Source organism: Panthera pardus, unplaced genomic scaffold, assembly GCF_024362965.1.
Source record: "Panthera pardus isolate Hobbes unplaced genomic scaffold, ASM2436296v1 HiC_scaffold_2, whole genome shotgun sequence".
In the NCBI taxonomy this organism is placed as follows: domain Eukaryota; kingdom Metazoa; phylum Chordata; class Mammalia; order Carnivora; family Felidae; genus Panthera; species Panthera pardus.
This window is the reverse complement of record NW_026526765.1, coordinates 109,557,545-109,801,337: the sequence shown is the minus strand read 5'-3', so window position 1 is coordinate 109,801,337 and position 243,793 is coordinate 109,557,545. Positions and strand designations below refer to the sequence as shown.

At 39.5% G+C, this 243,793-nt stretch overlaps 1 protein-coding gene across 2 annotated transcripts; it reads left to right on the top strand.

Moving 5' to 3' along the window:
* The first annotated feature begins 1,136 nt into the window (after positions 1 to 1,136).
* Positions 1,137 to 197,105, top strand: ZSWIM6 (zinc finger SWIM-type containing 6). 2 transcript variants are annotated; one of them, XM_019414315.2, is made up of 14 exons: positions 1,137 to 1,821; positions 123,714 to 124,070; positions 139,532 to 139,680; positions 142,861 to 143,011; positions 170,535 to 170,714; positions 175,617 to 175,793; positions 176,069 to 176,215; positions 180,538 to 180,684; positions 182,471 to 182,731; positions 186,541 to 186,676; positions 189,808 to 189,965; positions 190,583 to 190,746; positions 192,471 to 192,552; positions 194,353 to 197,105. In XM_019414315.2, exons 1-14 carry the CDS (start codon positions 1,161 to 1,163, stop codon positions 195,213 to 195,215), a joined length of 3,633 nt encoding a protein of 1,210 aa, XP_019269860.2. In that variant the 5' UTR covers positions 1,137 to 1,160; the 3' UTR covers positions 195,216 to 197,105. The 2 variants fall into 2 exon arrangements, with proteins under 2 accessions (XP_019269860.2, XP_053763312.1); XM_053907337.1 differs by lacking the exon at positions 1,137 to 1,821 and adding an exon at positions 75,213 to 75,334.
* The last annotated feature ends 46,688 nt before the right edge of the window (positions 197,106 to 243,793 follow it).

Sequence of the window (243,793 nt, the reverse complement as noted above, 5' to 3'; positions counted from 1 at the left end):
TTAGAGCTGGGTCTCGGCGGCGCGGCCGCGGGGGCGACGCGAGCCGGTTCAAGTTTCCCTGCTCCGCGCCAGCGGCCTGGCCAGCTTCCTTGCCCGCCGAGCTGAGAGTGCGCTAGGGCCGGGAGGCCACGGCCAGCTCAGGACGCGCGTCGCAGAGCTGCGGGGCAGGTTCCGAGCGCTCTGCGCGTTTTGGAACACTTTGGCCGGCTCGGCTCCCAGACCGGCCGTCGGGATACAGCGGACACGGGAATCCGGGACGGGTGCACTGCAGCCATGCGGGGCAGCTGAGTGGCCGCTCTCCTTCCCTACCCGGGTCTGCAAAAGTGAACTGGAAAACAGCCGAGCGCAGCCTCCTCCCTCTTCCCCAGCGCCGCAGTCCCGGCTGGCGTGGGGGTGGGGGGAGTTCCCCTGGGCTGACTGTAGGGGAAGCGGGCAGCGGGGCTGCCTCGGCCGCACCTCCTCCGCCTTCCTCTCCACCCCCGTCCCTCAGGTTCCACGCCGCATTTCTTTGTTTTGAAAGCGCCTCCTCCGCCCAGAGGCTTTTCCCCGGGCGGCCAGGCTCTGACGGGGGTGGGGGGGGTGGGGCATTGGCTCGCGGGCCCCGCCCCTCATTTAGCCCGGACCCTTCCCCGGGCTCTTCTCCCCAAGTCCCCTTCGCCTCCAACTCCCCTTCCCTCCGCTTTTAGACCCACCAGGCGCGTCTTCGCTTGCCGGACATCAAAGGGCGGCAGGGAATTGGAGGGGGAAGTTGAGTTGGCAGGGGGCACAGAGACCCACCCACCTTAGGCCTGGCTCGGCTGCCCGTCCCCTCCCGCGGGAACCCCGCCTGAGCCCCGCCCCCCGCGTCACAGCAGCCTGACATTCTCACAACCCATCGGGCACCCAACCTCGCCGCCCCCGCTACCCCCGTGTCCGCGGAGTGCTCTATTTATGTTTCAGCTCAGCGATTTGCATAGGCCCCGCCCCTGGCCCTAGGTCCCCCTATCCGTTCCCCGCCTCAACCCCGACGTCACGGAGCAGGCCCCGCCTCTCGTGCCCGTACAAGGAGCGGCGGGCCCTAGATGGCAGCGTGGCGTCGCCGCGGCGTGTGCGTGTCGCGCTTCCTTGTGCCGTTTATAGGGTCCCAGCACTTCCGCTGTCGGGTTAGAAGCGGCGCGGTCATGGCGGAGCGCGGACAGCAGCCTCCTCCCGCGAAACGGCTCTGCTGCCGGCCGGGCGGCGGCGGTGGCGGCGGGGGCAGCAGTGGCGGTGGAGGAGCGGGTGGCGGCTACAGCTCTGCCTGTCGGCCCGGCCAGCGGGCGGGCAGTGCGGCTGTGGCGGCGTGCGGGGGCGGCGCGGCGCTGGGGCTGCTGCCGCCGGGTAAGACCCAGAGCCCCGAGTCGCTCCTGGACATCGCGGCGCGCAAGGTGGCGGAGAAGTGGCCGTTCCAGCGCGTGGAGGAGCGCTTCGAGCGCATCCCGGAGCCGGTGCAGCGCCGCATCGTTTACTGGTCCTTTCCCCGCAGCGAGCGGGAGATCTGCATGTACTCGTCCTTCAACACCGGCGGCGGCGCCGCGGGCGGCCCCGGCGACGACAGCGGCGGTCCCGGCAGCGCGGGCGGCGGCGCGGGCGGCGCAGGCGGCGGCGGCTCCTCGTCCTCGCCGGCCGCCACCTCGGCCGCCGCCGCCGCTGCCGCCGCCGCCGCCGCCGCCGCTGCTGGGGCCGGGGCCCCGTCGGTGGGGGCCGCCGGGGCGGCGGACGGCGGCGACGAGACACGGCTGCCCTTCCGCCGGGGCATCGCGCTGCTGGAGAGCGGCTGCGTCGACAACGTCCTGCAAGTCGGTGAGTCACGGGGCAGCCGCGGAGCCGTCTGTCCGTCCGTCAGTCCCTCGGGGGGCGCCCGCCCCCTCTCCTCCGGCAGCCCCTCAATTGGGCGCGCGTCCGCACCCCCTCCCGATGCCCTCACCGGCCCGGACCGTCCTCTCGAGCGGAGCGCCCATTTCCTTCTCGCCCCTCCCCGCCCCCGTTTCCCCGGACGGGCCAGCGCGAGTGGGAAATGAATCAGCAGGACTCGCCCCGCGGCGGGGTTGGCGGGGTGGGTGTCGGGTGCCCCCGGCCCGCTCCGTTCCCCACCCTTCTCCCGGGGAGCACGTCCCGGAGGGCTGCTCGCCCTTTTTTGGGGGGTGGTTGTGGACAAAGGCGGAGGCGGACGGCCGGGCTCCGGCGAAGGGTGTGTGTGGCGGGGCCGTGCGGGGCGGGGGAGGGGGCGCGGGCCGCACAGACAATGCCGGCCGGGGCCGAGCCGGCGGCCGGGCCGCCCTCCGCGTTCACCCTGCTCTCTCTCCTTGTCTGCCGTTCGCTCCTTTTTCTTTCTCCTCTTTCCCCCTCCCCGCCCCCTCTATTGGAGGGGTGGGGACTACATTTTAATGCCTCTCGGGTGCCGCTCCTTTCGGGGCTCCGACGGGCTGGCGGCCGTGGCGCTCCGGGGTCGTTGCGGCGTCTGGTTTGGCCCGGGCGAGCTCCGCCGGCGGCCCGGGGATTTAAATGTGTCTTTTCCCCCCCGCGCCTCCCCTGCCTAGTTGGTGCGCAGGAGGGAGGGGGGCGGCGGGCTGGACTCCCTCTCCTCAGAGACCTCTCCCCCCGAGGGCGTCCCCGAGTCCATGGGCGCGAGCCGGGGAAGGAACGGCTTGCGCTTCCCTTTCCTGTCGGGCCCGGCGGTGCCCCGGGGCCTCTGCCGCCGGAGTTTGGTTGGCGCTGGGTGGCCGGTGGCCGTGCGCGGGGCGAGCCGCGGTGAGCAGTTACGGGCTTTGCGCTCGCAGCCGGCGGCGGCAGGAGCGCGAGGCAGAGGGGCTCCGCGGCCGCGCAGCGTCCCTCCAGGCGCGGCCGCCTGGCAGCCGGGCGCGACCCCGCACTTTGTTCTCGTTTTCAGGTTTATTTGTGCCCCTTTCAGTGCTCTGTCATCCTCCGAAAAGGGAGACCCAAACAAAAGAGTCTCTTTATTTCTTTTCAGAGCTTGTAAAGTAGAAGATATTTGACAAAGGCGAGCAGGACTTGTGATTTAAAGCTGCACAGCCCTCCTTTTCTCTGACAGACCATGAGAGTTTTCTCAAATACCGAGTTTAAAAGCTTTCCCTATCTTCACTCCGTACCACCAATGTTTTTTTCTGGCCAGATATCTTTTTCAGCCGTAGGATGGGGATGTTTGGGATGGAGTGAAAAGAACAATGCTATAATGAAACTCCCCCCCCCCTATATTTTTCTCCTGATTGCAAACGGCATGTTTTGCCCCCCCCCCTCCGCCCCCCTCCCCGGCATTGCTGTCTACTTTAAATAGTATTGTGGTGGTGAACATGGTACCTAATGAATGGGGAGAGGGTTGGAAGCATCGCTGTCTCTGATTTTTAATCTTTCTTTCCATAGTCCGTTCTTTTATCCTTCTCTTTGGGAGTCGGGTGGGGGTCTGGATAGGGGCCGCAAAAGAGAATTAAGATTTATTTTAATTCTCTTTAGTTAATTTGAATTCTAATGCAGTCTGCAAACGTGATTTTCTGCATGGTCATTTATTTCCAAAGGCAGCCCCCAGTGTTGTCTTTTCTAGGTTCGGTATCTTCTCCTTGTGTCTAGAGGAGATTTAACTTTTGAGGCTATCCATCCTTCTTAAAAAAAAAAAAAAAAAATCTAATTAGCATTCTTTAAAGTTATACCTCCTTTTTTTTTTTTTTTTTACACCCCCCCCCTCCCCCCTTGTTTCCTGCTGGGTTGAAACGGATTGAAGCACATCCACGGTTTCTCAGTATAACCAAACTAGAGTTTGGGAATTTTTATGGCTTGGCTGGCAATGTTGAGTGTTGTTTTTTTTTTTTTTTCCCCCTTCTGTGCTTGACTCTGCTTGCAAGCAATGAGGAATGACAGGAGAGCACATAGGGAGGGTTTCTTGGCTGATTGCATTTAAGCCAGGAATTCACTGTGAAAATAAAGCCAAGGGGCGATAAATAAAAGATGCAATCTTCTCTAGGAGACAGACACACAGCGTGGGCTTTGCCTGCTTTCATCAGTGAAGAGGCCTGGGTGAGTTGTAAAAGAAAATAGTAACTTTTTGAATAGTCCCCAAAGGGGAAGGAGGCCACTGAATGGAGTTGGCAGTAGTTGATATGAAATCGTATGATGCTGTTTGCATAGCTTGAAGAGTTGACCACCCTTTCGGAAACACTTACATACGTGCTAAACAAGTGCTGTACAAATTGTGGAAAATATTCTTTTTTCCCCTCTGAGTTGTGCCAGTTTCCTTAACTTCCAAGTTGTATTACTTGTTGTGCCAGTCAGCTTATGAGATGGAAGGCTGTTAAATGCCTGGCAGCTGGCTCTGTGAGATAGAAAACTCAGGACCAGGATTTCTTTTCCTTGATGAAGAACAGAGAGAATGGCTAGATTAACCATCTAACTTAGCTTTAAGTGGTGGTTTGAATTGGTATACTAACACAAGAGACTTATTTTATAATTTTTCGATATGAGGTAGAAGTCATTTTTGCTTCAGAACGTGACATGGAAAATAACACCATATACCATGATAGAACCATAAGCAGTATTCTGGTATTCCAAAATTACAAGTTTGTTTGTACAGGAAGTATTCACTGACTTTTGTAGAGATGACTAAATTATAGATGCAGCAGGGAAAATCTAGTTGTTTGACACTGTTGAAGATTTTTTTAAGTATTGAGGGTCAATGAATTGGGACTTACCAGAAATTAAACATGTTTATTAGTTATTTTTAAACTCCTATTTTAAGAAGAAATTTAAAGGGAAAAAAATTAAGTCTTTGATGTAGTAGTTGTAATAGTTGTAAATGGTATTTAATTGGTGCAGAACTGTCCATCAGTTAATTATTGGAAGTTTTGGGGAAAGTGTAGTTCGCTAATTTTTTATTGATTGATATTATATCAAGAGAGAGTCATTGCTGAAGGTACTTGTATGTAAATATTATCGACACCACTGAAGTAATAATTTAGAAGGCATGTAAAAAAATTTCCCCAAAGTTTTGCCTGGGAAAGAGAGCTTTCTTATTATGACCTGAAACTCAAATTTTAAGGACAAATAACTTGAATTAAAAGACAGACAAATTTAATTGGATAAAAAAACCTAAAAATTTCTGGAAGACTGAAAACGTGATAAATGAAGTTAAGCAGCTAACTGGGGCAAATATTTGCAGCATGTTGGAGGCTAACGAGAACTCTGAAAAATTAGTTTAAAAAATAAAAGGGAGGGATGAATAATTTAGTTAAAACACGGGCAACACATTTCACAAAGAAATGTAAATGATCAATTTGTCTTCACTCTTGTTAGTAAAGGTGACAGGCCACGTTCTTCTGCCACATCGGTGAAGACAAAAAAGATGGGTAGATAGTACCCAGAATTGGCTGAGGAGGTGGGAGAAGATGCTGCCTCCCTGGTTCCTTGGCTCTGTCTTTTTATGTCATTTCTAGGAATTTATTTTCTACATTCATTGATATTCATGCACAAAGATGTTCTGTACGTTGAGCAATGCTCATTGCAGTATCTGTAATACTGAAAAGCTGGAGTCTGTGGAAATTTCCATCTGAAGGGAACTGGTTAAGAAGTACTCTATGGAATTCTACGCAACCGTGAAAAACAGAGAGAGAGATAAATATATATACTGATAAGAAAAGGTGACCAGAATATTTTACTTAAAAACAAGTCAGCTCTTCATACAGTAGGCTGTAATTTCTGTTTAAAACAAAAAAGATAGACTTACAGATGCATAAAAATTTCTAGAAGGCTACACAAGCAACCATTGAATAGTGGTTATCTTTGGAAAAGGGCAGTCAAGTGGATGGGTGTACTTTTGGGGGGGGTTACTTTTCATTTTATGATTGTCTTATGGTTGGATTTTTCTAAGATCAGAAGCGCTCATTTTTGTAATTAAAAAGTCTTAGAAAAATTATCTTGTGTTTTTCAATTTTTTGTTTGTTTTGCGGTGTGTGTGTGTCCTCTTTCGGAAAATTGGTATACATTCGATTTTGTATTGAAACAAACAAGTTTGCTTAATTTGTGACTAATCAGTTTAAAATAAGTATTTAAACAAAACTGGGATCTTGCCTTTAGTATGGGCAGGAAGAAGATAAATTTCAAAAGGAGTTGCTTTTTTTTGTTTGTTCTGTTTTGTTTTGTTTTGCTGGTTACTTTTGGGAGAAAGGAATATTCCCCGGAATTCTGTTAACACTTTGGTAAACATTTTTTTATGGACTTTTTAGATTCATAACTTAAAATTTCTTGTTTTAGGGAGTGGCAAGGCAGTAAAAGGGAATCTGTTTTAGAATTAGGTTGGATAAAATTTTTAGTCACTTTATTTAAGGCTAATTTGTGGGCATTTCTTTGAGTGTTTTGGTTTTCTTTATAGACCAGAGATTGTTATATGAAAGTATGATTCTGGGTACACTTTCAGAATGGGATGTTTTGTTTACTGTTGATAGTATATTTCATTGAAAGCATTTTCAAGAGGGAAGTGATAATATAGAACATTTAAAAATTAGATCCTATGTTTTCTTCCTTTTGATTAATGAAAAAGTACACAAAACAAAGTTTGAAACTAGTTGCATATGTCTTCTTTTATTCTGTGCCAGTTAAAATGTTTGATTTGCTTACAATTGATTTTTGAAAGTATCTGAGTACTTAGTATGTGCTCAGCATTGTTCTGAGGAAGGTTAAAATTTCAATTTTTTCAATTATATGTGGGGAAATCTTGGAATTTCCATCTCTGGTGGCTAGTATTGGTCCAGTGAGGAAATCTAAAGTGTTCAGGAAACAACAATACTTGTAGCCAAAAGATTTCAATAAGATGGAAGGTGAATTGCAGATCTGAATTAAGCAAACATTTTTACTATTGCTTCAGGCTTTAATTTCTTGCCATACAGTTAGTTGTATTCTGAGTACACCCTTGGGGTGAGGAGGAAAAGGCCATCCCCATTATTTTATTTCAACTGTGCATTGAATTTCATCCTTTCTGTAAAGACTTTGATGCCTTTCCTTTTAGAAACATCAGGATGACTGTGGAACATGTCCTTTAATAGAAGAATTATTGCAATTAATTGACCAACTCAAGTCATTATTGTCTTAAGTATGTTCTGGCCGATTTTTAAGATGTTTATCCTGGGCCTCTTTTCTTTTCACAATGGGTAATCAATTGCCATCAATTCTAACTCTAAATGTTTCATTTGTGTTTCATGAGCAGGCCAGCACATCTTTTCTGGTCACACTCATATTAAGGGTTTAGTTAATGTTTGATTTCAGTGGGCAGTATGTTCAGTGAAAAGGATGGCAATGGAAGAATACCAATGTTGTCTTTTAAGAAAGCAACCCCTTTTAAAAGTTACACAATTGGGTCTGTAGTAATTCCACATGCTTACATGCTCTGTTTTTGTGTTAGAAAACCGTTTTTCTTTAATACTTCAAAATGAATTTGGTACCTTTAAGAAGCTTTGTTACATACACATAAAATTAAACAAAACTCCTGTGGTGTTAGCAGTTTTTATAGGGGTGGTCATTAAACTTGAACTGTTGTTGACCTTCAACTGTTATATTTAAGGGGACAAATATCCTAGAAAAGAAAGAAGATCATAGTTAACTATAAACATCTTAGAAACAAAGCAGATTATAGGCAACTATTTTTTAGGTGACAATAAACTATGTGGGACTCACAAAACCATTTTTAGTTATCTTTCAAATTATTGTGTAATCTCAAGACCAGTGCTTTTTCACAACAAAAAAAACCTAATTTAATTTTCTTGGTTTATTAATTTTTTGACATGTGTAAATGTTTGGGGATTACAGTAAATTAGAAAACATAAACAGTTTCCTTTAAGTGGATAGGAAGACTCTCCATCTCCTTTTGAAAAATCAGTCTCAAGTGGTAATTTGGAGAAAAATACTACATAGTCTTGTCTCATGAAAGGAGACTCTAGTTTCTTAGTCCTAGCCAGTCTCACAAATAAAGTATGTTGGTTTAAAAAACATATCTTTGCAGGGGCACCTGGGTGGCTCAGTTGGTTGGGCATCTGACTTGAGCTCAGGTCATGATCTGGCATTTGTAAGTTTGGTGAGTTTGGTAAGTTCAAGCCCGGCATTGGGGCTCCCCGCTGATAGCTCAAAGCCTGGAGTCTGCTTCGGATTCTGTGTCTCCTTCTTTCTCTGCCCCTTCCCCACCTGTGCTCTGTGTCTCTCTCTGTCTCTCTCAAAAATAAATAAATAAGCTTAGGAAAAAAAACCCCATCTTTGCAGTTTTTGCTTTCAGTGCCATGTGTTCTGCTAAGAATATGCTTTAAACATGGTTTTTAGTTCTTTAAAAATAGGATGCTTCCTTTTATTTTTCTCATCTAGAAAAGGTAGTTAAAGTAAGCTTTAGAGAGAAAGCAGTGCAAAATCTGGTTTTCATTTGAAATTTAAAGATTGACTTTCAGCAAATAGTAAGTGGACTTTGGTAAGGGTGTGCTAAGTGATTTATATTTGTGGGATTCCTCAGTGATAATTAGATTCGGGTCAGTTAATATGTATTGTATATATTTACATATATTTACTTACGTATTTGTAACTAATTTGATGTTCACAAGTGCACATAAAAGGAGATGAACTCAGTGTCATTTGGGTATCATTACCCGAAGCATATTTCAGTGACCCTGTGTATAGATACATTGTGCTGTTTCTTCTTAAAATATGCTAACAGATGAGAAGCATTTTGTTTTTACAAAATGCGTTTGTATGATAGTTATTATCTACTTGTAGAGCTGAGGCGCAGACATGTTGAGTAGTTTGTCCAGAGAGGGGTAATAAATTGCAAAGTTAAATGTTGAATTTCTGTTTTTCCTCCCTTCAGTCTGCCTCTTAATTTGCTGGAGATGTTTGGTGAATTCCACAAACCCCCAGAACTCTGCATATTCTTTTTATTTTTTTTTAAGATTTTTTTTTTTTTTTCTTTTTAAGTTATCTCCACACCCACTGTGGGGCTTGAATCCACAACCCTGGCATCAAGAGTTGCATGCTCCACTGACTAAGCCAGCCAGGCTCCAGGCTCCAGGCTCCAGGACAAGTCTTTTTTTTTTTTTTTTTTTTTTTGAGCTTATTTATTTGAGGCACCTGGGTGGCTCAGTCGATTGATCGGCTGACTTCAGTTCAGGTCATGATCTCACAGTTCATGGGTTTGATCCCCATGCTTTGGATCCTTTGTCCCGCTCTCTCTCTCTGCCCTCCCTCGCTTGAACTACTCTTTCTTTCAAAAGTAAGTATTTTTGAGAGAGAGAGGGAGAGAGAGAGCATGGGTGAGCGTGAGTGAGGGAGGGGCAGAGAGAGAGTTGGAGAAGGAGAGAGAGAGAATCCCAAGCAGGCTATCAGTGCAGAGGCAGATGCAGGGCTCGAATTTACAAACCCTGAAATCATGACCTGCGCCAAAATCCAGAGTCAGACGCTTAACCGACTGAGCCACCCCACATGCCCCAGGCCAGGCATATTCTTGAATGTAAAATGATTGGAGTGTTGGAGAGATTATTTGGCTAACATTTTACTGAATGTTCTAAAAGTATTTCTAGATAGCATTTCAGTTTCTGGTGGAAATCTAATGGCTTCAGTTAAGCAATGATTGTAGCTTGCTGAATACATGCTAGTGTGAAAATATTTGTAGACATTTGGAAATTGTAGAGGTTGTAGGGTGAGACCAAAGTTCTGAAGAAGTTAGACTGTTAACTGTATGAAACTACATTACAGTTGTGTGAATATACATGAATGCACTCCTATACCTGTACACCTATGTAATAAAGAATTTACTAAATGTTTAAAATGCTTGTGCAGAACAAGAGAAGTTAATACCCAGTAAGAAATTTGGCTGCTCTGAATTTAGTACATTTGTGAAAACTTAACCAGTGTCTACATTTGACTTATTTTTGTAGGCTTTTCCAGTGTTTTTGTCAGAATCCCCTACCCTCATGCCAGTAAATAGTATATAAACAGTCCCTAGATGTATGGGATCTTTCATGTAATTGATGTGGTCTCAGAACTTTAGTAACCTCTCTAATTCCTAAAGACCTCTTGTTTGGGTGGCTTTTCTTTATCGAAGGAAGCATGATTTACGGTGAGCTTTTTAATATTACTGCAACAACATTTACTAACTAATAATCGTAGTTAACACTTTCATACCCTTAACCTTGTGCCAGATACGGCTCCAAGCACTTTATATTTCTTAACAGTCCTATGAGGTAGGTACTTTTATCATTCTCATTTTACAGATGAGGAAACTGAAGTATTGGAAAAAAATGAAAGTGACTTTGCCCATTTACACAGACTGGTACATTACTGAGCCAGACACAGCCTCTCTGGGTGGTACTCTTACCCTCTAAGTAATACTGCCCACGAGGGGCGCCTGGGTGGCTCAGTTAGTTGGGCCAGTTAGTTGGTCTGACTTAGGCTCAGGTCATGATCTTATGGTTGGTGGGTTTGAGCCCTGTCTCCAGCTCTGTGCTGACAGCTCAGAGACTGGAGCCTGCTTCGGATTCTGTGTCTCCCTCCCTTTCTGCCCCTCCCCACTCACACTCTGTCTCTCTCTCAAAAATAAGTAAACATTAAAAAAAAATTAAAAAATTTTTAATGCCCATGATGCATCATCATTAACTATTCTAGAGGGTTCATCTTTAGATCTATTATAGTCTTTTCTACTTTATAGAGTGATTTTCATGGTGGCCAGAATTTTAAATTATCACAACTGTGATTTTTTTTTTAAGGTTTATTTTATTTTGAGACAGAGAAAGTGAGTGCGAGTGGGGGAGGGGCAGATTGAGGGTGGGAGAGAGAGAATCTGGAACAGGCATTGTACCATTAGTGCAGAACCCGATGTGGAGTTTGAATGCATGAATCATGAAATTATGACAGCCAAAAATCAAGAGCTGGATGCTCAACCGACTGAGTCACCCAGGCTCCCACAACTCTATGATTTTTGAAAAAAAATATTTATTTTTGAGAGAGAGAGCACCATTGGTGGAGGGGCAAAGAGAGAGAGAGAGGAGGACAGAGGATTCGAAGTGGGCTTTGTGCTGTGCTGACAGCAGTGAGCCCAATGCAGGTCTCTGACTCATGAACGAATGGAACCATGAGAGCGGGACCTGAGCCGAAGTCGGACCCCTCACCATCTGAGCCACCCAGGTGCCCACAGCTATGAATTTTAACATGTATTTTAGAATTTGACTTGAAAAACTGCATTTCACAAATTCCTCTTATGAATGAATTTCAGCTTTGGAAGATGGTTGTGTGGGGTGATTTTGATCATCTTCCATTGGGCATTTTTTAACTTTTTTTAAAAGTTTATTTTGAGAGAGGGAGAGAGAGCATGCGTGCAACATGAGTGGGGGACCCCGGGGGTGGGGTGGGGGGAGACACAGAGAGAGAGAGAGAGAGAGAGAGAGAGAGAGAGAGAGAGAGAGAACCCCAAGCAGGCTCTGTGGCCAGTGTGGGGATCAGTCCCACAAACTGTGAGATCATGACCTGAGCTGAAATCAAGAGTTGGTGGCTGAACCGACTGAGCCACCCAGGCACCCCCATTTTTAACTTTTGAAAGAGGAATTAACTTGTAGGTTAGATCTAAATGTGGTATATATGAGGCAAAGGTAATCTTTCAAGGTAAATTTTAGAAATTCTGTATTTATCTCATTTTAAGGCCCCTTTTAAATGTTTTGATTAAAAATCATTATTTCTTGTGGCTGGTAAAAAGATTTCATATTCTTTGAGAGGCAGAGAGTTCATTGGAAAGATGTTAATTTGAAGGATGCAGTAGGACCTGTCAGTACATTTAAACTGGTACTAACTGAATAAAGTGATCAGATAAATTGGAAGCTCATTTAGCGAATTAATGTGCTTAAATTCAGGTGACTCACTGCCTGGTCCTGCCTTATTTACCAGTCTCCCTGTTTACTTAATGCATTTTTTATTGTTAATTGGTGTCAGATCTCTAATGATGGAAGATATTATACTGAAAATAAGCATAAGAAGGTAGCATGTAGAGTGAGTCCACAAAAGCAAGATTTAAATTCTCTTAATTAGATCAGTACAATTTAGAATGCTATATGTGCCACATTGTACCTGTTAAATATTTGCTAACAGTGACCAGCATTTTTATAAATGAAATATTGATGTTTTATAATTTCAGTGTATGGGCAGAGCCTGGAGCCTCTTCTCGTGTTGTGTTAATCTTTCTTGGTGACGGCCTGCCGAAGTTATACTCAACCTTTGCTCTTGCTATAGCTTGATATTAACCAATTTCCACAGACAAGATGGTCATGGTTTTCATAAATATTTGTCATAATATAAGCCCCTAAAATTCAAATACCAGAAATTTGTAATCTTATTGGTGTATGTGAAGGAGCATCTTTTTTTATACATTTGCATTCTTTCTTTAGGACTTTGTTTTCTTAGCACTTCTTGACACTTCTGATTTTGTACTCTTCACACTGTCTTTTAGGCCACCCCTTCCCTGCCAGTCACCTATGTGTTTTTTTTCTTCTACTTTCTCTAGACCATGGTAAACCTGAGGACTGAAATAAATGACCAGTGGCTGGTTTGTGATGATGGTAGAATCAAGTGAGAGAAACCTGAGAGTAGGAGGTGGTGGAGCCTCTGAACCTTCTTCAGCGCTTCACTGTCTTCCTCCCTTTCTCCCCTTCCCACACTTCCTTCTTGTCTTTCCTCCTTTCTTGAGTGTGGGAGATGGAGTGGTGGGAGTGAGGAGTAGGAGGGAGTGGTAGGAAAAAAGGCAAGAAATCTGGGAGAGGTAGAAAATACCAGCTGAGAGCTTATTCTGTTCCCTTCCTTCTCTGCTTTTAGTTGTCTCCTCCCCTTAAACCTCCCTTGATTTAGGGAAATAAAGCTGAGGTCACAAGGACCTATGTGTTCCAGCTGCTGCTTGGCTGCTATTTTTAGCCTGGCCCTGCATCAGGCTGGCACCGGGCCATGATGGCACAGGGCCAGCACGTTGTGGGACTGCTGGCAAATGTCAAAAACCTAACTTTTCGGTTATCAAACTGAAATTTCAGATATATTCTCCACGATGATACTCTACTTATCTCTACTTTTTTGAAATGGGACATATATATTTATTTTTAGAAAAGATTGAGTTTTGACAGTGGTCATCATACTACTATAACTATTTTAGACAGGAGGAAGATTTAAGAATTGCACTATCGGGTCATTGTTATATCCTGCTCAGTAATTTTGGTTTTGTGGTGGCACCAAGAAGTGTGAAATTTGCCCGACCTATTTAATATGTCTTGGGCATCTTTTTTTAAAAAATTTTTTTTTAAACATTTATTTATTTTTGAGACAGAGAGAGATGGAGCATGAACGGGGAAGAGTCAGAGAGAGAGGGAGACACAATCTGAAACAGGCTCCAGGCTCTGAGCTGTCAGCACAGAGCCCGATGCGGGGCTCGAACTCATGGACTGCGAGATCATGACCTGAGCTGAAGTCGGCAGCTTAACCGACTGAGCCACCCAGGTGCCCCTGGGGCATCTTTTAAAATTGCCATTGCTGTTGAAGTTGTAGAGTCCGAATTGGTTTATATAATTATAGGTGTCATCAGGCATTTTTAAAAAACATATGTACTGTTTTTTTCTATAGCTGTCAGTGTTCTCTTTGCTAATTCGGTTGTGTGTGTTTAGGTTTGGTTAATACTGTAGAAATATGTTTCACAAACAAAAAACTTACTGTTTATTTTCATGGGGAGCAGCTAGGTTTCTGGAATATCAGTGTCTTTGTATAGATTTACCCAGTATCATGTGGATTTTCTTTGCAAACTGAGTTTTAAATTTTGGATGCACATGTGGATTTCAGTACTTACCTGGTTATTAGTTGCACTCAAAATGAAAAGTAAGTTGTATTTTTTCTTGAATGCCGTTTTGGAAAAAAGTAAAAAAAAATGTTGGAGTGTGAATCTTTATCTTTGGAAGGGACTTTGGTAAGAACTGTTTATATTCTTTCCACAGTGGTACGTAGAAGAGCTTGAGGTTATTCTAGGTATGATTTTCCATTTACCATGGACTACAGTGAATATGAGTAGAACCAGAGATGATGGTTATTCAACCTTATTCAAAGAGTAGTAATGCTGTAATATACTTAGGTCTTTTGAATGGCAGGATAACATTTAGTGCATTGATCTGATGTCCTTCTTAAAGTAGCACAGAATTTTTGGCCAAAATAACTAGAAATAGAGTCTGATTGATTTTTTTTTTCTTCACTTTATCTTTAAGGCAGTTATTGGATGAATTCTGCTGAATTCATTTTTGTGAAATAAGGAAGTTTAGGTGAGGGATTTAGTGAAAGGTGAATTTGTGATCTAATAGCTTAGAGAAGGCAGATGTTTTAGAGTTTATTTACATTTTTACATCTTCAAGTTCTTACTTTGTGGATAAGAGCAAATTGGGCAGCTTGCTGTTGCTGATATAAGAATAATTTACTTTTTTACTTGGTGAAAACAAAAATTTCATTAGGAAATATAATCAGAATGTCTTGGGGATAGATTATCAAGTACATTGAATTCTTTAAAAAAATTTTTTTTTAATGTTTGTTTATTTTTGAGAGAGAGAGAGAGAGAGCGAGCACGACCAGGGGAGGAGCAGAGAGAGAGAGAGAGGGAGACACAGAATCTGAAACAGGCTCCAGGCTCTGAGCTGTCAGCACAGAGCCCGACGTGGGGCTCAAACTAAAAACCGTGAGATCATGACCTGAGCCGAAGCTATAGACCAACTGAGCCACCCAGGCATCTCACAAGTACATTGAGTTCTAATGCAGTGTAGTAGTTGTACCATTTGGTTTCTTTCTGCAGTTAGTGGTTATAGTAGGTATTTCAAAGGTGTCTTAGAAAAAGACTATTGATCCATAAACATTATGTATGTCTCTGTAGGGGTATGTGCGTGCGTGTGTGTGTGTGTGTGTGTGTAGATAATAGATAATCTAGATCGATTATATATCTATCTATATACAGTAATATGATGTGTAGAACATTGTAATTTACTGGATGATAGTGTGTAAGTGACTAAGTTATGGATCCTTAACGTAATTTATATTTTATTGAGGTGAGTCATGTAAATGATGTCTGCACCAGGTCAGCTAACAAGCTTGATTAAAACCAAAGCCCAGAAGGTAGTTTGACTAGTGCTGTTTAGACTCCTTAGGAGCAAAGTGCTCAAATGACGTTCCTTATTGGAACTTTGCTGGGGCAGTTTCTTTGCAGTTTTCATGAATCTCTATTAGCAACTTACTAAAAAAGCATTTTGTCTAGGCTGTTTCATAAATAGGAAATTCCAAAGTACTGAACAGTATTGCATTTTTGCTTCCAATAAGGATGATTGCAGTGGGAAAAAGTTTAAAAAACTCTTATTTTAACGGTTTATGGCAAAATACTTCTATTTTAAAATGGATAGATTTAAAAAAAATTTGTTTTAATACTAATTTGTTTCATTTATGATTTTTCAAGTTTTTTTTCCTAGTTTATAAGTTTAGATGTGTTAGAAAAAAATTGGTGATACAAGAGCCAGTGATTATGAGTTTATTAAAACTTCAGTGTATATATTAAGCCTGAATTTGTCTTAGTAGCTCATAGTTTAGCTTGGTTTTTGGTTTTTGGTAAATCCTGAGACTTCTGAGTTCTTGTGCTCCTCTGTGAAATTTGTTTTTTGACATATAAAGGTATGGTTTGTATTTTTTTAAACGGGGTGTGTGTGTGTGTGTGTGTGTGTGTGTGTGTGTATGTGTTTGTGTGTTGGGGTCTTAGGAAGGAATGGTGGTAGTGGTGAGCCAAGCTGTGGTGGCTTAAAGTCAGAAAAGCACAACAATTTCAAGTAGCCATGTTCAAATATACAATATTTATTTCAAGAATTTATATTTCTTTGGGTTGCACATTTATGTTGTCATATAAAAACTTATTTTTTACTTAACTTTCCCTCTCCCCTAGTTCTTCCTGTTAAAAATACTAACAATTCAGAAGGTAATCTATGAAAGTTCAGTGTATATTGGTAGTCTGTATTATGATAGTTTTATGGATGTATTTTGTATTGCATCTTTAAAAGGCTAGTTTAAAGAAATTTACTTCCTTGAGTTGCTCTTTCCCTCTTTGATCCTTAACAATTGTGGATCAACTATTTTTCTCTTTTTAGTTTTGCCTTTTTAATCATTTAGAATAGAGCTTTGATTCTCTTTCAAGAAGCCTTATTTAACAAATCTAGAAAATTCTATTGTGTCTTGATTCTTAAGAAGCCTTACATAAGAAATCTAGAACTGTCTTGCTGTTTTTTAAAAAGATATAGTAAATGGGGTACATTTAAATAATCTGGTTTTCTTCCACTGAGAGTAGGTTGACCTTCTGAAAATCTACAAGAGGTTGTTGTGGGGCCTGACACTGGCCTGATTCATGACCTTTTCCAAGCTTGAGAACACAACTGTGGAACTCATCCTTAATGTAAATATTGGAGGAAATGAGAGATGACTTATGAGAAATCAGAAAATCTAATCCTTTGTAGGATTGCAGATTTCTGTGTCTTTGATAGAGGGAGCAACAGTTGGCTATCGAATGACTGAAAATATGAAGTGCCAACAAACAAATGTAAAAATATTCTGCCGTGCACAGTTACAGAGTCATTTTGAGTTGCCCATTGTTTATTTTTAGTCTTTTTCTTTGGGACGAGAATCCCAGAGTATTTAAATACAAAGTCCCTTTTTGGTGTGAAAGATGTATCTGCTAGATGGAAAAAAAAAGGTACTAGGAAATTTAAATTCAGGAGAGCCAACTAGTAATAGTGCTCATGCAGTGTACTTAGTAGACATTGAAATGTTGCTTGAATGAAATAAGCTTAGATTTTATGCCAGTCTTTGTGATTGCCTCTATGAAATTCTCTTAGGTGAAAAAAAAACCCAAAACAATCAAACTCCATTACCCAACGTGACCCCAGTGCACCTCTTTTTGCCTATGAGTCCTGTCCCCATGCTTTAATAAAATCACCTTTTTGCACCAAAACAAAACAAAACAAAACAAAACAAAAAAAAAAAACCCCTCCAAGTTCTAATTTCTGTTTGCTTTTCTGAATCTGAATTGCTGTAACTTAATCTCTTAAGAGGCATTTTGAATAGGAATATTACCACAAGATAGATAGTTTAATTTTTAGGACTGGGCTTATTATTATCAGCTTATTTCTACAGAGAGAAATAACCTCACAGATGTAAGGTTTCTTTCTTCAGTTTTCTTATTTGAGGGGACTTTTTCTTTAAGCTTGTTAACTTGTTAATAACATTGGCCAAAAAGCTGTTCTAAAAGCAGTTTATTTGATGATTCCAGTCCTAAACAGAAAATAATTTGAGCATTCCTGTATAGAGCAGTACTTTTGAGTTACCCAAGAAAATAACTTTCAATTACAAATGCCTTTGAGGGATTAAGAGATTGCTTTTTCCTTTTATTTGCTATTTCATTTTTTAAAGACACCGGCAAAAATAAATTTAATTAGTTTTGTTTTTTTTTTTTTTTTACTTTTTTTCCAGATAACTTGCAAAGCACATGTGACTTCAGAACATCCCACAAAGTCTGACATATTGTGAAAATACATTGGCTAATTGATAGGAATGGTTTATTAATAAACTGGTCTACAAAATGCTGATGACTTTCTCTTGAGGTAGAATTTGCTTCAGACTCAGTTTTGCCTAAAATGGGATAACCAAGCAGTTTTCTGAATAATAATTTGCTAATGAACATGTACTCCAAATGCTTGGCTCACGAGAGGGGGATGGGTTGTCCAGATATTGGGTGACCATGTGTTTCCATTTGTCCAGTCCACTGAATCTTAGTTTATGCCTCATTTCCTGGCATAATTATCAACAGTCCCCTCTTTCACTCTTGTAAGTGTTCCAGTTCAAATTATAAAATATACACTTACTGTAGTTGTATAAATACCTCGTTGTTCACAAAGGATGGAGCAATTAAGAAATCATTTTAAAATTATACTCTATGTGATTGCACATGCACATTCCAGTATGTGTAGAGGGAGAGGGAGAAAGGAAGGGAGGGAAGTTGTTTGAGGAGTTGTTTGGGACCAGAAGGAAACCTTTTTGCTATCCCTGGTCTTCTTAATCAGTGACTCCACTCAGTCTCTTTCAGATAGGAAATATTTGATTTCTGTCTGGGTTTTTAGTCATCTCAAAAGGAAACAATTAAGAGATTTTCGAACTCTTGGTTTGATGTGTCTCGCCTTCACTGCCCCCCACTGTTTTTTTCAATTTAGAGATATGTTAATTTTCCTGTCCTTATTTGATGTCATAGTATTTTAGCATGTTTATATTAATGATACAGTTCTATTTGCACATTTTCTTGCCTTAGATTGATGTTCAGAGGTACTCTCATTTTAGGTACAGGCAGTTGACCACTTCTGTGACTGTGTCATTTGCTTATCACATGACCATGAGCTTAGAGGGGATGCCTAACTCATCAGGAGACAAGAGTCCTCTGCTGGCTCTTGTCTTAACTACCTGTGTACCCTTAGGCAGATCACTTACTGGCTCTGGGCTTCCTTGAATCCTTACAAAATGTGAATAATTATACCTCTGTCACCTCTATCGTGAGGCTGTTTAGAGACCCACATGGAAATGAATACATGAAAGTACTTGAATTCTGAATAGTTACACAGGAGGAAAATACATTGTTATGCAGTGTTCCCGTTTTACCTAATTTTCTCCATTATTTACCTAATTTCTCCAATTTACCTAATTTTCTCCATTATTATTTTCTTCTGGTTTTTTCTATTTCCCGAAAACCCTGCAATAATCATGTATTGATTTTGTAATCAGATAGGGGAAACATTGTTTCAAAAATTGCTTCATTAACCATTAAAACATGAAGTTTTGCTATCTGCAGATTAATCTCTATTAATATTTTATTATGATTGCAAATGTTGCTTGATCTAGTGCACCTAAACAGAATATATGTTGGTCAACAAAGTATGCCTTGACCTTGATGTCATACGCCTCTTTTGTTTTTGACCCGATTGATGAATTCTGTCTTTACATGGAACTCTAGAATAATTTCTTGGAAATGGGAAGAGGAATGTCTAATATCAATTCAGTGATATTCATGAGTAGAATGGACAGTTTATGGATTAGCCTAGTGACTTGGGGTTTAGTTTCAATGCTTCCCTGAATATTTACCATAGGCAAGTGGAGAATGGAAGAAGATACAAAGCATTCCATTTCAGATATGCTTCTGAATTTCTCAGGTCATATGACTATGTACTGAGATCTACCTTTCCTTCTTTTGGCAACTGGAATCAATAAAAAGAGTTGATTACCCTTTTTTTCCTGATTTAAACATTTACAAATCAAGTGTTGAGAAAAATAGTTTCACGTGAAAATTTAAGAGCTTACTATGAACTGACATTTTGGGTGTTTTTTTTCCCCTCCTCAATTCTATTTTTAAGTATCTCATAAGTCTTGCCCTTGAAAGCTCTGCTGATGTGACCTATTTACCCCACTTTCTTTCTAGCTGTTCAGTGAACTTAATGGCCTTTCTGCACTTCTAATATGTTCCACAGAGATTTTTTATTTCAAAGAATATTCTTGCTTTCTTTGTGTATATGCACATGTGTAAGAGTGGACTTCATGTGTTTCTAAGAGTATTAGAATCAGCTTAAACTTTGGACAGGCAAGCATTAGCTCTTACAATCTGTATTGCAGCCAGAATGATGTTGCCCATTTGCTCCGTGTGTGGCCTCCCTTTGTGCAGAGGACTTAAGGTCGTTTGAGGGTGTGCAAGGCTTACCATAATCTGGCCTGTACTCTCATCTGCCTCTTGCACATTTTCTCCCTTGCCCTTCTATTGCCTCCAAGCTGCCCTGCTAGCTGCCTTTGCCCATGTTCTTTTTTCTGCTTGGAATGCTCTTTTTGCCTGGTTCGTGCCTTAATTGTCATCTTGGCTTAGAGAAATCTGGCAAAGGTTTCTCTGCTTTGTAACCATAATCACAATTTCCCGTGTGATTTTTTTTTTTATTGTCTCCCCCATTAGATTGTATGTGTGTGTCTGTATGTATGTGTACGTACTTTTGTATCCATAGTTCTTAGACAACCCTTTGCACGTACTCCACTCTCAGAAGTTTGTTGAATAAATGGATGAAGGAAGTAATGTTTTACTTTGAAAATATTTTCCTAACTCTCCAGGAAGAGGCACTGCTTTAACGCAGTGGTTCCATCTACCTTCCATCCCACACCTATGCCACAAAGAATGTGTTAGTTTGAAAAACAGCCCAGTTGTGTGTTTGTGGCTGCTTTGGGCCACTCCCAGATTCCCCAGAGGTACATTTTCATGCGTCTCTGCTATTACAGGGACTTTTCTTAGAAAAGTTTGAGAAGCTCCTTTATCAGGGTCACTTGTGCTGGTATGTGGGTTCATATGACTGAGAAATTTACTTTGTCATGTAGCGCCTGGGAAAATCCAAACGGCCAAAGGTTTTGAGTAGATGGTAGGGCATGCGGTTAGAACAGGAGATTCTCTTGCCCACGTGTGGGTCACTTCTTGTTTCCTTTTTTTGTCAGTTCTCTTGAACGGGCAGTTGTGTTTCATCTTGATGGGCAGGGCACTGGCTCTGGAGAGAGCTCATGAGCAGGGTCACTGTGGGCCACATAGCAGGTCTGCATGCAGAATTTTTTTTTTTCTGTTTATTATTCTGTGCATTCTTGCTTGTGCTTGAACCTCTGTTTTTTCCAGTCTATTTTTTGGTCATGTTAATCTTGGAATCTTCATGTTAGTTCAACTCAAAAGGAATAGGCTGGAATGATGCATCGAAGACCTATCAATTGCATATCTACTGCATAAAGGTATTTTTGTCCAATTAAAGTGATCTTGGACAAACTTGAACTTTTTTCATCACCTTGTTTGGCATGGTGGGGGGGGTCAACTCTAATTTGAAACCTGTATTCGTTCACTCCTCTATGTAGTTGCAGCATCAGAACATCTACCACTTTTTCGGTACTGGTTTTAGTGCTCTGCAGGCATGATCTCCAGCTGTCATAACAACTTTGAGAAGAGGGTATTCGCTTCATTCGTGACTGTGGAAACTGAGATATGAGATGCTAAGTCACATGTCCAGGAGCCCTCAGCCAGTCTGTGCCAGACCAGGACACTCAGGCCTCCTACTTCTCAAGTGGGGTCTTTTCACTGTACTACCTTCTTTTCATGTGTTGCTGCAGGCAGCTTGTCTTCCTGTATGTGCACCAAAGAAGCCATTGAGAGACCTTCTTGGTCTGTGACACCATGCAAAATTGGCTCCCTGACCTTTGAACGATGGTCCATGATTTCTGGGATCTGCTACATTTTATTTTTTAGGTTTTGATAGTAGTAATGGGTATATGACCCACAGTATCTAATTGCTTCTTGGAGCTGGTACTAAACTCCGTTGCATATGACTTTTTTCTTTGTGAGCTTTTTAAAAGAGAGTTTCATTCACAGCATTTGATGATATTAATAATTTGGCTTGAAACAGTTATGTTTTCTCTTTCTTCGGTTCCTTGGTTTTAGTGGGAGACCTGGGTGCAATGTATGTAGGGAGATACTTGAAAGAGAAGGAGGTATAACAGAAGCTGTGTGAGGCTGCCGTGGTGCAACCAGCACTGTTATGTGAAGGCAGCTCCGGGTGCTGGTGGGTTGTGTTAATAGCCCTACTGATGGAGAGATTTAGCAGTTTGCTGAAGTGCTGTGAACAGTCTTTTCTTACTAATAAATTCTAGTCTCACTCTTAGAGCAGGCATTAAAACTTCCTTTTCCTCTTTTGTTTGGAGGGAACTCTCCTCTGTTGCAGGCTAAGAAAGGCTAGATGTGTCCTTCCAGGCAATGTACAGGGTCTTTCCCTTTTCCCTATTCTCTCCTGTGTGTACCATGAGATTCTATAAAGGGGCATTTATAGAGGCCATTGAATCCACTAGTCTGAGATGCCAAGACCTTTATTTTTCACTTGGGAGTAGGCAGTGTAAAGGTGCACAACCTGACTGGCTAATGTAAGATAATAGTCAGGACTCTATCCTTCCTTAGAAGACCTGGGTTGTTAGAGTTGTCTTCTTGTGACCTCATTCCTGCAGCCACTGTACCTTCTCCTCAAAGTAGTGAACTCTGCATATGGCTTCAACTTTTATTCTATAGCTGGGCCTTTCTGCAGCAACTGCAGCTTACTATGTAGATGTGTCTCCAGTTAAAAGCTTAGTAAGTCTATATAACTTGTCATAATTTTAGCACTTTACCTTATTAAGGTATATGTTTTCATTATCTGATTTACAAAAGTACCATATAAAAACCTACCTATGCTATATAATTGCTGAAACACTGAGTAAGCTCTGCTTTTTATGACCAAGTTATGGGATGAGTAATTACTCTCTAGAGTGAATGGTTCAAAATGAAATAACTATATGCCTAAGGTGTGATGTGACACCAGATGTATTTAAGCCCCAAAGGTGTGTAATTATCTCACTACTCTTGCACATACACACAAGTACATTTATGCTTATGGTAAGTTTTATGTGCAAAAGAAAACTCACTTCTGAAAAGTGAAGGAACAGAACAGTCCGTTATTGAGAGGCTCAGAGGTTGTTTAGTGTTAGAAGTACTGTTTTAGTCCCTCCTGACAAAATCCTACCTCACTGGATTCTACAGGAAACCAGCATCAAATTGTGGATTTCAAGTGTTAAGGCTAATGTACAGATTTTCTCAAAGCACCATGTTTATAATTTATAGTCTGCTGCCGTGTACTCAGTGACTTGTTAAATATTCCATTGTTGGACTCTATTTTGATCATCAGGTGTGTTAATTAAAAGCATTAAAATGATGTACTCTGGTTTCTTACTGAAAATAAAAACTTACAGTCTCCTTAAATTTTTAATTTTGCATATAGGTTATCTGTCTAATCTCTTTCTATAGATCCTGAATAATTAAACATAGTACCTCAAGCTGATTTTTCCTCTCTAGTTTTAATTCAGTGTTAAAATGCTGTTTGAATCACATTAAAAATATATTTTATCACAATTCTACCAGTCCCATTGTGTTAACTGTGCTCCTATCTAATGGTATAAAGTGATCAGGTTACATCAGTTTCCGCCAGCAAATGACCAGACACTGTATTTTGGGGATTTGGTTGGTAGTTATGACTTAGCTCCCTGTTAAGCCTAGGAGATGAAAATTTCCTTAGCGTGGAGACCAGTGCAGGCCCATAGTGGCTGCTAGGTCTTCCCTTGGGCCAGAGAAAAGCGAATTGAGATGCTGCTGGCTTTGGGACTCACAAGTAAAATAGCAGTTGATGGTAGCTTACCTTACCTGTTTACAGTGTGATTCTCTTGGGAAGTTTTTTTTTTTTTTTTTTTTTTTTAAATACAGTATTTAAAAACTATTTCTGTTTCGCGGGAGGCAAATGTTTGCTTAGTTTTGAAACAACAATACAAAACATTTACAGCTTTAAATTCTTAAAAATGCAATTTACAGGTAACTTGTGAACAATAAAATTCATATGCTATGCTAACATCAGTATGTTGGGACACAACCACTGTATCAAGCATCAGTCTATTCAGTGAAGAGAAGTGAATTTCACTTTGTTTATATGTGTGCCCTCTGATGGGGTAGCTGCTAGCCACATGTGTGACTACATTTGGAATGCACGGAGGTGTGCTGAAAGTGTGTAAGGCAGGCACCAGATTTTGAAGGCAGCACAGTTAAAGGAAGCATGTGAAATATATTGTCAGTAATTTGTTGAAATGGTGATCTTTTGGGTATTTGAGTTCAATAATGTATATTAATTTCATCTGTTTGTTTTTACCTTTTTTAGTGTGGCTACTAGAAAACTCAAAATTACATGTGCAGCTCACATTTTTCTTTTAGTGCTGGTTTCTGGACCCTGTGGTCTCATAAGAAGTTCTTTCTGCTTAGGTATACATTTTAGCTGTGATTTGGTTATATAATTTGATTATAACTTTTTGCCAACCATAAATTTGAGTACCTTGTAGTGATTCTTAAACCATGGTTCCAAGACACTGTTCTTAAATTGCTCTTTGTGGATTATTTAGGACTGTTTTTCAGTCTTAAGTTTCTAAGGTAGAAGAACCATCTGCCAATTGATTATTTTGTGGATTTGAAACTTCATTGGCTAAGTTATTTCCAATAATTTAAGAATCTAAATCCATTTTATCTTCTTAGAGGAGCTCAGTGGATTGGTTATGATATTTAAAATTGAGATTTTATTTCTAGGTAAGGTATACATTGAGAGCTAAAATTATATTTACTTTCAAAAATAGTTCCTTAGAAACTTACAGGCCTTGGGGTACCTGGGTGGCTCAGTTGGTTAAGCATCCAACTTTGTCTCGGTCATGATACCGCGGTCCATGAGTGTGAGCCCCATGTGGGGCTCTGTGCTGACAGCTCAGAGTCTGGAGGCTTCAGATTGTGTGTGTGTGTCTCTCTCTGCTCCTCTCCCGTTCACTCTCTGTCTCTCTCAAAAATAAATAAACATAAAAATTATTAAAAAAACCTATTGGCTATAAAAAATTTATAAATAAGAAACCTGTTGGCTTTGTAATAATGTAAGGAAACTGCCTTAAAAGGTTTGATTTTGCATATGAAGACAGAAGGATGGGGTTTCCTTGCGTTTCAGAGTGTTTTTTGGATTTTATTGTCTACTGAAAAAAAAAAAAGGGAGGGGGGACAGACCAACATAAGATGGCCAGTTCTTTGTTTTGTAGTAGTTTTCATAGTGTGGTCCCTGGTTTAGTAGCATCAGCATCAACTGGAAATTTCTTGGAAATGCACATTCTTCTCTTTCACTCCAGATGCACAGACTGGGAAACGCTGGAGGTGGGGACCAGAATCTGGATTTTGATATGCCCTCCAGGTGATTTTTATACATCCAGAAGCACCGGCTAAACGTACTGGTTAGGGTCCAGCCAGGAAAAGTTTTTAAAAGTTTTCTAAATTTTTAAAATAGGAATTCAGTGCAGGAGATTGGTTACACAACCTCCTGCTTGTGATGGACGAGCTGAGAAGCAAGATAGGATGGTCAGGCAACCCAGAGATTAACAGCACCAAGAAGAGAATAGTATCACTGGTAGTTATGGGAGTTTAAGGAGCCAGGGCTGCTCTGAGATTGGAATCTCCTGGTAGGAGCTGGTAGGAGCTGGTAGGAGCTGGAGCCGTGGAAGAAATGCAGCTCTTGCTGGGAACACTGCCTGAAGTGGAGAAGTAAAAGGGAGAAATACCGTGGCTCCTCCCTTATTTCCACCTGTCAATTCTCCAGGAATGCTTCCCATAGACTGAACCCGGAGAAAAGCCAGGTGACCTGGGAGCCTGAGAAATGATGTCTGCAGTGATCAACTTTCCTGAGCTAAGGAACTCTCAAAGTATGTATCTGTAGGAATAGGCTTAGGACTGGCACGTTTAGTATTTATACTTTAAAACAAAACAATATTTTGATATAATTAAAAAAAATTTTTTTTTGAGAGAGAGGGGAGGGTGCAAGTGAGTGAGGGGACAGAGAGAGATGGAGAGAGAGAAAATCCCACGAGGTGGGGGGGGGGGAGAGAGAGAGATTGGGGGAGAGAGAGAGAGAGAGAGAGAGAGAGAAGCAGGGCTCACCTGAAGCAGGGCTGGTGCTCACCCGATGTGGGACTTGAACTCATCAACTGTGAGATCATGACCTGAGCCGAAGTCAGATGCTTAATTGAGTCACCCCTGTGCCAATAATTAAAAAATTTTAAGGCATTTTAATACCAAAAAATAATCTCACAATAGAGGACAATCTTCTTAATTGGGATAAATTTGGCTTTATTTTTTTATTTTTATTTTTAAAAAATTTTTAATGTTTACTTTCGAGAGAGACAGAATGTGAGTGGGGGAGGAGCAGAGAAAGGAAGACACAGAATCCAAAGCAGGCTCCAGGCTCCAGGCTCCGGGATGTCAGCACAGAGCCTGATGTGGGGCTCGAACTCATGAACTGTGAGATCATGACCTGAGCCTAAGTTGGACACTTAACCAACTGAGCCACCCAGGCACCCCTAAATTTAGCTTTATGAACACACACATATCCTTTTATAATTTTATTGATGGCCAGGGAAGTGTTTTCAGGGATCAGCATCTGTAAGTGTGGGAAACATTGCCATATACCTTTGAAAGACTTATTTTGCCCCTACTCTAGAACTTACTTTAATCCTCTTCTTATTTGAAGGGCTACAAAGCTGTCCTTGATTGTTAGCACTGTTGTGTGGCAAATGTGGGAAATTTGTTTCATCAGTTTCTCTGCCAGCTGTCCTGGAATATCCTGGATGTTTTTCTTTTCATATTTCCCTTTTTCATTTGTTTCTTAGAGTGTAGTTCTTCCTTTGTGTTATGTCCTCTTTGCCTGCAGTATTTACATTTCTCCCCTTGAATTTTCCAGCCTTCTCTCTTCTCCCTGTTTCTTTTGCTGTTTCAGCTTTGATTAAACTGTAGTTGATAGGAAAAGGGTAATTACAGTGATAGGCCTATAACAAGGAAAATGCAAGTTTCAGATTTTCAAAGTAAAGTTAGAAATTGTGTCTTGAACCTTTTAAGCCCTTGAAAGAATCCTGAAGATGCCCTCAGAATCCATGCAGAAAGTCATGCATTTCCTTATCCTTCTAAATGAATGTGTTTTTTCTTCCCAGACAGCGGTATTTAACTAATATTTGAAACAGTATTGTTTTATACTGTTTATAACAAATGGAAGCTAAGAAGCTAACCACAGTTTCCCTCCTTGAGGGGAACTGTGTTCTGAATTCCAATAGACTGTTTTAGATAGAATCCAATTATGTGTTTAATGGTCCAAAATCAAATCTAATATTTCTGAATGCAAATGAGTCTAGAATATCTGTTTTTCTTATATTTGAAAGATCTGTGCTTTTTCTTCACTGACTTTCTTATATACACATTTCGTAAGTTAAGAAAAAAAGTTGTAGGTTAAGTAAGGAATGGGTATAGTTTTCATTTAACTTCTGAGTTTTTTAAAATTTTTTAAATGTTTATTCATTTTTGAGAAAGAGAGAGAGCGGGCGGGGAAAGGGCAGAGAGAGAGGGAGACACAGAGAGAGAGAGAGAGAGCGGGCGGGGAAGGGGCAGAGAGAGAGGGAGACACAGAATCCGAAGCAGGCTCCAAGCTCTGAGCTGTCAGCACAGAGCCTGACATGGGGCTTGAACTCATGAAGTTGGACGCTTAACCCACTGAGCCACCCAGGCCCCCTTAACTTCTAAGTTTTTATAATAGTGAATGCTTCCAATTAAGGCATTGAAATGGGGGAGTTATATTTCATGAGGTCTGGTGGAAGACCAGAGCTGTTTTGTGTGAAAGGTGCTGAGTGGGATGCTTCTGGAGCAGTACTTCCAATCTCTTTTACTTCAGAACACACTGAAAGTAATACTTTGTACAGGACATGGGGATAGGAGGTTTTAAACTACAGACAAGCTGCCACTGGACTGGTAGCCCCAGATGGCTGCCCCAAGAGGTGAGATATCAGTATCTTAAAACTTTCAGCTCTCATATTGGGAAGTTCTGCTCTATAGAGGGCATTCAGGAGGTCCTAGTCTTGTGAAGAGCTCAATATTTACAAGTTATAACGCAAACATATAGTGTTAAGTTATGATAGTATTATTTGGTGAAATAGTAAGAATGGAGGTTAGATCTGTTTGAGGTGGAAAGGATCTAGTAAAGGTTCTATAGAGGGGGTGGTGCATGGAAGGAATTATCTTGTGCAAAGGTAGAGTGGGAGCAAAGGGCAGAGGGAACTTGGGGTCTGCCAAGGATTTCTGATGTGGTTGGAGGGTAAGATTTGGGGATGCAAATAGGAAGCAGGATAGTGGGAATTACTGTTAAGAAAGTAGGCTGCGGTTGGCTTCAGGAGGGCCTTTATGAGATTGAATGAGCTCATGACTTTGGGCAACACTGGTGGTGACACTTCCCCTATTCCTTTTAGGAAAATCCTTCTGGGGCAGTGTAGAGTGAACTGAAGCCTGCAAGCTGATACATCCCTCGGGAGGGAAAGACATTGATCCAGGCTAGATGAGGGATAATAAAGGCTTGCACTTTATTATTGGCGAATAGAGGTTGAAAGTGCTTCTTGAAGTGGGAACCCAAAATTCTGCTTATTGATAAGGAGAAAGGTGACTCACATTTGGAGTCTGGTTGAAGGAAAGGATGACTCAAGACTATTTTCAGAATTAGAGTCTTGTATAGGCGACAAGGAACTTGATTTTGGACATGGGGATTTTAAGATGCTTGCAGAGAAATAAGTGTTAACGTTTATAAAATGCTAGGTTCTGATCTAAGCACATTTTAAAACTCCTTCTATTCTCGTAATAGCCATAAAAAAGTACGTGTTATCAGTTAGTGTCCAGTCAGGAAAATAAAGCGCACGGAATGTTTTAAGCACCGAAGGGTTTAATGCAGGAAATTGGTTACAGTGGTATTGGAAGAGCTGGAGGAACAAAAAGAAAAAGGTGTGTGTTGGAGCAAAAAGGAGAAGGGAACAAAGAGGAGGAGAAAGGAGAGGAGGAGAGAGTAAGTGCGTGCGTGTGTGTGTGTGTGTGTGTGTGTGTGTGTGTGTGTAGATGAGTGTTGGAGGAACAAAAAGGAGAAGGAAATGTTAATCAGTTGTCAGCTGCTGCATAAACTGTATGCTCTACAGATTTGCTGGAGATCTTCATTGGTTCTGCTGCTTTGGAACCCCCACAGATGCTGCTGGAGCCTCTGGCTGTCTGTGGCTGCTTGTGGAGGTACCACCAGGAACAGGAAACAAAGACATTTTTCTTGCTCTCACCTTGGAATCTCCTGCCACCATATCCAAGAGGAAGGTAGTTGGTAAAGGGAGTTTGGAAAATACAGTTTATAGATTTCCAGCTCCTATGTAATAATAGAGAAGAGAACCAACAGAAAAATAACCAGCACAGTGGGTACTGTTTTTATCCTTATATTACAGGTGTGGAGACCAAGTCATGGGAGAAGGTCACACAGATACAGCTTGGCAGAGTTGAGATGTGGATGTAGGTAGTCTGGTTTCAGAGTGTGTGCTCTTAGCCTCTGCACTTTGATCTTGCCTCCACACATGGTTATTATTTGCTTTTTCTCCTTATTGCTGAGCACTTCAAATGAGCAGCTGTTTCCATTGATTTTGCTTATCCTGCACTTACTTTTCTTTGATATCTCTTACTGGCAACAGTTTTTCACCTCAACCTCTGGAACCTGTCTTCTGGTCCCTATTGATTTTATAGCTAATATAATGGGTTATTTCAGTTTCTATTTGTCTTTAATCTATTTCTGACTTTTGATACGGATGGATACCTATTTATATGGGATTCCAACCTTGATTTCTATGATGCTGACTTGCTTTATTTTCCCCTTATCTCACTGAGGCTCTTTGGTTTTTTTCTTTTTCTTCCCATTCCTTAAACCATTGCCATATCTTGCCTTGAGTTTGGATTTTAGTGTATTATAAGAAGCTGCTTAATGTTAATTTTATATTTAAATCAGGACCAATAAAATCTTCATGTATACAGTTCTTATGACCTTTTTCCTTTGTGTGTTATGAAGTCAGACAAGTCAGAGCAGGGTTTCAATTTGTGTTCTGCCCTGGGCAAGGAGGAAGAGAGTAGGATGACTGAAGGAGACAGTCTCACTCTGAGTATCTACTATGTACCAGCACTGTGCTAAGTGCTTCAAATGTGTTGCTTCATTTAAGTTCTCCTGTGTGAGATTGCTTGTTTGTTACCCTTATTTACAGATGAAGAAACTAACTCTTTGTGATGAACCAGTAATAGAACTGGGGTTGAAACCCTCATCTGATTTGCTCTGACAGCCAGATTCTTTCCTCTGGACCACCTGGGAGAAACTCCCACTTTCTTATCTGTTAAGTGAAGAAACTGGGCAAGATCAGTTTTAAGGCCCGTTTCAGTATCATCGTTCTGATTTTGTCACAAACTAGTGTCGCAAGCAGTAGTTGCTTCTCGTATTGAAAAAGGAAGTTGCCTTCCCACTCCACGAAACATCCTGTTTTATTAAGATCAAGAGTACTAATGTGTTATTTGTAAAAGTTATGAAGTAGGGCACAGGCATTTAAAGTAGTCATGATGATAGATCTTCATGTAAGTTGCAAGAGAGCCCCATTACCTCCAAATGAGGCTGCTGCCTAGAACATTAGAGGCTGTGGCTTTTATTGACAGGTGCTCAGAATAATAGCTTTGGAACAACTCCAGTCTAAACAAAAGGGCAATCCAGTTATTCCATTATACTTTATGCTGAAAGCATGTGCTTCCAGATTAAGAATCCCTTTCTTTGGATGGAATTTAGTGTGAGATTTGCAAGAAGATAGTGCAAAATACATTTTAAAGATAAGGTTCACTGTAATATGGTTTGATTTCTTTATAAAGCCAGTGGACAACCCTAAAATGGTTAACTGTCATGTGATTCATCCATGTCTTGCCATCAGACATGCAGATAGATGGTTTAAGTGGATACCAACATCCTCTCTTGATATAAAGGACCCATTATAAAATACTCATCTAAGTATTCCTACACACACACACACACACACACACACACACACACACACACACACACACACACACACACACACACCATTAGGATAAGTGCGTTTTGGAGCACCTGGGTGACTCATTCTGTTAAGCGTCTGACTATTGATTTCAGCTCAGGTCATGCCTGATCTCATGGTTTGTGAGTTCGACCCCTGTGTCAAACCACGCTTCGGGCCCACACTGACAATGCAGAGCCTGCTTGTGATTCTCTCTCTCTTCTCTCTGTCTGTGCCTCCCTATCTTCCTCCCTCTTCCTCTCTCTCAAAATAAATAAATAAGCTGAAAAAAAAATAGAGTGTTTCCAGATTCCGTAGAATTTATCTTCTTTACTCATAAACATCCTCCAGCCCTCCCTCATTCATGTTTTATTTTGTAAAAATGGGAAATTGAAAGGTTTATACCTCTGTTTTTAACTTTTAGTTTTATTGACTTTGCCTGCTTTAGAGGAAGCCTGCAGGGGAATCTCGGCTCCCTGGCCACTCCTTCCTTTGGTTTAGGTGGTTGGTTCTTCCTTTAGCAAACCTCTAACTATATGTGTCCCCGGCACCTGAGGCTGGGCTATTTTCTCCTACGTAGGTGATACCAATCACCCCCAAATTCTTCTATGCTACCAAGTGATGATTACTACCCAATTTTGGTTTCCAGGTCTGACTGCTCTCCTGGTTGCTTATTTACTTCTTAAGTCTATTTAGATTTGGTGGGAATTTCATGCCATACATTGGAATGTAACATATTTTATCGATTATATTAATGAACTTAACTATTTTATTTTTTTATTAAAAAAATTTTTTTAATGTTTATTTTTGAGACAGAGAGAGACAGAGTGTGAGTGAGGGAGGGGCAGAGAGAGAGGGAGACATAGAATCCGTAAGAAACTATATCACAGCTGTGCACAAACATACATTACTATAAATAATAGGAACCAAAGTTTCACAAAGACAGTAATTACCTTTAAAAGATGACATACTTGATGTTTTCAAAAGCATTCAGTTTCATTTCATTAAAAGATGTTCTCTGTGACCCACATCTACCTTATTAATGGTTTGTGACCTACTATTTGAAAAACACTGTTCTTGAGCCACTAGATGTGTTAGAGATACTTCAAGTTGAGGAGAGTCTGTCCACATATTTGGGGACCATAAATATTTAGAGTGCAATACATCATTATGAAAGAAGGCTTGAACAGATTCCTTGTTTTTCCCTATTTCAGGAAGCCAAAACTTTCTTGTACTGCTCTTCTTGGGGTCACTGATAATCCAACCACTAGTTGGTTGACCCTCCTAGGAAACTGTATTTCTGACCTTTCCCTGTATGAGCAAGATCTGGATAAATGGAATTACTAATGGCTTTAAAAAGCTATGAAAATGCAACCAATTAGAATTCCCAGGTACAAAACAAATGTCTGGCCCATATATATTATATACATATATATATATTTTTTTCCTTCAAATGCTTAAGAGATTTTGATATCCCAGATCAATACATGTTTGTTCCAAGTGAATCACTGACTTTCAGATACCTGAGGTAAATCATATTCTGGTTTCAATTTGTCTCTTTTTCCCCTGAGGTTCATGATGAAGAGCTCTGTTTTCTTTAACACCTGCCTACTTGGCAGCTCTGACACTTGCTTGAAAAAAGTTGTTAAAATGAGGAAGCTTATTTCCTCTAATTTGACTGCATCCTTCTTTCCCCACCCCACAGAGGGCAATGCACACAGGAAAGGTGTTTGATCAGAGTCCACTGAGGCGGACCAAGTTGAAAAGAGTTATTATAGGCAACAACCCCAGTTTAAAAGGTTATCCCATATAAGAGTGATCATGTAAATTCCTCAAGAGATTCAGTATGGAATCAGAGCTAGCTTTCGGTTCAGAATTGTTTATTAGTTAGAATTGGTAAGGATACTCTCAGTCACCTACAGACATGTGGAAATTGTCGGATTATATACTACCTGGTTTGAATATATCTATAACAGAACTCGCTATAATAAGATTTTATAGGTACTTACCTTGCACGCTTCTGCTAAGCTCACAGAAGGTTGACTAATCCAATGTTCTCAAAAGCCTCTTCTCTGATCCAAGAGTGTTTGCATATTTTAGACCCAACATTTATTCTAATAAAGCTTCAGGAAATAGCTTGTATCATGCTGAAGAAATTTACAGTTGGCACAGTGACTTACTGGTTGGTTAGTTGACCTATAGGGATTATGCAGGGATGGGGGGGGCTCTTAGCTGTGCTACGATGGACCTAAAAATACTGTGCTTAATAATATGAACATTGCAGAAGTTTAAGTCATTCCTGAGGGAAGTTCATACATGTTTAAAGATTATTACAAATACACAGTCTTATTTAACATTTTGGTGTTAACTTTAGAAGCCAGGATTTTTAAATTGTCTGTAAAGCATCTTTTCCATCTTTTTGAATTCAAAAGCACAATAGCACATTGTTTAACAACCACCTCTATATTTGAAGGGAACCTCATTTCAAAATTGCAAGTCAGTGGGGTTTTTTGCATTTTCATTTTTTTAAAGTTTATTTTATTCATTCTTAGAGAGAGTGGGTGTGTGTGCACATGAGTGGGGTAAGGGGAGAGAGAGAGAGAAAGAGAGAATCCCAGGCAGGCTCCGCATTGTCAGTGCAGAAGCCTGACCCAGGGCTCGATCCCATGAACCATGAGATCATGACCTGAGCTGAAATCAAGAGCCAGTCACTTAACTGAATGAGCCACCCAGGCGCCCCTTCATTTGCGAGTATTAGTATTATGTCAAAGATCCGAAAAGTATGTTTCATTGGCTAAATCTGACCTGCCACCAGTTTTTATGTAGCATGCAGAACGAAGATTGGGTTTTATGTTATTTTAATAGTTGGAGGAAAAAAAATCAAAAGAATAATGTTTTGTGACATATGAAAATTACATGAAATTTAAAATTCAGGGTTCATAAATAAAATTTGATTGGAACATATTTGTGCTTATTATTTTGCAGGTTGTCTTTGCTGCTTTTGTGGTACAAGGGCAGAATTGAGTAGTTGTGACAGAGATTTTTATGGCCTGCAAAACCTAAAATAGAAAAAGTCGTTTACTGAAAAAGTTTCCTTGTCTCTGGCCTATACATTTCCTGGCCTTTTGGAATGTAACATATTTTATCGATTATATCAATGAACTTAACTATTTTATTTTTTTATTAAAAAAATTTTTTTTAATGTTTATTTTTGAGACAGAGAGAGACAGAGTGTGAGTGAGGGAGGGGCGGAGAGAGAAGGAGACATAGAATCCGAAGCAGGCTCCAGGCTCTGAGCTGTGAGCACAGAGCCAGACGCAGGGCTCGAACCCATCGACCACGAGATCGTGACCTGAGCCGAAGTCAGACACTCAACCAACCGACCGAGCCACCCAGGCGCCCCTGAACTTAACTATTTTAAAAGATTCCATTGTGGAATGTCATGTTCATAAACGTAGGTAATAACAAGGGTTTGGGGTTAAAAACAGGAATTTGTTTCTGTGGAAATAATTCCTAGACCAGCTTCTTGGGTGGGGAATGAATGACTTGCCGAATTTTGAAAAATGGCAAATTTTGAGAAATGGCAGTTATAAGGGTATGACACAGAAATATAGCAGTGCTTGATATAGTTGCTGTAATAAAAGTGGAATATTTTAAACTTTGTTCACATTTGACAGCTTCTATTTTTGAGGTATCTCAAATACATTTTGTATGATCACCTCCATTTCACCCCTCCCTTGTGTGCTTTTATTTTAATCCAGCGAAGCCAGCCTCACAGTAAACAGTGTTATTATATTCTCTTCTAACACTTAGTGGTTTTTGGTACTTAAGTTTGTCTAATGGGCCCATCACTAAAAGTCGGAGTCATTTCTCTCTGCTGCCTTGATAGAGAGCATGTGGGTTTGCGTGGGGCTGCCTTGCAACACAGCACTGAGTTGTAGTGTGCAGAAAAGCTGTTCTCTTGATCCACTACACCTGGCAGTCCCCGGGCAGGTGTGTCTAAGATGAGGATGTTTTCAATGTACTTTCGTTCCTCTTCAATACGGTGCCTCAGACCCCAAGACCTATCTCTTACTTGTGTTAGGCATCACCTCTTACCTCCCTTAACCCTTATAGTGAGCCAGAGGAAGAGGGTTGTTTGTGTTTTTGTGGACTCTTTTGGGCAGTGCAGTGTACTAGCCTGCCTTCCCTCACCATCTTTGTGTATCTGATTTGATGGAGCCATAGCAGTGGCCCATTCTAGTGTGCTCCAGCAAGACCCTGCTTATCTGTAAGCCTAAAACGTAGGGTATTTTCTACACTTTTGAAAAAAAAAAATATCACAAGCTGACTAAGCAAAAAAAAAAAAAAAAAAAAAAAGCACTCTAAAAAGTCCGGCCCTATTTTCCTCTTACCTAATTAGGAGACCCTAAATCCTCCTTTACAATCTGTATTTCTTCTTAAGAGATCATTTTAGAAAGTCTGACTGTTTCCCTTTCTAGTTAATAGTGTATTTGAAGGAGATGTGGAAGAGGGGAAAGAAGGGTAAGCTCCATATAGGCAGGTTAGCATCCAAGAGTGCCAGCTTGAGAAAGTGATAGTTTGAGAAAGTAAAACCTTAAAAAAAAAAACAAAAAAAAAAAGATTCAAGAACTCACCAAAAGCATTTTGAGGCCATTTGGTGTGAGACCAAAGCCCCCAACACCTCACTCTTTCTTGAAGAATCACTGTGCTATTGCTTACTGATCTTCTTGAGTCCTCTACTTGAGTCAGTTCTGTTTACCAAGCATATTACACACTCTCTCCTCATAACAGCTCCATCATGCAAGAACTGTTGTATCAACTCTTACATTTATTTTGTAGCTGAGAAAAGTGAGAGATTTTTTTCTCTAGCTTTTCCAAGACTCATTATTGAGCAGGGGAGCTAGCATATGAATCTTGGTAGTCGGATTCCAGAGTTCGTGCCTTTCCCATAATCTCCAGTCCCCAGAAGAGAACAGGCCAGAGCACAGGGAGGCAGTATAATATAGTGGTTAGACTTTCTAGCTTCAGATTGTAGTTCTGTTACTTTCTGATTTTTTTAACTAATGTTCATTGCCTCTGTTTCTGTATTTATAAAATATTGCACTGGATTTTAAAGTTGTTTGTACTTACATCATAGGGTTATTGTGAGGATTCAGTGAGACTTTGTATGTAAATAACGCAGTGCCCAGCACATATTAAGAGCTCGGAACACGTTAGCTACTATACTTTATATAAAATACAGTTACTAATGATTCACAGCAGACACATAAGTAATTTTTTTATATTTAAGAAGATAGATGTTTAATACATCCTAGGAACATTTTACGCAGCTGAAATATTTAAAGAGTATTAATACTTACACAGGGTCATCATTTATCACTATAAGTTAGGATAATTGGCATTGCCATTTTAGATACTGAGATGTTGTTTTGCTTGATCTATAAACATTAGAAAAGAAGGTGAAACAAAACCTTTCAGAGGTCTGCCTTTGATTTTCCTTTATGGTATTTGCTCCTGAACTTTTAAATAAATCCTTAAAAAAAAAGTCAGGGCTTTGGCTCAGTAGGAGGCTTACCTTTTTAATTATCAGTTTGCCTTTTGGGTAAAGAACTGTGGGTTTTCTATTATGTGTGTCATTAGATGAAACAAGTCTTACTGCTGGCTGGCTACCAAGAAAGGACATATATCAGGGATGTCATCACAAAGTTTCCCTTTGATCACATTGCCTGCACAAGATGCAGGTCCATCAGCTCTCTGATGGAGCTCTGGCACGGAGTGGAGAGGCACGCAAAAGTGTCCTTCACCCCAAAGTGTACTTTCTGCTTTGCCATTTAATAGCTATGTGAACTTGGGCAAATCATGTAAGCTTTCTGAGCCTCAGCTTCATCGTTTAATACCTGCCTTGCTTAACTTAAAAGGTTGGTTGGAATGTGAGGTGGCATATAATGTGTGAAGGGAGCACCTTGAGGGAGTGCTATAAAGAAAGGTCTAGATACATTTTAGTTATCAAATATTTTATATATGATGCCTTTTTAAAACTATGAAGTGTTGTACAAATGTTTGTTGGTGGTTTTAGCAATCACTTCCTTTGGTACTAGATACAGATTCATGTATTGTTATAAGATCTGAAGACCCAGTAGTTTTAGTAATAAATGTGGCAGTTCTTGGGGAGCTAAATCTCACATTCCCTATCATAGAATTTATCTCCTATAACAATCAAAAGGTCTCTGAGCATAGGTAAGTGAAAGCCCAAGTTGAATGAAATAATTTCATCATTGGGTTAAACTTCATAAATGAGCCTTTTGTTAACCATTATTTAAGAAAAAAACAAAACTTTTAAAAATATTTATTCTTTGAGAGAGAGCGAGAGCACGCAAGTGCTAGCGCATGAGCAGGGGAGGGGCAGAGAGAGGGAGACACAGAATTCAGAACAGGTTCCATGCTCTGAGCTGTCAGCACAGAGCCCTACGTGGGGCTTGAATTTGCAAGCCATGATACTGTGACCTGAGCTGAAGTCAGGCGCTTCACTGACTAAGCTACCAATCACATTTTTAAAAGTTTATTTATTTTGAGAGAGAGACAGAGAGAAAGAAAGATTGGGTGAGGGGCAGAGAGAGAGAGGGAGAGAGAGAATCCCAAGCAAGCTCTACGCTATAGCATGGAGCCTGACGTGGGCTCGATTTCATGAACTGTGAGATCATGACCTGGGCCAAAATCAAGAGTTGGATGCATAACCAACTGAACCATCCAGGCATCCCAGCCACCATTTCATGTAATAGCTAAAAGAAACAGGTCTCAAAGTCTCTTGTAATAAATGTATTGATTTATGGTTGGCTAGAATTGATCTTCCTAGTGTCAAGCTTAGGGTGACATGGAGGTTTAGCTGGACTTTTTTTTAGTCATTTGGGTAGGCTATCCAGTTCTTTCAGAAATGTTCTAATACTGTGCACAGGTGTTATTGGATGTGGACAGTCTATGTATGTCTGCTTACTTGAGTTGTGGTTTGTGATTATCCTCACTTGTGGGACATTAGTGTTTCCTCTACTCAAGCATAGCTCTGTATGCTGGTGTAAGAACCAAACTCCCTGTGGTCTCAGGAACTGTCCTGCTAGCATGGGACACATTATTAAGATTTAGAATATTATTAAATATGATTTTTACCTAACAAAGTTTTTTCTTAGTACAAGTAGCTCTTTTCCAGCAGACATTTTGCTAAGTACTGAGGATGTCAGATTTTACAAAAAAACTAGAAAATGGAGGCTGTAGCATAAGTCACATAATAAAACATACCAGGTTAAAAATCAAATGGCTTTCCGACTGCATTTAAAATAAAATAACTAGTGGAGTAATTTCTAAAGTCCTAGGTAGGCTCACAATCAATTGTTTTTTGCATCCTTTGTACAGTGGAATTTGGATCATACGTAACAAATTACCTGAGGAATCTTTACTGTACTTTCTGTTTTTCTTTTTTGGGAAAAGAATGTCAAAGAACACTCAAATTTCTGTTCTTATATTTTAAATTTGCACATGGTCTGTAAAGCACTCATTTTTCAAAGATTTATTAAAATAAAAGTAATTAAACCACATTTTGAGATTTTTGCACGATAGTGGGGGAAAAACCATTCTGTACCATCACATTAACCAACTATAGTCTAATTTTAGTGTTTTTCTTTTTTGTATTTTCCTGTGCATTAAAAAGGGGTTTCTATCATCTGTACATTTTTGTATCCAGCTCTTTTTTGGTTTGACAATGCAATGTATGAAAAGCAGTTTTCTTGGGGCTCCTGGTGGCTCAGTTGGTTAGGTGTCCCACTCTTGATTTTGGCGCAGGTCATGGTCTCTCAGTTCTTGAGATCCAGCCCCACATCAGGCTCTGTGCTGACATTGCAGAGCCTGCTTGGGATTGTCTTTCTCCCTCTACGTCTCTGCCCCTTCCCAGCTCATGGGCTCTCTCTCTCTCAAAATAAATAAATGAATGTTAAAAAAAAGAGAATATATTAGAAAAACATTTTTCTTTTTATATACCTGTTATAATTATTTTTTATTTTTTTGATGTTTTATTTATTTTTGAGCGAGAGAGAGAGAGAGAGAGAGATTGTGTGTGTGTGTGTGTGTGTAAGTGTGTGTGTAAGCAGGGGAGGGGCTAAGAGAGAGGGAGACATAGAATCTGAAGCAGGCTCTGACCTCCGAGCTGTCAGCACAGAGCCTGATGCGGGGCGCGAACTGTGAGATCATGACCTGAGCCGAAGTCGGACACTTAACCGACGGAGCCACTCACGTATCCCAAGTTTTCATGACGGACGATGTATAATAAACCAGTGGATTTATCCCATTTTACACGACCATATTTTTCTTATTTTGGACATATTTTGGTTGTTTCCAGGTTTTCATTTTATGAATAATTGCCAGAAAAGCATCTTTGAGCATATGTAGTAAGCACCCCCCTCTGCTCTGTCCATATTTTATTCCCGCCCCCCCCCCCCCCCCCCGCTTTAGAATAGACATCTAGAAGTGGACACTGTGGATGAAAGGGCATGGGGATGTTTTTAAGGCTCTGTGTACATATTGCCAAATTCCCTGCCAGTTTCACACACCACTTACCAGTTCTAGATATTACTGTGGTTTTAAATTTTTGCCCAGTTAGCAAGTTACCAAAGTTGGCATAAAACAAAAGTTACCTGTTATTTTAATGTGAAATTTTTGGGTCACTCGGGAAGTTGAATATTTTCCTGTGTGTTTGCTTATTAGTCACATTTCCTATTTCAGGAATTTTATTCCTGTCCTCCTCACCTGTTAGTAAAGGTTGGGTAAAGGAACACAGTGGTGGAAAGCATGAGTTCTGGAGACAGTTGGCTCAGTCCCCACCTCGCATCTGCCCCCGGGAGTGGGGGATGTTGGGCAGGTGTTACCATCTTGCCAAGATTTTAGTTGCCATTTTTGGACATTTGTAAGATTTGTTTTACTTTCGGAATTTAAACAATTTTCCATTGTGCTTTCTTTTCTAAGTATAGAGAATGTTTCTCACCTTTCCAGAAGTTTAATACTCAGTTCTATTTTTGTTCCCTTTTTAAAAATTATCTCTTTACTGAGATTTTATTTTTATGTTGTAAGCTCCTATAAAATGGATCACTTTCCTAAGTGCCCGTGCTTATTATGAAGGCATAAGAGATGTTCCTCAGGAATGAAATTTGTCATGTTTGAAATTTCAAAATTGGCACTGCATTTGTAGTACAACTAAATGTTCAGAAGTTAATGTCTTCACCTAAATCACTTTTATTTTAGAGAAACCTGGTCAGAGAACCAGAATTTATTGGGTGTATTAGCTAGTGTTTGGCATGGTGATTTGTTAGGGTTTGGATATTACAAACAGTTTTATTGGTTCAGAAGTATTTGGTGAGATATTTATCTTTGATTTTTTTTTTTTTCTCTAAAGGTGAGTGTTATATAGGAATCTGTACTTGAGAAACACGTGGCCTGTGTACAGTGTCCAGGGAGCAATTAGAAGGGCAATATGTTAAATCTCTTGCCTCAAGGCAAAACCATTAGTTGTGCTGTGTATGAGCCTCAAGGGGTGTAAATAACCAGACCATTCATGAAATCATCAGTTTCCTTTTATTTCAAGGCAACTGTAAAACCTTTAATCTGTGGAAGAATCAGAGGAAGTTGACCTATTGGATTTACAGATTATTTTCCTTTATGTGATTATTTTGAGAAAGTGTATTTCAGAATTTACCAATTCCTGGTTGAACATTAGGAATATGAACTTTGAATTCCATTTTCTGTTTTGATGTGAGCATCCTAAAGTTCTGATATGATTTAAATGCATGCAGACTTCTCTTATGAACTCTTGTATGTCTACGTAAAAGATTTTCGGATTGATTTTATTTTTTTAGAGATTTATTGTTGATGTTTTTTGTTAATTTATTAGAGCTTATCTTTAGGAGCAAAGAAATTCCATTTATTGATGGCTGATATTTCTCACTACCTTAATAAGACAGACCATCCTCAGAAATGAACAGCAATCCAGTTTGTTTTCTGTATTAATTTGGGGGACATTATCAAAAGGGGAAGGGATAACTCTTTTTTCCGTATTACTATTGTGTATAAATACCGTTTAAACATTAGGAAGGCTTTTCTTCTTTACAAAAAATTCTCATTTGACACCCAAGCCTTCCCACTTCATTCTGTCCCTCAGTAACCTTTCTTGTTTGTTTGTTTTCATATTTGTATTTCTTGGAAGAGTGATGTCACTCTGTTTCTTCACCTTCAGCTTCATTCCTCAGTCCGCTGCCCTCTGGTCTTTGTCCCTGTCACTCCACTGAAGCTATGCCTGTTAAGGATCCCAGCGTCACTGAATGCAGTGTGTTCTTCTCATTTTCATCTTATTTAACAGCTGAACAACACTGAACGAAGCTGACCTGACCGCTCTTTCTAGTAACACAGTCTTCAGTTGACTTTTATAATTCTAAACTCTCTTGGTTTTTCTCTTGCCTCTCAGGTTAACTCCGCCTCTCTTTGCTGGGTCACCTTCTACCCATGTTTCTGGGCCCTTTCCCTACTCTTAACCTACTCTGAAAAATTCCACATTCTAGCTTCAAATCTTTACTTCTCATGAGCTCCAGCAGTCTGTAGTCTGTTCACTGGATGTCTTTACTTGCTTTCAGCACTTGTGCCTCAAACTTAGTATTTTCCTTACAAACTTGCCTTTCCCTATATGTCCCCTAGTTCTATAAATGGCACCTCATCCTCTGGGTTCAAGCCATCAGTGTCTTAGCATTGCTACTTCTTCAGTATCTGTAAAACAGATCCTTTCTTGGTCACTACTGCTGCTACCCAAAGTCCAGCCATTATTGATCTGGTTCATTGCAATAAGTTTTTCTGTATCTTCCCATGCCATACGACCACTAACCCTTCCTCTATACTGTACACAGATAATTTTTAAAAAGCCATTATGATCATGTTCTTTCCCTATTTAAAATCTCTTTGAGGCTAAAATGTAAAATTCTTAACTGTTGTCTGTAAGTCTCTGCTTGATCTAGCCCTGCATACATCTTTAATCTCATATCTTGCTCCCCTCACCTTTCGACAGAGAGAATACATTTCTCTTGATATCTAAGACTTGTAGCATTAAAATTACAGGATATAGTAGTAATGAATGTTTTGGTTTTAAAATATTGCTTATAAAATTATTCTTCATTTTTCTGTACTTTTTCATGTGTAGGCATATGTATGTTAAATGAGATAGTGTATGTTAAGGTGTTTATAATTTGTAAATGTTAATATAAAATATTGTTTCTCTCAACTTTTTGCTCCCATCCATCATTCCTTTTGCTTCCATCTACATGATGGTAAAAGATACTATACATGTGGTAACAATTCTGTAGGAATGTTGGGGTAGAATGGACATGATTTTCCAATTTAGAGCATCCTTTGAATGGGAAATTAGGAAACAGTCCATAAAATAAATCTTTACAATAGGTGTGATATGTTTTGAAGAAAAGGTTGCTTAGAACCTGGTCTAGATCATCTGTAGAAGCCTTTTTCAGTTCTTTACTCTTGTGTCTGTAGCTTCCATTTTAAGAAAACATATGGTGACCATAGAATAACTTCCTATTTATGTTTAATCTATGGATAAACTCAGTGAATGTGCTGTTTTAGCAGTACTTCTGACTTTCAGACATTTTCATATGACCCTTTTGTCTGTAGGAGGAGGGTTAAGGCCAAACACCACCACTACCTGTGAAGAAGACCATCATCTTGTGACTGGAGATATGCTAATGTGAAATATGAACGCTTTAACTAAGTCTTGAATCACACCATTAGTACTCAGTGGAACAAAATTGCCAGGGATTGGGGTTGTTGCTTAAATGAGCTCCCCAAGTTTGTCTGTAAATTAGAAGTGACCCTAATAAAAATTCCAAAAGGGTTTTCTTTGGCTTGACAAACTAATGTTAATTAATGTAGGGAAAAAAAAAAGTGATGAGAGGTAGAGCCAGCCCTATAAGATATCGAAAGGTATTATTAAGCTACATTAATTAAAACTGTGTGATGAAGGCACATGTGTAGATCTACAGATCAATGGAATAAAGTAGAAATACTGGAAAGAGACCTCAAAACACATAGGACATGATAAAATTGGCATCTCAAATCAGTGCTGAAATTTATTCAGTAAGTGGTGTTGGCATAACTGGGGAGCCAACTGGAAAAAAAATAAAGTGGAATGTATAATTCATACTTCTACCAGAATGAATTTTAAGTAGATCATGCTTTAAATTTAAAAAGCAAAGTCACAAAAGAAATAGAACTAAATAGGAGAGAAATTTTTTACAATTTAGAATGAAGTAGGTTTTTCCAACTTTGATACATAACTCTGAGGCAATAAAAGAAAAAGACTCATAAGTTAGTTAGACTTTATAAAAAATGAATGTCTCTGCATATCAAAAACTAACACAAGCAAAGTCAAAAGATAAGTTGAGAAAACATTTAACTCCTCAAAGATTATAGGAGATTTTCTTTATATATAAAATTTTTCTACAAATCAGTAAGAAAAAGACCAAATTCGTAGAAAAATGAGCAAAGGATATGTGTGGAGATTTCATGTAAATGAGATACAAATGGCACTAAATCTAAAGGTACTTATTTTATGAGAAATGCAAATTAAAACTGCATCAGATGCCCTTTAAAAACAACCCATCACATTGATAAAATAAAAAATTTAACACATTGTTAGCATAGGTTAGATAGGTGTAGGGTTATAAACTGGCACAGTCTTTATGGAGGGCAACTTGATAGCATCCATTAGATTTATAAATGTACAGACCTCTTTGACGTAACAGTTCCATATCCAGGAATTTAGCTTATGCTGAATTGAAATGAAGTAGCTTATTGAAGCATTGTTTATGGTAGCAAAACTCTGGAAACAACCTAAATGTTCATTATGGAAGACTGGTTAAATAAATTATGGTCCTTCCACGTAATGGAATATCGTGCAGTTGTAAAAGAACAATGAGGAGAACCATACTGATATGTAATGATACAGATGTTTGTTAAATAAAAGAAACATGTAAAATAGTTTGTGTTATGCTGCCACTTGAGTAGAAAGGAGACTATACAAGCATTTATATTGCTTATGTGTAAGTGCATATAGTATTTCTGGAAGGATTAGTCAGAAAATGATAACCTTATGTTTCCTGGGGAGAGTTTGGGAGGCAAACATATCCTTTCAATTTTTTTTTTCAGTTTTCAGCCATAATAAAAATCAAATAAAAATTAGAAAGGTAGATATAAAACAGTTGGGAATTTAACATTAAGTCTGTGTCTTCTTTTTATCAACTGAGAAATGTTTTTATGCTTACTACAATTTCTTGGGCTAGACCTTGTGAAGGAAATTCTTTTTCTATCTGGGGAACGATCTTTTGAATTTGTGAAGTGTGTTTTATTGCTTCTCTTTTCTTTTAAATCTCTATTGTCTAAACGACTGCATAGAAGTACACTGTCATCTTAAAATTGTAGGGATTTACTTGTGGTCGAGTAATCCATTGCCTTTTACAGTTTCATTTGCCAGAGGGTCCTTCGACTAGTTTTGATAACTATGGAATGGTAATTACTATGGACTTCATATAGTGATAACTATATGAAGACAAAGAATTTGATACCACAAAAAACGGAAAGTCCTTTTTATTCCACTGCGTATCTGAAAAACAGCTCTTTTAGGAAATTTTCATTTCCATTGGTTCTTGCCTTGTGAGGGCTGTCTTTAAGGAGGAATAAATTATATTTGGACCCACCCCTATAGGATATCAAGTGAACACTAGAATAAAGCAGTGCGGACCTTCCTTTTTACAATGCCTTCCCAAGAAAATAAACATCCCCCTACCAAAAATTTTCTACCCTGGTAATATACCAAAAGTGGAAGTATGCATATCTGCATCTTGATGTTACTAGCATATCCTGGTCTGAGGCAGGTATGAGATCCAGTTATTGCTATTCAAAAGGACCTGAAAGTCTGAGCATACTTGGAAGAAGGACTATGAGCAACGCAAATGTCAAGTTACATCTGATAGTAAACAAAACTGTTAAGCCTCTTTGTGTCATGTTTAAGATGAGAAAATGGCTTTGTTTATGATTTTAAATAGGCTTGAACCTATTTTGTTCTGTTTTTCACTATCCTCACACTAGATTTCGTAGAGCTTTAAATTATGCCCAGCATTTGGACATCCAGTAGTAGTTTCCTCATAATAGTAGAGCTCCAGAAAATATTCCTAGCAGCATCTGTAGAATGGTTTTCTTATGATATTTAAATCTAGTTTTTGAAAATACTAGCACTGTAAAATCCATTCATAGTTCTTAGGACTTCAAATCTTGACAAAACTGAAGTTACTGAGTGTATTGTATCTGGGTCAGTATTCTCTATAAAAGTCTGGAGCCCTTTCTGGGTATCAGTTCAAGAGGTGGAAGTGTGGGAAATGTTCAGCTGGGTAGGATTTTCTGGCCTGTAGTAAGTACTGAAGAAATACTTGTTTATTGGAAGATGCTGACTGGAGCCCAGGGGGATTATACTTCTATAATCATTATTAACCATGAAGTCTTCTTGAGTGTTGACTTTTGCTCTCTTTGATTTTTGTGCCAGTAATTACCAGTCCCTAGTTTAGAATCGTCATTGTAAGCACAAACTCCTTCCTACATTCATAAGGAGGTACTGCTCCTTCTGTTCCTCCTTATAGTATGAGCCATTCCAGGACTTATATTTAAAGAATACCATTGCAAATTATTTTAAAGTGAAAATCATCTCGAAAGTTTTCTTTTGTGTAGAACACTGAGTTTACTTATAGTAAACTACATTTGTCTTGGACGAAGAGCTCAAAGTAACATTGTGATGGATGTCGTGGCTTCATCTAAAAGTGTGAAGGAAGGCGCACACATGCCTCAGTGGTGAACAGACAACTGCTGTAGTTTATTTTGTTCTAGTCTGTACCTGTGGCCTCTTGGCTGTAGAAAACCAACACACAGTATATTATGTCTTTGATCATCAGAGGAATATATTTTTCCCTGTTCATTTGGAACTGCGTATAGTCAAAATTTCTGAGTGCCATGAGAAGGACTGTTTTCTCTTTAGCAATTGAAGCATTTTTGCAGTGTGGAGTGAATAGATCCTGCCATCACAGTGCATTATGTAGTTTACTGCATAGATAAGTATAATACAATTCATTCAAAACAAATATGAAATTTACTGGGGCTTTTCATGGAGATGTGGAATGTAGATATCTTTTTCTGTATAACAGATGAAGTTGGTTGTAACTAACATGTGTTATGCTAGTAGAGGTCCACCTGTTAAACTTTCTGTTCTTTGTTGAGGGATAGAATATGGAGTGATACAGATATGCTAGAAAAATGAGAACTGGAATGCAGGCCACAAGCTGGTCTGTTCCAGATGAATGCAACCAAGACTAAGTAGCGTCTTGTTTATCTGATAGACCAGTGTGGCTGGTCCTGCGTGCTCTCTTATGCATCTTTTCCCTCTCTCTACATGTAGTTATCAGTCATTTGGTTATAAAATAGCCAGAATATACATCTGTATTTCAGAGCCAAAAGAGAGAATCCTTTCCACCTCATTTCTTCTCTGAGATTTCTACAGAGGGATTATGTGAGTACTGTACTGCCATTGCCTTTGACGCCCATCAACAGTGATAATCTTGAGATGTGTTTTTATTTATGATAAAGTACTTGCCTATAGTTACACAGCAGACAGTGACAAAATAAACTGGACCCTAATGGACTCAATAATTCTTTCTTTAGCGGGTTTTTTTTTTTTTTTCAGTTTACTAAAAGTGTTATACCAAAAGCAGTAAAGTTTTGATGCCTTCCTTGTAGAAAGAAATTTGATTTTTGGGGTGAGTGAGGGGGGTTAGGTAGGAAATTAAAGAGCTAATTTGCAATGAACTGAAATAGAGGGTCAGGAAATCAGGAAACCTGAGATAGACTTTTTTTTAATTTAGAGAGAGAGAGAGAGAGTGCATGGGCAGTGGAGAAGGGCAGAGGGAAATAGAGAATCTTAAGCGGGGCTCTTGCTGCACATGGGGGCTTGATCCCATGACCCTGGGATGATGACCTGAGCCAAAATCAAGAGTCGGATGCTCAACTGACTGAGCCACCCAGGTGGCCCTAATAGTCTTGTTTTTAAACAGCATTTTAATTATAATTTCTTTAACCTCCAAATAACTTTCCAGGTAAAGTTTCTCTGAATTCAAAGCAATGGATACAGTTCTTAATCTGAAATAAGTACAGTAAATAGTGTGTCCAATAAGTATGGACCCCCCCCCCCCCGGGAAAATAATGTGCTTATTGATTGAGAATATTTTTTGAAAATCTAACTTACATACTTATTCTGTTTTTTGAAACAGCTTTAGACACTCAATATTTTGTTTGTTTTTAGGATTTTTTTCTTTCCAAGTTTCAAGCATAGTGCTATTTTAATTTATTTATTTAAAAACATTTTTTTAACATTTATTAATTTTTGAGATAGAGCATGCTCAGGAGCGGGAGAGGGCCAGAAAAAGGGAGACTGAGGATCTGAAGCAGGCTCTGTGCACTGAGCACAGAGCCTGATACGGGGCTTGAACTCATGAGCTGTGAGATCATGACCTGAGCTGAAATCAAGAGTCCGCTGCTTAACCGACTGAGCCACCCAGGTGCCCCAGCATGGTGCTATTTTAAAATAACTCTACTGTCAGGAAGGAGGCTAGGCAACTGACCAGCAATCTCCTCCCTTTTAGATTAAAGACCTTCTGGGCTGCTTGGTGCTGCACCTTCAACTTTGGAAGGTGGGGGAATAGTGAAAGGCAAAGGGTGGGAATGGAGGCTGGTGTGGCTGGCTGGCTGGCTTTCTTTTCACTCCAGCAGCTGACTGTAGCTGTAAGTGAAATCTTGATCTTGTTTTGAGTGAGTTGAAGGCCTCGAATGGTTGATGATTCTTGCATAGCAAGTACTATTTTGATATTTCTTATTTTAATCTGGTACTTATTGATGTATAAAAACTTTTTCTTATACATACCAGTGGCTTGTGGGACTGGTTTAAGTAATACAATCACTTTATCTATTTGATCATTTTTAGGGGGGGCAGAGAGAGCGTGTGCACACACATGTGAGTTGGGGAAAGGGGCAGAGAAAGAGAGAGAGAGAGAGAGAGAGAGAGAGAGAGAGAGAATATCTCATGCACGTTCCATGCTCAGCATGGAGCCCCACATGAGGCTTGATCCCGTGAGCCTGGAACCATGACCTGAGCTGAAATCAAGAGTTGGACGCTCAAACCACTGAGCTGTCCAGGTGCCCGTACAATCATCTTATTTAGAAAAATGAAAAAAATGATGCTAAAGTCAGTAATATTTCTGAGGAAAAACTACTACTTTAATGATACTGAAATTTGCCAGATAGGGATCAGGTTTACACTGTTAAAACGTTGTTCATGGTAAAACAGAGAATCTTTGATCTTTATTGATAAAAAGTCTTCCAAACTGATACAGAGTTTTTAGAACAAGTGTGGTAGTAAAAAGTATACGTAGCTCTGTAAGTCTAGAGAGGGAGGAGAGATTCGCAAAGAGTAAAAGAATACCACCACCCTCACACAACCTTGTGAACAGTTGCTTTACTCTCGTGTAGTTGAGTATGACTTCATGAGATTACAGTGTTTAAGAAATGTTAAGATTGACAGGTGACCAGTTTGTCTTGTGATGGGCATTATTTCCCTTTTCTGGAATGAAACTCAAGTGTTGGTGGAGTGCTTTGAGTGTAGATGGTATGTTGGAACCTTTGTGTCCCCAAAGCTGCTGAAATGAATTTTAGATATCTTGAGCCACGTGTAAATGGCTTTCTTTTCATATTTTTAACACTTTAGCTCTCTACCTTGGGCAAATCTTATGAGGGAGGTCCTGCAATCATGGGGTTTGACCAGGTGGTCTGTGGCCCTTTCTATCTGTCAGATGAGTGCAGTCTTTCATCCCAGATGGCGCAACACTGTGGACATGGCGCAACACACTGTTCGGCGGTGGTTGCTGTATTATGTTTAAGAAGGAAGTTACAGATTTTGAGAAAGCGTTTCATTGAAAGTGGTAAAAATAGAAGAATGTTAGTGATTAAAGGAGTTCTTCCAACCCAGTGTGCATTGCTTGGTTGTCAAGGAAATGCTTAGTTCCTTTTAAGTTTCAGACCACCTTTATAGATGCCTCCAGTGGAACTGTGACTATTTCAGGACAGCATGATGATGAGAGAAATAATACAAGGCACTGTGATTTGATAGAAAGAACATTTTCTTTGTAGTTGAGGAGATCAGTGTTTGGATTATGGTTCTAGCACTTACTAAGTTTGTGACCTGGGCAAGTTACTTAAATTCTCTAGGGCTCATTTGCATTAATTGAGGTACTTCATGTCTCATATCTAGGCCAGTGTATTGATGCTTTATCACTGTTAATGCTTTTTTCCTCTTTCATTGTTTCATGATGGAATGCACATATTTTGCACAGCACATAATGTCTCAAATAACCAGGCAGAGAAGTTTACTTGGCTCCATCACTGACAATCCACCTGCATCTCGGTTCTTTTGAGAGCCTGTTCTCAGCTCCTTTACCCCATGGGCAGAGAGGTGTGGATAACTCTTGCTAGCCTTGGTGATCATACCCGCTTACTTCCGGTTTTACAGAGAGTCTAACCTGGCTCTCTGTCTTTTGAATAGCAGTGAATACCCGAGACTGTTTGGTGCCTGGTTGGATATAATTTACTGCCAGCTCCAAATATAGAGGTTTGCAGTCACACTCAGGAGAAGTCCCTCCTCAGCCACACCACTTGGAGGGGTAGGCACAGATAGGCATAGCAGATAAGGGGAACAGGGGCACATAGCCGATAATGAGAACAGTGGCACTGGTTCCCATTGCTAAAGATGGGAAAATCGCAGGCTAAAGATGGTAAATACTTGAGAGCTGGTCTACATTTGGCATTTATATATGACATACTAATTGAGAACACATTTTATGCTTTGAAGTTGTGAAAAGTTCTGCGTACATTCTAGAGTAATGTCTATGCCCCGAGCTTGCTGTTTGTTTCAAGTACTGCATCAAGGAAACACAGAGCTCCGAGAGACCTTGAGTTTATTCTCAGTATATCAGTGGACATTTCTCTTCCTGCTGCTTCTGAGTGGTTTTGCCTTTGCCTTTGTGCCTCGGTAGTTTTTTTCCCCGCTCCTTGTTTAAACAAGGATTAATACTTCCTTTAGTTGAGCTGAGGCTATTTTATTTTACATGGATTGGTGATTGTAAGTTTTTCTGAGCAGGTGTGGAGCAATGAATAGTCTTTTTAATTTCGTTTTTTGGATTTACATTTTTTTATAACCTCTTCTGTAACAAATGGTAAAGCTCCACCTCCATACTCTTTTTTAGTCAATAGTTAATGTTTCTTCCATACTTCCCAGCTGCTTATCATGGGCACAGCTGACAAAACCAGAAGAGCCTTTCCAGTAAGGTGAGCTGAGCTAGCATTTGAGTAGGACAAAAGGCTTTGGTATAGAATTAGGGCTTTGACAAAGTGAACAAATGTAAAGGCAGCTGGAAAACTTGAGTGTTGCTAATCAGGAATATATTTCGTGATTCTGAAGTTTCTAAAACATGTATACTTAAGCAAAATAATTCAACAACTTGTGGGTCAGTTTTCCTGTTTTAAAATCCCTTATGTGGATTTAAAAAATGTTTTTCATACTTCTGAATGTCTTACTTTCTCAAGAAACGTTGCTAGCTCCCCTTTTTCTTTATTTTCATATATCAACAAAATCATGATTTACTTTTGAGCCTCTTCCTCCATTTGCTCTTGCCAGATGCCGTCTGTGCAACTTGATTATGACAGACCCCTTTATCTTTAGTTGCTAAGACTCTTTTCAAGGGAGCGTTTGCTTTTATTGTTTTATTTATGCTATTGATAGTGAACACTGTGTAGAGTTCAAAGGGGCTTGTTCTAACTTGAGAATTTACTACTTTACTTGTAGTTGTTTGAGTATAAAACAGCTCTTCTTCAGTTGGACTGGCATTTGCGTTTGGGAGGTATCTATACTTTCCCTAAGTCAGTGAATGGGTAATATTAATAATAAGATAAAGTAAATCTGCTAGCCTCCCCACCCCTCCCCCCCTCCCCCCCCCAACAAGCCATATGTTTGCATAAGTTGCCTGAAAACCAGCGTTGTGTCCATTTCCTGTTCTCTTTCATGCCTTATGCTGGAGAAACTATGATTATGTTAATTAACATTCCTGCACTATTAAAAATAATGGAATATGCTAAATGTAGCAAATAGAAGGGGCAAGACAACACTCCTGAGATTCAAATGCAAAAGTTACGAATTAAGAAAGTGCTTTTTAAAATTAATTGGGTGCTTATAACATTCTGTACTTTAGAGCTGTAAGGCAAAAGTACTTCACATGTTTAACACTCTACAAATGTATGTAAGACTAGTTTGAATAAGTGACCAGTCAAAGCCACTCTTTGAAAAACAGAATGAAACAAAACAAAAACACCTCCCAAACTATCTTCCTTTTCCCCTTTGAAAGGTGTAAAGAGGGAGGGAACAGGTTTAATTTCAAAACTTTTCTTGATGAGTATAACTCTTCGAAAAACCACTGTTAGCTGAATAGCTCACCACATTCCAAAATGTTATTTAAGATGTAAGAAACACTTTAGTTTTATACTGTCTTTTGAAATTGAGAAATACTTGGGATGCTTTAGCAGTGATATTCTTGTTCCAGGAGAGAAGTTGAATTGAAATGTTCAGTGGTAAACCTGCTGGATGATGATGATGGTAATAATAGTAACAGTCATTACTATTATTGTGTGACATAATGTTTTAAGAGTTTATGTATATTAATTTATTTAAATTAAGAACTACATAAGGAAGCTGAGGTACAGACTTTTAAGTAACTTGTCCATGGTCACATAGCTGGTACATGGCAGACCTGGAACCTGAGCCCACACAGTGGCTCAAAAAAAAATCTATGCTCTTAACCACTTTGCTGTGTAGTGACTGAGAGGCTTTAAGTTTTCCTGAGTTAGAATTGTGGCTTTGGTATTTTGCTACTGAAAAATCTTAACAATGGGAATCTATACTGTTTATGTAGAAGTAGAAATAATTGTGAAATTCACAATTTCACAGTTGAAATTGGTAAATTCTGAATTTGGTTCTGCAGTAAGCAAAAAGACTGCCTTCAGTCTGTCTTTTGAATCATTGTAGATTATTGTTTTTTTATTTTTTGTCACTTGAAGACCCATAAATGCATTTTGGCACACTGGAACCCTTGTCCCTAAATTTATTTGGGGAAAAGAAAGGAGAGAAGAGACAAAAAATGAAGAAAGTCACCATCTGTCATTGAAACTTCGGTCTGTTCTCCTGCCCTTGAGCACACTCTGTTTGCTCTGGGGGGCCCCTCCCACTGGGTCAGCTTCCCTTCTTAGGTCGGCTCTCCTCACCTGAGACTTGTGGTACCATACTTGCATACTGAAATGGAAGTATACTTTTCTTGCAGCTTTCAGAGCTCCACATCTTAATGGAGAAGTTAGGGAAATGAAAAATCCTGTGGTGGTTCAAAGACTAAATACATTTGGGAACTGTCTTGTTGAGGAATAAAACCCAAGTTTAAGAATACGGTTTTTTCTCCTCCTCTTCCTCCTCCTCAATTAACATGTAGTGTAATAATGATTTCAGGAATAGGACCCAATGATTCATCACTTACATATACCGCCCAGTGCTCATTCCAACAAGTGCCCTCCTTAATGCCCCTCGCCCATTTAGCCCATCCCCCCACCCAGCACCCCACCAGCAACTCTCGGTTTGTTCTCTGTGTTTTAAGAGTCTCTTATGGTTTGTCTCCTTCTCTGTTTTTATGTTGTTTTTGCTTCCCTTCCTTATGTCATCTGTTTTGTTTCTTAAATTACACATATGAGTGAAATCGTATGACATTTGTCTTTCTCTGATTTATTTTGCTTAGCATGATACCCTCTGGTTCCATCCGCATTGTTGCAGATACCAAGATTTCATTCTTTTTGATTGCCAAGTTATAGTCCAGTGTGTGTGTGTGTGTGTGTGTACACACACAGCACATCTTCTTTATCCATTCATCAGTCGATGGACATTTGGGATCTTTCCATACTTTGGCTATTGTCGATAGTGCTGCTATAAACATTGGGGTACATGTGCCTCTTTGAATCAGCACTCCTGTATCCTTTGGGTAAATACCTAGTAATGCAGTTGCTGGGTCGAAGGGTAGTTTTATTTTGAATTTTTTGAGGAACCTCCATACTGGTGCAGAATGACTACACCAGTTTGCATTCCCACCAGCAGTGCAAAAGAGATCCTCTTTCTCTACATCCTCGCTGACATCTGTTGTTGCTTGAGTTGCTAATGGTAGCCATTCTGACCAGTGTGAGGTGGGATCTCATTGTGGTTTTGATTTGTATTTCTCTGATGATGAGTGATGTTGAGCATCTTTTCATATGTCCTTTAGTCATCTGGATGTCTTCTTTAGAAAAGTGTCTATTAATGTCTTTTGCCCATTTCTTCACTGGATTACTTGTTTTTTTGGTGTTGAGTTTGATAAGTTCTTTATAGGTTTTGGATACTAACCCTCCATCTGATAGGTCATTTGCAGATATCATCTAACATTCCGTGGGTTGCTTTTTAGTTTTGTTGTTACCTTTGCTATACGGAAGCTTTTTATCTTGATGAAGCCTTAGTAGTTCATTTTTACTTTTGTTTCCCTTGCTTCCAGAGACATGTCAAGTAAGACGTTTCTGCGGCCAAGGTCAGAGAGGTTGTTGCCTGTTTTCTCCTCTAGGATTTTGATGGCTTCCTGTTTTTGTTTAGGTCTTACATCCATTTTGTGTTTATTTTTGTGTATGGTGTAAGAAAGTGATCCACTTTGACTCTTATGCATGTCGCTGTCCAGTTTTCTCAACACCATTTGCTGAAGAGACTGTCTTTTTTCTTTGGATATTCTTTGTCAAATATTAGTTGGCCATACGTTTGTGGGTCCATTTCTGGGTTCTCCATTCTGTTCCACTTATCTATGTATCTGTTTTTGTGCCAGTACCATACCGTCTTGATGATTACGGCTTTGTAATAGAGCTTGAAGTCTGGAATTGCGATGCCTCCAGCTTTGGTTTTCTTTTTCAGGATTGCTTTGGCTATTTGGGGTCTTTTCTGGTTCCATACAAATTTTAGGACTGTTTTCGTTCTGGCTTTGTGAAGAATGCTCGTGTTATTTTGGTAGGGATCGCGTTGACTATGTCGATTGTTTTGGGTAGTATCTACATTTTAACAGTATTTGTTCTTCCAATCCATGAGCATGGAATGTTTTTTTCATTTTTTTCATGTCTTCAGTTTCTTTCATAAGCTTTCTGTAGTTTTCAGTGTGTAGATTTTTCACCTCTTTGGTTAGGTTAGAATATAGATTTGACATTACAAATCCATTTTGTGTCTGTCTGTTCTGTGTCTGTGTTGGTCTTCCATGCAGCTATCAGCATTGTCATTAGAAGTTACAGCAGGCGACAGATGTATCTTGATGAGGACGTGCTGGGTTGAGAATAGCCACATGCTGTATATATACTAGCCTTGATGTACAAAAGGTGCATGCAGTGTTTGATTTGGAAACCACAAAGAAACCAAGTCCCTTGGCCAATCTGGGGGATTTTTTTTGTAATGAGAATGTGTCATTAATCATATTTCTTGAGGGCATCTGCAGCATGAGGCAGAGTTGAATTTTTCTTTCTTTTTTTCTTTTTCTTTCATCTCATTTGCTACAAAGTTCCCATTCGTCTTCATCTTCTTTTTCTCTCTCCTTTCCTTGACTCTGTTGGCCAGCCTGCCTGCCAGTCTGCCTGTCTACTTATAGGATGTCCTGCCTTCCCAAATGAATTCATTTTATTGGGAAGCTAGTCTGGTACAATGAAGAGAGTAGGGCATTTCATAATTGTTTATTGTATTTATTTTCAAAAGTATTTTTTTTTCATCAAGGGCTAATAATTTTGACAAGGAAGTTTGCTATAATTAACATTTCTTTATCCTCTTATGCCTTTCATAAAAGGGAAAATTATTAGAATTCAGAAAGAATGTGACCAGCATTGTGCCCAACTCTCAATTGTTTTTTTAGCTCACATACCTTCAGATACCTTATACCTCTCCCTTATTAAACCTGTGCTTATAAGAAAGTAATATTTTTTGTGTCTTTCACAATTCTTTTCTACATGAGGTGGAAAGTCCTATTTCTCTGTGCTCCTCTCCTCCACTTTTGTCGTTGCCCTTTGTTTTGGAGAGCCTACATGCGATAACGTTTAAAAACAAATTTTTTTTAAATGTTTATTCATCTTTGAGAGACAGAGAGAGACAGAGCATGAGCGGGGAAGGGGCAGAGAGAGGGAGACACAGAATCTGAAGCAGGTTCCAGGCTCTGAGCTGTCAGCACAGAGCCCAACGTATGGCTCAAACTCACGAACTGCAAGATCATGACCTGAGGTGAAGTCAGACGCTCAACCGACTCAGCCACCCATGTGCCTCATTGATAACATTTTTATAAATGAGCACTGTCAGTTGGCTAGTGATCTCCAAAGTGGTAGAGTTGATCCTTAACAACATGGGTTTGTATTGTGTGGGTCCAGTTATACATGGATGTTTTTCAATAGATACGCTGGAAAATTTTTGGAGATTTGTGACAATTTCAGAAAACTCCAGATAAACTGCATAGCTTAGAAATATTAAAAACAAGAGAAAAGCATGTCATGAATACATGGAATATATGTAGATATTTGTCTGTTTTATCGTTTACTGCCATAAAATATACACAAATCTATTATAACAGTTAAAACTTATCAAAGCTTATGCACACATCCAACAGACTGTATGTGACATCACTCACAGTTGAGATATGTAAACGTAAAGATGCATTATTAAATCCTAGCCACAGAAAATTAACTGTAGTACATACTATACTACAGTAATAATTTTGTAGGCCCTTCTTGTTGCCACTGTACTGAGCTCAAGCATTGCAAGTATCTGGTTAAAGCACCGTGTAACACTGATTTTCTCGTGAGCAGTTTGTCTTTATGGTAAATTGTGTATCACGGTGAAAAGTTCTTTCGTGCGGTTCTCATGTACTTTTCACTGTGTTTAGTGCAATACTGTAAACCTTGAATGACAGCAGGGGCCCCACACAAAGTGCACTAGTGATGCTGGAAGTGCTCCCAAGAAGCAGAGAAAAGTCCTGACATTAGAAGAAAACATGGAATTTCTTGACATCTACCATAGATTGAGGTCTTCACCTGTTGTTGCCCACCATTTCAGGATAAATGAATCCAGCATAAGGACCACTGTAAAAAAAGAAAAGGAAATTTTGTGAAGCTGTTGCTGCAACTGTGCCATAGGTGCAAAAACCTTGTACTTTCTGCAAAATACTTTTTCATCTCATTTTGAACATGCAGTTTTTATGTAGGTGAGGATTGCTGCGAGAAAGACATTCCTATAGACTCTTCAAGTGATTTGAAAAGGTGAAGTCATCATATGACCATATGAAAGTAAAGGACCTAAAGCTGGAGAATATCCCATGCCAGCAAAGGATGGTTTGATAATTTTAGGAAGAGGTTTGGCTTAAAAATGTCAAGATACCTGGAGAAACAGTTTCTGCTGACCAGGGGGTAGCAGACGAGTTCCCATACCCAACATTAAGAAAAGCACTGAGGTGAAAGGATATCTGCCTGAACAGGTTTTTAATGCAGACAAAAGTGCCCTATTCTGGAAAAGAAAATGCCGCAGAGGACATTTACCTAGTAAGGAAGAGAAGTGAGCACCGGGATATAAGGCAGGAAGGGATAGGCTAAATCTAGTGTTTTGTGGAAATGCAGTCAAATTTACCATCAGGACTGCTCTCATCTATAAAGCTGCTAACTCCTTGGCCTTGAAGGGAAAAGATAAACACCAGCTGCCAGTCTTTTGATTGTACAACAAGAAGGCCTGGACAGTGAGAACCCTTTTTCTGTACTGGTTCCATCGATGCTTTGTCCTTAAAGTCAGGAAGTACCTTGACAGTAAGGGACTCCTTTTTAAAGTTCTTTTGATATTGGCCAGGGCCCCTGGCCACCCAGAACCCCATGAGTTCAGCACTGAATGCATCAAAGTTGTCTACTTGCCCCCAAACACGGTGTCTCTGATTCAGCCTCTAGATCCAGGGAGTCATGAGGACCTTTAAGTCTCGTTACACATGATCCTTTATGGAAAGGATTGTCAATGCTGTGGAAGAGAACCCTAAGAGAGAGAGAACATCATGAAAGTCTGGAAGGATTACATCATTGAAGATGCTATCATTGTTTTAGAAAGAGTGGTGAAAGCCGTCAAGCCCAAAACAATAAATTCCTGCTGGAGAGACCTCTGTCCAGATGTTGTGCATGACTTCCAAAGTTTACAACAGAGTCAGTTAAGGAAATTATGACAGAGATTGTGTGTATGGCCAAAAAAGTGGGGGCAAAGGGTTTTAAGGTAGGGAGCTTGAAGAAATTCGAGAGCTAATCGACAGCACGCTAGAGGAACAAACAGAAGATGGCTTGATGGAGATGAGTGCTTCTAAACCAGTGCCAGATGATGAGAAAGAAGACCTAGAAGAAGCAGTGCCAGACAACAAATTGACATTAAACCATAGTACAGAAGAGTTCTGATTATTCAAGACTGCCTTGACTTCCTTTATGACACAGGCCCTTCTATTTTACAGGCGCTGAAATGAAAACAAATGGCGATACCGTATAGAAACATTTTTAGAGAAATGAAAAAGCAAAGCCAGAAATCATAATGTTTTGCCGTGAAGTGACACTGAGTGTGCCTGTCTCTCCTGGCCCCCCCCCCCCCCCCCCCGTCTCACCTCTGCCATCCCTGAGACAGCAAAACCAACCTGTTGTCTTCTTCCTCCTTCTAGCCTGCTCAACAGGAGGATGATTTGGGTGAAGACTTTTGTGATAATCCATTCCTGCCAAATGAATGGTAAATTGTCAGACCGTACAGTTAATGAACTTATCTGTTTTGTCTATGTATGTCTTCCTGTGGAAATCTAGTAACTGTATGGAAAGAGCTGTGTGAGATGTTTTTGTGTCATCATCATCCAGGTATTAATTGCGTAGAATATTGTGTGCAAGACTTGGATGGGAAAGGATAACTTATTCTTACGTAGGTTTAAGGTGAGTGATATGTAATATAAAATTAATAACATGAGTTTTCTTACTGTCTCATAACTGCTTTCAAAGAATTATAGTATTGTACAGTATGCCTCCCTCTCTTGTAATTGGAGAAAATGCCTATCAGCTTATCATCACAGGTAAGTGGTTTTAAAAATGTTAACAATATTTCTAATACTGTATTCTGAATTATGACCATAATACTGTATGCCCTAAAAATTTTATAATGATTAATTCATTAGGCTAGGCTGCTGTGAAGCAATCATATCCAATTATACTAGACTACCATAAAGTACCCATGTTGCTGCTTTTTTTAAAATTTTATTTTTTATTTTTTAAAATATACATCCAAATTAGTTAGCATATAGTGCAACAATGATTTCAGGAGTGGATTCCTTAGTGCCCCTTACCCATTTAGCCCATCCCCCCTCCCACAACCCCTCTAGCAACCCTCAGTTTGTTCTCCATATTTATGAGTCTTTTCTGTTTTGTTCCCCTCCCTGTTTTTATATTGTCTTTGTTTCCCTTCCCTTATGTTCATCTGTTTTGTCTCTTAAAGTCCTCCTATGAGTGAAGTCATATGTTTGTCTTTCTCTGACTAATTTTACTTAGCATAATACCCTCCAGTTCCATCCACGTAGTTGCAAATGGCACGATTTCATTCTTTTTGATTGCCGAGTAATACTCCATTGTATATATATACACCACATCTTTTTTATCCATTCATCCATCGATGGCCATTTGGGCTCTTTCCATACTTTGGCTATTGTGGATAGTGCTGCTATAAACATGGTGGTGGACATGTGCCTTCGAAACAGCACACCTGTATCCCTTGGATAAATGCCTAGTAGTGCAATTGCTGGGTCGTAGGGTAGTTCTATTTTTAGTTTTTTGAGGAACCTCCAGACTGTTTTCCAGAGTGCCTGCACCAGCTTGCATTCCCACCAACTATGCAAAAGAGATCCTCTTTCTCTGCATCCTCGCCAACATCTGTTGTTGCCTGAGTTGTTCATGTTAGCCATTCTGACCGGTGTAAGGTGGTATCTCATTGTGGTTTTGATTTGCATTTCCCTGATGATGAGTGATGTTGAGCATTTTTTCATGTGTCGGTTGGCCATCTGGATGTCTTCCTTGGAGAAGTGTCTATTCATGTCTTTTGCCCATTTCTTCACTGGATTATTTGTTTTTTGGGTGTTGAGTTTGATAAGTTCTTTATAGATTTTGGGTACTAACCCTTTATCTGATATGTCATTTGCAAATATCTTCTCCCATTCTGTCGGTTGCCTTTTAGTTTTGCTAATTGTTTCCTTTGCTGTGCAGAAGCTTTTTATTTTGATGAGGTCCCAGTAGTTCATTTTTGCTTTTGTTTCCCTTGCCTCCGGAGACGTGTTGAGTAAGAAGTTGCTGCGGGCAAGATCAAAGAGGTTTTTGTTTTTTTTTTTTAAACTTTTTTTTAAATGTTTATTTATTTTTGAGACAGAGAGAGACAGAGCATGAACGGGGGAGGGGCAGAGAGAGAGGGAGACACAGAATCCGAAGCAGGCTCCAGGCTCCGAGCTGTCAGCACAGAGCCCGACGCGGGGCTCGAACTCACGGACCGTGAGATCATGACCTGAGCCGAAGTCGGACGCTTAACGGACTGAGCCACCCAGGCGCCCCAAGATCAAAGAGGTTTTTGCCTGCTTTCTCCTTGAGGATTTTGATGGCTTCCTGTCTTACATTGAGGTCTTTCATCCATTTTGAGCTTATTTTTGGGTATGGTGTAAGAAAGTGGTCCAGGTTCATTCTTCTGCATGTCACTGTCCAGTTTTCCCAGCACCACTTGCTGAAGAGACACTCTTTATTCCATTGGATATTCTTTCCTGCTTTGTTAAACATTAGTTGGCACAATGTTGCTGCTTTTTTGTTATCAATGCATGGATCATTATACCTATAAGTACATATGAATTTCTTTTCCACATTATTTTTTTCATCTTTGATGTCTAGCGCTAGTAATATGTATGGCATATACGGTGTTTTATATCATATAAGACAATATTGTGAAGGTACCGATAGATGATGCATCGTGTAAACAGATGACATAAACTCATGGTATCAATAAACACAGTACAGGTTTCTAGATGTATTTTTTCCTCCTTATGATTCTTAATATTTTCTTTTCCTTAGCTTAATTTATTGTAAGAATATGGTGTATAATACGTATATAAAATATAATATTCATCAACTGTTTATGTTACTGGTATGGCTTCTGGTCAGCAGTAGACTGTTAGTAGTTAGATTTTTGGGGAGTTAAAAGTTATATGGGGAGTTTTGGCTGTTTTGCGGGTCATTGTCCCTAACTTCTGCATAGTTGAAGGGTCAACTGTATACGTCTTCAAGATTGTTGTTTTTTTCTTAAGGCTGAAATGCCGTGGTGTTTCAACAGTGAAAATTTGATGAAGTATTTCTTCCAGATAGAACTAAGAAACTATTTGAAATTGATAGGGTGATTGAAGCTATCTATAAGGTATCCTTATAATATTCTGTCTAAATACTTTGGCATTCAAAATTGTGTTTTCTTTTTTGTTTTAAGTTTATTTATTTTGAGAGAGAGAGTGAGGGAGAGAGAGAGACAGCGTGAGTGGGGGAGAGGCAGAGAGAGAATGAGAGAGTTCCAGGGCAGGCTCTGTGCTGTTAGCACAGAGTCCGATGTGAGGCTTGAACTCACAAACTGCAAGATCATGACCTGAGCTGAAATCAAGATTCAGATGCTTAACCTAGTGAGCCATCCAGGTGCCCCCAAGATTCTGTTTTCTACTAGTATTGATGAATTTACAGTGATGCACCTATATAGCCTTTTGCTGATTTCTCTATTATGGCAGATAGATGTAAAGCAACACTTGGTGGTTGTGTCCAGGCTAGTTACATACATGCAAGTACTTGCTTTTTTCTCTCTTTTCTTTTATTCTCTAAACCAGTGTTTGAGATGTATGTGCCTATACTGGAGTCTGTTTTTCAAAAATAATTTTGTTCTCATTATATATAAGATCTTTGATCCTGTAGAGCATTCAGACAATATAGAAAATTGTGAGGAAGCAAAAATCAAGGTTAACAGTTTAGTAATTCCAGATTGATCACTGTCGACAGTTTGGTAATTTGCATGCATGGGTGTCCATGTGCACATAACATGAACATACACATGTGTACACTCTTGTGTCATGAGTGAACTTCTATAACACATGCCATTTACCAGTCTTAATTTTTTACTTAATACTTTGTTGTGGCTTTTTTCTCGTGCTAATGAGTATCATATTTTAAAATGACTGAATTGTGTTTCACTTGATGTATATATCATAATCTATTTCTCAGTACCCTTTTGATAGGTGTTTAGTTTTCAGTTTTTCACTATTGGGAGCAATGCTACCCTAAGCATAGTGGCATATTCCTCTTGTCTGCTTGTATTTTGGGGGCAAATTTCTGTAAATAGAAATGCTAATATAATTTTATTTTAAATATAATTATACTTTGTGGCAATATATTAAAAAGTATATAATTTTGTATGGTAAGCAGTTCTGGAAAGCTGATAATTTTCCCTTTTAAGAATCTGACCTGTGCTCTTTTAGACTGAATGTAGTTATTAGCATCCACATATATAGGGCCAAAATGGTCCAGATTGCTGGTTTTGGGGGTTTGGGGGTCTGCATTTTTATAGATTTATTTTTGTCTTCCTTATAAAACTCTTTTCTCAAACCTGCTGCTTTTAACCTGTAGGGAACTTGGAAACAAGATAAATAACTTTATTATATGGTATATAAAATTAAATCAAGTAGCCCCTGAGTCAAAATCTATGGAGTGTTCTAGTTATAGAGGTAGGATAAAGTTGTTGACTGGTTGAATTTAGGAAATGTAAGGACTATTTCCATTTTGGGGGCTGTTTATTTTATGTCCACGTTCTGTTGTATTGAATTATTTCTACTACAAAGCAGCAATTTATTGCTGAATGTAGGAGACAAGGCTGTATGAATTGAGATAAAAGGTAAGCTTTTATGATTAGGAAATTCCCTTCCTTCAGGTGGGTGGAAATGCCGATGGAGTGTTTGCCTCCTCATTCCTTCTCTGCCTGGCATTGCCTACTTGTTGTGCTCTTCACTGGGGAAAGTATATCTTTGTCTCTGGGCATGCTCTCGAGGCTGCTGACACCCTCGGTGCCTTCTCCAAGGCTGGTCATGAGGGAGTCAGCCAGGATCTGACTGCTTGGGCTCTGGCACCCCCTGTGTGGGAACAGTTTTCTGGGATAGATGAGCCCTGGGCAACTGAGCAGTGCCAGTCTTCCTTCCATTATTGCCTGATTTGTGCTGCCAGCACTGGTGTGTATTAGGAGTGCAAAACTGAGTCAGACCCCTTCCTCCTCTTCTGGGAGCTCACCTTGTGGAAAGTAAGATAACCTCAAAGCATGTAGCTTGATAGATGGCACACCAAGTACCCTCTGAGTGGTGTGTTTGAGAGGGGAGTTATCAGTTCTTTCTGAGGAAGAAAGGCTGCAAAGGCTTCCAGAAGAGACGGGGAAACTTGTACCCAGAGGTGGAAAATGAGAAGAGTTGGAGGGGGAAAGTTGTTAGGAGGGGGAAAGGTGGGGTCAGAGTTGGGGGTATGGAGATACATTCATTCTAGGCAGCAGGTAAAGCTTGTGCAAAAATGTGGAGATAGGAAACATTTACACCTCTTTTGTGATTCACATTCTGCACAGCTTTCATGGCTGGCACGCTAAGTGTTGGAGGAGAGGGGGATGCTTGAAGAGGAGATGGTAGAGACCATAGTGGGCCTTGTGTGCTGTGATGAAGAGTTGGACTTGATCTTTTAGTGATAGTGGGGCATCATCACAAAGCTTTAATTAGCCCTGTGCCTTGATTCATGGGCACATTCATGAGCAGCAAATGAAAACCTATTGTGCTCATTTCATGGAGTGATAAAAATCCCATTTATGAGTTAGGGGATGTGCTAAACATTAGTACTAGAGGGAGTACATTTATAATGTGACTCATTCCCTCAGCAAGGCTTTCAGGGTCTGTAAGGTAAGCAGAAAGACTCCTTTAATAAAGGGACGCCATTTCAGACAGGTGGTATAACTGCTTAGTGCTGAGAAAACTTATGTCCAGGCAGTCCAACCTGGTGTATAGATACAGGTTTGGGGGATGGCACAGGGTGTGTCCTTACCCAGCCTTGCCTGACAGCCCGACATAGGACAGATGGCAGGCTATGCAAAAAGGAACAGTCTTTGTGCAGTGCAGAAAAAGACTGCTGTGCATTGATTTTTTTTTTCCCCCCATTTCATACCTGCACACAAATATGGATCTGTCAGGGTGTCATCTCTGAATACTGAGTTAAGTAATATCAGAGTTAAGGTAAAAATCAGTGGTTTAATTGATGAAATGAGCATAGGGCTAGACATGTAATAGCTCGATAAATAATTGATTTAAAAAAAAAAACCTGACTTTAAAACAAAATGGATTTTCAAAAACTGAAAAAGACTTGGTTAAAAAATTTTAAAAATGTATCAGAAGAGATTAGGATTTAGAATTTCTAGTATATAAATTAAGACATTTTATTCACTTGATCTTTTAAGCAGAGTTTTTAAGTAAGACACTGTAGGCCATGGACTGTATTCATAATCTGATATTAAAGTGTACTTAGAGAATTTATTTCTTTATAAATTATTCAAATGGAGTAAATAAGCAGGATTTACGGGGGGAGGGCAGTCAGTGGGCTGTTGACTTGAATATCTTACTAAGCTTTAAAGATGTTTCCTTGAGGGGCAGATGTTGGTTTGAGGAATTCTCAATCAGTGTATTGGCTTGGAAGTGAAAGAATCTGGAAAGCTTGTGCTTCTTTACAAATCTCCTGCATATACTGAGATCAGAAGGTACAGTCTGGTGTGTGGAGGCAGATGTGATTTTGGCAGCGTGGATCCAGAAGGTTGGGTTTCCACTTACGTCTCACCACTTCGAGCACTGTGCCCTAGATGTCTTATTTACCTCTATCACTTCCATCTTCTTTTGCAGACTTATCCCTGTAACACCTCTACCTCCTAATTGTACAGATTTTTTGTGAGAATTGAATGTTCTCATTCTAATGTGAATGAAACATTTTATTTAGCTTGCAAAATACTTTACCGATGTAAGATGGCAGTATGAGGTGTCAGAAAAGTTTTGTTTTTAGTGGCATAGCGTTTTTAAAAAATGTTTGTTTATTTTTGAGAGCACAGAGACAGAATGCGAGTGGGTTAGGGGCAGAGAGAGAGGGAGACACAGAATCTGCAACAGGCTCCAGATTCTGAGCTGTCAGCACAGAGCCCGACGCGGGGCTTGAGCTCACAAGCTGTGAGATCGTGACCTGAGCCAAAGTCAGTCACTCAACCAACTGAACCACCCAGTCGCCCCAAGCATAGCATATTTTAACTTCAGTTAGGCTTGGTTTAAGTAAAGAAAAGGGCAGAAATCTACATTCATCAATACACTAATTAGACATTTTTAAATGTAAGTTTTTGGTCATAATTTCTACATGCTGCTGAAGAAAAATATTCAGAAAACACATGGTTTTTTGGAGAGTGGGTTTAGGTTTAAATGACTGATCCTTCTGATGTCTTTTAAATATTCATTATTAAATTTTTGAACTGGACATAGTTAATCTCTTGGGAGCATTTTACATACAGTGCCTTGTTAAAGTTGCAAGATACAAAATATGCAAAAATCTGTTGTATTTCTATGTACTAATGAACTATCAGAGAAGTTAATAAAACGATCCCTTTTATACTTGCATCAAAAATAATAAAATACCCAGGAATAAATTCACTACTAACAAAATTTGATTAGTCAAATTCACTTTGAGTGTTATATTAGGGAATCAGTGAAATGCTCTGGGGGGTGGCAATTGTGGCTGAATCCACATTTCAGGAAAAAAATGACAGTTTGTTTTGTTGGTCTGCGCGTGCAGTGAATCCTCAGCCTCGCAGCAGGGGCCCTCTGGGGATGTTGGCATGCACAGCCCATCAGTGACAGCCAAGCTGTCAGGAGGTGACTTCTGAAGGGGAATAGAGTTCTTGCTGCTGCCTGTATTCCAAGTGTATAGAGTGGGCTGTAGGATCCCAATCCTAAAGAGAAGAAATTTGATTCCAGTGCTTAGCACACAAAGCAATGAGAAATTTAATCATTATTAATGTAACTATTAGAGGCTTACCTTCATAATAAAGGAAGTTCGTTTTCATACCTACATTTAGTCCCTCCTGCTGCCATTAATGTTTCTGGTTACAAAATCTCATCTCAGCAGTGTTTCCAAGAATGGCACTTTGTGCCCTGTGGTCCCTTCTGTCGTCTGGTCCCTGTGAAACCCTTGAATAAACAAACTCAGGACCCCCTCCTTGCTGTGGTTCCAGTTGTTGCTTGGAGTCTACAGGATCACTCTCCTTGTGCAAGTAAGTAGGCAGGCAGCATTGTAAAGTGGTGAAATTTGTAGACTTGGAGTTTGGAGTTTGAAGCATGGCCATTACACTTAGTAGCTCTTGACCTTGGGCAAGTAAGTTAATCTCTTGGAGCCTTGTTTTCTTCATTTACAACACGGGGATAATATTTACCTTATCAATAGGCCGTAAAGTACTTAGCATAGCATCTGGCACCTGGTGAGCCTTAGCAGAGGTTCATTAAGATTGTGTTTTTATGATTAAACCAAGCATTGTGTGATTGCAATTCTGAGAATAATTTTCAGGGAGTTAGGGAACAAACTGAATTTGTGGACTATTGTTACTAGGGTTCCTGTTGGTGCGAAAAGGAAGGATGGCTTTAGGTCATATGGCTGAATGGCAGTTCAGGGAGTGAAGAGGAGTGAGTTTTATGGCTCTTTAAAAAGTCAGTCAGCATCTATTATTTGAAAATGTATTTTGATTGGAAACACTGAGTTTGATTGTGAATTTAAATCCTTTTATGTGACTGGAGTGAGAAAATTATTCACGCTGGCAGTTTCTCTTACACACTGAAATCTGTTTCTTTGCCGGTGCAGATTTCATTTCTGTCTTTTTGACTGAGGAGGAAAAATAAGATCCTCTTTTGCCTTTTCTAGAATCTATCAATACTTACTGAATTAGGTGAAAGGTTTGAGCCATTCCTCTTTGTAGGCCTGAAGGACCTGAATCCTCAGTGCAAAGCTCTCAAAGCTGAATTTTTAGTAGAAGAAGGTGTATGATATCTGTGTACGTGAAGGATTGGTGTTTCTTGAGCTATCAGAGTAACTTTGAACTGTATGTAAAGAAGTGAGAAACAAACAAAATCACTTATCCCATGGGTTCTTCCAACTCCTCCTTCTCAAGTGTGAATCATCTCTGAGGAAGACAAGGGTCAAAGTGGCCTGATATGTGGAAGAGCAGGAACAAGATGGAACAGGATATGAAGAGTGTGGATCTGGGAGCCCGGAATGCTGGCTTCTGGTTCTGGCTTTGCTAATATATGATTGTGATACTTGAGAAAGGTAGTTTGCTGGTTTGGCTTCAATTTTTTTTTTTTCTTTTTTTTCTTTTTTTCTTTTTTTTTGTCTCTTACTGTTCAGGGGCTGTAGGTGATCTCCAGGCTCTTGGGTTGGAAGTAGCTTATGCAGCCTTCCATAAGAGCACAGGTAGACAGCCTTGAAGCACTCTTGGCAGGTCATTATTCTGTCTCTATTGGCTGTTTCATTCAGCCTCAGCTTCCCTTCCCTTCTAGAGATGGGGGACTCTTTGTTTTCAGTGCAGCTTTGAACAGCTTAATATTGAGGAGCTTTTCATGGTGTGTAAATTCCTAGCCTTCCCATAGTCCTAATTATATCTTCCATCTTTCACGCAACAGATCTTCAGATATTGAACGAGTGTCAGGTTAATTTTTTCCAGGTTATGCTGCCGAAGCTCTAACCATTGCTCTTTGATGTATTTCAGAACTTCAATATCATGCTAACTTTTCTGAAATATCTCAGGTTTTCACTGCCACTTTTAAAATGTGACCCTTGGAGAAGCATATCCAGTACTTTAGCTAGGATGTGACTAGCACAGTGCATGCTAAGAATGTTTGGAAACTGTAATTTAATGAGAATAGCCCAAGTTGATGTTTTTGTTGGTTTATTTTATAGACAGATTTCTGCTATGTTGAGCATGTAGCTCTCATCCTTGGAGTTGTCTTTCACATGAATTGCTCACAGGTAAGGCCTTATTTTGTAGATGAACAGCTTATGTTTTAGCTCTAGGGCAGTACTTTATATTTAATTCTTTTTTCTTGTGAATTGTTTTATACTTGTTCCTTGCTCCTGACTGCTGAATTTTCTGACCCTTCCGTCTGTCCTGGATATTAGGGAGTCCCACAGGTTGTGTTCTCCTCATTTCTCCTCTCTGATACTGCCCCTGAGTCCATCCCAGGTAGTTGATGAAAATGTTGACCAAGGCAAAGCCAAGTGGAGACTCTTGTGGCAGAGAACCAGCATCTTTCTTTGTTCTTTATATTTAACGTGTGGGGAACCATCATAGTGGTTCCAGGCTCTTACCAGCAATATGTTTTTAATCATAGCTGGATGTAATTTGTCTTGTTTTGAAGCCTTCAGTTCAAACAGGCTTCTCAGTAAGTTATCATCTGTCTTGAAAATTCTGTATTTGTAAGTTTCTGTTTTCGTGTGCATTTGGACTGCTGGTGCCAGCTCTTTTGCCAGTTCTTGTGTTCTACTTAGGTGAGCCTTTCCTTATGTGATCTCCAATAATATTGCCCACTAGTCCCCATCTTGTGTTTTTCTTGGTGCTCTCAGTCTTCCTATGGCTTCCTGACCTCTGGAATGCCCAGAACTGAGTACTGAATTGCCTTGTGGGCCAATAGAAGGAGGAAATGTCCTATGTTAAGAAGGTTTCTGATCTTTTTTCCAGAGGTACTACTACATATATACCTCAGAGTTTTTCAAAAGACTATAACTTTAGACAGTTTAAATTTATCCTCCAGGGGTAGAAGGAGAAATTGCAAAAAAATATTCCAGGAGTCTTTTCTTTTTTTTTTTTTTTTTATGTTTATTTATTTAGAGAGAGACTGAGAGGGAGAGAACATATGAGTGTGCACGTGAATGCACATGAGCATAAGCAGGGGAGGAGCAGAGAGAGAGAGATTGAGAATGGGAATCCTGAATCCCAAGCAGGCTCCATGCTCACGTGGAGCCTGACACCGGGCTTGATCTCATGACCGTGAGATCATGACCTGAACCAAAATCAGGAGTTGGATGCTTAACCAACTGAGCCACTCAGTTGTCCCTAGAAGTCTTGTAAAGAGGGGGCAAAATTTAAGAAACTGTCTCCTCTTATTTTATCACTCTTACAATGTCCTTTATGGAACATGTGTATCCCAAGTAATGGTAGCAGTTAGATATTTCTGTGTTTGAGGTTCTCTTTAGTGTAAAGTATTAAGCAGTAATAGAGCACACATACTGTGGAATGAAAGGACCTCATTTGTAAGGATTAGAAAAGATGAATTGTACCGTAAAAGGTAGAAGAACATTCGGAATGGAAGACTAACCTGTGAGAATGATTTTGAACATGGACCTATAAATGCTTGGAATTTTGATGTACTTAATTATTAATGAGAACTTTTAAAACTACAGAATTTTGCATTAAGTCACTCATTATCATTGGAATTTTGCCTTGTTTAGATTTGGCTTCCAACTTATATAAAGGCTTTAATTACTTGAAGTAAGTCAGACTTTTGCAGCATGGATTTCAGGAACAGTATATAGAAGAATTTCCATTAATATGGGAAATACTGTGTCTAGAAGCTCTTCAAATGAAGGAGTCTTTAACGATTAACTTTCTGTGGAGAACAAGATGCTGTATGGTTTCTAGATTACAGTGCTGTAGGGGTACATGTGGAAATTAGAACTCTAATGGGATTCAATTTTATTAAATACATAAGGTTTTGCACCTTAAAGGTTAAGTATCCAGTTGCACTCAACTTAGGAAATTCAAAGTTATTATTCTCAAAATAACTGTTACTTTGTCCCCATGGGCAGATTTTGAATTTGCATTGTTGAGCATAATGTATAATTTATACTTCAATATATACAGTTGAGTCTTATATCTAAATGAGTGAAAGAAATTAACTTCATTTCTGTATATATTGTAACTGGGCAACATTCATTAACCAATAGTGATTTGAACATATACTATGTGATAGGGCCTAGGGATATAGAAATGAACAAATAAAACAGAATCCTTGCTTTTATGTTGTACACTTAGGTAATATGGGGGAAATGCATGTATCTGTGATTTTGTGATAAAATTAAGGGAGTAATTGTGCCTTGCACTAAGAATAATATGTTGTCTACAAATGATGTTATTTGCCAAGTTTACACATCTGACATAGAAGAAACAAAGATTTTGGACTCCATTGAGGACACAAGTCTTTGGTGTCCTTGAGGTAACTCTGGTTCTCAAAGACTATCTTGAAACCATCGGCTGGATTTACTTAAAAAAACCCATTCAATTTAGGCAGTAACTAAAGATGGAGTGATTATTCACTGGGACACTTTTCATATTACCAAAAAATTTAGAATTTATAGCGTTCAGAACTCTTGGGGCTGTTGAATTTATGTTATTGTTTAGAAAAATAAAACATAAAAATAAAAATAAAAATAAAATGGAAAAATAAAAAAAAAATGGAAAAAGGCCTGGAGTTTCTAAACCATGTGACTTGTGGTCAGTCCCATTTCTCTTGATACAGAGCAGGGAGCTGTTCTCAACAGGACCATTCTAATCTGTGTGCAGTTGGCAGCTTCGGATTTTCACAGACTAACAAGTAAGACCGCTAGAGGCCTATACCTCCTTTAGTTGTTGCAGGGGTGCATCATCACATGGACGAGGTGGGAAAAGGAACACTTTGTCTCCAGGCTTAGGAAGTAGACTTGGAAAAGGAAAGAGAATGTTTTGAATAAAATCAGAAGGGAAATTATGCATGTCAAACACGAGTCTGGAATCATACAGAGTAATGGATACTCAGACTCTGCATGGGAGTTGAAAACTTTTTTTTGGCTAGTATATATTTTTGTCCCAAAAGGAAGCAGTTTTTAATGCTCTGTTCATAGCTTGCAATCTTATGAGCTTCCTGGTATTTAAGTAATATTTTTGACAGTGAAAGCAATTAAATCATTTGGAAATCATTCAGCCCCTGAAGTGTATTTTCTAATTTCTTCCCCTGGAGAGCACTAGCTGTAGTCTTTGCTAAGAGATGAATTAGGCCCCCTCATACAGTCTTTTTAAGAGCCATCTTAGGAGGTTTGAAAAGTTACTTTTTATACCATAGGGTAAAACCCCCTCCCTCCCCTTTCCTATCAGTTGAATTCTTAAAATGATTACATTTTCTTCTTGTTCCCTAGGACTAAATTTTTAAGCAAATAATGTCATAAGTTGAGGCAGATGGAAAACCTCAAAGGGCTTCCAGCACCTTCCTGAATTATTGTTGCCAGCGCCTTTAAGCCATGGCTACCACCCCACAAGGAGAACCCTTGTCCCTGTTCTGCTATCTTTGGTTCAAATTTGCTGTGGGCAGCAGACCTTAAGGTTGACAAAGGCAGGTGGGCTTTAAAGAGGAAACCCTTAACAGTTGCTATTCCTGTAACTCTTGTCGCTTTTCTCCTAGTAACTGCCTTTTCATTTTTGGGGCTGAGATATGAGGCAGAGAAGGTGAACTCAAGAGAGAAGAAGGATTCTCACCACTCCCTCTAGTCCCCTTGTTCCCTTCATGGCCCTGCCCAGTCTACTATTTTCCAAACTACTTGTTTACAAATCAGAGAGTCATGTAGGGAGGTATTTTTGGGTTTTTTTGGTTTTTGTTTTAACCAAGTAGTTTCCCAGGCCCCACTGTCAGCTTTTATACTTTAGGAAGTCTGAGGCTTGAATCGTGAAAATCTCTGTATTTGTTGACTTATTATGCAGGTAGGTGCTTTTGATGCCCAGGTAGATTTGAGAATTATTGGATACTGACTCATCCTGACCTTGGAAGTTCTGAGTCGTAAGTCATAGGTCCAGTGGGACTTACTACTCGACAGATAAAGCCACAGGTACCAGGTGTTCATGAACTAAGAGGGCTTCAAGGAATGAAAGAGCATTTGTACTTCTCTCTAGTCATCTGGTTGGTGGATGTTGTGTTTTTAGTGCCATATTAAAATATATTAGCTTTGTCCTCTTTTATATTTGTAAGTTGATGGAAAGCTCCATTTGAAGATGTGATGGGTAAGCTGACAACCTCCCATCCCCCTAAAAAAAGATGAGACCAATTAAAAAATGTATACTTTCTTTACATAAATGTGTTACCTAAGTAGATTTTTTATAAATAGGATCTACATTGTTTTTCTTCATAATCATCCATCTTTTTCTATTAGTGGAGTGTGGTCTTCTCTTAGTTTCTTCTTTTATCTTCACATTAATTTGAGAAATTTAAACATGTATTTTGATGACATTTGTCTTTTGCAGTTTTCATCATCGTTGGGGAGACTGATGGAGTTTATGAGGGGCTGACTCCTCAGAGAGGGAGGAAATTATGGAGGAGGCAGCATTTGAGCCAAGTCTCTAAAATGTGGGAGAAGATGTGAGTTTAGAGATTGGTATTCTCTCTTGTTGGGAGGATATTCCAGATACAGGAAAATGTGAGCAAAGTTAACAGGCATGTTTGAGAAACAGCAGGCCCTCCTCCCATGGGGCCAAAATGTAGGCTCCTTGAAAGAAAAGCATAGAATGCTAGACTAGGGGCAGAGTGTCAGGAGCTTTAAAGAATTTCTGTTTGGACTTTATGCTGTGTGTCATAGTTTTTATAGGGAAATGGACTCCGATTTTAAAATAGTAACTTCATAACTATAATTGTAGCACTATATCTTAGGAGAATAAAATCTTTTATATGAATTCTATTTCAGAACTTTCAAAACTGCATATGTGCAGGTGTCTGTTCCACACAAAGCAAACATCTTTAACTGCTTTCTCCTGACACGTACTTTGCAGTCCGGTGACTCTGGGTCATGCCTGCCCTAGGAAAACTGGGGCTTGGGAGTACTGAAATAAATGAGAACCTCATCATGTGGAGAACAGCCTTAGCCACATTTGGATCTTCTGCCTCTCAGGGTTTGGGCCTTCTTCCTGCTTCAGTCATTCTGTTTTGTCCTCCTGCTCCCTGCCCTGTGTCCAGCTTTCCCCTCTCTTACTAACATACAGGGGCTTTGAACCTTGTGCTTGAAAGTTTGTGTCATCTTGCTACACCTTTTGGGAACTACTTGGCTACCCTTACGAGATCCTGTTCAAAACCGTGTTTCTGGTGTGTTTTTAGCAGCTAATGAAAGTTGCCTATTACTGTCTTTTCATATATTCTTAAAGTTGAAACCATTGGTATGCTTAACAATTTGTATAATTAATAGAATAAGTAATCATTTATTAATATGATGGTTTACATAAATATAAAACCTAGGAATTTCACAGAGCCCGGGTGTAATAATCTCTAACAGATCTGGAAAGAAGGTCAAAGACTAGTTGAAAGGACTAGTTTTTCCTCATCTAAAAAAAAATTTTTTTTTTTGATGTTTATTTGTTTTTAGACAGAGAGACAGAGCGTGAGCGGGAGACACAGAATCTGAAACAGATTCCAGGTTCCAGGCTGTCAGCACAGAGCCTGATGCGGGGCTCTGACTCACAAACCATGAGATCATGACCTGAGCCAAAGTTGGATGCTTAAACCAACTGAGCCACCCAGGTGCCCCAGTTTATCCTCATTTGTAAAAAAATAGAATATTTTTTAAAGGATATATAAAAGACACGTTTGTCTACAATGAGTATCAAAATTTTGCTTTAACTCTGTTTTCAACGTTTTCAATCTTTCTAGTAATGGTCTGAGGCTTTAAGAAGACCAAAAGTGCTTGCCATAATTGGTCGGGAGTCATGTTTCTGAATGGATGTTGTCGAAAAGCTACTTTGAAATCACAGTAGATACTATTTCAGTATGATACTTTGCTATAATTTATCCCAGAAATCCTGAAAAGGATTTAGTTTGGTTTAAAAAAGGACAAAACTCCCCAAATCTAAAATGTATTTATGGAAACCAGATCTTGTTGTCTGTGGAACACATATCTTACTTTCTACTAGATTTTAAAATGATCAGTAACTTATATGCAGTGTGAAATATAATGCATCATGAAAATTCTATGAATCCCATGCATACAAAATTTGATAAATATAATAAAGGTAGCATTTCAAATTGAAGGAGGAAAGATTATTCAGTAAATAATGTTGGAACTGCTGGGTATTCATCTAGAAAAAAAACAAAGGATAAACTTCACAAATACTGAAATGTAAAACTGAAAACATAATAGGTATTATAAGAAACCACAGGAGAGTTCTTTTATAAACTGCATTGGGAATTACAGTCTGTCTGATAAACAAAAGCCATAAAATAATTGATTGATAACAATCCACCTACATGAAATTCCTAAATTTCTGTGTTCCACAAACCACCAAAATAATTTACCAGAAGAAAAAAGTTTTTTGCAACTCATATTACAAAGGGCTAATTTCCTTAATATATAAAAAGCTCCTTCAAGTTCATTATAGACAAAAGATACTTAGCTAAAAATGCTTCTACAAAGCAGTAAGAAAATCACAACCAACCCAATAGAAAAATGGACAAAGTTTTAATTTTACAGTTCACAAGGAAATACAAATGGCTCTTAACTGTATAAAAAGATGCTCAACTTCATTCATATGAGAAACGTAAAATAAAACTACTTTGAGATACCTTTTTTTTTTTTTTTTTTTAAAGAGATCTGTTTTCCAAAAATAAAAAAGCTTTGTAACAATGACCTGACAACGAATGGGGGATCTGGGACCACTGTGAAATAAAGGAGAGCCTCTTAATGCAGGAACATAGTCTGAGCTGAGTGAGGTTGAAATAGCATCCTTCTGCCATTCTGGTAGGAGTGGAAGAGGTACGTACGCCTCAATGCAGGGCAGTTTGCAGGCATCTTTCAAAATTACAAATGTATATTTGCTTTGACCCAGCAATTCTCCATCTAGGAATTTATTCTAGAGATATCATCATATAAGAGTTTGACTGCATCCTTATTTGAAATAGTAAAAAATTGGAAATTACCTACATACTCGTATATGGGGGACCACTAAATCAGTTGTGGGATTCCATGCAGCTCTAGAAAAGAAGGGAGCCAAGGAGAGAAAGCATGTGTGGTGTTTACTATTATGTAAAAAAGCGAGAAAATAGAATATATACTAAACTACTCCTGGGTTATTACAAGGGAAATAAATCACATTGGTTTTCATGGAGTGAGAACCGGTTACCCTGGGGTACAGGGTTGGAGGGAGATTTTTGTCACTGTATACTGTTATTTTTGTGTTTGGACCATTTGAAGGTATACTCTCTTGAAAAAATAAGTGCTAAGATAAATTAAGGAAGGGTATTGAAAAAATTGAACATTATATTGTTTTAATAAACTTAATTTCTTTGCTTGAAAAGTAACATTTTTAAGGGGGAAAAATGTGGGCCTTGTAGTGGGAGCATGTGTGTTTAATTAAATTGCCTCCTCAGCAATATTAAAAATCGGCCAGTTGTGATTTGGTGCAGAATATATTACAACCCTGTAGGAGACCGAGTTCGGAAGTTTGCTTTGAAGTTCCAGAAAAGAAGGGGTTAAAGGTGTGATGCAGGTAAAGGAAGGGTTAAGGACATTATGCAAGCTGTTAAGTAAAAAGGAAGTGCATTACAAAATGCTGAGCTCAGGAGTCTGGCTGCCAGCCAAGCCTTTGCTTTCTTCACTACAGCTGAGGGCTTTCGAAGCTTCCCACCAGTGGGTTTGTCTGAACTGTTTAGGAATGCGGCCGCGGTCGCCAGCTGACGTCAGCGCCGCCGGTTCAGCCGCGGGCCAGAGCCCGGGACTGACAGCGTAGGGGGCGGGGAGGGGCGGGGCCTGCATGTGACTGACAGTGTGGGGCTGGGCGGTGTGTGTGTGTGACTGACAGCCGAGGCAGGGTTGCGCGCGGGTTTGCGGTTTCATAATGAATGCTAAATTCTGATTATTTTCTGTGTGGTAAGGTGAAAGACTTTTTTTCCCCCCTCGTTTTCGAAAGCCACGGCTCGTATTGCTTCAATTTAAATGGCATAAAACTAAGTATTTGTAACATCAAATTGTCAGATTTCATGGGCCGTTGTGTTTGTTTTTGCTTCTGACAGGGAAACAAACACTAAAAAATATGGCGATCTTTGATGGTGGAGGGGTTGGGGTGATGACTTTTGCTGGATAATGAGGTTCTTGATTTTTTTTTTTTTAATCTTAAGTCCATTTTATTTCAGAATTGTACCAGAAAGAAATTGTAAAGGCTCTCAGATGCAGTTCTGTAAAACAGAACACCAAAAAGAAGAAATACTATGTGGAAAACTGCCAAAGTTGAATACAGTTCTATTAAAAACACCTTTGGGCATGACAGGTATGGGTTATTGTTGCTGATTCTTCAGCTCTTAAAAATGGGGACTTTTCCCTGGTGACATCTTTCAAAGATCAGGTTTGCTGCTACATTTTCTCCCCTTACATCCTGTTCTCATGTGGTTAATTTTACTTTGAAAAACATTTATGTTTCTCAACTATTTATTAAGTAGATCATTTTGCTTAGTTATAGTCAAGAGTTTTGTTAATCTTCTGGTTCTTAGTTTGATGTGAGTCAGTCAGGAATGCAAGTTCATTAAGTTTTTGTGTGGGGTGATGAGAGGTATGGGTGGTCAGCGTGGAGTGCAGTACAAGTTTATAAACAAGGATCTGTAGCTCCTTGGAGCCATTAAACTTGATGGAAAGCTTTGTTACTTGATCAGGCCAATAGGGAAGCCTTCTTTGAGTGGCTGCTGGAATTATCTAGTATAGCTAATTTAAGTGAGTGGCTTAGAGTAACTGTTACCCCAAATTTATAAGTTTTTTATTATGACTTTCCTTCAATACAGAAGGTTTTAGCTTTTTTATTTTTATTTTATTTTTTTTTAAAGTACACTCTACACCCAGCACAACCCCAATATCAAGAGTAGTACACTCTACCATCTGAGCTAAGGTAGCCAGGAAACCCCAGGAGGTTTTAGTTTTTCAGGAAAGGAAGCCTTATGCATATTTATCCTTCTTGCTAAGAAGCTGCTTCTGCACTTGTTTTAGGCACTGATGGCATTCACCTTCTGGAGTCCGTCACTATGATTTCACTTGTGTGTAGCAGCCTCAGCTAAGGTGAAGCCATCATGTACACTAGGAGTAAACAAAGAGCAAAAAACCAGGACGTTGTTCGGCGAAACACAACATGGTTGACAACGTGCTTAGCCTTAAATTATTTAGAGAGGCTCACGTGGTCAGCCCTAAATTGTCGATTCGACAGAATTTTAGAGTTTTCAGAGTTTGTGCCTAGTGTCATAATTATTTATTTGTTTTCTTTCTAAAGCATCAGGCTACATGTTAAAGACTTGTGTTTTTCACTTAGGTGTCTTTGGTGATAATAATACATTTTATGCAGATTAATACCAGAAGTATAAAAAACCATAAACTATTCTGTTATTTATTGTTATTATTTTGTTTGTTTTTTGAGAGAGAGTGCATGCTTACACGTGTGTGATTAGGGAAGGGGCAGAGGGAGAAGGAGAGAATCTTTAAAAAAAAATTTTTTTTTTTTTAACGTTTATTTATTTTTGAGACAGAGAGAGACAGAGCATGAACGGGGGTGGGTCAGAGAGAGAGGGAGACACAGAATCGGAAACAGGCTCCAGGCTCTGAGCAGTCAGCACAGAGCCTGACGTGGGGCTCGAACTCATGGACCGCGAGATCGTGACCTGAGCAGAAGTCGGACACCCAACCGACTGAGCCACCCAGGCGCCCTGAGAAGGAGAGAATCTTAAGCAGGCTCCATGCCCAGTGTAGAGCCTGACACAAGGCTTGATCCCACAACTGTGAAATCATGACGTGAGCCAAAATCAAGAGTTGGACACTTAACCGACTGAGCCACCCAGGCACCCCTATTCTGTTGTATTAGATCCAAATATTAAAGTTACTTCATTTAATACGTGGAATATCCACAGGAGTATTTGGTATATTCAACACTGAATTCAGAAAGAGGTTATGAATTCTTGCTTAGTCACCAAGTACATGGCATTCTCCACTCACTTTTGATTGCACTGTGTCTTGGTTTCACTGGAGGGAAATGCTTTTAATTAGTTCCCCCATAATAGGACTCAAGGCAAAAAAGGTTATTAACATAAAAATTCTGAGCAATGATACAATCTGGTTGGGCTCCCCAGGCAGCAGAAGAAATGAGTTAGTGTGAGTCCTTACTGACACCCCAGTAAGGTGTCAGTCTGAAGCACCCCAGCACTGTTGTGAGGACCTCACTGGGCTGCCCTGTGTTCTGGGAGAGGAGCCCTGAGTGCTTTGAGTGTGGACGGGTTTAGAATTAAAGCTTTTTTTCTTTGCTTTTGCAAAAATAGTTATTATTTTTTCTAAAAACGCCTTCAAAATAATGACTGAATGCTTATTGTCTTCTTGAATGAGTCTATTTGGAGTTTGTAGAAGACAAGTATGACTTAATTAATGGACTGCTTTTTAAGCTCTACTTAATACCAAGTGAGGTGAGCACATTTTAGCTTCTAAAGGATGGGAACATGGCAAAGATTGCCATGCAGCGGTCTGTGTTGGAAGTTTTTGCCCCAAACCGCAGTATGCTTTACTGTCCAAATACTATGATGTGTTTTAGGGATTTTCAGCCTTGTCTTTAATAAGAACACTTTAAAATCACTTCTTGTCTAGTTAACCCATGTTTTAAAAGATACTATCTACAAATACATTGCGTTTGTAATTACTATGTGTTCAATGAAAAAAAAAAAAAACACCTAAAGAAAAAAGCACCGAAGACATTATAGCAGGCAATACCCAACAGCCTCATATAACCAATATAACCACACTGAGTTGATTTAATTCCAGCCCACAAGGAAAAGGAAACAACCGTTGTTAGCCTTGTAGCTCACCCCTAGTAAATCTTTAATTTCCATTGGATGGCTTGATACTTTGAGCAAAGCATGTAGATACTTTTCCAGTGAATCACAGCAGATTGAGACTGGGACCCCAATACTGAGACTTCATGATTAAAAGAGAAAAACCTCAGGAGAGAAAGTGGAGCTACTTTTCTTGTAGGGAAAGAGCTGTTGGATAGGTCAGAGTTGCAACTATCATACTTCAGATCTGGCATCTTGTTTATTTGGAATGGGGTGTGAGGAAAGGCAGCATCTTTGCTCTGATCCTTTGAAGACTGATTGATGGCTCAGGCATAGTGCTGTGGTTTCAGTATATTTCAAGACTTGAATTTAGAATCTTCCCCTCTCCTTCTCTTGCATATCACGAAATAGTGATATGAAGGCATTTATTGTTTTTGGTATTTGAAGCAGCTGGCAGCACATTTGTGTCTTCGTTCTGGTTAGTGTTTTAACTATTTGCATATTCCTTTTATGAGCTACTTCTTGGTTTTTACTGACATGGAATTAAGAGCAAGTTCAGTAGTGACAACAGATTTGTCAAAACCAGAATAGAAGCATGTTGTACTTAATTTTCAAAACTTCTGTTAGTCTTTGTTTTGGTGGTTCCTCAGAGCATTGCTCAAGAATCTTTTAGGAGTGTCTATTTTGAATATTAAATTTAAAAATGGTTTATTTTGGGGGTGTCTGGGTGGCTCCATTGGTTGAGTGTCCGACTTCAGCTCAGGTCATGATCTCACAGTTGGTGAGTTTGAGCCCTGCTTCGGGGTCTGTGCTGACAGCTCAGAGCCTGGAGCCTGCTTCGGATTCTGTGTCTCCCTCTGTCTCTGCCCTTCCCCTGCTCACGCTCTGTCTCTGTCTCCTCTCTTTCAAAACTAAATAAACATTTTTAAAAAATGGCTTATTTTTAATTTATTCTCATTGAGGCTGGTTTCATATATTGCTTTTCATTTTGTTGTTGAAGGTATCTGTCATTAAAATTTATTTTCTGTTCTCATTCATTCATTCTTTTCTCAGAAACTTTTTGAATAGCTGCTATGTGCCAAACTTTATGTCAGGTATTGGATACATACTACTGAATAAAAACGCTTCCTTGCCTGATGGATCTTGCAGTCTAATGGAAAGTAGAGATTATTAATAAAGTATGTGGGAAGAAGTTCCTGAGGGAAGAAGGACCTGATGTGGCGAAGGAACTGAAAGGAACTGAAAGGAACCAGTGTTGGATGGTGAAGTAGATGATGAAGGGACAGTGACCCCAGATAGGGTAGGAGAAATGGGCAGGGCAAGATCCTGTAAGGCATTTTTGAGGCATGGTAAGTAAGTAGCTTTTATTCTGAGTGTAATGGCAAGGCCCCCAACCCGCCCCCCTCCACCGGCTGCTCCGTGGAGAATAGGTTGGTGAATGCAAGAGTGGAAGCAGGGTATCCCGTAGAGAAGGTGGTTGCATTAGTTCAGGCAATATTAGCTCTTGCTTTTGTGGGGTGGTGGACATAGAAGGGGACAAATCAACAGGGTTTATTTTCTGCTTTGAACATCTGGGTGGTGCCTCTGTACTGGAGGGGTTTTGGAGTGTGACGAATCAAGGCTTGTTTTGCATGTATGTTTGAGCTATTCAGCAGAGAGGTCAGATAGGGAGAGTGGTGAAACCTTTTTTTCTTTTATAGAGTTACTTATGCTTTTAAAAACTGAGGATACAGGATTTTAACTGCTGCTTGTTGGGTGTTCTTGTAACTCAGACTGAGTTAATAATAGTAGACTTCTATTTCCTCTGTTGAAGGGGAAATATCTTGTGGTAGTTATAATTGGCAACAAACAACCCCTGAACTGAAGAACTCAGCATGGGAGAACTCTCATGAAATATGCTATGCTCATGAAATATGATTGGAAGTTCAAGAAGACTGTATATGTTTCAGAGGAGTGAGCACCCAATACCTATTTTGATTTTTAGGTATTTTTTTGCTTATTTTTTGAATTATTTTTCCCCAAGGAATTTTTAGGAGGTTTAAGCAAAAGATATATTACAATAAAATTATAAAATAGAAATAAAAAGTAAAGAATTATAGATATTTGCCAGCTGTTTATGAAAATTAGAAATAGTGTACAGGTGTGTTTTTGTAACAGTGTTAGCATGAGGACATTGTTCCAATCTCAGTACATTTTTGTATTGGATAGAAAATTGGAAAGTTGGTGTTTATCATATATGTATATGTATATATGTGTGTATATATATATATATATATATATATATATATATTCAGAGGATGCCATTGACCTATTCATTGTAAGACCTGCCCTTGATTTGTTTTTCTGGTTCTGATATGTACAGACATTGTCATGTGATTCTCTGTAAAAACTAGTTACACATTTGTGACAGAGCCACTTAATAAAGTGTGGAAGTAGAACAGAACAAATGATGCTTCATTTGGCACTTTTCTCTGGGTAGTTGAGATATTTGATGATATAGACTAGATTGGATTGGGAATGCTGTGTTCATTAGTCCAGGCTAAGACTTTCTTGAAGCTGGGGATATGGCAAATGAGGTCATAGGATAATAGAACCAAAGACCTCTATCTCATAACAGAGAGAGAACTAACCCATATAATAGAATCTACAATAAAAGTTGAACACTGTATTTCTTGCATTATACTGATTTCTTACTGTGTATTATTTTATTCAAGCTTTAATCCTCATAAGAGGGCTGTGAAATAGTTGGCATGTGGACCTGCACTTTACAGATGAGGAAACTGGGTTGTGGGGAGGTTATTAGTTGTTGTAGGCTATGGAGCTAACATTGCCATTTGGGACTAGAACTCATGTTTGACTGTATCCAAAGCCCCTGCTTTCAGTCACTATTCTCTGTGGCTGGAACTGAACTAACAGGTCTGTGTGTTTTGCAGGCTTTTCTGAAGTAATGTGCTACACAGAGAAGTTAATGTGGTAGAGCTCAAGTAGGCTTTCATTTCTTAGTTTAGAAGCCCAAACGGCTGGAGTCTTTAATTTAGGGGTACTTTATAGATTATGAAGGCAGTGTTGTTTTAGTGTATGTCAAAGAAGTGTTTGGCTTAGAAATACTTGGTGAATCCTATATATGAGTATGTTTGTTGTTGCTGTGGGTAGGAGATGAGATCTGGTATTGGCCACATAAAGATTCTGGGCCACATTTCTCTATAACTCACAGACGTCCCAGTTAGAAGATAGTATCGCTAGTGACCTAAAAGCCATCTTTCAGTGTGTGTTGCTAGATGAGCTTGGGTCAGTTAATGTATATGCTATATTCTACCTCAGAAAGACTAGTTAGGTCTTTAGAACTTCTGTTCCTCCCCCACCCCTCCTCCTCTTTCTGTTTGTTTTAAACAACTGAGAACTTTAAGGGCAAAAAGCCTTCATAAAAAATTTACCAATGAAAGGTAATAGGAGCTTAAGTTATTCAAGATAAGCTTATCAGGGCTTGGAATACCAGCAGCCTGATTTTACTGTAAAAGCAAAAGCACAGATCATAATCTTTGTCTAACCTTCTTACGTATGGATTGGGTAGAGAAGTATGTGGATTGTAGGAATCACTGAGGACAGAAAGGGCAGATAGAAGTAGACTCTCTGCACATGAGCTTGTAGAACAAAAGGCATTCCTTTGTTGCTCAGGGAGTCCAAACACTGGGAAAGGAGTATAGTGAAAGGAAGCAGAAAGACTTGGTTCTCACAGTGCTATGCTGCTTGGTCATACTTCATGGAGGCCTTCTTAAGATGTGTTAATTCTGGTTACCCTTGGAATTTTCCTACTACTGACACTTCTCTTCATATAGCTTTATCCCTTCATCTTTCCCTCCCCCAGAAACTATATGAAACTTCTTGAAATTTTTAATGAGAATTTTAGATACTCCCACAGTAATTTCTAGGAGCCACAGCCTCTGATATCATGCTGCTTTTGGTCTTTTCTCTTGGGTGATTATATACCTGTCAGAGCTTATATACTTCTGATTGCCTCCTGAGGATGTGATAGCATATTGTTCCTTGATTCTCTAGAAGTGATCAGTGACCAGCAGGTAGGCTTTTTAGCCAGCTGATTAAGACCTCATGCCAGTGAGATTAAATCAAGGGTTTGATTCCTATAGGTCCATACCTCTGGGAGTGATTTAGTGTGGCTGTGCCATATCCTTTGGCCTCATATAGCCCAGTAGCCCTAGCCTGCTGCCTTGCCAGCTACCATGCTTGGATTGCAAGACAGAATTAATTGAAAAGATGGATGGTCAAAAATAAGTTACTGAGTTTAGAAAAGCATAAAGCCCATGTGTCTTTACAGAAGCTAAGGAAAGTGAACAAGTGTGAAGAAAATGAGAAAGATGGACAAAAAGAATCAAAGAGAGGGGTGCCTGGGTGGCTCAGTCGGTTAAGCGTCAGACTCTTGAACTCGGCTTAGGTCATGATTTCGGTTTTGGGGAGTTTGAGCTCCACATCAGGCTCTGTGCTCACAGCGTGAAGCCTGTCTGGGATTCTCTTTTTGCCCCTACCTACCCCACTATCTCTCAGAATAAATAAATAAAGTTTAAAAATAAAGAGACAGTGCCTGCATTTGGCCGGAACTGCTGTTGTAGAAATGACTCAGTTCACAAGAAACTCACTGCCTATCCTTGCTCTAGAGGGTCTCGTTTCAGTATATATCATCTACATTGAACAGGTTTAGAAGATTACTCAAATTTAGTATCCAAAGTGGATTTTTTTGGGTATATATTGATCCAGGTTTCAAAAAAAGCCTTCATGTAAGTAGAAAAGCTATTTGTTCTTTGCTTATGAATATCTTTTTCAGATATTGTTAGAATCCACTGCTTCAGAATTGCTGAACCCTGGAGGTGGAAAGGCTCTTGAAGAGGCTGCTGTGGTAGTATATGAGAAGAGTTTGAAAGTTAAATGAAAAGCAGAAACTAACCAGTAAAGGTCCATGATAGCATGTGCTTTTCTTAGTGTTCTAGGTTGTTAATGGTATAAGTAATTATATTCTTACCTCTTAAGAGTGTACTTTTTAATTTGTGCAGTTAGGAAGGATTTGTGCTTTTGAAATACTAGAAATGAATGTCTTTTTATACTTAAAAACTAAATTCTATAGTCAGAATTTTGGACAGTGGGTGGATCTGTGAATTTTTGAAGCAGATTGCACATACATAGGTTTTGCTACTTAAGCAAAATACGTGATTTTTCTTAATAGGAGGCTCTAAGAAAGACCATGAATCCAACTGAAAACCACTGAGGATATCACAGAAGAGTTGAGTTTTAAAATTGACATTTCTTCGAGGTGATCTAATCATCCCATCAGTTAAAAATGAGAAAACTGAGGCCATGAGAAATTAAGTGGATTTTAAAGGACAAAATACAGTAGTCAAAGAATTGGAACGAAGACTCCAGGCTTTTGACTTGTAGTTCAGTTGTGTTATCAGCACCAGTAAGGCCCTTTGAACATGGATGAAGCTAAAGGAGTAAGAAATGACAAGTACTTTTGTTCATGGGACTCGTGAAACCTATCTGGGGGTTTTGAAAGTCTCGGTAGTTTTATTTTATTTTATTTTTTATTTTTTTTCAATATATGAAATTTATTGTCAAATTGGTTTCCATACAACACCAGTGCTCATCCCAAAAGGTGCCCTCCTCAATACTCATCACTCACCCTCCCCTCCCTCCCTCCCTCCCCCCATCAACCCTTAGTTTGTTCTCAGTTTTTAAGAAGTCTCGGTAATTTTAAAACAAAAATTTGATGCCATACTAGTCTGTTTTATTTAAATGAAACCTCTTATTCCCTAGCTAGGTAATGAGAAGGGAGACATAGTAACAAATGTTATGGATTGTGATAAGAGGTATGGGTGTGATACTGGAAGGACACAGACATGGCTGTCCTGTCCTGTAAGATGTTCCTTTAAATTCTTCCATGTAAAGATACAGTATTATTAGAGAAAAAATGGCTGATTTACTAAGATACTTTGCTTTTTATATCCATCAGCTCTTGTTTATAGTTTAGTTGGTGTAGTTTCCATGCAGTGATAAGGTCTTTTTTCCCAAGAAAGCCATTGTGACCTATAGAGTAGAGTTCCTTGCCTTTCACAGTCGATGCTATCAGCAGGCCTGGGCGTTTACAGTCACTTATTAGATTTGGCTGACCAGAGAGTTTGCAGAGATTGAAAGATTATTCTATGATTATCTTTTGGTTGTATTACTTTTGATGGCGTCATATCCATTCTAGTTCCTGTGAATCAGTGGTGTGCTCTGGGCCTGCTGTTTAGTTGATTTTCTTTTTCATTTATGCTTAAGTCTACAATATTAAGACATTAACATTAAGCTTCACTTCCCATCATCATGGTCTAGACCTGAGCTGCCCAGTAAGTTAGCCACTTCCCACATGTGGCCATTTAAATTTAAATTAGTTAAAATTAAATAACAGTAAAAGTTCAGTTTCTCAGTTATGCATTTCAAGTGCGCAATAACCACAGGTATCTAGTAGCTACTGTATTGAACCAGTTCAGGTGTAGAAGAACATTTCCATTGTCAAAAAGTTCTGTTAGACAACACGGGTCTAAAGTGTTATTCCTCATTCACACAGTGCAAACCTTTCTGAAAGCCCCTCAGCATAGTATTAGTAAATGGCCGTGGCCCCCCAGTTGCATTCATTGCAGAAGAGGATATGCAACAGATAATGGGATTTTTTCTGGCTGGAGTTAGGTGTGCAACTGGGTTAGATGTAGCCATGATTTAGATGTAGCCATGATTTTATTAATAGATGAACACATTTTATTAATAGAATAATGCAATCAGAAGATACAGGTTGAGATCCAGGTCTGCTCCTTCCTTACTGGCAGTAGGGAGTTGGGCTAATCACTTGATGTCTTTGAACTTTGGCTTCTTCACTTGTAAAATAAGGATCTGTTTCATAAGGTTGTTGTGTCAAAAGCATTGGAAAGTAGTTTATAAACTGAAGTCTCTATAAGTATATGGTATGAACTTACATGTACCAGCAGTATTAATTTGCAGTAGTAATTTTTAAGTTCTGACATCCTGCCTGGAAGGCACTATGAACTCATTGATAAAGAACTCGAGGGATGCCTGGGTGGTTCAGCAACTGACCGGCTCAGGTCGTCATGATCTCGCAGTTCTTGAGTTCGAGCCCTGCATTGGGCTCTGTGCTGATAGCTCAGAACCTGGAGCCTGCTTTGGATTCTGTGTCACCCTCTCTGCCGCTCTCCCCCTCATGCTCTGTCTCTCTGTCTCTGTCCCTGAAAAAATGAATGAACATTAAAAAAAAAAAAAAAAAGAAAAAGAAGTTGAAAACCATATGAACAAGCCAACATGTGCTTTAGAGATCAGAAAACTGTCCAGTGACATTATATGGTTAATTTATGGACTGTGTTAAAGATAAAATGATAAGGGTGCCCCTGCTTCTTAATAATATATCTAAAAGTTCTAGCAACCATTTCACTTGTTTCTGGACCAGTAGGTTGCTCGTTAAACATCACATGGAAAGAAAGATCACTTATAACAACGTTTTTTAATGTTCTCTGTACAGAAGTTTCTAGTATTTTTACCAGAATTCATGATCTTTCTGATCTCACTGGGAATTGGAGCACAGCATTAGGGCATTATCCCTGTTACATAGTGTGGCAGGCAGGTTGCAGTGGACCCCGGGCTGCTGGGGAGTGGGGTGGGTTGTATGTGGGGAGTTGTGCTTTGGATCAGTCAGACTTGGTCACTGATGATTAAGAAACAATTGCAGAGGTTGCATTTGTGTCAGTTTCTTACCTTAGATTAGTAGAAATGAAGTCTATGAGGCAACCTTCTGTTAGTGAAGAATACAAACATAATCTTCAGCAAGTGATACTGTTCCAAATCAGATGGCACCACCCAGATGGTAAATTTTACTTTGTTTATTCCAACCCTACACTCCACTGTCAGTAGGATGGTTATCTATGCATTCAGCACTGTACAAATTGTACAAGCCAATGAGCCTTCTGCCCAGAATCATAAAGTGAGAGGAAGCAAGAATGTTAGGAACCAAAAACATTTCATATGTTTAAAGTTCAGCTTTTTGTTTTTATAGAATTTTACCCCAGTCTAATACTGAATTTTGACACTAACTGACATTTTATCCCTCAAAAGCCACTTCCTCCATGAACCTTTATTTCCTCCCCACACCCCACTCTCTATCCCCCACAAATGAACTGCCCTTTCTCTGTTTTTTAGCACTTTGCTTATGTCTTAGTTATACTAGCCCTTTCTTCCTCCCTCCTTTCCTTCCTTTGGTGATGGCAAGTTTTTGAAGTAGGCAGGGTGCCTGTGAGTTGTTACCTCAAGACTATAGTTTTTGAAGGACAAGGACAGTCGTGAGAAAGAGAAAGTAAAATTTGCTGTGCAGGCTCTGACAGCTGAGACAAAGGATTGGGGGTGGAAATTAGAAGGAGGATGGAGTATCTTCTTCCATCTTTCTGAAAATAAAAGAAAATGCTTAAGTGTTTGAGCTGAGGCTAGATTACTAGCAGGGATGATGTTACAGGGATTAAGATATATAGCAGAAGGCTTGATTAGCTCACTTTTTTGGTAAAATACTAGTTGGGAGAGAATTAGGATTATATTCATTAGGCACTTGAAGGCAAACCTAAGGGAAAAGTTGGGGGGCGGAGAGGGAGCCAGGACTCAGACCCAGGCCTTGCCCAGAGAGTGGAGGCTGATGGGCCTTTGGCTTTCTCTTCAGGCACTTGGAGGACCTTTTTCATTCACTGCTTCTAATCTTGAGGTTCATCCCAGCCATTTCTCAGGATCCTGGTGACCTTAAAGGGCAAGCTTCCTTTTTGTATTTGTCCTGGCTCTGGTGCCCTTAGCCTATCCATGCTGTGGGATCACTCTTGTTGGGGAAATAGTATAACCTCGTGGTTTAAGAGTATGGATTCTGGGGTCCAGTCAGCCTAGGGTTGAATCTTGACTCTTCTGTGCAACTTTCACCAAATTAATTAAGTTCTCTTTTGTGCTTCAGTTTCCTCATCTATAACTATGAAGGAATATGTGGGAGTAAAACTGTATTTCATCAGAACTCACACCATTGATTGTAAGAAGCACCATTGCTTTACGCTAAGCCATTTCTTACTCTAAGAAAAATATGCTGTCCTTTTAATTATGACACATCCCAGTTTCGGGGAGGTTAAAATAGCAAAAACCCTGTGAGTTAGGATTGTTGTGAGGAGTAATTTGGTGTTTTGCACTTACAGTAGTGTCTGATACAAATTAAGTGTTCCAGGTGTTAGTTAGCTGTAGTTTACTGTTGAACCTGTTCTATTTAGAGAAGTTAATTTAGTCATCGAGTCAGTGTGCTTAGAAGACACTGTAGACTACAATCCTTGCTCTGAGGGGCCTTACATTCTAGCTTTAGAGAAACTCACGGAAAAAGAAATCCTCATATGACTCAAAAGTAGGGACGTAATTCTTTGGGAGCAGAGTATAAGGAATAAGACTAACTTTGTCTGGAAGAGAGTCAGGAAAGGTTTCATAGAGGCTGTGGCATTTAATCAGGAAGCATAACAAAAGAGCTCACCAGAAAGAGGAGGGCATCAGACAAGGATGGTCCTTGCAGAGGGAATCGCATGTGTAAAGGCTTTTGGTTTATAATCAGCCTGGCTGAAAAATTGAGGGTGTGTGTGGGGGTGGTGGCTGCAGCAGATAAATCTCTAGAGGTAATCTTCTCCCCCAGATTGCGAAGCGTGTTGTATGCCAAGTTAGGGAGTCTGAACTTTACATTCTGTCCTGTAGGAAATGGGCGGATAACTGGAGGTTTTAAGCAGTGGGCTGATGTGAGCAGAATAACTTTCCTTTCCTTCCGTTTTGTTATTATACAGTTATGCCTTGTCGAAGCAGGAACTGCTCTTTTACACTCAGCTATGGAAGTGTGAAGGCTGCTTTTAAACCTTTCTTTGACACAGGTATCCCTTCTCTGACACAGTGAGGCTGTTGTGTGCTTTCTAAGGTTGTAGAATGATAATGTAATGAAGTCTTTTTTTTCATAATTCTATTTAAGGGCAAACACTATGTTTACCAAATTAGATGGCAGAACACTAGAGTGATGCATATAAACTTTTTATATTTTAAGTTTAAAAATGTAATAATTCCAAAACTGCAGAAAAATAGTACAAGAATCAAAGACTGATTCTTTTTTTACCTCTTTCTTTTTTTACCTCTTTTTTGCCTCTATTCACTTGACTTTTTAGCCTATTTTCTTTATTATTGAGCTCTTTTTCTTTTAACACTGATGAAAACTTTTAAAATTAATGTACTGTTTATATTCCAGTTTTTTTCAATTGATCCAATAATGTTCTTTATAGGTCGTTGTTGTTTTTTTCCCCTTTTTTGGTAACAGGACCCAGTCTTGAATCAGGTATTGCATTTGATTCTCTCTCTTTAGCCTCTAATCTGGGATATTTCCAAAGACTATCTTTTATGAAAATCGACATTTTTAAAGAATTGAATTTTCCCTCTTTTTCTAATAGGATGTTTCTTATTTGGTTTTCTCATGATTAGATTCAGGTGACGTATTCTCTGCCAGAATGCTACATAAGTAATGTGTTCTTCTCAAGGTATCACATCTGGAGGCACATGAAATCCACCTGCCCCTCATTGGGGTGTTAATTGTGATCATTACTTGGTCAAAATGTTTTCCACTTTCTTCACTATATAGTTAATTTCCCCTTAGAATTAACGAGCATTCTATGGGGAGATACTTTAAGAGTATGAAAATGTCCTGCTGTTTATCAAAATTTCTCCTAGACTTGGCATCTACAGGTGATTCATGCTTGAACTAATGTTTACTTTAGTAGCTGCAAAATGTTTAAATCATCTATATATTTTTTAAGTTTGGTGTTTTTTTTTAAATAAAAATTCTAATGCATATGCTTGTAGTAGTAATCAAAGAGCTATTTTAATAAAATTCTTAAATTGTTAAATATCATATATTTACAATGATTCTTTCTGAGTTAATAAAAATGGGATTTTGAGGGAGGGTGCCTGGGTGGCTCAGTTGGTAAAGTGACTCTTGATTTCGGCTCAGGTCATGATTTCACGATTCTTGAGATCCAGCCCCACTCTGAGAGCTGAGCCTGCTTGGGATTCATGCTCTCCCTCTCTCTCTGCCCTTTCCCTGCACACACACTCTCTTTCTCTCAAAGATAAGTAAATAAACTTAAAAAAGAATGAGATTTGGGGGCACTTGGCTGGGTCAGTCAGTAGAGCATGTGGCTCTTGATCCTTGGCGTCATGAGTTCAAGGCCCACATTGGGCCTACAGCTTAATTAAAAAAAAAAAAAAAAACGGGGGGGGGGATTTTATTGTCCATCCCACTCTGCCCTTTTGAGAATTCCTTTCCAGCTACTGACGATGGCCTCCTTGGTTCCTTTGTACCTTGATGATGGCTCCTGGATAGGTTAGGTATGAGCTTAGTAGATTTAATATTATCATTGAAGGGGACTGGGACCACAGGAGACATTGCATTTATAATGGTCAGTATCTAAGAGAACTCTAGTTTATATAGGACTTTCTTAATCTTTTATTAGTGCTCTAATCATTTTCTTGAGTGAACCACCATTTTGGTGATTCCCTTGGGCTTTTTTATTTTCAAAATTAACAGGGATGCCAGAAATATATGAAAGGATGGAAAACATAGTCCCATTTCATTAAATATCTTCATACTGTGTAACCTCTTTTGGTTTTTGTTTAAAAAAAAATTTTTTTTTTTTTAAATTTTAAAATGGGCTTCACATGTATGTTTTCTGCGTGGCTTTGTGCTTCTTAATCACTGTGGCCTGTGTCCCTCACTTTGGCTGACTGTGTTACTCTCTGTTATGAGGCAGGGAAGAGGAAATACTTTGAATGATTTACTGCAGGTCCATTGCTACTACTGTAAAACCAATTGTTAGTAATTTAGAGAAAAAGCTACTTCATTTCTTGGGTTTGTTACATCTTTATTATTTTACATTTTGAGATGGCAGGGAAACCAACTTCAGTTAAAAACACCCCCTGTTTGTGGCTAGAGGGACAGTCAGATGTTGCCAGTCATTTGAGGTTCAGATTCTGAGACATTTATTAAGAGTGCCTACTTTGCAGGAAGCACTGCTCATGCAAGGGGGGGGGGGGGGGGTTTGTTCTAGAGAGTGATGGTGTGCTTCTTGCCTTGATCAGGTGGCATGATTATCTTGTTTTTCTTTTTTGTTTTGTTTTTAAACTGAGCAGATAATTCCTTTCTTTGCTGGATGTTTTTTTTTTATTTTATTCCTTTCATCATGATAAGTGTATTCTTTAAAATCCATCCCCTGTTTCACCTATCCCTCCCCAGCTCCCCTCTAGTAATTATCAGTTTGTTCTCTGTAGTTAAGTCTGTTTCTTAGTTTGTCTCTTTCTCTTTACTCGTTTGTTTTGTTTCTTAAATTCCACATATGAGTAAGATCATATGGTATTTGTCTTTCTCTAACCGACTTATTTAACTTAGCATTATACTCTTTAGTTCTGTCCATGTTGTTGCAAATGGCAAGATTTCATTCTTTCTTATGGGTGACTAATATTCCACGATATATACACATACATGTGCATGACACACATATACATATATGACACATGCATACATGTGTGTGTTGTGTGTGTGTGTCTTCTTTATCCATTCATCCATTGGTAGACACTTGGGCTGCTTCCATAGTTTGTTATTTTAAATAATGTTGCATAAACATGGGGTATCTTGCTTTTTAATTGAAATTTATTTAAAAAAGCAATCTAGAAATAAATAGTTCAACTAATAAGCTGGTTTTAATTGGAAACGTGTACATTGACATGGTTAATTATTAATATATATCAGAGTTGATTTGCTTCACATGACTGTGTTGTAGTAATTTTTATGTGGGGATTTAATGGAGGAAAATTTTAGATTTCTTGATATAGTGAATGACAATGCGTATAAAGTGGATGAGGTAGAAAATGTAAAGATGAAGATGGGGGGGCGGGGGTCACAATCCGAAGCCTTCAGTTTTCCCACAGAATAGAGTCACAGTTTTGGCGTACCATATAAAGTTAGTCTGAGCATAGGGGAATGCAGTGCTCCTACCTGTGCTTTAGACTGATAGTCTACATTGGAGTGGCAAGATGGCGGAAGCAGGCAGGGAGAGCTCATCCATTGAGGTTAGAGGCAAAGCCTGATTTAGAGAAGGGCTTTGGGAATGAAGGTGAAGCAATAGATGCAAGAGAGAATGTAGAGGAAGGCGTTTGCAAGATCCACTGTGGCCAACATGAATGAAATTAAGGAGTCTGACATGGCCTGGAAAGTGGTACTGGTTTTGGCAGGAGATGAATAAAGTACAGGTGGATATAAATATATATTGTATATATGGAGATAGCTCCAAACACTTGGGTAGGAAGGACTGGTCATCAGAAGAAAACAGAGATGAAGATACAGATTTGGGAGCTTGCTGGACGTGAGTGTATGTATATCTGTTGTGTGTGTATGTATTTTGTATGTTGTATAGTTTGTAGTAGAAAGTGTGGGAATGGATGTTGTTGTTCATAAAAAGGAAGCCTTATCCCTGGTAAGGCTGAGAACAATCCCAGAAGAGGTCCACTCCATTGCTCAGCTCCTGTGGGTACCAGTTTGCATTGTCATTTGTGTGATTGGCACCCCTACGATTTGTGTAGTGGGGCAGATATATATATGAAAGGCAGATCTTAAGTTTGAGTCTCCTACTTAGGATCATTTAGATCCATGAATGCTAAGTGAAAGGTACTGAGAAAGAGGTGTTTTGACAGGTTGATGGAGAAGGATGCCAGTGTGATATTGCAGAAGCCAGGTTGGAAGGTTTTATGGAGTAGTGTCAGATGTTGTAGAGATGTCAGAGCAAATGAGGCCTGAAAGAAGACCTTTGTGCTTTACATTTATGAGTTTATTATTAATTATCTCTAAAGGATATCCCTGTCCATGGGATGTTTGGAATGGAACACAGATTGCAAGGGGTTAAGCAGGTGAGAAGAGGAGACGTTGGAAGTGACTTGAGGCAACATCATCATTGTGACATGATTTTATGAACTATATATAATATTATAGGGTATTTCTCGATGAGGTAATTATTTAAAAATAAATTTGCATTTTAGAGATTATTTTGAATTGTTATAGTAATGTTTTATAATTTTCCACATATTTTATAAATTTTCTCAAAATGTTCTTACAATACTTTGGGAATTCGTAAGATTCTCAAATTTTATTTCCCATATTGTTCATATTATCTCATATTAATTTGTACTAATTTAAAATGTTACATTTCCTATAATATTCAGGAAGCTCGTTTGTGGTATTCTCAGTATACATACCGCCTGTAGAAAATGAGTTATAGTAAGAATAAATCACCTTTGTAAGGCTGTACAGTGAATTTCAGACTTTACATCCCTTGTTTTTTCTAGTGGACCCAAAGTACTTTCTTCTCTTCTTTTTTTTTTTTTTTTAAATGTTTATTTTTCACAGAGATAGAGAGAGACAGAGCGTGAGCAGGGGAGGGGCAGAGAGAGAGGGAGACACAGAATCTGAAGCAGACTCCAGGCTCTGAGCTGTTAGTCCAGAGCCCGATGTGGGGCTCGAACCCATGAACTGCGAGATCATGGCTTGAGCCGAAGTCAACACACTTAACTGACTGAGCCACTCAGGCGCCCGCTCCCCACCCCCTCCCCGAGTATTTTCTGTTGAATATTTATTTTGAAAGAGAGACAGAGTGTGAGCGAGGGAGGGGCAGAGAGAGAAAGAATCCCAATCAGGCTCCATGTGTCTCCAGCGCAGAGCCCGATATGGGGCACGGTCTCACAAACCATGAGATCATGACCTGAGCTGAAATCAAGAGTTGGATACTCCACCGACTGAGCCATTGAGGCTCAGTATTTTCTGATCTTGAATGCATATGTATGTAGTAGAAGTTGTAGTTAGTAATGATAGCTTACATTTCACATATGTAGGAACATAGATCTGTGTTGGGAAAATAATATAGGAGCTTCATGTTTTGAAAAAGTTGTTGTGTATGAACCAAGACAGTACTAAGTTAGTTTATCTTGTACAGTCATTGCTAGTGTTGGGGCAGGAGGGTTAAGATGGAAGAACCTTTTGATATGGCAGAAAGTCATTTTATAATAATTAAATAGTGACTTCCCTCCCCCTCCCCCCGCACCTGAATTATGTAAACATTTGACCATTTCAGCTACTTTCTTAATTCTTTGCTTAAAGAATGAGACTTAATTAAGAGATACCTTGTGTTGATGTGGACATAAAATCAGTGCTCAGTTTGCCTGGGGAAAGTTTTGGGTTTCCTTTTTCTGTTTTTGTTACTGGTTTTTAGTCTGTTTTGGGACTTGGCTAAAACTGCAGTGGGTTTTTCTTTCCTTTTTTTGTGAACTGCATTAGCCATTCACGGAACAGAAGCAAATAGCCATTTTTAAAATTCATGTCTTCAAATGTTAATTTGATGCTTTGAGGCATAAATGACCTTTCTAGCCAGCCCAGACTTGTCAAACAAAGGAATGATAGGAACAAGCTGCTGTTTGTTCTAATACAACAGGCTGTTTTTCACAGAGAATTTCAAAACAATTTTGCTTCCCTCCTCTCTAAAACATGAAACTTCAGCCTGTGCTAGGTTTGAATTGAGAAGGAATTGTATATACACAAGTGGTTAAATGGAATCCCAACCACCTGTGCAAAACAAACCATAGGCTTCAGTTTATAGAATCTATAGATGTGTGTAGGAAGTACACGCCTGGCTTCTCAGCACAGTGTTGGGCCCAAATGTAGTTGAGTCACTGGGTTGGAAGAGAGAAAGGAAGACCAAAAACAGTACATGAGCAGAGTGAGGCATTGCACGTAGCTTTTCTATTATTCTTGTTGCAAATTAATTGCAATGAGTGAAATGAACTGAGGGAGTGTTGTGGAATGACTGCTGGACTTGGCACCTAAGGACTTTGGTTTTCACCACAGCTGGTTAAGTAGCCTTGGCCCTGATGTGTCATCTAACCTTCTTGAGTTTCGTTATCTGTTCGATGGAAATAATACTGCTTGTTCTAGTCCATTGACAACTCTGTAAGGATGTTTGTTGAGAGGCACCTACGACATGGATGTAGAAGTGTAAGCCCTGTTGTACATTTGTCTCAATAATGATGATGTTAACGTCTCCCTTGTTTGTTCTAGATGTTGTTCACAGATACCAACTCTTCTTTTCCTGGTTATGTAAGGAAGTAAATAAAAATTCTGAGTTTGTTTTTCACTGGGTTCTCATGTTCTAAAATAAATGACCCGTAATCAGGAAGCCAACAAAGTAAAAAACAGTCCACCTATAAATACAAATCAACCCTTCTATACACTTATCCCCAAATAGTTTAATATCCAATTATTTCCTTTGAAAGTTTAATACTCCACATAGAAGAGTGAAACATGTGCTTTATTTTGGTGGATTGTTTGATTTTTCTTCTTAGGTGTCATGAAAAGGCATTAAAGAAGGAAACAGTTCATTTTTTGTCAAAACATTTTTTGTCATTAACCCAAATAAGCTTAAAAGAGTCACCATTATGTTCTGAAATTTTGTTTTTCTTAAGTTTAAATTGGTAGTACTGTGACAACAGACGAATTCTATTAGGTACATTTGTCTTATTGCCTTTCATTCCTGTCTAAGCAAGGCATAGAACATTTCCGCATTGATTTATATTTGGGGATTATGTTTGATTTTTAGGAGTGAGGGAATCATTTAGAAGTTTGATAGTTGTAAAAGACTTTCTATTTACAGGCGTACAATGTGGCATGTAGTTATACTATAGTAGAAAGGCGAACATTAGGATGTGTGTAAGAGCTAAGGAATTACTTTTGACCAAACATGGGATTGGTTTGTAGACCTAGTTTAACTATTTATTTATGAGGGAGAGGTTGGGAGGGAGAAGAAAGTAAAAAGGAAGGAAAAGGTTTATGAAAGCAAATTCTTATAAATTTCATAAGATCGTTTAAGCTTTTACCACAGGAAACAAATACAAGTCAGATTTTATAATTTGTCATGAGCTGTTATATTTTATGAAAATGCTGGCTTTTAAAATAATCTTAACTTGGATTTAGTAAATGGTATTTTCCCTTTACATAATTCTATTTCTAATATTTCAGTATTTGGTTGGAGCAATTTTATGAAAAGACCCTTGTTCTGGAAACCTAAAGATAATCATGTTCTGGACATTGTCTAGCTACTAACTAGTCATGTGACCTTGGGTAATGCACTTGAGTTCTGTGGACCTTTTGTCATTTGATAAATGATAGAAAATATAAGTAATTAAGATGTCTCAGATACCACTTAAAATCTTACTATTTTTGTTCTTGGGGAATGTTATTAAAATCAGTAATGGAACTTAATTTTAGATATAAATTCAAAATACTGTATTTGTTTTTCCCTTGACGAGTTTTCATGTAGCCAAATGATTTAAAGCTTTTGACCACAGCTGCTACAGAAATGTGTGCACAGCTACTGTTTTGGTAAACACAGACTAGTAACCAGATGGTAGTAATACTTTAAAAAGTTAGGCTATATGGTCTGGGAATCATCCAAATGAAATTTTCAGTGTTTTGCCTAGGTACATTGGATTTAGTACACACTAAATGAGTTTCAGTGTGTTTTATTACTGCAGTGGCTAGAAAGAACAAATAGAGTATTATGTGGAATACAAATAATGCTTATTAAGCTTGCAGTTGATTCCTTCTGATAGATGTTCCAAATTGCTGTCAGACTATATTTACTTACTCATAAACAGATGTGCTTTTGCTTTAAATCAGGATAACTATTGCAAACCTAGTTATGCATATTTTAAACAACTGTTAAGGATTACATGTTAAAATCATTGTTGATTAAATAAGAGGCTGATTTATTATGTTTTCTCAGGTTGTTGGTTTGTGGTGGTTTTAGATCACAAAGAACTTAATTTTGTTTTTGAAATGCTGATTAAAGATGGGATTAAAGATCAACTAAAATTTACTTTCTGGTGTCTAACCCGTAATGTATATCTAAGATGAACAATTAATTACATATTAAAAAAAAACTTTAGTCACGATTTAATTATCACCAGATGAGATGTTGGTAGGAATTTAGACATCACCTGACAAGTGTTTGAACTAAACAATACAGTGGTGGTAATTTTAGTCTTAAATTTTGCAGGTTTGAATATTTTATCCAGGTTTAGTTTTTCTTCTGTACGTGTATGTTGTTGTTAGGGCTTATTTGTTAAAATCTTTGCTAGGTAGGCGCCATACTATTCATTAAATATATAAAGCTTCTGTAGCCTCAGATTGTGACATTAATCAGATTGTGAACTAGCTTATTCATGGAAGTCTTGGTCACCATCAGCTCTTTTCTGGTTTGATGGTAGGTTCTGTCTAGTTCCGTGGGTTCGTGTGATAGTTCCTACTAATTTCAGATTGCTTATGTCTAGCATTCATGTCCACATGCATTCACAACAAATATTTATTGAGTCATCATTATCAAATATTAGACATTATGCTGGGACACATGGGTGACCCTAGTTTTCTGGAGCGTACCTTCTAGAGGGAGGATGGATGTTAAATATATAACAGATGTAAAATTGTAGTTGTAAGTGCCTGAAAGTAGAAGTACCTTAATGGTTTCTGCTCCTCAGAAATAGAACTAGTTTTTTTGATGATACTATAAAAACAGTGTAACTGGCTTGTCTTCCCAGGTTATAATGATTTCCAACCTGAAATATTCTTAATGGTTTTAATCAAAAATATTTATCAGCCTGCACTCATTTCTACTGCCCATCATCTAAGTTGTGTTTTGCCAGTTGACCAGAAACTGTTCTTGGATCTTGCCCTGCCTCCCTCCTCTAGCGGAGAGCAGAAGAAGGCTAAAGGAGTATGAACATGTGCTTCAGATTGCACACACTGTTAACTACATTAGCTGCTGGAAAGTTATACTAAAACCAAGCAAAAAAGACACTGCAACATAAGGGAAGGGAAGTAGAGGTTCTATGGTTGCTTCAACATCCACGCACCTGCTTGGGAGCTTCTGAAAGACATGTGGGGTGAATGGTAATGGGCATGCACTGATAGATTTATTGTTTGAACTTGTGGCATCTAAACTTACACATCTGAGAGAAATATCTATTAATCTTTTAAAGTTTATGACCAGATTTTTAGGCCTCATGTTTTGGACTTTGGGTAAAAACAGACGGTACAATGCCAGTCATTCACTGTGGGCACCTCACATGGCCACTGTATCTTCATCATACCAACAGGCGTATATTCGCATCTGACTACATACAAAACCAAAATCTGCTAGTTGCGTTCTGTAACCGAATGCAGTATTTGTTAACCAATGTGGATGATTGATAAAGCTAGAGTGACCTTATTTATTCATCTAAGCATGTCCTGTTAGAGCAATACTAACTGGTAAAGCGGTCCAGATGATTGTGCCAATGTGGCACTTTTATTAATTTTGTTAACACCTACATTAATTCTTTATCGTACATCTAGTATCACATAGATTTGACTAGTATAATACTGGCATTTAGGGTACTTCCTAAAATACTGAATATTCTCAGCTTCCTGCTCAATATGAAGGTTAATGAACAAAACCAATTATAATCTGTAGGATGAGGACTATAGAGTTTAAAGCTAACCCCTCCACACCCCATTCAGAGGCTTATTCAGTGACATGTGGTACAACAATTTATAGAAAAAAAACCCTGTATGTTTAACACGGAGTGAGTTGCTGATAAGAGAGAGACTTGCTAGAAATATGACTTTGAACATCAGCCTTTCCAGAAAAACAACAGTTCAAATATTCTGGGTTTACAAATAGCTGTTAAAAACTTAACACCTCTCCCCCAAGACCCTCCTCCCCTATGGCAACCTAATGTAAAATCGTATCCTGGGAGCCTAGAATTCAAAGTAAATTGTTAGTAATTACAGGCCAGAAACTTGTCATGTTTGATTACATTTCTCTGAGTCATGATTGTTCAGTATTCTGGATGCTGCTAGTTTGGACCTTCTGTTAGAGACAGCACCAGGGAGGAGATCTGATAAAAGAATCCCATATTTTTTAAGGGGAATAATTTAAAATAATGCTACTTAAGAGTACCTCATATCAGAACAAACAGGCAATGAACAGCATATAATTCTGCACATTATGCAGAGACATTAAATATACATATTAGTAAGGTAGCAGATGCTTTGGTTCTGAAATTGACATGTAAAATAGCAGTCTTTCTCTGCAGGGCTCTGCTCTAGCCAGCGCTCCTTCACATGTAATGAATAGCTAATTTCAGTCCTATGGTCCATAGGAGACTGACAGGGAACTGGGAAGAGGAAAGCATTCCAGCTCTAAGAACAGCAGGATGTGCTGAGATGTGCCTTTTAATGGAGAAACATTTTAGAACTCTTGGGGGTAAACTCATAAAGAGAGTTGTGCATGTGTTTTTTGTATTTAAATTAAGGAATTATTAATACAGTTAGACAACCAGGAGTCTGGCAGCTATATTGCAGGAGGGAAAATCAGAATTTGGTGACTGAACTAAGCTCAGAAATACCTTGCACTTTTGATAAATTACATACTAAAACTATGCTGGGTCTAAATGGAGCCATTTATTAGAAATAAGCATCTGAAAATGTATTTAACTTGTTGAAATTTGGGATTAATTTGTATATAAGAAAAGTGAAATGGCTTTTATTCTTCTGCCTCAAGGAGATTTCCTTGCCATGTGAGATCTCCCTGTGTCCATAATTCATTCATACATATATCCTTCCAGTGTTTCTTGAGCATCTGTTGTGTACCATGATGTTGTGGGAGCCCAAAAATGAATAAAATCAGTCTCCACTCTCAGGCAGTTGATAGTCTGGTGGAAAGGCAGACTTATAAATGCTGTAACTGAAATGAAAGTAAGGATTTTATGTGTGGAGACTAGAGTTTTTAAGCTAAAAGACTGCCTTTTTTTTTTTTTTTTACTGTGAAGTATAAAATAAATATTGAATAGTACATAAGACATATGCCTACAGTTGAACAGATACTTATGGAATTCCATTTTATGTGTTCTTTGTGTTTGCTTTCATTCAGCATTATGTGATTCATCTGTGTGGTTGCTTGTAGCATGTTCATTGCTGTATAGTAATCTATTTTAATTCTCTGCACTACTTTGGATTGCTTTCAGTTTTGGGGTATCAACAAGGTTGTCAAGAGCATTCTTGACTATCTTGGTGGGTGTGTACACACACTTCTCTAGTGTAAATATACCTTGCAATGGAAATGTTGAGTCATAGAGTCATAGAGTGTTTCAACCCCACTAGATAAGGACATACTATTATTTCTAAATGATTTGTTCCAGAATAAAAAGACTTTTGAAGGATATTTGATATTGGTGCGTTTTTGTTTTTTTTTTAAACGTTGATTTATTTTTGAGAGAAACTGCGAGGAGGGAAGGGGCAGAGACAGAAGGAGACACTGAATTTGAAGCAGGCTCCAGGCTCTGAGCTGTCAGCACAGAGCCTGATGCGGGGCTCAAACTCACGAACTGTGAGTTCCATGACCTGAGCCAGTCCATTGCTCAACCAACTGAGCTACCCAGGTGCCCCAGATATTGGTGTGTTGTTTTTGTTTTTTTTTTAAGTCAAATACTTCCTCATAGAATTTGGTTTTCTCATGAGAAAATGTGGTAAGGATAATTAATTATATGTAACTAACACATAGTTCAAAATGTCTTTTCTACCTAACCTGCAGGAATCTTTTTGAAATGCCTTATCACGACTTAATGTTTTACTCTGGTAATTGGAATCATCTTTGGCAAATGGAGGAATATTGGAAAGATCTTCGAGACTAGAAGACCTGCCACAGTTTTGTTTAATGCTATAAACAAAAGGTGATTAAAAAAAAGAGGGTATATTCAGGATACAAAAAGTTTAGTGGTTTTAAAATGTTGACCTCGCGTTTTGAAGTGTACTTCTATTTTAATCTCTTCCCTAATGGAAGAAGAAAGAGGACTGATATGGTAGGGTACTCTTGTTTGAAAAATTGACAATTCTTTGACATGAGGCCCACATCTCTTTTCAGATTTTGTGTGAAATTGAAAAATGGAGGTTTCTTAGGTGCTATTTATTAGAGGTGGTGTAGGAAAGGTACTTACTCTTCATATTGTAGGAATGTCGATAAGAGGTAGTGGATATTCCATGTAATCAACCCCTGTTACTTTCCCAGTCAGAAGAATGTTACGAATATTAGACAATTAGCAGAGCATTACTTTAAAGATACTAGGGACATTCATTTTAATTGTTTTTGGTCTTTAAATCCATTAGAAATATGAATTATTTTTGTTTTAGTTTTAAATTATGGTGAGGCTCTGCTTTTACAATCTGTATTCATACTGAAAATCAAGATCAAAGAAGCTTTTGACCTTCTGGTCCACAGGTATGAAGACTTTTTAAATACTGACTGCTTTTTAAAAAAACCGTTTCCCCCAGGTTTCTCTGAGACCTGAATTTACAGGGTACTTAGAGTTTGTTTTTGCCACCCAGTATAGCAAAACATGTCTGAGCATGAATATTTGGGATGTTCAGACCCAAAGCTATGTTGGTTGGTGAATAGGAAATTTTGTTTTATTCAGTTCAATTCAGTGAACATTTAGTGCGTGTCAGCCGTGTGCCTGGTCCTGGTAGGTACTGGGGACACAAAGATGAATAAAACAGTTTATAGTCCACTGGGACAGACAGGCATATAAACAATTCACCATAGTGTTGTGTGTGCTAAGAGCTGTAATAACAATGTGTAGAGAGTACTTTGGTGCATAGAGGACAGAACAAATACTTTACTGTGTGATACATAGGTGGTGAAGTTTTACATAGTAATGATCTTTCACTGTGTGGATGACCAGATTTGAAATAGGTCATACAGGTGACGAGGATTTCCAGAAGGAGAAGCAGCATATTTAGCTGAAGAAATTGAATGAACTAATGAGTTTTTGTTGTTCATCTAGATTGTGAATAATCTACATGAGATTATATTATGTGTAAAAGTTAAAATTTCATGGCAATTTAGGCAGTGGTTCCAAGTTTGAAATTGTTAGCCTTTCCTTTTTTTTTTTTTTAACTCACTAAAATACACATACTCATAACATTTTTTTTCTCCCAGTCAGGATTCAGTAATCAGGCAGACTCACCTTCAACTCCTCCTGGATGTGAAGATAACTTCAGGGGTAGACTGTAGTCAGTCCACCTTTCATCATTCAAGAGATATTTTTTGATTCCAAATCATCTGGATTCAGGAGAGTATAAGGAAGGCTTAATAAACTTAGTCCTAGCTGTATAGGGTGGTGATTTTTAATTAAAATTTAATGGAAATAGTGGTGGACATAACCTTAAAAATTACCCGGTTTACCTCACATTTTATATGTAGGACACTAAGGCCTAATTAATTGGTGAAGGGTCTTGTCCAAAGCTACACAGCCCAGCTGCAGGATGGGATTGGCTGAGGAGATGGTGCTGTGCAGAGCCTCTGACTGCACAGGCCCCGGCTCTGCCGTAGTTTCTGTATGCCTGCTTTTGGTCACAGATCAGCCTCTTATTTACTGCTGGTATGGTGCAGAAAACTTAGCTGACGCAGCTAGATTTGAAACAGTATGGTATAAATAAGAAAGCCTATGTGACCATAAAAAGATTTAGCTGGTGGAAGAGAGATGCTAGAGCCACTGGTGGGCAGTCTGAAAGGAACTGTTCAAGGAGTTTGCAACCTCAGAAAGGCATACAGGCCTTATCTGATACATTTAGAGACAATAAAGTAAAAACATTGAACCAGGAAGTATATGGGAGCATGGTGAGAAGATTTATTTGTCATGTGGAAGTCCAAATGAGCATATTTTAGAAATAAGAGTAGCTGGCAGTGAAAGTTGAATGAGACTAGACTAACCTTGACTAGGGTGTTCTCTCTGACATTGAAGTATTCTGAGAAAATCATGGTGCCGGTGGGAGTAGAGAGTATTAGGTGAATACGGGATGTTTTGACATTGTGGTCCTTGAAATGCCATTTACAAAGGGAATATGCTAGGAAACCTCACAAAATGGTAAAACTGTCACCCTGGCTGTCCTTGTAACCAGAAGCGTCTTTTCCCCCCTTTGAATCCCTACCACCATTCTGTAAGATTTCTTTTTGGCACTTACATTTAAGAATGGTGATTCCTGGTAAGTGTTCTCTATAATCCTAGGTTTGTGCTCATAATACAGTAGAACAGTAATTGAGGATAGCACCTATACTCGTAGGATGTATCACTGTTTATTTTCAGTCACATTGGTTTCCCATTCTGAGTCACCCAAAATGAGTTTTATAAGAGAAAATTCTTTTTGTTTGAGTTGCAGGCCCGGTATTTAGCATGGACTTTTCTTCAGTGTTTAATATTACTAACAGGCATGTCACAAAGTATTCCTGGTTAGGGTTATACAACTTTTTAAGGAATTGTTATTATTTTCTCGTTTACTTTCTTGAATTTCCAGAGTTTTAATACTTTTTTATTTGATTGTTTTTAATAGCCTAGGTTTGAATAAGGCCGTATATACTATCTCACGGCTCTCCTCTGGCTAAATTATCCCAGTCTGCTTCTCAAAAGGTGTTAAGTAGTGGTGGCAGTGGTGGTGGTAGTAGCAGTAGCAATAGTGGCACTAGTAGTATTTTATACCGGGATTTTGTTGTCATAGTTCCAAGAGTCACATTCCCAGCAGAGTTGGGATGAGTAGTGATGCTGAATGTACAAAGCGTCGTGGGGACCCGCTCAATCCCATTCATACTCCTTGCCTCTCTGCTTGTAAGTATAGCTATTTTAGGACAGGAACAGATGTGAAGCAGATGGGAGGGCAGTCTCAGTGAAACACCTGTCCCCTGATTGACCTCTAGGTGTGATGCAGGCAGTAACTAAAAAGGAGGCTTGACTGGAAGTTTGAATTCTCACGTACCTCACTGCCAGCTTAACCAGAAAGGCAGAGATGGGCTGGGGTGCTGAACAGTTTGGACTGACTCTGCTAACTACGTAAGTGGGGTGAAAGAACATCCTCCTTTTCAGAAACATTTCCAAACTGATAGACCACTGCTGCTTCTTAGAAGCTCTGAACCTAGTAGCAACCCGTAAGCCTCTTGTCTTCTGACATCCTCAGCTTCTTTTTGGTCTCCTTTCTTTCTGCTGCTCTTCTTGGATTATCTTTTCCACTTACTTTTCCCCTTCCAATAATTTGGTAGTATCAGGTGGCAGGAAGAATGGTGATTTGTTCAAAATCTTCTCTGCTCCATCTATGAAATGGGTATTGCTGAAGGCAGTGGAAATGGATGGCTGTAGATGATTTGATCAGCCTTCGCATTCTGCCAGGAAGGGAAAGGAGTGGGAACAAATGGGGATGCCTTTCCAGACATATGTAAGTACTCTCACTTGAGATTATTTCTCATTTGGATGATTTATTAAAAAAATAAGTAATTGGTGTCTCAAATAAAGGGTGCCGCTATATAAAGTATGCCTTCTACTGAATTGCCACCTTTAACACATTTTCCCTAAAGTGGGTTAATAAAACCCTCTGTCACTTACAGGCTACTGTTGGAGATTTTTATCACTTCCTGGTTATACTTCTGTGAACTATGAATGCTTGACATAATCAGTTAATTATTATCATTGTTACTAAATATTTACAGGACTCCAGAGTAGTGAATAGTATAGAAAGCAAATGGTACCTTTACCTCCTGAACTGGGAAAAATGATTCATGAAGGTGAAGCTTGGGACAGGGATAAGCCAGCACTCAAGGGAGAAGAAATAAATGAGGGCAGAGAGAAGGAACCCCAGGAACATTTGCCATTGGTCATTTTGGGAACACTTAAGTAATCAAGTATATTCCTTAGAGCTATCTGTAATTTTACTTCATTCGATTGAGGCTTATTTAAAGATAATGTGGTTCCAAGAAGTCTGTGTGTTCCAGAAGACTGTAGTTTGAAGCTTCTCTTACCTTAAAAGTGTGTCTGGACTCCTGAAGACTGACGGGCTGGGTTGTTGTCATTGTGATCAGTAAAAACTGCTTTGATTTAGGAGTGATTTATTCTGAGTGTTAACTGCTTACAACTGCACAGAAGAGGCAGTGGTTTGCATTTTGGCTCCTGTTCAGCTGGGGAAACTTGAGATTCCTTAGTCTTTTGAGAAAGCCTGACTAGGAAGCTGGCATCACGGCAGGAATGTTTTAGTTGGATTCAGGAAGTCAGGGTACAAATGTTAGAGCAATTTAGATTGATAGACCGACTAACTAACTAACTAACTATATATATATATATATATATATAGGGTTATAATTTAAGGCACAATTAAGAGTTAAAAACTATATATATATATAATTATATTATATATAATATATATATTATAATATATAAAACTATATATATATTATATTATATATAATATAATATATATATATAAATTATATATATATATATAAATTATATATATATAAATATATATATATAGTTTTTAACTCTTAATTGTGCCTTAAATTATAACCCTATTAAATACATTATTTAAAGTTTGTTCATATTTCAAGAGACTTGTAGGAAGTAGTAAAACCTTCTATAAGTTTGTTATTTTCTTATTTCTCTAGTGACCTTAATTTCTCAATTTTATAGTTTTTCAAAAGCAAAATCTCACAATGCAATAAAATTCCCCTATGAAAGGAAATGTGGTTTTTAAGCTTTGGTTACTTTTGTACTCCCTGGGTGTGTGCTCACTACAGCAGTACATCTGCTAAAATTGTACCCTCTGGGTGTTTAGGAGGTTTTTTTTCTTTTGAACTCAGAACTTGACCTTAAAGCATAATTAAGTAAATAATTATTTTCATGTGGAATCAAGTATTTCTCACCGAGTAAGGGATTTAGTAAATTTAGACCGAACTAACTTACATTTAAAAAAATAGTTTAATATTGACCAGAGTTAGCACTTTTTGATTATACTTTTGGTATCTTATAGCTCAGTCTTGTCATAATGATAGATTTTCACCAATCCCCTCTTTGGGAAATACTATATTTAGGCGTGGGTATTGAGCCTAGGGACACTTTAGTGTTATAAATTTAGCATAAGCCTACTGTTTTTATTATAATTGGCTGTGGAAATAATTAAAAAGTTAAAGGAAGTACGTTTATCTTGATTTTTTTAATGCTGTATTTTATGCCCAGGTGTGATAGCTAACTTGTGGCATTTACTCTAGGAATCTACAAAAATATCCTAATATTTAATTTTGTGAGCATTTTATGAATAACTTGTGGCTTTTGGAAAATTGATGCATAAAATACTTCAAAATCTGAAGATATTTTAAAGTTTACTTACTCATTGAGGGGGAGAGAGAGAGTGCGCGCATTGTCACGAGTTAGGGAAGAGGAGAGAGAGAAGGGGAGAGAGAGAGAATCCCAAGCAGGCCCTGTCAGTGTGGAGCCTGATGTGAGGCTTGAACTCATGAACCGTGAGATCATGACCTGAGCCAATGTAGTGTGTAGCATGTTGACTGGCTAATAATTCTGAATTGCATATTTGAGAGTTGGTAGGACAGAACTGAAGAGTTCTCTTCCCAAGAAAAAGGAATTTGTAACTATGTATGGTTAAGATGTTAAGTGGACTTACTGTGGTAAGTACCACAGTATTTATATGTAGTACTTACTTGTAGTACCTACAAACACCGAATCGGTATGTTGTATACCTACACCTGAAACTGATACAATATATGTCACTTATACCTCAATAAAAAAAGAAAAACTCAGATTTGACTGTAGTCCATTCATTTTTCACAGCTGTATTGTATTATACTATAGGAGTATGTCACAACTTAGTCTGTTGCTGATGGATATTTGGGTGGCCAGTTTTATAACAAAGCTGCTTTGAACATTATTTCGTGACTCTGACTTACAAATGGGCTCGTATTTCTTCAGAGTCTTCCTTCCTACCCTTTCTCTTGGCATGACAATCCTCTTAATCTTTAAATTGAAATACTAAGAATCTCTATATTAAAGTGGCCCAAAGGATCTTTGTGGTTTAGATATTTGTGACCTGTTTGCCAGGGTCTCAGTAACCATACCAAGGTTTTTTTGTTTTGTTTTGTTTTTTTTTGAAATAAGTTGAGATTTACAGAAAATTGTAAAGATAGCAGAGTTCCCATTTGCCACTTACCCAGTCTTCCTTAAAGTTAATATATAACCCTGCTATGTTAATCAGAACTAAGAAATTAACATTGGTACAGTACTATTAAAGTACAGACTTCATTCAGATTTTTCCAGCATTTCTACTAATGTCTTTTTCCTTTTTGAGTATCCATTCCAGGTTACCGTAATGCTTTTAGTCATCGTGTTTCCTTCATCTCCCCTAATCTTTGACAGTTCATTGGTCTTTCCTTATCTTTTGAAGAGTACTGGGCAGGTAGTTTTGTAGAATATCCCTCAATTTGTGTTGTCTGAAGCTTTTCTCATGATGAGATAGAGGTTGTGCATTTTTTAAAAGGATAGCAGAGAAATAATAGTGTTATACACTTCTCATTGCATCACTTCGGATATCCCCCTGAACAATGTGAGGAGTTGGGGGGGATACGTTGATATCCCCCTGAACAATGTGACTTACTATTGCTTATGCCGACCTTTGTCACTTGCTGAGGGTGATATCTGACTAGTTTGTCCACTCTAAAAAGCCACAGTTTTTTGTTTTGTTTCGTTTTGTTTTTGCTTTTCATTAGAAAGGAGTCACATAAAGTCCAGGTCACATTCAAGTGGAAGAGAGTTAAGCTTCATTGCCTGGAGGGAGGAGTATCAAAGATTTTGTGGATAGGTGCTAAAACCACCACAGTTACCTGTCTGGAGGGGAGCTACTTTGAGGCTATCCAAATATTTTGTTTCTTTTTAACACTTTCCCCACTAATTTTACTATTGTCAGTGTATCTTGCACCAGATATTACTGGGTTTTCTAATGATGGTTTTTATTTCTTTCAGTCTTTCAACATTATTAGTTGGAATTCTTCTAGAAGGAAGATGTGTGTCCTTTAATTAATTAATTAAATTAATTCAGTAATTTTTATCAGTATACTTACTTTTTGAGTTATGTAATATTGAAGTTATTTTATTTTGTTGCTCAAATAGTCACAGCCTGGCTAAGTGGACTCTTTCAGGATGTGACAGTTCCCTCAAATTTTTTTTAAGCATTTCATTTCTGACACTATTCGTATTTTCTTCATCTCAGATGTAGAATAAGCTGTTTTCCCAAGAAGTTTTGGTTCCTTTTGTTGGAGAATCATATTTAGAAACCAAGATCTGGGTGTGCCTCGTTTTCTTAAAACAAAGGTGTTTGTCTTAAAAATCATAGAGCTTTCTTATGGTAGACTTAATGTATGTTTATCTTAAAAATCATTTTTTTTTCCTGAGAGAAAAGTGAGATTTATATGGTGACAGGTAGAAGAGTTAACTCTTATTACTATTGGCAGTAGTGATTAAAGCAATCAGACATTATACCACATATTTCTAGTAATGAATGAAAAATATCTTTAGAATTTACCTTTTTGAGCTCATGGCACTTTTATGGAAAACTTGAAAAGTAATGTATTCAGTTTCTCTGTTATTTTCTATCTGGGATATAATTGAGAACAAACAAGGACACATGGTGGGCTTTTGAAGCTACCAGTCTAAATCCACCAATATCCCCAGACTGCAGCTTAAGCACTTAACTCACAAAAGAAAACCTCAGGCCTGTATTCAGACGTCATTTACTCTTATTTATACACAGGTCTACAGGCGATGGTTATCTCGTTTCCAAACTCCTAGAGGATGTAAACCAGCATTTTAGAAGAAGGATAGGGGATGTAAGTATTAAGTAAAATGTCAGCATGAGAAGGGGCAAGGGAGGAGAGAGAAAAAGAAGCAGACCAGGCTCTCAGCCAGCAGGGCAGTACTTTTTAGCTCTTCAAGTCTTCAGCTAAAGGGCTAGTAACCGGGCTGAGTGAGGCCTTGAGGGCATTACTGGGAAGACATAGTGTAGTGAATGTTGTTCTAATGATGACCTTGAATTGTCAAGCAAGTGTTAAATTAGATTTTTTGGATGCTGTTAAGGAAGTTCTGAAGTATTGATAAATTTTTGATAGATTTTCATCAACCTGATAAAAATGAAAATCCTTGGTTTTTCCAGCTGAACCTTTGGTTCTGAAGAATTAAGAGCCAGAGTTTTGGAGCATACAGAACTGCTGTTTTAGTGAGGTGATGATCATGAAAATTGGATTCTTGTTTAATCTGATTATGCTAGTTTCATCTTCTCTTAAGGTATCAACTTTTCATTTCTGATTTTCTCCTTTAAACATAACAGTATGTCATTAGGTATGGCTGTCATTTTTATATTAGGAGAATTCAGCTTCTCAGTAGGGTTTAATGTATCAGAGGCATTCTCAAAAATAATGTGTAAATATAATTCTTACATATTTATTTAGGGGGAAAACCCCCAACATTTGTTTGAGGAAGAATCATCAAAGAGAATGAATTAGGATTCTTCAGTGTTTTGGAACTTCTAAAATATTAAGCCTAATGTTTCTCTGGCCTGCCTAGATTTTTCATTTTCTTATTTAATAAAATGCTGAAATTTGACATGTGTGTAAAAAAAAAAGAAAAAGTCAACTTAGATTTGTGCTCCTTGTAGTCTTGTAGAGCTGTTTCCAAAGGGAAAAAAACTATTTTAGGCTCAGGGTAACTGCAGACAATCCCCAATTAGTTTATAAATGGTCCAGGTGGAGTTTGGAGTTGCGGAGTATCCCTGCCCCAGAGAAGATTCTCTTAGCCTTTTCAAAATGGAGGGAGGAATAAGGGAATGAAGCAAGGTACAAATGTGTTTAGCAAAGGTTGAAAGTGTGTAAAGAATTTGAAAGAACGAATGTTAGGAGAGGGAGAGAAATGAAAGAGGAGAAGGACCAGGTAGACTAGTAAAAGATACTGCTGTGGCTCTCATTTATCATTTATCATGTCTTTACTTCTTCCATATTTTGTGGTCCTAACATTTATTTGTAGGTTTCTGAAGCAGGGACATAGATTTCTGTTGGGCATGAGACGTTTCTGACTACCTTTTTACACAAAAGGGGCAAATTTTATTTCAACCTTAAATAGCAGAATTCATACTCTACCAGAGAAATTAATTTGAATTATGATGAAACATTTGTTTAGCTAATGTATTTGATTTACAAATGTAGGGCCATTTGCCTTTTACTCGGAATTTGAAAACTACCACGTAGTTCATTCCTCAGGTGTTTTGTTTTTGTTTTACATTGTGGAGCTTTCTTTGACAATATATATCCAATATATTTGTATTTTAGGCAATTAAAGTAGCTTTTTATAAAAAATATTAATTCTGTTCGATTAAACAACTAGACCACATGTCTTTGGTCTCTTAGCTGTTGAAGTACTGTATTTTTGTCTGCATTTAATCTATATGTCATTTGAGTTTTATGATGCCTTGGATCATATACATGATGTGTGTTATTCCTCATTATTTTTCCCCTTTAACTCCCGTTAAGAATCTGTTGTAGATTTATTCTTGTTTCATCATTTCATGCTGTGTATTACGTGGCTATATTTAAATTTGAAGTCCCATATTCTCATGAATGGACAAAATAGCCTCTTGAGCCTGGGTAAGTTGGTTGCCTCCAGGTATATGGATACTTGCATAGGTGTTCCAGTTGCTTCTAAATGTCTAAATTCTTTAAAAAAGTCCTTGTAAGTCCATTGTAAACCAAAGAAAAAAGTAACTTGAGGCACAAGTCTGGATTTTCATTAGTTATTTTGAATCTGAGTATATATGTTTTGGTTGTTTTTCACTCAGAAACTAAAGTTTAGAATTTGAGGGTCTGTGGGGAGATCTACAAGGATGCCCTTAAACTAAATAAATGAAGATAACAGATCTTGAACTCTGAAATACTCTGCATAGTTTTGTGCATATTTGGGGGAAACATACATTGCCCTTTTTCAGATTCTCAGAGGATCAGTAACTGCTCCCTGTCTCCCCTCCCCCCAAAAAAGACAGCTAGGGACCATTGATCTAGTCCTTCAGCCTCTTTTTGCAGATATGAAAATGAGGCCAGTGACTGAAGGTCAAATAGCTAATTAGTAGCAGAGCTGGGATTAAAACTCCAGTCGCTTTCCCAGGTCACTTCTTATTCCATTATACTGACAATCCTTAGACACATTATTTTGATTCTGAACCACATTAATCCACTGTATACATAATTGCTACTTAATTAGTACTCTTTAAGATTTGAAGCCATTTGCATTTATATTTTCTGTTTAGAATGAATGGTATTCAAAAATTTGGTGCAGGAGTTCTGTTACCTATTTAAAATTCTTATTATTTTTAATCCTGAAGTTTGGATTATTATTCATAAAGTTTCAGTTAACAGTTACTTGATGTTGAAAAGAAAATTGTGGTTAGAGCTCCTGGCCAGTACCTGTACTTTTCTGATTCTTTCTAGAATGTTAACCAATACCCTGTCCAATAGAAATGTTCTCCAGTCTAAAATGGAATATATCTGTTCGTTTACCTTATAAAAACTTTGTTTTCAGAAGCAATAAATACAACCAAGTTGTTATTTAAAATAGTGTGTATTTATTATTAGTGGCACTTTTGCAAGATCTTGAAAAAGTCATGCATAAACAGGGTAATTATCTATAGTAAGAGTTTAATTCTAACTACTTCACATATGTTTCCTGTGTGAGGCACATGCAATCATTTGTTTTCAGACTTTGCTATCTTGCAGCTTCTTACACTAGAGCAATTTGGTATAGAGCATTCAGATTTTATTTAATCGCTCTACAAAAAAAATTTTTACTTTTTCATTCATTCATTTGTTCACTCAAATACTGAGTACATGTCCTGTGCAGGCACTGTTCTACATACTTCTGAGTGCCATCAGCATCTTAACAGTCCTTCCTTCATAGGACACCATGTACTGTTCCTTTGTATTATGGAATAAACTCTAATACAGAATTTGCATGTTAAGACTCTTTCAGGTCCTCCCTCAAACAGATGTTTGAGCTTTGCCACTCAGGTTTTTAGGATTTGGAGGTAAAATATCATAAACACTTTTCTTAACCATTTTGGGTTGACAGTGTTTAGTATTCTGGTTAATTGAATATTAATAGGTATTTCTAGTTGAGAGAATGCCAGATGAACTTTTAAGTGTAATTGTGTACATAACAACATTGGTGTGCTTTCTTTTGTATTGTGTTGTAAGAAGACTGGCTTTCAACGATAGGCTTACTTTTCCCCATAAATGATTGGTTCTTTAATAGTAGAAGGGGAACATTGGTGATGAGGCTTCTCCAACCTTTAAGCCACTCATGTCTGAGTTGGCTTAAACTCCTGGAGAAAAAGTAACAAAAGCCTGTCAATTGGCTCGTTCTGATTTATGATTCTAAACTCTCAGTTAAGCCTGTAGTTTAAGCAACCCTATTGCTCATCTTGAACTAAATACATTTTTAAATTTTCCTATAGCTGTTCTAGACCTTGTACTACCATTCTTCTTTAAGAAATGTGGCATTTCTAATTTTTTAAAAATATTTATTTATTTTTGAGGGAGAGAAAGAGTGTGAGCGGGCAAGGGGCAGAGAGAGAGGGAGACACAGAATCTGAAGCAGACTCCAGCCTCTGCTCTGTCAGCACAGAGCCTGACGTGGGGCTTGAACTCACAGACTGCGAGATCATAACTTGAGCTGAAGTTGGATGCTTAACCAACTGAGCCACCCATGCACTCCACTACCATTCTTCTTTAAAGTCCTAGTAAATAAAGTTCAGTAGGACTCCATGTACTGTTTAAGTTCTTAGAGCTCTTATTCTGAATGAGCTACATTCTCAATCTCTAAAAGGGTGGTGCTGGATGCAACTTAATAGAAATTTCTCTGACATAAGGGAACACCTCCCCAAACCCCCACCCTTTGATACCTTTTAACATATATAACACAGTGTGGGAAATGTCGGTCTGTTCTTCTTATGTATTTCTGAATTCAACCCTGATCTGACTTCATAGGTGTAAATTGCCCAATAATCCAGTGATTTCTCAGAACTGGAGCCCATGTGTTATTCATGGATACTTCTCTGGAGACTTGTACATTGCCTGTTACCAAGTTAGGGGATTAGGGAAGTGTCGTTGAATGGTATAGCCCCTCATGTTCTTAATTAATGGATGGGAAGGGAAAGAATACTACTGCCCTTTTGGTGGTAAAGACAGACGAGATGATCTAATCCATTTGTTTCATTTCATTTTTAATGGGCTTTCGTGTTTTTATATTCTATATTGTATACATTTTGCATAGATAAACTTTACCTGTATTTATACAATCTGAGATTTTTAAGATTAGATTTTGATTTTAGATCTAGAACACAAAAAGCTATTATGCCTTAAGAATATCAGTTATAGGCAGATGGTTAAAAATTACGTAGTTATTGTTTACTTTTATATTGAATTTCGAAGTTTTAAAAAATTCTCCCACACGCTAGTGACATATATACATAGATGCAACAATAGTGGTATTTATCCTTTTTGTTGCTCCTTCCCTGAGCCATAACTTCTAAGTCCTTTGAGAGGACCATTGCTTCAACTTTGTGGCAGCCAGGGTAAGTCAAAGGTCTTGGGTTGAGTGAGCGTGACAGCTACCATCCTTCATCTTGCCGTGGATACTCTCCATTACTGCTGCCAACCTTCCTAATTTTCTAGACATCATCTAACATCTATTTTCCTTATTTAATACACGAGAAAAGAAGAAAGAACAAGAAATAGATTTGAAGCAACTTGCCCATGGGGCTGACATTAGCTAATGGCTGAAATTAGAACCAGGAGCCCAGTCTCTTTGCCTTGTTTACCTTGAGTGCTGAAGTCCATCTTCTTTGGAAAGTGGCTGAGCCACGAGGAAGGCTGAGCATCCATGGGTTAACAAGAGCCTGGGAGTGTCCTGTTGGTAAAGTAGGCTGGGCCAGGTAGTAGGGCAAAGCTTGACTGATGATCACTGTCACTGTTTACACTTGGTGTGTGGTCATTATCAGGCACCCAGAACATGTTTTGGGCATCCTTTATATGGCAGATTCTTTCCTCAGGAAGACTTTAAGCACCTTTGCAATTTTACTGAGAGCACTTTTTTTTAATCTCTTAAGTAATTCGTCTTCACTGTAGAAATTTTAGAAAAAACACTTCCTCCACACCAACCAAAACAAGGGAAGAAAATCATCTGTAATTACACTGGGCCAAGATAGGAATGGGAATATCTTAATAAATTTCATTTACATTTTAAACGGGTGACCAGTCCGTCTCTTTGCTTCTCTTTTATCACTATGTACTTAAGAAAAAAAACAAACCACTTAGCCAAGGTGTAAACGCATCTGCTCACTGTTCTTAAAGACATACACATGGAGCAGAAAGGATTTTCTTCTCAGCTGGATCTCTACGTACAGGGAAATAATAATACTTACAGCTCTGGCAGGGCTAGTGTTTCTTAGGATTCTTTGAAGAGGGCATAAGTTCTAACTTCACTCTGCTTGTCAGGCCATAAATTACCGGGAATGAAAAGCTGTGGTCACTTTTTCTTTCACAATAAGAATTGCAAGTTGCCTTACGGTTGCATCCAACTTTGAATTAGTCTCTAGCTCAATGACAAGATGGACTTGAGCTGTGAAAATAATTTTGTATACAGTGACACAGAAGGCAAACATTAGAAGTAAAAAAGGTGTTTTACATTTTAGAAGAGAGATCTTCAAAGATAGGATTGGAAAATTACTCACTGAAACTAGAAGTTACTTTCAGACAAAATTAATACGTCTTCTAATTTTTCTTCTTTTCTCTACTGTTTGGAATCAAATCACATTTTAAGAATGTCCTATGTAAAATGTGGACAGTTTGAAAAAAATTATAGCAGTTCCATTAATTTGGAAATATGAGTATATTAGAGTTAGTACAGTAACAACAAACCTTTGCACGTTATTGTAATGGAAATGCTAGCATGCTCCTGGAAGCTTGGCATTTCCAACAGCTTGTATACTCGCCAAAGGGCTAGGGTTTTTTTACACTTGTTGGAAATGCCAAGCTTCCAAGAGCATTACATTTCTATTACAGTGCTGATGATAGCAGGCATTCCATAAAAGGAATCCTTGTGGTGGTTAACGTACATTGTCAGTTCTACCCCTTAGAGCAGTCCTGGAAGGTAAGGTATTATTAATCCCTTTTAATAAGAAAATCAAGGCTAAATTGCTTGTCTAAAATTGTTTAACAGAAATGTGTTGGAATTGGAAGGAAATTATGAAGTCCTACTTCACCTTTTGTTTTCCTGTACGTTCTGTTGCCTCTGACTTTTTCTTATTGAGTATACTTTCCCGTAGGCAAAAAATATGTTACTAAAATAGTTGCCAGTTTTTTTCTCATTAATTGGATTGTTTTACATTAAAAATTTGTTTTATTAATGGTTTATTTATTTTTGAGAGAGAGGGAGAGAGAGCACGCGTGCACGCGTACACCGGTGGGGGAGGAGAAGAGAGTGAGGAAGACACAGAATCTGAAGCAGGCTCCAGGCTCTGAGCTGTCAGCATACAGCCCGATGCAGGGCTCGAACCCATGAATTGTGAGATCATGACCTGAGCTGAAGTCTACACTTAATGGAATGAGCCACCCAGGTCCCCCAGATGGATTGTTTTGAATTCACAAAGAAGCATCAATTATGATGAATCCATGGGACACTGTGAAACAATCTCTCTGTAAAAGTAAATACTCTCTGATTGATTTCTAATTTTTATGTTTTAATTATGATTTTGAATGAAGGTTTTACTTAAAAAATTATGAATATTATGGAATTTTTTTCATTTTTTTTTTCCTAATGCTGAGACCATTTAAATATTCCATACCTGTCTTCTTGGAATGAGGAGCATGTAGTTTACATAGTAAGCTAGAAATTGTTTACATTCTTTATATCACAAGCTATATATTCTTTTCTGTTCTCTTTACTGTGTTCATTAAGTATATTTTTGACTAAAAAAGACTTGTTTAAGCTTTAATTCTAATCATCATGGTTATTGGTTCTCTGGACCACCAGCAGCAGCAGCATCACTTGGGATGGTGAAATGGGTCCAGCCGTCTTGTTGTATAATGAGTTTGCCAGGTGATTCTGATGCACATTCCAGTTTGAGAAGCACCATTTTGTATGTTCCACATACCAAGACCCTAAGAGGATTTGTGCATTCTTTCACCTAACAAATGCTTCTTGAGTGTTTCCTTAAGGATAGTCCTCTGTGATGGAAATACAGCAGATATCTGCTGTTTTAGATGGTGTCACAGACCTCTGTGTCTCGCTTAACTCAGTGTAAGGGGAGAGTGGACTCCCAAGTTTATAGTATCCTGGGCTTGAGACCAAAGCTTTTATTTTTTCTATTTGTGACTTCTGCAGGACAGGTCATGCATTGCTTGGAAGAGCCCCATCACTTCCTTCATTTGACAGTTACAAGGGCCTGGCCTGTTCCAGGAGCTGTGTTGGATCTTTGGGCTACAGAGATGAAAGACAGTGCCCTGCCTCCAAAGGTCCTAAACCTTAACACTGTTTACTGTCTATATCTATTAATTTGCCTCCCTTCATCCTTTTAAACCACTAATGTGTTGGCATGGAGAGATCTTACTTGTGCAAATTTATCATTTGGAATATAGAGACCCATGTTCCTAATAGTCCTACAGAGCCCTATCTAATCCAGAGTGTGTTCTATCACTGCTACTCAGAGAGAACCTCAGTTTGTAAAAAGGGGAGGATGATTATAACCCACTTTGCAGGATGGTTGTGAGATGTAAGTGTATCAGATTCTAGTCCTTAGGCATTAGGAATTGGTGAGGGCCAAGATGTGTGGGCTCATGTTGGGATTGAGGGCTCAGGCTGGAACTTCAGGGTGTGGTTGGAGGGTTTTGATCACTGAAGCCTGCAATCTCCCCTCTTTGGTCTGAGCAGACTTTTCTCCTTACCTCTTGGCTCTGGTAAACAGCATTAGTGTCTAGAGTTTCCCCTTTCTTTCCACTCCTAAAGCAAACAGCCAAACATTTCTGAAGGTTGTTTGGCTGTAAGCAACAACAGGAAATAAACAGATAAAAAGGATTTTCTGTCCCCTCTTGATTTAGGCCTGGACCCTGGGAAGTAAGACAAAGGTGTGTAAAGGTGCTAAGAGTTGGTGTTTGGGCACCAAAGGCCTCTAATAAACTTAATCTGTACTTCAGAAGTTGAGGACCCAGGTGAGAGACTAAGTAGGGGAGGGGAAGAGGAGGAAATACCGAATTGTAGGGGTGCAATGGCAGGGGTATTGAGGACTATGCAGATGGAGCAAGGGTGCCTGGCTGATCTGGCCTTTAAGAAGGGTGGAAGGCTAGAACTCCTTTGCTTGTTAGAAAAGGTTGGCATTTAAGAAAGTGGAACTTAAAAGATTGGGGCAAATAATTTAAATTCCTAAGCACCTTGCAGCTTTACAGATGTGCAAATAAATCAAATTCTGTTAATTTGTTTACCTCCCCCACCATCCCCCTAATTCTCAGGTTCATTGATGGCTGTTTCCCTCACATATGCATGTTAAAAAACAGAACCGCATTCTGGAAAATCTGGAAAATTATGGTAATGGTGATAGTGGGTAATCCTTAGGTACTTCAAGATTTCAGATGACAGAATGATGTGATTTTTTTTTTTTAATCCAATGCATTCCCCTTAAACTAATGTTCCTTCTAAGTGTGTATTGCAGATAGCTAAATTAGTAGATACGTGTCTTTTCTTCAGAAATAATTTTAAATAACTAATGCCATTCATATCTAACACAGGTATTGTGATCATACAGACCCTTTTATGAAATGGTGCAAGAATATGCATTAACTAGAAAATAAACCTGATACTGAACAGAATGCCGCTGGGAACTCTTGGTTGGGCCCATCCAGTGCATGCTCCGTAAATTTTTATGTTGTTTATATGGTGTGCTGTGGTTTACAGTCTGGTCTTTGCATTAATTTGCCATTGTCTTTCTCTCAAATATTAATGAAGTGTAGGAGTGATTCCATCCCAGACAGACATTTTTAAGGTGAACTTAAAAATAAAGCTTTCCCTTTAAAAAATAATTTTTCTAAGAGACTGAAACTGCTTCATTAGTGATTGCCGGCAAAATCTCCTAATGTCTCCTAAGCTGTTTAAGCTTAGTATTAGAAATTAGGGCTAGAGAATTTAATTAGCCAGCTCAGAGGATGCAGTCTCTTTAATTTAGGATTTCCCTTTGAGAAAATTATGTAGTTGAAGAAGGAATATCATATTTTAGACAAGGTGGTTTTTGAGTTGTTTTGTATCTCCATCTTGGGCTCTGTACCGCATCTGTATTACTGATCTAGAAATTGTGCATGATTTGAATTAAAATTTTTTGTTTTCAAATTGATAATTGCAACATGGCATGTTAGATTGTATACAGTATTTATTAGAGTTAGGAAAGGTGAAAGTTAGGCTTTTGGAGGCAGTGATTAACTCATCTGTTTTACCAAAGGGCACATAATCAAATATTAGTTACTATGCAATTCGCCAATATAATGAGTTTAGTCAACCCGTGAATACTTTGTTATGAGAGTATTAAATGTTGACACTTTTGCATTTTTAGTCTTAGCTTAAAAAATCCAAAAATACCCTCTCATAACCCTTACCACCCTTTCAGCCATAACATTACATTGCCTTGGTTTCTGCCTTTAATTTCCCCAGGGGTTCTTTTTATTTAGGAAAAGGGTGAAAAATGTATTTGTGTAAGTGCTACACCAGTGCTTCTGTTAAATTCTTTTTCAACAAAGAATATGTTACTTGAACGCCTCATGCACAAGGTGCATATTTTTCTGAAAAGAATGTACCCTGAAAGAAGTAGTTTTTAGTGTGTATTTATTTCATGTCTCCCAGTTTATTTTAGCTTAGAAATTTTCTAATGCTTTGAGTTTGTAACGATTTTTCAGTTAACTGAGCATGTACATAGGTACATACATACATACATACATACATACATACATATACATGTATATGTGCAAATATATATGTACAAAGTAGCCACCCTTTAGAAATTCTTTGTATATTTTAAAACCGTTGTCTTCCCAGTCTGGTATCATAGGTCTCCTTGTCCCCTTTAAAAATGAAACAGAGGGGCGCCTGGGTGGCTCAGTCGGTTAAGGGGCCGACTTTGGCTCAGGTCATGATCTCGCGGTCCGTGAGTTCGAGCCCCGCGTCGGGCTCTGTGCTGACAACTCAGAGCCTGGAGCCTGTTTTGGATTCTGTGTCTCCCTCTCTCTGACCCTCCCCCGTTCATGCTTTGTTCTCTCTCTGTCTCAAAAATAAAAAAAAAAATAAAAAACAAACAAAAAAAACGTTAAAAATGAAACAGAAATCTAACCTGAGATACGGAAAATCAGTTTTCAAGGAAAGTTCATTGTAGAATGTTAGTGACAGAGTAAATGTTTGCTTTCTAGAAACTTTCATTAATCCTTGTTAATGTGAGATTAATGTAGAGGTTATGAATATGTGTTCATATGTGAGAAATTTGATGTAGTATAAAATACAAGTGGAAATAATGCCATTTAAAAGATGATTTGGTGAAGAAGATTTATCTTTTCCATTTCTTAGCCGTACATTCCAATAGCAGTTTTTTGTTTTTCTGATCTCATTCTTAAGGAGTCCTTTGCTAATGAGGATTATGCCTATTGATATTTACTGTTTGAAATTAAACCTGAGAAAAAAATAATATATTTATTAAATAACAGTAATAAAGTTATTAACATAAATAGCATGCCTTTATGAAAAAACAACTTTAGCCCCCCCCCCCCCAAAATATATTTTCGTGGAAAAGGTGGCATTGTGTTACATTTTTGAAAATCTTTGTAATGTCTGTCTTTATTGGAAGAGATCTGGATTTTCCTGTCCCTATCTTCATTTTGTTGTGATAGCACACATCATGTAGCTTCTGGAAAATTAAATGTGTACACTTGAGAGGGAGAGTTTAAAAGGTCAGTAATGCCGAGATGGAATTATGAAAACAATTTTGATCTTGTAGACCCTGTGAAAGGGTCTTAGGGACCCTGGACCACGTTTTGAGGATCACTGCATTTTAACATTTTAGAAATATGTATGACTGCTAAAAAAAAAAATCTCTTCCCAATTTTCTGGTTTCTCTGTGTACAAAGTAACCATCGATCACAAAATTAACTGTTTATGTGTTGGTAGAACTTAATAGGAAAGGGGAAAGAAAGCTGGTATATAAGCAAAGGACCCTGAAGGGTTTTGGTTTTGTTGTCGAACAGCAGTGATCCCTTTAGTGCCCTCCAACTCATTTACCTCAAACATTCTCAGTGGCCAGGCTTACTTTACAAGCCACCTCTCAAGTGAGAACCACCCCCCCCCCCCCCCGCCCCACCACCAGATTTCAGTAGCATAGATTAAAAAAAAAAATGTTATAGATGAAGGGATTGTATCTACCACCCCTCTCCTGTTTCTCCAGCTGGGAGGGTAAGGAAAGGGAAATAAAATTTAACGAGCACTTTTACTATGTGCCAGGTGCTTTGCATATGTTATTTCATTTAAATTCCCAAAACAACCCTAGATGGTATTTCTAGCCCCATTTTGCAAATAGAGCAAGACTCAGAGAGGTTAAATAACATGTCCAGAGCACTCAGCATTTAAGTGACAGAGTCTGATCCCAATCAAAGTGTCTCTATTACTAAAGCCCATACAGCACTGTGTCTTGGTTTGTGCTTTGTTTTTCTTCACTTTCTGCAGGTTGAGAATGTGAATACTAACGTTTTTTGGGGGCTCCCTGATAAAAACATGGTGATGATAAAACAATTTGCCCTGGGAGGTTTGCTCTTATGGGATTAACTATCTTTGACAGATTGTTTTTTGTAAAGTCAAATAAATACTTTTATAAGAAAAGGTTTATGTAAGTTTTTTGGTTTTAGTTCTTTGAAAATTAATTGCCCGTGTTTTACTACAGGGTATAGAATTGCCTGCCCCTTTCTTTGTCCTTAGATCTGTCATATAGAACAGTTAGCTATTCCAGAAAGAGAGTTTTTATTTGCTACTCAGTTTGTCATCAAGGTTTGTCAGAACTCCAGAAAGGCAAAGTCCATTCTTAGGAATATTATTTTGTTTCAGGTCACACACTCCCTAAGAGGTAACATCAGCTTGGGTAGGAGGGAATAAGGGGTGGAGGAAGGATGGCTTATGTAGCTCTCTAGGGATTGCTGAGGGAGTATTCTTAGTTCTCTTGTGGGTGCTCTGGTATGATATAGGACCAACTAACTTAGAGTGTGTTGGAATTTCAAAGGTTTCTCAAATTGGAGATGCCAAAATACATGAGTACACGATCCTGAAGTGAGGCTTGATGGAATTCTTACAAACTGACTCAGTATTGCAGTCTTAAAAAGTACTTATACCAGCTGTCGCGCGCGCGTGCGTGTGTGCGTGTGCGTGTGTGTGTGTGTGTGAGAGAGATTTTCCTGTATTTAAAAGTAAAGCCATTCCCCTTAGTGACATCAGCCATCTCAACCTAAAAGTAAGGGGCGGGGGACCCCCTCCCCAAACAAATAAGCCTCAGAGTATTTAATAGCTGTCACAAAGCTGGTCACATTAGAGGTGCAGCTGACCCGAGGGCAAATAATTTTCTTTGAAAAGGCTAGCAGTATAGGAGAGGAGTCCTTGTGATAGCTGATAGTGGAGAAAAGTAACAAAAAGCCCGCTGAAAAAATGCTGCCACCTGCAGTCGGCTGTTACAAAGAATGTTGCCCCACTCACGTGGTAGCACCAATAGTCAGCTGATTAGGGTGGCAGGGTAGAACTTAGAACATTTAGAAATATTTCTAAGAAAAATGTTTGGAATTTTTAAAGGAGTTGGGGGTACTTGAAAGATAATCTAGAATTGCTTAGAAAATGAACATTATTAAACACCTTAATCTTTGATGATATCAGATTAATGAAGTGTTACTCTGTAAGACATGTATGTTTATGTGCGCTTTCATATATCTCTTGAATTAGATTGTTTTGGAGGCCACAATATTATATGGTTTGCTTTTTAAAAGACTTTGTGAGAATAGTAAATATTTGTTGTAATGAAATTGAATAATAGATGAGTTTTTCCTTCGGCATAATTTAATGATCGCAGCATTCATTCAATACACTTTACTTCCTTCTGACTTGTGCAGCTTTTTGCAAAAAATTGTTTGAGGGGTTCATCACTTTTCTTAATAAGGGCCTCTTCTTTGGTAGTTAAATCATTCTCTTTTGAAGTACCTGTTATGTTATACCCTTACAGATTAAATAGTGACTAGTCCAACTCTTAGATCCTCAATTATCTTGACTTTTCCTATGATTGGAAAAGTTGTCCAATATCACTGTCATGGAGAGACAAAGATGTTGACTTGATGGACAAGGAGAGCTATGGTGCTGTGAAGCTGGGAGAGATCAATTTTATAAATGGTCAGTTTATGGTAACTATTTTTCCATAGTGATAACTGGTTTCTTCGTATACAACATGTCTGTGAAGGTAGAAAACATTGAGATCTCTTGCACTGAACGTACAGAATATACTTCAGGACTTTCAGAATTATCTCTTATCCACTGGGTTTTTTTCTATGTTAATCTGTGCCTGTCTTGTGGATTTTTAATTACTGTAGGCTTATCGTGCATCTGGTATATAGTAAGGTAAGTTTGTCCTTACTATTCTTCACTTTTGAAGTTCTCTGGGTGTTTACTTTTTCTGTGACTTTTTCCTCATGGGAAAATACATTAAATTAAAAAAAAAATAGAAGTATATCTACTATGTATCTTTTCTTTAATTGTAATATTCAAAAAAAACTTCTTGACCAAAAGAGGTAAAGGAGACTGGAATATTCATTCTGAAACAGGGATAATATAATCTCTTTGTAAGAAAAACGAAGATTATCATATTACAGTTCTCTAAATTTCTTACCATGAAATTTAGTAGTAACTTGTTTTTAGGGATTGCTCTTTTTAAATTAACTTGGTAAAACTTATTACCACACTTTTCTCTTTCCTTCTATGTTACTAAATATGACTTATTAGGATGAAATTATATTACTCTGAAAGACTTCTTCTAAACTGAATAGTGAGTAGTGTTTCTTCCAGCTCTCTGGCCTGATGATCATCCCTTGGGGGAGACAGTAAGTAGGGTTCAAGTGCCCCATATGTGAATTCTAGGCATTGTCTAGTTGTTATTCTCATGTTATATGTCTGTCATCCCTCTCAGATTTCCCAAATGGTAAAGATCTTTCTTTTTGGGAATGAAGACAGTGTCCTGCTTGATGAGTTTTATTCAAGTAGCATAGATAGTGGAAGGCTGAAAGAAAGTCAAAACCTTCATTCTGGATCTTAGGTCAAGTACTCAAAATCTTGAGGTAAATTGGTGTCCTGAAAGTTCCCAAAATTATCTCCTTAAGGTTTAGCCCTTACCTCTGAATGTGGTTGTGAGAGAAGGAAGGTGGAACTGAATGGATGTGCCAAAAAGAAATTTGGGGTTAACTTTCCACATACTGATATTTCCACATATGGATAGTGAGAGGAGGTTTTGTCCCCTGGCCAAATAGGCCAGGAACGACTGATGTCAGTGTGGTGGGAGGCAGTTTTCAGTTGGCTGTATGCTTTTCCTAGAGCAATCCAAGGGGGAGTCGTGTGTGTGTGGGGTGAGCGTCTCCTCTCTGGACCATTGTAAGCAGCCACCAAATGACCTCTCGGTCAGGGAGGGTGTGAAGGATTTGTGTGTAGTTCTAAGTTTAAGCTGTAAAGACCCTTTCCCCTTGGTGATTCTGTGTGCCTGTGTGTTTGTGTATGTAAGCATGTTTAATAACCTTACTTCTGTACCAGCTCATTGTGAGCTACTTAGACTGCGGTATATGTGAGATTTGGTGGGCTTTGAAGTTCTACCAATAGGCATTGCTCATAGACATTGCTGTATTGGGGCATATGTTAGGCATGGATTATTAAATTAAAAAAATTATCTGATCACAGTCACCTGGGTGGCTCAGGCAGTTAAGCGTCCGACTTCGGCTCAGGTCATGATCTCATAGTTTGTGAGTTCGAGCCCTGCCCTGCATCAGGCTTTGCACTGCTGGTGTGGAGCCTGTCTGGGATTCTCTCTCCTTCTCTCTGCCCCTCCCGCACTCTCTCTCTTTCTCTCAAGATAAATAAACATAAAAAAAAACCTTAAAGAAAATTTATCTGATCAGTGTCTGTGAACGACCTGCCCCAGAGTTGCATTGTTGGTTAGAAGATGTTAGTGGCTGCCTAGAATAAAGGAGGGAAGGGAGGAATTTGTTGAGCACAAAGCCAAGCTGGCCTTGTTTTTTTGTGTGTGTGTGTCTTTAAAGGAAGAAAACCACTGATCTGGGGATTTGTGTCAGGTATACTACAGGTTCAGAGATGAGTGATTATGGCTTATTAGTGTGATCTAACAACTTCCTATAGGTGTGATGGTGGTATACTGCAATACATATTTCCATATAGATGTGTAAAATACTTTAGCATGTCTGTCAAATACCATTGCTTTTTTCCCTGTAAAGTGTGGAGAATGGGAGGCGGGAGGATGTCTGCGTGGTCTGAATGTTTTTACTTGAAAATAAAAACTGTCAATATTTTTTTCTCGCTGCCGTCAAGTACTGCCCATTGCAAAGAATTAAGAAATACTTCATAGCATCTGAATGCAGCAGCTAACCTCTCTCCTCCCTTTCTATCACATAGGTTTCCACTTGAGTGGCACAGTGACAGAACCTGCAATACAATCGGAGCCAGAAACTGTTTGCAACGTGGCCATCAGCTTTGATCGTTGCAAGATTACCTCAGTGACCTGCAGCTGTGGAAACAAGGACATATTTTATTGTGCTCATGTTGTGGCACTGTCTTTATACCGCATCCGCAAGCCAGATCAGGTCAAACTGCATCTTCCCATTTCAGAGACTCTCTTTCAAATGAATAGAGACCAACTACAAAAGTTTGTACAGTATTTGATCACAGTGCACCACACAGAAGTTTTGCCAACTGCTCAGAAATTAGCAGATGAAATTCTTTCCCAGAATTCAGAAATCAACCAAGTTCATGGTGAGTATAGACATTCATTCTGTAAGATGTCTTTTCTGTATTCTTTTTCATTTATAAATTCCTTTCTTCTGCATAAAAATGAATTAAATGTGAATTTAGGTCTTCAGCATTGTTCTTAGTAGCCAAGAGAGATTTAAAAAATTTTTTATTATTAAAGTATTGTTGACAGAGGTTTTTAAGTTTAGTTTTGTATCCTGAAACATTTGTTTCGAAGTGTTTTGTGCATTCTACTAGATAGCAAACCTTTTGTGCCCAGAAAAATTTCTCAGTTGTTAAAGGTTGACTCCTATGCTTTTACATTTGGTAAAATTTCATCAAATGTTAGATATTGGTTGTGGAAAACACAAGACTTATTTAATTCACCTTTGACAGCTTTTATCAGTAAATTAACTTGGACGTACTCTGAATTTTCTTCCCCCATTTTCTTTTAAAATTTATTTTCCAAGAAAGGACATTTCTGACAGGATGCCTCATATTAAGAAAATTAAATTATTCTTAGAAAAATATTACAACTGGGCTGCCTGGGTGGCTCAGTCGGTTGAGCAGCTCAGGCCATGATGTTGCGGTTCGTGGGTTTGAGCCCCGCATCAGGCTCAACTGCTGTCAGCGCAGAGCCTGCTTTGGATCCTCTGTTGTCGCCCTCCCCACCCACCCCCCGACCCTCTCCTACTTGCGCTCTTTAAAAAATGAACAAATATTTTAAAAAAACATATTACAACTTGTTCAGAGAGACTTTAGGATATGATTATCACTGTGTAAGAAATCTCAAAAATGGTTTCTTATAAACACATTTATCAGGTGTTTATTTTGTGATTGCAGATATGTTGACTTACAAGAATGTATGTGCAACCTGTCAGAAATACACCCACAACCTATTTCATGGAGTACATTAAAACAGGATAAATAATATGGCTAAGTTATAGGTTGTTATGCTTTAAAAACATTTAGACATAATTTTAAAAATATTTAAAAATAGTTGAGGAATGTAACACAGTCTTGACTAGGCAACTCTGGGGCCTAACATTTTTGCATTTCTTTAGTTATATTGATTTGAGATACAGGACTCAATCTATTCTTTTAGGTTTCTAAAAAGTCCTTAATTGCTATAGTGAATGTAAATATTTAAGGAAAGGAAGTTTAATATTATTTCTTGAAAACTTTTAAAATTGTGAGGTAAAACATGTAGGAAAGTGCATAAAATATGAATATGTAGTTTTAATAAAGTGAACCAACAACACAGGTCCCAGAAATAGACTGCTGTCAGCACTTGAGAGGGTTCCATATGTCCCCTTTCTGTCACAAGCTCCTTTCTCTTCCCCATGGTAACTAACCACTGCCTGGCTTTTATGGTAATCACACCTTGGTGGTTTGTGTTTTGTTGTTGACATCATTAAACACTAGTTGAGTTTTATCTGACTTCTTTCATTGGAATCATGTTTGTAAGGTTAATGCATACTGTTTCATGTACCTGTAGTTCATTCATTTTCATTGCTCTAGAGCAGCACTGTCCAAGAGAAATATAATGTGAGCCACTTGTATGGTTTAAAATATTGTAATAGCCTATTTAAAAAGAAACAAGTAAAATTAATTTTAAAAGTGATTAATCTCAATATTCATAAATATCAAGTCAACAAAAAGCTGATACATTTTACCCTTTTTTTCGTATTTCAGTCTTTGAAATCTGGTGTCTGTTTTATACTTACGGCATACCTTAAACCCCCCATAGTCACAGTGTTGCAAGTGCTTAATAGCCACGTGTGGCTAGTGGTTACCTTATTTACTGGACAGCACAACTCTAGAATAGTCTAGCTCTGAGAACATCACCGTTTGTCCATTCCACTGTTGATCGATCTTGTTTTGAATAGAGCTGCTGTGAACATTCTATTACAAGTCACCTAGTGCTATAAGATACTTTGAAAATGGTTTTTATGTCAGAGGGACACCCCCATAGCGATACTTCTTCTAGTACTCCCCATATTAGGCTCAGTTTTATTAGAGTGGTATCACAAGGTGTGTAAAGCATTTTACTTGGTAGAGCCTGCCCTTGTTAAATACAATATTGTAAACAACTGTGGCACTGAAGTACCTTTGACCCACCAAAGGACATGCACTCAAGGGCTCGTTCAGGTAGGCTTCTTCTTTGTCATACTACCTCCCTCAATCTGACTGCTTTGTGAAAATTTAGGCTAGCTAACAATCATCTCAGATTTCTCAGGAGCCTATCCTTGGCTTTTTTATTAAATTGTTCAGTGGAGGCAGAAGAATAGGATATACCATTTCTTCAAACTTGTATGTGTTCTTCAAACTTTTATTTCCAACCCCCGCCCCCTGAATTTATATAATCCATTAGGGTTACTTTGTTCTCTGAGTTTTAGTTTAACCATAGGTCCACACCAACAATCATTTGTTCTGCATGGGTCTTCCTTGTTTTGAAGAATAGCAGCCCCCAAAGTTTCTTGTCTAAAAGCTTTGAAAATTCATTTTTATGTTCAAATAGTAAGACTAATGAATTAATGTAATGCAGAGTTGGGTGCAAGAAAGTGTTCCTATGATATTTATATTTCTTTCAGAATTTCTAAAATAAGAAGAAAAAGTTTTCCAAGGAAATAGCAAGGGCAGAATGCAGATTAGCTTTAGGCTTAGTGTGATTTTCACATAACTTGTATGAGAACAGCTTAACTAGAGCAGTGAACTTGAGCAGTTTATCCCACCAGTTTCTTCTTCACTTAATTTATCATCAGATTTGCTCCCAGCCTGGAAATGGGCCAGTTACATGAGCTGCCTTCTTGCCTTCTGTCCTTGTATGATACATGGTAAAGAGAAGACAGGTAGGAAGCAGGCCATGACTTTAAGTGACAAAAGGGGAACCCTGGAGAGTGCTATTTTAACTGTTAGATTGGTGCCTTATTAGAGAGTGGGATTAAAAATATTTTGCGGTTATTTGACCACATGATTTCACCTGCCTCCAAACATCTGTACATAAAGCATTCTCCAAATCATTAAAGCAGTGCTTTTTTGTATGGTCTTTTGGGTGTAGTTTTTCTTTGAGTAGAAAGATGTCTTAAACACAAATATTGATAGAGTTAATTTTTCTTTAAGGAAAAGCATCACTTTTACTTGGCCAGATAATAGAGTTGGGATACGATTTAGTTTGTTATCTTAATAGGTATCTTAAAGACAAGTTTGGCTTCCAAATCCTTTTTAGAAGAAAGTCATAATTTAAGGAAATACAAACTATGTTGGTAACAGGTTATTCATTTTTCTTAAGAACTTATTTATCCTAATGTTGCTTAAAATTCTATTAGTTGCTTTTCCTTATTATAGTTGACCCTTGAACAACATGGATTTGAACTGCACAGATCCATTTATACCTGTATTTTTCCCGTAAATATATGTATAGTACTATAAGCGTATTTTCTATTACAATTTTCTTAACATTTTATGTTCTCTGGCATATTTATGGTAAGGATACAGTATATAATACACATATAAAATACATGTTGATCGACTTTACCTTATTGGTAAGGCTTCTGAAAGTCAGTGGTAGGCTATTAGTAGTTACCTTTTTGTGTAGTCAGACGTTATACATGGATTTTCCACTGTTTGGGAGGTTGACCCCCCAACCCTTGCATTGTTCAAGGGTCACTGTATTTTGAAATATTTTCTTTCTGCAAGAATTTTATCCTGAGGAGTTAAAAGCTTTCTCAAGATGATTTCAGGCATATTATTCCTAACAATTTCCTTTTTAACTTGATATTGCATATTTATAATTACAGTAGTTTCTAGATGAAGAAACTGAAGAGAATGTGTTAGTACATCCAAGCTCACAGACTGAGCAAAGGTACTTGGAATATAGACTTAGTTATTGTAATAGTTCATTCGTTGTCAGATTTTTTTTTTCATTTCTTTGTGTTTTCATAACATTCCCCCCCACACACATAATTTTGATTAGATTATAAAACTAACTACTGTATGCTAAATAGTGGCTGTAAGATAGTGATGTTAATGGCCCTCCAAGGAGATTTCCCATTATATCCTGCATTTTTTTTCCCAGCAAAATTGTTTGCTTTCAGTTTTATATTCTAATAAAACTTTCCAGCTTCCACATTCTTAAAAAAGATGCTGGTGTCTTCGCTAAGTACTTTTCTAAATTTACTGATTTCCAAGTGCTAGTCCTCTCTCTTACTTAACTCAGCCTTTTTTGGTCCTTTACGTTTTGTATTAAAGGAGGTGTATTACATAGATTGGTAAATCGTGGTGTAGAGACAGAACATCAGACTTAAAATCCGAAGGCTTAGAGTCCAGTATTGTCTCTATTATGTATGCATTACTTGAGTAACCTTGGGTGAAGCTCATTTTTTTCTCATTTACAGTGGTCATGCTCTTCTCTAACAGCATTGGAAGAATTTTAATAAGGAATACATATAATAATAATAATAGAAATATTACTGAGTTTACCTCATGTTTAGTGTATCCGGAAGTTCTCATAGAAGAGGGTAGAAACCAGTTGGGGGGGGGGCGGTGAATGATATCACAGTTGGAGGTCATCTTACTTTACTCTGACTTTCTGTCATGTATTTCTTCTCCTTCTACTTTCTCACTTGTGCACTTTGTCCCCCCCCGCCCCCCCCACCTTCCTATGAGCTAGCCTGTAGTGGGCACACTACAGCAAAGAGGGACAGACTAAGCGGAAGCTGGTATTGGTCTTGGCTGGGAGCAGAGTGTGTATGTGTGTGTGGGGGGTCATTTCAGTGGCCCTCTCACTCCTAGAGCCTGAGCTGTCCCAAAAGTAGGGTAGACTCCTCCCTGATATCACTGTCATGTGCCCAGAGATACCATTTCAGTCAGCTAGAAGCAGAAGGAATATATTCACATGTTAGATGCACTTGACACATGACATCCAAGATCTCTTCCACCTCTGATTCTGTGACTTTGGTGGTGGTATTTCTACAGAGACACAGGAAGCACCTGGTATCGTACTGCAAAAGGTGCACCTCCTGTGGTTCTACTCAAGTGTGCACTTACGTGTTGTTCTTTGACGAGACATTTGAATTTGTTTGAGCATGGTTCGAATAAAACCAACATCATAAATTCCATTCATGCCTGCCAGTCCTGCTTAACTTAGCCTCCAAATGCCTCTGTGTCCCAGCCATCTTATATATCAGTCCATTCAGGCTCTCTTAGATACTCCAAACAGACAAGCAGACCTACTCGGCAATCCTGTGTTCACTGTGTAGCTTACTTTTAGTTGATTGTAAACTCCATCAGGTCCGAAACTATGACCTGTGTGTGTATCTTGGTGGCCTCCCTAAGGGCAGTACTTAAGAAGCAGTAGGCACTCGGAATTTGTTAAACAAAAAGTAACACTGTCATTTTTCGTTCTCTTTTGTTCTTAGCAGGAACTTGGAGATTTATTTTTGTACACATACGTGTTCCAAATCTAGCAGTGAGCGACAGTCGGAGTTGTTTGATGGAGGCCTTATGTCACATCTTTCTTCCTTTTGTTCCCCTGTGGATGGTCATGTTCATTGTAATTGGCTTGCATTAGCAACCAGTTTTTACAAGTATCCTAGGGAGATAATTTGGTTATTACAAGCATATTCTTTCTTTCGTAGAACACTCAGGCATTGACATTTGGTGAAACAAAGGTATGATCTACTGGTGATTAATACAATTTGCAAATATTCTGTAGGAGAGAATTGAATTTGCTGTCCTAAAGTGCAGCAGTGTGAAACTTAGAGAAATTTTAAAACAATTTTAAAAAAGTATGTTGGAAAAATATATGGTAATATAGAACTGTGTGAAGATAAAAAGACAAATCCGGATTGGCTCCTTCATCAACCAGCTCAGCTCCTTCCTTAGTGTCTCCAACAGTTCCCTTATTCCTCAAGGCAACTACTGCTGACGGTGTGGTTTGTATTCTTTGAGACAGCTTTCTTTGTGCACACACATACGTAGTTTTTAAAAAACAATTAAACATATTTTTCTCCCTTTTGCTTTTTTCTCTTAATATATGGTGTATATCTTATGTTAGTACAGACGTGTCTATTACTGTTTTAAATGCTGTGTAGTATTCCATATTATGGATACATTTAACTACTAACTTACTGAATAATTTTGAAGTTGCTTTTGTTTTTGTACTGTGTGCAGTACCACTTCAACCATTGTGTGTGTGTATGTGTGTGAATTTGTGCAAATATTTTTGTTTTTTTGTTTTTAAGTTTATTTATTTTGAGAGAGAGAGAGCACATGAGCAGGGAAGGGGCAGAGAGAGAGGGTGAGAGAGAGAGAGGATCCCAAGCAGGTTCTGCAGTGTTAGCTCAGAGCCTGACATGGGGCTTGAGATCATGACCTGAGGCAAAAATCAAGAGTCCTTCTGAGCCACCCAGGAGCCCCTGTGCAAGTATTTTTGAATAATAGATCCTTAGTAGTAGAAATGCCAGAACAAGTGGTACATGCATTTTTTAGTAAGTACTGCCACATTTCCCTCAAAGAATCACTGGGTTTATTTAAAAAAAATTTTTTTTTAAATATTTATTTATTTTTGAGAGACAGAGACAGAGCACAAGTAGGGGAAGGGCAGAAAGAGAATGAGACACAGAATACAAAGCAGGTTCCAGGCTCTGAGCTGTCAGCACAGAGCTCAATGCAGGGCTCAGACTCACAAACCATGAGATCATGACCTGAGAGCCAAAGTCGGACGCCTAACCAACTGAGCTACCCAGGTGCCCCTCACTAGGTTTATTTTTAAGTTTTGACTAAAACTAGATGTTTCTCTAATAAGATTTAATTTTTTTTTTTTTTTTTTACAAAATTGATGGAATGTATGACCATGTACGTATGACTATCTTCATATGAAAAAGCATTTCACTTCAGCAAAAGAAGTAATCTTAGAACTTCTGTGTCTTCATTTGGAGGAATCACATCTCTAGCCCATGAGGAATTTGCTAGGGTAATACAGAAACAGCCAAGTTACTTTCAGCCCACTATGCTTCATTTTTTGTCTTTTCACCTCCAAATCCTGCCTTCCCTCATACCATATAGTCATCTCTGACACTGTCTTCACTCTCATGCTTTTCAAAGGATAGCTACCAGCTGTGATCAGTTTCCTCGCTAGTCCTCTGTCCTTGACCTGACCCTAAGTCTGTCCATGTTGGCTCTATGAGCTTCTTGTGCCCACCTCCCCCATAAATGGGGTTTTCACTTTTTCTGAGACTCTGCAGAGTGTTGATGATCTTAGAAGTTAGCCTATGTAGGGGCGCCTGGGTGGCTCAGTCTGTTAAGCGTCCGATTTCAGCTCAGGTCACGATCTCGCGGTCCGTGAGTTCGAGCCCCGCCCACGTCGGGCTCTGGGCTGATGGCTTGGAGCCTGGAGCCTGCTTCCGATTCTGTGTCTCCCTCTCTCTCTGCCCCTCCCCCGTTCATGCTCTGTCTCTCTCTGTCTCAAAAATAAATAAACGTTAAAAAAAAAATTAAAAAAAAAAAAAAAGTTAGCCTATATTTCCTTTGCTCTCCAGCTCTGTTACTGCAGATAGCAACTGAATCTCTTCAGACCTCAGTTTTCTTATTTATAAGACATGGACAATAAAGAGTTACCTGTTTTATAAGGTCAGGAAGGTTAAAGGAGTAAATTTGAATTACTGTTATCACTGTCATGGTGATGACTCAGTTGACATGCGTCTTCAGGGCAGTGAGAGTTGAGGAAAATATTTGTGAGCTGTTTTTTAAACAACGTCATTTAAATAATCTGAGCAAACCATTCTCGAAACTTGCAAACATAGTAGATTTCTTTTAATAAATCTGAAGAGTTAGGTAATGTAAAGACAAGACTTCCTGAGAACTTTGCATTTAAATATTTATATTTGTGTACCAAGTAATACATTTTTAGCTAAGTTGCAGAAAGTGACCTACCTGTTATGCACACTATGTTTACATTCTGCATTTTTATTTTTATTTTTTATTTTTTTTTCAATATATGAAGTTTATTGTCAAATTGGTTTCCATACAACACCCAGTGCTCATCCCAAAAGGTGCCCTCCTCATTACCCATCCCCCACCCTCCCCTCCCTCCCACCCCCCATCAACCCTCAGTTTGTTCTCAGTTTTTAACAGTCTCTTATGCTTTGGCTCTCTCCCACTCTAACCTCTTTTTTTTTTTTTTCCCTTCCCCTCCCCCATGGGTTTCTGTGCATTTTTAAATGAGCCTGGAGAGTGTACAAATACTGTATCGCTTTTTCACCCATATAAGACACATGCTTATTTCTGTACATGAATAAACATATTATTGAGCTTCTGAAGGAAATTAAGTGATAATAAGAGATGAGTAATAAAGTCAGATGAGAGGAAAGTGATAGAGGAAGATCTATAAACCCTGACAGGTCTTTCTATGTGAGTTCCCTGAGCTATATGGTGATTGCAGTACTACTTATTCTCTTCTTTCACATTGAACTGAAGGGAAGGTGGCTTGCTGAGGGAGCCCAGCCTGGCACATGCCAGGGCTCCCTCTGTCATTAGCCTCCCGAGATAAAGACCATGGGCCGACCTCTAACAGCTTCTGGAGCTGACCATTGAGAATAGAAGGTGAGGAAGGATCTGGCTTTTGAAGCCATCACAATTGTAGGGTGAAAGGAAGACATTGCCTGCCACTACTTTGAAATGAGGATTTAAGGAATAATAAAATTTGAATCTTTTTTCAAGTGTGTTTTTATTCAATGCATGTTATTTTTCAGCAATCTCCTAATTCTTGTTTTTTCTAAAGAAAGAATTTTTTTTTGGAGTCTGAATCACTAAAGTTTGCTGCTTTGCCTTTTCCCTTGCGGTGCCAGTGGTTGATGTCAGGATTTTGCCTTCAGCTTGTAAGACAGGTGTACCGGTGCTTTTTTAAGTCGCAGACTTAATGTTGCCTAGCTTTAGCAGCGGGCACTGAAATTTTAGGAGATGGCATTTTTCTAGGTGCCCTAAAAGAGGCTGAATTAATCACCTCTACAGTGTTGACATCTGTTGCCTACATTCTGCCTTTATAGATTAAATTTAACAATTTTAACCAAAAAACCCCTCACTTCTGCATAAATATAAATAGTTAAGGCATTATTTAGACTACTGTATTGTTAAAGCAGTTAGGTCACAGTTAAGGTGAAGAGGTAAAGTAAAGCTTTTCATTTCCTTTTTGTTCGAATTGTTTTCCAGCAGATTAAGCCAAGAAAAGAAAGCATTAAGTTCCCTATTAGAACCCAAAGCTGTGAATAATTCCACATACCAAACATAGCATAAGCCAGTTGTGAATGTGTCTCAGTTTCTCAGTTTAAAATTTACAGAATGGTTTGCTGCCGCTTACTGCTTAAAAGCAACTGTTTCCTTGACATGAGACAGATATTTCGTTTGGTGTGTCTTAAATATGCTTCATTCAATACACTGGAGAGGTGTCTGTTTGCTGCTTCTGAACCCTGAATACTTTTCAGTATGAAGACCCACAAAGTGCCAACATGTTTAACATTCTCTCCAAATATAGAATAGTTCCCCTACCCTGCTGGCAAACATTCTGAGTCAGTAGTTCTGAAGTGTGGTGCCTAGGTATCTATTTTTTCCACAAGGTGCCTCAGGAATCTTGATAGACTCTTAATTTTGAGAACTGCCCGGATAAGGGGGTTTTGATACTGAGATAAACCAAATCAGGTATCAGACAGGGGAAGCCAAGGACATGGACCAAGTGCCCCTCCATGTTCATGAATTCTCTTTTTGCTCTCTTTCTATGGTATTACATAACTAACATAAGAGGGTAAATCAAATTCACACATCTCTAGCTGGGAATGAGAGACAATTAAACTGTTTGACTTTTTTCACTAGATAATTTCACTTTCCCTGAAGGCTTGAAACTTTGAAGAATTAAGCTTTGGTAATAAAATGCTCACAAAGATTAATTATACAGTTGTAAACTTACAGCGTTCGTAATTATAAATATAAATAAGGGTAAAAAAAATATGATAGGTTTTAAAACCTTTTAATGGACCATTTAATTTACATACACAGATTCTGGTTCCTGCCCAACTGGGGGACTATTTAATAGCAAATGTGTAAATACGTGAATAATGTTTTTCTTTGCATACCTTTCTCAAAGCTAAACACTGAGAGGTTTTCTTTGTTGGTAGATAGCCACTAACAAGTAGAAATAAATTTTGCAAGTCTACATTTTATACAAGGCTTAGGCAACACTTTAATACTTGTAATCAAGACATATTAGGGTTTAAATAGTTAAGCATTAAAGTTTACTAAATGAATCTGTTCTTTTAAGGAGGTTATTATTGTAGACATTTAATTTCCTGGTCTATAATGTATAGTATTACATATTCCTAAAGTGTTGAGTTGTGTTTAGAGTAAATTTATGTTTTATTTACCAACTGGTTGTGTTTACTTGCATTCTTATTACCAAGTGAAGATGTTTTCTATGCAGTCACATGAAAAGATTTCTAATTCTTATCGCCTAGTTAATTTTTTATTCCTCCATTATACAGTATTAGGTTTGAGGAAGTGGGAGGCTTGAGGATACATAGTTTTTCCAAGCTGTGCCTAGAACTGAAGTCTTCCGAGGTCTGATCTAGGATTAGGTCTTCTCGGCTTGTGTGTAGACGTTATTAGATAGATTATTTGCAGTAAAATTTTATCTGGGCCATTTTGCCTCTGCAGTGTCTCCCCCTTCCCCACACTCTTTAAGAAATACGTTAATTCTAACACTAGCTTACCAAACCTAACCTGCTTTTCCTGACCTCAACATGAAAACTGAAAAACCCTCAGTTTTGTTAAAAACTTGAGAAACATTATACATATATTTATACATTTTCTTTTAGATGTCTTCCCAGCTAGTCAAGAATATCTGTGTGTAAATTAAATATCCCATTAAAGAAACATAAAAAATTATCATATTTTTAAAAATACGAGTGTTTTAAAACATATTGAATTTTAAGGAAAAATTCATTGTTATAATTCAAGTCAAATAAACGTGATTTCTGGAATATTCTTTGTAACATTTTTCTCTTTTAGTATGAAAAAAATAAGAGTTGAGTATATCCTGAAGTTCTTGTAGAGTGTCTGAATGTTGACCCCTTTGCCACTTTAGGCCAATAAGACTGGGTTTTTTTCCTCTAAACCACATTGAAATCTACTTAAAATATTTGGAAATTGATGTGGCATATAGAAAAGCCAAGTCTCAACATGGCTCTGACCCAAGCAGTGAAGGGTAGCATGCCTTCTACTATACCAGGACGGTCCGTCCCCATCTCAGTCCTTTAGGGACAGGATTCCTTGTAGGTCTTGGTCTTCAGTGCCCAATAGAGAACAACTGAAAAGTGAGGAGTATTGGGGGAAGTAACCACTGTGAGGATAGAAATTGACTTTCTTTAGTTCAGCTCATCAGAAGGAACAAAGAGTAGATAATCAGTAGCTTGTCAGAATTTTCCCTAAAAAGAGGTTAAAGAAGGATGTGTCAGATTGCCCAGGAGGGTTTTAGCAAGATACTGGACAAAGCTTAAATATGAAAGTTGACATCCTATCATTGAGTTGTTGGGCAAGTCTCTTCTGGTGCATTTAAAGAATCTATAGGGGCGCCTGGGTGGCTCAGTCAATTAAAGACATGACTCTTGATTTTGGCTCAGGTCATGATCTCATGGTTCATGGGATTGAGCCCCGTGTGAGTCTCTTTGCTGTCAGTGGAGCCTGCTTGAGATTCTCTTTCCCTCTCTCTCTGCCTGTTCCCTACTCACTTGGGCATGCACACATTCTCTGTTAAAAAAATAAACTTAAAAAAAGATGAATCTATAGTTGTCGTTGTGCATTTGTATTTGTGTGTGTCTCTTTCTCTAGAATCAAGGAGATGGGCTGGATTAGGGGCTCTCAGTCCCTGTGGGATACAGATGTAGCCCCATTAGTTAACTCTTCACAGCACTGTGTGTCCTTAGATCTTCCTGTGAAAGAGAGAAATGTGTTAATAAGTGCTTGCGAACATCCCAGTATCTTTCCTTAGATTTGTGTTTGATTTAGGGCTGACAATGCCTGTCTTGATGTCGTCAGGGTTCAACTTTAGCTCCAAGGTTCTGGGATGTATTCTTTAGAAGGGGAGAGAACCAGGAGACTGTGGATTTGGCACTGTGGCTCTGGACAAGTCCTAATCACCGTGAACTTGTTTCTGCTTCTGTAGAATAGGGATCATGATCTTAACTCACCTCTAGGGGACGTTGTAAGGCAAAAATGAGATAAATGTGAAAATGCTTTAGTGGTTCTTCTTTGATAGGAATCTTTCTCTTAGGGGAGGAATGTACACATGTCTTTCTCCTCCCTCCTTCTCCCCCGTTCCAGTACTTGACTGCCTGATAGAGGCAAAAACTGGTTAAGTGTCAGGAAGCAGTGGTGAGCAGGGCAGCTACCATCCTTGCTCTCTGGAGCTTAAATATCTACTTACATACCAAGTCCTCCTTGGTACAACTTTCTCTGCCTTACTTCTGGAAGAACCAGTCTCTCCAGCTCTTCCTTCTAGGCCATTCATTCCCGTTGCCATCCTCACTCATTTTCTTTCCCAGTCTTTAAACATTGGCCTTCCTTGGGGCCCTATCTTAGATGCTCTTCCTATCTGTAGAGTCTCCCGTAAAATATCCAGTCCCCTACTTGAAATCGTTTCTCCTCTTCTTGGCTATCTCAGAGGCACTTAAAATTCACCCTATCTGAAACAGAACTCATGACCTAAACACTGCCCTCCCACCCCATAACCTGGTCCTGCTCTGATCTGTGTGTCATTGAGTTGTCCATCATCCAGTTGTTTAACCCAGAAACGCTTGTCTTTCCTAACTCCCTGATCTTACAAATCTCACATACCCACTTCTTTGCTTTAATGTCTTGAATTCCTGTCAGATTCTACATTTCTGTTCTCACTCTTGTTTTTCAAGCTACCATCATCATCCTTTGTACAGACCATGAAAACATCATCCTCACTGTTCTCTTATGTATTTTTGCTTCCTAGTCCATCCTCCACACTTGAGAGATATTTTTTAGGTACCTAAATATATTCACATAGTTCTCAAATTTTAAAAATATGCAAAGGTGCAGGGAAGAGCTTTCTTCCCTCGTGTACCTAGGTTACCCATTCTTTTTTTTTTTTTTAATTTTTTTTTTAATGTTTGTTTATTTTTGAGACAGAGAGAGACAGAGCATGAGCAGGGAAGGGGCAGAGAGAGAGGGAGACACAGAATGTGAAGCAGGCTCCAGGCTCTGAGCTGTCAGCACAGAGCCTGACGCGGGGCTCGAACTCACGAACTGTGAGATCATGACCTGAGCCGAAGTCGGACGCTTAACCGACTGAGCCACCCAGGCGCCCCCTAGGTTACCCATTCTATGCATGTGGAAGGAAATGCTAAGTTTTAGGCTTTTCCTAAAACTTCATTATTTACATAAAGTTTTTTTTTTAATGTACACTTTTCTTCAGCTTGTTTTATTTTTTCATTCAACAGCATATCTTGGATATTTTTCCATTGTACTACATAGAGATTCTCCACATTCATTTTTGTGGCTGAATATGTTCCATCGTAGGAATGTTGAAATTGATGCACATTAGAGCAAAACATCTTTACTATCTAGAGTATTTCATTCTTCTCCTTTGGATGACCTTGTCAGGAATTCCTCTTTATTACACTTAGGGAAGAGAAATCTAAACTCCTCACTTGCCAGGGCTCTCAAGGTCTAGCCCTTCTTCTCTGGGTTGTCTTGTATTTGTCTTTTCCTCATCCTCTACTTTTGGATTGTATGAACATAGACTAGCTTTTATCTCATCTGTGTTCTGTGTTCCTTCCCACCTGAGACTTCTGCTTAAGCTCTTAGTCTCACATGCAGACCCATTCCTTCCTTTTCCTGTTTTCTAGTTAACCTCTAATCTACGTAAGGGAAATTTCAACTCAGTTTCCATTTCCTTAAGGTGTGCTTACCCTGGTGATCCATGGCCAAGTCAGAGCTTTCTGATACCGTCTTCTGGCATTTGGTTGCTTCCTTTGAGCAGTTATTATCATTTATTATTGTGTATTTATATGTGTGATTATTAGGTTGATATTTATCTCACTTAAAATAGTATTTCTCAAATAGTGGGTTGCAACCCGTTTTGGGTTATGAAATCAGTTTTAAAAATTATGATAAGCCCTTTTCAAAAAAAGAAATAGAATATCAGAGCCTTTCACTTAAAGTAAAGGTCTTTTTTCCATCATGCTTTTGCTTCAGATTAATAGGTGTGATCACATAAACACCTGGATATACAAATATATTGGGCATGATGTTAATTGTTATTGTTGGTCTTAGTCAAAAATATTTTATGGTAAATTATATGACGATAGCAGTTCTATTTTTGTACACAATTTCATCCCCAAATCTAGCAGAGGACATTCAGTAAATATGTTGTCTCAATGAATAAATAAATGAATGCGCACCTTTTCGGGGAGATTCACAGACTCATCCTTCCTCTTAGGAACTAATGAACCCTGGTTCTAAGCAGATGTTAGTGTTTGTTTCCTTGGCCAATTCATTTTGCATTATTAGATTATTAGAAGAAAAGGAAAGGAATGTAAAACCAGACTTTTAATGTATCTTTTAAGGGTTGATAAGGAGATTAAACACTATTGATGAAAAGTTTTTAGATTTAAATTTTTTATATTACTTATACATCTTAGGCCTTAAATACCATTTTGCTTTTTGAATAAATAATGAAACTTAATTTTTACCTGCCTAAATATCTGGATAATGTTTGAGTTTCTAAGGTAGTCTACGTGGAGGGCTTATTACATAGCTCTTACCTTTTGTGTGTGCTTCAGCAATAAAATATTTATGCAGTTCGGCAAGGTGATACTACAACCTGGTTTAGTACAACAGCTGCACTGCCTGTTCCCATGTGGCTTGATTTCCCTTTTTAATCTTCAGTTTTTGTGCAACTAAAGACTATGTCAGCATGTAGTTTATACAGCAGCAGATAACAGTGAAAGCTTCTTGAATTAACATAGTAAAGAGAAATACTCTGCTCAGTTTACTTGGTTTCACATTTTTCTCATGTCTTTGAAAAACTTTCCTAACATGTTCTACACAGTAGAGCTTTATCAACAATCATGTATTTTACAATAAGACCTTTTTGTGACTTTTTAATTCTTTAGACGTGTAAACTCATCTGCAAAGGTTTAGTTTCTGATCTTTAAAAAGAAAATATCTCAGTTCTACAGTAATCTGCATTGTAGCTTAGCACAAATCAACAAAGACCTGGAAATAAGAGAATGATTTTCATATTTATTTTCAGTCATAAATTTGTATGTATAATGGAAATTGAGATTGGCTTAAAAAGTGTGTAGGCAAAAAGTATAGAATCTTAATTCTTCTCAAATTTATTATCAGAGCCCTTTAGCACAGAGTTTTTATCTAGCATATGTGTTATTTTTTCTTTCTATTTCTAGGTGCTCCTGATCCAACAGCAGGTGCTAGTATAGATGATGAAAACTGCTGGCACTTAGATGAAGAGCAGGTTCAAGAACAGGTTAAACTGTTCCTTTCCCAGGGCGGGTACCACGGATCAGGGAAGCAGCTTAATTTGCTCTTTGCAAAGGTATGATTTTTTTTAAAAGAAATATTCTAAATATATACATATATAGAAAGTATCTATATATGATTATGTGTACACTAAAATAAAGGCTTTTTAAATTATTTTTTTGAAGAATAGAGTCTGAGTTAACCAACCAATTAGAAACTATTATGTTGTAATGCATTAATTTACTTAGGTGTCCGTAGACAAGATGTGGAGCATTTTTGTTTCTCTCAGTTCCCATTACTAAAATGGTAACAGTTTATACAATTTTGAAAAACCTTTCAGTACTCAAAAGCAAATAGCTTAATATTATTAAAAATGCTATCTTTTCACATTTTTACTTTTTCTAGTTAATGTTCTCAAGTAGAGCATAACTTTGAATATAGTCCCTATAATGTGCTTTGTATATTTAAGGGTTTTTTTTGAGGTTCCGAAGTATCTCCTGTTCTAATCCATATTCTGTAAATTTTACATAATTATTTTTGAACAGTTTATACATGCATGTGAGATATTATATATTTAGTTTAATAATGTCAGTGTATTTAAATTAGATTCAGAAGCAGGGACTTTGGAGTCATACAGACCTGGGTTTCAATCTAAATTCTAAATCTTACTGAATGTATGAACTTTGGCAAGTTATTTAAGTCCATTTCCTCGTCTGTAAAATTAGTTAATGATAACACATCTCCCTCAAGTTATGAGTAAATGTAATGGTGTCTAACATGTCGTTTTAGCCTTGGTAAATGTTAATTTTCATCACCAAAATTTGATGGCCCAGGAAACATAGTTATCATTGTTATAAATTCTGTGTGAGTAGAAGCTATGTCTGTTGCTTTATACAGAACTTTTAGTACCCATAAACACAATTCTCAATACTGGGTAAAATGCTTTTTTAGTCATATTAAATCACTCTCTTTTTATAGGGGATATAGCTATTGTTCTGGCTAATGTATTCAAATTGGTTTTTAACAGAAGAGATAACTGATTGATACTTTTGACAACTCATCAATACTGTGTTAAAAAGCTTTTCTACTATTTATAATAATTATTGTTTTTTTTAACTCTGAAGAATTAGCATATATTCTGTTACTGGTCATGTTCAGAAAATAGTGTATTCTGATTAATCAGTATCCTCTTGCCAAAGATTTATCCCATTTACTAAATATAGATCGCCAATTTTCCGAGAATTAGATTACAGTAAAATACATTTAACCCTAAAACTACTTCACATGTGATTTAATCATCATTTGGTAATTAATAGGTAGTCAAACTCATGTAGTAGATCAGAGTCTGCCTTCTGAAAATTAATTACCGTTAGACTATAGGTGTACTTGAGTGTTGCTTAATAGTTGTGGTTTATATGCTTAAGAGTAAAGCATTTATTTTCATTGCTGTTGCTGAGTAATAGGTTAGAAGTTTATCAGGAAAAGAAACATTAAATCAAATCCATGATGTAGTGGTAATATTAAAGGTTTGGCATATTTTGATTCACAGGAAGTATTTCATAGATTCTCATGTTAGTGAATAGTACACTTTGGCCTAGTGGAAGCAAAGTGAAAGAGGTATTAGGCCTACAGCTGCTATTTTTATGCCTGTAGATGATGTATACATTATATATGCTGTATGAAGTAACATCATCTAATTTTGGAAATGGAATAACTTTTTTTATTTTTTAATTTTTTGGCATAACTTTTAGAGTTAACACAGATCTGGGCTCTGATCCCAGCAATTCCTCTTGTCCTTTGGGCAAGTTACTTCATTTCTCTGAAGCATGGTTTTATAATTCATAAAATGGAATTATAATCTGGCCTACTTTATATAGTTATTGTGAAGAGTACCTGGTAGGTACAAATGTAAAAACTCTTTAGCGTGATGTCCAGTAAATGGCAACTCCCTTTCTTCCTCACAGTCTTCATCTGTTCATGACTGTTTAGTGCTTCCATATGGGAAATAACTTTTTAAGATTATTGAAATAATCCTGGAAGCACAACATTTGTGATTTAGGGTGAAAGTGCTTTTGAGTTCTTTGCAAGGCTCAAATGTAAAAGCCTGTGATGGGGTTCCGTTACTTGTCAGGGTACAAGCCTGACACAGGATCTGTGGATCTTTAGGTTTGGGCTGCTTAATTGAATATCTGCCATTTCCTCCTTCATTTGCCTTTCACACAGAACCTTGAATAAAAGGACCCCCTCTCTTTTTCTGCTGCTTATGACCTTGTTCAAGTAATGTCCTGTAGGGAGAACTGGTGGTGTTCAGCTCAGATTCTTATTTGTTGAACACATGGCAGTAAACGCTTTTGGGACTGATAGATTTATTTAGGGTTTTCTCGAAAGAGACTTAGTCTTGTGTCCCCCCCTCCCCCCCCCTTTTTTAAAATTTTATTTGGAGAATTTGGCATAAGAGTAGTGGACAGAGCTTTAAGTTCCAGCTTTGACAGGCTGAGTTAGCTTACCAGGTCACAGGTTATGGTTCTGCTTCCTGGATCGCTCATTTAGAGCAAGAGAATTCTTTAACCTGTGATGCAGTCCATTTCCTTTGACTATTGCAAAAAGAGTCCCATCTGAGTGAATATAAAAGTATAATGTTGCTCTTCTTGTCAGAAAACTTCGGTGTGAGAATGTACCAAAATTTTGATTTACCTCAAAAACTGAAGGACTTTGCAACTCTGGAAATATACTACAAAAGATTGCAGTGTACAGTTTAAATTGGTGAATTGTATGGTATGTGAATTATGTCTCAATAATGCAGTTTTTTAAGAACAGAAAGACAGATGTTATTATTATAAACATTACTCAGTCGATTTAGAAGATCCCTAAAGAGTTATCATTAGACTGCTTTTGGCTTGTCTATTCTGGTGGTAAGTACAATCAGTTGGAAGAGTCAGGAAGGTGCCAAATTATTTGTCTTGTTTAATTTGGTATGTTTCTGTAGGCTGGCAAAAATTTCTTCTTTGTAATTGGGAAGGTAACCAAATTTCCTCATGTGGATTATGAAACATGATTTTAAAAAATTAACAGTTAATTCTCTGATTAAATTGCCATTTAGGATAGAGACCAGTTTTTAATAAACTTTTGTTTGCTTAAGAGGGCTGGTATCAAAAATTACCTGCCCTGGACCCCAGAGAAAGAAATAAAGTGGTCTGTTTGTGTATCGCTGTGTATTTTTGAACACTTTTCTAAAGGTCTGATTTTTCCCCATTAGGTGCGGGAGATGTTGAAGATGAGGGACTCTAATGGGGCCCGCATGTTGACGTTGATAACAGAGCAATTCATGGCTGACCCTCGTCTGTCACTTTGGAGACAACAAGGCACTGCGATGACTGACAAATATAGGCAGCTCTGGGATGAGCTGGGTAAATACAAGTTTCCTGATGGATTGCCATTGAGTTGTGTATGGGTAAAGATCATGGTGGAGTGTTTAAAAAAGCATAGTCAGAGTGTTGCTGAAGAGAGAGCTGCTCGTATGTGAACTAACTGCCATTATATCCTGGTTAGAAGAAGGAGGACTTGGGCTGACATTTGCAGGAAATAATCTTGGGAAGGTTTGGAGGAAATTGTGTGATCTTGAAAGCGAGCATAGGAATCTGCCTTAATATTTGAAAAAAGAAGCTATGTTGTTTTAAAACAGTTATTTTGTTTAGTAGAGCTAGTTACTTATTTCTAGAATAATATTGTAATCAATTCGCCTAAAATTTGGGTTTTTCCCCCCTTTGCCTACGTTAAAAGTATCAAAAGTGGTTTGAACATTTTTTTTTTTTTTGGCTGCTACAGACTTAGACGAACTTTTGATTGTCTGAATGGAAAAGATACAGCAAACTATAATTTTTATTGCTTCCCAGATCTCTGTAATAAAAATGATTGAAAAAATGACAAATCCATTAGTCTTATTCACCGGGAAATTTGGGGAGATGAATATTTTTACCCAGTGCCCATTGCTAGGGAATTAACAATGCATTTGTGGTCTTTCTATTAAGAAATCTGCATGGGGAAAATGGAACTTTTGACAAATATCTCAATGCCTGTATTTTATGTTTTGGATATGATAACTAGAAGATCCTAGTTTCATTGAAATTGAATAGAATAACTCTTCATACCTTCACCTTTTTTCTCTCTTGGTTAATAATAGACCACATCCTGTTGATTGATCCCATGTTAAGTCTAGACCAAGGGAAGCTGTTGTTTTTGTATGTGCCCCATGATTGTAATAATTGGAAGGGACCTTTGAAGTGAACTGTTTTATGGGTAAGGAAACTGAATTCTGGGGAAGTTCAGGAGACTTCCAGAAAATGACATTGACTGACTTACGGATATGCAGCAAGTTGGTAAAGAATTGGACGTTAGAGTTTCCTCTTTCCCGTTAATAGAATGTATGTTCAGAAACTTGGTATGGATGACAGCTCTTTTTTTTTTTTTTTTTTGACAGCTATATCTGCTACTTGCCACCTGTTAGGTATTTGTTGACCTTTTTCCCTGGTATTTTTATTAACTATCTTGTGATAACTTAATCTTGGTACATTCCTTGGGTCACCTGAAGTAATGGTTAGTGATCTCTAACCCAATCAAAATTTAAATCAGTCTGTAACTATAGTAGATTGTTTCAATATATTAGAAGAGTGTTTGGGAGCATGATCTGGTGATTGGAGAACACAAGTGTAATGTGTGGTTTAAACGTATTTTTATACAATACTGAGTGATACACTTTTCCAGGTAAACCTTTTTCAATTTTATAATTCATCAGTAAATGTTGAATTGATTAGTTGGTTTATGACATTCAAAAGGACTAGCATTACAAAAAAAAACTATAATGAAGGGAATCATTTAAAGAAAAAAATTTTGGATTAATACTAAATGAATAAAATTTTAAGAACTTAGATGCTTGGAGGAAATTAGAATTACAAATAACTAATTAGGAGAAGGCAAACTAATTTTTTTGGTTACAAAAAAAGTGATATAGTTAAATAAAACTTACAGTGTTCATATTTAATCCATTAGTCACATCTCACTTTTCCAAGTTGTTTTGGAAATTATGTGCCTCAGCCTTCAATAAGAATTATAAATTCTCATTAGGTGGAAGTTCCCACCAGCTGATTCTAGTTATACCCTATGATGAACTGCTTTCTGATTATGGACCAGGCTTTATATTATTCAAGTTCTTTGATTTCAGTCTAAGATGAAGAATACATTTTCTTGCCCTGTATTTCCTTTTTTCACAAATCCCACCCTGCCCACCAATCATTACTAGACTGTTGTAAATTCTCTTGTGTACTCTGATGGCAAGCAGAGGTCACTAGCCATTTTAACCGCATCTATGTTCTGTGAAGAATCCCATGTAGAAGTAACAATAGCTACCATATCTTAATATTCATTCACCAAAAAATTAACTAAAAGTTGCTTCTGGACTACAAAACGAAAGGATTTTGCTTCTTAATAAAATGGGAGAATTTGACTTTGTGCCCCTGCGCAGGGCTCACATTGCTTCAAGGCTCTGCTTTGGAATTAAATGCTGAGCACTGCCAGATGCCAGACATTGAGAAGAGGCTGAGTTTTGTCGGCAAATGGGATCTGCAAGTTAATTGGTGTTTTCTGCAGGCTTCTGGCTGTGAAATGAAATTGGAAGCCCTTTAGCCACATGGATAATACAGGACCTGAATACAAATGTCACATGTCACCATCAGGACCCACTGTGAGACAATAGTGTTCCCACTCCAACACTGCACCATTACAGATCATTTAAATATGGGGATTACATTTAAACTAAAAGCCCCATTTGCCTTTTACTGCAATTTAAATGTCCTCTTAGCAAAAGCTAAGTGACAAATTAAATGAAAAAAGTGCCCACATTTTTAAAGCTGTAATGCAAAACAACCTTTTATTGCTTCTCATGTGCCACGAATGAATCATTATACTTGTCAACCCTAAACCAAGCCATAATTGGAGCAGCTACTGTTATCAAAGTGGGGCCGCTCTGTGACAGCTTAATAAAGCTGAAACTGTTAAATTAAATCTCAGATGCTTAACTCCTTAGCACTGGTGAATTCGATGGGTCCATTTCTGGCAATAGCCAATACACCAGGAAAAAAAAAAAAAAAAGATTCCTGGCATGAAAGCCTTAATCTGATGAAAGTGTACAAGTAAGAGTATCTTAGCCAAGTAACTGTGCTTCTTGGCAGAGGTATTTGGAGGCATCAGATTGTCAGCCTGATTACAAAATTTAATTTTTTTGGTAAGATCAGATATTCCCCTCCCCAATATTTACAGCTTACTGAGTATATGTGATTTATTAAAATTTAACTCTTGATGTTTCAAAATTAGTTTAAAACATAATATATATATGTATAACTTTGTCTCTCTTTCAAGTAAGTATATACAAACTTTTTTGAAGTAGCAACAGGCCCGATTCCTTTCCCCCTCGGGAACAGAGGGATTAATTATGCTCAGTTCTTCTTTTCTAAATTAAGTGCCTATGATATTCATTTAGTCTGAGTTAATTTTTGTGACTTATTCCCTGATATTCATAATGTAGTATGAAATAAATACAGATGCATACTATTAAGATCCTGTTCAGTGCATCCCATTTGCAGATACATTATTCTTATATATGAATCTTTTTCAATATTAGTTTTACTTTTTCTATGTGACAGTCATTTTCTAAACCATACGGCAGTCATCTCAGAGTACGTGTGGTATCATGATCAGCAAGAGAAAATGTATACGTTAAAATCTTAAGACAGGGGGTGCCTGGGTGGCTCAGTAGGTTGAGTGTCTGACTCTTGATTTCAGTTTGGGTCATGATCTCGTGGTTCATGAGTTTGAGCCCCACATTGGGCTCTGCACTGGCAGCACTGAGTCTGCTTGGAATTCTTTCTCTCTTTCTCTGTCTCTGCCCCTTCCCTGCTCAAACGTGCCTGTGCATGCATGCTCTCTCTCTCAAATTTCAAAAAATAAAATAAAATCTTAAGACAGAAAGCCCATTGCAGTGATAGAAGGTGCATATTTGGTAGATCTATAGAATATACACCTGTTTAGTTGCATTCTTTATTCTATAAAATGCAGATTTTCTAGAAAGCAGATCATAGAAATAATCCTTAGATTTCAAAGAACAACCCAGTGTCGATTGGTGGTGAGCACACCTACTGTTAGCCCTAATGGCTTTGTGTTCAGCACACTTAATTACCATGGGGGTCTTTAGGGATGAGGGGGTATATTGTAATCTCTTATCTATGTTGATGGGTCTCTTTCCTTAAATGTCTTCTAGACTGTAATTTTACTTTGCTTCATAAAACTATAGGTTGTAGCTGCCAGTCTATTAAAATCTAATTAAAAATGGATGTCATTAGAGGAAACAGTTAAATAAGGTTTAATTACAGCTTTATCATAGGGAAAGATTCTTAAATTTTCATTTTTCAAGTTTTACATATGTGTTTTTTTTCCTAAAATTTTAAATACTTTCTCTGTGAGCTGAGTCATATGTTTTGCATTCTAGCATCTCAACTTTGTTTTTTAGGTAGAGGCTGGGCTACCATTGCAAGAGCCTTGCTACTCTGAGCTTTGCTCACATTCACAAGATACAAGGAGTTATCTTACAGAATTCTTTTCCAAGGTTTTGATATGGGGGTGTCACACTGGCTCAGTTGGTGGAGCATGCCATGCGACTCTTGATCTCGGGGTTGAGTTCAAGCCCCACATTGGGTGTACAGATAACTTAAAAATAAAACCTAAAAAAAAAAAAGTTTTGAAATGGGTACCTAAGTCTTTGTGAGTAGAAATAGTCATAGTTAGAAGTTTCTTTCTATTTTGAAATCCGCTGTAAGGTTAGTTTGACCAGTGGCTAAGCAGCAGCTCTCGTGTTCCTTGGTAGGGTACCGGATAGATTTGAGTGGGTGTACAGATTCAGGGTGCATGGAGTCACAATAAATCTTTGTTCAGCAATAGAGAACTTAGCCCATCGTTCATCCATTGAGACCAAATCTGTTGCAAATACTGAAAATTTCCTGTTCCGCAGACTCAGAACACTTGTCTCATGTACTACCTCAGATACCAGTAGTCATCTCTATGGGCCTCTTCCGCACCCACCCACCCACCCACATTTTTCCTGAATCGTATGCTTAAGTCACACATTTAAAATGATGCTGTAAGTAACTTCGAAGGGCTTTTGTGCACAGTCAGAAATAAGATTCCAAAGACTCTGCTTTGGAGGTCATTGTGGAGAAATACCTGGGAAATGCCACCTAACGTCTCTAAAAGTAATAGACTTAGTAATTTCATCCACTGTTTTGAGCCACTACTTGTTTTATATGATAAATTCAAATCCAGGCCTTCCCAAGTTTGAAGCTGATGGTGGTTAGTGAATGTCTGAGGAGTTACTCCTTTTCAGAGAGAACTTGGAAGCATTCCAGTGTGGTTTGCCATATAAGTAGTGTTCTCTTTGCTAGTGCCATGGAGAAAACAGCAATTCCCAGAGCCCCCTTGCAGCAAAAAGTTGTCAGGTGCAAAAGTTGGATACTTCTCTGTAGCTCTAAGTGTACAATGTAAGCCTAATGGACTACACATTAGGGATTGTTTCTCACCTGCCAGTTTATCTTCCCTGGCCATAAGGAGAAGACAACTTTACCACTGAAACCACTTCAGTGTCTTCTCGTTAACCCTTCATTCCAGAAGTCTTATTGTGGTTTCTTTATCAGTATGGTATTAAGCCCTTGCTATGTTCAGAGGCATAGATGTATTAAGTGTTTGATTTTACTATTGGTGATGGTCCTGGTAGTATACGGGGGGAATAGAGGGATAGAACCTTCAGGAGACAGAAATTAGAATAGGCATGAGTGAACTGAGGGGTACTTTGATAGAGTAATTTATTCACATATTAGTACAAATACTTGTAGAGACTGAATTTAACATGGTTTTACAAGGTGTTCATGGAGGCGAATTGTTAGGAAGTAGGAAGAAGTAGTGACAATGAATAACATAAACAAAGACAGGTATGAACTCAATGGGAGAGGGTTCAAATTCATTGTCAACAATGTTGTCTTCAAGATTTTCAGTCCAATTTTATTGTCATTTGTTTTTACTCCAAAGGGAGGTGAGAAGGGAGAGAGAGTAGACCTAGGATCTAAGCTTTTCCTATGCTTTATTTCCCATTTTAGTCCAGCTACTGAAGATGACATAGATGTCAGCACTTATTTATCAGGAACTATGCTGAGCACCTAACGCATGCATTATTTTTTCATTCTTGAAACAATCCAGTGAGATTTAGGTATAATTATTTGCCTTAATTTTATAGCTGAGAAAACTGGCACTTTGGGAGACTAGATAACTTGCTTGAGGTCACAGTAGCAGAGCCGGGATTTGATCCCAGGCCAGTGGCTTCAGAGACTTAACCGCCAAACTACATACCATCCTCACTTGTTTTGTTTTGCCTCTCTGCTAAGTGGTCTCTGCTCCGAGTAGAGCAGGGGCAAGGTGAAGCTCACCTAGATGGCAGTAAACCCTGTAAAAGCTGCGCGGCTGGTCTGCCCACTCGTGGTCCTGCAGGTCTAATTATAGTCGTCGGAGCTTACCTATTCTAGTTGCTCATCTTTGTTTCTAGCAACTCTCTAACTTCAGCATCTGAAAAAAGATACAGTGTAGAAGAGCCACATACATGCTATTGATTGAGAACTGTTACAATAAACTTATGCTTATCACAAAATACAGAGAGAGTACATAGGGGATACGGGATACAGTCGAATTTTCATTTCATTTTCCAGGCTCCTTTGCTAAGGAGCCAGTGAGACCTTTAGGTCATGGTCTTTGTCCTGGCCTGTATCAAGCCCTAATGATAACACACTTGTCAATACTTGCTTATGTCATGTGGTCTGTAGCTCTGCAGATCCCTCCTGCACTTGGGCTAGGCTGTCCTGCTCTGGAGTGGGGTTACACTTCCTGTTTCAGTCTGTGGTTTTCCCCTTATTATTCATAGCTCCCTCTAAATACAGAGGCTTTGTCAGTTGTTCAGGAGGCTTTGCTTCTGTCTGGCCATGTTCTCAGAACACTGATGCTGCTGCTGAGTCCTCACTACCTGTGCGTGGTGTATTCCTGTTTTGTGGTCCTCTTGCTTTTTGTCTCTTAAAACTGAGACTTCTGTGTTCGGGGCTCAGAGGCCCCTGGATTCTGCTCTGCTCTGGGAATGGGAGGAAGGGGGGTTGTTCTCTGCTCCTTGAAGTAGGCAGAGTTAACTTTTAGTTTGGGTCAGAACTGAACCAAAAGAGAGAATGCGTATTTTTTTAAACATTTTTTTATGTTTATTTATTTTTGAGAGAGGTGGTTGGGAGGCGGAGATAGAGGGAGACAGAGGATCCAAAGCGGGCTCTGCACTGACAGCACAGAGCCTGACGCAGGGCTCGAACTCCCGAACTGTGAGATCATGACCTGTGCTGAAGTCAGATGCTTAGCCCACTAAGCCGCCCAGGTACCCTGTGAATGCATATTCTTTACTTCCTGTACAGTGCCATCAACTGTCTTTCCCTTGAGTGCAGCTGCTAGGATTTAATTGTCCATTCATTACTCACTAATGGGAAAGAGTAGAAATAAAGAGAACAATTTTTAAACAAATATTAATAGAAAATGGTAGATTCTCAAGATTAAAAGAGATCTTTACAGATTGTTTGATCCTATTATCTAACCTATTGGAGATTCCTAATGATAATCATCTTCTAAGTTATTTAGGTGTACAAATAGATGATCTGTAACAACACTTGGGGATCACCCCCTTGTGTATTTTTATGAAACTTTATTCTAAATATAGACCACAGAGATTTTATTAGGAGTTAAGATGCCTTATGACTTATGATAGTACATGTTCATGTCCTATATTGTATATGTAGTGTGTTGGTAGCATTATTTGTACCAAGAATAGGTTCTAGTTTCTTTCTTTTATGTAATATTTATGAATCCATTGTTAGTAGATATTTTTCTCATATTAGTGGCTACTAAGAGTGTCAGAGTATTAGTATAAAGTGTCTTTTTCTTCCTCACAACAATTTTAGAAAAGTTTTATTCTCTTTCTGTTTCCTAAGAGTTAGTATTGCACTTGCCCTCAAGAAACTACCACCAAAGGGAAATGTGGCTGGGGGAGAGGTGGTCTCCTTGCTCAACTGTGGATCTCTGGGGAGCACCATCACAATAGGGTGGGGGGGGGGGAGTGAGAGAGTGGGAAGGAAGGAAGGAAGACGGGTTGGGGAAAATTTCCTCTCATCACTTCTTACCCTGAAGTGGCAGCATACAAAAATAAATGAGGTCTGAGAAGCCTCATCTAAGCCCTCTGAGATTCTCAGGAGCTTCACGGGGATCAGAGATGCCGGGAGCCAGACTAGAAGAAGTAGAAGCCACGGGAGGAGTGAGACAGCCACTTAGGTTGTTCTCTGTGGGGTGCCGTGTGGAGCAAGGTGCTTTACAAATGTTTGTGCAGTTGATTAAAGCTTAGGTGGGTCAATGAGGGGGCAGGAGAACCTAAGGAAATGATGAATGTGTGTCTGTTAGACAGGGGGTGTTCACCTGTGCCTCACAGAGGCCCTGAGGCGGGATTGGGAGGAAGTGAGTGTGGATGGGGGGAGGCAAGTCCTCTCCGTCCCAACAGATGACTTTCACCACTTGACACATAGGCTTTCTGTCAAGATTTCTCTAGAACAAAGGGTTCTGAGATTAAAAATGCATGCTTGATTCTTACCATCTTCAATAGGCTTTTAAATAGCTGCTCTTCTTAGAGGTGTACCAAAGAATGACTTTTATTTATATAAATAATTTTCTTTTTTGAGGAGAAGGCAAGCTGGTAAATGATGTATAGCAGGTGAGTTTTTGTGAGGCTGCTGTAAGCTTATCTAACAATTGCATAATATTGTTTCAGTGTTTAAAAATTCCAAATTGGAATAAGAATAATATTCTGTCTAGTAAAATACAGGTGCCCTCTGACATTAAACTGCTTGGATGAATTAGTAACTGGTTCTAGGTTATTTTCTCAGGCTCTGATCTAGAGACAAATAAGCAGGAGTAGTGATAGTAATTGTCCAAAATGGGGCTAACTCACACAGCTCGCTGTGTCTCCTGTTGCAAAGATAACCTTTGAAATAGAAATTCTAATCTTTGAATTTGGGCTGTGTCAGCTCTATTTTCTTGACCCTAGGTTGTGCTTCCCAGCCCCTTTCAATTTGGGGTATGTTAGTAAGTTTCAAAATTGCTTTGGGCAATCCTGGAGGAGAGCATGACCACTCATCAATTAGGTATCAGACTTAAGTTATCAGCAACCTTGAAATGGCTTAGATTGGAAGCCACAGTCTCTCTTTATGGATGGGCATAAGCTGAGGGAGTTGGATGGGAGGACTGTATACAGGGCACTTGGGTCCAATATAAGCTTGGAATTTGGAGAGAATTCTGTTAGGAACAATGGCTTCAAAATGTTGCCAAGACCACAAAAGTGGGACACCTCCGGTCTCCAACACACAGACATTTAAAGATGATAGTATATCCGGTAACCTATTCACCATACATACTGATCATACACATAGGATGCTCTTTGCCAAATGTTAGGGTCCTGTGTACAACAGCTAGTCTGAGAGATTTTTGTTTGTTTTGAAACCATTTAAACCACTCACTGTCCTTAATAATCTTGTCAGTTGCTGTCTTTTGGGGGCATTTAAACTAATTCCAGAGCCATCCTTTTTCAACTTTATTAGTGTTCATGTGATAATCTCATCCCCCTTTCCTCTTCTTGTCCACTAATTAGAATACTGAAAATGACACATTTTTTTTTAAGTTGTTTTCCTGTACAGGTGAAAAAAATGTGCCTGGCATATAGTTGGTGCTTAGTAAAGTATCTATCAATGAAATAGTGAAGAAATAATTGAAGTGTAATGCTAAACACTTATTTGGAAGCTTTATGAAGTTGAGTATTTTTGATGTACTGAGAACAGTGATTGAAAGGCCTTAGTCTTCACTGCATCTTCAGTTTTCTTCCCCTCCTGGCTTATCTTGCCGTCTTCGCCCACGTACAGGTGGATATTCATGGGTGCCTGTTTATGCCTGAATGTATGCAGATGCACGTGTGCGCACACACTCAATACACACTGAAATACAAACAGTATAGAGTACAGAAGGGCAGTGATTCCCCCTTGCCATCAGTGCTGCAGGTAATCTATTGCATTAATCAGCCAGCCAGTGGGAAATGCATGGGGAGTGATTATACTATCATACACAATACAATCAGCATGAAGCACTTGTCAAGACCAATACATCAAAGTTTAATTCAGTAATAGAATGAATTAGAGCAAAATGAAACATTCTGTTCTCCAAGAACTCAGCACTCATCACAGGTTCTTTCTCAACTCGGTAGAAAAGTCAGTGCATTAAGAAACTGTTTTTATGAATGAAATTGAAGTTCTCTTATGTCCAAATACTGCAATCCCTTTTACTGGGGCTTCTTATACAAGTCTAGTGCTAAACTATATTCGTCAGTATTCCATAATCATAGCCATTGGTAAATTTGATTATTTTTTGTGAGGGATCCTGATGATCTTGTATCCTAATTGTTCTCCATGGTTAAGTGAAAGGCAGTTTTTTTCCTATTGGCTCAGGGAAGAAGCACTTATCTATAGATATGGCTGGTGGACAGTAGAGTGCCCTACCAGAAAGCAGATAAATTAACAATGACTTGGTGTTTACAGTGCTTTATGATAGGTACTGTCATTAGGAGCTTATAGTCTAGTTGGGAAACAAAATGAATAAGGGAAAAATAAAAAGCAGCCCAAGACCACCTAAGGCAACTGAAGAAATGAAGTTAGATAATGTAGTACCTGTTTCAGAAAAATTTGAGGATCTAACACATTTCATATTCTGAATCAGTCTTCTGTGTCAGTTTATAACAGTCAAATGAAATACACCTAACCGAGCATGCTTTTTCAAAGGGACAGGTAACAGCTCACCAGGACTATTGTAGTTTTCAAAGCCTTCGACTGGAATACAGAGAAGATTTCCTGAAGTCAGATGGTCTCTAAGTATGGATTCTGATCCCCATATTTACCAACTGTATATCCCTGGACAGGTCCCTTATTTTAGAGAGAACTTTAGTTTCCTTATGTGTAAAATGACCATAATGAGGATTCTTAAGGCCTAAAGATGATTAAATAACGCATAACACTTTCTTTCTCATTCCAAGGGTCTTTTGCCTGTGTCGAGAAAGTGGGCCCAATGGGAAGCTTATAGGAGAGAGACGTCATGAAAACCTAGGGAGTCTTTTTCAGAAATAGATTTCTATAAACTTGGACTGTTGAATGGATCGTGGAACTGTTTGTGAAGACAGCTTGGTTAAGCAGCCAGTGCAGAGCGCATGGAAAATGCTCGTGCAGGTTACCACAGTTCACATTCCTTCCCCTCACTAACAACACTGACTACCCTTTTTGTGTATGAAAATAAGACGTCTGTCATTGTGGCTTTTTTCTTTATGATTTTTCCTGTCTTTCCTCCCTCCCTCAAAAATGAGAAGGGTGGTGAGTGGTGGACGAGCTGGCTCTGGCCATTCCTACAGAACCAGATTCCCAGTAAGGTCAGGCAGGCTGTTTTTGGTGAATCTGGCATGTTGACCTGTCAGCACTGACAAATCACTGCGTATCAGAGGAGGGCCACAGGTTTCCCCAGAGGAAACATTATCAAGGATACCCATTAACTTTTTGGAGTATCTGGTTTGTTTTCTTTTTTGATAGCAAAAAAAGATGGTTGTTTCATTCAGTCTTTTCTCAGAGCCTGGCTAAATAATAGCCGATTTTGCGCGCCCTTTTGCTTGAGAGTTAGCCCTGCTCGGGGCACCTGGGTGGCTCAGTTGGTTGGGCGTCTGACTTCAACTCAGGTCATGATCTCACAGTACGTGAGTTGGAGCCCTGCATCGGGCTCTGCTGACAGCTCAGAGCCTGGAGTTTCGGATTCTGTGTCTCCCTCTCTCTGTTCCTCCCCAGCTCGTGTGCACTCTCTCCTTCTCTCTCTCAAAAATAAACAAACATGAAAAAAAAAAGTTTTTAAAAAAAAAAAAAAAAGCCCTGCTTGACCTAACATGATCTCAGAAACTCTCTCTATACAGTGTACCTGAGGTATTTGAAATTTCCCAGAAATGTTTTAGTGCGTTCGAAACTATACCAAATATAAAGTAAGGAGAATGTTTTTACCAGTTAAACTTATTTCTCAAACAGTGGTGACTAATATATTAAGACTGAATTGTACTGAGAACAATACTATAATTAGGGTCACAGTTTTTGTGTGGTCTGACCCAAGAAATTTTGTGACTATAGTTTTGGTAGCACAACTAATTATACCAGTGATCTCCTATTTGTGACTGCAATTAGGCATTTCATGGCCTCTAAATAAGTATAATTAGTTAATTGGATCATGCATGAAATTCTAGCCTCTCATAATAGCCTCTGAGAACAAAAATAAATATGATAAATATTATGAATTGTTTTATAACTGTGGAACCCTGGGAAATACCACAAGTAATTGTTTTACTTTGTTACTATTTCATAGGAATAAACATGGTATTAAAAAGTAGAAGTTAAACTATGTAACATTCTTTATTCTCTACCTTTGAGGCAGAGAGAAAAGGGAATCACTAACCTTTCTGCTGCTCCTCTGCCTCTTACTCCCCACTTGCCACTGCACCTGTGTGTTGCCCCCTTAGCATTATACACGTTGTATCTTCTGGAAAATAGGGAGAAGAGCCACATTTATCAAAAACGCCTAAGTGCCTTTATGGAAGAGGTGTACCTTTTAATTACTGAATTGATTTGCATACTAAAAAAACCATGAAGTAGAAGGACTTTAAAAACAAGTGTTATTGACTCCGGGGGATACCACTAGAGAATGGCCAACTGATTTATTCAGTCACAAATCATAATGCTCCACCCAGTAGTACACCCACAGGCAAAAAGCACACTTAGTCACACGCAAGTGCATTATCCTGGAAATGCTGATGTGACTGTATTCCAACAGACCTCGTGATACATCATAATTTCAGAGAAAACAGATTTCTTCTGACTTGGATAATCATTCTTGAATTGTAAGTTGGGTTTATCTTTTGTTTGAAATCTTCAGTGGAGTTTCTTGTTTGCTGTGACTTTCAAAGTCTTGAAAAATGCAGTTTTCTTTTGTTTTCATTAGGCTCTTTTTAAATGGACCTTGTGTAGGTTTTTGTTGGGGATGCTTTCTCTACAGGGGAGAGACAAGACATGGTTAAATAAAGTACACGATTTCTTAGCTGTGCCTTTAAGGTTTCTTCATAATTTTAGACAATAATGTACCCTTTTATATTATGCTGTGAAAATATGAGCAATAGAATGATGATTCTGTCAAGAGACAAAAATGGTGAATCTTGGGATTTATGTATGCATAACTACATACATGAATCCTAGCTTAACAGAAGTACTTTTTGACTACATAGGTAGGCAGAGGCTACAATACCCGAGTGTTGAGAATATTGGATTTTGGGGAGCATGAGTTTGTAAGTTACTTTAGCTGTAAAGTGAGTTTTTGTGACAGTGAAATGTGATTGTGTATGTAAAATACTTAGCACAGGGTTAGTGTGAGGTGAATATTCAATAAATGGCAGCAGTTATTGTCAGGTGGATAAGTAAAGATGCCATTCACTTTTAGAACTGTGTTAGCTGAACTAAATAGAGCGGTTTGTACCCTAAAGCAGACGTTTTAAAACTTTAAATGTAGACTCTAATTAGAAACCTAACATGTGTAACCTGATATTGTTAGGATTTTCCTTGAAGGGATAAAAATATTAGCATACAAACCAGCACTTAATATTGCATTGTGTGTTGGGATACCTTTTGTGCTGTTAAGCTTTCATAATGACCTTTTTTTTTTTTTTTAAGTTTATTTATTTATCTTGAGAGAGAGCGAAAGCACAAGCAGGGGAGGTGCAGAGAGAGAGGGGAGACACAGAATCACAGGCAGGCTCTGCACTGTCAGCACAAAGCCTGATGCAGGCCTCAAAGTCATGAACTGTGAGATCGTGACCTGAGCCCAAGTCGGTCGCTTTAAGCAGCGAGCCACCCAGGCATCCCGACTTTGTTTTTTCCTGTAGTTGCAGCTCTTCTCATATGTTCAGTGATTTATTTGGGTTTGATTAGTTTGACAATATTCACCTACTCATTGGTAAATACCTCACTTTTCTATCTTGTAATCTAGCAGATTTATAATCTTCCTGGTAATTGTGATAGATTAAAGATGGCCATATATTCTTTGCTACTCTCTCATTGAGACATGAGGTCTTTGTTTTCTCCTCTTTTATCTGGTCAATTTTTTAAAAAATGTTTGACCAGCAGAATATGGCGGAATAGATGCTGGGTCAGTTTCTGGGCCCAAGCTTTAAGTGACTAGCAGGTCTATTTCCTGTCTCGTAGAAGGTTCTGTCTTGGTTCCCTGAGTTTTCATGTAAGAAGTCTGGCTCTCCTGAAGCTGCCATGCGCTGGGACAGCCCCTGCTGTCCACATGGATGGGCTGTGTTGAGGCAAGGGGAAGGTTAGGAGAAAGGCACTTCTGACCTGCAGAATCATGAGATACAATGGTATGTTCTGTATTAAGCCAGTGCTTCGTGCTTCTTCTCATGGTTATTTTCCAAATGCCAAATTTCTCCAGCAGTACAGGATATAACAATGTGTGAAGATGAAGTTCTGTATTTCAGTTTTTCCCTTAGGTTGGATTAAGTCAGATGTTTGTCACCATTGAATGTTTATTATTAATGAATAGGGTAACATGATCTTAACATATTCTGCATCTCCAATTTTAGGAATTTTTTTACAGTAATTCTTCCTCACCATCATATTTTAATTGTGCCAAATTTCACCTGGCTCGACTTCTGGATTTTTCTCACCTGGTAATAAGAATTTGAGTTCACTTTTAATTTTGTGTTCCTGTAGAAGACTGTGGAACCCTGGGCATTGAAAATGAAAAAAGGAGACAGTGTACAGTAGCTAGGAGTTTCAGCAGAGAGGCTGAGGAAGGGGATGCTAAAGGAAGAATAAGCCCACACTTCAGTGCTGCATTCTCTGTCCATCCATTGGCACGAAGTTACCATGGGCAGAGAAAATGTTACATGACCCTGTAGGGATGGGGACGAGTTTGAGAAATGTCTCTTCCATGCCAGTAGATAAGGACAAAATTACCCAAAGCATCTCTGACCTCTAAGTGTCTCTGTGGGCCCCAGTTGGCCTTGGGAAGCTGGAGAGAACAATGCTTGCCAGAAAACAAAACACATTTAAAAGCCTATTGTGGAAACTGAGGGAGAAAGACAGACTAAAAGATGTTTCCTGCTAAAATCACACAGCGAGTGGAAATTAGTTTACAGGAACCCATTATTACTAGCTTAAGCATTTAATGTCCGTGATATTTTATTGATGTAATATATTCTCTTAATTGTTTTATTTTATAAATATAAAAATATTTGTATGGATATTCACAGAATCGCTTGCAGTCTGAGCCTTCCAATCCTGTCTTAACTTTTGAGTCTTCTCATCGTGTTTCTCTAGTATTGAAGTCTTCTACACAGAGGTTTGCAGGGACTTCACCTTTTGGAGCTGAGTGAACTCTGCACTTTTCAAACACTTTGTATATTATCTTAAGTCTCAATAGCCCTCCAAGGTAGATGGGATTTATTATCCCTATTGTTTAAATAGGGAGCTGCCACCTCAGAGACAGTAAATGGTCTTGCCTGTAGCATATCGTGTCCTTTCCGGATCAGAGCTTGTTGATGAAACATTTTTTCTAGTTGGAAATGTAAAACAACGGATATGTGAGATGGGGCAAAATGGTAGTGATTTGTACAACTGAATATTTGATGGAAAAGACAGGCTTTCCTGAATTCATTAGTCCTTGTTACCCACATTTTCTGGGAGTATGGGTGCTTGTCCGCTGGCACTATTATTGGATTGTTGAAGTAACCATAAAGGCCTTTGTGATGATTTATCTTCTGCCTCCTTGTGAGTCTGCCCACATTTGCTGGCGATTTGGTCAGATACGGGATATCAACAAGGTTAGAATGCTTTTTTTTCCTCTTCCCAGGGGAGTTGCCTTCCTAGTTTTGGTTTACTTTGGCTTGTACATTATAGTGCGTCTTTTTGGTGAAGTGCATCTTTTGGGTATAGATGAGGTGGTATCGTGGAAAGAAGAGTAAAAGCATGCTGGTGGGAAAAAGCTAGACTAGAGCCGAACTGTCCTGTGGATAATTCAGAAACTGAATGATGTACACACCAGTGACTTGATAATTGCCTTTATACACTTTGAGGCATTGAAGCTAGAAAAGCAATTTAAAGGTATTGAATTTGTTTTCACTGTAATTCATTGCAAATAATTAAGCATCCTTTGTGAAAGAACCAGTAATACCTTTATAGATGTCAGGTCCTCTGGTAGGTGCTGGAAATGCTAAGTTCTGAGTTCTGTGTTGTATTTTTGGTTGAGTCCTTAAAAGGGTTAATATTTCTGAGGGACAACAGAATGAAGTGTTTAATTATCAAAGAGCTTTATTTTTAAAACTACAGATGTTTCGGGCATGTGTTTGAGGGGAAGGAGATAAATGCCCAAAGTAGAACTCTGAATTAATAAAATTTGGAGAATGACTTACTCAATTTGGTTAATTTGGTTATTAAGGCTAATTACAGCTTTTGTAGTGGTGACTGTTAAGATAAAAGACCATATCTATTATAGCTCAGAACTTGAATCGAACATTAAGAACATCCTTTCAGGATCAAACCTCTTTTTGGGGAGGTGAGCAATTAAAGAATGTTATAGGCAAATTAATAAAGGCTTGGCTTTAAAATTTTTTTCTCATTCTGCAAAATGGAAATTTTCTCATTAGAGAAATGTAAGCACAAAAATCTAGATTGGATTTTTTTCCTCAAATCATAGAAATCGTTGTGTAAGGTTTCAAGAATATTTAGGATTTTGCTTTTAAGGACCATAATCTATTTGAGTTTTATTTTTCTTTAAAGTGGGAATCGAATATTAGAGTTATAAGTTAATGAGAAAATGTTTTTAAAGCCCCATATATGGTGCCTGTAGCACATAGTAGACATCCAAGAAATGGCGAGGATCAATGATAATGATTATTTAATTAAAGTTATCTTTGGTATTCTTCTATTTCTTAGAAAGAACACTTAAAAATTTTTTTTTATTAGAGAGAGAGAGTAAGAGAGAATATCTTAAGCAGGCTCCATGCTCAGCACAGAACCTGACACAGGGCTCAATCCCATGACCCTGGGATCATGACTGAGCTGAAATCAAGAGTCAGGACACTCAACTGACTGAGCCACCCAGGTGCCCCAAAAGAACATTAAAATCAATTTTTTTAATTAAAGGTTTTATTTTTAAGTAATCTCTACACCCAATATGGGGTTTGAACCTAAGACCCCGAGATCAAGAGTTGCATGCTCTACCAAGTGAGCCAGCCAAGGGCACCTCAAAAGACATTTTTAAAGAAAAGTAGTGTTATGTCATCAAAATCATGTTATCTTCTTATAGACTGTGACTTCTCCGTAGGTGAAGGTGAAACTCGCTGTTCTACTGTCAAATTATCAACTCCTTCATAAGCAAGTCAGGCCTTCAGCACTATATGTATCAGTTAATGTTTTTCTAATTTTGAGTTATTTCGAAAGAACTATTGCTTGATAATAAATTTGGTTATTCTGTTTTTAAAACCTTGTGTTATGTTTATGTGGAAACAATGGGTTTGGGGTAACATATATCTTAGGGTATGTAATTTCTACATTTAATTTAAAGTTAGCTCTAGCCCAGCTTTTAGTTGGCTTGGGGGTGCATGTTTCATGCTGATTTTCAGAATAAATTACAGTTTACAAGTTATGGACTGAAATACAGAATTCTGAACTATAGTGAACACATTAAAGACAAAGCACTAATTTTAGAAACACATTTACATCACATTATTTGTCAACAGTAATTTACTTAGTTGCCCTTTTACACACAACCTTGTTAATACACTAACAACCTGATAATGAAACTATACTAGTCATGGCGCATCTTTCAGGGCAACTTCTTGATTTTAGTTTCGTCTAATGTCTATTTAAGATTAGGAGAATTATAAGATAAAAACGTCTTGGAAGAAAACCTTAGAAGATTCTTAATTTTTAAGCATTACCCATTGAATATTGATTTTATTTTTTCTAAAGGTCATTTGATGATTTGGAAATTTTTTTAGTTCATTGTACCCTAATAAATATTAATGGAAATTTTTGATCCAGTATATAGATTTTATTTAATTACTTAAATGTAACTTTTTTTGTGTTGCTAGGGTCCACAGCCTAAAACCTGGTAAAGTTGTATCTTATTTTCCAGTGGAGTTCATTGGAAAAGGCTGCAACTTAACAGGTTCTTTAGATACCATTTTGATTTGTCCCTTGCTTTGTGACATGTTTCATTTGAAGCTGGGTGGCCATGTTTCATTTGAAGCTGATTGTCCTGTTTCCCTTTCTGGGAAAGGCATAGAATTAATAAGGTAGTGATTTTTGCAATGTCCATTGGCTCATTAGAGGATTCCTGCTTAGAGTGCCCTCATACTTAAATCCTTGGAGTACCAGTAGACAGTATTGTTTGGTACAGATATTATGTAGCAGCAGTTTACTTTGTAGTTTACATGTAGTAAAATTCTTACTGTAAAATATATACTGCAAGTACTTACTATAAAAATACAGACACCTATACTTAAGGTCTTGGGTCATCATGGAGAGTAGGCCTGCCATTGCAGCATCAAGCTGGTGGTTTAGGGATATTTGAAAATGGTATTACAGTGCTGCAGGGTTCAGTAAGCCGGGGTTATTGCAAGATGATACAGTATGTGAGAATGATAGTGGAAAACAAGCATAAGAAAGCTTCCTGGGAACCTTTATAATGACAGGATGATTCACATTAAGGGAGCACTGTGCCTGACCATGAGGCAATAGATTTTGCATAAAGAGCAGTAGACAAAAGAGGAGGATAGGTTCTACTCCAGACCGTATCTGAAAGAGGTTATTCAGGAAGGAAGAGAGAGAAAAATGGGTAAAGAAAGAATCATGTAGTTGGAATCTATGGTTGCAGCTGTCCTCAGAGTATTGTTACGAAGTTGGTTAAACCTGAAATGTACAATTTAGAATGCTGGACTGCAAATGTATTACTTTTAAATAAATGTCTATTACAATTATTAAAAAAAAATACATACATCTGAATTTTTTGATGTACAGTTTTGAGTTTGGACAAATGGCATCTTCTGTAACAATGACCACAGTCAAGATATGAAATGGTTATATCATCTCCAAAAATTCCCTCACACTGTCCCCATGTGTCCTTTCCATCATTGACTGTCCCTTTCATTGGTGATTTATTCTCACTTCTTTTAGTTTTACCTTTTCTAATGTGTCATATAAATTAAATAGTAAAGAGGGTACACACACACGTCTTTTTCATTCTGGCTTCCTTCGTGTAGCATAATGCATTTGAGATGTTATGTGTATGTCAAGGGTTTGTTTCTTATTGCTGTATGTCAAGGGTTTGTTTCTTATTGCTGAGTAGTAATCGGTTTATGAATGCACCAGTTTGTTTACCCATTCACCTGTTGAAAGCCATTTAGGTTGCTTCCAACCTGCTGCACTTATGAACAAAGCTGTTGTAACATTCCTGTGTAAGTTTTTTTTTTTTTTTAATTTTTTTAATGTTTATTTATTTTTGAGACAGACAGAGACAGAGCATGAGCAGGGGAGGGGCAGAGAGAGAGGGAGACACAGCATCTGAAACAGGCTCCAGGCTCTGAGCTGTTAGCACAGAGCCTGACACGGGGCTCGAACTCACGGACCATGAGATCATGACCTGGGCCGAAGTCGGACGCCTAACCGACTGAGCCACCCAGGCGCCCCTCCTGTATAAGTTTTTTTATGAACATAAATTTTCAGTTTCCTTGGGCAAATTCCTAGAGGTGGATTACTGGGTTATGAGGTAATTAAATAATATGTTTCACTTCATGAGAAACTGCTGAGCTAGTTTCCAGAGTGGTTCTATCATTTTGCACCCTTTGAGCATTCCAGTTGCTCCACACTTTACTAGCACTTGGCATTGTCAAGTTCTAAATTTCTTTTTTCTGATTTTATTTTAATAGGTGTATAGTGGTATGGTTTTAATTTATACTTTCCTAATGAGTGATGATGTTGAGCACATTTTCATCTGCAGTTTGCTATTATATTTTATTTCATCTGCAACATCCCATTATACACATTATATGGTTCTGTAGATCTTACTTGATGAAGTGTCTTTCCAAATTTTTTGTCATTTTTATAGGGTCGTTCACTTTCTTGATGAGTTTTGTGAGGACTTTTACATATTCTGGATGCAAATCCTCTGTCAAATGTATGATCTGCACATATTTTCTCTCAGTCTGTGACTTATCTTTTCATTCTCTGAAGAGTATCTTTCGTAGAGGAAAAGGTTTTAATTTTGATGTTTGCTTTCTCAATTTCATCCTTTTTATGGATCTTGCTTTTGATATTGGGTCAACTTTATCTTTGTCTCACCCAAGATCATAAGAGTTTTCTCCCCCTCCTCCAAGTTTTATGGTAAGGCTTTATATTTAGGCCTATGATCTATTTTGAGTTTTTAAAAATTTAATTGAACCAATCCTTTAATGAAGTTTTTGGTATGGATTTAAGTTCACTTTTTTCACAAGAATATCTAATTGTTGCACCAGGTGTTGAAAACGTTTATCTTGGGGCGCCTGGTGGCTCAGTCGGTTGAGCATCCGACTTTGACTCAGGTCACAATCTCGCGGTCCGTGAGTTCGAGCCCCGTGTCGGGCTCTGGGCTGATGGCTCGGAGCCTGGAGCCTGCTTCCAATTCTGTGTCTCCCTCTCTCTCTGCCCCTCCCCCATTCATGCTCTGTCTCTCTCTGTCTCAAAAATAAATAAACGTTAAAAATATTTTTTTTACAAAAGAAAATGTTTATCTTTTCTCTACTGAATTGACTTTGAACCTCCAATTGACCATATTTGTGTAGGTCTGTTTATGAGCTTTTTAATCTGTACCATTGATCTGTGTGTTTTACCAATTGTGCATTGTCTTGATTACTGTAAGTATAGGAAGTCTCAAAATTAGCTACTATAAGTCTTTCCACTTTGTCCTTCAAAATTGCTTTGGTGATTCAGTATCTGTTCTTGTGTCCATCATGTACACAAACACCTGCTTGGCTTTTGAGTGGGGTTGTGTTGAGTATATAGATCAGTGTGGAGAGAATTGACATCTTAACATTGTTAAGGTTTCTAATCTATGAACATAGTAAACTTTCTGCTTTTTAAGATTAACCTATTTTGTCAATATTTTGCTTTTAGCATAGAGACTCTGCACATGTTTTATAAGATTTATAACTAAGTATCATGGTTTTTTGGGTACTAATACAAATGGTAATTTTTTGGTTAAATTTTTAACTGTAATTTTTCAGTTTTAGCATATAGATTTACAGTTGGTTTGTGTGTGTGTGTGTGTGTGTGTGTGTGTGTTTTATTTACAGAGAGAGAGAGAGAGCATGAACAGGGAGAAAGGTAGAACAGTAGAGAGAGTCTCAAGCAGTTGTCATGCTCAGCACAGAGCCCATAGTGGGACTCGATTCCATTCACTGGGATCATGACCTGAGCCAAAATCTTGAGGCAGACACTCAACTGACTGAGCCACCCAGGCACCCCAATTTTTTGGGGGGGTTTGTTTGCTTTTTGCTTTGAATTTGTGTCATGACCTTTGGTAAACTTACTTATTAGTTCTAGGAGCATTTTTGTAGGTCACTTGTCTGCAAATAGAAATTGTTTAATTTTTTTCCTTTCGTATCTATGCAGTTAACTTCCTTTTCTTGCTTTTTTGGGTTTGCTGAAATTTCCAGTGTAATGCTGAACAGGAGATGGAAGAGATACATCTTCCCCTTATTTTGATCTCAGGAAAAATACTCAGTCTTTTGCCATTATGATGTTCGTGTAGCATTTCTTTCACACATGCCTTTATCTGATTATCTTCTTTTCCTATTTTGTTGAGAGGTTTATTTATTATGAAGGAATGTTGAATTTTGTCAGTTGCTTCTTCTGTTGGGAAAAATTACTTTATCTACATCTGTTGGAGATGGTCTTTTTTTTTTCCCCTTTGTTAATATAGTGAGTTGTGCTGATTGAATTTTAATGTTAAATCAACCTTGCATTCCTGGGATAAATGATACTTGGTTGTGGTTTATTTTCCTTCTTGTATATTTCTTAATTAGACTTTCTAGTATTTTGTTGAGATGTTTACTTCTGTGTTCATGAGGGATATTCATCTGTAATTGTATTTACTTATATTTTTGTCTGGTTTTGATATCAGAGTAATGCTGGGCTCTTAAAATGAGTTGGAGACCATTCCCTTCTATGTTTTCAGGAAGATATTGTGTAGAATTGGGATTCTTTCTTAAATATATTTGGTATAATTTTCCAAGGAAACCTCTGAACCTACATTATTAAAGACTGAATTGCAGATTTGATTTAATTTATTACTATTCAGGTTGTTACTTGTTGAGTGATGAACTTTGGTAGTTTGTGAGTTTCGGGGAATTTTTTTTTTATCTAAGTAGTAGAATTCATAGGCATAAAGTTGTTCATAGAATTCCATTATAAGCCTTTTATTTTTTTTTTTTATTTTTTACATTTTACTTGTTTTTGAGGGGGGGGGCACAAGTGGGGGAGGGGCAGAGAGAGAAAGAGAGAGAGACAGAAGCTGAAGCAGGCTCCATGCTCTGAGCTGTCAGCACAGGGCCCGACATGGGGCTTGAACTCAAGGAACTCTGAGATCATGACCCAAGTTGAAGTCGGATCCTTAACCGACTGAGCTACCAGGTGCCCCTGATTTTATTATTATTTTTTAAAGAAGCAGCTTTTGGTTTCACTGAATTGAGGGGGTGCAGGTTTCAATTTAATTGGTTTCTGATGTTATTTCCTTCCTTATGCTTGCTGGCTTTTGCGTTCTCATTTTCTTAAGGTGGATATTTAGGTTATTGCTTTGGGTGCCTGGGTGGCTCAGTCAGTTGAGCATCAGACTTTGGCTCAGGTCCTCATCTCCCAGTTCATGGGTTCAGGCCCTGCATCGGGCTCTGTGCTGATAGCTCAGAGCCTGGAACCTGCTTCTGATTGTGTGTCTCCCTCTCTCTCTGCCCCTTCCCTGCTTGTGCTCTGTCTCTCTCTCTCTCTCTCTTAAAAATAAACAGAAACAAAATTTTAGATTATTGCTTTGAATCCTTTCTTTTTTCCAGGATAAGTATTTAACCCTGTAAATTTCCCTGTAAACTGTTTTCAGGTATACATCACAAATTTTGATATATTTTATTTGTATTTTCATTCATTACAGAATATTTTTTGAGTTTTCTTGTAACTTCCTCTTTTACTCATGAGTTATTTATAAGTGTTGTTTAGTTCCCAGATATTTGGGAATTTTCCAAATATCTTCCTGTTACTGATTTCTAGTTTAATTCTTTTACATCAGAGAGTATACTTCGTATGATTTCACTTCTTTCAAATTTGTCAAAGTTTGTTTTATGGCATAGAATATGGACTGTCTTGGTGAATGTTCTTTGTGCATTTAAAAAAAGTAATGTTTTGTTTTTCCTATTAATGGTAGGTAGAGTTTGCTATAAATGTCAGTGAGGTTAAATTGGTTGATAGTGTTGGTATTCTTCATCCTTATTAATTTTCTGTCTGCTTGTCTTATTAGTTATTGAAAAAGGAGTGTTAAAGCCTCTAAATATAGTTGTGACTTTGTCTATTTCTCCTTTAAGCTCTGTTGATTTTTGCTTCATGTATTTTGAAGTCTTCATGTTGGGTTTAGCTTACTCATTTAGGATTCTCATTGTTTTTGGAGAACTGACCCTTTTATTCTACATCTCACTTTATCCTTGATGTAACTATTCCTTGTTCTGAAGTCTACTTTGTCTGATATTAAATGGCCCCTTAAGCTTTATTTTGAAAGTTTTATGCAGTATATCTTTTACCATTTAATCTATGTCATTCTATTTAAAGTATCTTTCTTGTACATAGCGTAGAGTTGGGTCTTTTTAATCTGAATTTACCATCTCTTTTAATTTGTATGTTTAGACCATTTACATTTAATGTAATTATTGATGTAGTTGAATTTAAGTCTCTTTATCCTTTCTGTTTTTATTCCTTGTTCCTTCTGCTTTTCTTCCACAGTTTTCTGTATCTATGTCTCATCTTCTGGGACTCCAGTAATACAAATATTACACATTTTTATGTTTTCCCACTTGTCTTTAAGGTTTGGTTCATTTTCTTCTGATTTTCTCTGTTCTTCAGATGAGATCATTTCTATTTTCACATTCACTAACTTTTCCCACTGCCGTATCCATCCTGCCATTGATCCTATCTAGTGAATTTTTTATTTCAGATATATTTTTTTTCAGTTCTAAAATTCCCATTTAGTTCTTTTTTATAGTTTGTCTTTTACTCATTTAATAGTGTTTACCTTCTCATGGAGCATAGTTATATAGTTACTGTAAAGTCTCTGATCATTCTCACATATGGTTTATCTTGGTTGTCACTGTTCATTGTTTTTTCCCTTGAGAATTGATCACATTTCCCTTTTTCTTTGTAAGCCAAGTAATTTTGGATCCTGGACGTTTTGAATATTGTGTTGTGAAAATCTGAGTCTTCTTAAAATCCTCTGGAGAATTTGTTTTTGTTTTTGTTTTGTTTTTGTTTTTTAAAGCATACAGTCAACAATCAGGGTAGATTCAGGCCATAAGTTTTGTTTTACCTTCTTTGGATGACATTATCAGTAAAGTTTTCAAAGCCTTGTCTCTGTTGCTTGCGGTCTGTCCAGTACATAGGACTTGGGCCTGTTGGTATATAGTTTTTAGGGGTCTCCCTCTTCAGCTCCTGATTGTGAGGAGGGTCCCCTTTTCCCAGTTCTCTCACCAACTAGATGATATTTTCCTTTTTTGCTGAATGTGCCCTCTACAAAGTTCCCAAAATGGGACTAATTTTCTGCCAACCCAGGAGACAAAAGAGGGGGAAAAAAGTAATATGAAATCAGCCTCACATGGCTTATTTCTTAAAGTTTTATTTCTCCAATCTACTTGTTTATTTACTTTTTAGAGCCCTCAAGGTGCTGCTTTTTGTACTTTGGGAGAGAGATAAGCAATAGTGGGTTTATTCCATTTTATTTTTTTAATTTATTTTTATTTTTATTTTTATTTTTTTTATTTAAAAAAAATTTTTTTAATGTTTATTTATTTTTGAGACAGAGAGAGACAGAGCATGAACAGGGGAGGGTCAGAGAGAGAGGGAGACACAGAATCTGAAACAGGCTCCGGGCTCCGAGCTGTCAGCACAGAGCCCGATGCGGGGCTCGAACCCACGGACCGTGAGATCATGACCTGGGCTGAAGTCGGACGCTCAACCGACTGAGCCACCCAGGCGCCCCGGGTTTATTCCATTTTAACTGATCACATTTTGTTTTTAATTGGCATTTAAAAATATAGGAATGTAATTTTTAAATACTTCTGGCTTAAATAATCAGTTGTGGCAATTTTAATTTTCTGTGGTAAAAATTGTTTGATATTTAAAATATCAGATTCTATAATTGAAGAAGCTTGCTAATTTTATTAAGTTTTTAATTTTAATTCCAATATAGTCAACATACACTGTTATGTTAGTTTCAGGTGTACAATATAGTGATTCACCAGTTCTGTACATTACTCAGTGCTCATCATAAGTGTACTCTCCAGTCCCCATCACCTGTTTCACCCATATCTCCACCCACCTTCTCTCTGGTAACCATCAGTTTGTTCTTTATAGTTAAGAGTCTTATTTCTTGGTTTCTCCCTTCCTTCCTTCCTTCCTTCCTTCCTTCCTTCCTTCCTTCCTTCCTTCCTTCCCCTGCTTTTGTTCATTTGTTTTGTTTCTTAAATTTCACATATGAGTGAAATCATACAATATTTGTCTTTCTCTGACTGATTTATTTCACTTAGCATTTATATTCTCCATCTCCATATATGTTGCTGCAAATGGCAAGATTTCATTGTTTTTTTTTATGGGTGAATAATATTCCTCGGGTGTGTGTGTGTGTGTGTGTGTGTGTGTGTGTGTGTATACACACATCACATCTTATCCATTTATCTGTTGATGTACATTTGGGAATCTTGTTAATTTTATATGTGAAAGAATGTAAAACATCTCTTTTGGACAAACAAAACAAACAGTGGTTGTTTCTACCTTTATTATTTACTTGGCTAACACAGTTGATTAAAATACACATAGATACATGTACCTTTCTTTTTTTTAAAATGTTTATTTTTGAGAAAGAGAGAGAGAGAGAGAGAGAGACAACATCAGCCCGGGAGGGGCAGAGAGAGAGGGAGATCCAGAATCCGAAGTAGGCTCCAGGCTCTGAGCTGTCAGCACAGAGCCTGAGCAGGGCTCAAACCCATGGACCAGACTGCGAGATCATGACCTGATCTGAAGTCGGATGCTCAACCAACTGAGCCACCCAGGCGCCCCACACACGTACCTTTAAAAGAAAAAGTATTGTGAATGAGTTTGAAGTACTAGAATCTGTCTTGTTTTGAAATTAGTAAAGTAAAACTTGTAGTTTTAGAACGTCTGAAGTATTTGTTTGAATTAGCTACCTAATTAGCTATTCAAGTTATGAGTTATGCATTCTAAACTCATTATGGCAGGGTGCCTGGGTGGCTCAGTAGGTTAAGCATCTGACTCTTGATTTTGGCTCACAGTTTGTTAGATTGAGCCCTGCATCAGGCTCTTAGCATAGAGCCTGATTCTCTCTCTCCCTCTCTCTCTGTGCCTCTCCTGTTCATGTGTGCTCTCTCTCAAAAATAAATAAACTTAAATCATTTGAAAAAATAAATTCATTATGGTTTTTCCTTTGAAAAACAAGTGAAATTTTGATTAATGTTTAATGATTTCATTCACATAAAGACAAATTTAGTGATTTCATTTATAGTAAGATTAGTTTTTGAAGCGCCTGGGTGGCTCATTCGGTTAAGCCTCTGACTTTGACTCAGGTCATGACCTCACGGCTCGTGGGTTCAAGCCCTGCGTCTAGCTCTGTGCTGATGGCTCGGAGCCTGGAGCCTGCTTCTGATTCTGTGTGTCTCTCTCTCTGCCCCTCCCCTGCTCACACTCTGTGTCGCTCTCAAAAATAAGCAAACATTAAAAAATATATATAATAAGATTAATTTCTGGTGAAATCATTTAGGGGGAAGTATGTTTAAGTGAATTTTATTTTTAAAACATCTGTTGAAATATACATATGCATATCAATTGATATGCATTCTAATTTAAAAACATCATTAAGTTTGGAAAGCTTATAAAACTAGGAAATTATTTATTTGTGTCCATTATAGTACCTTTATGATTTTATTGTAAAAAGGTAAATTTAGAAGTAAATTTAATTTTTGCATGGAAGAAGCATTTAGAGTGCTTTGTTACAGCATCCATATATAAAATCTGTTTGTAGACTAAAGTGGTAAGTTGGACTTTACTTCTTTTTTGTCTTTTTTGTCCAAAATGTGACACAAATAGGAAGGTGATATAATTAGCATTTGAAATATCTTTCATCTTTATATGTAACCATGTTTGGATCTTTGGTTCAAATTTGGGCTCTGTTGACCTTCTTTCCATTAAACTCTATATGAGATTTGTGGCTTAGATTAAGGAGAGAATGGAGTTATAAAAATGGCAGACCTAGGTCCATTCTGAAAGGGTTTAAAATGTATCATTAGGTTTTAGAATTGGAAATTTTTATGATATTTGAAATTTACTTCCCTCTCTCCCTTTAAATTAGGTGCTCTGTGGATGTGCATAGTTTTAAACCCCCACTGCAAGTTGGAACAGAAAGCCAGTTGGCTAAAACAGCTGAAAAAGTGGAACAGTGTTGATGTCTGTCCATGGGAAGATGGAAATCATGGCAGTGAATTACCCAACTTAACCAATGCTTTGCCTCAGGGTGCAAATGCTAACCAAGGTGAGTCCACAGTAATATTTTGCTCACTTTATATTCGCTTAATTGTGCATATATGTTTACAGCAGTAATACAGTATACGTGGGAAAATTATTTTGCTCACTAAGAATTCACAATTCAGGGACTTAGTGTTTTGACTGTGATTGTATGTATTTTAATTTTTACCTGATATCTTTGTGTATGCTTTTTCATATTATCAGAATACAAATGAATATTGTACTTTTATGTATTAGAATGTGTTAAAATTCTCTATTAATTATTTAGTTTGAAATAATGTAAAAAATCATGGAATAAGGAGGTAATATATTACCTTGTAAAACAAAATATTGAGAGGCTTGAGAAACTATTTTTATCTCTTTTGGTGCAACCCACTTCATATTTGGGTTGCTGTGTAATTTAATCAGTTAAAATTTGTTAATTTTAAACATAACAAACATTTATGTGACTGGGTTGGAGGGGCATGGGATGCTGTTGGCATTTAGAGTAGGAAAATTCTTTATTATAATGCATTGTGTAGCATACCTGTTCCCACGTACTGTAAGCTGATAGTGCCTTCCAGTCTTTGGAACAACTAAGAGATGCTTCCAGACATTTCCAGATGTCCTCTTAAGGACCTATGTCTTTCATTTCTATGCTCTTTTTTTCAGCTTCTCCCTTTCTATTGGATCTACCCATTTAGCTCAAGTTCCTCTCATCTTCAAAAAACAAAAACAAAAACCAAAAAACAACTCTTTCCCTGGCCCCACTTTCTCTTCCAGCTACTACACAATTTTCTCCTCTCTTTCAGAACCACGTCCTTACAGAAGTTAAGTCTTAACAAATAAAAATTTCATTCACTTATTCCTGTAACTATTTTTGTGTGATTTTGTGTCCCTGCTGCCTCTTTTGGTGGGGGAGATGTCTGGGGGATTTGACAGACTATGACCAATGTAAAGTGGGAGTTAAATGACATTGGAAGGATCCAGAATCCACATTGTCTTTCTGTATGTGCTGGCCCCATATGGAGTTGGTACTACTGAAAGAGCTGGCCATTGTGTCAAGTGTGAATGTTATTATAGTGTTTTCAGTATCTACAGAGAAAGAAAATAAGGTCTTTTACTCCATAGGGACTTGCCTTACCAAAAAGAAGTTTTAAGGTGTACTTGGCTGGCTCAGTTGGTAGAACATGTGACTCTTGATCTCAGGGTTGTAAGTTTGAGCCCCATGCTGGTTGTGGAGATTGCTTTAAAATAAAATCTTTTGAAAAAGGAAGTTTTAGGACTTGGAAGAGATGCTTGTCTGCCTCAGCTTTGTCTAGAAATATTTATTTGCTTTGGGAATTCAGTATTTGAAATCTGTCATATTTTATTGCCCATGATTATGTTAATTCATAACTTCAGAGAAAATAAGTACATCCCAGTTTCTTTTCTAGAAGCATAGAATTTTCAGGTTTACAATTTAGTTTTATTTTCTTCCATTTCTAGGAAACGGTATACCTATATCTATATAGGTAAATTACTTTAATCTCCTTTTACTTAACTGTTTGTTTCTCTTTGTTTCACTTCCCACCTGCTTTTTGGGACTGCCATCCTAACATTTTACAGTTTACATTTTACTTTACATTTGGTTACTTTCCCTTTGATTAAACATAAATATTCCATAGGCTTTAGAAAGCCTTTAAGAAGTGGTCCAGCCTCCAGATGAAACCGCTCATTTCCTTTATGGTTTGGTCCTGGGATATGAAGTTAGAATCTAGTTTCTAAGGGTAATATTTCTCGGGCCTAAAGGTAAAGGCACCATAGTTTCTGTTTTTAGCAGAATATCCGCATCCTGCAAGAGGCTGTCAGAAGAGACATCTCTACAGAGGGACTCTGATGTTCAGCCTGCAGTAGTGCTGGGAGTGCTGAGCAGGCTTGGTTGGGGAAAGCCAGCAGAGCCCAGCCGCCATGCCTCTGCAGCTGGGCGGAGTGTGTGCATGACACAGACCACGAGCAGAATTGAATGTGCTGGCAGATTGGAGTGAATGTGAAGGGTGAATCAGGCCTGGTCTTCGCTAAGATTATTTGTTAGAATTAATTAACAACAACAGTATTAAAATCCGCACTGTTTGAAAGAGTAGTTTTTTTTTTTTTTTTAATATACCAGAATTGTAGCCAGTTTTTTTATTTTAATTTTTTGATAAATGAGCTAATGGTTTCCTCTTTTACTTTTCTGAATTTCCCAAGTTTTCTTTAATTGGCATGTATTGATATTACATATGCTTTATTAACAACTTTTTACAAATTTGTGTATTTATCATTTTGAAAATTTGGCAAATGTAATCTGTTTCTTTTTTCCATCTTGTTGCAAAAATAAAAAAAAAAAAACTACATGGGGCACCTGGGTGGCTTAGTCAGTTGGGCGCCAGACTTCGGCTCAGGTCATGATCTCACAGTTGGTGGGTTCAAGCCCCACGTCGGGCTCTGTGCTGACAGCTCAGAGCCTGGAGCCTGCTTCAGATTTTATGTCTCCTGGTCTCTCTGCCCCTCCCATGCTCATGCTCTGTCTTGCTCTGTCTCTCAATAATAAATAACGTTAAAAAAAATTTTTTTAATAAAAACAGAACTACAGATATTATGATAAAAATTGACCATAATTTTGATATTAATGAAACTAACTTTTTATCTTTGTAGCCATTGTCTTTGTACATAATCTTTATTTTATTTCCCAGGTTGTTACAGACAATGTTATATCTTACATTTTCATTTAGTTATTATTTCATTAGTATTTAGCCTTTTTTGTTAGAATTGGTTTTATTAGTCTTTTATAGCTAACCACCGTTGGAAGTGTGGTGCATTCCTATACCTTTCGCTTTGCTCATAGGATCACAAACATGTGAAAAGTTAAGATTTTTGCTTTATTTATTTTTTATCTTATTTATTGTAAATGTTCCTCTTTGAGAGAGTGAGTGGGGGAGGGTCAAAGAGATGGGGGGAACAGAGGATCCTCCAAAGCAGGCTCTGCGCTAACAGTTTGATGCGGGGCTCAAACTCACGAATTGTGAGGCCATGACCTGAGCCGAAGTCTGATGCTTAAGTGACTGAGCCACCCAAACCCCCTGAGATTTCTGCTTTTTTTAAAAAATGGAATCATACTCTAAAACTTACTTTTCTTGAGTGATACCACAGTGAGCCAAATTGACAAGTAGAACTCTTAATTCTTTTAATATATGCATTATACTAAATTGCTTTTTTAAAGGCTTGATTTAGTTTTCAATTCTTTCTGTGATTTGAGCTAAATAAGTGTAATGACAGAGCCACTTAAAATGTGTAAAATTTGGACTTTGGAATATTTACCCAGTTGACACTGGGTGAGAGGTCACGGAACCAGTTTTTTGTTGGGTAGGGATATCTTTACTCTGCTCAACACAAGGCCCCAGTAGGTTCAAAGGGCCTTAAATGTAGGGCCCACTCTTCCTCTTTGCAAGGTGTTCATCTGCCCACTGGGCAGGGCCGTGACAGATACGTCACTATTTATGCCTCGCGTATTCAGTCATCATACATTTTGATATGTCTCCCATTTAAATACAGATATCTAAGTTGACCTGAAACCAAGCTGAAGGTTTGATAAAACTGAAGGTCTCTCTTGTGAAGACCTCGCTGAAGCCTGTCACAACAGCTGAAATAGCTGAGTTTGGAGTGTCGATATTTATGTTTTGATCTTGATGGCCATTGCCTGGCTGTGTGACCTTGGCAAGTCACTTTAATCTCTCAGTTTTCAGTTCCATCAGCAGAATAGGGGAGTTGCACCAGATGAGTTTTCAGAGTGCTTCTCAATTCGGTTGTGTTTTGGTTTTTATGATTCCCTTTACATCTTTGCGGAGCCAAAGCTCCAGTTTGCTTCTCATTTAGTTAAGCTTCAGTACAGTGAGGGGTGATACTTGAGCTAAGTAAAATCTATATAGGAATAGTTTGTTTTCCTGATTATCACTTGAGGCTTGCTAAGGTTTGTGCCACAGTTGAAGGTAAGTCTGGAGTGGGGACCCGAGGTGTGGGATTGCAGTTGCAGAATTGGAACCATGTCATCCAGAGGGACTGAATAATCCCAGGATTTAGGATGAGAATATTCTTTATTCCCCAAACATTTCTTTTCTCCGTCAGGTCCTGAAACTTGAACCCTCTTCGGAGTGTATGCTTCTGCTCTTTTGTGATGCCCCGGCATACACTATGCTGGGGACATCACACCAGTCATGGAACCTGCACAGGAGTCAGGAGGCAGCCTGTAGGGGCAAGGTAAGTGCGCTGGTTTGTTTTGTAGCTATGTTGTGTGGCTTTGTGAAATGTTAACTATATGCATTTATGCCCTTTGGGATATAAAGTGGCATTTAAGCATTATATCCCAAGAAGCATAATAGTTTTAATTGTGCAAAACCGCACAATATAGTTAAAAAATACAACCAAAAGCACAACCCTTATGCATATCTTTTAAAGGCTGATTGCATCTTCCTGAAAGGTTCCATGGCTGGTGTCGCATCTCTTGCATAGTGTTTGTGAGAGCTGTTGATCCCATCAGGGCAGCCCACCACAGCACCTCAGAAGTGGGGAGCAGTGAGTTTTCATGTGACTTTTGTGCCGAGTGCCTCCTTTGAGTGTATTTGGCATGGAAACTAGACTTGACCCTTCTTTTTGCAGGATGCCTTTAACCTTAGCTTTGATGGCTGCAGAGTGTTTGTGTTTGATAAAACAAGTGAGTGGATGGTGGCTCTTTGGGCTGACTTGCCTCCTAGTACTTAGGACACGAGAGTATTCACCCTTCATCTTTCTGCTTAGGGGGTGCAGGACAGTGTGTGTGGGTGTGTTCATGAACATCTGGCCACAGAATGGTATGACTGATTTATTCACATGTGAATAATAGCTGACACGGCTTTCTGAATTGTGGAAAAAACAGATTCATCGAACAGGCCACATCGGACAGTGTTCACCCGAGCCATCGAGGCATGCGATCTCCACTGGCAGGATAGCCACTTGCAGCACATTATCAGCAGTGACCTATACACCAACTACTGTTACCATGACGACACTGAAAACTCCCTCTTTGACTCCCGAGGGTGGCCCCTCTGGCATGGTAAGTGGCCAAACCGGAAAGACATTTCCATGACTTACTTCTTTGTTTCGTTTCTATAGCATTATTGGAGTGGGAGGTGGAGAGTTGAGGGATTCAATGGGAGACGGATGAATGCTTGGCAGGAGGAGCTGAATTTTGCATTCAAATCCAAGTTCAGAAATGGCTTCTTACGTCTTTTTAATAGTATTTTGGGGAAAAACATCATACTATTTACATGCTATTTTTGTACATATATCTGACGATGACAACTTTGTCCCCTCAACTTTCTGTTTTAGAACATGTTCCTACAGCTTGTGCAAGAGTGGACGCATTACGTTCTCATGGGTACCCCAGAGAAGCCCTGAGACTAGCAATAGCTATTGTTAACACGTTAAGAAGACAGCAACAGAAACAGTTGGAAATGTTCCGGACTCAGAAAAAAGGTGAATGTGAAGGAGTTTGTTTCCAATGGAATGGGATTCTTGGTGATGACATCACTGGATTTTGTCGTCTTTTGGGGAGAGATGGCTTTTGAAATTAGGAGATGGCTTTACTCACCACTCATTTGGAATATGTAATAGCTGATCTGTGAGAAATTTGAGGCATGTTTTGTCTTGGTTAAATGTTGTAAGAAATAGGATTTTTAAAAACATTTCTTAGGTTAGTTAATTTTTTTAAGGGGATAATTTTGTTGTTGTTCAAGTAGTTATTTAGTGTGTCTGAATTATCAAAAATGCCAGTGAGCCAATAGCTTATTTTGTGAAAGTGCATTCTAATTCTAACAGTAAGCGGTCTGGGGGCATACTGTCCATGTTTGAATCCTAGCATTGGGTCCCAGCTAGGAGACCTTAGGCAGTAGATTCCTCATCTGTGGATGGAGCTCAGTAGAGGATCTATTTATTAGAGTTGTTGAGAAAATTAAATAAGTTAATTGCTACAAAGCTCTTAAAACAGAACCTGGCATAATATGTAAGTACTTTAAAACTTCTTAGCTGTAACAGTTTTTGTGTCGGGACATGGTATTTGTTTAAAGTGATCAGATTTGATTTTTCAAATTCTGTAAATAACATCTGATGAGCTGCCAACTGACAGGACACATTTAACTTCTCTTTATCTTAATTTACTATTAATCTTTTAAGTAAGTACTGCTGAGTAACAGTAATTTCAGAGAGTTATACTCAGAAGGCCCTGATCAGAAAAAGAAATACATATGCTTTTTCTGATTAATTAATGCACTTCTTGTTCCTTCCATAGGTTATAAATTTTTTTATGTTGCTTTGATTAGGTTTGTTTTTTCACTGTGGAGTTTTATTTCTTATTCAGACATACTTTTAGTTGCTAGGGGTTTTTTTTGAGTTATGTTTTTGTTTTTAATCCTTCTATGATTATACACACACCAAGGATACAGCTAAAATTTATCACAAGTTGTTGTAATAGGCTGAAAGTTGGAATGAGTATTTGTTGTAACTTTTAATACCCTCTATATCAGAATTATTATAGATATTAATTAACATTATTATTTATATGATGAAAGAAAATTTCAGAGTTAAAATTGTAACCAAAGAAAGGGGAGCTCAAATGAAATTGGAAGGTAATATCCCTGGCTATCATTATTTTGTTCATTTCTTCATGTTCTTCATAACATAACTGGTTACCAGATGTGTTTACAAAACATACTATTTAGATTTTTTAAAAATTTTTCTGAAATCCCTCTTCCCCTAAACACAATCTATAGCCAAAAGTAGCCACAGTCTATAGCTACTTCTGAAAAGTATAAAGGATAATAATATTCAAGCTAAGAGAAGTGAGGCACTTTTTGTACTGCAGAAATAAAGCTAGGTCATGATGATTATCAGATTAAAAAAATCATAAACTTTTCTTAGAAATGTTGTTTTTAGGGCCACATGGATGGCTCAGTTGGTTAAGCGTTCAACTCTTGATTTTATTTTAGGTCATGATCTGTTCAGTTCAGGTCATGATCTCCACATCGGGTTCTGTGCTGACAGCATGGAGCCTGCCTAGGAATCAATCTCTCTCTCTCTCTCTCTCTCTCTCTCTCTCAATAAACCATCTTAAAAAAATGTTTTAAACACTCATTTAATAAGAGTGTTGCAATATCTGGGGCATCTTGATGGCTTAGTCGGTTGAGCGTCCATCTCTTGATTTTGGCTCAGGACATGATCCCAGGTCGTTGTGGGATCCAGCCCTGCACCGGACTCCATGCTGAGCATGGAGCCTGCTTAGGATTCTCTCTCTTTCTCTCTCTGCTCCTCTCCCCCACTCATATACTCTCTTTCTCTCTAAAAATAAAAAATAAAGATTTTTAAAATGTTGCATTATCTAAGAAACGGAAAGTGTAAAAAATGTTAGTTTGTATAGGTAAATTAGAATATATGTTAAGTTAGACTCCTTTAATTTGTCTTTGAGACTATTCTTAGACCCATTTCTCTTTTATCTTGTGAGCAATGATAACTTATTTCAGACTATTCTTAATTATTACTGTGATTGCATTTCTATACCTATATCTTTTCTACTTTTTTATTGGTTCATATTAAAAGAATAGGTTTTCCACAGCTGTTACAATTCCAAACTGCCATGACAGCTATTTGTTATGTGATCAAGATTAGTATATATATATACACCTTGTACATTTTCAATACCGTTTGGCATAATATGTCAGCTTTTTGTTGTTAATTGAGGTATAATTCACATAGAACAAATTAGTTCAGGTGGACAACATAATGATTCGATATTTATGTATTTTGAAATGATCACATTTCATTTCATTTATATTTATTTTTGAAGGAGAGAAATATAGTGTGAGTGGGTAAGGGGCAGAGAGAGAGGGAGACACAGAATCCAAAGCAGGCTCCAGGCTCTGAGCTATCAGCACAGAGCCTGACTTAGGGCTCGAACTAACGAGCCATGAGATCATGACCTGAGCTGAAGTTGGATGCTTAACCAACTGAGCCACCCACGCACCCTGACAAAATTTTTTTATGATGAGAACTTTTAAGATTTACTTTCAAATATGCAGTACAGTATTATTAATACATTTTTAAATGTTTATTTATTTATTTTTGAGAGAAAATGAGCAGGGGAAGGGCAGAGAGAGATGGAGATAGAGGTTCCCAAGCAGGCTCAGCACTGTCAGCGCAGAGCCTCACTCAGGGCTAGAACTCAGGAACCCTGAAATCAAGAGTCGGAGGCTTAACTGACTGAGCCACCCAGGTGCCCCTGCAGTACAGTATTATTAACTGTAGTTGTCCTGCTGCACATTATATCACTATGACTTGTTCATTTTATAAACGGAAATTTGCACCTTTTGGCCCCATTCACCCATTTCACCCACACCCACCCCTGCCTCTAGCAACTAACAGTCTTTTCTCTGTATCTAGAAGCTTGGGGTTTTTTTTTAGATTCCACTTATAAGTGAGATCATACAGTATTTGTCTTTCTCTGTCTGACTTATTTCACTTTGCTTCTTGATTTTGAAAAAAAAAATGACACTCCTTTTTTTGTTTATTTCTCTCTTTTCTCTTTTTTCACTAATGTTTGTGTGGAAAGAAATAAGAGGAAATACTTTATAAAATTTTATGTCGTTTCCATCACTTGATAATAGATTTATTTGTGTAAGTACCACACCTCCTTTCACCATATATCACCCCCCCATAAAACATATATATTTTGTTGTTCCAAGAGTAAACTCCTCTTTCTTTTTTCATACTGATTATGTATATGAAAGACAGTGACAGAAACTAAAGGGAAAGACCCCTCCAAGGAATATAAGACTCAACTTCTATAAATTTTCATATATTGTGCCAAGCCATGGTTTATTTTTTATGTACTGATAGTTGATGGTCTAAAACCAGAAGACTTCTAAAGGACTGTTGGATCCATGAAATGGTTCTTCAGTTATTTACAAAAAGTCAGCTTTTTTCTTGGATATTTTATCTTGTATATAGATTTCATTATATTTTCCTTTAAGAAGGAGCTACTCTTATTTATTACTTTAGTAAACACTTGGATGTAAAATATTGCATATTTTACAACAAAGAACATATCTTAGAATATTCACAGCTTTTTTCTCAGGACTGTAATTTAACATAAGAACTTGAAAGTGCTACCATTCTGTTGAAAAAATGCAAAGGATATGTTTCATCTAAATTATGTTATCTTCTGCTGTAGTTCCCCTTTGTGGCAAAGATCTTCTCTTTAATGGCTTACAGATCCATGATAATGAGGACTTTCATAGGTGCTAGGGTAGTAATTAAATGATACCCATAGAGAAGTCCCAAGTCGGACCCAGGTTACCACTGCCATCTAGTCTCCCGTGTAGGTGACCCAGTGAACATTGACTTTGATGTATCTTCTTAATATAGTTATCCAGTATAATTCCAGGGAGACTTCTTAGTCTTCTCTAATGCCACTCTTGGGGAAGTAAGGGGAATTGTTCCTCACTTCTCGGTAAAAATTTGCAACTCATTTTTCCTCATATAACATAATTTAATAGTATAAGTAGGAATGTTAACCCAGTACCTTGGGCACACAGGCCTGTCCTCGAAAGTTGGCACCATTTATATGGATTTACAGATAAACTTTGAGAACACCAAATTGTTCACATGTTGGGGATTATGTGTACGATCGTTTTTTTAATTAAAGAAGAATTGCCAGTGGAATTCAGGACTAATTTGTTAGGATGCCACTATTAAAAGCATCTCTTCCTCTACTTGTCTCCATCCCTCAATTTTCTTTTCTTATACAGAGCTACCCCATAAAAGCCTCACCTTGATAACCAATCTGGAGGGCTGGGTTGGACACCCCCTGGACCCTGTGGGCACTCTTTTTAGCAGCCTTATGGAAGCTTGCCGAATTGATGATGAAAGCTTCTCTGGGTTCTCCGATTTTACAGGTAACACTGTTGGCATTGTCTCCTGTGCTTTTTTTCCCCTAAACCTTGAGTGGCATTGGTCAGTGTTTCTTGTCACAGTTGGTTTTGTGAATCTGTACAGTTAGTAGTACTTTCGGTTAACAAGGGAGCAAGGAAATGGGCATTCCCATGGTTTTATGGAAAACTTAACACGCTGAGAAAAATCTTTGAATCCACAGTTGGGCACATGTGTTAAAGAACCTTAGAAATACTTATTTTCTTCTGGCTAGTGATTCTGCATCTAAGAATTTATCTGCATTTATGACTATTTTCCAGCGTTAAGATTTAAGATAAAGATGTATATCCTAGCATTGGGAACTAGAAATTTGGTTACTTTTTAAATTTGTTTTTGCCTTAGAAGTTACTTGTGACTTAAATGGGTTGTAGTCTACTTTAAGAGGATTATCTAATGTCACTAAAAGTGTTTTACATCACACATTATTTTATTTTATTAAGTTCATTTATTTATTTTGAGACAGAGGGCAAGTGGGGGAGGGGTGCAGAGAGAGAGAGAGAGGGAGACAGACAGACAGAGGATCCCAAGTGGGCTCTGTGCTGACAGCAAGAGAGCCCACGCGGGGCTTGAACTCTCAGACCATAAGATCATGACATGAGCCGAAGTCAGACACTTACCCAACTGAGCCACCCAGGCTCCCCTACATCACACATTCCTTTAAAGCATGTTTTGAGATTTGTCTCTGGCCTCTTGAAACTTAAGAATCAGCGTTAAAATAACTGCCTGTGGGCTGTGGACAGAGGTGTGGCAGGGAGGGAGTACTGTCCCTTTTCTGCTCTCATGAATGGGTGAACACAGAGGATTAATAATGTTGTCCCTCCACAATTTCCCCTGTGGTGTTTGCCTTCATGGATTATGGGTGCCCCAGACTCTGTCAGGACGGTGAAAGCTATGACTCTGAATTCATTTTCCTTGGGGGTCTGATGGTTGAAGCTGGTTAAAATTTCTCATAGAAGTGCTTCAGCAGAGATAAGAGAATGCTCAAAGAATCGTTCCTCTTGATAACTGATGACTCTTTGATAGCAGAAAGGACCTTGAAATTGGTTAGTATGTTGTGTTCTCTAATTTCTTCATTAAATTCCAATATTGTGATAACACTTTGGAAACAACTTCTTTTTTAATGCCGGGCTTTAAAGAGTTGGTAACTATGGCAGTCATATAAGTTTACTCTTGTTTAAGTAAAGTTTTTTTTTGTTTTTTTGTTTTTGTTTTTTTGGGTTTTTTTTACACTTTAGTACTCTTAAGATCTCTTCTTAGATTTGTAGGGTTTTTTGGTGATTCATTTTCAGTGGAAGGAAAATATTTGTAATATTCTCTCCCTTAAAACATACATATCTAGTCATTCATGGTCATTTTTGAAAAGATCTAGGGGCGCCTGGGTGGCTCAGTTGGTTGAGCGTCCGACTTCGGCTCAGGTCACGATCTCGCGGTATGTGAGTTCGAGCCCCGCATCGGGCTCTGTGCTGACTGCTCAGAGCCTGGAGCCCGTTTCAGATTCTGTGTCTCCCTCTCTCTCTGACCCTCCCCCGTTCATGCTCTGTCTCTCTCTGTCTCAAAAATAAATAAATGTTTAAAAAAAAAAAAAAAAAGATCTAGAAAACTACGCACTTTAACGTAAGAAACGTATTTTCTATTTTTCTTGGAATAAAGTCAACGATTCATTTAATGGTCCTGGGTAAAATAAATATTTATACCTATTGGTACCTGCAAAAGTAGTATCTGAACTCTGCTTTCTTTTGTGACATTTTACAGAGAATACGGGACAGTGCAAGTCTCTGGAATACCAGCATCTCCCTGCACACAAATTCTTAGAAGAGGGGGAATCCTATTTAACACTAGCTGTGGAAGTCGCCTTGATAGGGCTGGGACAGCAGCGTATCATGCCTGATGGGCTGTACACACAAGAGAAGGTTTGCCGGAATGAGGAGCAGCTCATTTCCAAGCTTCAGGAAATTGAATTGGATGACACACTGGTGAAAATTTTTCGCAAGCAAGCAGTCTTCCTATTAGAAGGTAGTGTGATAAAGAAGTTTTCTGCTTATTCTGCCAATTTTATTGAGGCACTAAGCTTTCTTATGTTGGGAATACTGTTTTTATGCATTCAGTATGGTAGTTATTCTGATTGGTATGGCCACTGAATGTCACAGGAATGTTTACTATCCAAAAAATAATATCACTTAATCAAAAAGTACTGATGTTCACTTGTGTGTCATTTGATATAAGTGGTGATGTGAGATAGCCTGTTAGAAATGAGCCCCTTTTAATGCCACAAACCTTGAAAAGGACTGTCACTATTTAGTCTATGTTGTTACTGAGATAAATGTTAAGTTTGATATTTTGCGAGTTCTTGCTGGTAGCCATGTACCTATTTACTTGATCACTTAAATAATGAAATGGAAATTCATCGGCATTCCTCTGAATTATTATTTTGGCTTTTACATGACATCTGGGTTTTGAGTATGTCGTTTTGCATGTGTTAGCAAAGGACTTGGAGGCTCCAGGAATGAATTACCACTCACTAATTCTTTCAGAGAATTCATTAAGCATAGATTCACCAAGTTCAAAGTTTCATGGACTCTCTAAGGCAAAGTCTTAATTCTCTTCTTTTTATAAGGTCAAGAGTCGAATGGCTTAAGAAATTTTGGCTGGCATTATTTTTAAAAAGTTTTTTTTGTTTGTTTTGTTTTTTTTCTGTAAAAGAGTAAGTGTAATTTGTATACTAGTCTAATCTTTTATGCAAATTTCTGTGATGCCTACTGGGTAAAGTTGCTTCTATATCTTAAGTACATGGGTATTATTATTGTGGGGTTGTCTGTGATTGATAGATGAGTAAAGTGTGGTGTTCATCATATATTTAGAACTGTTGCATACAGGGAAAGGGTTTAGAGAAAATAACACTTCACTGCCTTTTATTTGTCCAAAGCTAAAGATCTCTTTGAAAGAAAAACCTTTATCAAATATATTACAGTATCATACATTTGTGTGTTTTATGAGTGTATTTTAAAGGGAAAATGTTCTTAATAACAAGAGTAATTTTGGTAAAATTCTTGATAGTAATTTTTTGAAGCACTCTCCTTAACTTTTTTTTTCTTCTAAAGATTAAAAAAAGCCTATCTTGGCAAATTTCAGGTGATCTTCATTCTTTGATTACTGTTTTGTTTTAGTTCCCTCCTGTTTAATTCCTTTTGATACAAGCAGTACCATTAGCCACAAACTTTTATGTTGTTATTGGCTCTTAGTAACTGAGTTTTGATTTCCATTATACTGAAGGACAGGAAGAGAATGTGTGCTTTTTATAGAGTTGATAGTGTCTTATACCTGTTTATCATTTGCCTTTTTAAATGTCTCCATGTTCATTACTCATGAATATTTTAAAATTTTTTCTTAGCTTTTGATTAGTGCATCCCTCCCTGTTTAAACATTTTTTTTTTTTTAAGAACTGTGCCTGATAAGGAATGCTGTTGATTCATCACAGCTTCCTTTACTTTCCTGATCCTGCTAGGACTGTAAAGAATGGGTAGTGCAGGACGGGAAGCAGTCTAAGGGGAAGCCAAGGAACCATTTCTGTAAACTCCTGAAAATAAGCACTCCATGACTGAGTTGACTGCACTGGGGCATCAGTTCTTCTTATAGTTACTTTGTAAATTTCAGGAGCATAGTAGTTAGCAGACACTAACTATTCTGAAATAAAAGATGCTAACTTTTTCTGAAAAAGAAACAGTAGTAACCCTGTATTGTTGCTGCGTGTTAATCGCTTTTGACCACAATGCAATATTGGCACATTGGACCAATTGACGTAATGGTAAAGCACTTCTGGGAGTTCAGGGATTACACTGATTATTCATCTACAAATAATTCTGAATAATCGGCTGAATGTTTTTCTTGTTGGGAGGTATCATAACAAGAAGTGTTGATTATGCATCCTGGCCTGTTTTGCATAGCACAAAAAGGTAACTTGATGATTTAAGGGAAACATTGAAAGGAAATGGAGGAGAAATGAAGAAAATAGATAGTCTACAAGTTTGCTATAACTAGGCCTTAAGTAGAGTTAGTGTCTTAGTCTTCCCAGGCTGCCATAGCAAAATACTGCAGAGTGGGTGGCTTAAGCAATAGAAATTTCACACAATTCTGGAGGCTGGGAAGTCCAGGGCCAAAGTGCTCGATAATTAAATTTCTGGTGAGCCCTCTCTTCCTGTCTTGTATATGTCTGTCTTCTTGTGCTCTCACAAGCAGAAGGGTAGAAAGAGAAAGAGAACTCTTTGATATCTGTTCTTATAAGGACACTAATCCTATTGGATCAGGGCCATACCCTATGAACCCATTTAACCTTCATTACCTCTGTAAAGGCCTTCTGTCCAAGTATAGTCACCTTGGGAGTTGGGGCTTCTGCATATGAATTGGGGTGGGGAATATAAACTTTCAGTCCATAATAATAATTTAAATAGTTTGGCCTCATTATTTAAACTAAAGGCAGAACTGTAATGCTATATCAACTTTTGCAGAATATTTTTAAATGTCTTAAACGTAAAAGAAAGGTCATGGATTTGGTAAAATTAGAACTCTAGGGTGGATTTTAGTTTGCCTAGGTAAAAAAACAAATTTTTATGAGAATACGATTTTCAAAGTCCTTAAATAATGAACAGTTCAAAAATACTAACCAAAAAATACAGAAATGTTAAAATAATCTCTATTAAAATTATCTGTAATGTATCATGCTCCTACTCAGTGCCCAATTCCAACTCTTCACACCATTTCTTCTGAACTGACATTTCTTGCATTCTAAACTCTTCGCCAGACTGATTTTTCTCATGGAAAACAAATGTATTATGTCCTTTGAGCAGTAGTGTCATGGTTCATAATTCTAGAAATCATTAAACAAATGTTACCCAAAGGTGACATGGAAACTAATTTATTAAACACTTTACAGTAACTAAACCTCAAAGTACCTAAGTGGAAAGTAGTTGAACTAACCACTGTGGTTTCCTTTCAAAATTTATTTTAAAATTTGGTATTGCCTTTCTTAGGGCAGCGTTCAGAGAGCTCACAAGGGAAGTTAGTTCTGTCACCATGCCTGTCATAACCTACTAAGAAATGAGTTTTGACAGCTTAAATGTAATTTTACTTTTGAAATTGGTCTTTTGGAGCCCTCAAAGTAGTAGATTTCCAGTTACTTTAATTTTTTTTTTTTCTTTTGCCTGTGGTGAGTATCAAACGGGTTACTAACTATTCTTTTATTATTAATCACTTTCCGAGAATTAATACCTATTTCTGCTTATTAGAAGCAACTGTGTTTAAAGTCTTTGCATTGGGATTTGTGGTTTAAGAGTCCTCCCTTGAGGCGAAGCACTCTTTTCTGGAAACCTGACTTGTCCGTGCCCACAAGACTGATGGAGGCCAGGGGCAGGTTCCACAGTTAAGCTGCACAGTCGTCTGTGCGTTTGCAAATCTGGATGCTCAGATGTCACACAGTGAGAAAGGATGTCTCTTGAATTCAGTGAGATTTTATGCTTCAGAGGGTTTCTTTCTCTGAAGCAGTTATAATATGAAAAAGCTCTGCCCCTTAGTTCTGTGATTCTCATTTTCGCTATGGTACAGTTAGTTGGGGACTGTTCCTGAAGTGATTGGATACTGGATACTACACCCTGTGGAATCATTTTTGACTAAGAATTGTATTTCTTTCTACTATGTCACTTTGGTTACATTCTTAACTAGAATAGCTTGTATATGTCATAACGTTACATAAAAATTTTTAAAAATATACTTTACAAGAAGTCTTAGTTCCTTTTTTAGGAATGTAAAATGTGTATGCTCTCTTCCCACAGCCGGACCATATAGTGGTTTAGGCGAAATAATCCATCGGGAGAGCGTTCCAATGCACACATTTGCCAAGTATCTCTTCACCTCTCTCCTACCTCATGATGCTGAATTGGCATACAAAATTGCACTGAGAGCAATGCGGTACGTATTCACAGCCCAGTCGGGCAGAGGCAATCCAAATTCCCCACTGGGAAAAAAATGGCTGTTAACTGACTTCTCATTCATTCATATCTCTTGTAGGCAACAGAAAAGCTAAAGAAACTATTTATGCTTCTTGGATTGTAGTGGTGGTTTGTTTGTTGGTTTGTTTGGCTTTTTATTTTACAGTAAAGGAAGAATTGTCTCCTAGACTGCTATCATACTTGTGCTCATGGTGGCTTTTTCTTACTTTTCTTGAAGCTAGAATTTGGGAATTAAAGAACAATTTTAGGCCAAGTTTAATCACAAGGGAGCAACAGTTGAAACCTTCCTAATTAGTTAATTGTTTTGAAAATATTAGATTTTGAAACAGTGGTAAATAATAAGTATACTTGACTGAATATAATAACTGAGGGAGCCCTTCACACCTGCTGCATCAATAGCACAGGAAGGCCGTAGTATCGCTGAAACCCCTTTGTTAAGAGCTTAAGGGAGGATGAGGCCTGGTGGCTAGGGTTGAAGGCAGCACTATTAGGCATTTTCCAGGACCTGCTCTCCTCAGTCTGACTACTTCCGTCTCCTCCCCAGCCCTCCCTTTCATGAATGATAATTAGATTATGTTGTTCTCTGCCACTGACCTTCCTGTTTTCACTTTCCTTTTTATTTATTTTTAAAAATTTTTTTAGAGAGAGTGCACAAGAGGGGTAACGGGGGTGGAGGGGCAAAGGGAGAGAGAGAGAATCCCAAGCAGACTCCACACTCAGCACGGAGCCCAGCACAGGGCTGGATTCCACGACCCTGGAATCATGAACCAAGCCAAAATCAAGAGTCGGATGCTCGACTGGCTGAGTCGCTCAGGTGCCCCTTCACTTTACTTTTTAAAGGCTGTTCATCAAATATTTTTTACCATGAATTTGTCTAGGTGAATATTTTTTAATGAATTCAAGATTATATTTTTTAATCTTAACTGTTGCCTATTAAACGTTAAGGACCTGAAAGGCATATCTCCTTTTCTTAAAATATGAGATTTTTCCTTTTTTAAATAATTAAAACATTCCTGTCTTCAAGTGCAGATTAGACTTAGTTATAGTCACCAAAGAAAGACAGACCATGTACACACACGCCTAAGAGTTTGAGGTGCTGGGGAGTAGTTTGGTCCCATAGAATCTTTTCATCAAAGTTTCCGTGTCCGCAAACATTGTAGTGGATTCGAAAGAAATTCTTGCCTGTGTGAGGGCAGCTTACATCTTTCAGGAGGCCTCTTTTTTTATGCAGTGAGTGTGCGTGTGTGTGTGTGTGTGTGTGCGTGTACCTACCTGTGTGCCCATGTGTATTGAGTCTGACGTCTTTTAACTTGGTATTCTTTCCTTGGCGCCATGAAATCTGTTTAACCTGTCAGAGAAACCTTGTTGAGTTCTCTCTTATCTAATTTTTAAAATGTCCCCAGATCAATTAATAACTAACATAAGCAGAAATCCCCCCACCAAATTACTTTATACCCCTTGGTCTATTTTAGGGCACAGTTTTGTAAGTTTTTATTCCCATTTTTGGAAGCTGAAATAGAAGTTGTCAGACAAAGACAGATGCTTAGCTCTATGCTCCCATAAATCTTAAGAATTTTGCTCCTGTTTGAAAGGGAAGAATGCTAATGTTATATGATTGCTAGGACCACTGTAAAGTTGAGGGGTAAAATAAAAGGTTTCTCTGTGATTCTAGCTTATGGGGAGGTATCTGTCAGGTAGAAAGGCTTGCTTTGTAACACTCAGAAACTCACTGATGTTTGTCCTTGGTTGCTGCCAAGGCAGTTTGTTTATGGGGGGTATTAGTAGGACCCTGGGGGATTGTTTTCCAACCTTTTCTTCTACTTGCCACTAGTCCTGCTAAAAGACTGCTGTGGAAGGGAGGTAGTGTGACCTACTAGAGCCTCTCAAGGCAGCCAGGGCAACAGGAAAGAAAAGAGACCTGTAGCTTACTTGCTTCTTCGTCCTTGTGGAAGTGAGAGAAGGGTAGGAGAGCGGGAAAAGGGTGTTTTTAGCACTCATTTTCTCATCCTTTTAACATATTGACCAGTTTCCTCTACAGCAACTCTGGAAAGATCTGCCTGTGAACACAGGGGCATTCTAGGTTTTTTGAAAAGTTAAATAGGAACTCCACCAAAATTCTTCTTACTTAATAGCTTACCTTGCCACTCTTTAATGCTCACATCTCTTTGTCCCTAGATAAAAGGAAATGAAAGTGAGGCATTTGGCTTAGCAGAGCAGTGACTGCTCTTGGGTGAGGCCCCAAGGCCAGCCTCACACCCTTTGGTCTTCAGCTCTTATTCCATCCATAGTCCCTAACGCTGGTATACCTGAATTAAGGTCAGCGTTTTGATGATTGTAAAGGAGTAGCTACTCTGCTTATCTCTTTGGTACTTCTATCTGGAAGAGATTGCTAAGCACGTTCTTTGTTTTCCAATAATTGTTCTTTATTTGTCAACATATCCTCAGTCAAACATAGATTGATTGAAATTAGAGATCTCACTGAATTTATGCAAGACTGTCAAAGGACAAATACTTGGATCATTTGCATTCATCATCTCTGATAGGATTGATAGAACATATTCTAACTACAAATTCCTGAAGTAATAAGGAACTAATTCTGCAGGAAGCATGAGTTTATTTTTTGTCTAACTTCCCCTCTTATGTTGTGTTTTAATGAGTTAACTTATCCATTTCAGCTATCCACTGATCCCTGACCGTTGCAAGCTCAGTCTTAAACGTTCACCTGACTATCAGTTTCTGTTGATTTTTATTTTTTAATGAGTGATAAGATTCAAAAATTTTAAAGTAGGTAAACATCGAGCCTTGTGTTTCAGATCTCTTCGTTGCTATATATCTTAATTTCCTTGAATAATTGCAATTTTTTGAATGATGCTAAGGAAAAGAAATCTCTTAAGTTTGGGTCATGAGCAATTAACAAGGTGACTTTGGCATCCAGATAGCAAAGTGTAGCTGTACCAGCTCTTCTTGCACCAAGGACCTGAGCAGTTTCTCCCAGCATCTACCCATTCATCTGCTTTCTGACCAGACCCTGTGGCCAAGGTGATGGACCAGGAATAACTGGGAGCCAACTGCCTTGTCTTCTCATTACAGGTTACTAGTATTGGAATCTACTGCTCCAACTGGAGACCTCACCCGCCCACACCATATTGCGTCAGTTGTTCCCAACCGATATCCTCGTTGGTTCACTCTAAGCCACATAGAATCCCAGCAGTGTGAGCTGGCATCCACCATGCTAACTGCAGCCAAAGGTATTGGATTGTCCTGAGACTTCATGATTAAATAGTTTGCCTTTTTTATTTAAAGGGTCATGTTTTCCATCCAGTTCTCAGTAGTGGTGCTAATGTCTGGTTGTAAGGATATTAGCTTATAAGGTAAAACAAGTGCTACTCACTTGAACCTGACGTTTTCCTCTTTTAATTGCATCATTAAACTCGGTGCTGACAGAGTTTAGGTTTAGTGTCATGCCATGTAAATGTGGTTCAGGTTCAGAAGCAGATTAAAATGTTAGGTGACATATTTTTTTTTTTTCCCTGAAATATTCACCAAAAATATGTAAGTAGGAACTAAGGAGGGTTTTTTACTATCTCATGTTCATTCTGGTTAATATGTGCCTTTGTTACCGAGGATGTGTCTCCGTGTATCTTTGTGAAGCGGAGATTCATAGGCATGTAACTCTGGAACACTTAGTTGTAGTGACATCTGTGCCATATGTGAACATTTCAGGTAAATTAACTTGTGCTTTATGTTTTGTTTTGTTTCCTTTTTTCCCTCCCTCTTGTGTGTGTGTGTGTATATGTATGTGGTTGTATGATTGGTTTTGTTTGTTTTGTTTTGCTTTGGTTTGGTTTTCCCATGTTCGTTGCAGGCGACGTTCGGAGGCTGGAAACAGTATTAGAATCCATCCAGAAAAACATTCACTCCTCATCCCACATCTTCAAGCTTGCCCAAGATGCATTTAAAATAGCAACTCTCATGGACAGTTTGCCAGACATCACTCTTTTGAAAGTGTCTCTGGAGCTGGGCCTGCAGGTACATGACTGGTGGTCTTTCCTGGGGCACCACGAACTGCTAAATAAAGGCATCATCTTAGGGTTGTTTCTGTTTGGATATTTTAGTGCAGGCAAATGACTCTTCAATGCACAAAATGGTTAGACTTTAGAAGAGCACTGTTTTTCAGAGCTATGCTCATTGCCAGCTGAACCAGACTGCTGCCTGAGGTGCAGGGACTGTACTTTTAGAAACCCTGTATGTGTCCTTCAATAACAAAGGTCATTTTCTGAATTATGGCCTTAACACCGCTGTTTGTCCTTTAATGAATAGAGGAGATTGTTGCTAGTAAGAGACTTAAATAGAACTATCGTGTATAATAAAGAATCAGTTGTGGGGTTAAATTTTTAGAGGAAGTATGAATTTTTATTGATGTTTGCATTTTCATTATAGATGGGCAGTTCTAGCTCCTTTTTATAACCTTGAGAAAATTAGGTAAAGGAGGAATGATTGGGCCAGGGTCCAGTTCCAGTATTCCAGCAGGCTTTCTTAGTCATACAATTGGATGTTTGCTTCCTTATAGTTTCTAAAAAAAATTCCTATATAAACCAGGAACTGAAAAGTTTAAACTTTGATCTGTCTCAGGAAATCTCTCCATTAAAATATATACCATACATACCATTAAAAGCATTGAAAGAAATTATTACATAATTACCTTAAGTATGGGGAATAGAATGTCCTGATCAGATGATTAATGTAGATTTTTAGTTACGGAGTCTCCTCATGATAGTTAATAAAGTTTAAAGACTTAGATTACAGGAAAATGTACTCACCCTATATAGTAGTGTCCAAGTAGAGGGTAGAGAGGATTGCTGCTATACAATCACATTTTAGAAGTTTCTTTTTAAAAATAAATTTGTGCTCTGTGGCTTATTTTTGTTATCATTTGCCTCTTTACGGAATGATGCAGAAAGTACCATTAACACAAGCTTTCTGGTTATTTGGAATTCTGGCAGGTTTTTTTGGATAAATCTGGCAGATCACTTAGAACTTAACCCCTGCCTTGTTCTTTCTAGGACCCAAGAAGAAATCCCACAATGCCTTTCTAAGGCTTTAGGCATGTCATTCCCCAGATGTTCTAAATCTTAAAGGGTGGGGGAAGTAGGAAGTGGTGGATCAACTTATTTTAGGATCTTATTAGAAAGTAAAAAACAAAATCAGATGACTAATGATGCCAAAAAATGATTTCTTTCCATAGACCTAGGCATATCTTCTTGATCACCAGAAAAAAGAACAACCAGATTTTGAAGGAGTAACTAAAATGATTATTTTAAAATACCTGTTTGTCCACTGAGAGGTCCTAGTCAGAATTAGTTCATGAAGAGCCTCAGAAATCTAGAATCAGAGAATATGTTAAAGCTGTGGAGGAGGTGAGGGCATGGACTGTGCTTAATCCTGCAGTCCAGCGCTCTGGTTTTGCAGGTGAGAAAAGTGATAATTGAGCAACTGGCCCAGGATGCCGCATCTGGTCAGTTGGCCGATTTGGTGTAGAATGTGGGCCCCCTGCTTCCTAGGCAAGGTCAAGGCCAGCTAGGGAAGCCATGGTCGAATCTAAATTGATGTGCAGAACTTTGCTCTAAATACGGCTCTCCATCCTCCTGGTCATAGGGAATACTCCTAGTAGTTTATACCTTGGGATGAATTATTTCCTTTTTCCATTGACTTAGGGTAATCTTCTGAAATATTTTGTTATCCTGTGTTTATAGGTTATGCGAATGACACTGTCCACCTTAAATTGGCGACGGCGGGAGATGGTGAGGTGGCTGGTGACGTGTGCTACTGAAGTGGGTAGGTAAACTCTGGAGAAGGAGAAACTTTCCCCAGTGCCTCCTGTTGGATTTAACTCATCATTTATAAATACAAGAATGTTTTCCCTCTTTTACCTGGATTTCTCAAAGGCTCCTTGTTCCTTCTAGCAACCCACAGGGTCTTCCTTTCCTCCAACCCCTGCCTTCAGCCTTTAGTTGTACTGTTCCTCTTCTCAACTATCACATTTGTGAGGCTTCACACTCCTGTTTAAAATTGAATAAGTCACTGAGTAAATACTTTTTGTTCATTTCTGTCGTTCTTAAGGTGCTTTTAGTAACTTTTTGTGATAATCAGGCCTATGGTTGTTTCTTTAAGTTTTAATTTGTATTTATTTTGAGCGAGCTAAAGAGTGAGCAGGGGAAGGGCAGAGAGAGAGAGAGAGAGAGAGAGAGAGAGAGAATCCCAAGCAGGTTCCATTCTGCCAGCACAGCCCGATGTGGGGCTGGAAGTCATGAACTGTGAGATCATTATCAGGTTTATAGTTTTATATTAAAGAGTTGCAGAGTGAATCCTTGGTAGGTTGGAAACCACATTTGAAACTAACTTGAGACTGTGGGTTAGTGGTTAGATCCATTTTAATTAAAATAATATAAAGTTATCTAGGTGTGCTGAGATTTTTCTTTATCATCTGAAGGCATATGTCATCATATCCAACAGATAAATGACAGTGTGGGTTAGGTGAGCTTTCGGGTATGTGAAACCTATAAGAAGATCCTCCTGGTTGCCCATAATCTGCAATTTGTGAGACCATCAACCAACTGTTTCTCCTCTGTTGCGGTAAATCAGTACTAAAGAAAATTAGATTTCCAGTAGGAATGTCAACAAACAAAATGGTGGCTGCTTTAAATGAGTGTTGGTTAAATTGTTTTCCTGTATGCATCAGAAAAGGGTATATACCCCTCTTGCTGAGAGGACACTGCCACCTGAGTTTTTAGATACTGTAAAATCATTCTTCTTGGTTTTTTTCTTTTATTAATCTTAATGGTTTGTTACTTTGGAAAAAAGGAAAATGGTCTCAGTATAAAAATTGTATCATTAGATTGTTGAGGTGATGCTTTAGTGCAGCATTACAAAAGTAATACTGGTTGGAGAACTGCTAATACAACTTCCGTACCCCTGCACCAAGGCATATACCTAATTCTCTTTTGAGTTTTAGTACCTTGTCTTCAGATCACTCGCAGTTAAGATTTTCTTATGGCTCAGCCACATTGGGTCTCTGCCCTTAAAATGGTTGTTATAAAGATCTTGTCAGACATTCCAACATCTGAGTCACCTGTAGGTCTGCTTCTGTTGACTTTTTTCTCTTGATGACGGATCATATTTTTCTGCTTCTTTGTGTGTCTTAATCATTTTGTATTGTGTGTACTTTAAACTATATACAAACACACATCCTCCATAAAAACTTTCTCTTTTGGTGAGAGTGGTCATTTTTTTCTGACTCAGATTCTGTGGTGGATAACTGACAGGAGGCCCCAGTGAACTAGAACTCATTAGCAATAAGCCATTTTCTGAAATGGCAAGCAGTGCAGTGCACATACCAGCTACCGAGGAAGTTTATTATGGGAAATTCATGTTTCTTTTAGGTATTTCACTGAATAATAATCTGTCATAACCTTATTCTAAAAGGTTGCACCCGGGCATGTTACCTTCCAGGATTTCGTGGCCTAGCTCACGTCCTGTGATGGTTAACCATGTAAACGTTGATTGTTAGGTGGAAATAAGGCAAGACCTCTGTGCAGCCTCCTCGTCAGTAATAGGGCTTCTCTGTGTTCCTTGAAGGTGTCTATGCCCTGGACAGCATCATGCAGAGCTGGTTTACGCTCTTTACTCCCACTGAGGCCACAAGTATAGTTGCAACCACCGTGATGTCCAACAGCACCATCGTTCGCCTCCATCTGGACTGCCACCAGCAGGAAAAGCTGGCCAGCAGTGCCCGGACACTTGCATTGCAGTGTGCCATGAAGGACCCTCAGAACTGTGCCCTCTCCGCGCTGACCCTGTGCGAAAAGGATCACATAGCTTTTGAGACGGCGTACCAAATTGTTCTAGACGCTGCTACGACCGGCATGAGCTACACCCAGCTCTTTACGATAGCACGGTACATGGAGCACCGCGGGTACCCCATGAGGGCCTACAAGCTGGCCACCCTGGCCATGACCCATCTCAACCTGAGCTACAATCAGGATACACACCCTGCCATTAATGACGTTTTGTGGGCCTGTGCGCTCAGCCACTCCCTTGGTAAAAATGAGCTTGCAGCTATAATACCTCTGGTGGTCAAGAGTGTCAAGTGTGCAACGGTACTGTCAGACATTTTGCGCAGATGCACTCTGACCACTCCTGGCATGGTGGGACTTCACGGAAGGAGGAACTCTGGTAAGCTCATGTCACTGGACAAAGCCCCCTTGAGGCAGCTCTTGGATGCCACAATTGGGGCCTACATCAACACGACGCACTCAAGACTCACGCACATCAGTCCTCGGCACTATAGTGAGTTTATAGAGTTCCTCAGCAAGGCCCGAGAGACCTTCTTAATGGCGCACGATGGACACATTCAGTTTACACAGTTTATCGACAACCTGAAACAAATCTACAAAGGCAAAAAGAAACTGATGATGTTGGTTCGGGAGAGGTTTGGTTGATAGAACTTGTATGAATGGGGGTGGGGGGTGGGAAGGGAGGGATGGTTTGTTTTTACTTGAGCCTGCCTTTGTACCCTTTTTAACTTAAAGAACAGAGCCACACCGGTATTATATGTGTATAGTTATATTGCGTTTGCAGACTAAATTGTCATGTTGTGAAAGTTTGTGTGTTTTTTAATTTTTTTCCCTTTTTCTTACTTTTTTTTCCTTTCCTTTTATTTTATTATAATTTTTAATTTTTTTCTTTTGGTTTTGTATGAGAGAGAGGTTAAAAAGGTTTGGTTTACACTGAGTATATGTTGTCAAGTGGCGAAAGTCCACATAGCTCTCCTGTTTTCTGTATACGTTCACAGCCTCAAAAAAAAAAAAAAAATAATTGAAATGGCTTTAAAAACCAAACAGAACACCTCCATCCTGTGATAAGTACCTCGAATGGATTCAGCTTTACTCCTTTGTAACTCATCTTTACATTTTCAGCATATTTAAACAAACCAACAAAATGAAATACTAATAGTTAAAAGGCTGACCCACGTGGCTTTGCAGTGCTGTTCGTCCGGAAGCATGGCACACGATGCTTGTGCATGTGGAAACTTAGCGACTGTCAACATACATTCTCAGGGATTTATCAAAAAAAAAAATTAAAAAAAGAATGAGAGCATTTATTGTACTGTATATATATTATAGTATATGTCTGAATATTGAAAATATAACATGAACTAATTTATAAAAAATATTCTATGTAATGCAAAATACTTGAAGCTGCAGTAGCTTGGTTTTAAACAAAAACAAAAAAACTGAGAGAAAACCTATCAGAAGGACTAAAAGAGTGCGCCTTGCTTCAGGGTTGGCTCAGGCGGTGAACTTCATGCTGGGCATCTATGCAGAGCCACCTTTTGGATTGCATGGTTGGACTGCGATCTATTGGGAGAAATGATATATGTATATATATTTATACAGTTTATGTATACATATATATATGTATACACACAGACACCAGACACAAACACACCACCACCAACAACCACTACACCACACATGCTTGTAACAGGCACTAGAATAAAGAGGGACAACAAAATACACAGCCAGAGCAGCAAGCCTTAGCATTAAGAATATACAGTATGCCGGAACTGGGGTTCGTGCCTCCTAGCCTAGGAAACTTACAAGAAATATCCTTTTGACACGAAACGCAAAATGTTTTCCAAAACAATTGACATATGATACAACGCCTTTGCAGTGAGCTAATAATAAGCTAACCTTTGTGCACAAATAACATTATATATATTATATATCTATTCTGCATAGGTATTTTGACTTTGTGCAGGACAGAAAGTTGTGTAGGTATGACTGTTCTACTTTTCAGTTTTCTTTCTTTTTTTTTTTTTTAAATATATTTTATTTTCTCTAGAATTACTCAAAACAAAAGCAGCCTTCTATCTTGCCTTGTCTTAATGCTTTAAAATAACCAAACTGGAGATCTAACTACCAAACTGTTCATTATATTATTAAATACCAACTTTGGTTACAGTATAGTGTCTTTACTTTAGCTGATGGTTCTGTAACCTTGTGCTTTTTAAAGCAATTTTTATGTTTTGGTGCAAAAGTTGTCCAGTGTCTCCTGTTCCCTTCATTAGAGAACATGCTAGAGGTATGTTTGTAGGTATTTTTGTTTAGAAGAACTATTTCATGCGCTCCATTTTATTTATTATAATAGGTAAAAAGAAAAAAAAAAGGTTGTACTTCATCACCCATGTAAACATGCTCATGAAGTTGAAAGTAATTAAGATTTGATACACTGATATCAATTTATTTATGTAACTAAATCACTGTTTTATAAACTTGTTAATGATCAACAATTTTTGTTTTGATTAAAATTAGTTTTTTGAAAGTTGATTCTGCCTCCTTTATGGTATATCTCGTATTACGCTTGAATTTGGTGATTATAGACCTGGATATTACCACATCTCCAAGTGTTTAATACTATGTTCATTCATCCAGTAAATATTTCTGTACTATTTTCTGGGCCCTGGAGATACGGTGGTGAACAAAATTGCACACTGGAGCTTACTGTCTACTTGGTGGAGAAGACTGACATGAATCATATAATTACAAAGATAAAATATGAGACAGAATAGCTGATTTTTCCTCAGTCTGTACGTTTGGTCATTCTCCCTAATTAATAAACTATAATATGTTCAGGACTTGCTATATTTAATAAATGCTGAGTTTGTGAGAGGTTTTCTGTGTGTGTGGTTTAAAAGGAAATTGCATTATAGGGAGTGAATGCTGCATATGCAACATAAACATTCGTCCCACCTCATCTCCCTCAGAGATTATAGCAAAATGGTGCAGTTGGATTGTATGTGTGTGTGTGTGTGTGTGTGTGTGTGTGTGTGTGTGTGTGTGTCTGTGGTAAAACCACATCACAAATATACCATGTTAATCATTTTTTTTAAAGTGTACATTTTGGTAGTGTTAGTCTATTGACGTTGTTGTGCATTATCTCTAGACCTTCCTCATCTTACAGACTAAATTTTATACCCATTAAACAATTTTGTATCCATTAAACAACAGCAGCCCTTTTTCTCCCTTCCCCCAGACCCTGTATAACCACCATTCTACTTTCTGTGAACTTGATTACTTTAGAAACTTCATGTAAGTGCAATTATACAGTATTTGTTCTTTGTGTTTTGCTTATTTCACTTATTTCTGTAGTATAGCATACTCCAGATCCATCCATGTGGTAACATGTGATGGGATTTTCTTCCTTTTTAAAAACTATTTATTATTGAATTATAGTTGGCATATAATGTTATGTTAGTTTCAGGTGTACAACATAGCATTTCAACAATTCTATACATACTCAATGATAAATGTAGTTATCATCTGTCATCACACAATTTTGTTATAACATTAGTGACTCTATTCCCTGTGTTGTACTTTTATCTCTGTGACTTATTTTATAACTGGAAGTTTGTAGCTCTTAATCCCCTTCACCTATTTTGCCCCCACCCCCACTGTTTGTTCTCTGTATTTATGAGTTTGTTTGATTTTAAATTCCACATATAAGTGGGGTGCCTGAATGGTTCAGTCAGTTGAGCGTCTGACTCCATTTCAGCTTGAGTCATGGTCCTGGGGTCGTGGATTTGAGCTCCCTGTGAGGCTCCGTGCTGAGCATGGAGTCTGCTTAGGATTCTCCCCTTTCTCTCTCTCTCTCTCTCTCTCTCTCTCTGCCCCTCTCCCTCTCTTTCTAAAATTAAATTTTAAAAAATTAAAAAAAATAAATTACACATATAAGTGCAATCATGTGGTAATTGTCTCTCTGATTTATTTCGCTTAGCGTAATACCCTCTAGATTCATCCATGTTTTCGTAAATGGCAAGATCTCATTCGTTTTTATAGGTTGAGTAATATTCCTTTGCATATATGTACCACATCTTTATCCATTCATCCATCAGTGAACAGTTGGATTGCTTTCATATCTTGGCTATTCTGAGTAATGTTACAATAAACATAGAGATGCTTGTATCTTTTCGAATTAGTGTTTTCGTTTTCTTTGGGTAAATAGTAGTAGAATTATGGGATCGTACATGATTTATATTTTTTAAGAGTTTTATATATATATACGTATATATATATATATATATATATATACGTATATATATTTAATGTTTATTTATTTTTGAGAGAGAGAGTGCCAGCGGGAGAAGGGGCAGAGAGAGAGGGAGGCACAGAAACTGAAGCAAGCTCCAGGCTCCGAGCTGTCAACACTGATCCTGACATGGGGCTCGAACTCACGAACCGTGAGATCATGACCTGGGCTGAAGTGGGACACTTAACCAACTAAGCCACCCAGGTGCCCCAGGATTTGTATTTTTAATTAGTTGAGGAGCCTGTATACTGTTTTTCATAGTATATCTTCCCACTAACAGTGCACGATGGTTCCTTTTTCTCTATATCGTGACCAGCATTTATTTCTTGTCTTTTTGATACTAGCTGTTCTGACTGGTGTGAGGTGATCTCTCATTGTGGTTTTCATTGGCATTTCCCTCATAATTTAGTGATATTGAGCATCTTTTCATGTGTATGTTAGCCATTCTTATGTCTTTTCTGGAAGATGTCTGTTCAGGTCCTCTGTCCATTTTTTAATCAGATTGTATTTTTGGTATTGAGTTGTGTAAGTTTGGATATTATATATTTTAGAGTTGTCCCTTATCATATATGTCATTTGCAGATATTCTCATTCAGTAGATTGCCTTTTTGTTTTGTTGATGGTCCCCTTTGCTGTGCAAAAGCTTTTATTTTGGTATGGTCTCAGTTGTTTATTTTTGCTTTTGTTTCCATTGTCTGAGACCTATCCATAACCTAGACCTATGTTGCTGTGGCTAATATCTAAGAGATTACTGCCAGTGTTTTCTTTTAGGAGTTTTTATGGGTTCAGGTCTTACATTTAGGTTTTTAAATCTCTTTTGAGTTTATTTTTGTGTATGAGGTAAGAAAGTGGTCCAGTTTGATTCTTTTGGATGTAGCTGTCCAATTTTCCTCAACACCATTTATTGAAAAGCCTCTCTTTACCCCATAGTATATGCCTTTTTTGTCATAGATTAATTGACCACAGAAGTGTGAGTTAGCATTTTCCTTTTTTAAGCTGCGTGGTAGTCCATTATATGTATGTGTGACATTTTGTTTTTATCCATCAGTGTAGATTATTTGGGTAGCTTCCATCTCTTGGCTATGGTATATAGTGTTGCTATAATGTAGATATGCAAAAGCCCGTTGATACTCTGCTTTAAATTCTTGTGTCTTTATACCCAGAAGTGATATTGACAAATAGGGTTATTTTTAACAACACAATTTTTTAAATGCATATTTACTTTGAGAAAAAGATAGACAAAGTGCAAGTGGGGGAGGGGCATGGAGAGAGGGGAAAAAGAGGGGGTGAGAGAGAATCCCAAGTAGGCTCCAAGCTCAGCACGGAGCCCAACATGGGGCTCCATCTCATGACTGCAGGTTCATGACCTGAGCTGGTATCAGGAGTTGGCCCCTTAACTGATCGAGCCACCCAGATGCCCTAACAAATACGTTTTTTAAAGCTACAGTTTTCAAAATACTTAATCCCTTGAAATATTTGTAAAGTTTCTCTTTGTTACATAGTCTTAACGGTGTATTCCAAATGTTAACAGGTTAAGTCAATAGGTGAAAGTTAAAATAAATGTGTCTCTGGTGACATTTTAAAATCTCATTAATGCCAAGTAGAAATAAAAATTAAAACTAAAATGGTATGAGGGTTGGTTCTGTTATGCAAGTTTATTCTTGTTTTTTTGAAAATTGATGTTGCCTAAAGATAAATATAAATTCACGTGGGTCTATTAAAACAGACATTTCATAATGAAGTAGACTGCTGAAAAGTTAGGAGGAGTGGCATCAGAGGAATAAAGATGACTGGTAGTATAGAATTGGAGATCTCCCCTGATGGAAAATTCTTTTGACCACCTTTGCAGAGAGATCTTAAAATTATTCTGAGCCTTTAGATAAAAGATGGAGTTCAAGGATGTCAGGCAAATGAACTCACATTACTTTCTCATTCACGTTTTAGCCAACGTTCTTGAACCACCATGACTTCAACTCCTAGGTTAGGACTGTGGTAAGGTAGACAAACAGATTTGATAGGTGCATGTTTTCTCACATTCCAATGGGCCCGTGCTAGGAAATGTCCTGAGATTGTTAAAATGTGAATGAACAGCAGGAAGAAGAATGGAGGAAGCGTTAGATAATTCAAGGGGAGAGAATTTGTTCCTAATTGGGGCTTGGACTATAGAATTCTACAATTCACTACTCTTGATTTGTGATTTCATTTGAGAATGGAAACTAGTTTGGGGGGAAATGAATGTTTCATAACTTTCGAATATTGTCAGTTGAATACAATTATTAAGTGGAGTCATTGTAGCCACAATATTATAATACAATATGGTAGCAAAGGACATCTGAGCTTTTTCCAAATTGCTGAAAAAAAATGTTAAATGGTATCTGTTTCAGGAAGTAAATGGTCAGTGAGAGGACAGGGAGATGTAGGGGAAGAAAATATCATTACGTAGTCAGGTATATTTTAGTTAAAGAAATGTGATTGAAGCAAAATTTAACTGTTTTACAGCAGTAGGAGAACGGATTCAAGCTAGGTTGGGTAAAAGATTGAAATGTAAGATGTACTACAGTGGTTCCTTTAGCCAACATCTTTTGTGTGCCTACCACACGATAGCCATGGTTCTAGGCTCTAGGAAGACAAGTAATGAACAAAAAAATGCCTTTTCTCGTGGAGCACATATTCTATTTTGTTTTTTTTAACATTTACTCATTTTTGAGACAGAGAAAGAGCATTAGCCGGAGAGAGGCAGAGAGAGAGGGAGACACAGAATCTGAAGCAGGCTCCAGGCTCTGAGCTGTCAGCACAGAGCCCAATGCAGGGCTCAAACCCACGAACCATGAGATCATGACCTGAGCCAAAGTCAGACGCCTAACCAGCTAAGCCACCCAGGCGCTCCATAATGGAGCATATATTCTAAGTGGGAGGAAGACCTAGGTAATGTAATTAGCTAGTGATATGTGTTATAAGGAAAAGGAAGTGGTGCTATTTTAGGTAGAATAGGCTCAGAGGTCTCCTCATATGGTGAAATATGAACAGATTTCTGAGGGAAGTGAGGGAGGAGGCTGACCATACTAGTGTCTGGCAGATGGGTGTTTCAGGCAGAAGGAACAGCAAGAGCACAGAACCTGAGGTAGAAATGTGACCATGCTCTTGCCTTATCTGAGATCAGCAAAGGAAAGGGCGTGTGACTGGAGTAGAATGGGGTGGGCAGACAGTGAGGGGCAGAGGGAGGGAGGAGATGAGGGTAAAGAGTAGGGGAGTTGGACTATCCCAAAATTATTTTTTATCATTATTCCTATGGAGGTTTGTAGGAAGATTTTTACTCCATTTGAAGGATTCAGAGTAGAGGGAGGAATCCTAGGACCTGATTGGTAAGTGAGATGAGAAACCATTCACTGGCTGCCATGTGATTAGGAGGGATACAGACAAATTGGGAGGCTCTTAGAATAATCCAGGCAAGAAATGATGGAGCCTGGACCTGGTCACATCAGTGGATATGGTGACAAGTGATTAGAGTCTATATATCTGGCAAGTTGAGCCATTTCCTGATAGTAGATGTGATAATGTGAAAAAGAGAGGCATCAAAAATGACTCCAAATTTTTAAACTTGGGCAACTGGGAGGAAGAAGTTGCCAGTAACTGAAATGGAGAAGGTGCCGGGGAGCAAGTTTTTTGGAGGAGGATCAAGAGTTCAGTTTCACACATTAAATTCGAGATGCGTCTAAGACATCCATGTGGCGCTTTCAAGGCAGAGTTAGTTCAGGAGAAAGATCAGAGAATGAATGAAGATAATTGGATCCAAAATAGAATCCTGAAAATGTTCATTTCTCTTATTTGTTATCCTGACATACACCTTTGCCAGTCCTTCATCTTCCTGACTTCCACATGGCTTCTCCTAGTGTTGAGTCCTCTGAATGCTGCTCTTTGTTCACTGAATATTGACTTTATTCTCTTAAGAGTTACCTCACAGATAGGAAACAAATTTCTGATCCTCACATTTCACAGTTCTTGGCCAGAGATGGACCATCTTTTCTTAGTTCTAATTTGGCAAATCCCAAGGAAGACCTTATCATGGCTTGGCCCCTGACATAAGGAGGAGGGTCAGAGAGCACAGACCTGGCCAGGCAAGGACCCCTTGGGGGTGTGGGATTCCAGAGAGGAGATTTATTTTCCACTGTGCAAGCGTCATTTTTGGTGTCTTCAATGCCCAGAACAGTAATAACCTATTGACAGGCAGCTTTACAAATATATAACCTTACAAATATGAATATTATGACTTACGAATATTTTGACTTTCCTACCTGTCCTGTCATTTGGCAAGAATTTTACACTTTGTTCATTGTGGAGAATCTTGGGTTGCTTAAAGATTAGGTAAGGGAATGATGGTCCCTATTCTTTCCTACTTACATTTTTATTTTTCTTGTTTTCCCTTTCCCAACTTTTTATTCTAAAATTTTCAAAGAGAAAAGTTGGAGTAGTAAAAACTATTATTTCCTAAATGTCCACATAAGCTGTAAAACTTGAAGCATGTTTTGGCCATTAATGTTTACCTTCTCATGAATCAGTGTGATGTGGTGTGAATTGCCCCTGCACAGGGAACCCAGTTTGAAAATAGGAAAGGAAGAAAACAGCTTCCTTCCTCTTCTCTTTGTCTAATTTCACTGTGTATTAACAATCAGAAAAAAACCTTCACCTCTCCTGATAAACCCTAGCTTGCTGGGTGTGGGACCTTCTAACATAGGCACGTACAAAGGGATTTTGCTTTTCCTCCATGGATGATTTGTAGTTGGACTGCTGCCTTGTAAATATGTTCCTTTAAGTGATATAAAATATAAAAGTAGAGAAGTAATATAAAAGTAGAGAAGCTGAAATCTACTTCAGAGTAGTTTGAACATTGCTTCCATTTTAGAATAGAGCAATGTGCGCATTCACGGATGATGAAAGAAGGTTTGGGGCCAGTGCTAGCACAACTACAGTCCTTCCCTATGGTTTCAGCCATCATCACCATAACAACAATCATAATAATGATGGCAAGCACATTTAGCATTTACCGTGTTTCAGGCACTGTTCTATGTACTTTATATTAGCTATTTAATTCCTCACAACAATCCCATGAAACATGTTTTATCATCCCCCTTTTACCAATGAAACTGAATTACAGAAAGGTTGTCCAAAGCTACACAGCTAGTTAGTGGCAGATTAAAACACAGACAACTGGCTTCAAGGTCCCACTCATGCTTCTCATGGAATTAACGGTGTTAATTGAGCATGTGATGTATTCTTGGAACTGTAGAGGGCCCACAGAAAAATGTAAGACATGGTTCTGACCCTCAAGAAGAAAATGCCACAGCGAATTGTAAAATGGATAAAACGAAGTGGATGGAAATCTCTTAACAACCATTTTGAATTTTCATTAATGGTACAACATGACATGAATAATTTTATTTTTATTTGGGCCAGAGAAATGCGATTTTATGTGCGTATATGTTGTGGGTGTTTGAAAACAAGGTAGAAGCTTATTAGCTCACCTGATAGGCCAGAGATAGTCCAGAGAACACCCACATTTTCCATAGCTGGGTTCAACTTGACTAACCTGATCCTGCTGTCATATCACCAGTCAGGGGTTAGGAGCAGATAGTGGAAGGGAAGGACAAGCCCATGAATTTTTTTTTTTCACATGAACAAAGTATGTTTTGTTCTCCTTAATCCGTGAATCATCTCACAGAGCAGCGTTTATCAGAGCATGGTCCATGGACCCCCTGTATTAGAATGACCTGAGGCACTATCAGACATGCTAACTCCTGGACCCCAACCCAGACCGGTGATTTTGACCTTCTGAGTAGGAGACACAGAAATCTGTATAAGGAAGCTCAGTTTTAAAGATTTTTTTTTTTTGCCTTCATCACATCCAGCATTCCCAGGTCTGTCTGAACGGTCAATTATGAAACAAGGTGGACCAGAAAGAGTAAGCTTGGAGGCTGGGCTGCGTGCCAAGCCAGACCACCCCAGATATTGGAACCCTGCCGCCTTCTCTGCCAACAGCTCTTTGCAGAAGGATTTCTCTCTGCGATTCCCACGTGTCACCCAGAGAAACGCCATTTGTCATGGTCAGGGGGTGCTGCTGCACACGGCTGTGACATACAGTCAGAGAATACCTATGGGCTAGATGCTGGGTGAACTCTCTCACTAGGTGAAAACCATGAATAGAGCATTCAGCAGAATTTTAGACAGGAATGACTTCCTAGGGTAGTCAGTACATTAGATTACATGCACAGCACCAAAAAGAAACAAACAAAAAAGCGAGCCTGGAAAAAATTCAGGTAGCAATGAACTTGGAAGACATGAGCCTTCTTAAAGTCACACTAAGTGTGTGGCCCAAACAGTTTCAGATGGCCCTGCCAGCTCTGGCTCCCAGAGCTAAAAGTGCACCTGTGTCTGCTTTCAAACCATTCACTTGTGCCAAATGATCGAATGCTTTCAGTCTTTCACAAGTCATACCTCAAACCCTCTGGTCACCTCACTGGCCATGAGATAAAGCCACTGAGCTTCCATATTGGAACCAGTAAATTTAATTTGTGGATGAAATTCCCCAAATCAATTTTGATTGCTGTCACTCTGGGAGATTTGGGGGACTCAGAACTGATGATGATGTGTGAAAAACACTTCTTTAAATTGCTAGGCAGAGAATTCACGCTCAAGGTCTCCTTGCCCTTCAGATCCCACTGGATTTTCATGAATATCCTGCTAGTGGTTCAGGTGAAATTGAAGTGGGGGTGGTGCATTTTCCTTTATCTTGATGACCTTGTCAAGTGGCTCTTTCTCTGAGCCCTTAGTTTGAAAGCCCCAAAGTTCCACCACATGCTTTATAAAGGCAATATCTTTTCAGGCAGTGGTTTGTTCCTTTCGAGGCCTTGTTGGGAAGACTTAGTCTCACTGTGCACAAGAATCTCTCTAGACAAAGTGGCTTCCTGTATTTGCAAAGCATTTCCAACCAGCCGTGTTCTCACACCAGGTGACAAATGACTTTCTGCCTCACTGATTTGGTGACTCAGGAGTCCTTGTCTGACCCTGTTGAAGTCTAGTAAGAGAAAACCAGACAAACTCTCAGATGTTTGTTTTTTAATTAAAGAGACTTTTGAAAATATTCTTACCTAGAGACACCTGGGTGGCTCAGTCGGTTAAGTGTCTGACTTCGGCTCAGGTCATGGTCTCGCAGTTCATGAGTTCGAGTCCCATGTTGGGCTTTGTGCTGACAGCTCAGAGCCTGGAGCCTGCTTCAGATTCTGTGTCTTCCTCTCACTCTGCCCCTCCCCTGCTCACGCTCTCTCTCAAAAATAAACATTAAAACAATTTTTTTTAATTATTATCTGTTATTTGCCAATTGGTGCTTCTGTTTCTGGTTACTCTAAGGGGAGAAAGGCTCAGTACCTGGTAGTCATTGAGTGGATATAACCTGTTAATAACAAATCACCAAAAGAAATGTGCCTGGCTTATCTTGTTTCTCCAATTAAAGCTCTGACAGAGGCTGTTATGGTTGTGAAGCATAATAAGGAGATTGTGTGATGTGGTAAAGATGCTTTACTTTACCAAGAGCAGTATCCCAGATTTCTGAGTTATTACATAAAACCATGGTGATTGTGGGCTTTGCTCCAAAGGGAAGATAAATTTATCAATGGTGTAAGGCCTTTCATTTTCTCATTGAGTCCTCCAAGGCCTCCCTCCCCCAGTGTGGCTCCCTGATGGGGTCAGAACTCCTCATAAATGCTATTGGAGACAAAGGTATTGCTAGGGCTCTGCCCTTGCCTCTGACAAGCCATGAAAGCCACAACCCCACCAAGGCAGAGAAAGAAATCAAGAAACAAACTCATATTTCATCTTGGATAAAACTAAAAGGCATCCTGTGACCCTCACCATAATATACGAGGGAGGGCTGCCAAATGGAGTGCTGTGGGAACATCTTAAAGGAGGAAGTTTCCATTTATACATCTCAGACAGTGCTGGAACAGCAGAATTCTCTCACAAACCCTAGTGGCCTCAAATCCCCATCCCTTATTTGATTCAGTGGCACTAGGATATATCACTAGATGATAGGAGCTTTTCTGGCCCCTGTGTGAAACCGAAAAGTAGCAGGGATGTGAGGCTGAATGAGGAGCACACAAAAATCATCTTTGAAGGAGGCAGTTTGTTGGAGAGGATGGGGAAGAGAGACTCCAATTCACACACAGTCTTATAACTGCTGATTTCTATGAAGGACAGATAGTTCGCTCATAGGCACCACTCTATGATCATGCAGACTATTTCTGTTGGTCTGAAGCCCAGGCTAGCCTGCCGTGAGAATCTCCTGTGAAATGCTAGTCCAGGAAGAACTAGCCTTATTGAAAGATATGTAATAATTGAAAAAGAATCAGTACAGGATCTACACAAACATGTTATAAGAAAACATGAGGAAAAGAACGAGAATAACAGATAGGAAACAGGCACCAGAAAAATGTGGCCATCAAGTAGATGAAAATTATGACCATATCACCATGAACTCAAAAAATGTCACAAGTTGATCTAGGAACACAAAGCAGAGGCAAGAGCTCAGAGAAGAAACAGCTGTCGTCGTCATCGTCATCATCGTCATCATCATCATCATCATCATCATCTCCTTTTGCTAATTCGTAAACAGACCTTAAAATGTGCCCATCATGGTTCAAATTGCTTTTTATGTATTAACTCATCAATTCTTAAAATAGCCCTGTAAGGTAAATGCTCTCATTTTACTCAATTCAAACACAAAGTGCCAAAAGTCAAGTAACTCAATCAGATTTATGTTCCGGTAAGTGGTATCTAACCCTGACTTCAGAGCCCTCACTTTTAACCACTATACTGTATGGCCCAGCAACTGGGAGAGTCCAGGAAGGAGACAAAGAGAAATGAAGTACACATTGGAATAAGCACAAAAAGGAATAAACACTGATGGAAATGCAAGAAGGACACAGAGGAAAGGACTGAGAAGCCAGCAAATTGAATTGGAAATGGAGAAAATTGTGACAAGACTAACATGAAAATAATAGAGAGGGACATCAGTCAAATGACATCCATAAATAATATCCCTATAGAACAGCACCAGGCAAGTAGAAGAAAATGCTCAAAGGTATTATTCAACAATATTACCAGAAATGAAAAAGACTTGAATTTCTACTATGGAACGGCATACCACATCCCCAGAAAAATTGATACACTGAGCATCACATCCTAGTAAAGTAATTAAGCTTCACAGATAAGGAAAGAAGCCTGTGAGCATTCTAACCAAAAAGGAAAAGTTGCCTATACAGGGAAAAACAGAAGGCTGATATTAAGCTTCACGACAGAAATGGCTGATAGTTTTTCAAATCATGGAAAGAAAATGTAAGGAATCCAAGCATTTTATACCCAGCAAATATGTTGATCAAGTGTCAAAGTAGAAGACAAACAGTTTCAAATAGGTAAGATAAGCAGTTCTGTGGACCACTCTTTGAAGAAACTATGAGAAGGCAAATTTTTCCAGCCAAGAGATCAGTGGGAAAACTTTGGCTATAGGAATAGTGGTAAACATTGAATCCCTACAGTTGTAGGACTAAGAATCAAAAAGTGTGGAAATTATGGTTGAAATACAGAATGTAAGTGTCATACAACACTTCACTATAGAAATCACATATTTCACCAAGTTTCTGCAAGGAAAAAAGAAAGCAAACACACTGATTTCCAAAAATTTTAGAGTTGGAGGGCAAATGCTATTTTTTTAGGAGGTAAGTGACAATAGTATAAGTAGATTTAATTGCAGATGACTAGGGGCGCCTGGGTGGCTCAGTCGGTTAATCAGCCGACTTCGGCTCAGGTCATGATCTCGCAGTCTGTGAGTTCGAGCCCCGCATCGGGCTCTGTGCTGACAACTCAGAGCCTGGAGCCTGTTTCAGATTCTGTGGCTCCCTCTCTCTCTGACCCTCCCCCATTCATGCTCTGTCTCTCCCTGTCTCAAAAATAAATAAACGTTAAAAAAAAAAAAACTTTAATTACAGATGACTAGATGGAACTATTGAATAATTTCCATGATACGTCGTTAAGTAGAGGGCAAGTTAGAACAATATATATAGTATAGTATTGTGTAAAGGGCAGGGTAGATTGTGTGTGTGTGTGTGTTTGTATGCTATAGATGCATACATTATCTCTTGAAGAATATGTTCAAATGTGTTAACAATGCTTACTTCCAGGGAGAGGATCTGCTTGGTTGGGATATACAGGTAGGAGGGAGACTTTTCATTCTCCAGAATTTCATACCATGTGCTTACATTAACTGATGAATAACTTATTTTTAACCCAGGCTTTGTTAAATCTTCATGAGTGTCAGGTTCACACCACTTTGTTCTTGAGCTATTTTGGGGGGTTGTTCCACTTTGGCATGTTTTGCTTGGGTCTGAGCTCCCTTTGCTGGGCTCCAGGTTATCATGCTAAGCCTGTCTAAAGAGATAATGCATGATTTTCTTCTCGTCCTGGAACCTTTAAGGCCCTAGTGAGAATCACCTTTTGATAAAAAGATACCCTCCCTGGTCCTCATCCCCACCCCACCACCTCACCTCCCTGCTTCTCACCAGGAACGCTTGCCCTCGATATGAAAATCTCTCCTCCATGACCTCTGAGATCAATGTGCACCACTGGAAGGGGGAAAGCTTTAACCTTCAATCAAGAAGGTTGGAGGAAAGCTGAGGCCCACAAAGAGGGTTAATAAAGTGACTGTTTTCTTTCTTTTGCAGACAACCTGCCACCCACTGAGGCAGGGATAGTCTGCACAAAGGACTCCGGATATAAACAGTGGCCTCTTTCTTTATTATTGATTCTAAGGGCTCAATAGAAGCCTCGGACTGAGACAGTGGAAGAGTTGGCTTGTGAGTCATGCCAAATCACCGCATTTCTCTGTGCCTCGCAGAATTCTGGACTTTCTGAATGGGCTAGATAGGACAACTCCTGCCAATTGAGGTCAAATATTGCTGATAACTTCTGCTGAGAAGGACGTTTATTCCCTTCTCATATTTGTAAATACATGCATCAGGATGTACTCTTCTCTTGCCAGCTTGACCAGTTCTTCCTGATGGAGTGCTGCCTTCCTGCTGAAGGCAGCCTGGGGTGGTGTATTCCCCCACAGAAAGGCTCCAGCCAGGACAGAAATTGCTTCGGTTCTGAGGTCTGGAGCCAAAATTTCCCCTTGGTGTGAGGTTGCCGGACTAAGCTGCCTACAACAGCTCTCCTCTGACTTGTTCCACACTGGGGTCTTCTAGGCCCTTCCGTGCATGCATCTGACCTCTTCTCAATCACATCTTGGCCGTCTGACCCTTACCACCCCCTGGGAAACAATGTAGGCAGGGCCTATGACTGTGCCAATCACTGTGGAACGTGCTTCTCTTTTCCTACTATCTGTTGAGGCTTACTGATGCCAGACACTACCCTAGGCATTTTCTGAGTAGATATTTCATAGCAGTCTTTTGGGATTGGCAATTGAAGGTTAAAGAAGTTTCAGACACAGGCCTATTTCTACCTGACTCCAAATCTACAATTTGTTCAACTGGGTCACCATCTTATTCATTCTCCGCAGTGATCCTCTGAGGTACTTACTATTATCTAGATCTCTCCTACATCACTATGCATGGTACTCTTCCTGAATCTTAAGTGGGCTGATTGAATTGAAAATCAGGGCTGAGGTGTCAACTGTACGCCTATACATTTTTTTCTCTCCTTTCCCTGTCTGTCAAAAGAAGATAAGTGCTGAAGACACTGCAGAAGAAAGAAGGATTAGCAGATCTTGTTGACTGAACATAGACGCACTGCTTCCTTTTCTGCCCTCTAAGATCTGGGGAACAAGGACTGTTCTGAGGCCACTGGCTTAGAATTTGGATTTGGGAATAGGAATATTTGGAGTTAATGAGATGAATGAAAAGTGAAGTTGTAGATAATCTAAGTAGTGCCATCTTCTTTCTCCCATCCATATGACACGTTTTGGATCATTTCACAGTAATGAAATAGGTCTTTATAGATTCATACAGCCATTTGGGATGTGAACAATTCTTAAAGGACTGGAGCCACTCATGTATCTCTGTTTCTTGCTTCCTACCTTCTAGCCCTGCTTCTGAAGTCCTTACCCCCCTTCAGCTGGAGCCTCCACCCCCTCCTCAGGCCTCCTGTAAGTTGCAGAATGAGGCATGATCAGGGCAAGGGAGGGTATAACCATCTCGGGGTGCCCTGCGTGAGGCTCACCATGATTGCTTGGTTGTTGATTGGACTCCAGTCTTGGGTTGTAGAGTTGTTACTGAGTCTGAGTCCTTACACTGGGCCTAAAGAGTTTTGACAGGTTTCAGCTTTATCCCCAGTCCTAGCATCCTGTTGTGGTCCAGTGACTCATATCCTCATCCCTTTACAGGGTTGGGACCCTGGCTTGTTCTTTTGAGTCCCCCTTCTAAGAGATGGAAGGTATAATTCACGTATATTCAAACCCAAGTCTGTATAGGAACTGTGATAGGTATTATTCCATTTTATCTTCATAAAAGTCCTAGAAATTGACGCACAAGTACTGAATAACTTACCCAAGGTTGCCCAAGTGCAGATTTTTCTGTTATGACAGCTCTGTGTTTTCTACCATCACACATACGTAACCCTAGTTTTGCCCTTCAGTTCAGAGGTTACTTTGTAGGCACAGATATCTCTTAGGGTTCAACCAGCCATGTTATTTTTTTTTAAATAGTTTTATTGAGACATAATTTATTTACATGCCATAAAATCCGTCCATCTAGAGTATATGATTAAGTGGTTTTAGTCTATTTTACATAGGTGTGCAGCCATCACCATAATCTTAATTTGGGATACTTTCATCACTCCAAAAAGAAACCCCATCCTCATTAATAGTCACTCCTGATTTTCCCCACTCTCTCCCCTCGGTAACCACTAATTTACTTTCTGTCTCCATAGATTTACCTATTTTGGACATTTCTTATAAATGGGATCAAATGTGGTCTTTTTACCTGGCTTCTTTCACTTAGCGTTATGTTTTCAAGGTTCATCCATGTTGTGTATGTCAGAACTTCCTTTCCTTTAATTGCTGAACAATAACCCATTTTGTGAATATAGTACATTTTGTTTATCTCTTCTTCAGTTGATGGACACTTGGGTTGTTTCCACGTTGGACCATTATGAATAATGCTGCTGTGAACATTCATGCACAAGTTTTGTGTGGACATATGTCTTCGCTACTCTTGGGTAGAGAGTAGAATTTCTGGGTCATATGGAAACTCTGTGTTTAACGTTTTGAGGTGCTGTCAGAATGTTTTCAAAGTGGCTGCACCATTTTACATGCCCCATAGTAACGTATGGGTATTCTAGCCATGGTTTTTTAAAAGTCATTTTGATAATCCTTTTCCTCATCCATAAAAGGGAGTTAATCATTTCTACCCCACTTAGTATTTGTGAGGCTTGTAGAACAAACATAATGTGTAAAGAGGACGTATATCTCAAGCTCTGGAGTACATGAAGTGCCTAGTAAATTGAGCTATTTCATTATCAGACAAATGGAGGCATTTGATTCACTGCTAACTGTGCAACAGCCATGATCAGCTATTGCATGTTTAAGGCATTCTCAGCCTTTGGTTGTTTCTTTGGCTGAAGATGGTTTCATGAAATTTCCTGTCATATCAACAGACAGAAATACTTATCTCAGAGGAGAAGTGTTTACTTTTGGAGTCTTCCCAGACTGCACCCAGAGATGTCAGGACTTGAGGTAGCTCATAGACCCGCTTTTTTCTCTCTAATATGGCATCTCGGGAAGGCTTTCTGTGTCACCGAGAATCTTTAAGTGGGCCCCAGTTTGTGTGGCCTGAGTGGGTTCTTGGGTAACAGTGAGCTTCCTGTCAGTTTTACCCATTGGGACTGGCTTAGGAGACAATTCTAGAATTCTCCAAGTGTCTGGAAATGCCCCATCACCACACTCACTTCTGCCATCACTGGGCCTGGAGAACCATGCCCACCAGGTTTCTGTTGTGAAGCCTTGGACCTACCTGGAGAAGCCCAGTAGAAACGAGGTCTGGTAGTTGGAATTCCTACTCACAGACTGAAAATTTAACAACGGGGACATGAAAACCACTCATGGCACAAAATTTGACTATTGTTGGAATTTGGCAAGATGCACACTTTACTTATAGTAGCAAAGTTCAGCCAGACATCCTGTCACCAAGTTTAAACCTTTCCCACTGTGAGCAGCCTCTGATTTGAACTCCTGTCTTTGTCCCTTTAAATATTTCGACTGGCAGCTGCTCCTTGGTCCCCCCCAGTTCTTGCTCTTAGTTGGCCCTTTGGTCCTCCCTTGGCTATGGCACATGTAGGGTAATGGCTTAGAAGAAGCCAGAGGTGTGTTTCTTCAGTCATTCATATGGTGCCATTATCGTGTCTGACTCAGAGGCCAGAACCACCCTTCTAGTGGGCTGGAGATCATCTTTGCACAGAGGCTTTCTGAGGGACTGACAGCTGGGATGATCTGAGGCCTCAGGAGACTGGGACCATGCCCAGTATTCTTCATCACTCAGTCAGCTGGAGGCTGTGAAAGCTACACTAATGAAATCAACATATAATGAGAGGATACTGAAGCCTCTGCAGGCCTGTAGAAACATCTACTTCATAGTGGCATAATCAATGATATTAGCACATTTGATGAAGACACAAGGCAGGACTAATCTGCAAGGAAACTCAGAAAAATGGGTACCTTATGGACAAATAGGCCATGTGGTTCCCCTACCCCAGAGGAGAGGGAACCTCAAAACTGGGGACGTCCGGTATCTTAGTCAGGGTGTTGTGGGGGCTCCAGATATTAGAAAGCAACAACCTCTTCCTCTTCCACCCTCTCCTCTTGGTATCAACACATTGGCAGCCTGGCTTATCTGTGGGCCACATGTGACCATGTTTGTGTTACCACCACTGAGAGAGATCACTGAGAATATGTAAAGCTGGAAGAACAGGGTCCAGCTTTAGGATATGGGTCTTTTGGTGACTAGGCTGCCAGCAGCCCAACCTAACAACACCTTACACCTGGCCACAGGGTGTCTTTCCACCTCCTACCTATAGCCTTTGGAGAAAAACTAGTGGAATGATGAGCTGATAGATATGCTGGCATTAAGCGGGGTGATCAAGGAAGGCTGCCTGAGACATGTAGGGTCTGATTTTTAAGCTGGAAAAATTTACTGCATATCTTCTGTGTGCCTGCACTGCTCCATATTTTTTCTTATTTAATCATCCCAACAGCACCCCTGAGTTTCACATTATTATCCTTACTTTATGGGTGAAGGGATTGAGATTCAGAAATGTGAGGTCACTTCTCCACGATCACACTGCTGGTCAGAATAAGAGAGTCGTTTTTGACTCTCATTGGAGGCTACTTTCAAAGGCCTGGATGTATCTGGTCATTAGCCCTGGTCCCTCTTGTTCATGCCCTACCCTGGGATTATGAGGTTAAGGCCTTGCAGGAACAGAGAGGGATTTCCACCCATGTCCAGGCCATTCCCTGAGCACTAACCTGGCCATTTCCTTCTTTGTTGGGATAAAAGTGGCACCAGGCATTGTTCTCACAAGACCCAGAATGGACAGGGCCTCAGTGAGGAGAAATACACAGCAGCTATTCTCAGTATCAAGGCAAGGAATTCATTTGTGAAGGCATCGGCTTCCCTGGGAAGGAAACACACGCTGGAAAGGCTGACTGCCAACAAATTCTCATCAGTATGAAGAGGAAGAAAGGCCATTTCCACTCAGATCTCCATGTGGGAAGGGAGGAAAGGCAAACATCCTGGCCAGGGAATGAGCCGGGGGCGAGTCTCCCCGTGGGTTATGTTTGGCTGTTGTCACAGGGCTTGTGGGCCTTTGGGTTGGTTTTGAGGCCCAGGATCTTCTTTTTGGAGGCCCCAGCCTGGGCTCTTATATTCATCCCCCAAAGGCATAGTAACATGGTTTCTGGACAGGGTCCCTGATACCGAGAGCTCACAGTGTGTACAAGAATGTGGGTCCTGTTCCTTTTGATACTGGATTATCTCTTCCTCTGCTCCGGTGCTCAGCCGGGCACAACCAACCCAGAAGGAGGCTCTGGGCTTGTTTGAATAAGTATAATCAGTTTATCGACTGAGGTGGACTTGATAAGGTGTAAATCTGTGCTATACCCTGGTATCTTCCTTCCATGGCTCTGAATCATCACCTGAGTTTCTACTCAAGCTGTTTTGCCATCAAAACTAGTTTAATTATCCACAAATATTAAAAATTGAGTATATCCAAATTAAAGTTCTAGTCACTCATATATTTCAAATCTTTGCACCTGCCCGTCCCCTATAATGCCACACACACACACACACACACACACACACACATATCCCTTCTTGGCCTGATTTGGTCTTGGAAGGCTGCCCTGGGGAGGGTCTCTTTTCCTTGCTCTACCTCTTCTTTTACTCACCCTCTTGTTATTCTGGCCCTTTCAGGATTTAGCCTAGGGGAAAGGGGACATCGAAGAACAAGTGTGCAGAATCTCGAGGATGATGAGGTTATAGTCTGGCATCAGGGCACTCTGGAATTATACCAAGTGTGTTATGCTTTTATGATTCTTTGGAGACTCACCCTGTCCCTAGGGATCTCCCATTTGTAGTGACTCACCATGGGCACTGCCTCCTCTTGTGTTCTTCCTTCCACATAGTAGTTTCCAGAAGTCCATTCCTCTCTTGGCGTCCCCTCCTCCCTTCCTGCCTTCTCAGGCTGGCACTATTCCGAGGGCCCATCTGGAACAGGCACCACATCACCTAGCCAGAGCTTTGCCTCCTGGCTCAGCCACCTGTTATCTCTGAGTCGGCAGTCAGTGTCTACATCCTCCCTAATTCCAGCAGACACAAATCAAGCTCCCCTCTAGAGAGACTTCCTTGATGACTTCCTTAATTTCCTCCTCACTCCCTGCCCCCACCAATAGACGGCCTCTCTCTAAAGAAATCCACAATTCTAAATCTCTAAAGAAATTTCACAACTCTCTCTAAAGAAATCCTTCCCTTCAGCCTCTCCAACTTCCTCAACTCCAAAGCAGAGCTCTGGGTGGGCATTCACCCATCACCACCTCAGCTGCAGAGTGGAGAAGGCTATTTGCTAGACGACCAACACCTCACTCCAGAGTCTGAGTTTGAATAGCTATTGTTCTCAGTTTGGGGGCCTCAGGCAACACTCAGAGACAGGAAGAGTCCTGTTTAACAACTGGTTAGACAAGGTAATGCCCAGGGAGACTCTGCACCACATACAATGTCAGCCTTCATGTCCCATTCTGAAGGGCTGGCAGGCTAGCTGTGCCCTCTCACTGCTGGAGTGCCCTGGCCTCCTCCTGTGCTTGTCTTTGCTTCCTGGATGGACATCAACCCTCCTAAAGGACCTTATTGTGGGAGAAGAGGCAAAGTGGGGCTGAAATGCTTCCACATCATTTTAAGCCTAAGCTGCCCTGGCCAGAGAACTGGTCAAGGGCACTTCATTTTGGGGAATGTGAAAATTGAGGGGAGGATGGAAGGCAGGGCTCTGCCTTCACTCTTTTGTGAAGAGTTCAGGGCTGCAGTTTTTGAATTAGCTTTGGATGAACCACTAACCAGCAAGGGGGAATCTTGGCAAAGTCACCGAGCCCCTCTGGCCTTAGGGACTACCCCTGTAAAATGGAGCTGGGCCTCAGGTCTAAGGGCTCTTGCATTAACAAGGTTAAAATGAAATAGACAGGAGTGGGAAGAGACTGCTTGTCACTGGATTACTTCATTGTGTCCTATTGGCCGCTCCAACCTCCTGTATAGTCAGCTGAGCCCTCTGTTGAGATTGTATCACGACTCACTCTCTCCCTCTGCCCACCCATGCCTCCTTCCCTTCCCTTACAGGTGTTGGTCCCAAGAGCACTCCTGATAAACATCCTGCACAGTAATCTATGTCGGTCCTCAGGGGCACTAACTTGAGACACACCCCCTCTCTTGCTTCCCCCCTTAGTGTCTCCCCACAGCCCCTATATACTTCTGCCGTGTAGATCAGAGCCCTGAGAACAGTGGCCCTTAAAAAGCCATGTCAATTCTGATTGGACTCTGGGGAACTGTGGGAAGTTTAGGAGGAATCATTGAAGTGGCTTGTGAGTGTGTGTTTTAAAAATTAGGAAGGCTTAATCACTCTGATGTTTCCTTGCTGCCCCTGCTTGGGGCTGTTAGAGCACTTTCTTGGAGTCCCTTTACCCTATGAGTCTCCAAGCTCAGAGCAGTGGGGGACTGTGGCAGTGCCTTAGAGCCAATAATATGGGGTATTGTAAAATATGCAGAGACAAGTATCCTTTTTGCTGTGTGACCTAGAAGATGCCACACAGGTAGGACTCAGTGTAGCCAGGGTTTACACCTAGGTCATCTGATCTGGGCTCTACAATTGTAACCACTGTACTAAACTATCCCTCCTGTGGCTGTGGCTTGAAGGGGTACAGACCCATCTCTGAACTGGGAAAAGAGTGTAGGCAGAAGTACTCCTTCTTAAAAAAACATCTACTCTCTGGGCAGAGAGCTGGAGAGAAAGAAGATGACAGAGAATTCACAATAAAGACAAGTAAAGGGCTAGGGTTTGGCACAGGAGTCCTCTGTGAGCTTTCTCTGGTTTCCCCAAAGTTTTAAGTGCACGCCTGACATTTGGCAAGGACAGCAGGAAAACTGGATAAAACTCTGAGCCTCTAGGCCCTCCCATAGGGCCCCCATCTCTCCTTCCCAGAGGCCTCCTCTGAAAGGTCTGCCTTCACTAAATTGCATTTATTCAAATGATCTGTCTCAGAAGGATGGCAGGCCTAGCAGAAACCCTCCTGGGATTTGAACCTGCAGTTCCCCGGAGCAGAAGTATTTCAAACCTGAGGCTTAGGTCACTGAGCCAGGCCCTGAGGGGACTGAATGCAAATTTCGTACTTTAATTTAAATCTGGGCAGGAGAAAAGGTGCCCCAGACGGCACTTTGCCACCCGGGAATGCTGGAAACCCCAACTCTTCCTGGTCTTTTGCCTCAGGCAGCAGCAGGCACCATGGGCAACAGGGAGGCCAAAACAGCTCACGGTGCACGGGGCTTCCTGCATGCTCCTGCACAGTGCTGGAAGATTCTCCTTCTTCAACCCAGCATCCTTGCATTTGATAAGTGCCTACTATGTACGGGGCGCATAAGTTCCTTCATGTACTCCTTGCCACAGTGAAGGAAGTATTGTTTGGCAGACAGTTCCGGCTTTATTGAAGTCACATATCTAGGCTGCATTTCAATTATTCTAGTTTTAGTTCTGGTAAATCAGAATGTCACGGGTTGTAAAAACAAAAGCATCCCTGTGTTCCTTAGCGCCCTTTCTGGGGCAAATGCACATGGACTGAAACCTGGGTGAGGCTTTCAGAGGGCAGCTCCCACCGCTTTACTGCAGCTGGTAAACCACCAAGAACTGGGCTTCTGATGGAGACTGGGAGTCGGGCATTTGCGTGCTCATGCTAATGGACAACTCTATCATCAGCCCCACCGAGGCTTTCAAAGATCGATGTGTCGTTTGCTTGCTGTCTGGGATATGTATTGTCATTTCTAGCTCTCAAAGTGTTTGTATCAGGAACTGTGTGCCTGGTGCCCTAGTTAGGTGCTGGCAGCTTTACCTGCCCCAGGCGCTCAGGAAATTCCTCCCGGCCCATCCCCAGCTGCGGATGGGGCACATGCCATCTGAGCCTCCTTTCAACAAGCCCCCTCTTGCCGGACGGATTCATCTGAGTTATATCCCATGTCTGGCTTTTCAGGGTGAATGCATTCACTCAGGAGCACTGTTTGAGAACATCTACGTTGGCAGGCTGAGAGGCTCGTAGCAGTGAGGGGCTATAGCAGGACACAGAAGAGCCTCTGTCTGTCTTTCCGAGGGAATCAGTTCGGGTCCAGCTGAGGGAGCCTACGGGATGCCAAAGGGCAGGCGGCCTCCCCCCTGGCTGCAGGGAGTAGAGGCCCAGGGCGTCCACACTGCCTGGACAGTGGCCATCTTAAGGGAGCGCTGAGGAAGGCGGATACTGGCTCTAAGGCTGGTGTTGGGACAATCCTGTCTGACATCCATGTTCCTTCCCATGGGAAGCAGTGAGAGGGGCAACATTTCTGTCTGTAGACAAGGTGGAGAGTGTTACAGGTTGACTTGTGTCCCTCAGCCCCCACCACAATTCAGACATGGAGGTCCTACTCCCGGTACCCTGGCGTGAGGCCTTATTAGGAAATAGGGTTATTGCTGATGTCATTAGTTGAGATGAGGTATTAGGATGGGCCCTCGTCCCAAACAACAGGTGTTTTTATAAGAAGAGGAAATTGGGACACGGACACGCAGACAGGGGACACCATGTGAAGACAGAGGCAGAGATGGAGTTGCAGCTTTTACAAGCCAAGGAGCCCCAACATTGCCAGGGAGCCCCCAAGAAGCTAGGGCGGAGGCCAGAACAGATTCTGCCTCATAGTCCTCACTGGGAGCTCGCCCTGCCGACACTTTGATCTCAGACTCCTAGCCTCCAGAACTGTGAGACAAGGAAGTTTTGTTGTTGGACTAGCAAAGCGATCCAGTGTGTTACACTGCTCAGCCCCGAGGGGCCTTTGCACAACCTCTCCTCTCCATGGGGAGCAGCTCCCGCGAGAGTTCTGGCTCCCTTACTGATGCCAAGGGTAACTTACACTCCTCTCTTTTAATGGTGACAGCGATGATAGTTTCGTTTATTTGGTAAAGATTTTTAATGCGCACGAGCATCCGTTATTTACCTGGCACTGTTACAGGCACTGAGGGACCAGTAGAGGACAAAACAGCCCTCATGGAACTTACATCCTAAAGGGGGAAAGCAGGCAGCAAACAAAATGTATGAGTAATGTGACAGTATGCCAGGCAACGGCAAGTGTAGCAGAGGGAAATAAAGCTAGAGAGGGGAGCAAGGATTGCCGGGGGAGGGGGGTGTGGGGAACAATGTTTAGGAAAGAGCTCTCAGAGGTGATATTTAAACAAACCTGAACAAGGGGAGGGTGTATCGTGAGGACATGGCAGAGGGAACATGTGCAAAGGCCCTGAGGCTGGGACAAGCCTGTCTTGTTTGAGGAGCTGTAGGAGGCCGGAGCAACAAGTGGAGTGAGCTGGTGAAACAGCAGAGGGAGATGAATGGAAATGTGCTTTCCCTCTCTTCAGGTGCAAGCCCACGGGCTCCCTGCTGCGCCCCGTCCATAGAGGCAGAAGCTGTGCTGAGGAAAAGAAAGCTGTTCAGAACACCTCAGGAAACAGGCCGCTCACCTCTCCTGCACTAGACCTATGGCTAGAGTGTCTGGGGATACCTGGGCCTCCTGGTGGGTTCTCTGCCCTGGAAAATCAAAAAGGTCAGTCTCACTCGGGTACCACCAGGCAAAAGCTGCTTAGTCCTCTGGCTCTGGTAGGAAGCCATTTTGTGTGGAGCCACATCTCTTCCTTGTGGGAAGAGGTCCCTGTGCCCATGGGGTGTCCCCCCACCCAGCCTACTCAGAGAAGATGGCTAGAACTCTGGCCCCCTCACAGCCCCTGGGAGATAGAGTGGGCCTGGCTCCATCCATTCTGAGGAATCAATCTCCACGTGTTGTGCTTGAGGAATGATGGTGTTCCACCGTTTGAGCTTCTACCAGCCACAGTGAGGAAAGACTTCATATCATTTAATTTCCCTTCTAACTGTTACAAGTTGGTAATATTCACCACGTCGTTCACGGACTGTCTTCAGGAGCGGGAGGTTTAGAGAGAAGAAAGGCGGGTAGTTTGCTTTGAGGCCACAAGGAAGGGGCCTCGGAATATAATCTTCTTTGCTTTGTTGGTTGTTCCACACTTGAGGACAAGGAGCCAATACTTAGAACCTTTTGTATCTGATAGCGGAGGTGACTGGTTGCTATTATTACCTTGTCTCAGGAGGTGCGGAGAAAAGGAGTCCTTTCACAGAAAATCAAACCAACTGATCAAATATTTAAGTTGCCTGAGTTGGATCATCCAACACACCACGGAGGAAGGAAAGAAAGAGACAGCGAAGGCTCTGCCCCCGGGAGTCTCATAGCCCTGTCAGAGGAGCTAGGACTCTATGTGCACGTGGCTTTTGGAGAACAGGAAGACGAAGGAGCAGTGAGATCTGTAAAGAAACCCCTGGAGAAAATAAGCAATTTTAAGTCAATTGGACCCTGGAGGGAGTGATTTAGGTTAGAGGAGGAAGAAGGAAAGGATGAGGTTATGTGGGCAATCGCCAACCTGGATGATCAGACTCCTTGGGGATCCTGTCACCCCAATTTTAAATGCCACAAATGGGGCTCTGAAAGGGCCGGGCAGGAACTGTGGTTTGAGTCGCTGAGTCAGGGGCACTTCCCAGACCTCGCATTTGGCCTTCTTTCCAAAATTGGCTTTGTCTACTGCAAGTCTACTTTGTCTTTTAAATGTCTACAGAACCCTCAGACTGTTTGATCCACAGCCATATATTTAAAACGCACACACACACAGACGCACACATGCGCACGCACGCACAGAAACAGCTTTGAATTTTCAATGTTTCTCGCCCAGAGCAAAAGAAGTCGGGTCTCCAGAATCCAAGCCATAAACTGTCTTTAGAACGGGCGGATCCAGCCTTCCTTTGTGCAGTTTGCCGAGGGCTTGGAATACCATGTGTGGCTGCTCTTGTTCTGTCCCCTTCTGGTTAACAATGAGCCCTCCCTGAAGCCCAGGAATCTGCCTCATTTCCTGTGGCTCCTATTTCACTCAACATGTGGTGCATGATTCCTGTAACTAGCATGATGCAAGCCCAGTGGTTAAGGGAGGTGGCAGTTCAGGGAGGCTTAGGTGACTTCTGCTAAATGACAGGGCACATCTCATCCCTCGGCCCCTTGTCCCGTGCCCAGGAGGAGCTGCCTTGTGTGGGAGCTTCCCTGCTTGTTTGTGACCGTCTTAGAGGATTGACGCCTGGGGTGGGGGGTTGGTTGACAGTGGTGGAGTTAAATAGATGAGGAGAAGTCTCTTCATCAGTGTGATGCATCAATTCCTTAGGGTCCCATCACTTTAGAAAGTTAGAAAATTAAAAACAGAAGAAAGTCAAAGGACAATTCTGTGTTTGGAGAATTTTTGTAAGACTACTTGGGACCTTGATAAGCAGCCACCTTGGGTTCTGGTGAACATGTATTCTTTATTTGACTTTCCCAATGTGGGAACACCTCCCAGGCCAAAAAAAAATAATAATAATTTACTCCGCCAGGCCTCCAACAACGTGATTATGGCACATTTGTGGGGTTTTTTTGCTTTTGTTTTTTAAATATTTATTTAGTTTTGAAAGCGAAAGTGGGGGGGTGGGCCAAGAGAAAGAGGGAGACAGAGGATCCGAAGCAGCCTTCTCACTGACAGCAGAGAGCCTGATGTGGGGCTTGAACCCGTGAACCGTGAGATTGTGACCTGACCTTAAGTCAGATGCTTAACCGACTGAGCCACCCAGGCACCCCTTCTCTGGAGTTTTCTAGTTTCTGTCTTTCTGGAGCCATCTCTTGGTTAGCTCAACCTAATGAGCTACCCAGGCACCACATTTGGGGTGTTTTTGATCTTAGGATGAATGCCTTTAATCAATAAAGTAAGAACAGGACAGTGCCTGTCTGGCTGAGTCAGTAGAGCGTGTGACTCTTAATCTCAGGGTCATGAGTTCAAGCCCCACATTGAGCATGAAACCTACTTAAAAAATATAAAATAAAATCCTTTTAGGGGCACCTGGATGGCTTAGTCAGTAGAGTATGCAACTGTTAATCTCAGGGTCATGAGTTTGAGCTCCTTGTTGAGCATGGAGGTAACTTTAAAAAATAGTAAGAATAGAGTTAGTCCATGGAATACCATGTGTGGCTGCTCTTGCTCTGTCCCCTTCTGGTTAATTTTTTATTTAAAAAATTTTTTTAATGTTTATATTTATTTTTGAGACAGAGAGAGAGACAGAGCATGAGTGGGAGAGGGGCAGATCGAGAGGGAGACACAGAAACTGAAGCAGGCTCTAGGCTCCGAGCTGTCAGCACAGAGCCCGACGTGGGGCTTGAACTCATGAACTCCAAGAACATGACCTGAGCTGAAGTCAGACGCTCAACTGACTGAGCCACCCAGGCCCCCCCCCCTTTTTAAAGATTTTTTTAAATGTTTATTTATTTTGAGAGAGTACTAGTGGGGGAGGGGCAGAGAGAGACAGAGACAGAGAATCTGAAGCTGGCTCCAGGCTCTGAGCTGTTAGCATAGAGCCCAATGCAAGGCTTGAACTCATAAGATGGTGAGATCATGACCGGATCTAAAGTCGGACACTTAACCAACTGAGCCACCCAGGTGCCCCAGAGTTAGCTCAGTTTCTAATGAATGTTCTTTTTGACACAGGCATAGTGGGATGACTCCTGTGAGGTCCAGTTGCCTAAAACTTTAATCTAAACACATGAAGCAAGACTTCCTTAATTTTCTTGTTTTCTATACAAATCTAGAATCCATCATCCGTGAACTTAATTCAGTAAATGTGTATTAAGCACCTTATGTTAGTTAGAATATGAATGCAGCTGTTCTAAGGCAGACCCAGAATAACACAGTGGCTTAAATGCAGTTGAAAAGTCTTTCTGGTGTAATCACCTGTGCATAAGCTGCTCACTTGGCTGGGCAAGTGGCTCCATGTCATCTGGGACAAGCTCTTTCTGTCTTTCGTCTTTCCTGATCCTGTGGTGCTTGCTCACATCTATTCTGACCAACGTGGCGGGCCAGCACATCTTCATTCCAGTCAGAGAAAAGGAGGGCATGGGAAGGAGAAGGGGTGCTCCTTCCTTTTAAGGGAAAACTCAGAAGCCACACATGCCCTTTGGTACATTTCTCTTTGGCCAGAACTTAGGCACAGGGTCATAGCAGACACAAAGGAGACTAGAAAATGTAATGTTTATTCTAGGTGGCCATCTGTGCAGCTAAAAAACAGCCCTTCTCTGCAGAGACAACGACTGGATGTTACAGGACAGTTGGCAATTTCTGTCTTACATGTTTACTTTGTAAGTTTCGGGTAGGTGGTGAGTAAGGAGAAAGAAGATGGGGTCCTCTCACAATAGATGCATTTAATTTAAGGAACCTACAGTCTAGTATACTTTATAAGAAAAAGACAGGGCTGACTTTGAGAGGAATAGAAGAAAGATAATGGAGGAAAGGAAATTCCTATTGGCATGAGAGCTGGGATTTAGGAGGAGGAGAGGCAATTCTGGGCAGTGAGACCAGATTGAGACCCTGAGGTAGGACAACTGGTGTGTCTGGGAACAGTGGAGTCAAGCAAATGGCAGGATCATAAGTGGATGTGGATGGGTAGAGGGTAAGCTCAAATGAGGTTGGTTGAGCCACCCATGCCTCTGTGGCATTCTTCAGCTACAAAGAGACTTTGTCAGAGCTGCCCTGGATGGAGATCATTCTGGAAGCAGAGAAGTGCTCAGATGGGGTGGCAGGGCCATGAGTGTGTGTGTGTGTGTGTGCATGAACACCTATATTGGGGGAGTGGTGAGGGTAAAAGTGAGAAGGATGTTGGCAGAGAGATAATAAAGAAAACATTACAAGGTCATGAGAGCTAGAATTTAAGGGAGGCAGCAGGGAGAAATAGAAGGAAGTGCTGGGCTCCAGAGATGTTGGTCAATACAGAAGTAAATGTTATTTCTACAGATAGAAAGAACTTTGGGAGGAAGATTAAGGAGTATTCTTAGACCTCAAGTTCTGATCTTCATGAGGTGAGTCAAGAAGCTTCATTCACAGACGCACATCCACACTGCTTCTTCCCCTGAGTCCTACCTCAGGGTCTCAATCTAGTATCACTGCCCGGAAGTGCCTCTCCTCCTCCTGAATCCCGGCTCGCGTGTCAATAGGGATTTCATTTTCTCTTTTTTTCTTTTCTTCAAGAGCTCTTTTCAAAGTCTGTCTTGTACATTTCTTATATACTAGATTACAAATTGATTTATGGTAAGATTGGAGAGATGTTTGATTTTGGAATTGATTTTTTTTTTTAACTAATAGAAAAACCTCAGGGTCAGATTATTTGGTGAAGAGCATAGCTGTTTGTTCCAAGGAGTTCTGACTTGGGTGAGCTGAAGGTCTCTCTATCCTAGGACATCCTGAAAGCCAGGAAGGTTAGAAACATCCAGTGGTGTGCTAGAACCACATCTCACCAGCTCATGAGAGTCAGTTGCAAGCATCTCTTCCTAATTCCTCACTTGATGAGGTTTGATTGGTAATGTGAAACTGGCCATGATGGGAACATTTACACCACGGAAATTGGTGTAAACTGGGGGCTTTTTCCTCCTGCGTGGCCAGTAGTTGAACATTTTCCAGTACATTGCTAGGGTCACCAACCCAGATTGGCCACTTTTGTTTTGTTGAGACCCTAATTGATTTTGGTGTGTTCCTTTCCATCTGTCCACCATGTCTTAAGCTAGTTGTCTTCTACTAGGCACCATCTCCGTTGCTCACTCTTTCTTTCCTTTTACTCCTTCCTGATTGTTTCATCAGGTTGAGTTTAGCAAATAGACCAATTGCAATGCCATCCCTTGACCTTACAAAAGTTACTCATTGGGTTGTTCTATATCTGCCAATAGTTTTCTTTTTTATACTAGTAATAGCAATTGCTGCTACAATTTTCTTGATTTCGTTCAAAATAGCTTAGTTAATCAATCTTTCACCAACCAGATTTACTCTTGGCTTTATGAGTAGACTAGAGGTTTGTTGGTCTAGTTTTTTGATTTATAAGTCGTGCTAGTTACTGTTGCATTTTGAACTGCAGTGGCCAATTCTTTGGCATGGGTCTATTGACTAACTCAGGTTACTGACTATGGTAAGGGCGGAGTGTTATGGGTAGGGTATTAAAGAAAGAGTACCATTAAGTATCAGTTTCTTCATCTGTAACCTCAAGGTAAAATATTTATTTTGTATGGTTCTTTGAAGATTAAATAATATATTATTTGAAAAGGACCTAGAAAAGCACTTTTTACCTAATAATCACTGTGTAATGTGATGTGATATTATTTTGTGAAAATAGCTACCATAGTGCCTGGTGTTTGATAGGAAACAAGTAATTGTTAGTTGACCAATGTACTACCTCATATATATTCATGCCTGTGTCCTTTCTCTGCTTAGGATGTCCTTTGCCATCACATCCTCTAGGCTAACCCCTACTTAGCCTTCTCCTAGAGGTCTCTTAGGTAGGACCTCCCCTTTGGTGAAAACTGTTATTCTGCATTATTGTCATTTTACTTCTGTCTCCTCCTCTAAACTTTGATATCATTAAAATAAATCATATTTTCTTGGTTCCCCAATTTGTACCAACAAATTTCATGCATGATAAGGTCTCTATAAATTGTTGGTTAATGAATTAACGGGTGGATGGAGATGTCCCATCTAGTCCTTGGGGCCAAAGACATCCCATGTGGGTCATTTGCCAAAAGAAGACACTTGAGGACTTAGGTGTGAATGAGGTCACCAGGGGAATGTAGCATGAAAAGTGAAAAGGATGAAGATAGTATGTGACAAAAACTTACTGCGTGGGAAGAAGTGGGTTTAGAGGATGCAGCAGATAAAAAAGAAGAAAGACAACATTGCGATAGGGTACAGGAAAGAGTAAGAGAGTGACACGAGACAGAAATCAAGAAAGGAGAACATAGGGGAATTTAAGGAGTCGTCTGAGTATCGAAACTCCTCATAGTCGGGGAAGCAGATGATTTAGACAAGGATAGGGATATTTGGAAGTCATTAAGGAGATCTTGAAAGCAGACTCATAAGGCTGGCTGAGAGGAAAGCCAGATTTATTTGTGGATATGGCAAGTATACACTGTTCCTTGGGGAATTCAGTAGAAAATGAGGAGGAAGAGGGATGATGGAAATATTAGGATAGCGAAGGTTGGAGCAGGTATTAGACTGCAAATATATACAACTCAGCCTTGTGAGTGGGTTTCTAAGCTTTCTTCTTTGCTATGTCAAGTCATGTCATCCTTGCTTTTCCTCACTTGCCGGTCTCGTGAAGTTTCTTCTGACTTGATATATATGATAAACAAGTTCTATTCATTACTGTCTATACTCTGTGTTATGTTAATTTTTGTATGGAAGTGCATCCAGCTATCCATCTGTCCGTCCATACAGCCATATGTTCATCCTGCCATACAACCAATATTTATTGGGCCACCATTAAGACCCAGGCACTACTGTAGGAGTTATAGGGAACCAGGACTTCACTTCAGGAGTCTTTAGTTGAGAAGATTAGAACACACTGGCTGCCTTCTCTGGAGTTTTCTTTTCTTTTCTTTTTAAAAAAATTTTTAAATTTATTTTTGGGAGGGAGAGAGAGAAAGAAAGAGAGAGAGAGAGAGAGAGAGAGAGAGAGAGAGAGAGAGAATGAGCAGGGGAGGGGGAGGGAGGATGGGAGACACAGAATGTGAATCTCAAGCAGGCTCCAAGTCTCCAAGCTGTCAATGCAGAGCCTGACGTGGGGCTCGAACCCATGAATCATGAGACCATGACCTGAGCTGAAGTCAGATGCTTAACCGACTGAGCCACCCAAGCACCCCTTCTCTGGAGCTTTCTAGTTTCATTCTTTTTGGAGCCATCTCTTGGTGTTGCACATTACCTGGTGGTGTGTCTGACTCCAAGAATCATGTGCTCTGAACTGAGACCTGCAGCTGGGGGTTCCTGGTGATTGGTCAGTGTAGAGCTCACCCCACACCAGGCACACCACAAAGCATACTTCACTGAAGTAGATAGTCTGACAGCAGGCCAGAGCCTAAAGGCAACAGGCTGAAGGTTTGGGAGCTTCTCCTTCAGACTCATGTGCATTATTCATAGCTTGTCATTTGCAGTCAGAGAGACAGGCTGCCCTCTGACATCTCTGAAAAAGTTCATGATTTATTGGAGGCATCAGAAGAAATATAAAACTAAATAGTAATATAATCCTCTGGGGAAGGCCTCGCTTCAGCATTTTACATAATATTAGAACCTCAGCAAATAGTTTCCCTAAGATAAAAACTTTGGCAAACATTCAACTGAAATGTTTGAGAAGTGAAACCATTCATGTTTTGATGTCAGGAGACTTGAGTCTCATCTAGCCTTCTAAATACCAAATTTTGAGAAATCCCCCACTACAGAGGAACAGAAAGTCTGTAACTCAAGTACCACAAGGGGCATAAGCTCTGACCCCTCTTCTAGAGACAGTGGGCAATTTTGAACTCTTCATTTTTTGCTCCTTTCCCCAACTCACCAGGACAAGTGCTGACCCTTTCATTCATGATCCTTTAGGGTCAGAAGAAGAGAAATATGCCAAATCTTCAGTGGCTCTGTGGGTTCATACTTGTATAAGATAGGAATCAGTTTTGTCACCAGTAATAGAAAACTCACCCAGAAGAGACTTGAACTACTGACTTGGGCTGTATTTCCCTCACAGAACAAGCAGTCGGGAGGTGTGCAGCCCAGCGTTGGTACAGCTGCTTCGGGGTGCCGCCAGTTCCTTTGTATCTTGCCGTCCCATTATTCTTAGAATGCGGCTCTGGGCTTCCTGTTTGCAAGACTGCTTCCAGGCAGGAAGAAGCGGGCATGCCAAAAGCTGTCTTCTCGAGAGGCTTTATTTTTTATTTGGAAAGGGAAAAGCTACCATGTGGCTTCCACATATATCTATTTGGCCAGAATAGGGCCCTTCCTGGCTGGAAGGAAGGCAGAGTATTTAGCTTTTCAGTCTCTGTGTTAGAGAAAGGTGAGGAAAATAGCAGTTGGGATTAGGCACCAAGTAAACCATTCTCCAGTACCTGCCGCAACACTTTGGAAACCATTTTGGAATGTTTGAAGTATAAGAACTCAGGCATGCACACTGTTTTAAATAAGTCAGTAAATTAAATCCAAAGATTAATAGCTGACCCAAGAGCTGTTATGCTCTGCATACAATAGGATCTCAGTAGGAATTTTCATAATGGTTGATTAGGAAGCATATTTCAGAATGTTTCACTTGGACTCAAGCTGAAGATAGAAGATGGTGGAAAAAGGGAAAGAGCAGAATCTCCTCATTTTCCTGGGAAAATGGAGCTGCCTCTGACTTTAGCTCCTCCCGGTGATAACCCCTGGGCTGAGAGAAGAACAGAGGAGCCATTTCAAGGTGGTTTGGCAAAAGCCCCTGAGAAAAATCTAAAAGGATCTGTCATAAAAGTTCATTCCAGTGCAAGTCCCCTGTAGGTTTCTACATGTGCTCATAGTGACATGTGCCATGGAAATAGAGTGACCAGTTGGAGTCCCAAGGCATTTGCTGCCCTGCTCTGAAGGTTTTGGCAACACGTGCCACACCGTCTTGCCTGTACCTGCTGGTACACGTGCTGGGTGTAACTCATCACTCGGCGGGCCCCACATCCTCCATTTTGGATTAGTGGTTAATTTGTCACACCCAGGGAGCCAGTGGCTAAAATAGGAGTTTCCTCTGCCCCACATGACCACGTCTGCTCTTCTCCTGCCTTCCCTCTCCCCCACCTGCCCAGGGGGATCAGGACAGAGCCAGGAGGAGCACATTTCTGTGCTCCCAAAGGCTACACTACCAGCTGTCTTTTGAAAGCTGGATTGCGTTTGCTTCATTAAAATAATGAAATTCCAGACGATGGTATTAGAGAGGCCAAGATGCTGCATCCAGAGAGAGGAAAGAGGATGCTCAGACAATAGGAGCCCCATGATAAGGATGAGGGAAGCAGAGCTTCGGGACTCATGACACGGGAGCCAGGTTAGAAGGGAGGAGTTAAATCTCTTTATGAGAATTGACATTCTTGTTTGCCCACCCTTTTCGTGAGATCCCGAAAACTGTGGCTTGTAAACCAGAGTGTCTTTAAATAAAGCAGCATCTTAGCCTTCATTGCAATTGTGTTGTGCAGTTTTTCTCTGAGGAAATACATGGAGAATAAGGAAAGAGAAGGAGAAAAAGGCTATGCACAAACCATATGATTTAATCTTGCCAATAATCCTATGAGGTAAGAAAGCTCTATGAGGAAACAGAGGCTCAGAGAAGTTATATGGCACCTGGTATCACACAGCCAGTGAGGAGTAGTTCAGCATTTGGTCCCTGGTCTGTCTGATGATAAATCCCACAAGCTCTTCACTAGACTGCCTTTCAGGGTCCCCATCAAGCCAACTTTTTAGGAAACCCCTAAACTTAGAAGTCCCCTAGCCCAGCCAGGTGAGAAGTCTCTAAACGACACGTCGGGCAGAGGGATGGTACAGAAGTGCCCTTTGTCCCTCAGAGCAAAACCACCAGGCTGGCAGCCCCCTCAGGAGCAAACATGTTATACTGACTAAAACGGCTGCAGAGTTCAGCTCAAGTCACTTTCCTAGTTCCATCTGGAAGCTCTTCAGAGGCATAATTTCATTCCAGCCAAATGTAATTAAGAATTTGATTTGATTAAAAAACAAATCGAAGGAGAGAAATGAGGTTTCTCCTCATTCCCTCCCTTTCTTCACAAATAGGGCACTCATTAACAAGGCATGTGCACATGATCAGTGCCCAGTTCAAGGGAGGGACGCCCTCTTGCCCCTTGGCCACGCTTCCAAAGGAACTGGAGAGGGGGTGGGGGGTGGGGGCGGGGGGGGGGGAGGGGCGCATTTCCCACCAGAGACCAGAGAACTCAGCAAATGAAAGCTAAGGATTTAAAACATTCTAATTTGGCTTCAAGATACTAGCAAAACACAGCAGCTGCACCCCCTCTGCGGGAACGAGATGTCCGCTTAATTAAAGCATGGCCAGGCGGCGGGCATCTCCCGGGGAGAGAGATGCAGCGATACTGGGTACCAATCAAACTAGACCTGCTGCCAAGAGAAACCGTGGTCAGCGGGGATCACCAGCTTGCCTCTCCAGGAAGATGGGGCTCCAAAGCCAATTCGGGTAAAAAAGAAGAGGAGAAAAGTAGGGTGAGAGGAAGGGATTTGTGATACTGCATTACTGGCCGTGACCCAAATAATCTGCCTCCGACCTACTCCAGCTTATCTCAGAGGCCCTAATGAGAATTGTGTGGTGAGCTTTTATAAAGGGCAATTCAAAATGAGCACAGGGAGGTCAAATGCTGTGGGGGCTGCTCCTGTCAGATTTCTGCCCAGCACACCCTCTCTCCTGCTCCCCTGTTTATAGGGATGCTGGGTTTCCCGCCCCCCCCCCCCCCCCATTTTCTGAATCTGCTTCTTGTCCTCTCTTTAAAAAAGCCTCATGTGAGGTTTGCAACCTTGGAATCCTTCCATGTGGTGAGATTGTCTCTTCCTGAGAGGAGCAGTCATTAAAATGAAGACCTACTAACAGTGGGGTATGAAGTTTTCAGAAAACACCATTGTCTGCACTGTTGAATCACTTCAAATTAGCTAATATCCTGCTAATATCCTTAATAAGCCTACTTCTTAGGCCTAGAATCCTAAGGATGACCTTGTCTGTGGTGAGAAAGAGGGAGAAGTGAAGAAAATCTTTCCTACGGCCCCCATTGAGAATTATGGATGTCTGATTCAGTTAAAAGTAAATAAATTCCTCAGAGTGCAGAGCAGTCTGCTTCTGATATCAAGCTGCAAAGCTTCAAGCAAAGTACTTGATGGTGTCCCCATCATAATAAGGAATGTTATCATCAATAAAAAAAAAAATCTTTTTTTCAAAAAAAAAAAAAAGAAGCCTCGTGTGAGAGTATATGCAAAGTGAGCTAAGCAGGAGCTGGTAACTATTTTCCGATGTTTCTATTTGGTCAAATTAAGTCAGAAGTTACTGAAAAGAAATGGAATGTACAAGGAAGTTCCAGAACTCCAATCTGTCATAGGATGGGACTCAAACATGGACCCTAGGGCTAACGTGGTTACTGGAATCAGTGTAGAGGCTCACAATGGCATCATGGGATCAGGCTGTTTCTGTCTTTCCTCTAGAATATTGCCTTTTGTCCTCATGTTTGTTGATTTGTGGTTGCAGGAGGGCTGCTGTAGGTCCAAACATCACATCTACACTCCAGGTAGGAAGGAAGGTGGAAGAGGGGGCACTGGTTCCACCTATTTCATCGTATCAGAAAAGCAAAACCTTCCCTGAAATCCCAAAAGACTCCTTATATTTCACTGACAAAAACTGTCACGTGGTCATTCCTGGCTGCAGAGGAGACTGGAAAAGTGGGTATTTATCCAGGAAGCTTGTTGATCTGACCAAAATTGGCGTTCCATTTACAAGACAGATAGAAGGAATGGTCCTTGGGTAAGCAATGAACAGTGTCTCCTAGAGGTGCTTAGACTACTGAGTGGTAAGGGAGAATAGAAACTGCTGTAGGTATATCATACAGAAAGAATTCAGTGCAGGCATTTGGTTTTTCTACAAGAAATGTCAGAAGGGCCAAAGGAGAAAAAAGGAAAATGAGGTTAGGGGGAGTTATAGACATTAGGAGTTATGTGACGTCATTACCACCCCTAGGCTATAGCCGCGGAAAGACATATGATATTACCCCAAAGTCAGGGTTGCTGGACTCTGGACTACTGGTATACCTGCTGCTGTTGCCACATTGCAGGAAGCCAGAAACCTGTGCTCTCACTGATACTCTAGGAGCCTGGAAACCTGAGCACCTCCACTGTGACAGTGCTGTTGCAGGGCCAGAGACCTTGAGCACCGAGCTGCCAATCCTGTTCCCACCACTGCCCAGGAACCCAGGAGAGACCCCTTGCCTGCTTCCACTACTGCACTGATGACACCATCAGAAGCAGAAAGAACAAAAAGATGGTCTTTCTCTTCTTCCCTCTTTCTGGTCTCCTGGCAGTGCCTGCTGTTGACAGAACCTAACTGGAAGCCAGTTGGCGTGGGAATCGACCTGGGAAATGTTGTTTGCAGGCTTCTAGCCCCATGTGATATAGAGAGGCGCACAGATGGCCGGAATGGCACGAGACAGATGATGACACCGACATCCCTCCCTGCAGTAGTGTAAAGAGGTGGGGGTTGACACCATCAGGTTTGTGAGGCAGCATGTGTGTGGGCTGTCCTCTGTCTGTACTGACTGGTTGAGGAAATGGGAGGGCCCAGTGACCACAGTAACCCAACTTCAAATACTAATATAGTGGGAAATCCAGAAAGAATTCTGTTAATTATCTTTCCAGAGAACTACCTTCGAAATTAAAAGATTCCTTCACTTAGTTCCACTCAGGATGACCAGGAAATTACAGCACTTGAATGGATTTTTTAAAAATGCCTGCCTTGAACATTGTCTCCTGTCTGATGTTGCTTGAGAGGATAGAGACAGCTACGGACCTCTCTTGAAGATGTTTCAGGTCAAAGGATTTGTGCCAGTGAACAAACTCTGTTGAAAAATAGTCCCACAGGACTCTAGCATTGGGTTTGATAAGGCCATTGGAGAAAAAATTTGTAGCCAGCTGATTATGGTCATATTTCCACCCTCTTGTCACTCGTGACCCTCTGTAGGGGTCTGTAGGGTTCTGTGGTTCACCATGATAGTGAATCCTTGGCCACAGGAGGACAGATATGCACAGATTCTGGCTGGAAAGACCTTAACTTCAGGGACAACTTAGAGCATCTAGTTCTGAGGGCACAGATGGACAGAGGAGTTTGTATCCATGCAGCTGTATGTAGGTATTGGGAAACCCAGGGTTTGAAATGTCAGCTGTGAGCAGGATGTAGGGATGAGAGTGTAGTCAGGAACCTCAGGTAAGCAACCCCAAGGGTTCCTCTCTGTGATCTTGGCGTCTCTTAAAAGCTCTGAGAACTGGACACAGAGCCAAGGCAGAAGATTGCTGTGGGCTGGAACAAGGGCCCAGACTTGCTGTTTGAGAGAAGACAGGAAGGACAATGCAAGAACTCACAATATTAATAATAACTCTTTACATTTGTGGAGTGATTTATGATTTATAGGTGTTTTTCTATAATCTTGACAGTTAATCTCACATGGTAATCACTTGCTTTGCAAGTTGGGTGTTTCAGTGGTCTATTACTGCATAACATACTTCCCCAAGTGTAATGCCTGTGCATCTGGAATGGCACATTCACATGCCTGGCAGTTGACGCTGACTGTTGGCCAGGAGCCCAGTGGGAGTGCTTGCCCAGAACGTGTACAGGTGGGCTCTCCATGTGGCTTGGGCTGCTCAGAATCTGGTGGTAGGTCCTGAGAGAAAGCATTCCAAAAGCACGTCACTCCAAGAGACCTCAGTGGAAGACCAGGATGCCATATGATTTAGCCTTGGCAGATAGAGTGTCACTGCCTTTGCATTCTCTTGGTCAAGGCAGTCATTGAGGATGGCTTGGATTTGAGGGGAGGGAAATCAGACTGTACCTCTCAGTGGGAGGAGTAGCAGGGAATGTGGGGCTATCTTTCATTTACTGCAGTTCATATTATGAGCTTCATTTGGCAGTTTTTACACAAAATTAACTTGCTTGAAGTGCTCTAGTAAGTGCCAGAACTGAATTGCAACACAGGTTTGCTGACTCTAAATCTAGTATTCTTATAAAAACCGTGCGTGTGTGTGTGTGTGTGTGTGTGTGTGTGTGTGTGTGGTTAAGCCCATGCTCTGTGTACTGCATCTCATGACTTCATAGTGATTTGGAAAGTGTAGAACCCTCTAGGTGAGCTGGTCCCTTTCTTGGCTATTTTGTTGTTGTTGTTGTTGTTGTTGTTGTTGTTGTTGTGATGATTTCCCATGCTTCTTTTCCAGAGAGGTCCCTCCATAGAAACTAGAGGGCCAGCCGTTCTGGGTCCCAGATGCAAATAGGGGGTAGCCCTTCCTGAAATCCTGGAAGTTTGAGTCAAGCCCTTCCAGGATCCTGAGCCAGTTACCTGACTTGGCTCCTAGAGCCTGCTGCCCTAAATATCAGACCTTGCAGTTCTGATATTAGACCTGCATCTAATCCTTAGAAGACTCTGTATCGTACTGAGCAGGTGACAGAGACTCATAGATGGGGAGAGAGTTCCATCAAGGTCCACAGCTAAGTCAGAGATGAGACGAGGTCTGGGGTCTGATTCCAACAACATAAACCCACCCAGCTCCCCTTTTAAGGAACACAGTAGTGGGGCCTCTGAACCCCAGGTCCCCTTCTCCATTGCTATGCCTTCTTGGACACTGTCTTGCCAGCCACAATCCCCCAGGTGGGAAGCAGTGGAGAGCAGGCCAAGGGCATGAAGGATGGCAAGGGTTTCCAATGAGGGTAGATGGCAGTTTAATATTTACACCAAGTTTTGCTCTGTGTTGTTGTCCTGACTCTGCAGATAACACTCATGCTTCTGTATTCAGGGACACTCCTCAAAGATCAATCGCTTTTCAAAGATCAATCCTCTGATACTCAGGTTTGCCACCTCTCATCCCTTACCTGTTTTATTTGTGTATGTGTGCATCTGAATCACTGTGAATATAATGTTAGTTGCCTTTGGAGGATTTTTTTTTTTTTTTTGCATTCAGTAGTTTTATGAGTATATTGTCTGTGCTTCAGCATTAAACCAGTTTACTAGATTGTTTCTGGAAAACAAAACCACAACTTCGGTTTGTTTCACAGTTCATTTAAACAAAAAAAAAACGTGGGGGGTGAATATTTAGTCTCTTTTTAGGTTGGCAGCTCAGCAAATTACAGAAGAACGGTTTGCTGTGGTTTTGGGTTTTCTCTTCGAGTCCCTAGTGGAGGCACAGATGTTGGAACAAAGTGGGAGGGGTCCCTGAATACGGAGGGGTGGGGGGGAAGTTTCTGAATGAGAAGAGGCAGGTGGCTTGGCTTGGGGAGGGCAGAGGGAGAGAGACACAGAGACACAGAATCTGAAGCAGTCTCCAGGTCCCAAGCTGTCAGCACAGAGCCTGATGCGGGGCTCGAACTCACAAGCCATGAGATCATGACCTGAAGCGGACGCTTAACTGACTGAACCACCCAGATGCCCTTGGACATCAGGATTTTTGAAAGCCCCTTAGGTGATTCTGAACTGTGGCCTAGTTTAAAGGCCACTGGCTTCAGTGATCTATAAAAATAGAGACAGTGTGAAAAGGCAAAAGAAATTAGCAGTAAAGGGATGAGGAAATTAGGATACTGGGGACATGTGGATAGAGGGGATGTGATACCTTTGGGTTTCATGTCTACGTGACAAACATGAACATATTTCTCGAGAGGAGCGCTATAGTCCCCAGTCCAGAGATTAAAAAGAAACGTCTCTGGTGATCCACCTTAAACAGTGGCTTCTGTGTAGTTTAGCAAAGATCGTCAAGGATCGAAACACACCATCTTTAATTCTGAAAGCAAAGAATCTTCCCCAGGTGCTTAGCTGACAGAGTTTTTAAATCAGTTACACACACAGGACCTATTCAGGATGCATATGGAGCTCTGCTGAGCCCAGCGTAGTTGCCCGTGTTCTATAAAGCTGGGAAAAAGCAGGGCTCCAGATGACGTTCTGGATTTGAGCAACTCCAATCTTCTTTATCAAATTCCCAGCTTGGAGCATCATGGCTCAAGCATCAAAGATGGAGTGTAGTGCGATGGTGAAGAGTTTAACTTCCTCGTTTTGGATTCTAGATCTGCCACTGACAAACACTGTGGCCCTGGCCACAGTACTTAACATCACTGGGTCTCAGTTCTCTCGTCTCTAAAATGGGTTTAACTATGGCAACTGCGATTATGACACTCTTAGGACGTGTAAGGGAGATAATCCATGTCAGTAACTTAGAATTCTGCTGGCCGTGTAGCAGATGTTCAAAAATGTTACCTATTATTAATTCTGTCATCTCCCCTCACTGCTGAGGCAAACCTCAGGTTTGCCCCACACAGAATTTTCTCAAAGCAGAGATAATTACAATGAAATTTAAATTTCACACAGTCCTGGTGACCTCCCCTGGTTCATTCAGCCTGCCTGGGTGGCTTGGGCACTGGTTTACTTGGAAACCTTTGCAGACGGTCTAATGTGTGCAGCCCGGGCTGAGATGCAGTCTCGGCCCCTGATACCGCTGCACCTGCTTCCTCGCGGCTTCTCACAGCAGCCTTGTCTTCTCGCTTACCTGGGATCTGCTTCAAAATGGCTCTGATTCCAAATGATTGTCCTTTTCTTTTCATACTTACTGGTTTCTTATTCAGCATACACATAGAGTATCACTTCCATTTAATTGTTTTGATTTTGCTAATTACCATTTTTTTTCCTGATTCTAAGAACCCATGTTCATTCTATTCCCCACCCAGAGATAAATAGTTCAGATATGACACCTTCACCCAGCCTTTTGCCTGAGTATTTATGTGTGCATAAATGTTTTAAAATTGAAAAGTTAGTTTTGGAATCTGCTTCATTTGCTTAACTTTGTGTCATAAGCACAGTGTCCAGTGCGAGGGCTTTTGGGAAGTATAGGGATTTTTCCTCATTCATCGTTCTCACATACCTCTCTGTATTTTACCATTCTCTTACGCCAGCTGTGTTGGTTTTGGGGGCCCCTAGAATAAAATACCACAGACTAGGTGACTGAAGGCAACAGAGATCTATTTTCACACTTCTGGAGACTAGAAGTTTGAAATCAGAGTGTCGACATGGATGGCTCCTTCTGGAGGCTCAGAGGGAGAATTTGTTCCTTGCTGCTCCCCTAGCTTCTAGAATTTGTCCCCAGTCTTTGGTGTTCTTTGGCTTGTAAATACATCTCTCTAATATCTGCCTGTATCTTCACGTGATGTTCTGTGTCCCTGTGTATCTGTGACAAACTTCACTTTTCTTATGAAGATAACAGTCGTTGGATTAGAGCCCATCCTCATCCTGTAGCACCTCATCTTAATTTGACTCTCTGCAAAGACCCTATTTCTTTTTTCTCTTAACCTTTTTAACTTTTATTTATTTCTGAGAGATAGACAGAGCATGAGCAGGGAGGGGCAGAGAGAGAGGGAGACACAGAATCTGAAGCAGGCTCCAGGCTCTGAGCTGTTAGCCCAGAGCCCGATGTGAGGCTCGAACCCACGAACTATGAAATCATGACCTGAGTCGAAGTCAGACGCATAACCAATTGAGCCACCCGGGGACCCTGCAAAGACCCTATTTCTAACTAGGGTCACATTCACAGGCAATGGGGGTTAGACTCGAAGATAACTGTTTTGGGAGACCTAATTCAGTAGAGCCCTTCAGCCACTGGTTACTTCCACCTATCAGTTTTAGAGACTTTTGAAAAAGATTTGACAATTCTTGCTACTTCTGTCTCCCATCCTGCTACGAGTTCAGGCAGGTGCTGAGAAAGCCAAGTCAAGGGGAAAAATGGAGCAAAGGGTCAATTTCTGTCGTGTGCGGGCATTTACTTTCCCGGGAGCAAGCTGGGCGCCTGCCCCAGGGAAGTCCGAGAAGGGCCAGCTGAGGTAGGCAGGGAAGCCACAGGTGGTGGGGGGAGCTGGGCTGCGGGCTCCCTGCAGCTGCTCGGCCAGGTGGCCAGGCAGCTGTTCTCCCTATCAGGGAGCTATGTGAGGCAGGGCCTGCCCGGCCTATCGCAGCCTCTCTGAGAGTTAGGGGTTGCCAAAATGCCTGGTCAGATCTGTCAGTTCTGTTGAGCAACTGTTTTGTGGGTTGGAGGAGTGGGGTTGGGGGTGTGGAATCACTAAACTGGTTGTTTATAGTCACTGCTCAGTTTAGACAGGAATTGACCCAAGTGCACCCACAGTTACTGATTTGGCTGGCTTGGTCTGGTCCAGGGATCCGCTTACTACAGCCCGCAGGCCAAATCTGGCCTGCTGCCGGCTTTGCACAGGGAACTAAGAATGGTCTTTACAAACGAACATTTGCAATTGATTTGATGATGGGGAACACTAACCTTGAACCCCAAGTAAGCAAAATGTGATCCCCTCCAGAAATGAATATCATTCGTCTTGTTAGGAGACCTGTATGATAAAAATGTCATATTCAGTTGTTATCATATTTCAAATTTTAACAAAAATTTCTGGAAATTTGTTATCTGTCTTGTTACAGAAGTACCTTATATTCTAGGCTTAATTTTACCTCTAGGCCTGCAGAGTCTGAAATCTTTACCATCTGGCCCTTAACAGAAAAAGATTGCCAATCCTTGGCCTAGTGAGGTAGTTTCAAACACCAGCAAACATCAGAAAAAAAAACTACAGGGCTTTTAAAAACACAGACTTCCGGGCCTTACTCCTGGAGTTTTTGATTCAGTAAGTCTAGGGTGGGGCCCAATAATTTGCATTTCTAACAAGTTCCCAGATGCTGCTGGTCTGGGAGCCATGCTTTGAGAACCACAGGGCTGGCTAGTCGACAATATTTTAACAAAGATTTATCTAGGAGGCAGCACCCTGTAACACTCACAAGAAGGATCACTAGAACCACAGCTGGGTTGTTGCCCGATTCTGCCGCTAACTGTAACCTTGGGTACGATATTTGTGTGTCCTCAGCCTTCATTTCCTCATTTGTAAAATGCGGATAATGAAACTGCCTCTGTCATGAGGCTTGTGAAGGTTTAAAGGAAATCAAGCTTGGGAAGTTCTCATCGCACACTAGCTACTTTTAAAACCCCTGCCCTCAGACAACTCATAGTTTGGAACCTCGGGAATGACACTAACTTTAGCAAACAGTGTTGAGCGGTAAGGGAGGTAAACAGGAAGGTTAGAGGAGCAATCGGGGAGGACTTCCTGGAAGAAGTGAAGTATGAGCTACTCATATGAGAAGGATGGGAAGACAAATGGGACAGCTTATGGGGACCTGGAGATGAGAGTGAGACTGGGATGCTTTTTGGACAGAGAGGAGCTCCGACCGCCCAGTGGGTGGAAGGAGGTGCCAGGTGGCAGAGGAGGCAGGGCCACTGTAGTGCCAACTCTGGGGGTCCAGTGAGAATCTCACAGTGCAGGTGCAGTGTGTGTGGGCAGGGACCTTGGAGTCCTATAGACTGCTCTTGGAATTCAGTTAAAACCTAGGAGCTTTGGGGAAGCTGAAACGTCCTGCCTATTTCTGAAACCCCAATGCTACTTCTTGGGGTTGCCCAGAAGGCGGGCCTCATCCTGTGTCTCTGTTCTGTTTACCCCACAAGCGTTCCTGTCATTTGGTAAGAACTGCTGCCTGGCAGAGAAGCCTTGGGAAGCTCTGCTCTGTCTTCTAAGAAACAGGAAGTCATTATTTGCCCAAAGCAAACAAATTCACAAACTGCAGGGTTCACTTTCAGTCCAAAGCTGCAGTCCCAGGAGGTGTGGGTTGAGGACGTGGGGACCCAAGCAAAGAATTCTTTCCCCTCCCCCGCTCCCCTGGCCAAATAAACAGCTGCCATAATTTCACAGCCATGACTTGCAGGAAGCCTGAGGTAAGTAACCCCCACGCGATGTATAGACACTGAGCTGAGTTTTCTTCCCCAGACAGAATCCGTTCCCAAGTGGGTCTCTTCTTCCCATGACATCAGCAAAACCATTTCCATTATTCCTGGAATTGGAGGATGGTTAACCTTCCACATGCCCTGTTTCTTTACCATGAGGGAAGAAGGGAGTGAGCATTTATTAGAAGCCCACAGTATGCCTGTACTTGGCACCAGCCTCGCCTTGGCTCTTTCATTTAACTCTTGCAACAACCCTGTCAAATGGGCGCTGCTGTCTGCATTTTACAGATGCGGATAACCAAGGCTCTGAAAGGAGGGTCACTTCCCCAGGTCACCGGGCAGAGCTGCCCTATGAATTCAAGTTTGGCCAATTCTCCATGTGCTCCTCTGTTACTTTTAGAGTCCCTGCTAATGCCCTCTGTGCCGCCCCGACTTTTTTTAAAAAGTTGTGTCTCGAGCCTTCAAAAATGTGACTTCAGCTTTTCTGCAGCACACACAGTTGATGAAGTGAACAGAATGGCTCTGGCCTACTTATGCGGGGCTTGCAGAACAGAACCGGGAGGGATTGTGGCACCCTGAAGCCGTCTCCAAATAGAAAAGACACTACAGAGGACACGAACCCTTAACCAGCATGGGTTGGAACTGCACAGGTCCACTTATATGCAGTTTTTTTCTATAAGTACAGTACCATACTATAACTTTATCTTTTTCTTCCTTATGATTTTCTTAACATTTTCTTTTCTCTAGCTCACTTTATCATAAGAATGCAGTACATAATACACATAACATACAAAGTATGCGTTAATTGACTTTTTATGCTCTCAGTAAGTCTTCAGTTTCAGAGTAGTCAAAAGGTATACGTGGGGAGGTCAACTGTCTTTACCACATTCAGGCTATGTGTGCCGTAGGGTGTGAGCAGGGCAGAGGAAGCCACAGGCAGAGGCGGGCGATGAAAAGACGTCTGTAATCTCCTGGCTGGGTGGAGAAGGCCTGTACCTGATCTGGGCTTGTATAACTGGGTTTGTTCAAAGTGCGATGTTCTGAACGACATAGCACAGCGGCTTCCGGAGCCAGAGTGCTCGGGTCCAGATCTTGGTTTTACCACTTACTAGCTGTGTGCCCTTTCAGTTCCTCAGTTTCTTCATCTGTAAAATGGGGATAATAAAAATTATATTTCACAGGCAGCAAAGTACTTACGGAAGTGCCCGGGACATCTGGTCCTGGGACTCGGGAGTAGCTGGAATGCAGGAAGAGGGCAGCGTCCCCAGTCAGCTTGCAAGTGGGTAAGCCTTTCCCAAACCCATGCAGCTTCTCTGGCTCTGGGCCTCAAACCCATCTCAAGACCCAAGCAGATCAAGTGGGCATGAGCAGTGAGGCTGAATCTTAACTTGTGACAGATGTTTGGACTATCATAGGGAAATCTCTTGGGCCAAACCCTTGAAATATTTAAGGATGTGTGTTCCAACCAATGAATCACTGAGTCATAGGCCTCAACGTTGTATCAGTTTCTTCATGCAGGCTTCAAGAAAAAAGCAACCAAGACTGAAACAAACAAACAAAAAGACCGAAAGATCTTTGTACATGTCTTCTCAACCTTGATAACCAGGCCCTTCTGTGGCTGGCTTCCCCATCTTCTCTGTGCCTTCTTGCCTAGGAAGCCCCACGGCAAGGGACACTGGAAGGGATCATTTGCACTGAGGGCTGCCTGGGGTCTGTGGCTATCCTCTGCTCTGGGAGAGCCTAGCCCTGGGAGGAGGCCCGGCACCTGTAGCTGTGCCTGGGACACTGAGGTAGCCTTCCTTTGAGACCTCACTTCTCTACCTGTCCCTAAAGAGTTCTTAGGTTAGAAATATAATATTTGTAATCATATGACACACCGTGTCTTCATAATGTGCACTGCTGGCCAGTAGCACTAATCATAAGATTGCTGATGATGGGAAGTTTTGAGGCCTTACTATGTCCCAAGCATCGTGCTGAGCCTCTTAAAGTAAGACCCTAAGAGTGAGGTCTTCCTTTTGCAAGTAACAGAGGACCTGGCTATGGCAGATGCTGCTGGCGCCTGCCTACATCCTCTCGGTCCCATCGTTTCATAAACTCCAACCCTGCTTCCAGCTGCCTGCTCCCTCAACTCTGTCTGGGGGCCTTTTCTGGAAGCAGAAGTCTGTTCTGCCTGTGCTCGGGTCAGGCCAGCTGTGCTAGGGAGGTATTGCCCTTTGTCCTTCTGTTTCCCAGAGTTTCTCCATGGGATTACACCCCAGGTGCCTGCAGTGAAACTTACTGGATCATTTCCGCTTTCCTGGCTTTCTTCCCTACCCTGGCTCACCCTTCTACCCCACAACTCTTCCTGTGTTTCCTGTGGTAATCTCTTACATGAACCGCTTGCTGGTCACTCTTTGTCTTAGGGTCTGCTTCTGGGCAAAATCAACAAAGAGGACCCCAAAATCTAACTGCCTTAAAGTAAAAAAGGAATTTATTGGCTCGTTCATTGAAAGTCTGGCTTCAGGACTGGCTTGATTCAGGGTTCATATGATGCCCACTCCCTTCCCTCAAGTCTTCTTTGGTTTGGCTCTATCCTCCAACTTTTCTAGCTGCCCTCGGGCCCACACGATCACAGTACCCATGCCAGGGGAGGAAAGAGGCCAATTCCCCGAGGTCTTAAAATCCTGAAGAATGTCGGTGTGTACGGTTCCCTGTTGCCCAGATGGAGCCACGTGCCATCCTTGTAGCATCCACGGTGGCCAGTCCGGTGGTGGTCTGGGGATTGCCCATCCTGACTCAGGTGTTCTGCCCCTGAAAGGTCATAGAATGAGAGTGGGGTGGGTTCCTCGCCAAGAAATGGAAGAGCCATCACCCAGCAGAGGGCCGAGCAGATGCTGCATTGAAGACACAGTGGAAGTCACCAGCATCTGTGCTTTGCGGTTTTTCCTCACTCAAGGTTTGTTCCCAGTTACAGGGAGGATTCTGAGATTCAGAACCGTTAATTCATCCATGGTCACCCAGCTGGAAAGGGACAGAGTGAGCTGTTCACCCTGATTTAGCTGTTTCTGATGCTTTCCCTGCTACCGATATGACATAAATGCATTTTTAACTTAAAACATACAGATATACACCCATTCCCCACCCTGGGATTTAGGGCCAAAGCCTTGTGTTCAGGGGTGGACTCTGCCGATTCTGGAATCCCCTCCGCTTTTTCACGTCGACCAGTGCCACAGTGCCTTGCCACCAATTCCAACTCCAGTGTCTTTCGAGGAGGAACTTGAAACTCATAGTGAGCAATCTGAACACGGCATTCTTTCTCGTTTTCATGTGCCCCTCCTCCGTCTTTTACATCGGTCTCCTCCACTGCTATCTAATTTGACAGTCATCTTTTCTGGAAACGTGCCTTCATTGAGCTTTTCCAAAGCAATCAAGTTAATTTTCATGGAAACAAAAGTTCTCTTTTGTTTTGCATTTCACCAGTTTACAGGATAGTTAATTAAATTACTTGATCGCAGTGACACGCGCAGCTGGCGTCAGTAGGTTTGGGAACACACATAGCTGACTCTGGGCTGGCACACAGCTCAACTGGCAGAAGTGGCCCGTAGGGCGTTCTGGAGGGGAGATCTGCCAGCCGAGAGGGCTGGGCCGC

Excerpts from the sequence above, each read along its gene's own strand:
- ZSWIM6 (XM_019414315.2), top strand. The coding sequence starts at position 1,161 with ATGGCGGAGCGCGGACAGCAGCCTCCTCCCGCGAAACGGCTCTGCTGC. Across the intron at positions 139,681-142,860 it reads TTAATTTGCTCTTTGCAAAG|GTGCGGGAGATGTTGAAGAT; the intron begins GTATGATTTTTT and ends TTTCCCCATTAG. Across the intron at positions 192,553-194,352 it reads GACGTGTGCTACTGAAGTGG|GTGTCTATGCCCTGGACAGC; the intron begins GTAGGTAAACTC and ends TGTTCCTTGAAG.